This window comes from Acomys minous (genome assembly GCF_964271855.1).
Source record: "Acomys minous genome assembly, chromosome: 14".
In the NCBI taxonomy this organism is placed as follows: Eukaryota; Metazoa; Chordata; class Mammalia; order Rodentia; family Muridae; genus Acomys; species Acomys minous.
Genome location: NC_140496.1, coordinates 100,743,077 through 100,999,765, shown reverse-complemented (window position 1 = coordinate 100,999,765; position 256,689 = coordinate 100,743,077). Strand labels below are relative to the sequence as shown.

Here is a 256,689-nt window from a genome sequence, read left to right as displayed (position 1 = left end):
TGGGAGTGGGGGAGAGCTATGTTCTTTCACTCTCACTCTACCAACTCAGCCAGTTCTCTCTAGTGTTTTCAAAATCAGAACAAGGAATCGGCACTGAAGGAAAAGAACAAGCACTCTCATTCAAATGCTATTGCTTATAGTTCTAACCGACTGCCGTGGGCCTCCTGTGCACCATCCAGTGTCCGAATGCTAACTTCTTGCAAGGACTGTTTTGCTGAAGAGCCTACAAATTTCTTAACGTGGGCATGTCTGAACAGCCGGTATATTCACACACACAAACAAAAACATGCAAATATATACTTATACATATACACACATATACGTGAATACACAACACACACATACATAGATGCACCCTTACACTTACACAAACACAATCATGGACATTCTCATTCAGACACATACATTCATTCAGACACAGACACACTCACATACATATACAATTGCACACTTGCACATGCATATACACATTAGTACAATATACACTAGTATACACACAATACTCAATCTTCCACACACACTCCTTCATACACAAACATATACAGTCATACTTACATATCTGCATTAAAACATACAATCACACTCTCACTTATTCTCACACACTCATATGCTATCACATACTCTCATACTCACATAGATTCACACTAATACTCGAACTCATATTCTCACATTTGCACACTTATGCCTAGCCATACACACATTCACACACTTTCATGTGCACATTCACACATGCACTTAAATTTACATGTACAGTTACAAGTACACACACTCTCAAACTGGTACACACATGCCAACCTACACATTCACACACTCTAGCATATTTACACTCTCACATTCACATACACAAACATACATACAAATAAATATACATACAAGGACAAACACTCCCCACACAAATACATATGTACATTGGAGCCCAATACACAAATACACACGCATGCACACATATGCACACATCCTCATTCTCTCGCTTTCACACACATGCACACTCATTCACACTCAGACCCAACATGCTTATTTCTAATAAATCCACAGAAAACACTTGTCCTTTGGCACCAATGGTAGGAGCAGTGGCTGGTTGTAGTTCTCCCAGCCAGCTGCAAAACTCTTGATGAGTTCCCTAACATTCATTCATAATGAATGGCCTTTTCTTTCCCGCACAGATATTAGACTTGTCATAACAAATCTGAAAAATGTGGAAAGAAAAGAAACAACCAATGTTCAGTTTTGAAATTTAAAATGAATTTATAAAGCCCATGGACAAAAGAAGAGTGTGAGTAGAAAGCTTCTACTCACAAGAATTATTTTGCCAGAAATAATTTTTTTTTCTTAATACAGAAACATAGCTTGGGGAATTGGTTAAGGAATAAAAGAAAAGAAACAAGTGCTGGAGCCCAGACATAATATTATGTCATAAACACCAATTAGAAAGACCAAAAAGTGACAGGACTAGAAGATTCAGAGGCCTAGAAGAGACAGAGAATAATGATGACAATAGCAATAATGAGTGATGAGGCCCAGAATCCCTGAGACCCTGAGTGAACAACGGAGCCTTCCAAAATAATATGGTGTGCTGGAATTGGCCCAGCCTGTGCCAGCAAAAGTCAAATGTCAACAATAGGCATGAAGAAAACTATAAGGAAGCATGCCATCATTCCCAGACCATTTGGTACCCTAAGCATCCAATGGTCCCTGCACATAAAGTGTGCTAAATAATGGTGCAGGATGAACGTGGTAGGTTGGATAAGAATGGGCCCCTGAGGCTCACATATTTGCGCATTTGGTTCCCAGCTGATAGACTTTTTAGGAAGGACAGGAAGCTGTGATCTTGTCGGAGGAGGTATGTCACTACTGCTGGCCTTCCAAGATCCAAAAGACCATACCAGCCCCAGTTTTGCTCTCCCTCTGCCTTGGGCCTGTGGATGAGGTGTGGGTCTCTCTCTGCTCCAGCACCATGTCTGCTTGACCACTACCATGTTCCCAACATGATGATTATAGACGCACCTTCTGAAACAGTAAGCAATCCCCCTAGTAAGTGCTTTGTTTTATAAGTTGCCTTGGTCCAGGTGTCTCTTCACAGCAATAGAACAGTAACTAAGACAAGTCAAGGTTAAGTTTCCTCTCTGCTCCCTGTATATGCTTCACTTTGGCTAGCTAAGCTCTGTCTTAATTTGAATATGGCGGGGAAATGGGCTTTCAGAGTAACTGGACTTCAAACAAGTTTCTTTGTTGGTCTCCTGTGTTAAGAGAAGTGTTACAATGCTTCACTCTCTTGTAGGTCAGTTATGTCAGATGGAACTCCAGCCTTGTTAAAAAGAAACACCAAAGGAAGACTATTTGGAAGTGTTGGGATGAGAAACTCCAAAGACAAGTCAACACAAGCATCTGGAGACACTGTGTGTTGAATTTGATATGGTTCAGTTTTCAAATTAAATGAGTTATGCCCTGCATAATGTGATTCAGTCAGCAATGGACCACATGTATGATGTAGCTGAACCATATAGGCCAGGTGTGTGGCAGACTGTGCTATCCAGACCTGTGTATGTGCACTCTCTTATGGTCATATTACCATAAAAGCACCACGCACATGTTTATCTGGACTTAGGTCTTTGTTGGTAAGTGACATATGCCTGCATTTAACATTTGCCAGGCCACACAGTGTTCACAATGCATTCCACATTTCCCAGGATGGTCACAGGCACTTCATTCAGCCTCTGAGAAAGTTTCCAGAACTAATCAGCACTGGCCTCAACCATTCAAAGCAGAGATGTACCCTCTATCCATCAGGTAGAAAACCCTCAACATTCAATTACGTTATTACAGAGCTTGGAAGAGTGAGTTGAAAACACTGCTGTGTCTATTCATGATCAGATTTTCAAAGTGTCTTATGGGGCTTGAGAACAAATATTGCTCAATAGCAATTGATTTTCAGTATGTTAGCTAACATTTACTAAGAATGAACTTTGGTGTGTTAAAACGTGACCAAGATATATGAAAGCTATTCCTTGTACCAGGGAACCATATATTTGCAGTGTGTGTGTGCGTGTGTGTGCGTGTGTGTGAGTGTGTGTGTGTGTGTGTGTGTGTGTGTGTGTGTTAGCCCCTTCTTTTCTCTGTTCAGTTTCTCTAGGCACATGGTGCACATGTGTTGAAATCGTACATTGACGCTCAGCCTCGCTGTGTTTGAGGGAAGGCTGCTTCTCCCTGTGGCTTCATGGTTGTCCATTTGACTATCAGGCTTCTATTTATTTTTGTAATTCTTCCCCTTTCTCTACTTCAAATCTCATATTCCATTGCTTACTCTTTGTAAGTTTAGTAAAGTATATTTTGCTAGAGGTGTTAGGTTCTTATGTTCTCTGGCCTTAAACTTTTAATTTTTACATTTTAAAAATAGCTGCGAATAGGATAGAGAGTCAGTTTCTTCAAGGGTGTGTCCTCTCATAGTTTTCACGTGTTCCAATGGATGACCATGACCACGTGCATACAGGAGGCACTCATTAGTGTTGGAGTTTACAAGGAGTTTATGAGGGGAAAAAAAAGAGGATTTGAAGTTGTGAGGGGGACGTGGAGAAGGAATGAAGGCTAAGGAAGATCAAAATACCTTATGAACACGAATACATTTCTCCTCCTCCTCTTCCTCCTCTTCTTCTTCTTTGGCTTTTCAAGACAGGATACAGGGTTTCTCTGTGTAGTCCTGGCTGTCTTGAACTCACTTTGTAGGCTAGGCTGGTCTCGAACTCACAGAGATCTTGTTGCCTCTACCCCCCTGAGTTCTGGGATTTCAGGCATGAGCCACCACACTCAGCTCTAAATTTCTTAAAGAATATGTAAAACAATATTTTAACCCTATATGTTTATTTATGAAATGTGTGAGTGATAGTTTCACTTTTACATGTCAGGAGTTAAAAGAAAAACAAGTTCTAAATTTCCTGAGATAAGTCTTAGGTAAAATAGCATGCATGCACATGTGCACACACATATAAACACACAACACAACACACACACAAATGCACACACACACATACACACACACACACACACACACCCTTACCTTAGATTTTTGTACCTAAAGAGATTCTTGTGATAGACAATGGTAATAATAAAAAAATTAAAAATAATGGAGTAATTAAATTCTCATCTCCTCTTTTATTTTCTTTAAAAACTAGATTTGTTCATTTTATTATTGTTTCTTATTTCATGTGTATGTGTGCTTTGTCTGCATGTATGGATGTGCACCACATGTGTACAATATTCATTTAGGGCCAAAGAAGACATCGAATCCCATAAAACCGTAGTTAGCTGCCATATAGGCAATGGTAACAGGATCTCTGGGAATGCAGCAAGCGCCCTTAACCACTGAGCTGTCTGCCTCTCCAGTCCCTTAAACTCATATTTTGAAGTCAGAAATCTCACTATGGTTTTTGTTAGAACTTTATAGATGTTTTTGCTTCAAGTGTTTCAGAATCTGTCCGTGCTAACCTCAACCAGAACCTCAAACCAGGAAAAAGTGTCCTGGGTTTCTGTTGTTTTCCTTATTTGTCAGTTGGAATGTACATGGCTAGCCTCAGTGTTCAGTAACTGTCTACAGCCCTGGCTTGATTTCATTTTCTTCATAGAACATGCACCATACTGATTGATAAGAAGAAGACCTTAAAGATCAGACTGTTTGTATAATTTGTGGATCTCTGGAAAACACAACGCCAACAATCTAGCCCAGTCACCATTTCTCTTTATTTCATGGCCTTTCGTCGTTAACTCGCCAGTATCGGATGGAATCCAGTGTTAGAGACATCATAGTCATACCCTGTTTAATGAAGCTGTGCCTGTTATAAATCAGACAATTCACTCTACCCATCCTAATCACTAAGCCTTAGTCTTGCCTCAAAGAACCAAGTGATAAATACCATCAGCTTGCATTTCCTCAGCAGCTGAACACCACACCATGGCTTTGAAAGCCCCAGACAAGTATGGCCTTTCCCGGCCACCGTCTGAGACTCCTCATGCTAGCCTCAACGATCTGCCTGTCTCCTTGTAGGCCATCTTCAACCACACCAGCGCCTCCATGTTTCTTTGGTATTGCTTCTCCTAGGCTTTTAGATTTCACAGAAACACACCTGACATCTGGGATGTGTTCAATAAATACTTGAGGAACTGATTAAACAATTAACTGATTGGTGACACATTAGAGTAGGTAGGAGGATCACTGAAGACATTTGTTATATTCTGAGATAAGGGGGGAGGGGAATAGGGTGAAAGCGGGAGGGAGGCAGGAACGGGAGGATACGAGGGATGGGCTAACAATTGAGTTGTAATCTGAATAAATTAATTAAATAATAATAAAAAAAGAAAAAATATATAAAACATAATACATACACATACATGTGTATATATATATAAATATATATTATTTAGGGTGCTATTTACCACATTTTATATTTGAAAAAGTAAATATGAAAGGATGAGTAGCCACAGGCTCTAAAAGTGCACAAAGTAAATGCCTCCTTGCTACACTGACATGTTTTATTCTGTCTGTATGTGCATACATGTTTTTACATGTGAGTTCAGGCACACAGGTGCCAGTGTGCGTGAGCAGGTGAAAGGACAACCCTGGAGTTTCCAAGCAAGCTGCCTTAGGCCTTCAGGCACTCCGAGGTCTTCATCTCCCATCTTTTCATAGGAGCACTGCCCATATACACTTCTGTCCCTGGCATTTTAAATATCTCGAGTTTGGGGATTCGAACCATGGTTACCATGTTTGTGCAGCAAGGACTTTGCCTGTTGAGCCACCTTACCAACCTACATAGGCATTCTTAGCGCACACTGTTCAATGTAAACGCTAAAGTCTGCACAAAACGTTTCAAGTCCTATTGATTTAATGATGTAATTTAGTTACACGTAGTCCAACTACATTCTGACCTTTCTAAGTTTAAAATTGCACAACAATGTGTTTTCTAAATTCAGAACTATTACATATATTTTTAATCAGGAGGGATTTTGTTTTTTCTTTTTCCTTCCCACATGACCTCCCTGCATCCGAAACTGATGAATTTACAAATCCGTAAAAATATGTGTTTAATAAGTATGGTAAGTCATTCGTTACTGGCATTTTTAAGATCCGGCCTTCCTCAGTTTTAACTGATATGAATTGTAAGCAGCTCTGTCCTGCTCCTGTGTAGAAAGAATATGAGTCTAATATTTCATCCCTACAACGTAAAGATGTTGCATTTTATTAAAACATGAGATAGTGGAGATGTTTCCCTAATATTAAACTACAAAATCCAGCAGAAAATTGCTAATTAAAGTTAATTATAATTAATTGTTTAAAAGTTCAAAATCCATGGCAAAAATCTCAATGTTGCCATTTTATTCAAGTGTCACTTGTTTATATTCAAAGTCAGCCTTACATTCAGCAACACTCGTTAGGGCTGAAGAGGGCATGTGCCCATAGGGTCATGTTTGAACATATGGGCAATCCACTTGGAAAGGCAATGGTAGCTTGCTGGAAGAAGGGCATCTCCTGGCGGAAGTGGGTTTCAAGGTTTCCGTGCCTGGCCTCTCGTTTGCAAGTGTGGCTCTGTTTGTTGAGTCCTGCCGAATATGATCAAGCAGCTTCCTTCCGGGTTCCTGTTCCCACAGCCCGAGGTACATAATAAACTGTATACTTATAGAACTGTCAGTCCAAGTAAACCCTTTCTCCCATAAGTTGTTTTTTTTGGGGGGGGTATTTTATCCCAATAACAGAAACTAAATTAATAAACTAACAAAATTATCCTAAAATTTCCAATCACATTATTCTCCAAATATTGGATATTATAGACAGTCGTTGTTTTAAAATACATAAAAAGTTAAAATCCGTCATTCACATATTTAAAACTTTTTTTGAAACTTTGTTACAGCAGATGGAGAAAATGTGTCCCACTGAAAGCCATTTCTGACAGGAAAAACAACGTCAATTTTTAGAAACCCATAAATGCAAACCAGAAGTGAAAACCTAATAGAGAAATGTCTCGTGCACAGACAATATCTAAAGACAAAATACAACGGCTATATGATGCCTCATCAACTGCCATCGCGGGGCCCCCTGTTTAATCACAGCGCCCCCTCAATCACACTCAGACTAGCAAAGAGAAGGGTTCCTAATAGGCGGGTCCACGAAGCTTCTGCTTCCGTAAAGTATGCTTATGCTGCCCTCTGTCGGTGAAGGAGGAACACTGTTCAACTTGATTGCCGATTTTTATTTTTTTTATTTTTTTTATTTTTTTAACTTTTTCAAAAGGTTTTCTTGTTAAGAGAAACAGCCTGTTTGGATACAACATTCTCAGTGTCATTTGCACAAATTAAAATGCTAATTTCTAACCCTAGAACAGCTAGAAGTGCTTGAAATAATTCTGGGTTTCTAAATTGATGTGACTTGAAACCAGTTGGAGTACACACTCAAATGTTTTCATTTATAGACTCCAGAAAATTCCATTTCGTAATAAGCAAAGTACCAAATAAAGTGAAGAGCAGGCAGGCCCTAACTGTGCAGCTTGGAGAAACTCTCACCAAAAGGTGAAACCATTATGTGGCTCTTAAGTGTTCCATCCACTTTCTCATTTCATGGAAAAAAAATGTTTGACTCATTACAGAACAAGAAATGGTAACTGGGTAAGCATAAGTAGAAGCCCAAAGCCTTTTGTGACGATCGGTTTTAATTTCAGAACCAAAGACGTGCTGAAGCCAGCTGGGCCCAGCTTGTGAGCATTATCCTGTAGCCCGCATTCAATACCATAATTTTGACAAATGAAATCTGTCATGGTAGGAGTACAAACACTATATAAATTGGCAAACCCTTAAATAAGAAGTTTTTCAAAGAAAGCGGTCGAGAGGGAGGGAGGAAAGAAAGGGGGCGGAGCAGAACTGGTTACTAAGCATTTATGGATACATTTAAAAAAAAAAACTAAAAAGAAGATATTTTCTTTTTACCAAAGAAAACTGGCTATTAACAAATTTTCCTTAATCACAATGAATATAAACTCCGAGTAAAAGCTTTCTTAGAGGACACCACTACGTATGAAACATTGCCCACGTGAGAGGCACCCTGCTGCTTGCTTTTAGATGTGTACAAATGAAGCCGTTCTACATGCTTTATTGTCAGAAGAGCAGCTAGCCACAATTAATATGTTCTCTCCCCGAAAGCAAGCAAGTCTTCCTGAATTGACACTCTCATTCTGTTGTGTTCCTTCTCTCTCTCTCTCTCTCTCTCTCTCTCTCTCTCTCTCTCTCTCTCTCTCTCTCTCTCCCCCATGTGTGTGCACACTTACATGTGTGGGTCACTTGTAAATAGATGCTCATGTATGCATGCATGTGGAGGACCAACTCTGGAGATCCTCTTACACAACTTTTCCATCTCTTTCATTGAGGGGAAGTCTCTCAACGAAAGCCATAGCTCCTCAGTGTGGCTGGTCTGGCTGACCGTCTTGCGCTCGGGACCCTGTCTCTTTTTTCATCCAAAGCTAGTCCTCCCCAACCACTTGCTCCTTACATCGGTCTCTAGTTATTCGTGTTGAGCCATCTCTCCTGCCTCCAACATGATTTGCACCACATCTCTAAAATAACAGAGGATTGAGGGGATTTTTTTAAAAAACATATTCAAACATCCCAAGCACATGAGCATAACAGAATGCTAGAGTATGGTTTTGTGTTGCATGGGAGACAGGTAGTCTATGTTCCATGACTGACAATATGAGAGTACAAGTTTATCTTTGTTCAACAACAATGTCTTAAGTCCCTGCTGCTGTTTGAATTTCATCCACCAAGAGAAGGTGAAACTCCAGAGCCCCTGTGGAATCTGCCTTTCAACCAGGAGACTCACCTGTAAGTTTACACAGACCAGTTCAAAACCAACTGAAGTGGGACCTCCTGTCTCCAAGGCACACAGAGGTAGCTTCTAAGATATAAACAGCATTTTTTTTCAGTGTCTCACACATGCCAGAGGCTTTTATAATGCATTCCTAGTGCACATTCAGAAGGCTTCCTCTTGAGTCAGATATAGTTCACTGTGTGGAGATTATCAGGACGAGACAGATTAATTATTATTTCCATTTCCAGTCTACCTTTGTTCCCAGGACCCACTTGAAGATGCTATACATCAAGGGTACTGTTCTGTTGAAAACAAGCTATTAATTAATTAATGATCTTATATAAAAATAATGAAGAGACTCATTGAGTGAGAGTTCAGCTACACAATTCCAACACTGTCACTATCGGTGATAACAGAAGTAAACAGTGGTACCAGCCCTGGGATGCAGAAATGGGGCCTTTTCAATGAATCTCCATTTTCTCATAATGAAAACCAATAGCAAAGCTATGTTTGAAATGAAAATGTATTCGAAAATATGGTCATTGAACATGGAAAATGGCCTGCATGCCATTTAAACTTCAAAGTGTAAAGATATCTAGTGATATAAGGTTGTTCCTAATGTTATTGATGCAGGGATAGAAAAATCCTCGTATCGGTAACACAGACAGAAAGGATCAACACCAGGCAAAGACAATCAATGGGAATGCAATTTCCAGTGTTACAAGTCATTAAGTTGAAGATGTGTGAGAATCAGCTTTAAATACAACATATAATCAGAATCTTCTGTGAAACCACATAATAAAAATAACTTTTTAAAAAACTACACCAAGTCAATAAAGGTGTTTATTTAATAAAATAAAAAGCCTGAGCCCTGAGTATATTTATTTTGAAGGCTCTTCATCAGAGGGAATAAAAAGGAAACTACATCTCACTGACTACACAAATACACAACTGAACTTTCCTGGTGCTCCTGTAGCCTCTCCCGTCATCACCCCCATCTTCTGGAAAACAGAGGCAAGTTGTTGACTAAATGACTTACCCAGGGCAATGCAGTGGCCCAGTTTCCGTTTTGAACGCTTTGCCTCGTTCTACTGCATACACCTGTGTATTGGTGTACAGTAGTGGTCACGCAGTTCTGTAACATGCTAAAGAGGAGCCCACAATGCTCACAGAGTCAGGCCCTCCAACTGGTGAGAGGTGCTCCATGCCTGAAATAAACTCTTGTTTTGTTGTTTTGTTTTTCAAGACAGAGTTTCTTTGTGTAGCCTTGGCTGTCCCAAACTCGTTTTGTAGACCAGGCTGGCCTCTACCTGAAGGAGAGATAAACCTGTTTATCTTTCCTGGTCTTGTGAGAGAACAGGTGAGGTTAATCCACTAGAAAACCAACCACCTTGTGCGGGAGCTTGCTTGTTGCCAGTTGAAAAGATCCCATGAACATCTACCTCCCTGAGTGCCGGGATTACGGGCAGGTGCCACTTAATCAGAGATTAAGAAAGTATGATAAAGCTAGAGCCCTGTGGCACCTGCTTGTAATCCTAGCATTTGGGAAGGCAGAGGCAGGCAGTTATCTATGGGTTCTTGGCCAGCCTGGTCTATAAAGCAAGTGCAGGACAGCCAAGTTTTCTACGCAGAGAAACTCTGTTGGAGTAGGGAAAATCTACATCAGAACATTGCAGATCTATAAAACGGGTTCCTTCTGGTTTACCAGGACACAAAAGAGTCTGAGCTGCCACCACAGCTAAGCACAGCTATCTGTTTCTCAGAGCAATAGGGCACTGCTTGTAGGCTCAGCTGCTAAGAAAATAATAATGATGCAGTAATAGAATCCACTTATTCTAGCTTCATTTCTGTTGCTATGACAAGATATCCTAATCAAAAGTAACTTGGGGGAGGAAGGGTTTATTTTAGCTTACAGTTCCAGGTTTCAGCCTATTACTAAAGAGCAACAGTGGTGGCAGGATGAGGCAACTGGTCACGCCGTACCTACAGTCATGAGCAGAGAGGTAAATGCCTGCTGGCTTGTGCTTGACTCAGTTTCTCCATTCTTAACACAGTTCAGGGCCCCAGCCCCACCCCCAACCCCATGCCCCACATAGAAAATAATGCTGCCCACGGTGGGCAATGACGACAATTACCCACAGGCCAACCCACTCTTGACAGTTCCTCGTGAGACTGTCTTCCAGGTAGTGTTAGGTTGTGTTGTCGAGGTGACAGCTAAGGAACCGGCTCGCGTCTTTCCCACTTCCGCTCTTTCAGACACACGTGAGCTCTCACTGTTTTAGTTAAGATAAAGAAAGTTGGCAAGATTGGTTTCAGATTTTTTAAAAAAGAGATAACATAGTTGTGCTTCACATGAGAGAAGGTGGAGGGGGAGAGAAATGAAGTTGAGAGGTGACATAATTTGAAAATTAAATATAAGTAAGACTTGGGTAAAGAACCTGAGGCTTCAGTACCGGATGAACTCAAGACTGCTTCTGAGGGATGTTTGTTCATTCTTTTGCAATAAACATTTCGTGTCAAGCCTATAGCTTCGGCTTCAGAAGGCAAAACAATAGAATTAGCTGTTTGTTTGATTTTTTTAAAGCCCTATTTCTTGCCCAAATCTGATTTTTTTCCCTTTGTACTTTTCACATTATGAAGTAGAACAGTTACTGAACAAATACCAATTTGAGCTAAAATGATATTAGGTTTTGATGATCTACCTATTTTTAGCCTGGGGACTAAGTGATTTTCTGTACTCACGTTTTCATCATTTTAATGAAAATGAGGTAATATGCTGAAATGGTATTTTCTTAGAATGTATTAAGGCTTATATATTCTTGATTTTTTTTTTCAGATATACTGTGTCATATCCTTTTCCTCTAAGTCAGATGCATTATAAACACACAGATTAGCATTTTTACTGCTAACAGCATGCTGCAGGTTTCACAATTAATTCCATCCTTGATGTTTTGGAGGGTCTTGTTCTAATGCAAGCAGCAGAACAGCCATAACACAACAGAGCTTGACTAAACGCATATGTTTGAGGTTATCCTTGAAAGTTTTGTTATTGCAGAGTTGATTTAATATGCAAAGGCTGTCTCCACTTACACTTGTTTTTAGGGCTGTTTCGTTTATTCATCTGAGTTTCTATTATTGACTCAAATACTGAAGCCAGCCATGAAATGATAGCTCTAAAGGTTGAGTGTCCCTTTCTGAGAAGAGCCAAGATAAAGATATTCACTACTCAATTGATGAGAATGTCAGTGGTTTGTTTTGTTTGTTTGTTTGTTTGTTTGTTTGTTTGTTTTATATAATTGCATAAAACACTTCAGTCTGGGAGGCTGGAGAGATGACTCAACTGCGAAGATCACTGCCTGATACTGCAGAGGACCTAACTCCAGTTCCCAACAACCACGTAAGGCAGTTCAAAACCACTGCAGCTCCAGAGAGCCCGATGCCCTCTTGTGGCTTCTGTGGGTACCTGCATTCATATTCAATACCCACACATACAAACATATAATTAAAAATCAAAACTTAAATGAGAATCCTTAATTTTTTTCAGTTTAGGCCGCGATACTGCATTTCAGTTTATAATCCTTAAATGCAACCAGGGGTAGCTCTGTCATATTGCTAAGGAGGGATAATTCAGCAGTATTTTGCATGGCATGACAATTGTGACAGAGCTGACTGTGGAAGTGCCACCGTGTTTCTCTAAATAAAACAGGCACAGGGAAACATCTGACATGATAAATATTGTCTCTCGCAAATAATGTGACAAGCTTTGGATAAATTCCATCTTCCTATATGAGCAGCAGGCTTTTGTTTGAGAATATCGTTTCAGATGGCCCTCATGTGCTTCTAGGCACACACCAAGATTGCCTGCCAAGCTCCTGCCTTCCAATGAGTAACGTTAGAAACACAATAAAGACAAAGACACGGGGACCAATTGATGTTGGATGTCTTGTCGTTAGCCATTCTGGTGGCATCCTGACAGGGTCCTTAAAGTATTTTATACTGCTTTACACATCACAATTACATTGCAAACGTCTTGCCTGGTTCTTGTGTACCATTGAGCTTATTTTATCTCAGGCCATGCCTGCTGGATTCAAGCCACTTCTCCTGAAAATCAGGTTCAAATGGTCTTCTGTAAGTGGCCAAATCTCAAGTGATGAGTCCTAGTAAATTTCTTGCACCAGGTCTGGTCCTTTGTGCCAGTAAATACAACATCGTTGTTTACCAGAGTTCATCAGTGTGTGTCTTGATTATTTACTAAGGAGTAGACTGGTTTCTCTTTTCCAAAGTCAATAGAAATCGAGCTTTGGGAAATGCACTGCAGCACAAGGTACCATGGTGAGGTTGGGGATAACTAAGGCATATTCCAGGCTCTTCTTCCAAGAATCCTGGTGTTTGTCTGGTTTGGTTTTGCAAAGGTGGGACTGCGGGTAGGAACACGCTGGTGTGAGGCGAGCGCTGTACCACCAGCCTGCACTCCCAGGTTCTGTCCGTCTCAGTTCTCCTGAGGCCCAGACAAGAATGCAAAACATCTGACCTTTACACTCATTTTCTCCTCCAGTTTTGCCACAACATGGCAATGGCACTGTTGTCACTACCCTCTGTACATGTATGAGGAATAATCATGAAAAATTTGCTCCAAATTAGTTTAAAATTGTGCTATCTTGCTGGCAAGAGAGCATAAGGTTCATTTTGGTTTTGAAGATGGTAAGTTTAGTTTTCTAATATTTAAATTATTTCAGGATTTTTTTTGCAATTAAAGATTTTCAGACCTTTAATTAAAATGAATTATACTTGTGAATTACATATGTATTTGATATATGATTATTTCTTTGATAAAATAGACAAATACATCCTTTTCCACTGCAGAAAAAGTATAGTTTTATAGATTTTTTTTTAAAAAATTAAAATTGCATGGATTTTTAAAATATACTTTAAAAGTCAACTTTGGGGGCTGGGAAAGACGATGGCCCAGTGGGTAGGAGCACGTGCTGAACAAGCAAAGGCATCTAAGTTCAGATCTGCTTCATCCACACAAAACCTGAGCAGGACCTGTGCACCTGTCATCCCAACCACGGGGGAGGGGACAGAGACGGAGGAGACAGGATGATCCCGTGGACTTGCTGCTGGCCAGGGAGCGTAGCTAAAAAGTGAGCTGGGGGTGACTGAGAGACCTTGTGTCATGAAATAGATGCAGAACAGTAAAGGAGAATGACACCTCCTCTAGCCTCTGCAACATGAGAGTGTGGGCAAATATGAGGCACCAGAGTATGTGAGAAAGTCATATCCCACTCTCCGCTCTACTGTGGAGAGTGTTCTGTCCATTGGCTAGATCTGGGTAGGGGTTTAAGGTTTACTGCCTGTATTGTCCTTGGCTGGTGCCTTAGTTTGAGCGGGACCCCTGAGCCCAAATCTGCCTATCATAATGTTCTACTTGTAGGCTTCTAGGACCATGTCCCCTGGAGGGGGAGACCTGGTGGCACTCAGAGGAAGGACAGCAGGTTACCAAGAAGAGACTTGATACCCTATGAGCATATACAGGGGCGGGGGGGGGGGGATAATCCCCCTCAGGAACAGTCATAGGGGAGGGGAATAAGGGGAAAATGGGAGGGAGGGAAGAATGGGAGGATACAAGGGATGGGATAACCATTGAGATGTAACAAGAATAAATTAATAAAGGAGAAAAAAATAAAAATAAATTAAACCACACACACACACACACACACACACACACAAAGAGAGTGTGGGCAAGCTCATACACACATGCAGTAACGCAAATACACATATGCATACATGCCTACACATATACATACACGCACACATATACATACACATGTACACATGCACATATATACATACACATACTTACACACCTACATACACACATACATGCACATACATACACATACACATGCATACACATACATTGAAGTGCACACCCATGTACACACAGTTATGTTTACATCATTCAGTGGTCAATAACAAGTCAAGGCATGTCTGTGTTAAATGGAATGGATCCTTTCTTTAGCAATGCCTCCTTTCCTTAAAGAAAACCCATCTGGTCTAGGGGTCCAGGGCAATGTATTTCCCTTGCTGACCGTGCGTGAGGCTTTGAGTTCCTCCTCCAGCATACCAAGCGAATAAAGGGAAACTATCCATAATCAGTTACATCTCGAAAAACAATACGGTGATCTGCAACAAGACTAAAATGTGCATTTTGAGGCTTTGGCTACTGCTAACAAATAAACTCATGCCTGAGATAATACAGTTATCATATGATGAGACTAAAGTGCTGCTAGTGACTTTTAGAACACCCTGCCTTCCATCCAATGAAAAGAAGTTGACAATTTTACTCTCTTGACCTGACTCTTAATAGCAGGTAGTACTATCCCTTACAGCAGTTGCACAGCAGCAAAAAAGGAAAAAAAAATTACTTTGAAAATATGTTCATCAGAATAACTGTAAAGGATAGCCAAAATATGTGAACTTGATTTCTTGCTGCAAAATGCTGTTTTAGCTAACCATATAACACTACTATGTTCAATATACCCATCTTAGTTTCTTTTTTTTTTAATTTTTTGCATTTTATTTATTTATTTTTTCTCCTTTATTAATTTATTCTTGTTACATCTCAATGGTTATCCCATCCCTTGTGCTAAGATTAAAGGCAGGCACTGCCATATCTAGTCCAGACTACATTCTTCTTAAAGAAAGAGAGGGATGGGGCTGAGGAGACAGCTCAGTCAGTTGATGGAAACTAGGGTCTGCGGGTGAAGTTAATGGCAGCAGATGGTACGTTAGTGCACTTCAAAAAAAGATTCTCCTAATAGTCCCAGGGATGGATACAGGTCAAAGACAGAGGTGGGAAAAAGAAAAAGAAAAAAAGAAAAAAATATGTTCATCAGATTGAAAATTGGGTACCAGTCTTGGGTAGAAGTCTTCTCTACTACCAACATCAGTATTGCATGCGTATAGTGCACACATACATGTGTAAAAACAGAAAACAAACAATGACATACCGTAGGCTTCTTGTGTTGACATTTTTATTATAGTAACATATCTGCGTGATTGAAGTAACTTTACCATACAGGTGTCACATGCTAGAGCACGCCACGGCAACGCCAACCGCACGTTCTGTTGACATTTCAAGCACATCCCCTGTAACATTAGTATTCATACACAGGAAGTAAAGCACACAGGGATAATTTAATCAATGTTTCATGTTAGCAAATGCATCCTCTCAGCCTCAAATTCAGACTCCTCTGCAAGTCCATTAAAGTTCAGATGCTGCGTCACGGACAATAGCTCTGATAAGACTTCAAGGTCCAAAAGTGGCTGTTAGCCTTTGAAAGAAATAGAATAATTATCTGACCACTTTTCGAAGGCAAGCCTTCTTACTAATTTAGGAGTGATTAGTCTGTTGAGTGATGTGTTTGTCAAAGCAAGAGCTTTCAAGTTCATGGATGGAGATAAAACAGAAGCTTTATACGGCTCTTCCTAGATGACACTTCCTCGTCATATCACAGTAGGTTACCTGAGCAAATTCCTTGCAGTACACCACGTACCGCCTCATGACAGACCCTCAGAAATACAAGTCATCGCAACATGTGCCGTTTCAACCCATCAATTTCTATGGCAAGTTTGTTAAAGCGCATCTTGCTTCACACGGGTCTACACACTTCGTGGGTTTTAGGCATGCAGATTCAACCTCTTCCTGAAGTTCTCAGCAAACTGAACTGGAGCCAATATTCCACTGAAGTTTTATTGGTGTTCGGATAAAAACACACCCCTATAAAAATTCAAGGAAGGCCAAGGTTTAAAAGGCAAGGTTTCTCTTTTCTTTACTTTGTCCATGCACAGCTAAAGCTTCAAAGGGGGTGTAGAGTAGGAAGTGGGAGAGAGAGAAAGCAGTGTGAGGAATCAAGTTTCCTTTAGGAATATGTTTCTACAGTTTTCATTTATCTAAAAGCCAGCATTATTCCAAAGCAATTAAATATTTAATAATCGATATGTAGATAACATGGCCCTTTACACTTGAAGCTCTCAATTTAAAGAGAAAACTGAATATCCAAAAATCACCAGGTCACAGAATCACAGTTGTTACAGTTATATTTTTATTGTTGATTAATGCTTAGAACCAAGTACATGAGATTCTGAATGTAAATTAGCATTGCAAATAGAAAAGGAAGGAATTTTTTCTGCCACTCTTGAGGTATTTACTATTTCTTAAAGAATATATCTCTAAGAATGAAATAGTGCTTTATAGAAGATTAAATAATGACATGTATGCAGCTATCTTTTTGGTATTTTTGAATAATGTGTATTGCATATGTTTAAAATTGAAGATTATGTTTACACAGAATGACACTGACATGTTGAAAAAGAAAGCATTAAATTTCTATTCAAACATCTGAAATTTCCAATCAGCATAACCCCATACTCATCTGCTCTCCAAGCTAAAGAGAGAATTTGAATGAAATCATTTTCTTGAGGTCTAGGAGCCATTTACTCTCTGTGTATGCATAAATGTCGGGTAAGGGGAAGAGCTTTGCCTTTGGTTTGGTTTGAACTTCGGAGACAAGGAATCATGGAAACTTAGGGGATTTGACCTAAGGGGATTAGGCAAACCCCTGCGTCTTGCAGACAGCCCAGTTGCTTAACTCTGTGCTCCACAGACAACTTTATGTTTGAATATTAAAGATAAATGAAAGCTAACAAAATAAAACTCTGGCGCAGTAAAATGAGTCAAAGCACAACGTGCGACAGAGTCTCCTAACAGACTCAAACCCACAAGGCTGGCTTACTCAAGTGAAAACTAACTATGCCTTTGCATTGCGTTTACAGATGAGGATACAAAGCAAGCAAGTTACTACTTAGACAATTTGGAAAACAACCGTATCTTACAGTTTGAGGAAGCATCCCAGCCTTGAGACGGACCAGACGCCTAGGGTGGCCTGTCTATACTTACTCCCTTCCCTTGTAAGTAAACCAAAACCAACTCTAAGAAAAACCCTGGTGAGATTAACTAGCTTCTGTGGGTTGTCTTCCCCCTCTTCTATAAAGGAGAGATTTACACTGTCTCTTATGCAGATATATTTTAAGCATACACATAAGAAATTGATATAAAACTAAGGAATATTTCATACCTCTAATACCTGTCTATGGCCTCCTGAGATTTCCACGGCTCATTATCATATCTTCTCGTGGATGCTCATTAGGGGATGGTGCTATGACAACCACAGTCCACAGCACACCAGGTAGTGCACATACATAATCAGCACATGGCTTTCTGAACAACTTCATCATATCCAACTAGTCGAAACAGGAAAATGTAGGCAATGAAATTCTAGTGCTCAAAATAAGGCCCTGCTTGAGTAGCTAAGGAAATGATGTTTGTTCACAAATACTTGGCAGTTTTATATATTTAAATCTGCTCCTGACTTTTAATGTATGTGTGCTTCTAGGGTAAGAATTCCTAATGTTGGATGCTCTCATTTTTTGTTTTAAATGAAAATTCCTTTCCTGTATAACGTAGAAGTCCCGAAAAATACACTTTATTCAATAATCACTTTTGATTTCAGACAAAGTGAATGGCTAACAAACTAAGCTGGTATCACTTATCAATCATTTTAAGTCATCTCTCCATGACTTTTATGATTTTTTAAATCATAAATTGAAAACAAAAATGACTACAAGTAAACCATAAGAAGGACTGCTTTATTATTCCCAGAATGATTCTGTAATGTTCCAGCATTTTCCTCACTTGTTCTAAGAAATCTGTGCCATAATGAAGAATTCACAATATGGGCTCCTAAATACCACACTCATCTTTTTTATTTGGAGGCTTTATTCTCCTTCAAAAACATAAGATGCAGGATGTTTCCAGTAAGAAGTCTCTGCTGGAATGTGTGTGGGTAGGCAGCCATAAATAAGTAGCTACCAGTAATATATGTAAAAAATTAATATTATAGTAAAAAATATACTCTCCAAAGGTACTTTTAAAAGCAAAATGCATTTACTTTACAACTCTGAGTCACCACCACCTACCCAGCTTTGAATGAAGCCAGGCCAAGAGGCCTCTCACTTCTGCCGCTTTGGAATCATTTCTTCATTTACTGGGAAATCAGTTTTAGGATATGAGAAGGTGATGAGCATTTTTTTTAGTTTTGTAAGTACTTAGAATCTGGAGAAAAACCACTGGAGGGAAGTTTAAGCAAAGATTGTACTTTCTGAGTTCAAAAATCTGTAAGGGTGCGGCCTACATTTGTATGGAAAACTGAAAGCACACACATTGGTTTTGAAACTGCAGGCAAGAAAAGGGAGATTTGGCGTGTGCTGCTCGGAAACACAGGCATGATGCCTTTGGGCAGGACGACCACATCATATTGAACTTTGAATAAAAGACCCCTTCCAGGGTACATTGATGAGTAGTGACATGTGCTCATTGGCGCCTTCTCTTCAGTGTCTTTAGTTTATGAAGTGAAATGAGAAACTACTTCTTTAGACTTTTCAAGGTAAATTGGTCTCAACACTGCGAGACTTAAACGCATCAACACTATGCTTTCCAAAGAGCTATGAGACGCAAAAGCCACACAGCGAAGGCTCTGTCATGCCAACACCTTGTTTCTTTTGTGACTCCCCATGAAGTCAAAACAAATCACATTCATATTTTATTCTTAACCCACTGGATTATCTCCCAGCTTTAGATCACACTACGATCTTAGCAGATCTTTATTGAAAATGTATACTAGAGCAAGCAGCTAAATTTCCATCGAGGGGAATAAAGTGTTGGAGAGCCTGGCTGGGGTGATCTCTAGTATTTTACAGTGTGCTGTAGTAACAACAAACCCGTTTCACCCTAATCCTACAGTCAAACCAACCCCGGGCTCCTAAATCTTGTGTTTCACTGCTAAATAGCTACTATGAGTGAAAGAAGTAATAATATACTATCAGTGCTTTCTCAAGTCAAAAGCTGTGTTATCTAGAAAATAATTTAACACCATGATGGACTCTTCAGGATCAATTTTGCTTTATATACTCTGCAGCAAAAATAACATTTCTAGTAGGAAGTAATTAATTATAAACCTAGCAAATTCTACACATTTGAGTATTTGTGTAAACAACCTTAACACGGTTTATTACATTTCCAGAAAGGTTAAATCTTATATTCAGTTTTCTGCTAATTCTTCTTACATATAATAAATATATATATTTATATGTTACTTGAATGCATGTGTGTATGTATTTCATACACTTATATGACATATATACATAAAACAGCACATAAGGGTCACTTCCTTAAGGTTCAACTGGAGGAAATAAATAAATTGCTATTATGCATAGCCCATGGCAATCTTCCATTCAGTTTCACAAATGGCCGTATCGGGACGTAAACAAAACATTGGAGCGAGTCATTCCGGGTGAATTATATTTCATGTTGTACAGTGGTGATCTCATGAAGAATTGGGCACTTCCTGGTAGCAAATATCTAAAAAGAGTAGTTTAAAGTTAGAGTTTTGCAAAAGCTCATGAGTCAACATTTCTCATGAAATAAGTATGCAACTAAGTATTTGCCTGTCTTATCTGAAAACTGATATTATCACAAAAATACAACTCATACAAAATATTTCATCTTATGATTGAACTTCAAAAAGTTGAGCACAGATACACAGCATATGAACGCAGTGTCCTGTGGCATGCTGTCAGCACTGTACTCACACGTCACACCGCTGTTTATTGGCTCACGTTAAAAATTCATTATTGGTGCCTGAAAGTAACATGAGGAACCAAGCAAATGCCCCTTTAAAACATATTCTATAAGAAGCAGACACTTTGGCATCTCAAATAGTTAAGTCTTTCATGAAAAAACTGGCAAGTCACATTGAATTTCTTTCAAGGATATAGAAACATGGGTTCTAATTATATAATTGTGTCATTGATTCACTGCATGCCTTTAATCCCAGAACTCAGGAAGTGGATCTCTGTGAGTTTGAGGTCAGCCTGGGCTATGAAGTGAGTCCAGGACAAGCAGGGCTACACACAGAGAAACCCTGTCTCAAAAAACCAAGAGAGAAAAAAGAAACTTTGTATTCTTACACAATTCATTGTTTAAAGTTACAGGGTGTATTTAATCATACAACCAAATAACTAGGTGATATAATTCCCCACTTTGTGATTTTAGAAAGTAAGAAAGTATATATGCTATGTAAAATCTCTATTAGGATGCTATCATTCTATAAAGAGAGCATTATTTTCATATAATAAAAGTACGAGTAGTCACAATTGATAATAAATACTGCAAGCAAAATTATGGCAATTCAGTCCAATTTGGCAAGAACCTGGACCCTCTTTTTTTAATGTCAAGCTTTGAAAACTGGAAATTACATATGCGTTGTGCACCTATATCATCTTTTCTTGTGAAAACCTTGATAAGTATTTTTGCCAGTCCAATTTATAGGTTTAGAGATAAATAGCCAAGGAAATCCATAAGTATAAATGGAAGTTAAACATGGCATTTAAAGGCTGAGTGGTAGTAATGACTTGAGCAATGTATTGTAAAGTCAGGACAAAGATATCTATAAGGACTTTCCAACAACAGAAGAGACGATAGAAGACCAGAAATTAGCTGTGGTTTTAGGCAAATAAACAAATAGCAGGAGAGTATCAGCTGTTTCTTTTCCTTCCCTGGACACTGGAATCTTCTAGAGACACCATCATAAATGAACAAACAAGAAACAAAGTGAGTAGTAAGAACTGTCAGCTGTCTATTCTATGTACAACAACATCAGAATTATGATACATCTATATTAATGGGAAACTAAATGTACAGTTGTTCCCTACAAATCTTAGAGAAAGAGAAGAATTCATTATAATCAAACTGCAAACAGCATTCAGATTAAAACAGAATTTTCCATAATATCCATAAACATTATTTCATCATGAATAATAATACCTACTAAAGCTGTTACCTAGTATCACAAACTATAAATAATTGCTCCAATCATTAAGTTAATAGAGCAGTAAAATAATACAAAACAAACTAAATTAAATCAAAATTCCAGAATGGGTGATGAATAATGAAACAACTGATTTCTCACATCACAGATTATATAAATTATTTTCTTAATATCACTAGGGCAATTTATATGGATTAATTATGATGTCAAGAGCTGGTGAAGTCTTAATGATTAATCTGATACCTTTTGCCATTAAAAAAAAGTTTCCCGTCTTATGTAGGGCAAGGTGCAAAATAACCTAAGGTGCTTCATCAAAACCCAGCAGCCAACACTGGGTGGGAGCTACTTTAGCCTCTGAAAAATGTATCAGGAACAAGATAGTAAACAGCAACTTCTACGTTATGTGTGTGTGCATGTGTGTGCATGTGTGTGTATGTGTGTGTGCATGTGTGTGTATGTGTGTGCATGTATGTGCATGTGTGTGTTCATGTGTGTGTATGTGTGTGTGGTGTGTGCATGTGAGGGGCATATATGCATGTATGTGGTCGTCTGAGATATATGTGGTTGTCTGAGCATAATCACAAAGGCCCTGAGTTGATGCCAGTTGTTTCAATCACTTTCCACTTTACTCACTGAGAAGGGGTCCCTTGCTGAACCTGTAGCTCACCAACTCTAGCTAGCAGCTTGTCCCAAACATCCTCTATGTTCTGAGTTCTAAGATTATAGGCGGCCATTACACCTGCTGAGTTTCTGCTTTTATGTATTCAAGCCTTTATGCTTGTAGAGAAAAAAAAATATCCACTGAGCCACCTTGAAAAATAATGTTTTTCTCTTGTCTTTCACTGGCTTGGGAACCCCATGATCTTCCTGTCCTTGGCCTCCTGGGTGTTGGGATGCCACAACCAGCCTTACAAATGCTTTAAGCTTCATTTAGCACATGAAAAAAAGAATCACAAAGTACAGAATTCTAGGTGATTTTTTTAATAATAAACAGTCATTTAAATAGTATTTTATATGCCACCACTATTCTAATTTCTTTATAAATGTTGACATATTTGATTCAAATGACAATTTATCTAAGTTAACTTCACTGATAGCAACATTTTATGGGTGAATAAGCTTTATGGTGCACATGGGGTCAAAGGTCTTTCCCTGGGACTGGACTGGTCAGGGACTGGGAAGGGGCATGCAGAGCCCCATGCATATCTACAGCATGACTGCTCTCCAGGACACTTGTAATGGCACACAACACCTTATTTTAAACCTTGTATGCAATCATCATGTAAATACTTCCAGAAACATGAAGCATAAAATGACCTAGGAAGCACGGTGTTGGTGTACACACCACAAGCCCCAACTTTTAATAGCAGTGGAGGTTACTAAGAAACTGTTCTTTTGGACTTGAAAGAAAGAGAAGTGTGGCACGAACTTGAAAAAGCATATGGAATTACGCTGGAAAAATACTTGGCTTACCTGCAGCAAATGCTGTGGTATTGCAAGGCATTGTGGAGAAATGCAATAGTTATTTGCTTTGAAGTCTCCACTAATATCTCCTGGGGACTCCACAGCAGCTGAACAGCAAAGATTACTTTTAAATTGTTCTTTGCATTGGAGTTAAATAAGACAATTTGATTTTTTTTTAAGCAGGAAGACTGTCCCTAGGAAGTGAATTTATAGACTCTAGCTGAAGACTTTGTATAAGTACCAAAAAAAAAAAAAATACAAATAAGTTTACAGCTATTATCCTAGCCTATTTTTGCTTTACCAAAATAACTCATAGCTAACTGGGACCCAGGAGAAATACATCATACTGTCTCCATTCACTTCATAGTGATAGCCACATGCCTCATTTGTAAGGCAAGGCGTCGGCATCCTTACATACCCATCTTGGAGATGTAGACTACATTGTTTTTTTTTTAATTCCATATTGTTATAGAATCTTATACATCTTATTGCTAACCCTGCTGATCCCCAGAATGCCAATCACTCCAAAACTGATAGGGAATTCTCTTCAAAATGTGACTCACCTTCCAGCATCTTTCTGTAGGAAGACAAGGACCCCTGAACTCCTTCAGGTAAACCCAGATTCCTGGTTTGAGGACTGCAGGGTAAATAAAATTCAACAGGCTATGTGCCCTGTGCTTTTGGAGGATTTTTTTTTCTTGCTGTCTTGATATTTTGACACATAGAAATATTTTTTATCATTTTTTGATATAAAACTCAGTATGTTAAGTATAGTAATCTTATATTAATCATGTGCAGGTCTAGAATACTGTCAGCATCCTAAAAAGAAACTCTACACCTACTTTCTAGCTTCTCCTCAGCTTGGCTTCAGAAACTCCCCAGTGACAGACCTTGCCTGGCACACGGACTGCCCTGAATTCAGTGCCAAGCACTAACAGAAGACTATTTTAGGGAGATCCTTTCCTCTCTCCTAGCCCCTTACTAGGTACCCAACCACTGTGGTTACTTGGGTTGTAGCACATATATCAAAAGCTTAAAGCTAGCATCTATGTATAAAGGAAAATATACAATATTTGTATTTGAGGATCTGGGTTACCTCACTCAGGATGAGTTTTTTTCTTGTTCCATCCATTTATCTGTGAATTTTGTAATTCAATCTTTTAGCAGCTGAATAATATTCAATTGTACAAACATACCACATTTTCCTAATCTGTTCATCAGTTGATGAACATCCAGGCTGTTTCCAATTTCTGGCTATTAGGAATAAAGCAGCAAGGAATGCGTGTGATTAAGTATCTCTGTAGCATGGTGTACTTCAGTCGTGAGCTACGTCCTAAGGAAAAGATTCCTGAAGAACCACAGCACTGATTCCCATAGAGCTGTGCAAGTGTGCACTCACACTAGCAGTGGGTAAGTGTTCCCCTTACTCCTCAAACCTCACCAACAGGAGCTGCCATTTGTTTTAAAATGAAATCTCAGAGTAGTTCCAACTTACATTTCCTGGGTGGCTAAAGATGATGAACATTTCTTTAAGTGTTTCTTATCAATCTGTGTTTAATTTTTTTTTTTTTGAGAACTGGCTACTTAGTTCTGTCCCCATTTTTTACACTATGCTATTTGTTTTCTTGACCTTCTGCCTGTTTTTTTATATGCTGAAATAAGAACCTTCTATCATATATATGTGTGTATGTGTGTGTGTGTGTGTGTGTGTGTGTGTGTGTTTTGTGTGTATTCTCATTTTGTAGGCTGCTGCTGCTTTGTCTGATATATGGTTTTTTGCCATTTAGAAGCGTTTCAGCTTCATTAGGTCCCATTTATTAATTGTTGATCTTAGTGCCTGCGCTATTGGGGTCCCGTTCAGAAGTTCCTTTCCTGTGCCAAGGAGTTCAAGCCTGTTCTATGCTTTCTCTTCTATCAGATTCAGGCTTTGTGTGTAATGTTGAGGCCCTTGCTGCACTTGCAGGTGAGTTTTTAGGTGATAAGTATGGATCCACTTGCCTTCTTCTACACGCAGCCATCCAGTTTGACCAGCACTACTTGTTGAAGGTGGTATCTTTCCTCCATCATCAAGCCTCTCAACTCAAGGCTCAGGGAATACGCAGAAGATGAGGCAGAAAGATTTTTAAGAGCCAGAGGTAATGGACGACCATGAGGAAACAGTATCTTCCAGACACAGCAGGACGGATGCACTTATGAATCACAGAGACTGTGGCAGCACGCACAAAGCCTGGACAGGGTCAAGCCAGGTGGGATTCCAGCACTAAGAGGGGGAAGTGGATATCGGCCCCACTCCCACTCTTAACCAAGAGCCTATCTGCAATTGATACCCACTGACAGAAAATAAGTAGCTTTCACTAATGGAGCCACACTGGGTGCATTAACCACACTTCAGGGTCAGCCTCACGCCCAGGAGTGGTTGGCCAACACAAAACAGACAAAACAATGCTTTTGTTGAGTTTTTGCTTCACTTTACTTTGCTTCAGGCATTGGTCTCTGGTTTGTCCATTTGGATTCTCATTCCTGTCAGTTTTTCTGTATGTGTTTCTTGGCTTTTTGTTGCTTGTGTTTTCATCTTCCTCCTTCCGACGCAGGAAACTTCCATTTTACTTGCTGACCATGACATGACGTTGGCTCTTACACTTATGGACAGGATCACAGAAGCTTTTTGTGTCTGCTTACAAACTTGGATTGCTTGCAGTGCTTCCCCCTTTTGTGTCACATACTGGATTTCTTGGTTTCATGGCTATTATTCCAATGACCACACATTTTGTTTATATTTGCTCTAACTGATGGAGAGTTGACTTGACCCCATCTCTTGGCTTCTGGTTTTTTGTTTGTTTGTTTGTTTTTTAAGTGCTGCTGGCTACACTGGTGTGCATGTATCTGGGTGCCTGACCTCAGCTGCTTTGGGCCTATACTTACAGTTGTCACTGCTCGGCCATATGTATATTTCTAGTTAGCCTTCTGAGAGAATGCTGAACTGTATTCCACAGCAGCCACACACCCTCAGCACATCCTCAGCAGCAAAGCCCAGGCCTTTCTGCTCTCCATCTCTAACAACACCTGTCTATAATGGACCCCTGCTTGATACCAGCCATCCACCATGAAGTACTCGGTAATTTCAACTTTGATTCGGAAAGTTCGGGGACAAGGCCTATTTTCAAACCCTCATTTTGTCGCATGCCACTAATGTGAGTCCTGTTTCCTCTGCTCTCAAGAATGCCCTGCCCGTCTCCCGGAGCCTGTGAGCGTGCATAGGAATGAATGCTACCTGTAACTGACATGTGATGAACAGCAGGCCCACTAGCAAGGCCATCCTTTGTCTGAGATAAACGTCTCTTGTTGTAGCCTCAGGTCATTAGTGACATCATATGCTTGAAACTTTTTAACTGTGTAGCATAACACACGCTCAGAAAGGGGTGTTGAACAGAATAGGCATTCTGAAGCAATTTCTTACATAAAAACCACCACGGTAAGCAGATGGCCATCTGTAGAAACCCTGAGCTCAGGACAACAGCACCCTCTTTCCCCATGAAGTTAAGCCCCTCTTGGTCTTTATGGTACTTACATCCTTATTTCCCACCCACATCCACCTTCCGTAAACACTGTGATTATCCTTTATTTTCATTAAAGAATCAAACAAAATACATGTTCTTTTGAACCTCGACATGTTTGCTCCATCTTATGTTTGAGCCTTTGGTCCTGCATATGTAGGTCAACGGTTGCCCTTACCAATACTCAGTGCTGTTCCATTGTGTGATGTTACAGAAAATGTATCTAGTCTTCTGTTGTACGCTTGGGTTGTTTCTAATTTTTAAAAAAGTATTATGAGTAAATTACACCGTGACCATTGTTGTAAGGGTCTTTGTGTCCGAGCTCATACACGTCTACTGGAAAATTACTAGCACGGTGGCTATAAGAAGGTGGAGTCCAGTAGACAATGCTGCACTACCACCCGTTTTTGCTGTTTCTTGTCATGAAGGCAATTCTCATTTCTTGGTGTTCTTGGCAGGTCCTGGTGTGAAGCTTCAAGGATACTTTGTTCTATTATTTTGTAGTGTCCTAAGTACTGATTTGCTCATCTATATTTTTCAAATATTTATTTCCCCTTTTTCCAAGTTATCCTCCCCAAATTTCCATTTAGTGATCTGTTTTGTTTTGCTTTCTTAGAAGTTGTAGGAATTCATATATAATTTGTATCAGACTTTATTTTTGTCTGCATTTTGCTTTTTGCTTTGAGGTGGAATCTCACGTAATCCCAGCTAGCTTGAACTTGCTATGTAGCTGAGGCTGGCTTTGAACTCCTGATTCTTTGTGTCCACCTTTGATATTATTACAGCCCTGCACCCCCATGCCTTGGAACAATTTACTTTCTTAGATTGACCTATTTCATCAAGATGGCTAATGTTACTTTGTTTATCTGTGTACACAGCTTTGTATGCACTAATAACCTTTAGCTCTCCATTTCAAACTCAATGGCTTACTCTTGTCCTTATCATTAGTATTCTTGGGCCCTTCAATTTCAAGGCTGAGCAGGATTGAGGTACCAGGCAGCTTTGCCTGATTTCTCTCCTGAGAAGGAATGCCTGGACGGTTAGGTACATTTGTTACAAGGCTTCTGTGTTACATTGTATTGGACTGCAAAAATTCCTTGTCTTCTTTTTCTGTCTGGAAAACAGTTTTCTAATCACAAGTATAACAGAGTTTGATAAAGTGGTTTCTCCTTACCTGGAACAGGGAACAATACTAGGACTCAAACCTGCCACACCCACCACAAACACTCCTATCACTGAGCCACACCCCAGCCCTCTCTCTGGACCTTTTGAAATGGTCTTCTGTTATGTTACGCAGCAAAATACTTCAACCCCTTCTTCTTCAGGTTAAAGACTCTATCACCAATGCTACAAGCAGAAGCTGGATGAGGGAATTGCCTTAGCGAAAATGGTTTCAGTTTGCTAATATATAGCTTCCGATTTCACGTTTATGTTTATAAATAAGACTGAACATTTGCTTTTCATTGATAACAAAGCTCTGTTTGGTATCAAAGAGAGGTAACTAATCTTACAACAAGGAGAAACTAAATTCCCTCTTTTTTTGATAGTGACCCCATATAAACCTAGACATCAAAAACCAGTTGGAGAACGCACAGTCTACCAACTAATCTTAGTACAGTGGAGCATCAAGCTGGCCTCAATCTTTATTACCCTGAAAAGTACATAGTACAGTATACTTGTAATGAATACTTTAGTTCCTATGCTGACTCCAATGGTTTAGCTATTAAGAGACTGGTATGTGCTGTGTCTCCCTTATTGATGTGTTGTTATTTTTGTAAGGTTGCAATGTCAGAAACCATTCTCTTCCATATAATATTTAGAGCTTTTAAGGAAATATCACTCAAGATCATGTTATAAAACTGGGTGATGTCAACTATCTCTCTTTTGGTTTTTAAATAAAATATCCAAAGATACATCTCCTCATAAAAGTACTCAAGCATATTTTGTAAGTGCTTTTTATATTCATATTTATGAATACTCTTATTTGTAATTAATATATACATATACATTCATGTGTATATTTTAGGTTCAGGTACAACTTCATAAATAAAAATAATCCATCCATTAAATGCTAAACTCTATACAGTAAAATGTTATAGATTAATTTCTCTATGAAAGAAAACTGGTGTTCTTACATTGCTGTGTAATTTATCTGAGTTTTAATAGGTAGATATTACATTAAAATGTTTATTTCTCTCCACTCCTTGGGTTTCCATGAAAAGCTAACTTTCACTAGTATAAACGTTCTGGCCTCTTTCCAGAACTGCATTATCTGACTAGTGCATTTATAATGAGGATACAAGCATGCCTGGCTCAGCCCTTCTGCAGAGAAACTGCACGCTCACTTACCTACCAGCCCTCATGGAAGGAATTAAACTTCTTACGTTATGGTAGTAGAAACTGGTTGATCCAGTCTGCCTTGAAGAGGGTACGTTTATTCGTATATTACAACACTCACTAGAGTCATCTACATCGCTTCCCCAGTATAGCTTGTCCATAAAATTACATTTTGAAATCTCTGTCTCCTGTAAATAAAGGGTTCTGAACGTGGGCAGGAATGATGGGGCATTTATTGACACCTCATAGTGTTTAGACTCTTAACCCCAGGCCCATCTGAGCACATCCAGGAGTGAAGGACCAGGGATGCCTCGTTCTGTCCACAAAGATTAGAAGGAAAGCAAAGACTGGAAGCAACTGTGGGGTGTGACTTCATCCAGAATAACCGGGAACTCATCCTCTTTCGCCGTGCTCAACAAAAGCTACCTGATCCTACTTGATCCATCAAGAGACTGATTCAGAAGATCTAGAACTGCAGGAATGATACTCCACAGCACTGAAGCCCCCACCCACCCCCATGTGGGAAGTTAAAGCCTTCCTGATCATGTACAGCGTAACGTCAAAACAATGGCTATCATTTGCTTAAGTCAGATGGAACCATTAATGAAAGGTTTTGTTTCCCATTAAAACTGTGTAATACAACTTTAACGTCCACATATTTAAAATACTCACAGTTAAATTTTTCTCTAGAATGCTTATGATCAATTGGCTACTATTTGCAAAAGGGTTAAAACCGGTTCAATATCCTACACAGTGTACAAAGATCACAATCTGAGACAAGTTGGGCCTTCCTGAGGAAAGCATCCCAATCTGTTCTGTGGTTAGAGGCCACTGTTGTAGAAAGTGGGCTCCCTGGGATGTTTTTACTATCTCTATGTCTAATGGTTCCAATTGCTCTTCATTTTTTAACTACTCTCTGACCTTTTTGACTATGAATCCACTTTCACAAGTGCCATTCTTCTACTGTAACTAGCACTACAATATTTGCATAATAAAACTAAAGTGCCAAAGGTTGAGAACCTGGTTCCGTGCATGGAGAACAAGCCTACCCTGGGTAAAACCCTTGGTTCAGTTTCCCATAGCCAAACCAGACTGCAACAAATACCGGAAGTTGCTATTCATCTTTAATTCTAATAGGAACTCTAATTGAGTTGGAAAATTCTAAAACGGACTATTTGTTTACTCTGTATATTTTTTTCAGCTTAACAGTTGGTTGTTACTGTGTTTCCTACTTTTTAAAACTCAACCTGTTTTAACTGGGCACGAATGAAACTTGATTTTGAAACAGAGTTTCAAAAAATCATCAAGGTCCAGGAGGCTGTAAAGTGATTAGATAGATAGATAGATAGATAGATAGATGGATAGATAGATAGATAGATAGATAGATAGATAGATAAATGATAGGAAGGAAAAAAAATCTCCTGTTGATCAGCTTAGCAATATCTTCATAGAAGAATGAAATATAATAACATCAAACCAAAGATTCCTTCTCAATTATATTTTTCTCAAGGATAAATGCTGAAATGCTCCTATTGGACAATAATAGATAACTTTATTCCAACATTTTGGAGTGCTCAGTTTTTGGAAACAAGAATATTTAAACCCAATATGTTTATTTCCAACCACATTATATCTACCATCTTTAGATTTTCTTTTTATTGTTGTACTTGTCCAGTTTCTTAAAGACTATGACTGTTCAAATAAAAGCTACTTTGTAGATTACAGAATGGATGTATTCTCAGTTTTAGGTAATTCCTTGGTTGTGTAAGGATGAAAAGACTCCTAATTTTAAAAGGCTCTCAATTTCAAACTGTGCCATGATATGTGTCTCCACAAAACCCACAGGGAACTGAGAATGTAAAACGTACCTGGAGTTTCCCCAGTCAGGACCGATGCCTGAGATGGGTCCCCTCATTTCCGTTGTGTATTTGTAAACCACCAGCAGGCAGTGCTTGCAAAGCTCCACCAGGCGCTGGCAACACTGGAGCTGCAGAGGAGTCACCAAATCCGGGCTCTTACTGAAAATGCTCTCCCAAGAGGATCTGTTGGCATAGAAACAGACCTGGCCTGATGTGCACTGTTAAAAATGGCAACCAGCTAGCTCACGTACCTAGCAACAAACTGAGAGAGAAGGCAGAAATGACCTCTCACATATGTCGTGAATGTGAAAGTTTTATAGTAGATACAAATTAAGAAATTAGTCTTCATTTTTTAAAAAAATCAAATTATTACTGGATTTGTCCTCAAGGCCATTTGTGCCACAAACCTGGATAGTTAACAAAATGGCTCATTCCTGCTTTAAAAAAAAAAAAAGAAAGAAACAACTCCATATTAAAGTATCTGTTAAGTGCCTGGTTAATTTCTCAAATTTTAGGTATTCTAGGAATTTTCGGGTTTTTTTTTTTTTCCTTTTAATTTGTTCACTTTACATCCCAATTGTAGCCCCTGGCCTTGTTGTCTGCCTCCCCGTCCCACCCTCTCTCCCTCATGCCCCTCCCTCCCCCCTAGTCCTCAGACCTCATCCTATCAAGTCTCATCTGGCTCCATTCTTATTCAGAAAGACAAACAGAATAGACACTGGAAGCACTTGAAGAGAAGGAGCAGGATGGGAGCCTACCACAGAGGTGCTCTGAAAGACTCCACCTAGCGGATGCTGAGACACACAGCCAGACTTTGGGATGGAGCGCAGGGAGTCTTATGAAATAGTTGGGGAATAGAGGGACCTGGTGGGAACAGGAGCCCCACAAGGAGACCAATGGAGCCAACAAATCTGGGCAGAAGAGGGGCGGGGGTTGCTGCAGAGACTGATGCACCAACCAAGGACCATGCATGGTGTGGACCTAGACCCTCTGCTCAGATGTGGTAGACAGGCAGCACAGTCTCCTTGTGGGTTCCATAATATGGGGAGTAGGGACTACTTCTGACATGGACTCTGGCCCCACATGTTGATCACTTCCCCCTGGCAGGGCGGCCTTGTCAGGAATTTGGTTGGTTTGTTTGTTTGTTTTTAATTCTATAGTTAGCACAATACTAGAAACAAAAAAGATGATAGTTTAATTTAATTTATGGACACCCTGCTGTAGCGAGCTCAGTTTGACCCCTTGATTAAGAGTCCCTCTCACAATACTTTCTCTCTCTCCTCTCCTCTTCTCTCTCTCTCCATCCCCTGAGCTTCCTCTCAGGCAGGTGTGTACTCCAGCAGTGATGGGTCCCAGCAGGTGCTCACCCACACAGCGTGGTTTGGTCCCTTCCTCTTTGAGGGAGCTCATAGTTCCCTGGAAAGGCTCACTGTTTGTGTGTTACTGACTTCAAATCCCAAGTCAGTCGTCATGGCTCACATCAGATAGATCTTAGCAAGCACTGGGAGGGGAGGGGAGGAGAAGGCTTTTCAAACCTTGAGGGGAAAATGGCTGGAGATTTCATAACGGTTCAAGTTTCTTTTAACAAAAACCAATTTGTGTAATCCCCAGGAGAAAGGATAGGTTTCAGAAAGGAAAAAAAAAAAACACTAAGGAAAAACCTTTTTTCCTAAAAGCAAAACAAAACATAACAAAAATCCCAACAGGAAATTCAACGACTCAATTTTCAACATTCTATAGCTGTTTTATATATTCGGAATTTTTAAAAAAATCTTTACACAGTAAAAAGTACTTGAGACTTTTTTGTTTTGTCTTGTCTTTTTCTCTACAAAAATGACTGTTTATTTTCCCAGGAGAAAAATATGGTTCTAGAAGACAGCTTGTCATCAGCAAATGACAGATTTTCTTATAGGGTCAAAAACCTCAAGTGAGCTAATTGAAAGAAATGGATTTTCTTATGAGTTTAGAAATGTTTAAGTCTAAATATAATTCCTCTTTCTTAGCAAAGGCGTAAACATTTCTGATCTATAAACAATTAAATGCTAGCTCAATTAGCTCAAAATTTACTACTAAACATAAGACAATATATGTGTGTTATCATGACATATATTATAGCTATAGATATAAAATTAACGTACCTAGTTGAACCAAGAAAACACTGGAGGAGATAATTAGCATTTACATTTGTATTTACTATGCATAATCTAACACACCTTAAATGTCTGAGCAGAGAGATATAAAATTGTGTATGTTTGTAAACACACAGAACATGCCCTGTGTTTTGACAGCCCACCCAGCCCTCTCTGCTGGGATGCTGATGTGTCTATGAGAGTCTGCCTCCCTCACCACCCTCCATTCTGAACAGGATTATTTACATTTTTATACTTTAAAGCTGTCTGATTAGATCTGCACCAGGTCTCTCACATCAAGGTTATTTTTCCTCGACTGACCTCAGGATTTAGAAGGAAGAAGGGATGAAATAAGGAGGAAGAGAGAAAAGGAGGCTCCTTCATTTTAATCAGATGTAACTGTTTACATAGTATGTGAAGTTTGTCTTTAAAGCCTTTGATGCTACCAACTGCACATGGCTAGCCAGAGCTTAGCTGACTCTCCTTTAAGGTAGGTGAACAGCGTTGACTGGTCTACCATTTTCTTTTCAAGATATGCACATGAGTCCGTGTCTTATACACACTTCTTGTGTATATATTCAACACTACTAGTGAAACATTTCATTCTAGTCTATTAAGTTATATCCAAGTATCAGCATCCCAAAATGCCTCAGAAGAGAAAAGGAGGACCTGAGTCCTGTTGCCAGAGGTTACTAAAGCCTCCTCCACATGCAGGAGAGCTAGGCTAGAGTCTCAGCACCGCCCTCCTCAGCTGGTACCCACCACCAGGATGCATATGAAAAGCTCCAAGCTGCTCCTGTATCCCAGATGCCCAAAGCAACAGCACAAAGTTTTCTGGGTTGTTTTGTTTTGTTGGCTTTGTTTTTATTTTCACAAAGGTAAAAGGAGATGAGAGGAGTTAAAAAATACCATTGCTTTCAAATCAAAGAACCCAGGGCCCTCATTGCCTGCTTTCTGAAACCAAATTCTGAGGAAATAAAAGCACCAACATCAATGAATTCTAAAAGAATAATTAAATGATTAAATAGTTCTTTTGGGTTTTTCCTAATCCTCAGAGAAATACTAAAGGGAGTGGTTTTAGGTGACATTTTTAGTGACATAACAACAAGGGATAAAATCCTGAATACTTCTCACAACAAAGATGGGTTAATGAAACTCAAGACTTAGAAAGTTTTCCTATGATTCAATAATCCATTCACTTTACCTTCTCTTTCCCATGAAACTTTTTAATAAAACATTTATCTGAGTAAGGGAAATGATTTGTTTCTTTGTACCTGGAAAAAAACCTAACTGGTGATTAAATGGACAGGAAGGAGAAAGAAAAGTTATCTCTTTTGTCTATTTAAAAATCCGGAAGTCTGTCCAATGAGTGAAAATCACCAGAAGTTGATAGACTTGAGAGCTGAAGACCTACTGTGAGCACAGCTGAAGAACTACTGTGAGCACAGCCAAGCCCAAGGGCTGTAAAAAAAAGAGACAATCACAGCAGCCCTTCTGTCAATCTTTTACACATATTATTTTGAAACTGGGGCACTAAAGCCAGCCACTCTGTGAAGCCACTTGGTGCTGCTTCTGCTTGGTCCTCAATTTGGGTCACCCACAGTTCTCCTGTATCTTCCGAAGCTTTGCCCTGTCAGTACATATCCCTTTAACACTGGCCTGGCAGCTAGAAAGTCAAGGTGAAAGGAATCTAGTCTTCTTATTTCTCAAGGAATGCTTTAATAATAATACAAAAAAAAGCTTGCAGCTTTCTTGCTCAGTTGTGTGGATGATATTAGACAAATACAATCTAAATAAAGTCTAGGGCAGCTCCATTGCCTTTTCTGTCTGTTAACATACTCAAGACTAAGATGAAACAAATAAGCCACCTTGCCTACCTCCAGAGACATTGAGCTGTACTGTAAATCTTTCTTGTCAGCTTTGATAAATTCAGCCCAGGGTTTTTGTATCTTGGATGCTCATACCCAAGAACCCCTTGCTTCCATGTAGTCCCCTGGGAGATTTTTAAAATATATATATTTTTTATTTAAAAATTATATGTATGTGTATGTACATGTGTCTGTTAGAGGGTGTACACATGTGAGTGCAGGTGTGCATTGGGTTCCCTGAAAGAATTCCTGGCACTATGAGCTGTGCAGTGTGGGTGCTGGGACCCAAATTCAGGTCCTCCCAGAAGAGCAGGGGGCGGTCTTATTCACCGAGCCATCGTTTCAGCCCCGCCCTCCCCGGGAAGGGTGTTCACGGTCCACATTCTGATTGTGGTCAGTTTCATGAGGAATGTGGTTTTTGAAATCTTCTTAAATAAAATTATCTGCTGTGTTTTCCTAGACTAAGGTAATTCTAGATTTCTTAGGGACTTCAAGTCCAGAAAGATACTCTAGCAACTGGCCTTTCAGTTGAGACCTGCAGGAAGGCCATATAAAGCACTGAGGAGGAGGAGGAGGAAGAGGAGGAAGAGGAGGAGGAGAAAGATGACGACGAAGAAGAGGAGGAGGAGGAGGATGGGAACCCAGGAGGATGAAGGAGGAGATGAGGAAAAAGGGAGGGAATGGGGGAAAGCAAACAGCAGTGGGAGAGGGAATTCATCATCTTTCTCTGTACCCGGAACAAGGGACTCTAGTTTAGGCCTTTTAGCGCTAAGCATTTTCCATGGCAGTTTGTCATGTGGAAGCTGTATTAGTTATTTTCAAGATCTTAATTCAGGAGTAAACTTTAAGAAACATTCTTGGGTATGTCAGCAGACAGAGACAGGTACGAAGCTGCCCGAGAGTGACTTAAATTATATTTGTCAAATATTTTCCACACAACTGAGCAAAAAAGCTGCAAGCTTTTTTATATTATTATTAAAAGCATTCCTTGAGAAATAAGAAGACTAGGTAGCAGGTGAAAAGGAGACTCAACCAAGCCAGAATATGTTACCAAAAAGAGTAAGAGACTAAAGCTCTGTGGCCAATGAAGTCAGCAGATGCGTATCTTCAGATGGTGACACTGGCAAAGATGTGGCTTGGGGACAGGGAGCAGACAGTCTCACGGCCTTCCCTGGCTGGCAGGGGCTGTAATACTTAGGTAGCACCAAGCCAAAGGATGAGCAAACAAACCAAATAAAATGAGTTCAGACAGAAACACTCCAGAGAGCCATCAACTGTGGGGCGATAGAACACAGATCAAATATTCCACCTAAATCTCATAGAAATGTACTGTAGCCAAGATCATCCTCAGAGGCCATTGCAACCCAGAGTGCTTTTCCTACTGGTGAATGACGAATGAGGGAAAACACGTCACGGTGAGAAGGGAGTCTCATGGCTAGAGCATGCAAATGCCGCTCGGAAGTCGTGTCAGAGCAGAACACGATGTTAAGATTTTACAACAGAGATAAGTGTAGTCTGGTCCTCCAGATACAGTGCAAATAATGCAGAATGGACAGATTTTTAAGATATTTGAAAAAAAATGATTGGTTTTTCTGGAACACACTCTGAACAGGAGATAAGTAAGATGAGGGGCGAAAGAAGTTAGAATGCATGCTGTAGACTGCCTTATGTCTGTAGGCAAGTTTAGACTCTGATGATAGATATGAGGAAAATTGCTAGAGTTTAAGAATGGCCTCAACCATAAAAAAATAAAATAAAATAAAATAAAATAAAATAAAATAAAATAAAATGAAACACTGGAGGCAAGACTGCCCAGTAATCTCTTTTATGTGCATGGGTATATAGTATGTGTCTTTGTATGGGAGCGTGTGGTATGTATATGTATGCAGTGTATATAAATATATATATGTATAGTGTATGTGTATATTATGTATGTGTGTGTGTATGCATGTGTGTGGGGTGTATTGTGTTGTATGTGTACGGCATGTATCTTCTGTGTGTATGCACATGTCCTGCAAGTGTTTCTGCATGTGTGCACGGGAGACAGAGTTAAATGTTGGTGGGTGCCTTTCTTGATTGTTCTCCACTTTAGTTTCGGAAAGAGGGTCTCCTGTTGAACCCAGAGCTCACTGTTGAAATAAATTATACTTAAGCACTGCAATTATATGCAGTAAAAATGCATTTTTTAAAGAACTATTATTAAGGATCTATGATGATTTTCTTGGTCTACCTTTATGACTAAATAGTAAAATAGTTAAAATTGCAGTAAAAGAAAATGAAATGACTTCAACTTACCCTGAATCACAGAAACAGCTCCATAGTCCTTGGCCATGACTCCAGAGTAAGCGATTAAACACCCGGTTGAAAATCCGGTATAAACTCAGCTCTTCAGCATCGGGGACCCTCCAGATTCTTGGAAGAACTGTACGGATACTTGATTTTACTATGTCCAAAACCTAGTGAAAAAAAAAGTGCTTAAAATCTACATGTACATCCTTGAGTCTAAAGTTCAAGATGCCTCTTTTTAGTGAACGGTGTGTGTCATCTCCTGTAGCACCGGCTGACCAAGAATTTCCTGTCACTGAAGCTGGCTTTGAGTTCCTGACTCCTGCTTCAGCCCCCTAGATGGTCATATTATGGGCATGAACCACCATGCTAGCTTGAATGTAAGAGATGCGTTTGTCCATGGAGAGATGAGGAGGGGGGAGAAGAGGGGAGGAAAGAGAGGGGAAGGAGGGGCGAGGAGGGCAAAACAGGAAGCAGCAGGGCAGAAGGGAGGGGAGAAGAGAGGGGGAGGAGGAAGAGGATGGAGAGGAAAACAGTAAGGGAAAGGAAGAAGAACTGAACAGAAATACAGACCAACGCTTTTGTGAAAGTCTGCTGGTCAGTGATGCTGCTGGAATAAGAAGAGAGTGACGAAACAAGTGGAGACCATAAAACAAATGCATCATGGGAAGATGACATGGTGTTGAACCCTTACTTCACTCAAACTACAAATCCCAACTCTAGAAGGATTTATATGTCAAGTGTAAAAAAAACAAAAAACAAAAACAAACAAAAAAAAACCATTAAAGTGTCAATGGACAAATACCTTTTAGACCCTGAGTGAGAAAAAGATTCCTTAAATTGTATAATGTCATGATCATATTAATAAAAAGAACCTGAAGTCATTAGAGATATCGTAAAGAAAAAGCCAGGTGTCATGGCATACTTGTGATCTCAGTCATGCAGAGTCAAGGACAGGCAGATCCCTGGAACTTACTGGCCAGGCAGCCTTGCCTCTGAGTTCAGTGAGAGGGTCTGTCTCAGAAACACAGGGTTAAATGGCTCAGTAGGTAAAGGAGCTTGTCCGCTATGGAAGTCTGCTGGCCTATGTTCACCTCCATGAAAGTGAAAGCAAAGAACCTGTTCCTCAGGTTTCTAAGCTCCACGTGTGCACAGCAGAGACATAGCCCCCAAAACACACACAGAATAAAAGCAAATGAAAAATAATTAAAAATAAGCTGAAGAGAAATAAGAAAGACTGATGATGTCCTCTGTTCCCCAGGAGTATGCATGTACATATGTAAACACAGTGGATAAAACACACACACATATATACGCACAGTAAGTCTCACACACACACACACACACATACACACACACACAGAGGAGGGGGGAAGTGGGGAATAAAAAAACAAGGAAATGATCAAATTACAAACAGAGATATTCAAGCATACATATCCAACAAGAAATTAATATCAAGAACATATGGAAAGCCCAATAAGATATTAATACAGATACCTGAAGACTAAAAAATTAAAACAAGCATTCCATAAAAAAGAAAATAAATATGTGCAATGAATATAAGAAATGAGGAGGTTGTATTCAGAGAAGAATTGTGAAGACACAGTTGTTCTCTACAGGAACAAACACGAATTGGAAAGAGTGGTGCCAATCACTTGTTTCTGTAGGTGCTAACTAAATATTAAGTGATATTAGCTGCTGCTGACCAAGTCAACTTCAAACAAACACACACCCATTCCGGCAGAACACCAGACCAGCCACAGGTCCTGACAGTGAAGTGTGTGGGCCACACAGTGGCTTCACTACCCTCTGTCCTGTTTCCATTACTGTGAAGTGGGGGAGGGGGCAGAAATGCACATCCTGTAGTGTGTTGGGGTGTGTCGCTTAAACACAGGAGACAGCAGAGAGGCGATGCAAGCCCACAAGAAAGCAGACCATGACAGACACTCTCCTGGATAATGAGTCCTTAATTACAAAGAGGATTGAAAAACACTCTCATATGAATTATTCACAATAATACTGATATGATATTCATATCAGGCATTGATTTAATTTATGCTGTTTTAAATTTCATTTAAGCTATTCATTTAATGCTTTGCTTTGCAATACTTAGTGCAGAAAGTAGGACTCACGACTGGTAGGTGCAATGTAAGAATAAATGAATGCTAACAGAAACATGGGAAAAATTTAAATCATTTCTCACTTTTCCTTTCCACTTTCTGTCAATATATTGATGAGCAATATAATGAGGCAAAATTCATAATTCAAGAATGAAAAATAAAAATGTACCCAACTAAAAGTTATCACAAGTTAGTCTCAAGAATAAATAGGAGTTATATAAAATAACCAAAATTGGAAAATGCTACTAATATTAAGGATTTAAACATTACCCTGCAACTATTTTTTTTACATTATATGAGACTTATTTGTCTTTCAAACAAAAAGGCATTTGAGTTTAAGAATGTATTCATTGCTTCTTTTTTAAATATGTCCTCTGGTGATCACGTGATTTACAAGAACCAAACAGGAGGGTAACCAGTGTAGGTAGCTGCCTGCCCTCTGCCACGCTGTGTGAAGCTTGCTGTTTAAGTGTATACCTTATTCTTAGTCTAGGGGGATGCTAAGAGCATGGCAGCCTAATATCCTAACCCATATATGCCTGTAAGCAAGGGACTTAGGGCCTGAGAAAGCTTCTATTCCACAGCTAACATTTCCCACTAATATGGACAGAACAAGGGCTGCACAAGCCGCACTGCCCAGGAAAGCTTTCCTAGCCTGGGAAGTCAGGGACCACCTGGTGAATGCAGATGCTTGCTCCTCTCTACAGAGCATCAATGGGAACTCACTCTCCTTGCTTTGAGTTTTCAAGAAGTGTCCTCTTAAGGAAGCTCTGGTCGTAGGAGAGGGGGTGGGTTAGAAAGATCCACTTGCATAGTTACATCCTCTTCAAAATTCTGAAACCTCACACAAGCATTCTGCTAACAAGAGCAGTCTACCTGGTCAGGCGTCATTTGGGGAGACAGCCTACTTGGCACTAACCCGTTGCATGGTCCCTCAATGGCTAGGTCTTCTTCTAACATCTGTCACCCGACTTTAACATCCCACTTGATTTGTAACAGAGAACTGATGCCCCATCCAGTCACACATTTACCTTGTCCCCAAAGGCTTAGGACAAGGTCTACCACTTACTGACTGCTTACGAAGTAAAACCTATTCAGATGAGGTTTTAAAAATCAGAGTTTAGACTTATTCTAGGCACATATGTGTATATTAAGACCTTAAATCCTCTCAAAAGTACTGTTGGTGCATGGCCCCCTTCTAAAAGCTCTGAGGCAGGAGTCCATGATCACCCACACTAATATTTCTTTAGGAAAAGATAAAAATAGCCAAAGCAAGGTAGAGAAAGAATACACCATTTCTTGTCAAATCATGGTCAGCAAGTGAGTTCAAGCAAGCTAGGCATCGCCATCAAATTATTAAGTAAAGTCTCAATTACTAAAACATGTTCGACCTTTTAAGTGACAAATCAGGCCCAGAACAGAAAGCTGGTTGAGATTGCAGACAGCACAGATCTCAGCATCTCCTAATGCTACTGCCCAGTTTTGTCTCCTCAAAGGCCAGCTAAGAGCACAAGCCTGGAGGGCAAGTCTGTCTGTCTCTTCTTAGGTTCTGATCCGTTTTAACAACGGAGGTTTGGGAAGACGGGTGGAATTATTGTGCAGACACCTCTCCCTTTGTGTCCATTGCACTTGGACTGGATTGCTTAAAGGCTGTGTGGATAAGGCAACAAACTTGCCACTGAAGTACCCACAGGAAGGCTGAGAGACTGTAGGCCAGAGATCAGACACAGACCAGGGTAAGAAAAACCTGTTCCATGTTCGGCTTGCAATATACCTTTGGATTCCTGGTATGCTCTTGTTCGAGAATACAAGGTAGGAGATGAAGGGGGGTTGTTGTTGTTATTGTTGTTGTTTTGGGTTTTGCTCTTGTTTATTGTGAGAGGTGGGCTCTCCTCTATACCGATGGCCTTAAACTCGTTATAGAGCTGAGGATAACAGTAAACTCATGGTTCTCCTGCCTCTACTGCCTGAGAGCTGAGATGACAGGCGCATGGTACCATGCCCAGCCTGGGATCAAAACCAGAGCTTTATGCAAGCTAGGCAAGCCGCTACTCACTGTGTTACGCCCCCAGGCCAGATGCTGAATAATTTCTGAGGTATAAGGATAAATGGCCAGCAAGGTGTCCTTGTGCCTGTCTGTGGGCCCAGGAGAAGCTAACGTGTAGAACTAAGTACCATTCCTTTATCACTATTCAAAGCATCCCAACCCAACATTAAACTCGCTGTGGGAATAGTAAATGGAAAATTCAGTGAATGGCAACGTTAATAAAGTAAAAAGATTTGTCTCTTTATGAAATATAGCACATCTGAAGGCATAAAATACACAGATAAATACATATTTTGCAATTGCAGATGCTGAATGACAAAATGCTCCATATGGCTGAGCAGTTGGTCCTAAATTAAAATAATGGCAAGAGGTGAAGATGGTTTTGAAGCAACATTAAAATCACTGTGTGCTGCACTAATGATGCGTGCAGCCACTGTGGCTACAGGGTAAAGGCATATTTGCTGACACAAAGTGAACTGCTCAGAACATCATCCTGTCAGCCCAAATGAAACTGAGAAACGGGAAAGAGCAGCTCTGAAACGCAAGCAGCAGCAGCAGCAGCAGCAGCTATGGTGGGTGTGAAAAAGGATGTTACCAGGAAGCACTGATAAACAAGGATCCGTTACAAACCCTAAAACAAACACAGATAGAACATGACAACATAACTGATTTCTCTCCACGCTCCCCCAATCTTGGTTCGTGCCTACATATGGCAACAGGGAATGTGCTTTTCAGAAAACTGGGCATTCTTCACAGCCCATCAACACAGCAGCACACTCATTCACATATACATACACATACACACACACACACACACACACACACACACACATATGCATGGAGCATCTGAAACACAGCTTTTGCAGAAAGCTAGGCTGCACAACTGCAGGCTTGCCACAATCTGATGTCAAATAAGAGTAGCTATTACACCTCCACCTGCTGAGTTTTCTCTTCAGTATTTATTTCTTGAGCACCAGCTCTTTATATTTTACACCCATTAAGGAAAATGTGAAGAAGGGAAGTTTTATTTCCAAGAAGCGGGGAGGTGGTGCAGGGGTGGGGTGAGCATGTCGGAGTCCCTTTGCTTGGCAATCTAAGCTCTGAATTTCACAGCACTCTAAAGAGCCATCAGCCATGTCCCTGTCCTGCCTGCCACCGGGAAGGTGAGATAAGTGCGTACTTCAACAGTGGCCTCAGACTGGAAGTACAAACACTAGGGCTGTGGCAATCCCTCCATAAATATCTGTAGAATTCATGTCTAAGTGAGAAATACACGAATGAACTTTCAAAACCCCTAACAGCACCTAGCTGAGTTCACCAACAGAACTGGCAACCAGTAGATGCTTGTCTAATTAAATAGCATACACCCCGTGTGACAGCCATGGATACAGGCAACTCAGACCAACCTGTTTTTGAAGAGTTTGGTCACCTGGTGCTCTTGCATTCAGGATCACCTATAATAGTCACCTACTGCCCAAGCCCTGCCTACGGTGCTCCCAATCAATAAGTGAGCAGAGCTCGGAGCACTTCTGCCTATTTGCAAGCCTCCGCCATGCGGTTTGTTCTACTCTCTCCATCAGCCTGGCCAACGCTTTCTTAGGATTCACTTACGTCTGAGGCCATTGACACCAGTCCACTCCTTCCATTCGCATGTGTCTGGCCTGTGCTATGGTTGAAATGCTCTCCCTGCCTCCCTCCGATCTCTCCCCTTTATCCCTCTTGGGTATTCCCCACGGAAACCTCCTTCACTTCTAATTATCCCTGCTTAACAACTGCCTCCCAGAGGAGCAGAGTGGCAGAGCTCTCTGATGGTGCTTGACTATTATCACAGCTGAAAGAATGATGCACCTGATTAATCCACATCTAATACGTTAATTAAATCTTTGGGTTTCTAAACAGGCGACAGATCATAATAGCTAAGTCTACATTCCATGGCTGACTTAACATTTCTGCTTTTTTTTTTTTTTTTTTTTTTTGTCTTGCCTTGTATGTTTCCTGCCTTTCTAAGGAAATAACACCAGATTAGACATGGGTCAATATGCTAAAGTCAAGAAGTCCTATTTATATCTCATTTCCACACATTCTATACAGACAAATTCTGCATACAAGGTTCATAGTGCACATAATTTTTCACTTTCACAGAAGAACTGTCAGCATCTGTAGCTACAGCTTCTATTAAGCCACTCAGCTACAATAAGGCTAGGAGCGTACCAAACCAAAACCTGTGTTTTCCTAAGCCCATGGCCTCTTTCCACCTCCTGACCCTGACTTCTCATGCCCCGTCCATAGCTGTCTTTTCAGCACATTTTGTCTTGTTATATTAGCTCTCTCGTTATCAAAAGAACATAGTTTAGTAATTTGGTACTCATTCCCCCAGAAATAAACTTGAAATAAAGACAAGATGGAGAAAAGTTACTCATATATTTGAACTTACAATATAGACAAATCAGTTAGGCACATTATAACACGTCCGAGTGATCCTTAACATGATAATTCAATACTTGTATTCCTGCCTGGGGTAAATTTTAAGATTTTTAGGTACTTAATTTCCATGCTCTGGATTAAGCAGAAAAAAAAAGTTTAAAATTTTGATTAAGACAATAAATCTTTTTTTACAATAAAACTCAGCGCCTCCCCCTCGTTGGCTGGTGTGAGAAAGTGCGTCCATGGAGTATGTTTGCCTGTGCTTCGTTTCACAGATACTGCTGAAAGAGCTATCAATTTGGCACAGTTACTTTTACAAAGACAGAAAATTCTACTCGACTTAAAACTCAGAGTCAAATGAAGACTTATGGGAGAGAGCTTAAAGCGGTCCTGCAGGAGAACGCCATCCCAAAATGATGGCTGCCGAGAGCACTTGTCCGCTGCTCTTCCAAGGTGGCCTCACCCCCCTCACTATCCTGAGAAATCAGAATCTGTCAGGCGGAAGCCTCCTGAAGAATAGGCTAGATGAGGAAAGAAAGGGAGTTGCTGTAACCGTGAGCCCAGCAAGAAGAATGAGTTGCACGTGTGGAATCCCAGGCCTTCTGCCCACAGCCTCTGTCCGGCACTTCTCAAGCGCATCCAGGCTTCTCTTGGCAAGATCAATGCTTCTCTAATTAAGAGCAGCCCATTTTATTCTTTGAATGCCAAGACATGAATTCTTCGGCCCAAAATAGAACCGTCTATTAAATTAGCCGTGTAGGAGAATGACTGTAACTGTTGAGCTAGCCATGAACTACGAGTTGTTATTAGCAGGCTTTTGTCCACAATAGGCACCTTATTTATCCTACTAGGTCTTAAAGGACATAGGAAATGTAATACCTTTGGGTGGTATTTGACCAAGGGAAGAAGCAAAGCAAGAACTCAAAGCGGAAGTAAAAGATGTACAAACCGAAAACAAAGATCAGGGACCTTACACTGGCACCACCGGCTCACTCCCTTAGACTGGCCTCTGAGCAACTCGTCCCTGAAGAATGCACAAGTGTTCTTACGGTAAGTTGGCATGAGGGAGATGGCATCATGGCATACGCATGTGCCAATAAATTCATAGGCAATTGATTATATCTACTTTTAAACTTCAAATTCCAGTAAGCATGACCCTTAAACATGTGGAATAATCCTTTCTGTCCACAGACGATCTTTTCAAGTATTTTGTACATTCATCCCATGTTTATTAGGCATTCTAGAGTGGATGTAGCTTAACAAATGTGTCTAGCAAACCTGCAGGTGACTACAGCAAGTGAGACATACTCACTTTGAGACAGGGTAAAGGGACCCATCTCTACCTGAGGTACTAGGGCCAAAGAGGGCCTCAAAGCTAAGGATGGCAAATGCTGCCAAGTGCCGATCCACAGCTGGTTTGAGCCCAGAGGCAAAAGCCTCCAAAGTGACAACTTAGGCCCATGCATCCCTGACCTCTAAAGACATGGAGTGGTTAGCCCTGGGTCTACTCCTAAGGCTGCAGCACTCACCAGGGCTGTCCAGCACTTGCAGAGGCTTTCCTTTCCTGCCCATGGGCTGCGGTGAGGGGTGGGGGGGTGGGGGGGGGGGGCAATCCCAGACAGATGGCCTTAAGGGCTTTTTAAAATTCCTAAATCTCTCACAGTAGGTAAATGGCCTGAAATGTCAAATAAGGAAACATAATCTGTGGTTTGGGAATCATATAGGTGACATAAAGAAGAAGGAATATTCTGGAGAACGGAGTATTGGGGCAGGAGGAAGGTTCTGGAGTCAAAGGGGTCTTCATCCACAGCTTTGCTTTAACTTCTAAATGTCTATATTCTTTTCTTCCATTTGCTTGTGCGTGGTGCCAGAGATTGCACCCAGAGCTCTGTGTACCTGGGCTACGTTTCTCAACCCATTTGCGTTTGTTATTTTGAGGCAGGTTCTTTACTAAGTTACCCAGGTTAAACTTTAACTTGCTCTAAGTCTTAGGCTGGACTTGAACTTGTGAGTCTCCTGCCCAAGCAGCTGAGATTAAAAGCCTGGGCTCACAGGGTCCTACCTCCTCTCCTTTATTTCTTTAGGACATGGAGCAAACCCACACCTCTGTTATTTAACCACCTTGCTCTCCACACACATGCCCATCTCTCTCAGCCACTCCTCCACTTGTAAAAAGATCATTGTAACTTGAAAAATACAGAAGTACATAAAGGAAAAGGGGAGAATGAGAGCAAATACCATCACTTGGTTCAGTAATCCTATCCTCTAGAAATAAGTCATAGTTTGGCACATAGTCCAAACAAATGAAAGTACTTTGAAATGGGATCTTACTATGCAACCCTGGCTAGCTAGAGCTTGCTATGTAGACAAGGCTTGCATGTGTAAGCTATTCAGCTGCCTTAACTCTTCAGTGTTGGAAGTATTGGGTATGCCACTACTTAAAAAAGAAAACTGATGCCAGATGGATAGGAAGACAGGCAGGCAGGCAGATGGGTGGACGGACAGACAGACAGACAGACAGACAGGTTAATTTCGAGGTAATACACTCATTAGTAGATTAAAATGGAAGTGTGTAGTACACTGTAACTTGTAACTTTAATACAGGATATATTTTTAGGTTGTTATCAAATGGAAAAGCTCACTGGATATTTTCACAGCCCTTCTAAGCAAAAAATGTTTTTATTTTGAAGAGGGCATCTTGTCTGTTTAGATCAACCCTGATAATGCAGAAACCAATAAAAATGACTGCCTCTAGCATTTAAATGAATTGAAACCATATTACAAATTCAATTCCGTGGTCACAGTAGCCACATTTCAAGTGTTTAAGAGCTTCCTGTGACTGATGACACTGTACATCACAGACAGAGGCCCTTCCCACCCTTGCAGAAAGCTGTCAGGGGCTGAGCTCTCTCTCCCCCCCGACCCCCCACCTCTCTCTCTCTGTCTCTCTGTCTCTCTGTCTCTCTGTCTGTCTGTCTGTCTGTCTCTCTCTCTCTCTCTCTCTCTCTCTCTCTCTCTCTCTCTCTCTCTCTCTCTCTCTCTCACACACACACACACACACACACACACATGCACATTAGCTGGATTTTTTTTTTATCTCATTTGTTCACCATTCAGGACGCATGAGTGAAACTGAGACAAGAAAAGAAGGCCACCTAAATCCAAAAGGCTCCCTCTGTTCCAACACAGACATGGTCCACTGGTTACAACAATCCCAGAATATCTCCAGGTATTTCAAAAGACAGACCAGAGAGCAAAGAGCATCTACCTCCCCTAGGCGCTGTGTTGAGTCTGTTTCTTGCTGTGTCCTTCACCCATGACAAAGAATGTTTTGTTATTTTATGACCTTGTTTGTTTCATAGGTCTTAAGGAACGAGCTTGAAATCTATATCCTACACAGACATGACTCTAGAACAGCCTATTCTGAATTGTTTGACTATTCTTGAATAGTCTCCAATCAAATACAACTAAGTTGTCGGGATGTACCAGGTCTTTTTAACCATAAACCTCACTGTGAACCAGTCAAGCTGCTTCTGGTAGTTGACTTCCATGAATAGCACTGTCATAAATGTTGACATATGGAAATCTTACCTATTACTGAGGATGGAAATCTACAGGACATGAGGCAAGAAATGGTTTTGCTGAGTCACAAGGCCATGAGCATCCATAATTTAATAGTACCGTGAGTGACCTTTCCGAAGAGTTAGACCACTGTACTCTCTGACAGTGGAGCAAAGGCCCTTTTAGCCATGCTAGTCCCACTGGTGGGAATTATCCATCTTATTAATTTCGCCAATATGATAGTTCTCAGTTGCTGTTGCTTCATCATTAGTGAGGCCAAGGATCTATTTCCATGCTAATTGGCTATTTGAAGATGCATTAAATCGTCTTTACACGGCCTTTTTATGCACTTTGCCATGTTACTTATTGGTGTTTGTAGACTAGTTTGCCTTTTGCTGATTGACTGGTAAGGATGATTGGTTTATTACTGTTGCTTTTCATTTTATGGGCACTAAATATCTATCTTCCTCAAACTCCCCCTCCCTGCCTGCTCAATAGCTCCCACACTGCCTGCGCAACACCTCCGAACTCAACACCCACCACCACCACCTGTTCAACTCATGCTTTTTGCCTTTAACTTGCTTTAAGATGTCTTTTACCATTTGTAAGTTTTTCGTTGGTTTTGGTTCTTTTGTTTTTTGAGATGCGGTTTCAGAATTGCCCAGACTGGTCCAGAACTCCCACCAGTCTTCCTGCCTTGGCTACTTGCACTCTGGGATTATAGGGAGGAACCACTACATCTGACTTTAAGTTTTCATATAACAATCTTTCAAGAATCTCTTTCAAGCCCTCTTGGTCAGGTCTTTTTAAAAATGTCATTTCCCAACTCTACGATTACAATCATCTTTTTGCATTTCCGCTGTCTTGATATTTTCCTTTGTTATATACAAAACTGTAACCTTCGTGGAATTTATTTTGAGTATGATAAGAAATAAGCTCCCTTTATTGTCTTGTAAAATAACCAATTGTGTCAACATCATTGTATTAGTGACCTTCTCGTTGCCTTGATGAAGTACCATGACCAAAAAAGAACTCATAAGAGGAGGAGGTTTTTCTGGCTTGTGGTCCATTATGATGGAGAGGGCCAAACTCAGTGGCTGAGCAGCCATGCATCCAGGGCTCACAATATGACTTAATAGTCTCTCTCTCTGTTGCCATCTCTGACACAGCCTCTGTCCATGGCAGGACAATGTGTAAAATTTGCCATCTGAGCTGGTGGACAACAGTTCACAGCAGTTTATTCAGATAAAAGTTGTCATCAGTGTCAAATTTCTTTTCCTTTCTTTCTTTTCTTTCTTTTTTGTTTGTTTTGTTTTTTGTTTTTTGAGACAGGGTTTCTCTGTGTAGCCTGGACTCACTTTGTAGACCAGGCTGGCCTTGAACTCACAGTGACCTGCCTGCCGCTGCCTCTGGAGTGCTGGGATTAAAGGCGTGTGCCACCATGCCTGGTCCAGTGGCAAATTTCAACTAATCTATCAATAAGTCATAGATTGGTCAAATGTTAGGTCGACTTCCTGAAGCAAGGTGGGAACTTCCCTGGCACTCCTGAGAAAGTGCTGTCTCCCGAAAAGCATCCCGGTACCTTAGAGAGGTCATGGAAGGTGACAGCCATCCCTGCCGCCCACTCTTCATGGCAGCTGTTACGTGCCTTTCGCTCTCTCCTCGGATCTCACTTTTTCCATCACACCCTGGGGCCCTTCATCTTCTCTCTGATTAGAGTAACTGCTCTTGGCTGAACCAGACCTCAGTTTACTGCCCCTTAGTGCCAGTCCTTCTTGCAGGCCACTGTCACCAATGCATAAATGAAAAGACACTTCATCTTTAAGGCAGAAAAGAAAACTTGCTAGCCTTATCCCTTGAAAAGCGTCTCCACCAGCTATGGCTTCTTTCTCTTTGATGCCCTCTAGCTGAATTCCCTACCGTTAAAGTCTTGCTCCATATCCCTCCTAGAAATTTGACTGTGGCCACTGCTAACCTCTATGTTTGCCCAAACAACGGACAGCTTGATGCTCAAGCCCTAGCAGCAACTTCCAGCACTGGTCAGTTATCAAGATCACTTCCCTTGGCTTCAGGGACAGCCAGCTCTTGTGGTTTTTCACACTACACCACCTCATAAAGTCGCCATCTGAGCCCTGACCACCTCTGTATCAATTGCCTTCCCAACAATAAAAACAAAGCATCATGCAAATAGACCATAAGTAAAATGCCTTCTACGGCCCGTGTGCGCATCCAGCTACTTCCCGCTCCATGATCTTTGTTCCTGATTTTGTTCCTGATTGCCTCTGCTGACACACCTGTTCACAGACACCTGCACGACTACATCGCTTCGCTCTCAACTGACTTCTTGTCCTCACTACCTAAGACCTTGTCTAAAACGTAAAAGGCGCCCAATATTTGTTGAAGACACGAGCGAATAGATGTTCACATATAAACTTGTTATGAATTTGACTAAACATTTTACCTCAATAAGCACATGAAGGGAAAGCGGGTTTAGAGTGTTCCTCACCTTCCGTTGTTTTACAGAGTCCAGTTTTATGAGCCAATATGAAGCCACTTTTGCTTTATAATGCTTCCAATTATCCATCATCTGCGGGGAAGAGACGGTAACAAATTTAATCTAGAATGCTCACCAAAAGTAGTAAATTAATGTGCTAGTTCAGATTGTGCTCATTTGTGCAGTGAAAGTGCTAGGAGACCACTTATAATAAAAATTCCACCATTAATAAAAAAATATACCTGCAAATATGCAGGCAAGCCAGAGGTTCTAAACCCAAACCGTTTTCTTCCTCTTCAATGAGAATAATATTACTCAATGAATAAAAGTCAGAAATCCCTAGACACATACATTTTAGAAAGAAATAAAACCCATAGATTTCCCATCTTTATTCATGGGCCTGTGTTACCCACATAGTAATAGTATATTGAATAATACATTAAAAGTTGGCCTATATTCAATGAGAATTCTACTCGTCCTTTCTTTGTATTACCTGTATATCTACAGAATTTCTCAGTATATATTCTAGCAATATATACTGTAGTGAACATTCAAGTCTGGAACACATCAGACATACAGCAAAGAATCTGATGTGTGACATTAAATTTTAATATGTTTCACTAATTGTATAAGCCTGACAATCTTCTTTATAGAATAACCACATTAGCCACATTTTCGTTCTCTCATTTTCTAATTAAAAAAATAGCAGACCTTAATGGGGCCGCAATGATAGCTCAGTGGTTAATAGCACTTGTTCCTCTTATAGAGGACTGGGGTTCAACTCCCAGCACCCACTTGGCAACACATAACTGTCCATAACACCTGTTTTAGGGGTTCTGATGCCTCCCTTGACCTCTGAGCAGTAGGTACACATGTGGTGCACACTCAAACATGCAGGAAAAATACTCATACAATAAAATAAATAAAAATTTTAAATAGTGCCATAAAAGACAGACAGAAAATGTTGTGCCTGCTGCAAAGTTACTGATTTTTTTTAATTATCAAAATAAGCAAAAACACTTCCAGACTGGTGATATGGCTCAGTGGACACAGGTGCCTGATGCTAAGTGTGGTAACTCAAGTTCAATCCCTGGGACATACATGGCGATAGGAAACAACTGACCCCCTCAAGGCACTTGTTCCTCTGACCTCTACATGTATGCCACGGCATGTGTGTACCTACATACATATACACAGAAAATAAATAAACGAGTGAATAAATAATAAATAAATAAATGTAATTTAAATTTTTTAAACATTTCTAGCACTATGCCTTACACACTATCTAAATTTCCTTTGGCTACCAGCAGCACCCTCACAAACAACATACGATTTTCACTTTTGAAAAACCTTATCATCACAAAATGCAAAACTGTTGGATTCTTTAGTATACTTATATAACAAAAATATGACGAGGTTATGAGTTTCTGCATCAAGAAACCTTTTTCTTGTATACACTTGTTTTATAAAGCACGGTGAGCAATAAAACAGCCCAATTCAAGCTGCTGTTTTTAATCTACGTATGACCACTAGATGGCGCCTTGTCTTCTGGGGAAGAAAAACAGGAAATCACAGCCCATCCCACCGGACCCAGCCCTAAACAATGTTTTATAGCGATGAATGATCTAAGTATGGGCATTTAGAAAGCGTGTTGGATGTAGAAGAGAAAGCTTGAGAGAAGACATGTTCTTTTACCAAACATTTCAGTGACCTTGGATTTCTGAGCTAGAAGCACATCCTGACTGCTGAGCCTCTGAACCGCTGCCGTTTCCAAACAGTCCACTGGGTGGCGCACGTGAAACTAACTCAGGCTGACTTTCAAAACATGATATTCCAGGTATCAGCTTTAAGTCTTCTTGACATTTTCTACCGGCCGCTACTATTTTCATCCTGTCTCTTCATCTTAGAGCTCTTCAGCTTAGTAAGGCTCTACATAGACGAGTTTATCCTGACATTTCTTTGATCATAAAGAAATTATTACTTGATGCTAACTATTCTCACTTGACAGCTTTATTATGTGATAAAATGTTCCTAATAACTAAAATTATTTCTTCTATGTTACAAAGATTCTGAAGGCTAAAAGTAACATCAATTAAACTCCCTATGCAATTAAGTACAATCGACCAAGGAACACATTTTTGTGTAGATGTACAGGACGCATGTGTGCATGTTCATGTATGTACAGTGCACATGTATGTTAGTGTGTATATGTGTGCATATGCATGCCCATGCATGCCTGTGGAGGTCAGAGTCAGTCTTGGCTGTCTTCCCTCAGGCACCAGTTACCTTGAGGTACTGAGACACAATCTCTCACTGGGATCTGGAGCTCATCAGGTACCCTGGGGTAACTGCTGTGAAACCCCAGGAGCCCTTCTTTCTCTGCCTTCCCATTGCTGAGACTGTGGGTACATGCTGCCATGCCAGCTCTTTCTGTTAGTGCCTGCCCTACAATTCCCCATGCTGGTCCAGCAAGTGCTGGACCGACAGAGCCATCGCCCCAGTGCCAGGAGATGCATTTGAATACTCAAGAAGTGAACAGATTTTCTGGGGACCTGGAGAGCATCGGATACTCACTTCTTCTATCATGAGCTCTGACTCTGCGTCTGACTTCCCAGGAAAGCGGATCCTCATGTCCTTGAGAACAAACAAGGTCTGATTTGTGAGGTCATCTTCCTGTTCTTTTGTTTTCAGTTGCCGCAAAGACTCGTTCTTAAATGTGAAAGAATACAGATATTGGGAGGGAATCTCATTCCATTGTGCCAGTAAAATTTAAAAGATATTTCTAGGTAAAAATGATGCACTTTTAATTTTCTAAATGAACTTTTTTTTTGCATTAAGCTTATTATTATTTGTAAAGTTATCTTTTATATTTACCCTTGGCTGTGTTTCATCTTGCTTAAGATATAAGCATTAACTATGAGTATTTTAAAAGAACTTCCCAACCTGTTTCATTTGCCACAAATTTGTGGTTTGGAACATAAAATTAGTCATTATTAGGAAGTGAATTAATCCATGTATATTTCCTGAGTTTCCCCCATCGGAAACATCAGTGTTAATGAAACGAGAGCTTTAAATAAGTCTCTGGTCTAGCTCCAGCAAAATATAATAAAACCACTGACTTCCTCAACTGTCAATTTCTCTATTTTATGCTGAATAGAGGAGACAACAAGCTAGTTTAATATACAGACAACATTCTAAAGAGCACTGTACCTAGGCTCTATAAGTAGAATTTAATTAGCTTTTAAACTATTAATCTATAGTTTCAAGAGATATTTTACATACACTAAATGTGCTTGTGTCTACAGACTCCATTAAGATATTGCAAAAGGCCATGCATTTACAAAATGCTTGCCAACATCATCATCCTTGTGCATCAGGAAATAGAATGGAGAGCATTGCTTCCTCATGCCCAACCTTGACTTCTGAGATATGGCGAGGCTCACCTTTTAGGAGCCCTTACTACACCGGAGCCTAGGAAACGGGAACAACATGACTTTTAACCGTCGTGACTGAATCACAGCAAGGATTGGGGGTTCTGCTCCTCACCCTGTCTCTCAGCAGATCCCTTCACCACCTATACCCTGAGTACAGTGTTTCCTGCAACCTTGGGAGGGCACACTCGCTCGGATAGCTTACCAACAGAGATTTGGTGGAGCTGCCGTCATTACTGCTGGGCAGGTATCTCATGTAGGAGGAGGAAGCACGGTTTAAGGAATGTGACCGAGATGCCGAAGTTGGTCGAGCTAATGGTATCACTTGATGAGAAGAAAAGGGGCGCACGTCCCCACTGGAAGGTGAGTGAGCAGAGATGGACCGAGGGCAGCTGACCGAACGCCTCATGGAATCTATCGACGATGGAGAAGTGCTGCCGTTAGTAAACTTTTCTCCCTATCAGGTCTCCATAGACTAATGATTAGACCAGGTGGTAGCTGGGTAACAAATGTCAAGGCCCACACACTGTCACAAAAAGAGAAGTGGGGAATCAATTCTTCAGTTTGAACAGAGAGCTTGGCACAGAACGGTTCTGGTGTATGAAGAACAGCTGTGCTGGCGAGATGCTGTAAACAGGACTTCAGTGCTAGGTTCTCAAAGCGTGATGTCAGAGAAACAGAAGGAAAGAGACTAATACTCAGGAGGCACTTGTGAGCACCCGGTCGTGCCTTGCCCCTTTATGTCACTCTCATAGAAACCTCTGTAAGAAGGGGTGTGTGTGTGTGTGTGTGTGTGTGTGTGTGTGTGTGTGTGTGTGTGTGTGTATTCATGTGTGTGAATACAGGGACACAAATGCCATGGCACACAGGCGGAGTCTGGAGGACAGCTTCAGGTTTCAGTCGTCACCTTTTGCCTTGTTTGAGACTCGGTTGCCTCATCATTTGGCCTTTATCGCTGTGGATGTAGACAAGTTGCCCCTCCCCCACCCCCACACACACCCAGAGTACAGGGGTTCTCCTGTCTCCACCTCCCAGTCTTGCCGTAGGAAGACAGGAATTGTACACATGCTGCCAAACCCAGCATTATCCGAGTTCTAGAATTTGAACCTAGGTCCTCACACTTGCACAGGAAGCATTTCACCCACAGAGCCATCTCCCTAGCCTGGAGAAGGAATTTCTGTTGTCTAGAACATCAGAAAAGGAGACTTCCCAGAGTCACACAGCAAGATGGTGGCCGACGTCAGCCACCACCTAAAGTCTTCACCATTGAATGCTAAAAGTCTCCACTTTTCACTGATGCCACAATGCTAACTACTAATCTTGGGTTAAAACTGGCTATTGGACTCTCTGTGTAGGTAGAGATTAACCACTTTAAAGCAAGGATCTCAGGAGGGAAGGAAAGGAGGACAGACAGTGGCCAGAGTAAACAGATAAGGAATAGAATTCAGGCCTCTGGTGGGAGTCACAGGACAAAAGAATAATATAAAGATTATTCTAGTGTAATTTGAATATAATTGGCTATTAAAAGACCTGCAGTAAGTTGATGGTCTTATACACACACACACACACACACACACACGAGACGGGGAGGGGGGAGGGAGAGAGAATTTTAATAGCAAAAGATTTGAGAGAAGAAAACAATGAAGTCAGGACTAGGACTGTTATCAGAATAAATATCTATGGAAGCCATCAAATATCTGCCCTTGTGCACTATGGTAACAGCGATGAAGGAGAAACAGTCTCTGGTAGCTGTGACTCGTGACCTGAAAAAAGAACTGCTCAACAGCATCAGCACTTTAGTCTTTTCTCCAGCTCATTTGTCCTGCGGATCCTCTATATTGGGCTTGTGCTCTGCTTGGAGAATATATCAATCTTCATTAATTAAGGAATTTTTTAAAAAGCACATGAAGCCAGGTTGCATACCCAAATCTCTCTCTTCATCAGCTGTTGAGAAGAACTGAAAGCTTCATAAGGTGATGGATATAAATGGTAGATTTAGGGGTGCACTTCTAAAAAGGTGAGTGTGTGGTGAATGTAGGATTGTTTCTCTATGTTCTGGAAAGCATAAAAAATATACACCACTCAAGCTTTAGGAGCCAGTGTTTAAAAACAAAAGTTTGCTGTAAGTATTAACTTTGCCCTGTACCTGTGGGGTGTGGCACTTTTTAACAGCACGCTGCATAGGAACATATCACTGGGCAGCCTACCTTTAAAAAAAATACTAGTTACAAAGGTTGCACCTTTAACATACAGCAATAACACAAATGTCATGTTTAAAAATAATAATAATTCTAAACCATTTGTTCCAAGCTACCTTGTGGTCAGCCTCCTTATAAGCCTAGGGCAAGAACCGAACAAGTAGACCCTGCTCATGGGGCAGAAGGAAAATGTCATTGTTTCAAGCCATCTCAGTTTCTTACTTTTCACCTACGCACCTGGAATTCAGAAAAGAAAACTACAGTGGTTATATTCACTGGTGGGACTGGGTAAGTAGAAAACACGGTTATGATTTCCACCTATATGTTATGTGAGAAAAAGTCTTTTGTGTTGTTTTCTAAGGCTTTAACAATACCGTAAGTCCACTGTCTACACAAGAAAATGATACATGATCTGGATCTGCCCGTGGTCATCGATGTATGGATGATTGGTGACTGTGGGGCTCCTGGCATAAGATTAAGGAGAAAGTACAAAACAAAGTAAAGCCCTCGTCATGAATCCCCACCTAGAGGTGCAACAAGAAAATAAATATGTGATTGAGTTAGGTTGACTTAAAATTAAAAATCCTACATTAAAAAAAAAACAAGTTCTAATTCTGCATCCCACTGTATTAATTTACTATCTGATCTTGGTCCTTTAACCTAGTGGTCCTAGGGCACAGGACAGTCAACCTCAGAGTTGTAAAACCCTACAGATCTCTTCTCTCCTGACCCATAACCATCATCCGTTCGTGCTATTACATAATAGTCACATTAGCTAAAAGGCAAGGGATCTAAAGCCCAGCAACATCTGAACATAAAAACATCAGCTTCCAAAATAAAAACCGAGTCCCACTTATCCTTGAGACACTGTGTGCTGTGCAAATGGCCGTGTGTAGTGGGTCCTAGTTCAGCGGTGGCAGCAACAAAGTGTTTTACAAGGAAGTCTAGGAAAATGGAGATATTAGCTTGGATATTTGAGGGTAAGTGGCAAATCAGAGGCTGGATCATGGCCATTTGGGATTGAAGAAAGGAAAGAAAGGAAGAGAGAGAGAGAGAGAGAGAGAGAGAGAGAGAGAGAGAGAGAGAGAGAGAAAATGTAAAGATAATTGAAGGGAAAGAGATGAAAAAGAAGTTGGTTGCTTTCCTAAACACCTGTGATGCACCCCACGTCCCGATTAAATGCTTCCCCAGGATGAAAGCGAGAGGGGATAAACTTTCAACTACTTCCCAGTTCTGTGGCTCCCGGGCATATCAAGTCAAACGCCTAGAGAGATGTTTAAAAATAGGTGACAGTGTCAAACAAAGGAGGTGACAGGTAGACATGATTGTGGGCTTAGAAGAGAACATGGTCTACCTAAAAGCCTTGTGACGCATCTGTAAAACCCATGCCACAACTAGTGAGCTATGGAAGACGGAAGAAAGGGCTTGCAGACATTGAGAGGGCTTGAGGGACGGACCCAGCTCTGACTAGGGAAAGACAGGGGATAGAACACAGGTCTCCTCACACATGACAATGCTTCTTTTGGCCCAAGGACTTTTTTTTTTTTATTGAATTCAAGAGTTTCAATTCGATAATTCTTCATGTAGCAATGTAGGAGAGATTGACTTACTGGACCGTTGGATTAGCTTGCAGTGACTGCTGTGCTTGACGTTATATGAGATTTGCTCTCGTCTCTTCTGACACAGTTCTTTTTCGTTCTCCTCCAGCTCCGAGCTGCTGCTGCTGCTGTTGCTGTCATAGCTGCTCTCGCTGCTACAGTAACACTTTTGCATCTTCATCACCTGCGCACATTCCGGCATGCAACACAGGGGCTGTAACGAAGGGACACGACGTCACTTGGCTAGAATTTGTGCCCCATCCTCAACTGCTTATTAGTGAATATGGAAAGCCCTCTCTACTTCTTGGTGCTTTTCGGCCAGTAGAGGACACACTAGCTGTGAAGCTTGCTTGGCATCCTGTGCGCAGCCCTGAGAAGGACAATGCTGTTTCTACTTGACTGCAATAAACAACAGTTTCCATAAACAACAACAAAGCGAGGGGAAATGTTTCATCTAAAAATATAAACAGCATATGAGAGATTAGGCATCAAGACTCGACCAGTAAAAGATGACTGGGGTGGGGCGGGAGAAGGATAAAGGGACTAACAAAGTGAAAACAAGAGAAGCCATCAGAAGTAAGGCCAGTATTCACTATAACAGAGCCGCTCACATGATGTTCAGGAAGCCAAGCACTACTCACATGGCTGGCTCACTGCTGATATTTGGTTGTTCATTCCTTTATTTTACTTGGAATTGACCCCAAAGCCAGTCTCACATGCTCTTTATGTATTTTAGCTAAGCATCCACTTTCTAAATGTGATGACTTGTGTACGACCCTTCATAGAGAATTTCTAACTTTAATGCAGCCTGGCCACAATGGACTATCATTGCTTTTCATTATCAATGTGTGACGTTCTACCAGCATGTCATATGAAAATCACTGTGGTGTGAAACTTTTTGGAAGAGGGACATGATGCAGAAGAGTGACTCTATATGTCTGATTGCCATGGTATTATGTCCTAATATTTCTAACAGATTCAACCTACTTCCACTCCTCATGACAGATATTTCTAAAGGCACCAGGCATGTGGAGGGACAGGGAGAGATATGGGATGGCCTAACTCAGAAAGGCCGTGCTTAATGGAGGACAAGGCAGTTCTGTAACTCAGTGATTTGAAGCCTGCTTGTTACAAACACCATATACCCCCTGTTCCTGCTGAGACAGGCTTCTGCAGTTGCATACTGGTGGCTCTGATGCTATTGTGTACCATAATGAATTCCTAGGATGTCATGGGAGTTTATGGAAAGAAACTATGTCTCTCCAGTGTGACAGTACAGGATGAGAGAAGGAGGGGAGAAGCATCTGGAATACAAAGCAAGCCAAAGCATGATGGCATTAAAGTTACAGCTTGTGCAAAGGATGAAATACGACCTACATGGAAAAGGAACTGAATACACTGGGTACCAACTTGTCTTTAAGCATATGCTCTCCTTTTGATGGCCTAATATTTACAGAGTACTAAAAAAATGCTCAAACAGAAATGCATAAAAATATTTGCCAGTAACACAGTCATCAAACACGTTGACAACCTGGGCAAACACGAACCCCAGAGAAAAGATGTCTCTTCAGAAGTTTAGCATACCCTGAAGGAAGCACGATCCAGCATGCAGGAGTGCCTTCCTCCAAGCAGCACACTGCTTTCGCACTTTCCCAAAGACTGACTGCATAATTAATCGACCCTACGGAGAAGTCATAGTGGGAGTGGGCAGCTGAAGTGTCGTGTCATGCAGGCATTTAGGACCTCTTGACCAGCGTAACTGTTCAAGCAATAGTAAACAGCAAATAGAAGTCATAGCAATATGAACTCTCAGTGGCACTTTAACTGTATGATGGGAATTTGAAGGTGGCATGAAACTATGACACAAATCATGCTACATAATTTTATTTGTAGTTTTATTATGAAATAGGCCAGATATAAAAATACATAAATGTACAAGTAAAAGAAATGTGTGTGTACCAATTTAGAAACATGGCCAATGCTTTATGTAGCACTTATTTGTGTGGCTAATATTCCTTCTGAAATAATTGAGATGCTAATACTTATCCTGCACAAAGTTAATCTAACAAAAATAATTTCAAATTATTATTCACTAATGAAGAGCTTGGTGAGCACTATTCACCACAAAGCCCTGTTCCTCTGAAGTAGAAGGTCTCTAGAAGTTTGGGTCACTTTAGAAACCTGGATAAAACTTAAATAAGAATTATAAATATACTCCTACATTAATTATGCTGCTCTCGGCTACATAGAAATTCTGCTGACTTTAACAGTTAAGGAGTTGCCCGATTCATCATTTCAATAACTACATCATTAACTTCTCCTGTTTATGTAGAAGTTGGAAAATACACAATGTGAGCTCTTCCCAGAATCCATCCATCACGCTTTGCTTTGGATGGCAAATCTTACATAAAGAAAATGAAGGTAAATACAAGACGCCTCTGTGCCTTTGCACATGCCTCTCTACCATCAATGTTGTGTCCTCAGGCTGTCTCAGGCTGGTTATGGCAAACTGCGGTGCTTGCTATGCAAAGCTTAGGAACTCTAGTGGTACAACTGGTTGGTACAACATACTTGTAAAATATGCAAAGCTTAAAATTTCCTCAAATGAGCCAGGCATGGTGGTGCACACCTTTAATCCCAGCATTTTGGAGGCAGAGGCAGGTGGATCTCTGTAAGTTACAGGCCACCCTGGTCTACAAAGAGAATCCAGGACAGCCAGAGCTCTGTGTTACAGAGAAATCCTGTCTCAAAAAGCAAGAAAAAAAGAAAGAAAGAAAGAAGGAAGAAAAGAAAAGAAAAGAAAAGAAAACTCCTCAGACCTTTCCCCCACATGGAGCCATGGTTCACAAGGGCACTCACTTTTCCAGATAATCTAAATAGATGTGTTTCACAGGAACTTTGAGCTTTCAGAATAATGTTTGACGCCTGAGGTCGCCCTTGCCTCCTGAAGCACGCCACAGACTCCCCCACCTGACGCAGCATCACAACTCTCCGGCTTTGCCTTGAATGTCCCTCCTAACCCAGATGAACAGGGCTCATTTTGCAAACCCTGTTCCAATGGCAATCCCCCCAGAAAGCTGTCCTCAGTCACCCCGCCTAGTTTACAGTCCACTCAGTACTCATCGTATCCACTTTGCTTTGACGCTCACCCGTCTGCTCTTCAACTAGCCAATGAGAACATTTTGGACACATTCAACAGATTTGACCAATAGGTTTTGGGGATGTGTGACGTACTAGACACTCTTAGGTGCTGCAGATAAAAGATGAAAACCCACTTCCCACCTTCAAGGTGCTCATACCCGCACACAAATATAGTGCCTCATGACAGCTGCTCTGCAACAGCATCAGTCCTGAGGAGAAGGCGGGGGAGGGGCTGTGAAGCCTGAGTCTACATGGTGGTTCAAGAGAGAGCTCACAGGAAGTAGCCAGGGTGCGGGCTGGTTAGGAAGGAGTCTCTACTCAATCCAGCAACACATCGGAGAGGGATTCCTTCTTTGTTTTAGTGAACAAGACTTAAAGCCTGAGAGCCTCACAATGGAGGGGGAGTTCGGCAATGCTGAAATATAAACGAAAAAGTACATGCTGGCAAGTGTCTCTACGATTTCTCACATTCGATTTCCTGCTTCCCTGCTAGCGAGCAATTCGTCATACATCATAAACTGCAGGAACAGTGGTGTTAGGCAGAACACATACCGGCCTCACTTTTGCCTTCACAACAGCTTTCTCATTCCTAAGATGTAGACATAAGGCTATTGTGTAACTCAGGTGCTGATTTCTGTGCCCCCGCCCCCATGTCTGGCTGCAGTCCTTGTTCTGAGACTCTCCTGTCTGAATGTTGTATAAGCTCTGTTCCCCAATTGTCCCCTGATATGCCAATAAAGCAGCTTACAGCCAACTCCTGAGCAGGGGAGAGAGTAGGGGTGGGCTTCCTGCCAGCCAAGGAAGGAGGAGTTAGAGGGAAAAGTGGGGGATTCAGCCCATGGGAAAGGTCCAGAAGACATCAGGAGAGAGCGCTGGAAAAGGGAAGGCTACAAAGTCCAAGTATCTCTGGGAGAAAACCAAATTAGCGTAGAGGGTTAGGAATATAGCAATAACTGCTCAGTTATTGTGTTGTGAAGCTTATTATGAAACAAATATTTAAAAATCTAAGTTATTTCTGTGATAGCTGGGCTAAAAGAGAAACTGTGAAATAAGCACGGTTTTATAAAAATAACTTTAACACTAAGAACTGCGTCTGTTCTTAAGAATTCACTGTCACTGTGTCCGTAATAAAGCCTCTCCAAAGACAACATAGCACATTCCTGAGATCAATGCTTATTTCCACATCACTTACCATGGCTATGCTATGAAGCCAACCTAAATGTCAACATCAGAGGAATGGACAGGGAAAATGTGGTCCCCATAAACCACTAAGTGGCCACCTCCTGTAGCTAGGCGGGACTTCCAATGGAAGGATAAGGACACCAACCCACCCACAAAACCTTTGACCCAAAGTTTGTCCTGCCAACAAGATGTGCAGGGACAAAGATAAATCAAAGATTGAGGGAATGGCCAACCAAAGACTAGCCCTACTTGAGACACATCCCATGGGAGAGAACCAGTCCCTGACACTATTAATGTTACTCTGCTGTGCTTATAGTCAATAGACTAGCATAACTTCTCTAAGAGGGTTCACCTAGCAGCTGCTGAGAACAAATGCAGAGTCCCAGAGCCAAACAGTAGTCAGAGCTCAGGGAGTCCTACGGGAGAGTTGTGGGAAGGATTGAGAGAGCCGGAGTGGTCCAGGGCTCCACAAGACCTACAAAGTCAACTAACCTAGGCCCATGGGGGCTCACAGAGACTGAACCACCAACCAAAGAGCTTGCATGGCCTGGCCCTAGGCCCCCTGCACATGTGTAACAGATGGGCCGTTTGGTCTTTGTTCCCCAACAATTAGAATAGGGGCCATCTCTAATTCTGGTACCTGCCTTTGGATCCTGTTCCCCTAATTGATCTGCTTTGCCTTTGGATCCTGTTCCCCTAATTGATCTGCAGCAACTTAATGTGCCAGGGTGGGGGCTGGTACCCATGGGAGAACCTCCCTCTTCTCTGAGGAGAAGGAGAGAGAATTGGGGGAGGGCTATGTAAGGGGGGCACTGGGAGGAGAGGGGGCTGCAATCAGGATGTAAAGTGAATAAATAAATTTTTTTTAAAAAGAAGCCAAATTCATGCCATTGAAGATGCCACTGGAGATAGCCACATTAAGTGAATTAAGACAACTTCTAATAATTTTCATATTGTGGTTCCTGGATTTTGTATAGACATCTTACAAAATTTTATAATCATGTATACATACTTAATGTGAGGATAAAAATGAAAGAACTTAGAAAGATGAGGAAACTCTTCCTTAATAGGAGGAGAAAGGGACAAGAAAAAAGGGAGAAGAGAATTACATTCAACATACAATGTGGATATACACTACATGGAAACCAGACAGACAGACAGACAGACAGACAGGAGGGCTTCCTACTGAAGTATCTGTAGAGTCACAATGTGCCTTACCTATAGTCCTACACAAGTCTTTGTTAACTATCTGGGACTGTAACAGAACCCTATCTAAATCCAGCCTATCTGAATCATGAGGTGTTCATTAGCAATTGGGGACAAACAAAAATCTGAAGGAAGCTAATGAAGCAAAGCATGCGTGTGTGCGAGGTAACATCATTTGCTTGGTTTTGCCTTTACTAGACACAGAATTCCTGAAGTTCCTATAAAAACACATCATAACTCTTGAGGGAAATATTTAGGAGAAATCACTTGCACTCAGTGACATGGACTTTGGCACTATGGAAGGTAGTGACATTTCACCTTTGGTCCTCGGATTCTGGGAGTCTTTCCCATCAACTTTTCATCGTCAATTTCACATTGTTCCAGAAGATCCAAAATATCTTCCTCCTTCAAAATCATCATTGAAACTGTGGTCAGTAAACAAGTATAGGCTGTTTACAAGTCCGCTGAGCTCTGTACGCTCATGTGCACGGATTGTTCTAGGAACTAACAGTGGTGGTCACGAGGGTCAAACAAGGAGGCATTAAAGGCAAACTCTTCAGATCCCTTTACCAAATCTGTGATGAACAGAACGCACAGCAGAAGCTGAGTGTGCAAGCATGTCCTTTCCAGCATACTGCTAAAATCTCAGAATACCCGAATTTAGGAAATTATTTCACTGGACACTAAGACATGCAAAGCTCATGCTCACCTTCCAGACTTCATCTCATTAACACCAATTAGTACAATTTAATATTAAAATGCAACAGAGAAAAATGAAAACTGGCCTGAGAGTTTCATTTAGAAAGAATTTAATGTTAGGAATTAGTTAACAGGAAGCAGTTACACTGTCTTAGAAACAGTAACCACTGCAGGAATGCCTTACAGCTATGTAAAATATTTTAATTCTGTGCCTGTGACCAGTAGAGGGACTCTCTAAGCACCCAACGGCCTTCTCCTGTGCTCATCTAATTTATGTTGAGGTCTAAGGAGAAAATGTAAGTCCAGGCACCACAACTGGAAGTTGAGCAGGCCTGAGCAGCTGTGCTGAAGAGCATAAGCAGCCATCTTGCTGTGTGACCCAGGTCCCAACACTGACAAAACTATGTTCACGTATCTGTGATGTAAACTTCACAATCTCCTTAAAGTTTATTGGAGAAACACATAATCACAACTTACAGTAGAAATGTATTCCAATCTAGGAAGGATGGCTATTAAAATGACAAAGACTCTGGCTCTGTGTGTGTGTGTGTGTGTGTGTGTGTGTGTGTGTGTGTGTGTGTGTGTCTGTGTGTGTATGTGTGCATGTGTGTATGTATGTGTATATGTGTACGTGCATGTGTGCATGCATGTGTGTGCATGTGTGTGTATGTTTGTGTGTGTATATGTACATGCATGTGTGTATATGTGCATGTGTGTGTATGTATATGTGTGCATGCATGTGTGTGTGTGTGTGTGTGTGTGTGTGTGTGCACATGTGTGCAAGAAGCCAGTTGGAGGCTGTACATCTATCACTCTGCCTTACTCCCTTGAACCAGGGTCTCTCCCTAACCTGGGCCAAGTTGGCAGGCAGCAAGGCCCAGGGATTTTGTCTGACCTCTGAATAGCACTGGTGTAGCAGATACATGAGCGGTTACAACCGGCCTCGTACACAGGGGAACAGCAATTGGAGTCAGGTCTTCATGCTTAGACAGCAAGCCCTCCCACCCGCTGAGCCATTCCCTCGGCCCTAAGATGGGCTCTTGACTAAAGACATATTGCTTCTCTGGCTCCTTCTCCGTGCAGACGTCCTCTCACCTTCATCCTTTTCAGAGGATTGTTCAGTTCGCGCTGGAACGAAGCTGCTCTTCCTGACAGAAAAGTCTGGAAGGCCACAGCCAACAAGCCTTCATATTTCTCCAGCAGGATTTTATCTTCAGGGGGGTAAATTCTCCTACCAAACAAGGACCAGAGAAACCCAATCTGATAGTTAGAATCAGCCATTTAGAAAACCACTGCCCTCCCTGCTCTGGGCCAACCAGGTGCTAGAAGCAAGCATAACATCCACGCGGAGAAGTTTCACTCAGTGACTCCGTACTGAAAGATAGAGAGGATAGGGTTGGCTGAAGTGCTTGAGGAATGCTGTTTGGACAAGTTGGTGAAGTGTTAACTCTGACTGGAAGTGTCCTAGGGGGGGCAGGGGGGGGCGGGGACCCGGGATAACGCAGCCGGTCTCAGTGTGTGTGTTAAGTGTGTGGACTGCAGACACTCCTCTGAGTGATCCCTTGGGGCGAGAGCATGAACACAGGTAGAAGCAGAGTGGGGAAAGTGTTTTCAGCTCTCCATGCTGCTGTGGAGGTGTCAGCATCGGGAAAGAACGTCTTACAGGAAGTGTGAGAAAACCCACATCCTCTGCGCACCCTTTGCTAAATCCTGAGGAGGCAATCTCAGGCTGGGAGGAAAGACCATCTTTCTAAGAACAGCAAGAGGTCCCCTTCTTGTCCTTTCCTGGGGGACACTGTGAAGATTTCCTACTCCCCGACCACCCATCTCTACCCAGACCCTTCAAACATGTTCTTATTTTGCCCAGTTGTTGAGAAATTAGGTTTAAAATGAAGTACAACAGCCACCAAAAATTGCCAGAAAGAATACTGGAAGATCTTAATTTTGCCTTTTTAAAAATACTACAGAATGACCAAATACAGGTACAGGAAAGGTTGGTTAAAAGCCTCCCTAGGCAGAGCAGAAGCCGACCAGCTAGCAAAAGCAGCTTCCACTAGAACATCTCCTCGCAGACTCTTTATTCTCCTGAAGCATAGTGAAATGCTGTTTCTAACAAAGAAAGCACAATACTTAAAATATGCTGAAAAAGCTGGTGATGAGAAACCACTGCTCAGACGCCTCTTCGGCCTCAGTGAGAGCATCGCAGCCATTACCTGTGTACATTTCCCCATATGCCGGCAGTTACCTGTAGTTCCCCATATGTCTATTTTCATGTTCTTCCCGCGAAACCTGCTTTCGTACTTGAACGAGTCTCTCTTTCTAAAAGTGAACAGATTTCATAAATAAAACGTAATGTAAATAAAGCAGGTCAAACTGTAGGCATGTCGTAAAAAGGTTCACACCAGGCTGGGGTGTAGCTCAGTGGCAGAGCACTTGCCTAGCGTGGGTTGACTGTGCACCACAGTGCAAGTCAGAATAAAAATAAGCCAATACACTGAACCCGCTGTTCGTACCAACTCTTCTTTCCGCCTCTCCAGCTGGTGCCTCTGCTGCTCCCAGTCGGAGGAGCCCGGCGAAAGCCTTCTTATTGGATTTTGACCATACAGCCTCCTTTGAGCCTCAGCTTTTTGTTTGGCCAAGTTCCTCCTTTTATCACTGGTCCTGAAACGTAAAACGCAAGGGCCATAACTTTTACTGCAGAAAACTTGGTATGCCATCCCTTTGAGAAGAAACCGCAGACGAGGAAACACGCGGAAGCAGGAATAAAGTTATTAGGCTTATATCTTCTCTTAGATTCTGCTCATGTGACATACTGTCTGGCTCACTCCCCTCTTCTCTGCGCAAACACTCGCCCCCTCTCCTTCATCAAGCCAGCAGGGGACTCTGTGTGGAAGGTGCTGCTTTGGAAAATAACCATGGAAATGAAATTTCCGTATGCCTTGAAGAGTCCAAGGCACCTGGTCTCATGTTTCATCCCTGAAACACAGCATCTATAGTCTTAAGTGAGTTAAATGCTGGATCTCTCTCCACATCTCTTAAACTTCAGCAGCACTGATGTGTTTTGTTTTCTCCTTGAGGTATTATAAGACCTAATCTCCATAATTGACAAATGTGCCTCCCCCCCCCCTTTTTTTTTTCTTTATCTACTTGTTTTATCTAAGTCATGAGGGTTAGTCTAGTGCTCTGTGTATTCAGATACCGAATTCTGGGCCCTGAGATCTGGTTGCAGTCCAGACGTGGACATTGTCACGTACACTGATCAATGTTGCATAAACTTTGTTCACCAATTATCTCTGATTGGTTGATTAAAAAAAAAAAGTTGGACAGACAATTACTGGGCAGAGGAGGTAGGTAGGCAGAACTTGCGCTCCCAGTTTGGAGGTTTTAGGTCAGGACCACAAGGGAGAGGAGGAGGAAGAAGAGGGAGAGGAAGGATGTGGTCTGATGGCAGAAACAGCCCAGGCAGGAGCAGTATGGCAAGTAGTGTGGGGAGTATGCTGGGAAGTACCCAGACTAGCTTAGAGGGTTAGTACACCTCAAGGCTGTCCATATAAAGCCAAATGGTTATTAATATATCCATAGGTCTCTGTGCCATTTATTTGGGAGTCAGAAGAGATAAATAGAAAAGGCCCCCCAAACTATAACATATCATTTCATTTAAGCTCTGAGCTCTCACCACTCCTTAGTACATTTCCAGACATGGATGAAAGCCTAGTCACTGTCATCATGTGAAAACTGACTTCACCGCCCTTTGCTCAGCTGTGAACATTTAGCCACAGCTCTCCAGGTTTCAGACAAGCAGTCCTGCTCTGGACCTTGGCCTCTGCCCCATTCCTTTTCTCTCGCATCCCTCTCATGTGGAGGAGTATTAAGTCTGAGGTCTCTCTCTCTCTCTTCACCATCACAGCTGCAATGGGAGAATCCAGTAGAAACTGACAAATAAAATAAATTCTGCCCTCAGCCATAAAGAAATAACACAACAGCCTGGGTGGTGGTGCATGCCTTTAATCCCAGCACTTGGGAGGCAGAGGCAGGTGGATTGCTGTTAGTTCAAGGCCAGCCTGGTCTACACAGTGAGTCCAGGACAGGCACGGTTACACAGAGAAACCTTTTCTCAAAAAACAAAACAACAACAAACCAAAAAAACAAAAAGGAAAAAAAACGGAAAAAAAATAAATAACAAAACAAAGCCAATCAGAGCCCTCATCCTTAATCTTCCATACCTTCTGTTGCCCTCACTCTGACACAGATGCCAACCAAAGAGGAAAGACAGGGGTGCTACCTGCTCAGCCAATTTCTAGTCTGAAGAAGGAGAAAAAAAAGCTGCACAATCTACAGATGGTTGCACTGAACTCATTAGAGATCGTGCTCTAAACAGGAAGCCACGGATTTAATGAGCGTTCCCCTAATATAAACCACATTACAGCTCACCCCACACAGAAGTGTCAGGGAACACCCATTTCTTCTCCTGACTCAAGGTTTCCGTGGCCAAAATAAAAATAATGTGAGAAAAATAAAACACAAATAAAACTGAAAGTCATTCGGCAGGGCCAGTGCTCTAAGTAAACGCAAGAAACCCATCTGGGTGTACAGGCTTACTGCTCATAAGAGCTCTCATGTACGGCTTCAGGCAGTGAAGGAGGTAGGAGCAGGGCCTGGCCACGCCCACCCGTGTGAAAAACCACGCCCCCAGCAATCCATGCGGAGCCACCCCGTAGCCAACGAATAGGAGAAAACACAAAAAGAAGGTAAGATATAAGTGCTATTTTATTAATAAATATGAAGTATGAGGGTGTGGACCACGGAAGCCAGAGTAGGGATGGAAAAAAAGTAAACACTGAGAAATATTTTGGAAGAAGACTTGAGTGTGAAGTGAAGAACAGGACAGATGTCTAGTGTTAGTGACCAGATGACTAAGAATATGTTAGCTGCGATGATGACTACACGTCTGGCTGTGTGCTTAGTGGAGAAGAGATTCCAGGGCTGAGACAGCTGTTGCTACTATTATTATTACTATCACTGCTGCTGCTGCTGCTGCTGCTACTACCACTACCACCACCACCATTATTATTATTATTATTATTATTATTGTTGTTGTTGTTGTTGTTGTTGTTATATTATTATATTATTATTATTATTATTATTATTATTATTATTATTATTATTATTATTATTATTATATTCCAGTTTTTCTAGAATGGTCACTTGTATAAAGCATCAAGAGGAAAGGAAAAATGAAAGAAAAATAAAGACCAAACAATAAAAATGGAAGGAAGAAGGACCTTTTCCCCCTTTTTTATTGCTGTGGCCTTTTATTAAGAGAAAAGCACAGGGCCGAGCAGTAAAGTCCAGCCAACAGGAGCTCCAGAAGCACCAGAATTTCTCTATCAAATATCCTGCTGGGGTGATATGGGAGGAACTGTCTCCAAGAAAATGACCTCTGTGCCGTTCCAGGCCAACCTAGGCTCTGCCTCCTGGCTTTTGTTTCATCTTATAATTAACGGCACTGCTATAGGCAACTTGGGGAGAAGCTTGGAATTTCTCTCGCCCTCCAGTCAGAACTGTAAGCAAATCCATTTCCCCCTTTTTCCTAACTCCTATCTGTAGGTTTTAAGCAGACCCAGCAAGCAAGTGACCCTGCGTTCTGCTTCACCCCTGGCTCACATGTCAGATCATACCAGCACTACCTGCACCTCTGTGGGGGCGGGGCTAAAACAATGATATTTCAGTTACAAGAGTCTTTTTCCCATTCTAGCTTTTAGGAATATGGTAGTTACAGAGCTACATTTGCATGTCTGTAAATCTAGGCACAAATTAATACTAATGGCCCTCACTGCAACACACTGTGCTCCAAGTATTAAAACATGTGTCACATCCTGTGGGGAACATGAGGATAGATAAGGAAGGGGCCCGTGCTTGTACACTTAGACATTTCCTGTCCCTTAAGTTATAGATATACCTCACCCCGGAAATGACCAAAAATAGCCACGGATGATTTCTGAGTCGGCGTCCTCCTTTGTAAATGTCAAGACACCACCAAGGATGCCCCTCAGTTAAACATAAGGCCCCATTATAATGGACCAACTTTGTGGGATACGTGCAGCTGATATAACAAAAAAACCATACACGAGGTAGGCCAAACATCAACAAGAAAAACTAAATATTCAGACATGTGCGCCTTTCACCAAGCAATAGAAGCCGCGTGGAAATGCCACTCAGTGGCAACTGCTAAATGCTTGAAAGTATTTTAAATAGAAGAATTCCTTGAGGTATTCCATAACACTTTCAGACATCTTGTGTGATGATAAAAAGAAACTGGGCATAAAAATCCCTGGTCAATCTTCAGGGTCCTCTAATCAGAGGCCACGAGCTCTGTTTCACACTGCAACGGTTGGGCATATGTGATAAAGCAGCTATATTTAATATCTTTTTCTCTTTTTCCTTGATGAAACAGGTTTGATCACTGCATTCCAAGCTAGCTTCGAACTCACAGTTCTCCAGCCTCCAGGAGCTAATACACTCCTTTCATAATGAGTCAAAGCTGTTCCTGCATGGCAGCATTTCAAACACCTGAATCCATGGCCATGGACACTTCAAGCAGCTCAGCCCCGCCCCAACCACGTCTCCCTTCAAGTCTTTCTTCCCTCTCTGTCTTTTCCAGTGATGATGTTCGCCTCACTGGACAGTGACATCTTTTCTCGTTACACAGTTCATACTTTGTTAACATATGACAAATTGCTTAGTTACAAATGTGTATGGGTTCTTGGGACTAACTTGCTTTTCATGCTTGCTTCTCACCCATAATACGTAAAACACTTGATCATGTGAGGGTACTGGGAGCCTGTTTTTCTTACATATCCTCATTGTAATCTTTCACTTAAGGAAAAATAGAATGTAGCCACATTGTGATCTTTGGACTGCTTGAAAGATCCTGCTAGGATATATAAGATGTGGGAAAAAGAATGAAGTCATTGGAACTCGCTCCCCAGAGTTTGTTGCATACATCAAATGTTAAAAAAGAAAGAAAAAGAAAGAAAGAAAGAAAGAAAAGAAAAGAAAAGAAAAAAGATAGATAGCAAAGACTAAGCCATGATTAAGATTTCCTGAGTGGCCCTGGGCGCTTAACTTTCCTTCAGCAAGAGGACGGTAGAGCTAGAGGTCTCCTCCCACACGAACCACCGACCCAGCTTTGTACTTTATGGTCACTTCTGCAATTGAGCAGCAGGTAATGCGGGTGTGTAGTACTTTATGGGACAGCAAAGGCAGTGGGCAAGGGGAATGAAAAGGTCTTTTGAAAAAAATGTGGGTTTGCAGAGTGGAATGAAGAAGGCCTAAATGTAAAACAAATGTGAAAGATTCATGATGCATCACCAGTTTCATGTGTGAGCACCTTATCTGTACCAAAGTGGGGGACCCCAGCGAGTGGAGCAAAGGCTCACCTGATGTTTGGGGGACCCCAGAGAGCAGGGGTGTAGGGTCAAGGCTCACCTGATGTTTGGGGGACCCCAGAGAGCAGGGCCTGGGGTCGAGGCTCACCTGATGTTTGTGGGACCCCAGAAAGCAGGGGCACAGGGTTGAGGCTCACCTGATATTTAGGGGACCCCAGAGAGTGGGGATGGGGGTCAAGGCTCACATGATATTTTGGGGATCTCAGAGAGCAGGGGGTAGGGTCGAGGCTCACCTGATGTTCAGCAGCTTCAGCGCATTCAGCAGGACTCCTTTTTTAACATCATAATCTATTTTCTGATCAGTTCCAAAGCTTGGGGCTCGATTAATCTGAAATTTACAGAGAGAACAATGAGTTTTGTTGACTGTTGAGAATGGATACATAATTCAGCCGTGTTTCTTAACCTTACATGGGATTTCCAGTCATCAGTCTCAGAGCTTTACATGGTAGATGCTCTAAGACAACTCTGCCACGCCTGTTTTTCTATTGCCTTAGGGCAAAGAACTGCAGGAAACAGCCTTCAAGCTCCAACTACAGGCTTAGTCTTCAGTTTCAGCTATACCTGACCCTCTCTTCATACTGACCCACATCATCTGAGCCTTAGGAAAGTTAAACGTAAACTTACCTTGAAAGCTGGGAAGACTAAGAGAAGTTATCAACATGGAAACAGTTACACGTGTGTATGCTTAACCACCAGCTCCCTCCATTCACAGCCTAAGAGCTTTCTGATTAGTTCTGTCGCTTCCTACAATATAAGTTTGGTTTCTCTCTGCCTGGCTCAACAGCGACTCGCTAACTTCCATTTTGGAAGGCGTTGATTACACCACTAGAAAACATTCCTAACAACAGGCACAACTGGGCTCAATTTCCCATCCTGAAAATGTTTTCAATCCTTGAAACTTTCTTTAAATTTGCCACTGCCAACCACTGCCAACCACTGCCAACCACTGCCTGGATTCTAAGTAGCTAGGCATTCTCATCCTCAGAGGCACCATCCACTCTATTCCACGTGGTGGCGCTAGAAGGTTTTTAACGTTGCATGAGACCCCACAGCATTAACATTTGGCAGCAAAAAGCAGACCAAGCTCTCAAAACCGTACATTTAAGAATCTGAACGTGCAAAATGTTCACCTTTCACTTTTCATAGATAGCAACAATGTTTTTTTAATTAATGATTCTGAGCTGAGTAAAGTAGAAACAACAAAAGAAAATAAAGAGTGAAGAAATGTGTCATAAGATTCCAAGCCTTCCTAAGTTGAAGGGGTCTGTGGTTCTTTTCCATCTCAGAATGACAGAAACAAAGAGAACAACAGGACTCAGCCAGGTCTCATCTCTAGGACCTAGGCTGGACTAAAATTCTAGCTAGCAGACATAAGCATCTTGAGCAGAGGTCGGTTTTATATTCTTCCATTGTTTCATATGGTATAATAATAACTAGAGGGGACAGGAGGCAAACCCTAGGACGTTCAGTTTTCAGAACTATCTGATGGCCATAAGGGAGACCTGATGTCCCCTGCAGCCTTAAGAACTGGGCACTTAATAGTGGGCCAACTGGAGTGCTTGGAGACACACTCCAGATGGGCTCCAGAGGCTGTGCCCACCCAGAGCTCATGCAGTGGTCGGTGAGAAAACACTCATGTGACCAGCCAACAGCTCAGAGGCAGCAAGCTGACACTTCAGTTCTCTCTACGCTGATGTGAGGAAGCAACATAAAATCCTATTGATTCATCCTTGGAAGTGCACTTGTCCCAGAATTTTCGTTCACTTCCTCCCACACACTCCAGCCAGTGAGTTGGGGACACCTGTGCCAAGCACACATTTGAAACACAGTTTTTAAACACATAAGGACTGCAAGGACTTGTGTGTGTGTGTGTGTGTGTGTGTGTGTGTGTGTGTGTGTGTGTGTGTGTGTAACTTCTTAGAGAACACCTTACCTCCAGAAGCCACGGCTTTAGCTTTCTATCCAACAAGATGTCGAACCCCAGGACTTCAAAGCAGACACTTTGGCTTCCTGGGGGCTGACCGGGTCTGCACATCCGATACGCATGCAGGACATGTGGCTCTGCTACAATCAGAGTCTTTACCACCAACTCCTGTCAAGATTGTGATGAAAGACATGAAGACGACTTATTTGGATATAGTTTCACACACACACAAAAAAAATGGCCCAGGGAGAAATTAGCATCCTGGGTGGACTCACGGTGCTCTTTGGAAGCAGCCGCTGAGTGGCTCTACCCTCACTCTCTCCAGCTCTGTCCCTTCATTCACCCATCTCTCTGGCCACACTCTCTTTGAATTTCTCCAGTAGGTGACGCTTCTTTTTATTTTTAAATATATTTTATTAATTTATTCATATTACATCTCAATTGTTATCCAATTCCTTGTATCCTCCCATTCTTCCCTCCCTCCCATTTTCCCCTTACTCCCCTCCTCTATGACTGTGACTGAGGGGGACCTCCTCCCCCTGTATATGCTCATAGGGTATCAAGTCTCTTCTTGGTAGCCTGCTATCCCTCCTCTGAGTGCCACCAGGCCTCCCCATCCAGGGGACGTGGTCAAATATGGGGCACCAGAGTTCATGTGAAAGTCAGACCCCTCTCTCCACTCAACTGTGGAGAATGTCCTGTCCACTGGCTAGATCTGGGTAGGGGTTTGAAGTTTACTGCACATATTGTCCTTGGCTGGTGCCATAGTTTGAGCAGGACCTCTGGGCCCAGATCTACCCATCATAATGTTCTTCTTATAGGTTTCTAGGACCCTCTGGATCCTTCTATTTCCCCATTCTCCCATGCACTATGGAATACTACTCAGCTGTTAAAAATAAGGAATTCCCGAAATTTGTGGACAAATGGATTAAACTAGAAATGATCATAATGAGTGAGTTAACCCAGAAGCAGAAAGAGTCAAATGGTATATACTCACTTATATCTGGACACTAGCCCAAGAGGCATGTCCCATGAAAGTCTTCACTCACAAGGAAAGTGGGACAGAGGGGAGGACATACTATTGGGACTCTAGTGAGAGGTGACACTTCTTGCCACCCGAGGCTCTGCTGTCCCATCTTCCTGGAGCATGCTCCCTTAGATCCCCATGCACAGTCACTAATATTCACGCAGAGCTTCCACAACATGCCTGAAAAGCAGCTATGCTTGAAAATGCATCCTAGCAACTAATTGATGCTTTCTTCTCTGTGTTTGAGCAAGAAGACCCCGTGTACTTAGTTTTTTTGCACCATCCCAGTGCCCGTAATAGTGAATGGCATTGAAGATGCCCAAAAACATCTGTAAACAAATAAGGAAGATAAAAAGAAGCATATGCTAGCTCTATACAGAAATAGGAGTTATAAGGAGGAAAAAAAATCTAGGAAGGGTGCAGCCTTCCATGAACAGGATTTGGGGACCTCCATGTAGACAGACACTGAGGAACTAGGAAGAGAGAGCTCACGGGTGCTAGTTTGTAGTCTGCAAAGGTCTCTCTGAAGAGGAAATACATCTGGCTATCATGGCTGGAGAGATGCCTCAGTGGTTAAAAGCACCTCTTAGAGAGGAGTAGAGTTCGGTTCCCAGTGCATGTACAGAAGCTCACAACCATCAAACTCTGATTCCAGGGGATCCAATTCTCTTTTCTTTCCTCCATAGGCACCAGCCACATACGGTGTACATATATATGTTCAAGCAAAATACTCATATACATAAAATAAAAATAAATATGTTTTGGAACTGTCTATCAATATTTTCCACAGTGGACTATGGGAAAGCCAGAAACTTCTCTGGCTTCCACTTAAAGTGGCTTCCTAACTCTTGCTGTCTGAGTACAGGCAACACAGAGAGATGGTAAAGACCTTGACTCCCTAGTCAGACTTCCAGGTTTGCGCCTGGCTTTTCTGCTTCTTATCTAGGCTGTGCAAGCATGGTACTTCGGCTCCGTGTCTTATTTTCCTCAATCTAAATAACCAAAGTACAGGGTGAGACCCCAGACACAGATTTCAGCACAGTGCCTAGAACAGGGCAGACCTTCACTAAGCCTTCGCTACTTAACTACTGCGCTATTGCTGGTCTGTTGTTTCTCAGGAATCAACCTCAGGTCAAATACCCTACCCCTGGGTGGAAGCATCATTACATGGAAAAGAAAAGGACAGATGGGCATTAATCTCACTGTCGTCACCCAGGAACACTGATCAGTTCAAATAACTGTATATATGCAGCTGGCTTAATATTTGTAATGACATACGTGAAACATTTTAAAGATATTCTCATTAACTGGTTATTTGTAATCATTATATTCATTCTAGCCAACAAAGTATCCAAGTTGTAGAGATCATGAAATGTGTCAGAGATTATGAGACTTAAATTAGCATTCTTTTTGGCCCACATCTAAAAATTATACTTCAGGATCTAATGGAAGCTAATTTCCATACCCTCCACTAGTCTTGCGTGTGCACTTTCTTCTAATTCAGTTTGGTGGGAAAAGTATTGTCTAAAATCAGAGTACGAGGAGGAGGTGGTGAGCACCGTTCTCTGCCTGGCCCTTCACTCTTACACCCCCTCACTGAGCTGGCCCAGTAGGTTATATATTTTCACAGGAACTGTCTCTAAGGACCAGACTCATATGGAAGTTAATGTATTGGTAAAGAATAAAAAATAATAACAGAAGGTACGTAACATTTTCTTGGTGTCACTGAGATAGTCATCTAAGAACCTGGGGTATGTAGTAAATGAATGGGTGGATGGATAGATGGATAGATGGATGGATGGATGAACAGACGGATGGACAGATGGGTGGATGAATAGATGGATGGATGTGTACCTGGGTTGGTTGATAAAATGATGAATTATAAATAAGCAAAACTCGTTTCTTTCATTCTCAAAACTATTCCACACTTATTTAAAATAAATTTCTTCCTGGTCTATCTATTTCATATACTAAGTCCCTTCTCCCTTCTAGTCTCCCTGAAAATGAAGAGATCCTTGACCCTCCGCTGTACTGTGGACAATCAGTTAACCCTCGTGTTTACCTCCTTGGGCCCTTTTCACTGTGGTTCACTTAAAGCTGTCCTTTCACCTCAGTGACTTACAGGAGCTTCCCAGGTGTCCTCTCTGCCTACCCTTAATGTTTGCTTTAATCTGTTCTACACCTGCTTTGAAGTTTGTCTTCCAGGTGCATACATTTTACCATATTAACCATCTTACTCTTCTCTATTAAAACTGAATGATGTTGTCAAGATGTCCCCAGGGTGAAGGTGCTTGCCACCAAACCTGATGGCCCTAGTTTGATCCTCAGAGGGAAAAATCAACTCTCTTGTGTCATCTGATCACACACATGCTGTGGCTGGCGCACACACACACACACACACACACACACACACACACACACACACACAAATTAAAAACATTTTCAAAATGTTCTTCAGTCCTTGACAGATTGTGCCTTGCTTTACTCTTCAGATGCAAAAGTTGGTCCACACATCAGTTCAGTAGGAATCTCTCGCAAGTCTCCCCACAGATCTTCTGTAACAACTTATGCATCTCCCCGATCTCCTGACCTCATAACTCCAGGCCCTCAAGCATGCTTTTGTCCCATCTAGAATACCTTTCCCTAGAAATGAGGTTATTACTCGCCAAGGCTTGTAAAAAGCTCAACTTTCTTTATAAAAACCAAAACATAAAAACTCTCTTCTGCTCAACCTTAGATACTATGCTCTTAATAAAAGAACAACTTGAGTGGTATTTAAATTTAATGCTAATGAAAGGCATTTACAGTTACAGAATGGAATCATCTTACTGAAATATCACTCCAGAACTTAGCAACATCGTGTTGATTGGCTTGTAGAAATTCCGTAAACCACTTGATGGAACGCTTGCTGCCTTTGTCTTCAGTTTCATTGCGTTCAAACCGTTCATTATGTTTGTTCACGGAGTAGTTGGTCAGATGCATATATAACTGGGTCTGTCAGGAGGAAGGACAAAGCGTTACCACTTGGGAGAGCCACAACCCTGTGGTTTCACAAGGAAGAGAGCCTCAAAGACTTGATAAAACTGAGACGTTCTTAAGCTCAGAGATGACCAGAAGCAGGGGATAAGGCATGTGCTAGAAGCCATGGGTTGATAAAAGGAAACCGAAACCCCAGGCCTGAGAGTGAGCTGCAGATTTGTGCTCAGTGGAGGCCCACTAAATTGTTGAGGAGTACCTGCCAAAACTAGACATGACTGCTGCAGACACTGCATGCTCTGTCCACAGGAAAGAGAAATTAAACTAGATCGAGCTTCCTCCCTGTGCTATTGTTAATGTAGGGATGGAAGGTGCTATGCATGCTGTTCTGTGAGAAATGACCAGGGCACATGTGCCTGCGGTTGCAAGAATGAGGAGACAGTAACAGGAATAACCAAGCACATCCTCACTGGACTCAAGGTCCACTAGACAGTAGGGAATCCATGTCTGGTTCTGTAAGCTGGGTCAACCCGCACTCAAAATAAGGACATTTATGCCCATAGGTTAGTGCGGCTGCCAGTTCTGATCAGGGGAGCTTCTTATGCATTCAGCTTGGTAACCACAGAGACTGACCACTGGCCAAAGATACGAGCGTGTGTGACAGCTGGGTGTTCAGCCATATACAGAACGTCCAGAACTTAGTGGACATCATGGACAAGGATGAAGGGAAGAATGTAAAAGCTGACCATAGGGGTAGAATGTTGTAAACTGCTATTTTTCTGGACACGGAATGGCCACTGCACCCATGGATTCTCAAAACCTGTAACTATGTGAGCAAGACACTGAAGAATAGAAGAGTTGGTGTGCATTCATGGAGGTCCCACCCCCATCACTAGGGGACCAGTAGGAAGTAAATGATTGCAGATGGGAGAGAGAGACATTCTCTTCAGTGGTGTAGGCACTAGTAAAGTATCTATGCTCTGTAAACAAGCCTTTCCCCGTGGCTCTGTGAGGAACCCAGTGAACCAACTAAAAAATAAAAAGGCATGCAAGTACAAAATGCCACTTTTCGCTTAATAGAACTATAAATATTAGTACTACAGAGTGGCTTTACTAATTATTTATGATATCTACAAAGTACCAATGAATGACAACATAGGCAGAAAGTAAAACGTGGCCCTAGACTTCGCTGAGTCAACTGCTCCAAGTCCTTCCTTGGCCCACTTGTTCCCGGTGCTGGGCCCATGGGCTGTTTATTCAAATCTATTCGAGGAAGGAATTCTCTAGGAAACATTCTATGTCTCTGGAGAACAATTTTAAAAATGGAAGCATAAGAAAACAGGGAACTCGAGACATAGGACCACAGACACATCTGTCCCCACACCCCACACTGACCGAGAGGGCATCTGGACTCACTGGTGGGCAGTGCACTGGTGTCAACAGGCAGCCACCATATATTTGATAATGCTGTCCAGGGGTCTAAGTGAAAAATGTGAGACAGATCTGGCTCCATGTGTGACATTTCTGTTTTAGCCTGTTTGTGTTATTTTGCTGTTTTAGATGGAGGGTGTTTGTTTGTTTGTTTGTTTGTTTGTTTGTAACAGGGTCTCACTGAATAACCTGGTACTCACTGTAGCCCACACTGACCGGAGACTTATGAATATCCTGCCTCATTCTCAGAACGTACCCCACGCCCAACTCTTTCGTTTGTTGGTAGTATTTTCTTTAAGCTATCTTAAAAATAATCCAACATTTAAGACTTCTTTTAACTCTCAGTAAACATCTGTTTCCTCATCGATTTAGCATACACATTAATATAGTCTATCTTTAATTGCCACCCTTTTCCTAATCCTACTCCACAAGATTGCTTTAAATAAAAATACTGCATCACAATGAACACACACACACAAATACATACACACACAGAGGCACACACAGAGACACACACACAGACACGACCATTATTTTAGCTCTTGTTAACCATTTCATCTTTACTACAATAGCATAGGTCAGTATATTAAATAAAATCTTTGAAGATAATAAGCAGAGATGATCATTCCAGCTACTTGTTTCTTAATTTGTATGCCTATTGCTGCTGAGTATCTGACTTTTCTTTTTTCCTTTTCCTCACTTTCTAAAATTTGTTCATTCACTTTACATCCTGTTTGTAGTCCCATCCCTCCTCTCTCCCCAGTCCCACCCCCTTCCTTTCTCTCCCCTTTTCCCCTTTCCCTATTCCTCAGAGAAGGGGAGCCCCCCACTTCCCATCCACCCCAGCTCATCAAGTTGCTTCAGGACTGAGCATGCCCTCTTCCCCTGTGGCCTGGCAAGGCAGTCCCACCTGGGGAAGTGATGGAAAAGCAGGCAGCAGAGTCCATAAGGAGACCAACAGAGCCAACTAACCAGGACTCACAGGGCCTTGCTGAGACTGACGCACCAACCAAGATCCATGCACGGACTGGACTTAGGCCCCCAACACAGATGTAGCAGATGGGCAGCTCAGACTTCATGTGGGTCCTCTAATGATGGGAAACTCTGTCTTTTTATTCATTATGCAATATTTAAGGAGAAAGTACAGAACAAAAGGCAGGAAGGATCCCAGAAAAGTCTGCAGGTGATAAACTGTGTAGCTATTCCCAACACTGCACGCTACCACATGGGCTCAACAAGGTGGATTGGAACATACGAAACTTTTCAAGTATGTACCAGTCATGGCAGAGTGTATGTTGACATGTGTCTGTAATGTCAGCATTTAGAAGACAGAGAGAGGAGTATCAGTAGCTTAAATTCATCTCTCACTGCATAGTAAGTCTAGGCCAGCCAAGGCTACATGAGACCTTGTCTCAAAAAAGCAAAGCAAAACAAAACAACAAAACTAAACCCTGAATGCTGTATTTCAACATTTAAAATTCTGTCACCATTTCTGTCCACCATTCTGTCACTGATGCTCATAAATTCATTAATGACTATGATTAAATTTACAATATCATCTCCTATGGAAATAGAAGATCTATTAAAAATGTACATCCACTATCTTAAAATTTAGGAATTGGAGTAAAAAAACCAAAAAACAAAAACAATGAAACCATGCAGCAGTGTGGCATCTCAAAACCAACAAAGAAACTTTTTTTACTTCATTTTATCTTTTAAAAATAATCTTTTTATGTAATTGTACAAAAAGTTCACATAAAATTCTCAGGGCTTTCCCCACACAACCCCTTGTGTGTTTAATAATGAAATCATAGAGATGAGTGATGGATTCTGGCATTTATAGGGCTTTACCTTTTCTGCCTAGGTAGGAACCAAAGCCAGGAACTTACATGTCCAAAAGGAAGTATCAAAATGAGACCGAGAGGTTCCCCCCTCTCCTCCCCAACTCGTTATGATCCTCTAAGCCAGGGGACTTACCACATACACACGGCTTCGTAGTTCAGAATAGAACCCCCGAAGCCTTATCCTGTCCAACATCAGCAGAAACCATCGCTTTGCACAAATATGACCCACTCTTACCCATTCCAATTATACAAATTATAACTACAAGCTGACACACCCCCATAACTCAGATGTTTCTTCCATGAATAACCAAATCCTTAGGAAACAGATCCAGGTGAAGGTCAAGGCAAAATACATTAATTTTCCACAAAACCTTCAAGGGCTCTTGAAGTCGCTAGCCATGGAAGTACAGAGCCTCCTCCCAACTGTACAGGCCAAACACCCTGAGGTTTCTTTGACTTCCCTTGATCCACAAACCCAGCCTGTATTATAACAATGCTCTCTATGCTACCTTAAGTAGACCTCGAATCCATGCCCTGATTTCACAGTTACCTCTCATCTCACATGCCCAGACTGAAATCTTCTCTGGTTTCTCATCCTTCAAGTCTCTCTTTTGCCCCCTGCGCACACGGTTCCCTCCTCATTCCCCACCCTGGGGCCACATGGGCTTAAGACCCCAAATGTTATTCTTCCCTTCAGAGTATCATCCTGAGGTGAATCCCCACATCCTATCAAGAAAGTCCTTTACAACGTTTGGAAAGGTCTGGGTTGGAAAGGCCTGGTTTCTGAGACCCTCTGTGCTCATCTCGGAACAGACACATCCTCTTTATGAACTTGTCTGCTTCCTACAGACTTTTCCTGTTCTTTCTCCCCTGATCCTCTCTTTTGTGTGGTGCTCCACCCAATCCCAAACCTGGCTCACTCATTCTTTGGACTTCATTTCTGATGTTAGACTCCATTTGGAAAGATGGCCCACTGTGCTCTGCCATAGCTCCCCTCGGGCTCAGAGACCTACAATGAAGCTGGCCATCAGAAATTCCAATTGCAATCTTTATTTCCTACCTCTCCAACAGACTGTTGTTTCTATGAAGTCACACATAGCATTTATGTTTCTTCAAAAGCAGAACAGGTCTAGGGAATGTAGTACACTTCAAACATGAGTTGGGCAAAGTTAGAAACAAACTTTATGACCATAAATAAAACATTTCTTTGTTATAATGTTATACCTTATAGTTTTATATTTCCTTCATTTTTTCCTTCCTAGGCATGTAAAAAAAATTAGTATACTAATGGTAGCAACTTTGAGAGTTAGCCACTATTTAACTTTGAAATGGTCAGTCTTGCTGGAAGTGTATGCCAATGTTGAAAGAGAATATTATTGGGCCTTTGAAATGCTGAAAAACACTAGTTATGATTTTTCTTATAGTCAGTACATTCAAGATATAAGTCAGTATCATTCAATATGAATGATAAATTACAATGACCTATATAAGCAATACATTACAGTTTATTATCTTCATGGTAAATTATAGTTGCATCTTCCATGAATATTAATTGCTGTACAAGAAAATCTTAATGGAAAATACTTATTATCTGGCTCATTTAATGGGCCTCTCAATGCATTTTTTCCTTAACTTCATCTGTGGTCAATGCAAATTTAGAACCCTACCCCCCTTTACCGCTACAAAATAACCCTAAATGCTGATAGCTGTTGCTCTTATCTACACATTTTCTTCCATGTCTGTACTACACCTCCCACACGGATGTCAGCTCCCCCAGGGGATGCTGAGCTCCATGATCCCTGCATCTTTTCTGTTTCCTACACCACACTGACTAGTCATTTTGAAAGAGTAGTCAGTCACTGCACGGATACGAACACTCAGACACCAAACCAGAGTAATTATCTTTTCCTGATGAACTAACCATATGCTCTGTCTAGTTCTCACAAGGCTGTCCGTAAGTGGGAAGCAGTCTTATTTATGCATACGATTCTCTCAGCTCCTCGGAGAAGGAACTTTGATTCATACGGTCCTTACACATAATAGATGATTTCAAGGCAGACATTGAACAAATGAGTGATAACTAAGTTCTCTGTTGTCACTTACCAAGTTGGACTCATTTGGTGGGATGTACTTCTCTGTCCCCATTCGCACAAGCCCATCATGGTAGAGAAATATCTTTAACGGATCACAGGATGTAACCAAAATATAAATCCGTAAATCAAACTTGTAGCCTTCCATTAGGAAAGGCTTTTCAATGTATTCTTGAACTATCAAATGATCCTGAGATGGAATCTTATCCCCATTTCTTATCAATGAAATCCTAAGTTTGAAGAAAACAAATAAAGATCATTTGACATGGAGGTTGAGATGCCAGGGTAAAAATGTCATCTATCTATTCAGGAAGAGAACAGTGCTACAGAAAATTCCAAAGCCCTGTCCCTGCACAAGCACAATGAGTGGGGTGGTGGCAGAAGCAGGTCTGTGGGGCCACATCCAGAGACTATTTTACAACAGAGGGAAGAAGAGCAGAGGGGAAAGGAAGGGAGGGGAAAATCAGCGGCTAAATTCTATGTGACAGAGCATTTTGGCATTTTAACTAATTCTGCTTCATCAATCAATCCCAGTTCATCAGTGGTTCTAGCAGCCACCTTTCTCTCAGCACAAAGGCTGGTTCTGGAGTGAGTCAAGTGGATCCAATTCCCGTATGTTTACTTTGGCCTGCCTCGGGCTCTCTAGAGGGACTTATCTTGCTTTGATTTGCCTAACACAAAATATCTAAAATAGAAAAAAAATGAATAAATAATTTAAGGGGTGTGCATGGAAATAACTATTCACTCAGAAGAGTGAAGTCATGAAGAAAAAAATTAAGCTACATAAACAATAGCAAGCATTATATAGGTAGATAAAATAAAGAGCAAAATGATGGAAGGAACCTCTCTCTAAATCTGTGGACTAAATCAAGCATCAATAGATTGGCTCGAAAAGTCAGGCTCGAGAAATGCGGTTTAAAAAAGTTGGTCTAACTACAACGTCATCTGAAAAAAAAAAAAGAGCTCCTTTATATTTAAAGATACAAATGGTTGAAAGGAAAAATGATGGAAAATATGAGAGCAAGCAGTAATCTGAAGTCATTACACTTGTATCTGGCAAAACAAAAATTGTCATGACAGACAAAAGACAAGATGTGACACTATATGATAAGCAAACACCTTGAAAATACAAACATTGAAAATATGTCTTTGACGAACTACAAAATTTAACAAGCAAAAAGTGGTCAAAATGAAGGGGGAAATGGCCCAGTCTTCGGTTGGCCACCTTCAGTAACAGGACACTAGACAGTAGCCAGGAGGTGAATACAGCCAACAGGAAACAGAACACTAGTCAGCCACTATTATACTACATCACATAATTCCACGACCTTTCCATTACACTTTCCCATTATTTTTGCATTATTATCAAATATGTTACTAGTGCTAATAGACACACTTGTCAGTTCAGCACAAAAACCGAGAAACAGCTACCAATCACCCTCACTCCCCCAGTTTCCTTTTCACTATCAGGTAACAGGAAGCTAACATGCTGCTCATCAACTGACACAGAATCCCCACTAACACCCTTCTTAACCTGTACATAACCAGGCATGCTTGAGCATGATGTATGAATGCAACAGTGTGCATCGTTTTAAATGGTTTCTTTTTTAAAAAATACCATTTCCAAGGATCTTTTGCACTATAGCATTTTAAAAAAACATTAAAGTGCATTTTGCTAAAAACAGCCTCAGCCAACATTCTCTTAAAAAAGTGTACTGCAGAAAACTAAACACAAGCAAGGCTAATAGAAAATGCTATGTTGTGCACTCTATTCCTGGATAAAGTATCTAGTTCTTTGGTGCACTAGCTTAAAATGTATCCTGTGCAGCCTGAATGCAGTTACCATGGCTACAAACAGAAAACACTTATTTATAAAGCAGCAATATATACATTTCTCATTATGACAAGACAACTCTTTCTATTTTGCTCTCCAAGCTAAGTTAGCTCTTCTATAGCAATTTATCTTATTTTCCAGTATTATTGAAATTATTATAAGCATGTATTGTGTTTATGAAGAAATAAGAAAATAAAATGTCCCTGTATGTTATTATTTCTCTAAAGTTTCACAGGCATTGATTTATTTCTAACTGGATTGCTTAAGCCTGTTAGATGATTTAGTCATAAAAATATGGAATGCAGAAGCTTATCGGGTTTTTTTCAGTGTGTTATTCATCCACGGGTAATGTGTGCACATCTCTCTCATTTTTCAATGGTTTTATTTTCCAGGGGAAAAAAATCAACCTACCCATGACCCATTGCACCATTAGCTGGTTTTATTATAAAAGTTTTCTGCTTCCGTTTTTTCTTCAATTCTTTCACATAGTTTTGGAATTGAGTATACTCAGAAGGGAAAATCCATGTTCGAGGAACAAATGTATAATCCAGAGGCCGAGACCTCATCATTCTGTAAATCAGAGGCAAGAGGAAACACAGATTCCATTCAAACTTAATAAACCTTGTTTTTGTAAGATTTGTACTATGCATACTTAAGTTCCTTTTTTTTTTCATTTATTCCTTTATTTATTGTTTTAATCTGAAAATGTCTGTGTACTGGACAATTGCCCAAATGAGATGTCGACAACATAAAGAGACAAGAATTTTCAACCTGCCACATACTGACTCATGTCCTAATACAGTGAAAACGTATTTAATTTTACACTATGCTGGGCACTGGTGAAGCAAGGTGACCTGGCATGGCCTCTGCGTCCAGCGAATTTACAGACAGGCTCTGCTTACAAGACAATGTGGGGAGAGATGAAGACTCAAAGGGCAGGCAAGTGTCAATCACTACGTCTCACAGATGGATCGGGAAGCACACCACTGACCGTGCCCTGATTCTTGGTGTTTCAGTCCCCAAGTCACTATAGACAGTGGCTGCCTTCTTCTTTCTATGCCACTGCTTTAGAGTTTAGCCACTTTTCTGAGACAACCACATGAAGTCTCTGAGTCCACAGAAGTTTCATTTGGACGAACCATCAATTTATGTGACTGGGAAGCCAGAGGCATCCTCTGATAGTGCTGCCTTTGCTAGAATTACGCTGCCTATTGCGGTCCATAATTTGATGACAATGCTGAGTATAAGATTGTTTGGGAGGAAGTGATTGGAGACTGATGCTAAGGCCTGATGCATATGAGGGAAGTGCTGCACCACGGAGCAGAACCCACCACTTTCTTTGTAGTTTTTATTTTTAAATGGGACTCATTAGTTTCCCACACAGGCCTTGAACTCGAAATTCTCCTATCTTATCTTCCTAAGCAGCTAGGATTACAAGTTTGTGCTACTAGGCCTAGAAAAAAAATGTTTTCTTTTTATATTGATTGAAAATATTAAGTGCTTTATACTTATCGATCAATTCCCAATAAAATGGAAAATAATGGTTTTTAAAATATTATTAAAGGTAATGTTTTCTTCTTAAACTTTTAAAAACTAAATACGTCAGTGTGTTTCGTCTGTGCACCATGTGTGTGCCTGGTGCCTGATAGCCTGCGTCCCATCCCCTGGAACTGGAGTGACAAACAGCTGTGAGCTGTCACGGAGGTGCTGGGACTCAAACCTGGGTCCCTCTGGAAGAGCCGCCAATAATCCTAACAGCATTTTTCTGGCCCTTAAGAAAATATTTCCAAAAGAGACAACTTTCTTCTTCTAAATGTGTAGTGATCTCTTATAGATGAATATAGTCTGCAAATAAGGTTACTCAAAATTTAATCACAGCAGACAGAATGCACAAAGCAAAGCTAACATCTGAGAGAAGAATGCACAAAACATCAATAATTGGTGAAATAGCTGGATATTCTCATGGCTAACGCGTGTCAAGAACTTCCCCAAAGATATTTCTAGTGTTTGTGCTGTGTTGTGTGTGTTGTGTGTGCTGTGTGTGTTATGTGTGTTGTGTGCATGTGTGTGTGTGTGTGTATGGTGGGTGTGTGATATATGTGTGTGGTGTGTGTATGTGATATGTATGCAGTGTGTGTGTGGCATGTATGTATATGAGTGTTATGTGTGGTGTGTATATGTGTGACTGTGTGACTGTGTGTGTGGTGTGTATGTGTGCTGTGTGTGCAGTGTGTGTGCTATGTATATATATATGTTATATGTGGTGTGTATATGTGTATATGGTGTGTATGTATAATATAGTGTGCAGTGTGTGTATGTGACATGTGTGCAGTGTGTGTGTGCAATGTATGTTGTATGTGTGTATATGTGTAGTGTGTGTGGTGTGTGTGTAGGGTGTATGTGTGTGTGTGTGTGTGTTTAAATGATATTGAGCTGGGGTGATAAGTCAGCAGATAAGAGTGATCACCTAGCAAACATGTGAATATGACTTCAAATGCCCAGAACCTAAGTAAATATTGAAGTGCACCAATGTATGCAGTTAGAGCCCAGTATGATGGGGAAGTGGAGGCAGGAGGATCCCTGGGACTACCCACTAGCCTAGCTCCAGGCTCAGTGAGAGAACTTATCTGTAGGAAATGAGGCAGACAGTGATAGAGCAGGACACACAACTTCCTGCTCTGGCCTCCAGGAGCATGCACTGACACACAGGAATATGTACACATTGTAGTGCACCTGTGCCCTCCTCTCCCTCCCTCCCCTCTGTCCCCCATCCTTTCTCCAGCTCTCTTTCATATGCATGTACACAAATATGACATTACCACTATGAGACAGGAAATACTGTAATTTCCAACTGCATTTGCTCAATGTTTCTTATCTCAATTCAAAAGAGGAATAATAGTGACTGCTTTGATGTTTTGATTTTTTAAAAATAAAATTAGTGCTGGTGTTGTAGTTTTCATTTCAACACCTTTACATGTGTTTATTATATTTAACAATTACATGAAATTAGGCTGAGTTAAGACTTTTACTAGAACAATAATCTTTAAAACTAACCATGTGGTACCTCTCATTTACAGATGTGAATATATATCTGATATATCTCACAAATACTTAAAACTATTAGCTTTTTTAGTTTTTGCAGTATAAGATAGTATAAAAATTACTGTATAAATAGATGTACAATTATAAATATCCACATGAATAATATCAATGTTTAATCTCTAGTTATAGAAAATGATATATGGAATTTTAATAACCATTAATCACACATACAGCATATAACACAACAAATTACTTCTCATAAGGTTTAACAAAAGCTGAACAAATATCTATCATTTTTTTTTCGATAGAGTCATCAAGTTGTAATAATAAAGGGATCCTGAGCTTCTGAGCACTAGTGGGTGCCTAGCTCCACTGTGAGCACTAGTGGGTGCCCAGCCCCACTGTGAGCTGTTTGTTTGACTTTGTGCAAGACAGCCAGTCATCTCTCTGGGCCTCAGTTTCTTCCTGTGTACAGTTAAAGACCAGAACCAGGGAAGCATCAAGACCACTCTAGTTCTGAGTGTCTCTCCCATCTGACTAGCACTCAACTGAATACAACCACACACAAAAGAATACCACCACAGGCACAGTATAAGGTTGGCTCAGGTCTCCTCTATTACAAGAAAATGAAGATTACTTCGTCATATTTCTTGCTAAGAAATCCTTCCTACAGATCTCCCCCATTCCTGGAAAATGGTTGATTCTCTGAAAAATAAAAAGGCAAATATTAACATATATAGACTCAATCAATATACTCTTTTATACTGCAACATGGTTAAATACATCCCTTGAGATTTATGTTCTAATAAATTGTAAATTATGAATATACAGGATTTAAAATTAAACAGTTAACATTGTGAAATTAAAGAATATAATAGTCAGAGAATAAAAATGTAAAATTTGAAGAAATCTGGGAGTGACTTTACAAAGATAGTAAGTTTCTAGTGTTCTGTGTTGGATACGTGACAATTCAATATCCAAACTGCTTTTGGAATACTAGACACAAACACAGACAGTGATAACATGGGACTTAAGATATTTACTCCATCTGGTCTACCATTCATCCTCTGATTCTAAGTCAGGAGGAGGAGGAGGGGATGGTGAGGAAGGGCAGGAGAAGGGAGAAGGAGGGAAAGGAGAAAGAGAGCAGGGAGGCAAGTAGGAAGAGAGGGAGGAAAGGGTAGCAAACGGCAATTGCTTCAGATTCCCTGAAGGCTTTTCTACCTGCTTTCCATTTCTTCTAAACATGTTTGCATTGTGCTATAGACGTAAAGGTAGGAGTGCACTGAGCTGATGCTACCAGTCTCTGCACGTCAAGACACAATCCATTCCTGTCACTCATCTTAGAGTGTGTGTCACTCAAAGCATCATCCAAGAGAGAATTCTTTCCTATTGATACTTCTTTAAAGAAAAAGGCTAAAGGTTTGGAAATGATTACGATTGGAAATGATGCAGGCTTCACGCAAAGAGTCATCACAACTGGCTAGCAACGAGACAGGCTCTCCAGGTAACTCAGGAGGGAAATAGGGAAAATCTGAGGTGGAACTGGTGGGCCGCCTCCCCGCCCCCCATGATAACTGCTGGTGACTGGTTCCCACCTGGTAGTTCTGCAGCTCAGTTATCTTCTCCTGCTGAACGGCAGCGTCACACCAGATGAGGTTGCTCGTCTCATCTTCATCTGGAGTTTTCATAAATCCCATCTCATCAATTACTAAACGAACTGAAAGGAAATGATTAAATTAAGCCAGAGCTAACACACTGTGAAGACACTCATAGTGGAAATGTGTGTACCTACATCCACAGCATTCTAGCTATAGTGTCCACTCCGTACAGGTTAAGCTTATTATTAGTGGCGGCATTTTACCTAGCACCAAATTATTCACAACAGCTGAGAACTAAATTAGGTTGCACAAAAAGCCTTAGTTATAGTTCTGTCCGGTTTACCAGAAACACAGCACTTGCAGATGGCTTAGAAAGTGACTTTGGCACAGTGAAAACACAGACAGCTGAGGTAACTACACAGGGGCATTCACCCCTGCCCCATGGCTCTTCCATGACCCGGAACTAAGTATAAAATTGGAAAGGTAAAAATATCCTTGACCATCAGATCTCCTGTGCACCTTCTGCCTTTGCAGTTCAAGTTACTTTTAGCACATAACCAAGTCGGCTCTGTTTACTCAGAGGATGGAGCAGTGAAACTGAGTTCACAGGGGCGACTCCTCAGGGACAGGTACTCTACTACTCCTGTGATCCCACTGGAAAAAAAAATCCCTTCAGGGTGTCCTTTTAACCGCAAACCACAGTCATCCTCTTTAATATAGATGTTACAGTTAACATACTGGCATTTTTTTTCTTTGACCAAATTTTGAGTTTAAAACCAAGATGAGCATATAGTCGGGGTAACCTTTGTGTTCCAGTGAATTCTGAGTCCTAAAAGAAGACCTGTCTACGTGGCAAGGCCTCCACACTCTGTTTTCGACTGTTTTCTTTATACCATGCTCCACTAAAATAGGAGAACTGGTGTGAATTGTCTGGCTGACTTATCTCAGGTGTGAAACTGATACCCAGGCATGGGTGGTCCCAAACCCTAGGGTCCCTTGGCAATTTGCTGGGGGAAGAACTGACTTTCTATGCAGCGATGCTTGGAATATGAGGACACATGAAGAGGCCCCGAGGTCAGGGAGCTGCTTTGTAAGAGCAGCAGTATGAAGCTTGGGTGTTTTCCTGTGATCTTGCGCCATGGAGTACACACACAGGAACTGAGGAAAGGACCATGCTCCACTGTCACGAGAAACAGAGACACACCTTTGGCCATAACTGGTGAGACCCTGATAATAAGACAAGGAAACTCATGGCCGTGCTGGGGGCAGCTCAGCTGGCTACTTAAGTCTGGGATCTTCGCGTGTGTGCACACACCAGTGAGGCTGGACACTTTCAGGTAACATAAGAATAGTTGAAAAGATATACTCTGTGTCCACAAATCTTTATAAAAGCAGGCAGATATTAACCTTCTTTATGATGTACTTCAAAGCCTCAGATAGCCGATAATTTTGAACATTCCAGAAAAATCCGACGTTGGATACCAGAGCTACATGTTTTCTCAGCTAAGCTAATTGAATGCAAGTTTTTTGTTTGAAATGAAAATTTAGACATCAATTAGCACCTTTTAAAGGCAGATCATCCTCCAGTGCTCAGGAAAAGAATTCTTCTAACCTGTCAGAAATTTTATAGAAGCAATTTAAAAATTCCATTACATAAAGATAGCTGTCTCTCCAGAACTCCACACTGTTTTAAACGCCACCCACAACTACAAATGTGTGGGATTCTGAAGAAACTCACCAATTTCAAACTTTGTCCCAGAAACATTCGCGGTGATCACTCCCTTCTTTTTCTTTTTTCTGACTTTCCTTTTCATTGTGCATTGATACGGTAACTCTGTACTCAGATCCAAGGGGGAGGACCCCGGAAGAACTTTTAAAAGAAAGATAAACAGTTGTCACTAAAATAAAAACATTGTGACCTGAAACAGATGTGCTGCCCCCCACCCCCCAGCAAGGTAAAGCTATGAACAGTGACACTTTCAAGGCTCAAATATATATTCTAAACACACTGATATCCTGAAGTATGGTTCAGCCAATCCACTTACCCCCTTCTTGAGGCAGAGAAGGCATGGTCACCTATGCCAAGCAAGCAAGACGTGTGTGTACAGTACCAAGTTCTCAGTAAGTCTGGGAGTCCTGTGATCATCTAAGTAGGATATGTCCCCAAATCACAGGAAGATCCTATCATATTATCTGGGTCAAAGTCTCAGATTTCACAACACAAATTTGAGGTTGGGAGGCTACCTGGAGAGGTTTAAAAAAAAAAGTTATTTAAAACACAACTTCGTGGTATTTCTCATGCCACTACCATTCTTTTGAGACAGCACATAATAACAAAAGTCAATATATTCCATCAAAACAGTTGTGTGGATCTATGTACAAAATGACAAATTGTGGCCTTCTAGCCTGAAAAGTGCGTAGTCTAAATAGAGAGACTTGTTTCGTTTTAAATCATAGATCATTTACATATACAAATGACGCAGAGTAATAAAAACAATATATAAAATCCACTGATATCCACTGAACATGGAGAATCTGGAGATTTATAATATACTGCTTTTTATCAAGCCTGAGTGGGAGAAGACTTTCATCCTCATGTTAAAGAAAAGATAACTAAGTTCAAAAAGGGCAAATAAATTTGTCTCTATACAAAGAAAGAGGTAAAGTGGAGACTGAAATGAAGTGTATCAAAGCCAGAGTCCCTGACCCAGAAGCCCATACGATCTTTAACCCAGTGCTTCACCTGTTACTGTGATGATGCTTTTAACATGAAGCCATGACAGTAGGGGCTCGTAGAGAGGAATGGCTTCATGAAGCAGACTGAGCCATGTCTTAAGATACAGGAACAAATTTGAATGGCCCAAAATAGAAAGGGTCATTACAAAAAGAAAATATTACTTAAGCACTCAGAGGGACACACTCTTTAAGAGTTTATTCTCTTAAGGAATAAACTATCCTGATTCAGCCACATCTCAACAGCACCTTCGGTATGATCTGTGGGCATCTGCAGTGTTGGCTGTGCAGTATCTACAGTGTCCATGTGGTGCACTGTCTATGATCCAGTGTCAGCTGTGCAGTGTCAGCAGTGCAGGATCAGTGGTGCAGTGTCAACAGTGCAGAGTGAGTGGTGCAGTGTCTGTGGCGCAGTGTCTGCAACCCAGGGTCTGCAGTGCAGTGTCAGCAGTGCAGTGTCTGTGGTGCAGTGTCAGCAGTGCGGAGTCAGTGGTGCACTGTCTGTGGTGCAGTGTCTGCAATCCAGGGTCTGCAGTGCAGTGTCAGCAGTATAGCGTCAGCATTGCAGGGTCAGGAGTGCAGTGTCCTCAGTGCAGTATCCATAGTGCAGGGTCTACAGTGCAAGTGTCTGCACCAGGTCTTGACTACAGTGACAAGTTCACACTCTCAACTCTCAGTTCTTTCATCTTTGGGCTCTCATAAAATGTCTCTAATCATAATGGAAAAGACATTAGACTATTATGCTAAACTAAGAGATGACACAAGAACTTTCACCATACTATCAGGTTTATCAGAAATCCTGTGACATTAAAGTAGACTCATTCAGCCATCACCCCTGATATTGATTATTAACAATAAGACATCATTATAGGACACTCACAGCTTTGTTTATTCTCAGGTATCAATTTAATACAAATAAGTCTCCAGTATGATTATATATATAGTAACTTATTCTTTGTTAGAGACCTACAATGGATAGGCAATGTGATACACATTTAAAGCAAGTAATGTTGTTAGCAAGCTTTGAACGTCAGTTCGTTTTCCCACATCTGGGTATAGAAGCTATGGCTCCAAGTTAAAAACCAAGAGCTTTGATTTGGTTCTGCTTAGGTGGCTATCTCATCCATCCAGCTCCACTATTTTTAGACATCACACTAACAACACATGGACTTATAAGGAGCTTGCAAGGCTAATTTGGTACTCAGTAAGACAGGCTGTCTTCTGGAAATTCACAAACTTCAAACCAAACAGGGAACTCACAGTAAACATCTCTGATCTGATCTCCCAGCATCCAGTTCCACGCTGGAAGTGGACCAGGTCACTGCACAAGGGAAGGAAGGAGTGGCCACGGGTTCAGTTCGGCTCTGTTCAGAAGCTCTCGGATACTTCAGGGAGCAGATTGAGTTTGTGGTTTCGTGACCGACACCTGTCACTGGAGTAAACAAAGGCCCCATTTACAGTGACACCTCACCACCCCATTAGAAGGAGGTGACAAGTCAGGAAGAATTTGAATACAGTGCTTTTGGGAGTCCTAAAACAGCCTTGTTAATTTCTAAATGTAAGTTATAAAAACAAAAACAAAAACAAAAAAAAACCACAACAACTTAGTTTATAGTGCAGAATAAACATGTTTCTCCTAGTCACACAGGAATTTGAAGTGTCTAAAATGATCCTAGGCACACATAGACTCTGCTCCATCCCGTTTGTGAGTTAGTGGGTGCCCAGTAAACAGTGAGGTGGTCTTAGCTGTATCCTCCCCATTCTAATTAATTCACTGTCTTTCAGACAAGGAACTTGAGAAAACACACTTACGACACCATGAAGCTAAGCTACTGAGGTCTGCTCCCCTTAAGCTGGAGGTATGTTTTATTTGCCTAGATAATACTTTAAGCCAGTGGTTTCTCACCAAAAGCCCAAAACAAGCCAAAGCACCTAAGCCTGAGAGCTCCTCCTAGCTCTTCTTGACCCCCCCACCAATCACTCAAAATCTAGGCGAATGATCACATCAGCCTTTGATCACATGTGAGTCATTTCTCCCTCTGCTGACCTACCTTGGACAACCTTATTTGTATCCCATCAAAACCCCCCTTTGAGTTCCCCCAAAGAAAGGGCTTCTTTAGTCTTCCTTGCCAAGTCTTTCTCAGAACTAGAGCCGGGAAGTGTTCAGGAGACTCTCGTTACTAAGTGGATGAGCTGGAGACGGTGAATACATCATAAAGGTTTCTCTCATGCACAGAGCTTCGTGCCGTGTGGGGGTCCCCTTTTGCCTTTCTCTCTTATGCCATGTGAGAACACAGCAACAAGATGCTACCTCGAAAGCACAGAGTGCATCACATCCTTCAGTCCACAACTGTGTATGCTGTTATGTCAACACTGTCAGAAATAGGTTTTTACTACCCACACACGATCCAATATTTGGTATTTTGTCATAGAAACACATATTGACTAGTACAATTAATTTTTAAAAACTGACTTTGCAATCGTTTTAAGAGTAAAGAGGGCCATGGAATTGTGAGAAGCAAATTCCTATCATTTACATCATACAATTCTCATATTTAAATTAAAATATATGACAGCATTACTGGGTTAAGCCCACAGAACACTGTATTCAGTGCATACAGATCCTGTTGGTCTACTGTGGCTGGGAGAAAGGTAGGAGTCAATTTTACCTATTTTTACCTATTTTTTATTATGTTTCTTTTTTATTATATACATTTATATTATTACACATGAATAAAATAAACTACATACAGCAGGAAGAACCATGAGACAGACAGGAATTATATAAATGCTGCATTCATAATGATTTGGCTATTTGTTCTTGGCAAACTTGAAGTAAACACCTTTCCTATCTTGTTAGGTCTAAATTTCTGAATGAAGATCAATATCTATCCCATCTCATCTCTTTTAACTTAAAACATCTATCTTGATTTAAAAACATCTTAACCCCTAACCTACGAAGCTTAATTGAAAGACTAAACTATCTGATTTTCAACCTCATCAGAGATTAGAGAAAGAATAAAACTTAAATACATAAGTGAACCAGAAGGGCAGATTAGCAGCTTCTAAAATGAAAAAATGAGCAAGACAGTCACCCAACACTCTCTATAACATTGGAGCATCATCTTCAGCCTTCTGGCCCAGTATGTCTGACAGACATATATGTGAGGCAGGAACTATTGAGGACTTGTTTACCCTGCTTGGCAGAGTTCAGCCATCTAGTCTGCCTGCATCTAAATTTGCCTATTTTTAGGCAGAATTCTGTCTGTGTCAGAAACGAGGACATTTTTGCCCAGTGCCTGGTTTGCCACATTTAAAGCCAACTCCATAAGTAGGTTCTTTGATGCTCATCATCTTTTTTAAGGTCGGTTGGGTGTTGTCAGGAGTTAACTTGTATTGTTGTCAAAGAATCTTTAGAATAATAAAAAAAAATTAAATGTCATATTCTGTAGGTTTTGAAGACCTTATTTATCTATTTTACCTTATATATCTATAGAACCTTATCTATCTATTAGACCTAGAATATATATTCTTGTAATAAAATTAGACTAGATTTTGACATGACCATGAGTCCATCAATATACAAAATTCAATATCATTGAATTAAATAACCTTATTTGTGAGTAACAATTTGGGCTTTGAGATGAGGAGTAGATTCAATAATCTACTTTTGTTCTATCCTCCCTCTGTATTTCTATATCTCTTTCTTTCTTTTCAGCTCCTATCTCCTTACCTACAAAAGAAAGATAAAGGAAAAGAGAGATGTTCCTGAGTCAAACCTAGTTTCCTCTCTGTAAAATTCCAATAATAACTTATAACCAACTCCGAATAAAAATAAGCATCTGTAGACCAAGAGAGTAAACAGATGTTAGCCACTTTAATTCAAGTTAACCACATTACAATACAGAGACTGATGAGCCAACCAAGGTCCATGTGGGATGTGGACCTAGACCTCCTGCTCAGATGTAGTCGATAGGCAGCACAGTCTCCTTGTGGGTCCCATAATATGTGGAGTAGGGACTACCTCTGACATAGATTTGGGCCTCCTAATGTTGTTCACTTCCACCCTGGTGAGGTGGCCTTGCCAGGGCACAAAGGAAGAGGTTACAGGTAGTACAGAGGACACTGGATAAATTGAGGTTAAATGTAAGGGGAGGAGCGCTCCCTTTCTAAGGATTAGGGGAGGGAGGGAAAGGGGATGAGGAAGGGGGTGGGATCCGGAGAGGATGAGTGAGTGGGCTTCAATCAGGATGTGAAGAATTCAAACTGCAGAACAAGCAGGTAACTACTATTGCTACCTGGGAGTAGCTCTGAGACTGGCTGAGATACGAAGGTCTGTGCGCAGACAAGGCTTCATGTTGGTCACAGATTCTCTGTGACTTATAATTAGAGGCCATGCTTAGTATGACATAAAGGAAGATTTGCAGATGTCTTACTTCTGCTCACACAATGAGCAGAGAACCAGCCTTAATTGCTCTGTACATCCTGCTCACCTCATAATGTTAGAACTGTATAATGCTTGTGAGAAATTGTGTTTTCAGAACAAAAGAACTGGACGCCGATGCTGGATCAGACCTGACAGGATTCATTCCTCTCAGCATGCTGGTCACTGACATCCTGCACCCTCCATGTTCCAGCCCCAGGCGCCTCGGTTGCTGTTGCCCATCAGAACAGGACAGCTTCCAGGACAGCTTTGTAGAAAGCTTCTGATCCCAATTGGTCCAGCACTTCAGATTGTCCCACACAGGACTCCTATTAAGCCTGGAATTTCCCAACATTTGGAAAATGGACCACAAATGCTATCCCTGGTTTACTTAACCATTTCCCCCATATTGGGGGGCCCCTTCAAAGGTATTATTCACCCTAAATCAGCTTGAAGAAACCTTAAAAGAACGATGTCCCATTTCCTCTAAGGGGTTTGGATAGGTTTCTAAATTTACCTATTTTTATATTTTTGGTTGTGAGCCTAACCATCTCTCCAGACCTAATTTTACCTATTTTTAAAAAAGTGAACTATGCATTTAAATTATTTAATGCTGAGTATGGCTGTTGCCTTGCCTTCTCCACCATGCTAGACTCTACCTCTCTGGAACCATAAGGCAAAATAAACCCTTTCTGCCTTATACTCCATAACAACAATGGAAAAGTACCTGATACAAGCTGGAAAGTGACTCTCGGAATATCTGCAGCCTCAACACAACCTGCACACCTCTTAGGAACAGATGCTCTCAAGCCAGTCCCAGACCTAGAGAATCTGCAGTTTGGTGACAAGACCTCTAAAGTGGGCAGCCTTCTCCCATGTCTCTGATGCAGAATGAAGCTGGACTATAAGGCCAATGGTGGGTTGGCTGTACCCTGGGAAGTAGAGGGTCATGCGACACTGGAGTCCATTTCTTTTAAGTGGATCTTCTGAAACTCGGCCATATGGCTAACTTGGAAATCCTCTGGCTAAGCAATGAGCGGAGGAGACATCACTGGCCAAAAAAAAAAAAAAAGTGCTTTAGTTCAGCAGCTACGAAAAAATAATCCTATAAAGCTCTTCACTTGCTAAAGCTGAGTGAGCTGAAGTCAGCTAACCTAAAAAGGTTTCACACCTCTCGACCCCAAGCTAGCTACCACACTGACCAATGCATTCATTTTTTGGATAACAAATCCATCAAAATCATTAAATATGAAGACCCACAGTGACCGTCAAGTTTAATAACACACATTATACTAGTGTTGGGCCAGAGGTAAGGGACCTTGATCTGAAAGGTCACAGAGGCTCAAATTGTTGAAGGACAGGGGGATAAGTGTAGAGGAAGAAGGAACAGATCAGCATCAGAGTGAAAGGATAAAAACACTGTGGTACACTCATGATGTGAAATGCTATACACCAATGAAAAGAACTGAAGTGGGTGGAGAATCACATGAAAAAGTCAAATTTTAGAAAACAGTCCCCCCAAAATGACACAAATCGTACACACACACACATTGCTTAGAAACCGATGCATATGAGAAAAGGGTATTCAGAACAGCATGGGAAAAATAAACATCAAGTCAGATATCCCTAAGAGGAAGGAGGACATGGCAGCCAGCACTCTTCTTTAGAGTGAGCACCTGCACTCCCCCCACCACACACCGAAGACGTGGCAATTAACATCACCATGCGTTAACACACGTCTATCATGGGCCAGCCCTTTGAAGTAATCAGTAGGAATGAAAATGCCCTAATCCATTCACTGGGCCCATGGTGTTTTCCCTGGAAGCACCATGCTGGAAATCACCCTCGAATCTCACTTCAGTGGCAACACAGAGCCAGTGGCACATAGCCTACTCCAGCCGTGTAGTGGGGGCGGCAGAAACAGTGTGAGGAAGATATCTGGAAAGTTCATAAAAGGAAAAATGAGAGTTTGGCCATGGGCAGCATTTCACACACACACACACACACACACACACACACACACACACACACACACACACACATGAGAGGGAGAGAGAGAGACAGAGACAGAGAGACAGAGAGACATAAGAGAAGGAGAGAGAGGGGGAGGGAGGGAGACTGCTAATGTAACACAGCAGTCAGGCGTGGTGATCAAAAAAGAAGTGGCAATCGCTCACAACTCCGAGATGCCTCACTTAGAGAAGCAGGTAGGAACTGGCTCCACGCATGAAAAGATCTGCAGAAAAATGTGAATGAGGAAGGCCCAGAAAATAAACAAACTTCAAGACTGAAGGTAAGATACGAAACATCTCTGATTTTATATGGATGTGCCTTTAGTTAAACGCGGGGCTGGAGAACCAACCGACTCAGTGGTTAAACCACCTGCTGCTCTTGCAGTGGTCCCAGGCTGGGTTCCTAAAACCCACGTAGCTGCTCCCAACCACTTGTAATTCCAGACTCAGGAGCATCCAATGCACTCTTTTGGTCCCCGCAGCCACTGCACACATGCGAAGAGCACACGTGCACGCAGGCAAAACACTGGTACCCATAAAACAAAAATGTCTTTTAAAAAACCAGAAGCTCCATTCCCTCCCTAGCCCAACCTATCCTATTTCTATGTTTCTGCCAATAAGTGACAATATATCTCAGCATTCACAGCTGCATAGTTGGTGAACAACAGATGACGTCACCCTAACTGTTCTCCTAACAATGCTATATTGGCCCACTTCATTGTGTGTTCCAATTCAGAAAGTTTGGAGAATCTACTTGCTTCCTAAACACAAGACCTTTTGTGCACCATTCCCAGGCTGGCTATCCTCCTGAAACCCAGAGCTGGCTATGTAGAATGTTATAGGCCTGAAAGAGCCATTTGATCAGACACTTCGACAAAGCTGGTAGGAGCCAAGCGTGAGTAAACCGAAGAATCAAAGAACCATTTATTCATTCTGGGAGCAGCAGTAACATTGACCATGGGCAGTAGCTGCTGCACTGGTTTACTATTATTTGCTTCAGATTTCCACGGCTTGCTTGGTGTCTGCGCAATGTTTATGACTAAATGGCACCACTCAAATGTAATACCCACAAAGGTCTGTGGCGCATCTCGTCCTTAGAATCTAGCCTAGTGTGATGTAAGAAACTGTAGGGACTGCTAAGCCAGCACACAGTGAAGGCATCTTACCTTCTTACTATTTATATTCCCACTTCTTGATATAATAAAAAAGCACAGATCTCATTCAGTAAGCGCAGAATTGAATAAAGTTCAAATCAAGTAACAGAGTTATTAAAGAAGACAAAGTTATTTCATAAAGTATTAAATGCTTAAATGGAATCAAAAGTCCCTTTGGACATGTTCTCTAAGAATATAATATTGTGCTCTAAGTAGCTCTCAAATCACCCCAAACGCATGGCGGTGGGTATGGGGGTAGAAGTCTCACTTGCTCTCTAGGAATAACATATGACAGCAGTTAAGATGTGCATATTCGTTCACTTCTGTCTACCCATTTACATGGGTCCATGGGCACACGTGTGCAAAGGTGCAAAGGCGCGCGCACATGCGCGCGCGCACACACACACACACAAATCTAAGGCATCCTCCAAGTACTAGCCTTCACTTTGCTACATAGAATCATCCTTGTTCTGAGATATGCGGGTGGAACCCAGCTCTCCCAGCTCAGGAAGCTGCATCAGAAGTTGGAAGGGAAACACTGAGGGAGGTGGAGAATATCTAAAACCGCCAGTTCTCTGTTCTCAACCAAAAGGTTCACAATAGATATCAAACTGTGGATCTGCTGGAGAACGGATGACATCACTGTAGGGTCATGTGATGCAAGTGTAGTTCTCAATATCCAAAACTTAACTTTTCAACATCATAAATAAATCTGATGGTTCCTCTGACACCCCTTGGCTTGACAAAGTATGTCGTGACATTGCCAACTCTCAAAAAGTTATCGCAAAATCCTTCTTAAATTCCCCTTTGAATTCCTCCTTTGATATTTATTTACTGCACATGCATTACCAATTTTATAGTATATTTAGTTGGATGTTTGTTTTATTTTTTCTATCCATGTTTATGAATTATTAAATATCAAATATTAAATTCATCGTGACAATACATGCCTATAATCCAGGCACATGAGAGACTAAAGCAGGAGGGTACTGAGTTCAAGGCCAGCCTGGGTTGCACTCTAAGATCTTGTTTTTTATTTGCTTTGTTTTGGTTTGGTTTGGTTTTTTTGTTGTTGTTGTTTTTGTTTTTAGTTAGACTGCTAAGGAAGCACCAACCAACATACAAAATTGGTGGAATTGAGAAGGATTTGTCTTATGCCTCCTCAGCATCCACAGTTTCCTGTTTTCTGCTACCCAGTTTCTGCTGAAGATAGAGCATGGCTTAGTCTCCGCCATGTGCAGAAGAAAACGATCCCCACTTCATCATAGTCCTTATGCAAGGCAGTTAGGATCCAGGAATCCAGTTTATTAGCACCAGGGCTGAGTAATAAAACTGTAAATTCTTGATTAACTATACACATGAACAGAGATTTTCGAGAAGAGTACAGCCTGAGGAAGTTAGCAAAGCAGCTGTTTTCCTGCTTGGATCTGAATGGGGCAGGATGGACAGACAGATATATGGGCTAGTAGATTCCTGGGCCACTAAGGTGACTCAAGGGAAGAGGACTAAAAGACGCTGGAAGATAACAGTCACTTCAGACTTTGGTTATTCTCGTCCATTGCAACCCCAGCTTCCAGTCTCTAGTGACCTGGAATATTTTCTAGCTCCAAGTGAAAAATCTGACCCTTTGAAAAGGATTATTACAGTTTAATTCACTTAGGGAAAACGATGCCCAGTCACCCTTTCTGAAGTGACAATTCCTCAGGTGACATCTGTGTGAATAATTAACAAGCCTACAAGTGTATTTGCATTAGAACCACCATGTACTCTGTCAAGGACTGGAAGACCATCCCAGATGGGTAAATGGCATAGACCTGAGACACTCACGCACCCCACCCTCATAATCCCTGCAGTGGGTTTAGCAACGAACTAAGGCCACGGAGTATCCGGCCTGGGACTCCTGGAAGGAAACGGGCTCCTTCCTATGACGGGGATTCGAATCACAGAAGCTAAGTATCTATCGATGCCTGCCCACTTTAGCCACCCGCATAGAACCTGAGCAGGAATTCAGGTTTGATTTCTTACTTCTGTTTTTAAATACAGAAAAATCCTTCAAAACACCCCTGCCTTGGATGCTGCCCCTTGAGATAAGTAAAAGGTTAGCCTTCCCTCCTTTTCCTCCAGGAGACGCTGGTTCCCAGACAAAGTTGGATGTGACTTTATTCTCCATGCTGAGAAATGCTGCTTTCTAGAAGGCTCTTGAATTTAAAATTAGAAAGGTTAAATTGTACAAATAGCTTAAAGGTCAGATAATTCTGCCACTATCTCCAAATGCTTCTGAATAAAATGAAGTCATATAAAATAACTTATGATGAGCAAATCATTCAAAAAGTGGAAATTCCATATGGAACAATCCCTAGTCCCCACATAGTGTTCTATTGACTTCCATAAATTATGCAAAGGTGTGTGCAAAAGTCTAAGATAGATATTAAGCAGGAAAAAAATGATTTCTAGATCATTAAACTAGGTGCAAAGTAAATTTACACAGCATCATTTAAGGAAGAAATAATCACCTTTATCTCTCAGGCCATCTGCTAAAAAAGAAGAATACATTCAACTATATTTTAGTAAGATTATTTAAAAATAAGTTTTTCCTAATCTTTGAAATCTCTCTAGGGGCTGGAAAGCTGGCTCAACAGTTCTTCCAGAGAAGCCAGGTTTGGTTCCCAGCACCCAAATGACAGCACACAGGAGTCTGAAGCTCTAGTTCCTGAGACTCCAATGTCCCCTTCTGGCCTCTGTAGGCACTGCACACACATGGTGTTGTTACACACACACAGGTCAGCACTCATAAAATCAAGCCGGTGTGATGGTGCAAGCCTTTAATCCCAGCACTCAGGAGGCAGAGGCAGGTGGATCTCTGTGAGTTCGAGACCAGTCTAGTCTACAAAGCAAGTTCAGTACAGCCAGACTACAAAAGAAATCCTGTTTCAAAACACAAAACAAAAAGTAAATAAATAAATACATCTTATTACAACGACTTTCTTTAGCTCTACAGCCTTTGCCATAGAAGTAGTCCTTTTATAGACACAGGGAGGAAAGGAGCTATTTTTGTCCTTCAAAATAAACAGGGTTGGAATGCAGAACAGAACTGGAGCCCGAAGCCATCCAGGCTACAATAATATAGTCTCCATAGACACTCTCAAATCATGAGCATTTATTTTCCTCTCAAGCACTTCCTTTTCTCTAATCATAGACAGTCAATTGACACTGTAAAGTAATAGGTCACATACAGCATTGTACCACCAATCTGTTCAAAAATTCAAGTGCCCCTTTATGTGTTCTTTATATTTCATATTAAGCATTTTTATTGGTGTGCCTGCTAGTCTTATGTCAAAATGACACAAGCTATAGTCAGAAGAATGGAGGTAACCTTGGTTAAGAAAATGTGTCCATAGGACCAGGCTCTACACAAGCCAGTAGAGCATTTCCTTTATTAGTGATTGATGCAGGAGGACTGAACCAATTGTGAAAGGGGCTACCCTCAGGCTAGTCTGAGGTTCTATAAGAAAACAGGCTGAGCAAGCCCTTAGGAGCAAGCCAGTAAGCAGCACACCTCCATGACCTGTGCATCAGCTTCCTTCAATGATGGACTATGATGTGGAAGTGTAAGCCAAAGAGCCCTTTCCCTCCCCAAGTTGCTTTTGGTCGTGGTGTTGCATTATGGCAATGGTAACCCTAACTAAGTGTTCACCAACATATTAGGTACTCTAGCAAGTGAAATATATGTCTTCTCTTTCACTGTGCCTACAAATAGTTTTATTTTGGAGACACTGTTTAGCTTGAAACATCTCAAAAATAAAACTTCAAAGCCCATGACAATAACTATCCATATCAACCCTAAGTGTGCTTAAGAATGCCAGTCAATACAAGGCAGCTACAGAACCAGATGTAACCTCGTGTGTTCATTGCATGACTCTCAGAGGTACAAGCTAAACAGAACACTAAAGCCACAAGGCTGCTTTTCAATTGTGCTATGAGGTATTGCAATTTACCATTTTTAAAATATTAATCTAATATTCAAAACTATCCATTTTACAGGTCTCACTAGGGACAACATTCAGTCTTTAGAATACTTTCTAGCAATGTGTTACCAACCACAGCTATTCCTGTCTTGATCTGGCCTGGATGGCCAGCCATGCTACTGGAACTTATACTCAAATACTATATGTTGAATGTTTATGTGTGTGTGTGTGTGTGTGTGTGTGTGTGTGTGTGTGTGTGTGTATGTGTGTGTGTGTGCATATGGATTTACACACACATGAGTGCAGTCCCCGTGGAGGCCAGAAGAGGTCCTATGATTTCATGGAGCTGGATTTACAGATGTTCCTAAGCTGATTGGCCTAGGGACTAGAAGTTGAGCTTTGGCCTTCTGTAATACCAACATGCACCCTTAACTACTTAGCCATCTTTACTGACTTTCATATATTATCTACAAAGAACTTTCATTCAACTATGTCCAGTCAATCCATAAGGCAAAACCAACAGACTATGTTAAGAACATAAGAACATAGAAAAGAACATAGAAAAGGTACTCCCTCTTAACAACAACACACACTTAGTGTGTAATTTTAAACACCCTCCCACTGGCATTACTGCTCTCTATTGTTATGTTATTCTTTAAACATCTCATTTTAATGTCTGAAACACAAGAGTATAACCCACTCAGAGGTGAATATAGTCAGTCTGCACTCTCCACAGCACTTGCACTGTGCTGTGCATCCATAAGCCCTGTCAGTCTGCAGGGAGCGAGACATTTCAAGGCCTTCTAATTCTTTCTCATGAGCAGATCTGACTCCACATCCTCACTACACCCTTCATACACGTAATGAGTCTTGCTTAAATGTTCATCTCCTGATAAGAAGACAAGTAATGATGAAAATGCTTCAAAAAAATCACACAGGAGGGCTGGAGAGATGGCTCAGTGGTTAAGAGCATTAACTGTTCTTCCAGAGGTCCTGAGTTCAATTCCTGGCAACCACATGGTGGCTCACAGCCATCTGTTATGGGATCTGATACCTCTTCTGGTGTTCATGAAGACAGACCACTCATGTACATAAAACACATGAATAAATAAATCTTTTTAAAAATCACTCAGGCATGATTAACTCAGTGATTTCATCAGTAGCAAATCAAGATTTGCATGTGACTAAGACCACAAATAAAGACAATCAATCTCCCTGTAATTCATAGTCTTACATATCAACTTAGGCCACAATATCCACATTATTTATTCAGACATCAGTCTGCATGTTGCTGCAAAGGTACTCCGCAGATGCAATTAGTTTCTATATCTTCAGGAAGTTATTCTCCATAACATGAATGTGCCTCATTCAGTGAGTTGAGACTCTACGTGAGAAAAATATAGGAGATAGGGAAATAGATGGATCCAGAGGGTCCCAGAAACCTACAAGAATAACACTATGATGGGTGGATCTGGGCCCAGGGGTTCTGCTCGATCTAAGGCACCAACCAAGGACAATACGTGCAGTCATCATCAAACCCCTACCCAGATCTAGCCAAGGGAAAGAACATTCTCCACAGTTAAGTGGAGACTGGGGACTGACTATCACACGATCTCTGGTGCCCCATATTTGGCTATGTCCCCTTGTTGGGGAGGCCCAATGGCACTCGGAGGAAGGATAGCAGACTACCAAAGTGATACTTTTATAATCACAACCAGTAAAAGGGAAGTCCTCATATAGATGCCATCATCAGTTCACACATATCAAAATCAATAGCACTGGCATCAGTTGCTACAGAGAAAAACACAAACCAATACAAAACAAGAGCACCACAGAAGTTCTCCGGACTTTAAGCCAAATTACTCCCTTTTCCTAAGCCTGACTCTTTTCCTTCCTTCCATCCACCCTTCTTTCTCTTTCTTGTAGGAGACAGACTCACTATGTAGCCCCCAGGCTGTTCTCATACTGGCAATACTCCTGTCTCGGCCCCCCAAATTCTGGGGGTTCTCTCCGTAGGCCATCATTACCCTTGGGCTGCACCATCAGCTCCTCACATTCAAACTATACAACAAAAGGGCTGAGTCACAAAAAAGAGTCAAAAGAATCTATCCTCCACTTAAGACATTTCAGGAATGTCTTAGCAGTTTTGTTTTACTTATATTTTCCTCTTTTTTTAAAAAAAAATTCATGAAAGTGATGCAAAATAAGAACTGTCCTTAAAGTCACTTCCAATGTGTATAAATAAAGATGAGATTGTAAAAATAGCATTTTTGCATTGTTCAAATTGCACAAGCTTCGTTTTCTCAAGCAAACGAGATCACGATGTGACTTGTAATGAAATTGATCTTGGCTGGGAAACAGCAGCTTACTGGCTATCGCTATTTCTAGTGTGAAAAATTAATGGCGCCAACACCTCCTTTGAGCCCCAAGGTTCTCACACTGCATCCAGCATCACAATCTCCTAGAGAGTAACATTACTGGGTGGAGTGCTCCGGGATAAAGCAGTGTGACTCGTGTTACACCTCCCCGCCGACCTAAGTCTGAGGCGATCGTGCATGCTGACCTACACAAGATTAGCTCAAGAGCAAAGATCTGTAGCTGTGGAGGAAACACATCAGAACTGCAGTAGCTCAGGGCAGGAGTCTGACACAGTAATTTACTCCCACATCCAGTCTAACATCGGCAATCTGTACCGTGTACACAGGCCCTCAAGTCAGAAAGAGGAAGTGCAACCCAGAGTTCCTTCAAGCTTTTGAACTCCAAAGAATGTTTACTCTGGAGGGAAATTAAAAAAAAAAAAATGGATCGAGATAGAGCTTCTAACTCAGGTCTCCCTCAAAACACAGCTTTAAAATTCTGTTTAAAAATGGACCCAAATGAAAGCAGTTAGCAATTCTTGATTTAAAAAAAAAAATAGATAAAGTTGCACAAAACCATCTAAAACAACTGCCTCAGGATTCTGAAAAATGTCCTGCAGTATGTAAGGGAAGAAGCTTTTAGGGGCAATTGCTGAGCTTGGGGTTAGAGTGGAATTGTAGCCTAAAGGCAGCCCCTGTAGCACCATTCCCCAGTGGCGTCAGCTAAATTGATGCAGCAGGCCCCAGGGTGGGAGTCATGGCAACCAGCACCACTGGCACTGGAAGAGACAGGCAGGGATGCAACAAAGTATGAAGCAGCATCAAGCCCTGGGTTCATCAGCAACAATAACTGGATACAAAATTAACTAAAAAAAAAAAAGTCAGTAGTCTTCCTATATACAAATGACAAACAAGCAGAGGAAGAAAGTAGGAAAACTACACCCTTCACAATAGCCACAAGCAATATAAAATATCTAGGAGTAACTCTAAACAAGCAAGTGAAGGACTTGTTTGAAAAAAAAAAAACTTTAAATCTCTGAAGAGATTGAAGATGACATCAGAAGATGGAGGGATCGCCCTTCTTCGTGGATCAGGAGAATGAACATAGTAAAAATAGCCATCTTACCAAAGCGATTTACAGATTCAATGCAATCGCTATCAAAATACCTACAAAATATTTTGAATACATTGAAAGATCAATTCTCAACTTCATACGGAGAAACAAAAAGCCCAGAATTTCAAAAACAATCCTATACAATAAAAGATCCTCTGGACAAATCTCCATACCCAATCTCTAGCCGTACTATAGAGCAACAGTAATTAAAACAGCATGGTACTGGCACAGCAATAGGCTGGTGGATCAATGGAATCGAATCAAAGACCCAGAGATGAATCCACACACATTTGGTCACTTGATTTTTGACAAAGAAGCTACGCAACCCAATGCACAGCTGCCTTTAGCTGAAATCCCATGTCACAATGATATTGGCCGGATAAACACCAGAGTGACCAATAGCGACTCTCATCTCTCCTCATCCCAAGATGAGCTTCCCTGACATTTTTCCTCCCCCCAATGGCTCACACAACCTCTGCCCCTCACTCACTCCCCAAGAAGACAAGCACTTTAAGCTTGGCGAGACCAGTGCCAACAGCCTGTACTTAAATTCATGTGCTCAGGAGGGAAGTTATCCTGGCTAAGCAGAGGCCTATTTTATTTACTTCTTGGTACTTAGAATTATAAAACAGGTAAATTCCAGGCAAAACATTTTACTTCAAATAGAGATACAGAGGTATATGCCATATATGCATTTCTACTGAGTTCAATATATAGTGGAGGACTCAGAAACAGCTTACTGGTTACTTGTCCCACTGCTGTGACAAAATAGCGGACCAAAAGCAACTTAAGAAAGAAAGAAAACTGATTTTGGTTTGAGGGCTCCGTGCATGACGATGAGGCTGGTGTGGAGATCCGAGATGGCTCTCATTTTATTCAGTCCAGGCCCCCAGCCCGTGGAGTGGTGCCGCCCACAGCTGGAGGGAGCCTTTGCAACTCCATCTAATCTAGATGACCCGCCACAGCAAGCCTGGAGGACCGTCTCTTAGGTGACCGCCAGGCCCTGTCAAGATGACAATCAGCGTGAACCATCACAGACAGCTAGACTCCTGGCCTGGAGTGCATCACTTCTTGACTTTTATAACACTGGGGCCAGGGAGCTGACTCACAAGCCCATTGTTATCTCACCAGAAGGGCCTCGCCTTGGGTTGCCAAGGGAAAACAGGACCACTGACCTCATAAACCTAGTGCACACAATTGTCAAATGGAATTCTCCCATGCCAAACAAGATGTTAACTTTTAGAAAGGATGTTAGTAATGAGCATTAAGGTCGTTTAAAAGAAATCCTCACCTTATTTTTTGTTGGTGCTGCTCGTGTTTTGTTCCTTGAAACAGGGTTTTGCTCTCTAGCCCAGGCTGCCCCCAAACTTGGCAACGATCTTCATTCCTCAGCTTCCTAGGTCCTGTATTATAGGCATAAGCGACCATACCCAGCTGCTTTCCATATATATTTGAGACAGGGTTTCTCTGTGTACCCCTTGATGTACTGAACTCTCTTGGTAGACCAAGCTGACTTTGAACTCACCTGCCTCTGCCTCCTCAAGGGCTAGGATTACTGGCATGTGTCACCAAGCCTGGCTCGATTTTTTTTTTTTTTTGCCTAGCTCTTTCTTATTATCTTTTATTATATTTTACTTAAAATCCATACAACTTATTCTTCTTACAGATTATAACAAGGACTGAGCACACTTATTTCAGAACCAACCCTTTATTCTCAGAAGAAGGCCGCTCATACTTACAATATAAAAAAGAAAAACAAATATGAAAGAGGAATTTTCCTTGACTATACAAACATCTGCACAATGTAGCATGCTATAAATATGTCTTTGTTCATTTTATAGATGGATGTTTTGCTTGCATGTATATCTGTGTACCACATGCATGCTTGGTGCCCATGGAGGCCAGAAAAAAAAAAAAAACCTAAAACTGTAGTTACATAGGGTTGTGAGCTGCCATGTGTTTGCTGTAAATCAAACCTGAGTCCTCTAGAAGACCAAATGCTCTTAACTGATGAGCTATCTTTACACACACACACACACACACACACACACACACACACACACACACACTTGTTTCTTTTAAATTAATCATTTTAAATAACAGCTGCAAAATGCTTCTATTTAGGGCTAAAGAGATGGCTCAGCAAGTAAGAGCTCTAACTGTTCTTCTCAAGGACGCAACTTCAATATCCAGCATCCACATGGCCACTTACAACTGTCTGTAAACCCAAGACCTGATTCCCTCACACAGACATACAAGCAGGCAAAGAACCAATGCACATAAATAGAAACATTCTTCTATTCTTGTTTGTTTGTTTTTCAAGACAAGGTTTCTCTGTGTAGCCTTGGCTGTCCTAGACTCACATTGTAGACCAGGTTGGCCTCAAACTCACAGAGATTCACCTGTCTCTGCCTCCTAAGTGCTGAGATTAAAGGTGTGCACCACCACCGCCTGGCTACTATTTTCTCAAATTGAAAACAGTCTTAAATGAGACAGAAACGCCACTTGACAATAGCCAATGTAAGCAGCAGTTCCTTGGTTATATTACTTTGGTAAAAGAAGCATGAAGGTAATAGAGTTACCCAGTAAATGAAATATTTACATTTCCAGGAAGGAAGGAAGCACACTCAAACAAACTAGGCATGGAAGGCAGTGGCAAGCTCTCTTAATTTACTTTCTAAAATTTACTGACTCAGTGTGATGATGCTAAATTTGGAATGCTATTTGCAAATAGCATACCTCATAACACAACAATAAACATTGTCTCTGTATGTTTAAATCACCACCTTATGAATAACTTCCTTTATTACAATTAAGTTAGAAATAAATGAGCATAGAAAATTGCTGCAATAAAATCAAATCAAGTTAAGTTGTTACTTTACCTGAAGGTAGTCTGTGGTCTCTAGACAATCAGTAACAAACACTCTGGAAATAAATCACAAAGTATTGGAAATGCCTCAAATATGTAAGATGTCTATGCCTTAGGTTTCAGGATTCCACTTTCAAAACCACTCCTTAGGGAAAATTACATACAGTGTTAGAGCACACCAAGCCACTCCTTAAAATACCTAACTGGAGGCTGGAGAGTTGGCTCAGTTATTAAGAGCACTGGTGGCTCTTGCAGAGGACCCAAATTCTGTTCCCAGCACCCACATGGTAGCTCATTGGCACCTGTAACTCCAGGATTTGAGGCCCTCCTCCGGCCTATATAGGCACTGCATACATGTGCCGTATATACACAGATTCAAGCTAACCATTCATACACATAAAATAAAGCAAATGAACTTATTAAAATTATAAAGTAAAAAAGCAACCTGAAAACAATATAAATGTATTCAAACAATTAATATAACCAAAATGGATTACAACATTGTTATTAAAATGAGCTGTGGAAAGCTTTTACTAGTTTGAGAAGATACAATTATTTAAGCAAGGCTATGAATGATTCATATGAAATGAAATAATATTTATCTTTCCATGAATGGATGAATGAATTGTAAAGCTTACTATTTGCTTTGACTTACTAATTTTGAGTAAATATGCCATTTCTCTCCACCTGTGTTACAACAATACAAAAATAACCATGAATCATATGCCAGGATGAATTTTAATCAACTGTATCCATAAAGACCTACTACAATAGTGAATAAACACAGCTTCCTCCAGAAGACTGATGCCTAAGTAGCTCGCAAGGATTCTGATCACGAGGCACAGAATTCTGTGTTTATTTTAGTCCTTGACATATTTGCTAAACCATCTCTGAAGTTGACACTTCCAGAGTAAATCAAAATGTAAACTATCTGATCCCAGATTCCAGGTATTCAAGCCAAGACTGAGGTCATCATGTAAAAATACCTAGCTCTGTGGTTACAATGCAAGTTGTATCTGCAGTGTGCTATCCTCACCGTAGTTGGAGCAAAGGAGGAACAAGCATACATACTGAGTTCACTTAAAGGATCCCCCCCGACCCCAAATCAGAGATGAAGAGAAAGAAAGCACACAGCTGAAATCCCAGAACCCAAACCTTCCTAATCAATGTGGTATGTTTTTTCTGCCCTGATTTGAGTTTTCTTTCCTATGCCATGTTTGAGAAACCACCAGGAAGGAGGTGAAAATTAAGACATTTATAAAGTTTACAAGCTAAGGTGTGACAGGGGTAGAGCTCAGCAGTAGAGTTCTTGCCTAATGTGTACAAGGCCCTGGCTTAGATACTTAGTACTGGGATGTAGAGAAAGGGGGGGGAATGAAAAACAAGAGCAGACAAGGAGTAAGAGGTATAGGAGAAGGAAGAGGAGGAGGAAGGAGGAGGAGGAGGAAAAGAAGAGGAGAACAAAGAGAAGCAAAGAAACTTGGAAGAGACGAGATGAGTCTTGCCTTGTTCGTCTTCGCTCCTGCTCCTCAGAAGCTCCAAATGCCAGCAGCACGGGGAAGCTGCAGGAAATAGAGCTCAGCGGAGCAGAGACGTCACCCATCGAGGGCACGCAACTACCAAGGGTGTGTCGGGAAGCAGCTAGAGCTTAGTCCCCTGGGAGACTGACAGTCAGCATAAAGCACGCCGCCGTTTCAGGGTGCACCCAATATCAGTCATTAGTTGAAAGTTACTGTGGTAGTGATGCAGGAATGGACTCATCCACCTCCTGCTCTTGGACACTAGAGAAAAGGGGAAACGTAGCAGTCACAAGGCTTTCCAGAGCGCCGTAAACACCCTCAGGTACAGAACAGCACAAGAGCAACGCCCTGGGGCAGGGAAGAGCAGATTAAAGTGCTAAGGCGATAAGGACAATGAGCAGAGCATGGAGGGTAATATCCCTCAGCACCTGCCCTAAACACAGCCTGCATTATGAGATACTAGAAAGGAGATCTTAAAAAAAAAAAAAAAAAGATTAGACCTCTGCTTTCATAAATGGATGAATAATCCATGTAGGGAGTAGATTAACAAGTTAATGGTTTGTTTCAAGGGAGGGTCAGGTGTAAAACACACTTGGTCTACTTCAAAGACAAAAGACAAAAGAAGGCTTTTCCAATACGTTTTTATCAATTTTTTTTCACTCCTTGATGTCAACAATCACTTAGCACTCCCACTGCTCTCTCTATGTATCAACATTCTACGCTGTCGGTGTCTTAGATTCTGGCCATGGGAGAATTGTGTGGTCTTATCTTGTCCATGCTATGATGAGTGCACCCTTAATAACATAGCTAAGGAATTTCCTTTCACATGCTAGATCATCCTTGGTAGAGAGTCTGTTAAAGCTTTTGGCCCGTTTTTTAACTGGAAAGTTTGTTTTACTGAGTCTTATGAATCCTTTGTATATTCTGGATGTATTTACCTGATGTGACAGACGGTCATCAGAGCTGGGAGAAGACTGTGGACACTCCACAGTCATAAATGTCAAGGAAATGACCAGAACACACTATGCTCACTCAGTTGCTGAGGCTCTACACTAGGAGCTTGCTGCTTACCACTCCAGGAGCAATGAAGATAGACACTTGAGACCTTTAAAAAATATATATATTTCTTTAAAAAGGTGAAAGAGGATGTCATCTCACTTAGAAAAGTAGAGTTCCTGGTTGCCTTTGTGACAGCAATACGAAAAATCACATTAAGATTTAACTAGATCTAGCATAGCTATTCCCTCAGAGGCTCCGCCCAGCAGTAGATCAAAGCAGATGCTGAGACTCAGAGCCAAACATTGGAGGAAGTGCAGGGAGTCATGTAGAAGAGTGGGGGGAAGGATAGAAGGAGCCGGAGGGGACAAGAACTCCACAAGAAGACCACCAGAGCCAACTAGCATTGCCCTCCCCAGGGGGATGCTTGTAAAGACTGAAGCACTAACCAAGGACCATGTACAGACTGGATCTAGGCCCCCTACACAGATGTAGCCAATGGGCAGCTAGGTCTTCATGTGGGTCCTCTAGTAAGGAGAGAGTGCTGTCTCTGACATGGACTCCATTACCTGCTTTCTGATGACTTCCTCCCCTGGGAAGACTTCCTCCCCAGGCCACAGGGGAAGAGGACTAGCTCAATCCTGATGAGACGTAATGAGCTGGGGTGGGTTGGTGACGGGCCCCCCTTTCATGAGGAGTATGGAGGGATGAGAGCAAAAGGGAGGAAAGTTGAGACTGGGACGAGAGGAGGGAAGGGCTATGATCGGGGTGTAGAGTGACTAAACTAATTTATTTTTGAAAGATTTAACTTGAAGATCTTCAAGAAGTAAAAGGAAAATGAGGAAGAATTTTACTAAGAACATTTGGATAGAGTTGGAGCAGAGGGAGACAACATCAAAAAATTCTGGTTGTGTTTTTGGAGCAGGAGACTGAAGATGATCAAAAAGAAAAAAGACACAGCACAGGATTGACTAGAAAGGGAGCCGTTGGTCGACTCTGCCCCAAACATGTTGACAATGCAGACTTTCTGGACACAGCAGCCTCCTTTGTTTGCTTATTGTCCCCAGATGCTCAGACCCTTAAAAAGGCAGGGTGGAATAGCTGCAGCTACTTGACTGTGCAAATAAAGCTGGCTGATCCCTGAAACTGGGATGCTGGGGGGTCACCAGGACCTGACAGAGGCAGAAGGAGGGCATGCATGTGAATATGCCAAGGTCTAAAGCATGGAGCAGGGGTGTGAACAGACAGTTCTCTTCTGTGCTGGGGAAGCAGCAGAGTATCTGGTACCCATGAGTAAAGCAGAAGTGAGACTCAGGCCCTGGAAAGTAAGCCAGTGATGACCAGGTAGATAACTAACATTTCTTTCCTAATGATGGTTCTGCTCCTATAGCAACGACTAGGGCATTTCCACCTGAATATCCTCAATGCCACTGCAAACTCAGTGTTCAGATCCAGTCCATGACCTTGGCACTTCCTCTGCCCCACCACTTAAGACTTCCACCACCAAACTCTGAGTCCTTTATGCTCAGGGCCTCTCAGAACTCATCCTTACGTGTTTCCACTTCTAGTCCTAGTGGTCATCATCCTTTCTCACTTGGATCATTTACCAAGTTCTATCCACTCAATTGTTTGCAATCTGTTTTCTTCGATGGGACACAGGACTCCGGGATGCAAACCTACTATGACTCTTCCATCCTTCCCCTACCTTAAATAACCACAGCCAGCCAGCTTGCAGAACTCTGATGGCTCTCCAGTGCGCACATGAAAACACTCAAACTCTTAACTAAAAACGGTCTTTCATGGAATGGTGATATTAAGGTAATATTTCCTAGAAGTCCCATCATGCCTGGATTCAGGTTAGTGATAGTAGCCACAGAATGAACCAGCATTCATTTTTTTAAATTTTAATTTATTAATTTATTCAGATTACAAATCAATGGTTATCTCATCACTTGTATCCTCCCATTCCTCCCTCCCTTCTGCTTTTACTCTATTCCCCTCCCCTAGGTCTAAGACTGAGGGGGACCTCCTCCCCCACTATATGGTAATAGGCTATCGAGTCTCATCTTGGTAGCCTGCTTATTCTTTCTTTGATTGCCATCAGGCCTCCCCACCAAGGGGAGGTGGTCAAATATGGAGCACCAGAGTGCATTCATTTTTAAGGCTGTCATTGCTCTATGAGGGTAAAAAATAGTGCACCATGCACTGTTCCTCCACGCTGGCACTGCTCTGCTTCTGTCCTGATGACACAGGACAGCAATGAGCATGAAACTTCTCTAGCTTCTGCAGTCTTCTCTTTCAGCCTCCCCAGCTGGAACACATCCAGACACATTTGTGGTTCTATGGCAAAGAGCATAAGGTCCTCAGGGAGGTCAACCACTCTGTCAGAGTTATGTGGACTAAGAGTCTGGCAAAGACTAGTTTAGACCTGTGCTTCCCATGTCATGTCCATGTCTGACTGACAGCACCAATGATTCACCACAAGTTGGTTGGGAACATTACAGCTCAAAAACAACAGCAGCACACAGTTGTGTTCTCATGGCCAAGATTACTTTCTTTTTCTTTCTTTCTTTCTTCCTTCCTTTCTTTCTTTCTTTCTTTCTTTCCTTCCTTCCTTCCTTACCATCAATCTAAAACATAGTAAAAGATTTATATCATATACTATTTACATGTGAAAGTTCTTCAAAAGAATGTAATTAGCTTTTCACAGAAAAATGGGAATACTGTAATGGACAAAGGTAATGACGGCTGAGGGAAGGGACTGCGATCAAATTCAAGGCTATTCAATCAGTCATACAAGAATGTATGGTTTTATAAGTGTTTGCTTGGTATTTTATTATTAACCTTGATTTAAATCCCTCAGCCTTTGATATTGTTGCTCAAAAACCTATCTGTAATAGGTCCTAGATTTCAACTTTCAGACACAAGAGACCATTTGGCTCCATAGTGGGGGTAATTTGAAAGTAAGAAGGGGTACAGGAGATTGAAGATAATTACTCTGACAATACAAGTGAGTCTCTGCAACATGCAACTCTGATTTGAATACTTTTCTCCAAATTTTAGAATTTAATTTGCATGGATTATTTCCATCTTGGACTTATCACCTTGGGGAGCATCATTGAAAGATTAGATTCACCTGTATTGTCCTTGGTCCCGCCTTAGTTTGAGCGGGACCCCTGGGTCCAAATCTGCCTATCATAATGTTCTACTTGTAGGCTTCTAGGACCCTCTGGATCCTTCTACTTTGCCATTCTCCCATGCTTCTCTCATCTAGAGTCCCACTAGAATGTCCTCCCCTCTGTCTCAGTTTCCTGGTAAGTGAAGGCTTTCGTGGGACATGCCCCTTGGGCTAATGTGCAGATATAAGTGAGTATATACCATTTGAGTCTTTCTGCTTCTGGCTTAACTCACTCATTATGATCATTTCTAGCTCAATCCATTTGTCCATAAATTTCGGGAATTCCTTGTTTTTAATAGCTGAGTAGTATTCCATAGTGTATATGTACCACAGTTTCTTTATCCATTCTTCTACTGATGGACACTTAGGCTGTTTCCATGTTCTGGCTATTATGAATAAGGCTGCTATGAACATGGTTGAGCAAATTTTCTTGTTGTGTGCTGGAGCATCTTCTGGGTATATTCCAAGGAGTGGAATAGCTGGGTCTTGAGGAAGCCCTATTCCCATTTTTCTGAGATAGCACCAGATAGATTTCCAAAGTGGTTGTACTAGTTTGCATTCCCACCAGCAATGAAGGAGTGTTCCTCTCTCCCCACATCCTTTAAACCCCTACCCAGATCTAGCCAATGGACAGAACAGTCTCCACAGTAGAGTGGAGAGTGGGATATTACTTTCCCACATACTCTGGTGCCTCAACTTTGACCATGTCCCCTGGAGGGGGAGACCTGGTAGCACTCAGAGGAAGGACAGCAGGTTACCAAGAAGAGACTTGATACCCTATGAACATATACAGGGGGAGGTAATCCCCCTCAGGAATGGTCTTAGGGGAGGGGAATAAGGGGAAAATGGGAGGGAGGGAAGAATGGGAGGATACAAGGGATGGGATAACCATTGAGATGTAACAAGAATAAATTAATAAAGTAAAAAAAAAAGAAAGAAAGAAAGATTAGATTCAGAAAATGGACTCTATTCTCTATGGAGAGAATCCATTTCTACTCCTATGGAGTGAACTTTACTTCATCCTAACAAAAGACAAAAACGCAAAGGACTAGGCATTTCTCTAGACTTACAGTTCCCCAGTCATGGTCCCACAGTGTCTAGGGAAACAATCTAATAATGATAACAGCAATGTGAGATCATAGAGCAGATGCTCATACTGATAACACAATAATCTCCATCGTATTCAGTTACAGCTTCAGTACTTCTCACAAAGTCTACGAGTCAACCCAACTATTACATACAATATCACACATGCTCCACTATGTACTATCAATATATTCCTGCTAACATCAGGATCATTGTATATTTGAAGAATTTACCTATTTCAAACTGATGCTGTACCTACTCTATAAAAGTATTTAAGGTTTAAATTCCAACCTAAAATATTTAAGTCTTAAGTATATTCTATAAACATTAACACAAGCCAGTTCCACCATTTAAGAAACGTCACTGACATCTTCGCTCCTAACTGCTCAAGCCAGCACTTTCCACACCACTAGACACTTTTTATGGCAGCCATATAATAACTTGTTATATGACAGAATGGCAAACACAAAGCCAACATGTCTTCTTCACGTAGTAAGCAGGCTAACAAAAGTGTACCTGCCAATTTGTCCTCATGAGTTGCTTTACTGATCTAATTTTAAATGGGAAAAGTCGAAACTCATAGACATTCAGTAACTTGTCGAAGTGTTGGACAGCTCCACCAGCAGCTCCAAAGCTTTGCACTGCGGCGAGTCTCTTCTCAGCGGCAAAGCTGCCCTCACTGTTGAATTGTTTCTACCATCTCGTGGTCTCCTTGAGAAATGGTCCCTTTGCATGTCTGCATTTAGATATGATGGAGCCTTTTTATATGTGGTGAACTTTAGCAAATGTTTCGTTCATTTTTCTTGTATTATTAAATGTAGACCTCGATCCTTAGAAGAGCTTGACATCAAGTAGAGTGGGTTTTCATTATCCCGGAACAGACAGGAGAGACAGACATGGTAGGGCAGGCTCACAACCATCTATAATGGGATCTGATGCACATATGCTTATTCATACACATGAATACGTCTTTTTTTTTTAATTACCATTAGTGTAAAAGAGGAATTTAAAATTGTAAGAGGATGGAGTGGTTCTAGTAACCTCTTCACCGCACAGTCTTCACATGTGGGGTAAAATTAATACCACTATTCTGTTTCAATTTTTGGCCTAAATCAAAAAGACTTTATGTCCTTCTCTGTATAGCATCACTTTATAACACTGGCTTGGCAGTTAATGTCAGACACCAGCCATGGCTGGATGATGGCAGACAGCACCAATGACTCACCTCGGGAACCACAGCCTTCAGCGTCCTCTGCTCTGACAATGTCCAAAGAATGTAAAGACCTGGTCACAAGCCAACCACTTCCTCTTGGCTCATAGACAGCAGTGCTGGGGAGGGTGAAATGCGCAGCTTCCTCCTACTTAAATGTCAGCGCAAATTTGTCTCTTAGGGCCAGCGAAGGGAGGGTGAAAGTGAGAGAGTGTAGCTGAAACACACACACACACACACACACACACACACACACACACACACACACACAGACACAGACACACACACACACACAGACACACACACACACACACACACACAGACACACACACACAGATACACACACAGACACACAGACAGACACAGACACACAGACAGACAGACACACACACACACACACACACACACACACACACACACTGTGAATCCAGGAGAGATTATCTCATTTTGTTTATCTTTTTTATCCTTTTTTTTTTTTTCAAGACAAGGTCTCTCTATGTAGCCCTGGCTGTCCTAGACTCCCTTTGTTGACCAGGCTGGCCTCAGACTCACAAAGATTCGCCTACGTCTGCCTCCCGAGTGCAGGGATTAAAGGAGTATGCCACCACACGCGGCTCTTGTTTAGGTTTTTGAGCAAGCAATGTTCTCCATTTGCATTCATGGAAGTTGTGTGACAATGCGAGCTGCATATGTAGAGAATGCTGTAGGTTCCATGCCCTACAGCAGCCCCCAAATCCAGTGTTTTCTATTCCCCTCCTTTTAGCCCACGAGGTAGGCCTTCCATAAGCTCTACCTCACCTATCAACAATATGGCCAATCACCACAGAGCCAGAATGCTTTTTCTGTATGGAATCTGCGTGGAAGCAGCTGATGAACAGACCATCACATCAGACAGGGAGATCCAGTTACTAAGAGGCCCAGGAGACTTTATCAGTCCAGGAAGCTGTTCCTTCTCATCTTCCCAGGACATCTGTCCGGCTGCTCACAAACAGACAAAGTCTCCTGAGAGGGCCCCTCCCTAACTCAATCCAAAATGCAAGTGAGATGGGTAGATTATAACCATTCCATTAAAAAGGAAGGATTATCCTTTCCAACCACCTGCATAGCATAGAGAAGAAATGCAGTTTCTCAAAAAGCATCCATATCGCTGTACCACACCTTCCCAGTAAGAGTGGCTGATGGAGAAGTAAGAATGGCAGGGGCTGGTAAGCTTGTGAAGAACACGGGATGCTCTTACACTGCTGGTGGAAATGTGCATGAGTAGGGCTATTGTAGGAAACAGTATGGAAGCTTGACAGCACTTAACATAGAACTATCAGATGGCTCAAGTTATCCTTCTGCCAGGTTCATGGCAAAGGACACTAAACCCAAAGGACATCTCTGCTCCCACATCTACTGCAGCACTATTCACAATGATTACAGATGGAAGCAGTACCCACCGACGGATGCACAAAGGCCATGTGGTTCATGTATGCAGTGCGCTAGTATCTAATAATAAGACCCCAGTGAAAGTCTGGATGGGCCTGGATAGCACTGTGTCAAGTGAAAGAAGTCAGGAACAAAGAATGAGCAGTGCGTGAGAACCGTCATCCACGTACGGAGCACAGCAAAGTTGGCCACGTCCCAGCTGGGAGTAGAACACGTGAGCAAGGACTAGAATAGCACTTACTGCCTTTACTTAAGATTCAAAAGTTCTAAGACGGGCGTGGTGGGGCACACTTTTAATCCCAGCACTCGGGGAGAGGGGAGGAAGGCAGGGGCAGGAGGACCGCTGTGAGTTCGAGGCTAGCCTGGTCTACAAAGTAAGTCTAGGACAGCCAAGGCTACACAGAGAAACCTTGTCTCAGAAAATAAAATAAAATAAAACCCTCTAATCAAGTGATGATCAAAATGAAGTCTCATGTGAAATACCTGTGGTTGTTTATCAGATGGGCTGTTTACAGTTTCAGAACATTTGTGGGAGGTAAGACATGACCTTGACTCTGAGTCATTCACAAGTTCAGCATATCAAAAGTCACCAGTGGACTCAGTTCTTATTTGGACAAGAAGGACCTAGTCTATTCTTTGGGGGGTCCTTACATGGAGCAGAAGGGTGACAGGACTCCAGTCCCAGTGTTGGTCAACAGATAAACAGGTAAGCACACGTTCTCTGCATAGCATGTAGTCAGTGTGGAATACTATTGATGCCTGTAGTCCTAGCTAACACTAAGCCAGGATGATAACCTGAGCCCATCACTTCAAAACCAACCTGGGCCAAATACTGAGACCAATAAAAATTAATTTAGGAAATGTAAAAAGGACCTACAAAGATGGATCAGAGGTTAAAAGCACTTTTAAGTTCTTCCAAAGGATCCAAGTCCAGTCCCCAACACAGTATCTGGAGGCTAACAATTGCTGTAATTCCAGCTGGCCCCCATAGGTACTTGCACACACAACACACACAAACACATATCCATAAATATATACATATATATATTTAATAATATAAAAATAAAACACAGAGAAAAAATGTTCCTTAGTGGCTCATGGGTCAAAACAGAAGTTCCAAAGCAAATGCTTTCTTAAACACTGAAGTAGAACAGACTGTGAATAAAAACATCACTTCATACTCTGTAAGATACAGGCAAAGCCAGGTCAGGAGGAACATAAATGCTGACATGAGATGGGAGAAATGATCATAAATCCATACCCTTAGTTTGCAGTTAAGAACTCAGAAAACTTAGAGAAAATAAAGCCAAGCAAGCAGGAGAAAACATCCAAGAAATAAAAAGTGGATGGTAATAGAAACACAAGAACAAATGTATGCATAAGTCTAATAACCTAGAGAATTTTGCTTAAAAACCACAAACTAAAAATCTCATTCCAAGAGAAAAGAGATGATCTGAATTATTAAAGATGTTTTAAATTCCTGAATAGAAAATTTCCAGTCCCAGATGGTTTCATCTGAATCTTGCCAAACACCCAAAAATGTAATGCCACTTTCATACAACCTTCTCCAGAATATAAAAGAGGAAATGGTTCCTAACTCATGTTTCAGCCCACAGAACCAAAACCAAAGAAAGCACGTGAATAAGGGAAGTCAGACTATTGTCCTCAATAAACTTAGATGCAAATGAACAAATATGTGTATATACATATGAGTAAATGCAAATAATGTATACACATACACTCATGACTAATAAAATATATTCTGTGTCTGTAAAGTTTATTTCACTATTTAAAAATCAATGTGATGGGCTGTAACAACAGCATCAGGAAGAAAAATTATACACTCATATCAACTAGTAATTATTTTACTTTTTGTATTTTTGAACCAGGATCCCATGTAGCCCAGACTAGCTTCGAAGCCACCATATATAGCGATGGATAACCTTGAACGCCCACTCCTGCCTCTTCCCAAGTGCTGGAATCACAGACATGTGCTACCACTTATGGCTGTAACCATCATTCATGATTTTTTAAAGTTTCATTGTACCAGAAACAGAGAAGAATATCCTAGACCTCTGTAAACAGCTTTACAGAGGTCCCCAAATCCCCAGTAGATACCAAAATTTATCAGTGTTCAAATTCCTTACGTAAGACAGCATAAGATTCTCGTTTAATGGACACATACTCCCCAGATCCTTTAAGCTTTCTCTAAGCTATCAACAATACAACAGAAGTGCTGTGCAAATAGTAATTCTGAATCTTTTCTTGGAATGGTGATGAAAAGTAAATATAACTTATGTTCAGCCCAGAAGCAATTTTTAAACAGTTTCAGTTTATAGAAGGGTTGACAGATACAGGGGGTGACAAGAAAACACACGCACACAAATCACAGCTATCATTGTACTTAATTTTCGCTGAGTGCCGTCTGCTGGGAACAAGGCAAAGATATTGGCTGGCTGCTTTTATTTAACACAATACTATTAGTTCCAGACATTGTATTCTAGCCAAGGCAAGTAGCAAAGGTGTATAGGTTGGAAAGAGAAAAAAAAATTGTTTCTGGTTTGCAGATGATATAATCATTTTTAGCACTAAAAGTAAATTTCAAAGGATCTGTAAATTCTAACACCAAGAAACCAATTCAGTAAGGCTACAGGCTAATGAAATTGAAGCACAAAACCAACTGCATTTTTACTCACTGACAACAAAGAAATAGAAACAAATTTGAAATTGAATGTCATTTATACTGTTCCAGATAAAAATAAGTACTTAAAATGTGCAAATTCTGTAGCACCAAACTTATAAATATCGGTGGAAAACATCAAGGAAGACATACGAGCCTAAGGAAATGTGTCATGTTCCTGATCTGGAAGTACTGAAACAGTGAAAGTGACAGCTCACCTTAAATTTATCCACAGACAAGACTAAGAGTAAGTTTAATTTATAAAATCCTATAGCAATATATCATGAGTAAAAGTTTACAAAAAATAATCTGTATTTTTAGAAATAAGGAAAAAAAGAATTAAAGATCATAAATTCAAAACAACCCAACAGCAAATCTTTAGACTGAGAAAATAAACAATGAGAGATGTAAGCATGAAAAGCAGAAATAGAAAAAATAGAATACATGGAACAAGAAAAGCCACAACAGAGCAAAAACTGATCAGCCGAATGTGAGGCTATGTCTGCAAAGCATCCACCAGACACGTGATTAACAGTTAGAATGTGTAAAAACTACAACTAAACAACGAACAAATAATACTTTTTAAGCAATCAAATAACTAACCTTATTTTTAAGTGGATGACCTTAAGATACATACCTCCAAATATGATGTATAATAAGCATATGAAAAGGTGTATGTTCAGCGTCTCTAAGCAACTGAGAAACTCAACAAAAACCACAGTGAGACACCACTTCACAAGCCACTCCAGGGTAGGAGGTGACAGCAGGAGTGTAGTAATCAAAACATGTGTGCCCAGCTGGCGGTAAAACACTGAAACTGCTGTAGAAAGCATCATAGAGGCATTCCTCAAAGTGTGCAAAATAAAATAACCACGTGATCCAGGCATCCTGCTTGCAAGTACAACTCAAGAACAGTGGGAACAGAGCCTTGAAATTCTATGTGATTCCTAAGTCCACAGAAGCATTATTCACTGTCACTATCAAGTGGAAGCAGCACAAATGTCATGACTGAACCAATGGAGAAACAAAGTATGATCCATCCATACAGTGCATTGTTAGCCTTCAAATGGAGGGAAATTTTGCCATGTACTACAAGGTGAACCCTGCGGGCACTGCGTGAGATAAACAGTTACAAAAGACAAACACCATCTGACTCCGTTCGTATGACATCCATGTATCATTAGATTTGTATCTAACATATTTAAATTCATAGATACAGAAAGCAAAATGTTGGCTACCTGCGGCTAAGATCAAGGAGGAAGGAAGGTGACCTGCTGATTGTATGAAACTTCAGACTTAAGGAGGGCAGTGTTCTGTAGGTCTGCCTCACAACAAAGCAAATAAATACAATGAGTGTCCTTGGGCATATACAAAAGTTAGGGTGGTAGATTTTTATGTTATATATTCTTCTCACGCTAAATAGCTTTATTAAAATAAAACAGTAACTGCCAGAAAAAGGTATGCTCCTGATGTGCATACAAGATGTTTGAAATCACTGAAATAATTACATCAGTAACAGTTTTTTTAATACAATTCTAAGAAAAATGGTTATTTTTCTAAGACACATATCAAAGGCCTGAAATCCCAGCTAGATCCAATGCTTATACGCTGTATTTTGCATGTGTGTGCCTTGTGTGTGGTAGTTTTGTTTATAAACTAGGCACAAGAAGAAATCAGCAAAGACAAGTAATACTAAAAGAGGACAACCCAGCAGTTCAGTCTATAAACGTTACACAGATGTGCTTGTTCATGCCTCATTGTACTATAGGCCACAGTAGCCTCTGCCTGGGATTTTTTTTTCTTTCTTATTGAGAGTTTTCACCTTGTCATTTAGGAAAAGTATTTTGCTACTTCTTTTTGCCATATCTAAGTCACCAGCATCACTATCTGCACACTTTGGAGCCGCACTACTCAGATCTGTGCATTTTAAAACCTATTATTTCAGGGACCTCCCATTTAATATTTTTGGACCATGGTTGGCCATATGTACATGAAACCATGAAGGATGACATCATAGACAAGCAGTGGGTACTTGTGCTTGTGAGAACAGGTGCCCACAGAAGGCAGAAGAAGGCATTAGATCCCCTCGAGCTAAAGGCACAGTCAGTTGTGAGCTGCCTTGTAAGGGACCTGAAAATCAAACTTGGTTTCTCTGGAAGAACAGCACAATGTCTGAACCACTGAGCCACTTCTCGACCCCCATGTGCATTTTCTTAATGTTACTTCCAGTAGAAACTGCTTTTGAAACTTCATGCATCCTTTTGTTTATAATGTTCTTATTACTTGCATGCTTTAGAAACAACATTCACAAATGTATTAAGTACAGTATGGAGACCAATATGCCATTGGCCAACATGTTATGCCTAATACCGAGTCAAGGATGAAAATAGCTTTCAAGACATATACCCCCAAATAAACATTTTAAAAATAAAATGTCTCTTCTTACAAAATGACAACCCAAAACATATGTAGTAGTAGCTTTTTCATTAAACCAAATGTTTATTTGGCATCAGTTTTAGACAAGTGAAAAAGCTTTTGCACGTATATAGAATCTGTTTTTTTATTTTAGAGCAGTTTATATATTGTTTGTGTGTGAATGTGCACACTGCTGAAGGAAGGACACACTTATGCGTAGCATCAATGGGGAGATCAGATTAACTTTTATGAAGTAACTTCTCTTCTTCCACCTTCACATGTGTAGAGGAATTTTAATCCAGCCACACGGCTGCTCTGGCCAGGGGTCATATCCAAAGACCTTCTAGGTCTATGTGATCAGGCAAGAGTGCAGACACATTCTAATTTACAGTATGATCTGGCTGGAATATTGACATGCCCTTAGTACACACCTTAAGTCCCAAACATACAATTAATTCCTTTATAGACAAAAGCAGCCATGTTTGAAAGTGATATCTAATTGAGGGGCAGACTAAGTGAGGAATCAGAGGAAGATCTGACAGAGTGAGTCAGAAATAGGGCATAACCAACTCTTATGAGACCAGGACAGGAAAGAGAGGATACTTAAGAGCAGTGCAGGGAGAGAGGAGAGAGTTTTTACCCAATGTTTTTGTTTTTGTTTTTGTTTTTACCAGGACAGGTTTACAGAGACAGGTTGCACAGAGAACAAGCAAGACACAGGTGAAAACAGAGTGAGCTTGAGAATGAGGAGGAGCCAGAAGATTAAAACAGATTGCCAGAATTAGTTTGAAACCAGGCAGAGCAATTCTGTTAGAAACCAAGAATAGCCAGTTTGAGTTAGTCAGCTTGGAGAGCAGTTTAGGCCACAACAGCTGAGCTGAATCAACCAGCAAGAGTTCAGCGAGAGCCAGAAAAGCCTGAGAATGTCTCTCATCTTCTCCTCTCATCCAAGGAAACAAAAGCATTTACATCATGGGTTCCAGAGCTCAAGCTCAGGACTCTAGGCTGTGCAGCAAACACTTTACCTGCTGAGCCTTCTCTCTGGCTCAATCTCATTGATTTTGAGAAGCACTGGTCTTTCCCTTAATACTTAAGATGTTTGCTTTGTTTTAGCTTAACTGTGTTGAGTTCTAGAAATGATAATTTTATACATTCCAAAACTAATGGATTGAAATTTGTACATATCGGCCACAGGTATTTTATAACTTAACTTTTTTTTTTCAGCTGCTCTAAAAGACAATCAGCAAACCAGCAAAGGTCATCCTCTTAATTTCACATAAACTACTAGCAACAGGTGTCAATTGCTATCTAATAAAGATGGCTATTGGGCAATGGCTAATTCTCCGCATGCCAATGCTTGCTTGGTTTCGTGTCTCTTTAGTTCTACTTTTCAAATTGCTAAAATGGACAAAATGATACCTGCCAATCATAGGATTCTAGATATTATAAATGCTATGTCACTCAAAATTATTTTGGAGATGTAATAAAATCTAAAATTAAATGAAAATGCTCACAGATGGCTTGTGACTATTAAGCCAACTGATTGCAAAAAAGGAGTTTGTTTCCATCTATCCCTTCCCAGGACTATCCCATAGCCATTAGCTAGGAGCAGACTGTGCCAGACACAGGCTGAGAATCAGGCTAACCACTTTGCTTCCTCGGGATCACTCCAGATATTATGCATGGCCATATATTTTATCTTATGAGTCCTTTGGAAAAAAGTAGACTTTCAATTATGACAAAATTACACATTCAGATGTTTCCAGGAAATGCAGTGACCCAAACCTATAGTTGCTTTTCTTAACAACATGCCACATTTAAAATATAGTAGGGTTATGCCAATTAAAACAAATTCTGCATGCAATGTGGTCCTAAGCACATCCACAAGACAGCCATGGACTGACCTACAGCCATGGAGCGACCTACAGCCGTGGAGTGACCTACAGCCATGGAGAGACCTACAGCCATGGAGTGACCTACAGCCATGGAGAGACCTATAGCCATGGACTGACCTACAGCTGTGGACTGACCTATAGCCATGGACTGACCTACAGCCATGGACTGACCTACAGCCATGGAGTGATCTTGAAGATACTGCCTAGATTATTGTTTCTTTGCCTCCTAAATCTGCAAGTATGCAACTTACTTTAAAAGACAGCTTCATGATGGGCACACTGGCATATACCTGTAATGCCAGCACTCCAGGAAGAGGCCAGCCTGGTCTACAAAGTAAGTCCAGGACAGCTAAGGCTACTGTCTTGTGTGGGTGGGGCAGGGTACACAGCTTCACTGACCAAACATCAATGGGGAAGGGAGAAACTTTTAACATAAAAGTAAATTTTAAATAGAAACCAGGCTATTTTCATCTTGTCACATTAGCTGTGCTACTTGTTCACACTTCACAAAGCAGTGGGTGAGAGAGCTAGAAATGTTCAAAAATAGTCCTTTGTCAAATATAATGTTCCATTTCACATGGCTAAGCAGAGGGACAAAAATAACACAGATTTGGGAGTTCAGGTGTCCCAACAACTTAGAAACAGCAGCCAACATGGGTGGTTTTGCATATCAAAAATACTAATTTCAGTGGAGGGCAAGAAAGCAAAGCAATTTCAGAGAACTTTGGATCACCCACTGGGCTCTTGACCATTGAATTCTATTTTTTAAAAAATCAACCAGGTGTTTTCAAGGAAAAGATTTGGGAAGGAAAGGGGGAAGTTAATGTATGGTTGCTTTAGCTTTGTCGCTATGGGATACACTAAGGGCAGTCATGTAGTCAGAGCTAAATGTCAAATGGGAAATAAAGGCAAAGAGGGAAGGAGTAGTTAAAAAACTTATTTAAACTTTCCACTTTTAGCTCCAGAGGGACTGCTAAGTCCACTCTACTTTTGACAAATGGGAGTGGACTTGCAAGCTCCTAAGAACTTAAGCAAACCTTTTGATAATAGGCTCCAAGCAAGCATAAAGCAAACTCAGCTTAACATACTCAGGGCCTTGAAAGCCCAGCTTCCATCCAGAGTCATCTCTTGGGAACTAAAAGGACGACGGTCAGGTTTCTTTGTGGATTGCAATGCAATGCTTTAGTTTTCATTGCTTCAAGGCCAACGTGCATTAGAAGGAGCTTCAGCCCCTAATGGCGGCCTCCAGTACAGTCACATCACCTGCTCCCCTTCCACTAGCACCCAGAGACACTTCACAGCAAACCACCTCAGTGGAGCCCCAGTCTCATGACCCAAGCAAGAAGGATGGAGGTAGATCCCAAGGGAGGCCCAATGGAGAACTCTGGGGAATAAGTCCAGAGCCCAGGTCAAGTACCTTTTCAACACTGGACTCCTGTCTTACTCCTAATAGGAAGGGAATGTTATGCAGCTTAGCAACACATATGGGAAACTGAGGCAAGGGATTTATTTTTCCTCTGGTGAGAAGATGAGGTAAGAATCTAAGAGCTGGGAGGTGACACTAAGAGTGCTATACATCTCCTGGCCGCCATTCTGCTCAAAGACCATCTCTGACAAATGTACACCAGAGAGTAAACAGGAGTCTTCAAAGCCCATCAAATGTGCTGCCTATATACTCTGGTACTTTGAACTAGAGGCTTCTGCTAAGAACGGGGGTGTGGGAGGAGTCCCAGACAGAGAGCTCCAGTCTGTGTCCCGCATTGCTAGGTACCAAGCTGAGGGCCTGGGAACCTGACACAGGAGAAGAGAAGATAAAGTTTGATGGAGTCTAATTTGGGACACGGTTTCTGCCAGGGGCAAGATTGCAAGGCTGTCCACAAACACAACCCTGGGAGCGGAAGATCCTCCATCACACGTGCCTCTTCTCGGGCCAGACACTCCCACTTACTCTCACCAAACCTGTTCTCTGACTTTAGTTATGTTTTCTTTCTTCTCTAGTCCTAAATGTCCACCTTTCTCTCAGTTCTTAGGAGCTAGCAAATTGTCCCGAAGGAAAGCGGAGCTGCCTGAAACAGTGTGATCTGAGAAACCACAAACGTGGCCTTGTGTGGTTAATACACAGCTATTGTACACCCAATATGTAAAGACCTAAATTGAACGCATAAATGTTAGCAGAAATTCAAAACTTGTTGAAATAGTCTAATTCGACGGGTTCATAGCCTTTCCCCACAGATGTTAGCCTACGGAATTAATCTTCAAAATAAAAAAAGTTTACGCACTAAAATGTCCATCACAGTATCATGAGTATCAATAATATACTGGCGATGGGGCATGGTTAGAAAATTTAAGTGTGTCTGTCTACCTCATGGAAAGTTATGCAAGCATTTAAAATATTTAGTTCTCACTTATAATTTGGGTGAAAACTAGTGTCAGAGAATTAAGGGTATAAAAATATAGTCATAATTAACATATCATGACGAAAAACAAACATGAATAATGCTATCAACGGTTATCTTTACTTGGTAAGAGTACTCTATTTATATTTTTATACTTTTCAATTTGTTCACAATTGTACAGTGCATAAAATTTCAGAGAGTGAATCTCTTTAGAAGGGAAAATTTTTTATTTTCACAGAATTTTTTTTCTGCATTTAACTGATAATTCTTTCAGTGTCCAAAAAAAAATCCATTTTTCTGCAAGAGTATGGAGGCAAAGGAAAAATGATAAGCAGGAGAGATTAAAAACTCACTCTGATTAAAAATATCTCTAGTAGTTATCTGTGGTTACCACCTCAGAAACAGATCTCATGTTTGATGTTCAAAGTTCTTCATAGACCAGAGCCCAGCCCGGCTCAGCTGACCCTGTTTCTCTACCTACGGAAATCAGCCCAAGCTTCAGATAGTCACCTTATTCACTTCTGTGCTTGAAGACATCCCTGACCCTCTGGCCAGCCGCCCAGCTTCCGATAGTTCACACTTTTCAGGTATTGCTTTGGTACCTACAGTTGCATCACCTGCTGGTATTGAGCCCACTTATGTCATTCTGTTCGTTATTTCTGACTAAGTAAACACCTCTCAGCTAGACTTGGAGTGCCCTGAAATTGGAAATTTGGACACCGTTCAGCAGTTACTGCTCAGACACATACAGAGGCAGACAGGAAGTAGAGTTGTGTCTTCAGCCAGGCTGGTGGAATATCCGTGCCTTCGGCGATGCTATCTAAATGAAGCATGCTGTTTTAAACTGCTGCCTGTGACATCGAGGCTAAGACACGCGCTTTCCATTTTTTGCTTTTAGAGCAGTAATAGTCTCTTTCTGCTTATTCATTCATATCAATTCTCAGGTTCCTCTTGGGCTGTAACAGATGGGGTTGCAATATGCCTCACCAGGGTTTAGAATATAAATAACAAATGAAATGACCTTATAATAATCAACTTAAGGCCATAATACATAGGACCCTGCTTCTCCTGCAGTTTTTTTTTTCTGAACAACAAATTTAATTTTTTTTTCCTTTGTGCCGTGTCCTTACTCAGGCAGTAGTCTTTGGTCTATCAATATCCCTGTTGACCAACAACAACAACAACAACACAACAACAACAACAACAACAACAACTATGCAAATCAAAAGGTCCGGTGCTTTAGCAGTGATAGACATAATGGCTATGCTCCTGTGTGCCATCAAATATTCTGCCAGGACTTAGAAATAAACACCATCTGTACATTAGCAACCTGACACCCAAGACTCAAGACATCAAGAGGAGTTGCATATCTTAAGAGAAAATCCATAAATCATAAATGAAAGCAATCCAGGGACCCGCCAGAGGAGACAGAGTGCCCATTATTTTTGCAAAAGGAGCAGACAAGGTCACTGTGACTGTTGACTCCGAAGGGCAGGGCATCAGTTATGAAACCGATGCCCACTGTTCACACCTCCCTCTTACTACAGCACGTACATATATCCTTAATAAGCGAAGCAGCACTCACGACTAAGTGCTTGCTCGTATTCTACCACTAACTGGATGGTCTTGGACCTTCTCTCTGTTTTAGCTCCTTAGCCTATAAAATATCACTTGCCTTGCCGAGTCGGAAAGCTGTGACAGCTCAAATAGCATTACGTGAGCCTGGGTTTATCTAACCCTCTACTGTGCATGCTTCAGTCTCACATCCCATAAACTAGAAAACTGTTCTTCCTCCTAGTGTTACCCAAAGATTAAATAGCAATCCCCAGGTTTCTTACTGTGATGCTAATTGATTCTCTCAAGACTTGAGCATCAGGCATATATCACCACCCGAAACCTGGTTGGGCATCTCTGGTTAGACCCAGCTCTCTCATAAACTGTTGTCCAAATCTACCTTCTGCTAGATGCTAAGGAAATGGATGTTTTCACACATGACCACTCTGATTGTGTGGGGCAATGTACAGAAAGTTTACAGGTCACTGTTGCTAGTGTTTGAGATTACTCCTGTGAAAATTAATGTTATATTTAACATCTGATAACACATGCGTTGACCCAATGCTGCCTGATACAATAGATGACCCGTGGATTTTGGAGTGAGAGACCGGGATTCAAATTCTTGTTATGTGATTTGAGATTGTAATTTAAGACCCCTGTCCCTCACTTTCCACAACTGGCTCTGAGTTGATGTGATAACTCAAATGCACGCATACACACACACACACACACACACACACACACACACACACACAGTGCCTAAATATGATGGTATTATTCATAATTCCTATACATCTTTTCTTTTAATATGAATCTTTCAAACCCATGCTGAATATAAGACAGTTTCTACAAAAAACGTTTCACAGTTTGGGGGATATTTTGGTATAATAAAGTGGATGTATAGTGAAATGAGAGGCAGAGGAAAGAGATATGTAGGGGGGAAAAGACATCTCACTGACACACTTTCAAGAATGCACAGCATGCTCTGCTCAAGGAGACTGACACCAGGGGTGCGGACAGAATACTGTGATAGAACAACGCAGCAGCGGGGGACTCAGAATGCTGCCCTCTTCACTCTGCCAGTGCGGGTCTAGAAACTGAGGTGTGACCCCACAAATAACCCGGTCCAGTCCCCTCCCCCTTCTGCCCAAACCTCTGGAAGCCAACGATGCTGAATCACGAGGCTGGCATCAGCCGCCAGCCTCTCTCAGCTTTCACCGGGGCATGTGTCCAGGACAGGGGTTGGAGGCAATGGTTGCCCGCGACCCGGGGTATGGAGGGGAGGTGCGTGCGGGGGCAAGGGCAAGTACTCACGGCTGCGACACCTCTCTGGGTGGCTCCAGTAGCTGGTCCCTCGGTGACCCACACTTCCTGCCAGCGGCTGGCGGCTGCCCAGTCGGCCCCGCGCGGGTGGCCGTGGGATCCCCTCAGCTCGCCCACCGACTGGGGCAGCGAAGGCTCAGAGGTCCGAAGCTCGCCCAGACTAGGAGCAGCTGGAGCAGCTGTCGTGCCCAAGAGGTGGCGGCTACCAACGGGCCAGACCATTTGCCTGCTGCGCCCAGGGGTGCGCGTCCTGCAGGGAGGCTGGAGCGCCAGAGCCCCGGGAGGGGTGGCGAGGGGCAAGAGGGACCAAGGAGTAGGAAGGACCTCTGGCCGCTGCATGTCCGGAGAACTAGGGACATCCTGGACCCGTGACTTCTCCTTCAAGTGTACAGAAGAATGAGCTGAGCTTTCCGGGGCACCCCTCACCCCGCCTTAACGTTGGTCCAGCTCAGGGAGCGTTCAGAACGCCTCTAACAGAGGACCTAGCAACGCTGAGCGCTGAGCGAACGCGAGCGAGCTCCTGGGTGGTGTCCCCTCCCAAGAGGATGCTAGGGAAGCTGGCTTGACACCTATCTGGGCCACCTCCCTCTTCACCTTCTGACCTAGACCACCAGGACCCCAATTCACATGTCACCTGGAATCTCAGAAAAGGGCTCTTCTGGTCTCTTACCTAAGCATCTTTTTAGCTAAGTTACCAAAAGCCAACTTGAAAGTTAGACTATAAGATCTAGTGAACGCCCTCTAAAGTGGTTTCTAAGACTGAGATGGTTAAGTCTGTTGAGCCGGCTACCAAATTCTCATCACAGAAGTCGGGAAATGTAGGTTGAAGGGATGGACTCTTTGAACAGATCTAGGGAAGATTCCAGAAGAAATCTGGAGTTTCTTGTTCATGATTTCAGAGGTTACTGTGTTGGTAACTGGGAAATAGTCGTGATTTTACATCAAATGAACATCACAGGACTGGGAAAAAGTTCATACACATTTCCTTGACGTCAGAGCTTCCTGCCCCTGTCCCAGCCAGACTCACACATGTTCCCGGAAGACAATGGCTAAGACCACACAACTGTATAGGTCTCCATCTATAAGGAAATTGGCAGTTGCTATAAAGTGTGATTAAGGTGGGGTACTCAGTGTGCCCCAAATAAAATGAATTTTCACAACTTAAAGTCTGTTTCTGGACTAAAGTGTTGTCCTCTTAAATAAGCCAACATAGATGGAGCGTTTACAATGAACATTACAGTGAAAGCCTTTTCCATTCTAGCCTTCACTTGCTGCCCTCCTTACTTTGTTGAGATCAGTGGGAATGCTCCTGGATTGTACATGGGGCTTTAAATGGTTTTTAAAGGCTGGACTCAAGTCAACTGGGCAGACAGACAATGACATCTGAGCTTAATTCTCTGGGGAAAGATACACAGTAAAGCTTAAATACCTCTCACTGGGATGTGGGTGTGAGCTTGATGTTTGTAAAAACTGGATTTTATGATGGAGAATCTAAGATACCGTTTAGGTATCTAAGATGGACATCACCCTTAGGTAGAAAGAGGACCAGAAAGGAGAGCATGGACTTTTCCCAGAAGTAGCTAGGGCATCAGTATCAGACGCTTGGTGAAGCTTTCTGTAAGAGTGAGGCATTGCCACTGCCTGTTAGCTGCTCAGTCTTACTCCATAATTTCTTCTATGCCTATACCTCCCACTACATTTAAACTTCAGGTCACCATTCCATCAGTAAGAGTCACTGTCGATTCTGAATCTCAAGAAAGCATTTGCAGACATCAGGAGCAGAAGCCCTTGCTTTCTGTATGCTGTGCTATTGTGAGAAGGTAAAGTGATGTTAATGTCCACACGTCAGCAGAAGCACAGATATCCCCAGAGCCTCAAGTTGCTGGGGAGCCCAGATTGCTGGGTCCCTAAAGAAGCCAACTACTTCACCACGGGGCACATAGCCTCCGCCTCTGATATGCACAGCTCTTTCCACATGCAACCGTTTCCCTTTTAAGGTAGCAACAATGGGAACAGACAAGAGTTAAAGAGATGGCTAATGGTAGAACCAGATATCAAAAGAAAGGATACAGCCTATATATCAAGACCCTAAAAGACATACTATGGCCATAAAGGAAAACTCATTTTCCAAAATGAGTATAGGAGGGTCTGGGTCTGTGAACTACTTCTCTAAGCCTCATGACAAAAGACAGGTCAGAAATGGGGAGAGAAAATATTTTCTAAGGTGCATGAAGCCTAGGGAAGGATAGTTAATTATCCAATGTGGTTTTTAAACTTTACTTACATGCTGGTTATTAAGGCAAATTCGTTTGTCTTCACAAACAGGCGTGACCTGGGAATACTGAAAAGTATTGTCCTGAGATGATGCCAAGAAAGATGAAAATAGCACTTGTTGCCTTTGAAGAAATTATAATGTAGTAAGCCAGGTGGTGTTGAAGGCTGGTTAGAGCATCTTCGTTGGGTTTCTAATACATGTCAGATTAGGCAGATATTTGCGTCATCCCACATACTCTTGCTGAGGATGTCAACGGTGTAGCCTCTGGTTTGCCTTGAGCTGGCTCTTCCTAAATGACTAGTATTTCTGAGATAAATATTCTTACCTTTTCCCTCCTACAGATGAGGAAACCACAAGATAAAATGGCAAAGCTAGAAGGAGCAGAGCTGTGTTCAAACTTGAGCCAATGCATGGCATCACCCTCCAAATGCCATTGTGGTAGACTGCCACAGCACAGGAAGCAAGCCATGCCTGTCCGCAGGAGGAAATCTAGTTCATACTTACATATTTATTTTGGTTTCTTGACACAGTCTTGCTGTGAATCCAGACAGCCTACCAAGTGCTGGGGATAGAGATTTACACGAATATGCCCATCTATACTTAGTTTTACATCTATTTTTCACTGCTAATTTCTAAAGGAAATGAGTCATTTCTCACATATGAGGGTTAGATGATAACCCTCTCAAAGGAAACACTGTTTATGTTCCAGGATCTGAAATGAATGGTCATGGAAGCATTCATGTAGCCAGTGGTTCCTAAAAGGGTTGTCTAATTTGTTTCAGGAGCTCAGGTCGTAACCTGTATTTTATGATGCTCCATAGTTGATGGTAGTTCGAAAGCAGCTTGACCAAACTGTGCAAACAAGAGCAATGGAGAGACCTCTCTCTCTCTCTCTGTCTCTCTCTCTCTCTCTCTCTCTCTCTCTCTCTCTCTCTCTCTCTCTGTCTCTCTGTCTCTCTCTCTCTCTCTCTCTTCCTTCCTCCCCTTCCCTCCCACCCCGATCTTCCCCTCCCTGTCTCTGTTCCCTTCCCCCCTTCCCCCTCAGTCCCTCTTTCCAGTGTTCTGGGCTTAATTCCTTAAACCCAACTGTTAACTGGGCAGGGAACTAGAAATAGTTATTTTAAGCCTACTATACATAAAATTTCTTAGTCATTGTGTAGAAATGTGCCTACTGTGCCCAGAACAGCTTCAGTGTTCTTTTCAACACTTTTTATTGTAGTTATTTATATATGCATAAAAGTGAACCCATGTGGAGGTCAGCTCCTTCTAGCATGTGGTCCTGGGTATCAAAGTTAGGTCAGCTGGCTTCAAAAGCAAGCGCCTTTACCCATTTAACCATCTTACCAACTCTATGCTGCTTTCTGTAAATGGAAAATAATGCTTAAAACTGCATCTTCTTTGTGTATAATTTGTGGAGAACTGACATGTTTATAGCAATGTCATTTCTGACCTAGAAGACGATAGGTTTTTATGCTTTCATACAATGTGTCCTGTACTTTTCTACCAAATCCACCGAATAATGTTACATACAGTACCTATCTTCTAAATGGGATGAGCTTCCCATATCCCTAAGTGCTGTTTCCTGGGTAGACCCTGGTGGGGAAGGGAGATGGGGAGGGGGCGGGGGGAATGTTCTCTGCAGTTCATATTGTGTTTATCCAATGCAACCAAATATCTCATTTGATCATGGAAGCTTCAAAAGAACTTTCAAAGAAAGAGGCAAATATCCAGAATCAGCAACTTTGTCTCTTTTTGTTGTTGTTGTTGTTGTTATGTATCCCTCTCTGTCTTTTTTGTGGCTAGAAATGCCAGCGTAAGCAATTATGGCGATGTTTGTATGATTCCTGACTCTGAGTAAAAGTTTTAACATGACTGGTGCGCCTTCCTTAACTGTGTACATTTTCTCCTGTTCCTATTTTGCTTGGTATTTCCTTTCACACTGATAACTTGTTTTTTGTTTTTTGTTTTTTGTTTTTGTTTTGTTTTGTTTTGTTTTTGAGGCAGGGTTTCTCTGTGTAGCCTTGGCTGTCCTGGACTCGCTTTGTAGACCAGGCTGGCCTCGAACTCACAGCGATCCGCCTGCCTCTGCCTCCCAAGTGCTGGGATTAAAGGCGTGCACTCTGTCAAATTCCCTTTCCCAATCTACTGATAATCAATACAGAACTGGATTGTACTGTACTTCTTGACCTGGACCATACTTCTTGAACTGGACCACACTTCGTCCCTTTCCAAAAGCCTGTTTTGGTGCAGGATACTCATTCCTCTGTTACAGTTCTGACATATTCTTCATGTGTCTGCGCTAGGAATGTAACAGATCTGCCTTTTCAATTGCTGCTTTTGTTTCCATAGTCTATAGTTTTACCATTCTCACTTAATAAAATTACCCGAGGAACACTCCTATTTCTAATGCCTACAATAATGTAAATAGCATTGGAATTATCTTCTGTGGTGAGTTGGGGGTTTTGACACTGACTTCATCTGACTACAGGCTTTCCCAACAGCATATGACTAATCAACTCTCTGGTCTTCTATTGATCTAATTCAGATGTTTTGGCTTCTTATATGTCTATTGTGATATTATAAACATTTTGATAAGAAAAAATGACCTCTGCTTTATTGTTTTTGTTTACATTCCTTTGTTCTAGAAGTAGTGAATTTCCCAACATCTCTGGAATTACTCTGTCATTTTCAACTTTATTATTTCACTTCATTGTGTGTTTCTTGATTTTCAGTTGGAGTAGGATGAGACTATGACCTGTAAAAGCTGTAAATTTGTTAAAGATTTCTTTTTCATCGTGTGCATTTTTTATAAATAATTTATAGAGATAGGATATATATATATATATATATATATATATATATATATATATGTGCCCTATTGAAGAAATGAAATGTTCTCTATGAAAATGTTCTATGATATGAACATATATCTCTCCCTAAATTCACATGTCAAATTTTCCAGTGTTTTGATGTTACAGTGTTGAGTGTTGAACAGGTTATTATGAGGAACGTTCACTAAGGGGAAGAGTACCTCCAACAGAGCCCCAGGAAGCTGCCTGGCCTACACAGGGAGTTCCAGGTCAGCAGTAGACTTTGTCTTGCTAGCTGGCTATTTTGATTTATGCTTTGACATATTTATCAGACATGGGTCTTGGATCACATGTCCCCATTTCAGTGTAGACGCTCTCCCTTAATTATTTTCCTGAAATTGGACATGGGCAGCCATGTTTCCATTTCAGAAAGATGCACTGGTGCTGTTCTTAATTATTTATAGTCTCTGTCTCCCTCAGCAGCATTATAGCGTTGCTAATGGTTGGTTCTAATGGCTGTTCTCGGAGCTGGTAGATGGGCCATTTTCCTATATCAGCTCATTGAGTGTCTCAGAGCTTCTATCACTGTGGCCAAAGGCAACTTGAGGACAAAAGCATCTATTTCTCTTGGGTCACGAGTGTCATCAGGGGAATCCAAGGCAGGAAATCAAAGCAGAAACCTGGAGGCAGAAACTAAAGCAAAGACCATAGAGGAACTCTGATTTACAGGCTCGCTCTGCCTGTGGTACCCAATCTGCTTCCTTCTACAATCCTGGACCAGCTGCCTAGGGATGGCACTACCCACAACACACCCACATCAATCATTCATCAAACGCAGCCCCCACAGGCTTGCCTATAGGCAAATCTTACAGAAGAGATGTTTCATCCTTTAAGATGACTCTGGTTTGTGTCAAGTTAACAAAACAAAGCAAAACACAAAACGTGTGGGCACACGCCTTGGATCCAGCGGCCTCCACTTCCCATGGTAGGTCCTGAAGGAAACTCCCCTGCTCTGGGATCTCCATGTACTCTTACATCCTTGGAAGCAGGAAGATTAGCTTCCTGCATAGTTCTTCCATGGCCTTGTGAGACAAGGAGATCAGAGCCAACATTGTCTTCCGTCCAGAAATCCAGAGACCTCCAACCGCCCAGCAGTCCCAGTGCCTGCTGCTTTCTGTTCTGGCTAACTAGCTGGTGCTGTTCTTTGACTGTGCCTGGAATGAAAGGGCTGTGCTTGTTTCCCTCTTCTTTGCTCCCAACAGAGCTGGAGGCCAACAGTCATAGGATGAAGCAGGGGCTGTATTTGTATCAACACAATTTCAGTCTCCCTTAGGCCGAATTGACTTCTATAATGCAAGCTTTTATTTGAGTCTCTCCCTCTGCCAGGCAAGGAGTTAGTCTCAGCCAATTAACACCTTCCTGCATTTTTCTGGGAACTGGGTTATGAGTCTAGAGTTTTTACCTGATGCTAAAGTGCTGGTGTTGGGAAAATAGACATCAGATCTGAGTCATCTATCCATTTTGGTGCCTGCATAGAGCCAGGCTGTCTGTGGTAACTGTCACTGCATGTCCTAACACGTAGTTTCATGTTATAAAAATACTCCAGAAAGGACAACAAAGCTAGGATACCTGGCTCAGTCCAGGCCATGCGAGCTTTGATGACTGGTTGGGCTTTATCTAGAAGACCAAAGCCTGGCAAGAATCTATCTGAATGAGGAACTGAGCACTCTCTTGATCAAAAATAATCCATTGTAAGGGAAAAAAAGTTAGGCACGGCCTGACTCAGTAAAAACTCTGTCATTCTCCCAAAAGACATGTAATTTGAATATATCATTATATTATTTTATTTTATTTTATTATTTTTTATGCTTAGGCTAAAAGCCCAGGACCTTACAATCTACTACTAAACGTACTCCAACCCCAGCTTGGTGTGTACTGCTAACACTGTCTGTCTGCCCAGATCCTGGGTTCAAATCCTAGAAAGGTGAGGCTCAAGTAAGTACTAAAAGGGCTGTTGTATAGGAAACTGAGTAAGAAACAAAATGGTACTATTTGGGACTTCCGTGACAAAGATGAGCAGTTCATATTGTTTAACTTGGGAGTTATCTCTGCTCATTTGTTTTAAGACCACTTTAAGGTAAGGATTTTATCATCAGGATCAATAATCCTGGAATCAGCAAGATCCTGGCTGGCAGGACACTGCTTCCCTAGACTCTCGAGCAGTGGAGGATGCAGTGTGCTTACCAACCATCTGAGCCAAGCAAGTCTTTCCCTGCCCCAGCCTCTGTCCCCTGAAACGAGTTATGCACAGGCTGAGTGGAACTCATGGAGCCTCAGAAACAAATATGACCACTCGTACCTATGTGTCTCCATTTTTACACTCAGCCTTTGAAGTGTGTGGAAAAACAAATTTAATTACATCACACATGGCCATTCTCCAGAAGTCCATAAGGAGTCTATGACTCGTCCAAGGATTAACTGGTTTATCTAGCTCAGGATCCACAAAGTCATCTCTTTTATATAGAGGGTAGAAATCGTTCAAAATAAGTCACAGCAAAGCAGACTGAAAATAATAAAACTGATGTTGGGCATGGTGGCACATGCCTGTAATCCTAGCACTTGGGGAGGCAAGGCAAAAGGATCTCTGTGATTTTTGTGGCCAGCCTAGTCTACAAAGGGATTCCACGATAGCTAAGGTTATGCAAAGAAACTCTGTCTCAAAAAAACAAAGGAGGAGGAGGAAGAGAAGGAGGAAGAAGAGAAGAAGAAGAAGAAGAAGAAGAAGAAGAAGAAGAAGAAGAAGAAGAAGAAGAAGAAGAAGAAATAAAACTGAACCTTAAGAGATGATTCAGTTGCTAACATGCTTGCCTTACAAACACAAAGACTTACTTTCATCTCCAGAACCCATACTAAAAAGCCAGGCAAAGTGGAATACATTCATAATCCCAGAGCAGAGGAAGTAGAAAACGGTGGACCGCTGAAACTTGCTTGCTAGGGAGCCTCTCAAATTTGACAGGTCCCCAGTCAGTGAGAGACCCTGCCTCAAAAACCGTGGAAGACAATATCTGAGGAACACCACTAGAAGTTGGTCCTGACCTCCACACACATGAACACACACACACACACACACACACACACACACACACACACACACACACACACACACACACTTTCAAATTTCACTCAATTGAATTAGAATCTAGTTTTGTGATGGACTTTGCAGCCTACAAATGTATTAGCCTCTCGTGCAAAGTGTGACACTTGGCATAGCCTCCAGAGAGATGTGATGTGAAAAGGGAACATGGCCATTGTTATTCAATTAGACTCTCACTGCACACTGAGAAGAACACAGTTTAAGGCTTTCTGGTTGCCATTCCTAGTGACTGGCACCTTCCTCTTCTAATTGTAATTTGCAAGTCTAATTATGAATAAGACTGAAATATCTAGACGATAATTATAGCGAGGCAATGTGTTAATGACAACAACTCGGTATATCAAATCCACCTCTGTTTTTTATTTAAAGAAATTGAACCATAATCCCTTAGAGAAGTTACAGGTTTGATAGATTATTGTAGCATTTTTACATGCTAATAATGGCTTTTACAAAACTGAATGTCAAATACTCAGGAAGCACATTACAGGCACAAAGTATTTCCCTGCGTATCCACCTAATTTGGGAAAGCTGATACTTGGTAAATATTATTTGACAATTTCAAAATGTGTATAATAAATTAGGTCATGTTCACCATCTTTGCTCTAAGTCAACCCTCTCCTCCTGCTTTTCTTCTTTCAAACAAATTTCCTCCCTGTTTTCACAGCTTTTTGCTGTATTCTACTGGGTTTAATCAGGGTTCCTTGCATAAGTAAGGGGGAGGAGTTATTTACAGGGGCTTATGTGACTTATCATTGGTTTGACCACTGAAGAAAACAACAGACTCATTCAGTATCCATTACCTGACACTAGCTCCTCCGGGGAAAGAGGGCCCCCCATGAGCCCCAACTCTATTCATAGTGAAAAGCTAAAGGCCCCGTCTTGTACAGACCTTACATCAGCTGCTGTGAGTCTGTGAGTGCAATGGCAGGCCATATCGAGCAAAGTGTTTCTCAGCCTTCCATGCTTGTATTCCTTCCACCACCTATCCCATGATGTCACCTGAGTCTCAGAGGGGATAATATACATGTCCCTGCAGAGGACTGAACACTCAGCAGCCAATTACTCTCAACACTTTGACCACTTTTGAGTCTCTGTATTAACTACTATCTGTGGCAAAAGGGGGTAGGGCGTCTCTGACCAACATGGAGAGCAGGATAGTCTTTTGATATAAACAAAAGTAGAAAAACTAATGTTTTCAAAATATTAGATAACTTTCCCAAGATATAAAGCTAGCAACTCTATTATTCAAGTTTTTCTGTGCTAGCTCTTTCTACACACCTCTCTCTCTTACTTCTTGAGTCTCTTGCCTGTTTGCAGACGTGAAGCCAGTGTGGTCCATCATATTCGAGGACCCAAGTGTCCCAGACAAAAAGCATTTCACTAACAGGCCAGATTCTTAAGGAGAGCATCCCATTGCCAAGTAAACAGCATTTGAACTTGCTAACCTTTTGGCTCACTCTCAGATTCCAAAAATGGTAGTTTTCTTAGAAGTACAAGGATTGAAAAGCTGACTCACAATAAATAATCCTGGGAGATATAATTCTACACAGCCTTTGACCTTATCCTTTGGCCTAAGTTGCTGCCGAGACCAGAGATGCCACAATATTCTCAGGACACAGGCAGCGATCACTGGAATGCATCTATTTATACCAAGAGGGGAAATTGTTTCATGTTCTGCAAAGTTGTTCTCTTCCAAAGGCAACAGCATCTCATTTTCTGAAAGGAGCATTTGGTGATGCTCATAAGTTTGCAATTTCAGCAAGTTCAGCTGGGTTCCCTAGTGCTATTCCCTACATTTCTTTCATTGCTCACTGCCAAACCTAAGCAGATTAGCATTCTGTATAGTCACTACCTAAATATCCCAGAATAAAACTGAGTGGTGAAACATAAAACAAATAATTTATGAGCAGTCTTTACATTGTACCTATTTGTTTATAATTTTAAAATAATGGGGCTTCTCATATAACAAATACCAAACAAACACGCAGACATATTGAGTGAATAAAAGAAGGAACTCACAACACACTGAAATCGATTTCAGTCACATCTCTAGACAACATGGAGGATGCTGACATGCACCATGCCACCCTCCACTGATGCAGGACCATGTGTTGCCTTTGCTCCACTGTGTCTAATTGTGCAGTCTTCCTAAAACTGGAGGATAGGCACAAGAAAAAAAGATGGCTAGTCAGAAATCTCCCACATGGAGTCCACTTCTCTCAGGAGAGGTTAATAAGACAGTTAATTTTAGTAGTCCTTGTTACTCGGGTCTTTGAATATTTGCGTAAATTTGTTTCTAATTTTTAAAGCTTAGCCATGGTTCCAGTTACTAACACAATCTCTTGCGTCCACTTGACCTTTGGAAGAGTACCACACTTGTGACATGAAGAAGCTAACAGAATCGAGGTGGTGGTGCACACCTTTGATTCCAGCTCTTTGGAGGCAGAGGTAAGTATATCTCTGTGAGTTTGAAACCAGCCTGGTCCAATCAAAGTTTCAGGCCAGCCTCAGCTACACAGTGAGAACCTATCTCAAAAGCCAATTGCCCAGAACAACAGCAACAACAACAAAGTAACAAAATAGCCACAAATTTAAAGATTCCATTTACCCACTTTTGTTCCTGATGCAGATGTTGAGGAATAGAAATCACTGTGATTGCCACCAATTTCTAATCCTTTCAGATCTTGGACTTGGCACTGTGGTAGTTGCAACCACCTTGTCACGACAGAAGGGATATTATAACACTAATTAGGGAGTGGATCAAATTTCTTCCCACACTTGTCCGTACTGTACTATGTAGTATCACGCATGATGTCATGTTGAATTTGATAAGTGACAGGCTTAAAGATAATGCTTTAGGTCACTGAGGCTGAAGAAGAGCAAGAAACAGTATGCTGTCAAGGATGCCACATACCTTGAAGAAGGGAGGAAGAATGACTGCAGAGACCTCAGTGTTTTGCACACTGGAATGGACCCAGCTTGCAGGGGCAGTGAAGCAGCCAGGAGACCAAGATGAGCTGACAGGGATGGCATTAAAATTGTCACCCTAGGGCTCAGATTCTGGAACTTTAGTTCTTGGTGTGGCAGTGATAGGAGATGGTGGGGATTATAGTCTAAAAGATAGGTTCAATTGAAAGTCAGAACACCAACGGAGGTGCTGTGGTCAGAAAGGATTAGTTCCTATGAGATCCTAACTTCATTCTCATAGATCAAGTTATTATAAGAATCATCTTGACTTAAGAGTCACTCTCTGGTTTCCGGTCTGGCTGTAGGATTGTTGTATCCCACACATGTGCCTGCTATAGTCATGTGTCTACTATGAGTCCACCACCACACCCTGGATCCCCAGAAGTGTGAGCTGAAAACAACCCAACAAAAACCAACCACTTTTCTTATCTTCTTGAGCCTTAGTCAGGCTCAAGTATTTTGTTATACCAAACAAACAAACAAATCCCAACACTTCTCCCCACCTTTTTTGCATCTAGTTGTAGCTTGGCCAAAGAAGTAGTCCCCTGTCCTTCATTGGGTGTGTGTGTGTGTGTGTGTGTGTGTGTGTGTGTGTGTGTGTGTGAGAGAGAGAGAGAGAGAGAGAGAGAGAGAGAGAGAGAGAGAGAGAGAGAGAGAGAGAATCCTTGACAAAGGTCCTCAAGATGCTATCTACTCTTTCTTTGAGACAAGGTTTCTCACTTGAGACAAGGTGTCCACTTGCCAAATAGATAAGGCTGGCTATTTAGCAAGCCCCAGGGACCTTCCTGTCTGTCTTTCTATAACTGTGTACCAACATGCTGAGGGTTTTGTTGTTGTTGTTGTTTTGTTTTGCTTTTAATGTGGGTTTGAAGGAATGAAGTCAAGTTCTGTGCTTTCAAGGCAAGCCCTTTCCTGCCTAAGCTATGTTCCTAGGCCCTGTGCTTACTTTTGTCATTCTGTTTTAACTTTTCCCTGACTGGTAAGCTAATATTTATATCACTGTCTGGAATTAGACATATTATGATTTTATTATAAGGTTGTATATGCCAAGACTGTCACTCAAGTTTAAAAGCTGCTGGAAGGGCTCCTGAGTGACCACAGACTCAACTTTACCATACCAAAATCTAGGACATAGCTGGCAGTTCCCTAAGCCTGCATATTTTTTCTTCCCTTCCTTGTTCATTTCCTATTTCTGATTTATACTTCCATTCTAGTGGAAAAGAAATATAAACAAACAAACAAACCCAGAAGTCTAGGAACATTTCATGAAGATCTTGTTTGAATAATTTACAAATTTCCCATTACCTTACATTTGCAAATTTTCGGTTGCAAGTCAGGGCTACATTACCAATTGCAACTGGGAAACTGATATCGACCAATACTAGAGTAGATCCAAAGATGCATGCCCCCAGGGATGAGGTTGCTGAAGTGTGCTCTGTTCCTCCTGTAACCTATGAGGTGGGCGCCGTTGGCCTCTCACATTTCGCAGAGGAGAAAGCTGGTGTAGAGGGGACTGAAACACAGGTCTACTGAGCATGAAAAGACAGTATAGAGACCACTAGATGTACAGTGGGAGTGAGTGTTCAGATAAAATCAACAAAAAGAAACACGGACATTTCTTTTTCTCTGCTTTGCACTGACTGCCTTGTGACCATCACTGAATTATGCGATAGCATGTGTGTCGTCCTATATATCCAGGATGTGTGGTGTGAGAGGATGTGCCCCAGACTTTTACAGAGAAGAAGAGTCCCATTGGAACTCACACCAAGACAAAACTCTGCCATCAGGATCCTAAGAAAAGAGGAAAACATAGCCTGAAGTGTATGCCTTTTAACATCCCAGGGAATCCTTTACGTTCACTGCGAAACACATTTCTCAAAAGGTGAAATGATAAATGAGGAAAAAGGTAATATATGTTTACAAGGATTTATGTCTGTAATGAACGGAAAAAACAAACAAACTATGGGGCAGCTAGTTAAGCAGGCTGATCCAGATGGGGCCTCAGACACCCTGCTGTGGTTGTCACTTCTTCAGAACACTGTGGCATTTAGTGGTCCTGGGTCAAGAAGTTGTTCCATATTCATAGTTGAATGAAAAATATCTAATATCCTTTCAGACACTAGACTCATCTCAATTTTATCAAAATAGATTCTAGAGACTTTTGCAAGCAGTTAGACAAATAACATCAAGTAAAGAAATGTCAGGAAGAGGCAGGTGGATCACTGTGAGTTCGAGGCCAGCCTGGTCTACAAAGCAACTCCATGACAGCCAAGGCTACACAGAGAAACCCTGTCTTGGAAAAAACAAACAAACAAAAAAAAAGTGAAATTACTTGGGTCGGATTTGTGAATTACTTGCAGGTTGTACTAGTGTGATAGTTTCTGTGATCACATTATTTAAATTTAATTGCAAGTACATTTTAGATGCCATCTTTCATAACATAACCTTTGTCTCTTTTAATTTTTAAAAATTTTTTCCAGTCGACTGGCATGGTATGAGGTGTCTTACCTTCTTTAACAGCCAAGAAACTCAACCAGACAGATGAGTAGATAAAGAAAATACCATACACAATGGAAATTTATTCAACCATAAAGAGGAATAAAATTATAATGTTTTCAGGAAAAATTGATGGAACTGGGTGTTATAATGTTAAACAAAACAAGCCAGACCCAGGAAGACAGAAAGCTACTTGTGTGGAATCTAGACTTCATCTTTATACATGTGTACAGGTGCTGGGCATGAAGGACAGAGATACTCCTGATGATGGGACTGGGTGGGGGGTGCGGGGGGGGGGAGGGAGGGGGAGGCGATCAAGGAGGAGGGAAGGAACATGACAGAATGCATGTGTGCACTTGATGAGAAAGGAATATTGTGTGTGTGGGAGGGCAGTGAGGAAGAAATGGGTAAACTCAGGCATGCAGAGTATCGTGTGTGTACGCAAACAACACACACAACTCATTGCTCTGTCTTCCAACTTTGAAAGTTAATTCTAAATTTTGGAAAAGAACACAGATTGATGCCTTCTAGAGAAGTTTTATGTGTTTGTGTAGCTGCATGGAGATTTTTAACGTCTTCTATTAAGTAAAACCTTTGTGCTGCAGACATGGCTGGTGAGTAAAGCCCTTGCCTTGCTGTGTAAACCTGACCAACCACATAAAAGTCAGGAAGGTGTGGCAGCTTCCAGTCATCCCAGGATCCAGGGGTCAGAGACAAAGGATCTCAGGCAAGCTGGCTCTCTAGTCTGTCTAGAATCAGAGAGCTCTGGGTTCAAGGAGAGACCCAATAAATTCAATGTACCCATGCCTGTGAGCATGCACACACGCACATACACACATGCACACACATACCACATACACACATAACACTTTAAAAATTAAGGATACTTTAGTTGCTATGAAAAACTAAGGAAGTACTAGGGAGACTCCTGGGTCTATTGCACGCTGGTTGTACAAGCATGACATCAAAGATACAGGCACCACCACACATGTGTGATCTCAGTACTGGGGAAGCGACAGGAAGATCCCCACAGCTCATCTGCCAGCCAACCTAGCCAGTCCAGTGAGCGCCAGGTTCAGTGAGAGACTTCATCTTAAAAACTAGGGCAGAAAATGATTGAAAAAGACGCTAGCCATTATGACCTCTATACACACAGATATGTACATATTCATGCATGACTACCATACTCTATACACACAGATATGTAAATATATATGTATGACTACCATACTCTATACACACAGATATGTAAATATATATATATGACTACCATACTCTATACACACAGATATGTAAATATACATGTATGACTACCATACTCTATACACACAGATATATAAATATATATGTATGACTACCATACTCTATACACACAGATGTGTAAATATACATGTATGACTACCATACTCTATTCACACAGATATGTACATATACATGTATGACTACCATACTCTATACACACAGATATGTACATATATATGTATGACTACCATACTCTATACACACAAATATGTAAATATACATGTATGACTACCATACTCTATACACACAGATATGTCCATATAAATTTATGACTACCATACAAACACACAAGAAGATAAATTTAGATTAAACTAACATGAAATTAAACTAAAGGGAGTAGAAAGGGCACAAGGGATAAACATGTGTGAAGAAAGCAGAACTGATCTACTGCTAAATGGCTGTCCCGGCTGGAGTTTCTATTGCTGTGATGAAACCCCATGACCAAAAGCAACTTGAGAGGCACAGTTTATTTGGTTTACACTTCCACGTTCATCATTAAAAGAAGTCAGGTCAGGGACTCAAATAGGGCAGGAACCTAGAGACAGGAGCTGATGCCGAGGCCATGGAAAGGCTCAGCTTACTGGCTTGCTCCCCATGCCATACTCAGCCTGCTTTCCGTTAGAACCTAGGGCCACCAGCCCAGGGGTGGCACCACCCACAACGGTCTGGGCCCTCCCCTATCAATCACTAACAAAATGTCCTACAAGTGTGCTTGCAGCGTGATCTTGTGGAGACAGTTTCTCAACTGAAGTTGCCTCAGGGGACAATAGGGTATGTCTAGTGGACATAAAACTAGTCAGCACCATGGGAGAAAATGTACAGAAGATTCCCCAAAAGCCAAACTAACCAAACAACCAAACAACAAAAACAAGATGTCTACATTCTCTCCCATCCAGCTACTATTTCAGAAGCATGAGTAAAAGTGCTAGGCATGGTGGCGCACACCTTTAATCCCAGCACTCGGGAGGCAGAGGCAGGCGGATCGCTGTGAGTTTGAGGCCAGCCTGGTCTACAGAGCGAGTCCAGGACAGCCAAGGCTACACAGAGAAACCCTGTCTCAAAAGATCAAAATAAATAAATAAATAAATAAATAAATAAATAAATAAAATAAAAGTGCAGACGGGTCCATCTTTAATGTATTCCCCAGCTCTCTGAAGTGCTTTAAGTGAGTTTGAAAGCCTGCCCCTGGTGGCAGTGCCCATCAGTGATCGATGTGCTATGACCAGCTCAGTTTTACAGATGTGAGATGGAGGATCCAGGAAGTAAATTAACTTGTCCATGGCCAGATATACAAGAAGGAGCGACCAGGAATAAATTCAGTGTGCGTTTTTAAAATATTCTATTAGGTCTCCCCCATCTGATCCAAGTCCCAAAGATGGCAATCACCTGCGAGCTTCTGCCCGTTCAGCCCTTTCGGTGCATCAGCTGCTAAGTCTCAGCCTGCCCATCTTTACAGCTGTTTTTCTTGTCCTTGCTTCCTGAGCTCTATGTTCCTGGCCCAGCATAAGAATCTCATGCTTCTCGATAATATTACTCATACATCTTCCTTTTATTTCCATGTGTATGTATGTGTGATCGCACATGTGTGTCTACAGGTGTGCATACATGCACATGTGTGTGCATAAATGTGGAGGCCAGAGTTTGGCATCCAGTGACTTCCTTAATCAGGCTCCATTTTTTTTTTTTGCAGTAAGGTAAAAATGTGTTTGATGAACCAGTAGATTGGGACTTAGCTTGTCTAGCTATATAACTTTCCCCAAAGACGCCTTGTCTCTTCCTTACGAGCTCTGGGATTTCAGGAGGTTCACTATACTCACTCAGCTGTTTATGTGGATTCTGGGGATGTAATCCAGCACTCACACAGCAAACTCTTTGTCCACTGAGCCATCTCTTCAGCCCCAATGTTACTCTTATTTCTAGTGAATACCTAAAATGCCTCAAATCCATCCTCCAAGTTATCATCCGAGTCATCCTGTTTCAGCAACACACATCTGATCCTGTCTTTGCCAGGCTGAAAGTGTTCATTAGCTCTTCAATGCCTCTCAACTACACCTAGAGTCCTAGTTTAACATAAAACACCCTTGAAACTATATAAGAATACTCTATGGAACAGCAAGCACTTTCGTGTCCTTGGAACAAATAGGAGAGATTACTGCTAATAGCAAGAAATTAAAGGATGAAGGGAGGTCTGTCACACCAGGCATTCCACCATCTGTTGGGTGCTGCAGAAAATGCATGGCACTGTCACAAGCTGATTCATTGCTACCAAAAGTAGTTGCATAGCTTGACGAGATCACCACATCTTCATGGTACCCGAGAGGCAATGATTGATCCAGAAAATTCCTTTTATTCCTGTCCTGCTAATCATACTCAGAACAAGCAGCTTGCTTTAAACAGCGAGGCCAGCATACACCATCATCATCATCGAATGGCCCTAGGAGACATTAACTCTTCATCCTGGTAGATAACATGTTTGCAGGAACCCTGAGAGCCTTTCACTTCCTCAGGATCCTGCATCAACATGCTGACAGCATTATGCTGACTGGACACTGAGAGCAAGGAGAAGCTACAACCTTGCCCGTATCAGTAAGACACTACCATGCTAGAGTGTGGAAAATGGCAATGAATATCCAATCTTGGGAAACTTTTAGAGCATAAGTGGGATAAAGGATTAAGATAGACCTCTACATTGATGGCCTTGGTAGAAACTGGTGTTCAACCATACGCCATTCCACTACCACACAACTGAGCTATCCCTCTTTAGGTGGGTGTTGCCCAGCCCACAAAAGCATAAGGTTAGAAGTGCACAAGATGTTAAATGTTCCACCGAATGGAAGCCATTTGCTAATTGATAATTCAGTAAGCTAAATCCTGGTCCCTTTTCAAGTGCTTTCCTAGTTGCTCCTTCTGCACTTTCCCTGTTCCTTCTTTCAGGGACTTTTTATATATAGACATTGACTTTTTAATTATTAAATTCTTTATGTGCATCTTCTGAGGGACTAATATTGCATCCTGTATTCTTCCCTTGCTCACCATGAATCTTTTATAGTACCTTTGCCCCTGATTTCCCAGGTAACTGTGGTGATAGGGCATATTTCTGGGACCATAGCTTTTCCACCTCATCCAGATCTTGTCAGCAGAATAATTTAACTGTCCTTGGAAGCTTTAATTTTTCCTAGTTTTCTCCAGTTGTCAGCCAGGTCTCTAACCATGGACAGCTCAGATAACAAATGCAAGGCTCTTTAGTTTGACAGAAAATTCTAGGCCAGCTTCTAGTTAGGGGAGGTATAATCCTTTATTAAAACCCTTACTTTATATATCACAGTAATTTTTATGCTCTAATTGAACCCTATTTAAAAGGAAACTATAGGAATACTGCTGGCAAGAAGTGAATAGCACAATTTAATTTTTTTTTTGCCACATATGCAATACTTGGTATTTTGCATGTTTGATGCTATTTTATCTTAGCAGTGATTCCATAAAGTATATACTAATTATGTTAGCTAATATGGTCAAATTAACAGGACCTAGAATTAGTTAGAAGACAAGGGCTCTGGGCATTCTTGTGAGAAATTACCTAGATAAGGTCAACTAAACTGGGAAGGTGCAACTTAACTGTGGGTAGCCTCAGATAGTTTTCTATTATTGTGAAGAGACACCATGATCGAGGTAACTTTAAAAAATCAATTTGGGGGCTTGCTCACAGTTTCAGAGGGTGAGTCCATGAACTTCCTGGCAGGAAACATGGCAGCAGAGAGGTGGGCATGGCACTGAGCTAGTAACGTAGAATTTAACCCTGATCCTTAATTGGAGGTGGAGAGAGAGGCTGGGCCTGGCATGGAGTTTTGAAACCTCAAAGCCCACGCCCTAGGGGTACACCTCCTCCAACAAGGCTTTACTGCTAATCTTCCCCTAAAACTGTTCTTACCAACTAGGGACTAAGCATTCAACTCTATGAGCCTATGTGGGCCATTCTCACGGTTCCATCCTCCAGGCTAGGATCCTGTACCAGATGAAAAGGAGAACAGTGCAAGCTGAGCACTCATCACTCTGCCTTCTGCCTGTGGCTGCAAACCGATCAGCTACCAGGAGGTCCCTCCACGACTCCCTGCAATGACCGACTGTGCCTTTAAATTGTGAGCCAAAATAAGGCCCTTCCTTCTTCCTTCCCTAACTTGCTTTTTGTCAGGTGTTTTGAGGTAGTAATTCACACGTTAATTTATCCTATTGTAGGAACGAGGGATGTGAGGGTACCTGATGTATAAAGTGTGCATTGCCTCAAAGGACTGAGCCTGAGCTGGCCGGCCCTGTCTGCAGCACACCAGCTCTGGGTCCGTCCTCCACAGCCACACGTTTCTCTTCGCTTTCTCTATTTATCAGTTTCTACTACTTCTGGGAGCTAGAAAGCTAGATATGACTCTTGGATCTGTGCTTTATTTAAATATTTATTTTGTTTTTAACTTTTATGTATTTGAGTGGCTTTGTTGCACACACACGTGTACCATGTGCCTCCTACAGATGCCAGAAGGGGGCAGTCTCGAAGGACTTGGAATTACAGAAAGCTGCGAGCCACCATGTGAGTGAAGGGACCCAAACCCAGGTCCTCTGCAAGAGCAGCAAGTGTTCTTATCCACTGAGCCTTCTGTCTGGCTGAAAATCTGTACTTTGAAGTTTTATTGATAGCATACCTAAGTATGCTTCTAGGTGATATTGTTGTTTTGTTTTCTTTTGTTTTTTGTTTTTTTTTAATTTCAGCATCTTAAACTGTGGTTGTGACCTCATGTAGATTCACATAATTGAGTGGAGATGGGGGTGAAAATTTGGCAACAATAAAATGTTTATGAAGTTGCAACCGCAAAAATTAATTCAAAACCAAAACCATAATAAACCTAATGTGTGTCTGGAAATGCTTATTTGTGTTACATGATGCAACTTCACTGCAGCCCTGGCTGTAAACACATGAGCCTCACTTTGCCCTGCACGTAGCCTCAGCCACACAACACCAGTGAACCTTGCCTGAAAAAAAAAATGCAGCTACAAGGCCACTTTATGTTATGAATTATTGTGAGTTTACTGCGTATACAAACATGTCTGCTGTTACAGAAACATAATGGCTAAATTTTAGGAAACAAGATAGTTTCTACCATCATCTCTCAGCAAGAAAATATCAAATTATATATCTTGGGATTATGAGGAGTTAGAGTGCTGTTCAGATGTAGGCAGTGACAGCTCATTCTCCACGTGGGGGGGAGGGGGTAGAGGGGAGGGGAGGGGACTCGGCTAACACTCTGACATGACCTCTGGTGCCCACGACTTGATCACTACCCCTTGGCAGTGCAGCCTTGTGGGCATGCAGAGGAAGGGGATGCAGGCTATCCTGATGAGACCTGATAGGCTGTGGTCAGATAGCGGGGAGGAGGGCCCCTTGTCTGAGGCCTGGGAGAGGGGAATGGAGTGGAAGGAAGAGGGAGGGTGGGACCAGGAAGATAAGAGGAAGGGGATAACAATTGGGATGCAATGTGAATAAATTATTTTTTTAAATAAAAAATAAAAATAACATTAGCGGCCATCTTTAAATCGTGGCCTATATGGTGTTGCACAGCTGGTCATCTGTCTGCTCTTCCAAATGTAGAAAGCAAAAGGAGACTGTTAGAGCTGCAACTACAGAAGCCAGATCCATTCATGTTTTTATTCTATCAACAATTATAGAATGAGAAACTTATATATAGTGCTCTTTCAAAATATGGCCTTTTAAGGATGTTGTGGTTTCTTCTATTTGTAATCAAAATATCCCACATACACTACATATGTACTTTACACTGGAGAAAATCATAACGTTCAGATTTATTCATATTTTATCATCTGAAATACAAACTACTATGCTGTTTTCCCAAGTTTTTGGTTAGGTTTCTATTCTCTAAAAGTGAGTACTCTACAATTTTTATACTTTATAATAACAAGGGAAAATATATTAATCAATTTTGTTGTAGCAATACATTAAGCAACTAACTTTATAAAGATGTCATGTCTAAAACACAGGACCTTGCTCACTTCCTGTTTTGACATTTCACAGAATTTCATGCATGGTGGAGCTGGGCATGGTGGGCGTAAGTAGAAATTTTGGTTGATGACTTTGTCTAGTAAGATGTTTGCACCTCAAGGGTTAGGAGTTGATGACTGAACATCAGGGAAGTTTTGAGAGTCGTAGCTTTTTATACTCACATTTTATCTGGGTGGCAGTTAAGTCTTTAACTTCCCATCACGTTTTGAAACTAGGAATCTAAGATATGCATATATTCAATATTTTTTTCCAATTTGGTATTTTCTGCCTTTTTAAGTTATATTAACTCAATATTTTTGCTAGCCAAGTTTCATATGTGCTTTGAGACCTTTAGTCATTAGCTGCTAAACTAGTCTCCAAATCCTTCAAATGAGTGCTCCCATACAAGATCCCAATACTATTAAAAAGCCTTAGATACAGCTCGACATTCTTAACACTGTAAATCAAATATGCAGGGCTCCCATATTGGCGGCATTTTATTCACATGTGTAAGTCTGAATTTACACTTACACATTTGGGGCTGGTTTTATACCGACTGGCAATTCCTTCAGTTGCTTTCTCATTTGGTTTGTAAGTGTTATTTAATTGAAATGACTTACAGGAAAAGAACATTTTGCTTTCTGCAGGTAGTCATATTGTTCTCCAACTGTTTCAAAGACATTAAGAAGAAACTGCTGGGGAGATGGCTCAGTAGGTAACAGCACCTGATGTGCAAGCGTGAGAACCCAGATTTGAATCCTTAGCACTCAACAGAAAAGCTGGGCATGGCTGCACATACTCCTGTAACCCTGGTGCTTGAGGAGTGGGGAAAAGACTGGGGAGTCCATGGGGGGGGGGAGGTTGCTAGCTGTCAGCTTAGCTCAAGTTCACTGAGAGATCCTGTTTCAAGGTACCCAATAGGTACACACATCCATGAATACATGGGTATACCTAACACACACACACACACACACACCATGACCAAAAGCAAATAGGGGAGAAACAGGTTTATTTGGCTTGTACTTCCACATTGTAGTCCATCACTGAAAGAAACCAAGATAGGAATTTAAGCAGGGCAGAAACCTAAAGGCAAGAGTTGATACAGAGGCCATGGAGGGGTGATGCTTACTGGTTTGCTCCCCATAGCTTGCTCAGCCTGCCTTCTTATAGAACCCTGGACCAACAGCCCAGAAATGTCCCCACCCACAGTGAGCTGGGCTCTCCCACATTGAACACTAGTTAAGAAAATGCCCTACAGGCTTGCCTGCAGCCCCATCTTATGGAGGCATTTTTTTTCAGTTGTGGTTGGTTCTCACCTCTCAGATGACTCTAGCCTGACAATTGACCCAATGTCAACTTGACACACAACAGTTTTTAAGATATAACCTTGTCTTTTTAAAATTTATTTTTGTTTATCTCCAAGATCTCAGATTAATAAATGCCCCAAATGCAAAACATATTACAAATTTTAAAATCCTGTAGTCTTTACCAAATTCAAACACTTTGAATGTTCAGTCTCTGTGAAAATACAAAACTCTTTTAAAATCCAAAAATCTCTTTTAAAATTTCAGTCTCTCGACTGTGGCCTCTTATAAAATCAAAAATAAGCAAAATACTTTCTTACTTAAAGAGGGAAGAACCAGTGCACAGTCACAATCTGAACAAAGCAAAACCATATTCCAACAGTGTAAATATTTCAATGTCCAATATCTGGATTCACTCACGGTCTTCTGGGCTCTGCCCTGGGTTTGGCTCACTTCTCCAGACTCACACGCAGGGGCCCACACAGCTTGTCTTCCAGGCTCCAGTTGGCTGCACTCTGCACCTCCTCTGATCTTAGAGATTCTTTCATGATACTGGCATCTAGAAAATACAGGGGGCTGCAACTGGGCTGCACTTTCACCTTGGGTTCTCCTCATAGTGCAAAGCTTCAACTGTCTCCATGACCCCTTCATGACCTTTCACCATTAACCTCCCAGCTGCACCTTCACCAATGGCCTCCCGGCTGCACCTTCACCAATGGCCTCCCAACAGTGCCAAACCTCAGCTACTCTCCATGGCCCCTTCATGCCTTCAAAACCAGTACCACCTGGGCGACTCTTACACATCCCCAAGTGTGTGCAAGGTACACCCACCACAGCTTGGGAAGAAATACTTCCCAAAAGTTTTCACCTCACTGATGCACACTGATTGCTAAACAAGAAAACGCCCTGCAGGCTTGCCCACAGCCCAGTCTTACGGAAGCATCTTCTCAATTGAGGATCCCTCCCTTCAGATGACATTAGCCTGTGTCAAGTTGGCATAAAATTAGCCAGAACAATACCTATTTTGTGGTATGAAAAAAAAAAACCACTAAAATCTGTGTTGTCCGCAAAGAACATATGCTGCTTATTAGGCAATTAGACTTAAAACATGCTAAAAAATAATTTAAAAAAAATTTTAAACCACTGAATGATGAGAAAAAGCAAAGGAAGGGGGAATTATGTAAGGACATGTAAGACAGGGTGTGGGGCTCCTTGTCTGGAATCAAGGTCGAATCTAGAGTATGGAGAAAAATTAAATATTTTCTAAATATTTAGACTACAGTAAAGACTACAGTATCCTAAACTACTCATAAGCTGCAAGTTGCAAGTAGCACGAAAGTAAATCAATCAATAGTAAAGGAGGTTGTGTATTGCAGAGATTTAACACTGTTCTCAAAGACCCGGTCTTCCACTGGAGAATGTCGACTTGTTTTTTCAGTCAGGCAGGCAAAATAAGCAAGGGTAAGGGCACAGGCAGGACCTGCGGAGAAGTGGAGAGCTTTCTCAGAGACCCTTAAAGTTCATCTTTACAAATGTGGATTGCGTGTCTGCCAGTGTTAGCTGTGATGGGTCCCTGAAAAGCAATAGTTGAAAATGGATTGGTTAGTAAAGAAATAAATCTAATAGAAATTGTGCGTGTTTGTAAGGAAGAAAACAGACTTTGGAAGGGCGCTAGCAGTCTCTGTCTTGAGCTTTTATCGCTTATTTTCTTAATAATAGAGTTGGGTTTGACCATCTGGATTACACATATGTTCTTCCACCACTACCCTTCACTGAGAAGGGTAGTGCCCTGAAGGCAGGGTCTTTTCTCACGTTGTACTGTACACACTACATGACTGGGATCATTCTCATGAAGGAAAGTGGACGAGGATGGGTTCCTTGTTCTTTTAAACCTATTTTCAACTTCGCCATCTGCCCTGTTCCTCACTGTCCTGGGAATGCAGACTTCTTTCCCAGGAGTCTTGGCACTTCTCTGTTCTGAGCGGGCGTGGCTCATTCTGTTTCTTATGCTTCAGTCCTCTGGTCCCATCCATCCGTCTTTCGCTTTTTTAACCTTAGAAGAGACTGTTACTTGAGAAGTAAAATCATTGTCACCATCCTAGAGTCTGGGAAGCCCGAGATCAAGACGTCAGTCTGGTTGGGATCTTCTGGCTGTTGGAACATTGCAGAACGTTTCTCCTACTAGGTCTGGGGGCAGGCCCAGCCCCTCTTGCTCCACTTACAAGCTCACTAATCACATAATGGAAGCTTCATTCTCCTCATCTTGCGGAGCCTCAGCTGCTTCCCCAAAGCCCCCAACAACCAAGCATTGTACACAAAGGAAATTAGGGATTACGTTTCTACTACATAAAGCCCAAAGGACACCTTCCAGCCACTGTGGTCAAATTCCCTGACCCACTATCATTTGCACTTATGTGTTTATTCACTTGGGTGTCCTTTCCCACACTGGAGTTAAATATGTCCCTTTCAGTGAGCCCATGAAAGTCAGTCCATACTTAAAATACAGCATGAGAGAAGCCCCTTACCTTCCATGCACTTGTCTCTCAGTCTTCCCCTTTAGACTGATTCTTTGATATCATAATCCTCAGTGAGAAGAACTTACAGGGTACACAAGCACAGAAAATGTTTGATGCATGAATAAACAGGTGAGCTCTGTCACTTGACACTTCAAACAGCATTGCCTGGAGACACAGGAAACAATAGCTGTAAAGGTTATTTTTAAAAAGGTGGGACATTTTTGCATTCTTCTCTCTTAGTAGATTAAATAGCCAAATAAGGGCACAGACAGAATACTTGAACACTATGGTTAGCAGACCTAACAACACATAGGAAATATCAACTACTGCAGAACACATTATTTTCATGAGACTTGTGACACGTGCAACATTAACCCAAAATTTGTCACAAAGAACAGTGAAAACAATCAAAGCAGAAATAATATGCAGGACAGATTCTGATGATAGCATAACAATAAAAAGTTAGCAAAGTATAACTGGGGGCTGGGGAGATGGCTCAGTGGTTAGAGCACACCCTACATACACTGCTGCAGACCTGAGTTTAGTTCCCAGTACTCATGTTGTTTGCATCACAACAGCCTGAAACTCCAGCTGCAGGGGACAGGGGTCCACACCTCTGGCCTCCACGGGCACCAACACTCATGTGCACAGAAGCGCACATAATAAAAATTATAAAAATAAAGAGCTCTTAAATGTATAACTGCGAATTCTCTTGATAGGTTTTATTTAAAATGTAGGGCCACGTTTGAGTTAATTTTTACGGAAAGCACAGGAACGGATCGAAGTTATTTCTTTATTCAGATATCTACACGTTGCAGTATGGACCATTAAAAGTGTACCTTTCGCTCACCTGTGTGGTCTGTTTCTGGACTGGTTCTTCTCAACCCACCTATATTTACACCAAGAGCTACTGGTGTCAGTCTTATGGCTTCGTCATGTCTCCAAGTTAGTCAAATGTTCCAACTTGCTTCTTTTTTTCAAAATTATATTAACTTTAAAAAGCTTTTGCGTATTTATGTGAAATTTTCTTTTCAGTCAACTAGCCAATTTTACAAGAAGTCTTTCTCTAATCCTCTATTCTTCAATGATTCAATATCTGGACAGCTATTCTTTTTTGCCATTTGTAGAACTCAGAAACATCTGATTCTGACACAGTCTTTTAGATAGTACATGAATAATGGATTCCTATTGAGGATGCTTTCTTTTTCTTTTCTTTTCTCTTCTTTCTTCCTTTTTTTTTTGTTTCTTTTCTTCTTTTTCTGGATAAAGGGTTTCTCTGTGTATCCTTGGCTATCCTGGACTCATTTTGTAGACCAGGCTGGCCTCAGAATGATCCACCTGCCTCTGCCTTCCAGGGTGCTGGGATTACAGGAGTGCACCACCACACCTGGAAGAGAATGCTCTTCTAATAATCAAAAACAGCGTGTATGTAACTCCAGGTGATCAGTATTAACTAAGCAATAACCACACTACACTTGTAAAGCATAACTGCCTAGATTACTCCTACTGCACCTAAAAAGCCCACATAAATGTCTGGACTAGCCCGAATAAGAGATGTAGCTGAGCATAATCTGATGCTTTCTTTAACATTATTTTCAATTGTGGGTCTCTAATAATAAGGATTGTTAATAATAGGGACTCTAATAATAAATGAGCTGTGTAAACAAACCAGAATGATGGTATAAAAAAAATGACAAGAAATTCAAAACTGTTGATCATATTTTCTATATTGTAAACAAATAATTTACTTTCCTTTCAAAATAGACAAAAAAGGGAGATGCCTTTTAAAATTTTACTTATTGTCAGGATGTAGATAGAGTATATATAACCTCCTTGTATGTATGTATGTATGCACATTCACATGAATGTGGACACATCTGTGTGTGTAGGTAGGTGCACAGGTGTGCGTGTGCAGGCTCTACACTGATGTTGGGAGTTCTCCATCATTTTCCACCTTGTATGAGGCAGAGCATCTTGCTCAACGTGGAGCTCATTTCTCCCTCCTGCCTAACCTAGCCTGGCTAGGAAGTGTGCTCTCAGGACTCCACCTCGACTTCCTTCCCTGGCAGCTAGCTCCCCACATGAGTGTTGAGAAGGCTGCAGAAGTAGAAACCTGGTCCTCAGGCTCACCAAGTCAGAGCTTTACTGATGAGCCATGTTGCAAGATCCTGCCTTTCTAAGAGGTGTCAATAGCTCCCTTTCCAAATGAATGCTCAATGGATGGCTTCTCTCTCACTAGAGACTCATGACTGAAAGTAGCATTAAGGGAGGAGAGACATTATGTACACTTTTACCATTTAAGCTAGTCTCCAAACATGTATACATATTAAAGTCACTGCTATGGAGGCCACAGGAGTATTCTAGGGTCTAGGAAGGGCCTTCTCAGAACAAAGTGGTGTGTGCACGGTTTGTTACTAGACTTTAAAAGTACACAAAACAAGTACCACATTCACCAAGCTAAATGTAACTGGAAACGGGTGTGAGATCAGTGCATGCTGACACATCCTCACGTAGTACAAGTCAGTCCATGTTTTTTGTCTCCTACTCTTTCTCTCAGGAAGGGTCTATGTAGCCCTGGATGTCCTAGAATTCATTGTGAAAGGAAAATTATGTACCCTCATAATCCCGTCATATAGCTTCTCCCGGCCGACCTGGGCAAAGGAGATGGTTTGTTGTAGGTAACAGACAGAGGCACCCAATCTCACAACAAAAGGAGGATATGCCAGTTTCTTTGCTTTTGAACCTCTAGCAAAAAGGAGTCTAACAAGACCAGCAAAACCAATAACACTAAGTCTTGGGGAAAACCCAGGAGGCGCATTTTGAAGATATCCATAGCTGTCTAATCCCCACTGAACAAAGTGTCCACCTTGGGTTGAGTTTGGGAGTGTATTTCTTGATACCACTTGTATATGGCTCACAATGATGTTGGGATTGTGAGTTGTTTTCTTCAAGTTAAGTTCTTGGCTCCTTGGCATATATTTAGACTGACTCTCGGGAACTGAGGAGAGTGAAAGCTGATCCATCTTCATGTGATTTCTTACTTTTTAAAAGATTTGTTTATTATGTATACAGTGTTCTGCCTGCATGTACACCCTCACGCCAGAAGAGGTCACCAGATCTCACCACAAATGGTTGTGAGCCACCCTGTGGTTGCTGGGAACTGAATTCAGGTCTTTTGGAAGAGCCGGCAGTGCTCTTAGCCTCTGAGCCATCTCTCAAGCCCCCTTTCATGTGAGTTTTGTGAGTTGAGTCCTTTTGGGGTGCTGTGTAGACTCTTAAGGTGAGCAGGATCTCTGAATTACCTTGAACTTGTTGCTGGCAGCTGTGGCTCGGGCAGGGTCACCCAAAGCATCTCTTATGGAGGAAAACATTTCACTGGGGCTGGTTTATAGTCTCAGAGGTTTAGTCCATTATCATGGTGGTGGAAAGCATGGCAGTGCACAAGCAGACATGGTGCTGAAACTGACAGTTCTACATCATGATCAGCAAGCAGCAAGGAGACTGTGCCACTGAGTGTAGCTTGACCATAGGAGACTTCCACAGAGATACACTTTCTCCAACAAGGCCACACCTCCTAATAGTGCCACCCACCATGGGCCAAGCATTCAAATCACCATACTATCCCACCTCAGTTTCTATGTGGGTCCTTCGGCTGGATCTAAGAATAGAAAACCCAGAGCTGATTAACAAGAGAAACGGGTAAGTGATTAACTTTACAAGCACAAGAAGGTCTGAAGCATTGACTGACATGGCACTTGCACACTTCTTCAGACCAATGAAACATCTGCAATGGGCTGACAGGACAAAAGTATATGTGGATGGCAGGGCATGTCCCTAAACACACACACACACACACACACACACACACACACACACACACGCACGCACACGCACACATGCACGCACACATATGAGGGGGTATGTTTGAGATTTATGTCAGAGTTTGTTTATTATAGTTTGTTGAAGCCGCACTTAGTAGTATCTAGTGATTAAGGTTATTTTCTGACCTAGTCATGTAAAGGGCATCTTCCCCAAACAATATGGCTTGCTGTAACAAAAGGGAACCAACGGTCAATTCTGAAGTTTTAACTCTTCAATTCATATTAAATTGGAATAACCAACACACTATTTTGGTATGTTTTTTCTTTTTCATGTCATGTCCTTCTAAATTCTGCAATGACTGTGCAACCTCAGCGAAGTCCTTTAATGTCTGCCTCTGTGCCTCAGCTGGATCTAAAGTAAAACAATGACAGTGGTCCTATATTTTCATAGAAACCTTTGAGGAAACCAGTCACTACTCGCCTAACACTCAGAATGCAATATACCTGGTGTACATGCTTGCTAATTTAACATAATTGGCAATAAGAAATAGAAGCATGAATTTGTTTTAGAATCTTTCACAGTCACTGTTTTTTTTTTTTTCCGGTAACAAAACTTGGAAAATGTTCTGAGAAATCTCCTCAGCTTACTTTCAAGTTAACAGCCACCCACCTATTAGACGCCAGCCGTGCTTTGTGCTCCAAAGACACAAAAATAAATTTACACAGTCTCTGCCCTTCCAGAAGTCAATCTTTCTGTTCTAATTTTCAAATGTCTGCTTACATAGCAAAACTCAAAAGAATAGAGAACAGAAACTACTAGAGAGCTAGGTAATTAAACATCTAATAACCTCACAGAAAACTCCAGTACTCTAAAGATGAAAGCACAACAACCAATTGGAAATGTGTTTATTTTGAAATCTGCACATGACAGTACTTGTGTAAAATATTTTCCCGTATCTCTCTTTAGGAAATCTGACAGAATTTGTGAGGGCAATCAGGTGGGACTACATACACAGGGCGAACTCTGGAAGGAACAGCCTGTCAAGATAGGTGATGGACTTGGTGAGCTGGGAGGCTACATTGACAAGCTGGGTACAGAGAGCAGACATTGCTGGCCAATGCTGACCTGGGGATCAGCAGGGTCCTCAGGATGGCGAGGGGCGCACGCAGGTTCCCCCAGCCTCACAGAAGGATCCTCTCCCCCGTGTGAGGGTAGCCTTAGCGTGCGGAACGCGCGCCACGCGGATGCAGGAGCAGGCCGAGCCCCGGCACTGTGCCCCCCGCCCGGCTCCAGGGCACCGGATGCTACGCCGAGGAAGAACTCGAGGTTCTTCCAAGCTAACGGTTCCCATGTCCCGCGCTACCTCGGGATTGGCCTCCGAGCCCAAGTCGAGCATCCACAGCACAGAGCTTATCAGTCGTCGCTTCAGCCCAGCACAGAGGGGCTCCTGCCCGCCAGGGGGGCTCGCACACGTCACTTCCGGCGCGCCCGCCGGGGGAAGAGGCGGAGGTCGCGCTCTGGGTGTGCGGCTAACCGGGGACGCGCCGTGCCGGGGGCGAGCCTGGAGGGCGGGCTCGGGAAGGGGGAGTGTCTGCGCGCCGCCGCCGCCGCCGCCGCCACAGTCCGGGTAGCTGCCGGGGAGCTCGCCGCATCGCTCGACACCCGGCCGCTCGGCGCACCCGGACACCGCGCTCCAGGGTCTGGTGGAGCGGAGCAAAAGCGGCAGTGAGTTGCTGCGGACTGCGGGGCGGCGGGACGGCCCCGGTCCCCTCCCCTGGTCACTCCTGCTTGCCAAGTCCCGGGTCATGGGGAACACTGCGATCGCCAAGAAAGGCAGCGAGGTGGAGAGCGGTGAGTAGAGTCGAAGGCCCGGGCTGGGTTCCCACCGGATGGGCCGCGCTGCAGCGCCCTGGGCGGGAGTCCCCCCAAGGCCCCGAGGCACGGGCCAGGCCTCGCTGGAGCCGCCGCTAGCCCGGGGGATCGGCTGCCTTCTTCTCTGTCCCCTCCTTCTTTAAGCCTGGTGGGGGGTGGGGTGGGGGTGAGGGCCAAGTGCCGGGGCTCATTGGAGAGAGGGAGGGCTGGCAGAGCAGTGCCTGTGATCCCTTTTCTTACTAGAGCGAGGAGGACTGCCACGGTCTGGAACGCTTCCCCAAATATGGTCCTTGAAAAGAAGTCCCTTTTGTGGTCGCACCCTTGGCTTTTCTCCCTTCTCCCAGAGCCCCCAACACCCTGACCCTCTTTTTGAGAGCTACAGGTAGCACTTTTTGGTTGAGTTGGCTTTTTTCCCCTCCATCTCCTGGATTCATACCTAATCCAGGTGAGTGCTGGTGTGGTTCTCCATAAGGTGATGTGAACCCTCAATGTCTAAGGATCTTTATTTTATCCCGTAGATTAGAGATGACAAATATAAACACAAGCAGCAACTTTATCCATTCGAAGGAAGGAGAAAAAAAAAAGTGAGACAGCTTTGTTTTTACTGTAGACATCCAGGAATGAGCGAGAGTGCCTGTAAAACTTAAAGGGCTTTCGGAGTTGAAGTGCTTCCACACACTTGCTTGGTTTCTTCTGAGAGCTGAAAGTTCAGGAATTCAGTACTTGACACCAAATCTCAAGGCAAAAGGGTCGTGGAAATTGAATTTCTGTGTAGTCACATGGATATATATATATATATATATATATATATATATATATATATATATATATATATAAAAGCACGTACACATACAAGTGTAGTGTAACATGTTGTGAAGGAAATGCTGTGTGCTTTTAGAGGGTTCGGGTTAGATATTTATAATTCAGAATAATCCAAGAACGGTACTTGCTTAGAGTGAGCCTGACAATTTGTTCGTGTTTCTGTAAATAATATCTTCCGTTGTGTGCGTGTTTATGACAGAAGAATGAAGCTAACCTTGTAATTAGTTTGAAGCAAACAGCGTTTGATCTGTGTGAATAAAGCAGAACTGAGCTGCCTGAAGAGGGTCTAGCTATTCGGTTTGTGTAGTGTAAGCAACAGGGTCAGATTTTATGGTTTGTTTCATCAATAAGGTTTGTTCTAGGAAAGTTAACGTGGAAAGCCATACAAACTTTCAGTGACTTTGAAAAGCCAAGGCAGAACTAGGACTTCCATGTTCTCTTTTATGAATTGTGCAAATGTTCTGATTAATTGTACAGATTCACAAAATATGAAGTATGACAGTATTTTGTACCCTCCTGACATTGCTATTTCCCTATTTTTCTTATACAATGTGTGCTAGTTATCGTACAAAAATGTGCTTCCCAGTTGGATCAGCCCAGTGATTTTCTTAGCAAGTGCTGTCTTGTACAGTTCTTGTATTTTTTGATGGTAGTCCACTCTCCAGTAATATATACATTTTTGCTGTTAAGCTTCCAACCAGTTTTCCCCTGGACAGTGTGAATTTAATTTAAACTGGCAGCTATGACAAAGTCTTCTGTGAGTTTATTTATAGAAACTGTAGCTCATTATAGTTTGAAAAATGTTGTGAAATTGTCAAAAGAAGATAGCAAATGTCTCATGGTAAAAGCACATAAGGCATTTGTGGATAAGCAGTCATGGCTTTAATTGGAGCAATATTAGCTGATGTGTGTTGATGTTCTTCTGTAGCGGAGAAGATGTATTAATGTTTTAAAACTCAGAGACCGAACATGTCCTACCATTACGTACCTAACTGTTCTGTATATTTCTCAAATGAATTACTTTGGAAATTTTGTGGCTCAAAATTTAAATTATTTCACATTCCTCTTGATACAGAGAATAAACTTGTAAAAATCTACGATCTTAGGAGTTTAGTGTGTGCAATCATACCGTCTCTCGACTTAAGCGCCAGACTCTGAGGAAGCTGGGCTTGAGATCATGTTATTAGCAGCAGAGTAAAGGACAGCTCTGATGCCCTGACTGCATCCTGCATCTCTAAAGAATTATTCCATCCTCTTTCAGAGTTACTGAGCCCTGGGGACAAAATATTAAAGTTTTACTATAGTGTCAGATGAAAGGTAAAATGTAAGTGCTAACATTCTGAAAGTAAAATTAGAACCCTAAAAATTACCAGCAGGGAAGTGTTTGATTTGAAGAGCTAATTAAAGATATGAAGGTAAGCTTTGCAGTTTGATGAGGAATAAGCCTCCCACAGACAGGTAGTTCTAGAGCTGAATTCTAAAAATACTCCCAAGAATGAAGTTGGGCATAAAGATAAGTGAGAAGGGCTTGGGGTTTTTTGGGGTTTTTTTTGGGGGGGGGACGGTGTTGTTTTTTGCTTTGCCCCTATACTCACAGATTTAAGGACACATTCTGAGTTCCACAGTGTCTAGAGATAAATTAATTTGAGTTCCTTAGAGGACTGGTGTGTTTCACAGAACAACTTTTGCCATTATATATCTCCTCCTATGTTTTTTAAAGTTACTCTTGGAATAAGTTCCTTCCAAATTTGAGTGTACTTATTTAAACATCAGTTAATACATAAAGCCATAAACTTTTAGAAACAGGAAGCTACAAGTCTCAGAGATGTTTTTCACGTGCCTTGTAATTCAAGAAAGTTTTACCCTGAATTAAGTCTGTTACTCACACAGCCTTACTAATACAAAAACACATGCTTCTCCTTTAATCCAGGTGATGTTTTTGTTCTTTTAAAAATATATTACATCTACAGGCTGCCTGTGGAGCTCTGAATTACACACGCGTGTAAGCATGGTCAGGTCCAGGGGTGGAAACTATTGAATGTTAATTCTCTCATGATTAGATGTGGGAAAGCCACCCTGTAGCCTGATGCTTTTATAGCTTTTGGAAATGATCTTGAAGTGTAGACTGAATGTGATGGCACATACTTTTAATCCCAGCACTGGAGAGGTAGAGGAAGGCTGATCTCTGAATTCAAGGCCAGCCTACTCTACATAGCAAGTTTAGGCCAGTTATAATGGCACTAGGAGACTTTGCCTCAAAAGACAGAGAAAGGGAAAAAAAAGACCTTGAGAGTCAATAGAAATTGATCAAAGAAAGTCATTAGTAGATCAGGTTCAACAAATCAAACTTGTTAACATTTTTGAGAGTGTGTGTGTGTGCCTACATCTCTGGGTGTTTTGTACACACTGTCATACAGAGCTTTTCAAACCCTGTGGAGTGAGTGGTTCCAGTGTTGCTCCATTTTTAATATTGGGCAACGAAGACGTGATGTGTAACTTGTTTAAGGTTGCATAGTAGTTAGTCAAGGAGTGATATTTGTATTAGGCAAGCTAATCCCAGAACCACTGATCCCAAGAGGTTATGCTGAGCAACCTGAGTGTCCACTAGAAAGTCACAGTCAGGACACACAGAATCGCTCACACTTTGTTTCAGTTTATCAGTTATAACGCATTGTAGTTGCTTTCAATCGTGACTATATTTGGATCTGTTAACCATCTGAAATAAAGATTATCTTTCCTGTTCCATTCTCTGGATTCATGTCATCATCTGTTAAATGGGATGAAGGGCTCAATTACCTTGCAGTTATTTTATTTTTAATGTGATGAAATGCTAAGTCAACCATATATACTTTATACCCTTAGAACCTTCATTGCTATATGTTTGTTTATTGCTCATTTCTTTTTATTAATTTTTAAATTTTTTTATTTAGTTAATTTATTCAGATTATAACTCAATTGTTATTGCTCATTTCTAAATGTGTCCCTTATCCTTCTGTTAGGGAGGAACACAAAGTCATTTGAACTTATATTGCTATTATTAATTTTTAGAATTTTGCATCTTACCATGATTTCAAATAGTTCTGCATAACCCAGCTCCTATGATGATGGACATGTTCTCCACTTACACTGCTCAGTGAAGGGGCTTCTACCCAGATGTAGCTCCTGAGAACTTGAAACGCACCCGCTGTCACTGAAGAACTGATATTTGACCTTGCACTTGTCTAATTGGTGTTTGGTATATTGACAGCCCATGGTTTTACAGAGCTGTCTTTCTATATAATACATATGCCAATTCTTCTTTCTACAATTTCGGTAATTTGGTAATCATGAGTGTATTTAGATGAGCAAAATTCTAGATATATGTTTTCTCAAAATCATCAGCATTTCCTCTAAGTAACAGTTTATAAACTTAGTGAGCAAATTATGGCTTAGCAATTTGTATATACTCATGAAGTTATCTGAACTTACCTTTGGTGGTACTTAGTAATAAATATAAGAATGTATACTTTGGTTGAAAGCCTTTTTTTTTTAGGGTTAATTGATGAAAAGAAATGAATTTAGTGTTCTCTTGAATCTTGCTTGTGTTTTTGAACTTTTTATTTATCAGATTGATCAGTAAATTCTTAAAGAATAATTAATAGATATTTGTCATAGGCTGGCAGAGGCGCTTGGAAATAGTCTTCCTTGGGTTAAAGAAAAAAATTAATTATGAACTCAACTTTGACTGACAAACACATATGATCTCACTTACTTCTCGATTTTTATTTTTGTACGGATTACTGTTTAGATTTGTCTCCTGTTTGGGAATCATTTTTCCTATTCTCCTGCTCAGGCTCCTTCACACAAGACATAGACAGACTGTGGCTTCACTTGCTGGCAGCAGGGTAACTGAGAGGCGTGAAAGCCAGCTTAGGAAGGTCAGCCATGGCTGAGAGCAGGCAGCCCTGGAGAAGAGTGTGGGGAAGCCAGAGGAGCTGCTCAGACCCTGACAGACAGTTACAGGCTATCACAGTTCATTTTGATACTCCACTGAGTTAACGGAATAACGCAGTCACTATGACTAAGACTAGGTACCTAGTCATAAGTGATAGTATAGCTTGTGGCCAGATTTCCTCAGGTAGATAGGTCATAAATTTCCAGTGAAAAGCTATTTTAAATAGAAAAATATGGAATTTATAGGAGATAAAGATATGTACATCACACTGTTTATTTACAGCAGTTAATCTTTCTTGGGGGGAAAAACCCCTCCTAGGCCTGGAGAGTCGGCTCAGTGAATAGTGTTTAGTTGAACAAGCGTGAGGACCTGAGTGCACACTCAGGGGCAGCAGCACAGTAGTGCACATGTGGAATTTCAGTGCTTTTATGGCGAGAGGGGAGAATCCTTGGAAGCCACAGTTGGGTTAGCCTAGTACCCTGTGACAAATGGCAGAGATCCTGCCTCAAGTAAGGATGGAATTGAGGACTAATAGCTGAGTTTTTCCTTTGATCTCTGTATGTACACACACACACACACACACACACACACACACACACACACACACTCCTCCCGGAGTATCCTATAGTGGCGGCACACACCTGTAATACCAATGATAGATAGGCTGGGGCAGGAAGATCGTAAGTTAAAGGCTTTCCTCAGTTGTATCATGAGAAACCTGGGTACAGACATAAAATACCCTTTATTTTTCCTGTCCTTCCATCCATTTACTTATTCATTTATTTAGTACACAGAGGTGAGAGTACATGAGTTAGGGCCTATATGTGATACTGTAAAAATAAAGATTGGTTATATTCCCAAAAAACAACAAAATTGTTTCATGAAAGGCTAACAGAGGAGCCAAAAGAAGGAATGATCTTTTCCACTTAGATGAGGTAGATGAAGTTCAGAAAGGACTTTGAAAGAGCTGTGCCCTTAGTAGGCTGCTGAAAATAAGAAACATTCACTAAAGGGATTACAGGAGAAAATAAAGGAGAAAAGCAGCACTGTGTGTCAAGATTAGAAAGGAAATTGTCTGTTACAACTAAATGGTGTAGTATGGGGTGGGTGGTAAATATGGTATAATGAAAGAACGGACAGGGCAGAGGCCACCTCATGGAAAGCCTCAGAAGTATAGACTTTGACGTCAAGGAGAGAGATGTGATAAACTGTGGGTTTAAGGTAGTCTACCCTGATCTGCATATTTGGCTCCAGTGGCCTTTCAGTGTGTGCTAGTGTATGCTGGCAAGGGATGAAGGCAGGGAGATGCTTTCCTGCAGTTGATAGAGAGAGAGAGACTTAGGTGCTGTGTTATAAAGTAGATATACTGTTCTATGTCTAAGCCAATGGTTGTCAGGTTAAATTTGGGATTCTTTCACAGACAGAAAAGCACTAATTGAATCACGGCACTAGCTTAGTTGAAATTAATTCTGCTTAGAAATCCAGTGTAGATGTGAAGTCCTTTGCCAGGCTGCTGCAGCAGATGAGCGTCCGTCTCATTGCCGTGCTGGGGTTACATGTTCATTCTTTGGTGACTTGTGAAAGTTTTCGGTTTTTTCAAGGCAGTTGTTGATTTCAATCTGGAAGTTTTTGGCAACCCTGTCTTTTCCGTGTAAACTTTATCCTTAAAAATCAAATCTTTAAGATTTGACTGTTTTAAGGCCTCACCGTGTAGTTTGTCATTCTTTTGTAGTAGGTGACCGTGTAGCAGCAGAAGACTGTGTTAGTCCAGGTATTATTACATAGCGTCTTTCATAGGTGCTGACGCTGTGGGTAATTTACCTCCTCGAAAACCAGTTCAGCCTTCCGAGTAAGCAGGCATGGGTGCTCTTAGGGGAGAATAAGTTTCGTCTTCAGCTGCAGTTGTGAGATAAATCATCCTGCAACTCAGACTTACGCAGAAACTACTCATGTACTTGTCATTCATTCAGGCCTTTGATCATTCTCACACAGTTCTTCTGAGTGTCTGCTTTCCATAGGCACTGTGCTCAGTATAGACACAAAGAAAAGCGAGACTTGATTCTTGTCCTCCAGCCGGAAGACAGCTACTCAACACTGTTAGTGCTAAGGCATGGGGCACCTGGGCCAGGCAGAGGTACTAGGGCAGAAATGCAGCATGGGAGTTTGTATGGGGAAGGATGCAGAAGTCCCGAGTAGTCTGCAGTTGTCTGCTGAGTTCTTTTTAAAAATGGACCAGTAGTCTCACCATTCCAGCTGCCTTGTTTCTCCAGGGCTTTTCTCTGCTGGACACCGTCATCTTTGGGCAGAAGCATACCTATCAGTGTGTGTGCTTTTTAATACAAATAGATTTTATTTGAAATAAAAATGCTTACACAGCTTTTCTTTACAAATTGCTTGACTGGATTGCTGAGCAAAAACAAAGCTGAAGCAAAACTCTGTTTTGGTTTGATTTGTATTTGAGCGCAAGTAGGAAGACACTACTGTTTTGTTATTGTTGTTGTTTTTACACTGACCTTCCCTCAGGCCTGTCATAGAAGTGTCAGCAATGAAAATGAACCCAGCATTCCTGGCTGTTCGAGGCCATGTCATGTTCTGAAGTCACACGCATGTCTATGCATATGCCTGGGAGGGTTACATATGAGCCCATGGCAAGCAGGTTGATGGAGGAAGAGTAATTTGGAATGAGTTTTACACCTGGCTTAGAAGAAAGCACTAGAATTCTCTACAATACCAGGTTGCTGTAGAAAAACACTGCCTTTGCTCGAGCTCTGTGAGTGCAGAGCCGTGTAATCCATCTGCATATAGAGCAACCCTGCCAGAAAATATAAAGCACAGATGCCCATCCCTTCAACATCTCCATTATCTACAGTATATTTTGAATATTAAACAGAAACACAAATGGCCAAAACTCATCTAAAGCTGCCAACACCTATGGCTACAGTGGAGCTAGATGGAGGAGACAGCAGGGGAAGCAGCCATTCATCTGCAGGGGGACTGCTTCAAGTGCTGGACTCAAAAACCAGTGCTCAGAGAAGCTGCTGCAACCGTTGCCTTTCCAGGAAACTTTCATCGCATCTCGTTATGGACCCAAAAAGCCTTAATCTAAATGTCTGACAAGTTAAATATGAGATGCTGTAAATCAGTGGCTCTCAGCCTTCCTAATGCTTTTACCTTTTACTATAGCTCCTCAGGTTGTGGTGACCCCAAACATACAATTATTTTGCTGCCACCATGTAACTAATTTTGCTACGGTTGTGAATTGGAATGTCAATATCTGACATTCAGGATAGCTGATAAGTGACCCACAAAGAGGTTGTGACCTGCAGGTTGAGAGCTGCTGCTGTAAATGACAAAAGCAGTCGGAGAGAGAAGCAAGAGTGCACAGGCTACAGTTTGTAGTGTTTCCTTGTTAGCAGTTGATGGGTCAGGAAGAGCCACTGACATGCCAGAACGCTTTGAAGCATAGGGGCAAAAGTGCAGTGTTGACTGGATTATGTGCACAAAACAGTAGTGGGGCTTCATGGCTAGGACATTATCTAAACTTAATAGATCGATTTGACGTTAAGTGTAGCGGGTTTTTTTTTTTAAATTAACAAGTACATATGGTGATAACAAGAAATTACGAGGCAGAGAACATATAATCAACGCTTACTGTAGTTTCAACTGTCTTTCCCACGAGTTTGGAAGATGTTAACCTTTTTTAGTATTTTTTTTTTCAGTTTATTGCATGATGGAGTTAGGCTAGTTTAAGTGAAAAGCAGACCACAAATGGGTACATTATACAAGCTGTGAGGATTTTAAACCTGTGACAAGTGACAGAAGGGAAAATCTACTGATTGCAAGAAAATCTTCACTTAAGCTTCAGAGTGCTATGAGCACTTAACGTCCATGTACCTCCAGCTGGACAGCCTTAGCCTGCCCAGTCTCTATCAGGAGCTGGCATGTATCCTTGGGCTGGTCACCCTGGAGCTGGATTACATTTATGGAGATGCTCAATTACAGTACCATTGCAGGCAAATTTCCTCTTAAACATCTTCACTAGTTTCTTTTTTATTGGTCAGTAGTGAGGCTCTTCCTGCTGGTTCTCTATTGAATTTTTACATGGGTATATACTCATCTGTGCCAGCAGGAAGTAGACCATCATCCTTACTTGCTTCAGCAAAGGGGTTGAAAGGGGATCTTCTGGATGGTGGGTATATGTATGATTCGTTTTCCTTGGTGGAAGCAGCCTGCAGAAGGCTGCTGTGGAGAAGTGTGTGGGCACAGGCTATCAAGGTTTCAAGGGAGAGGGAGGCCGCTGAGTCCTATGATCTGACCTGTTTAACCCTGTTACCTAGGAAAATATCATTTGTTAGTTTATTGTTTATAAGTCACTTATTCATTGTACGGCCACACTATGTTGAATCCTCTTCTTTTCATACAATAGAGACTTCTACAAAGTCAGCCTGCTGCACTCTATGACTTTTAAAAGCCCCTTGACAGTTTGGACCGAATCCCATTCCCCTTTATGACCTAATTTGCCATCTTCATGACAGTGAACCACAGTCCAGCTCCGTGGGCTGTAAGTGGCATGACTGAAGGTGAACCTCCGCTCTTACCTCCAGCAGCCATTCTAGAATCCTTTCGGCTAAAATCTGTAGCTTTCAGTCCGTGCCACAATAGTCTGCAGTCTGTCTTCATATTAGCATAAGTAGTGCAGGAGCCATTGACAACTCTTTCATATGGACTTTTAAAGCACTGCCACAAATCCACTCTGAGACATCTGTCTACATACTCTGGCTGGGGAGAAGGTCACTTGCTTCTTTCTATAAGTGATCAGACTTGGAGGAAGTTTTTTTTTTATAGATGTAAAACTGCATGGAGATCACTGCTTTGTCATGAAAGCTTGCTCTGCTTTCCCTCCTACCTCATGGGTGTTGGCTGACCCGTGTTACACCAGACATACGTGCCCCATCCAGAGGAGATTGTCATTACTGAGTAATAGTCAGACAGTGACTATGTTATTTTTGTTAAACTCCTCTGGGAGTGCATGAGTGATGAGTCTAGCAGCTGGGCCTAAGGTTCCAGAGGGCTAGAGTGCATTGTAGTAGGGAAGGTAAGGGATAGCTGTAGGTCCAGGAATATGGCTTATGATACTTCATACAGGAAACACAGAGCTTGCTTAGTGTTTTGACTCCAGAGTGTGCCAGGGTTGTTGGATCATGTCATGCTGGAAACTAAATTCATGGATGGGTTAATGAGTGATAAAAACATCAAACTCAGAGGCTGGATTGATGGCTCACTTGGTTCAGAGGAACTGAATTCAATTCCTAGCACCCACACGATGGCTCACAAACCCCTGTAACTCCATTTCCAGAGGATCTGCCAACCTCATCTGGCCTCCACAGGCACCAGGCATGCACATGGTGCCCAGACATTCATGAAGACAAAAACACATACACGAAATTTTTGAAAATTGAATTCTATTTTGGAAGTGTTTAAAGCACCCACCTGCACCCCGCGCTGGGGAGTACTTTATCTGCACTCTAGTGACCATTTGGGGGTAATAGCCCCCTTTGAAAAGGTGTGTGTGTGTGTGTGTGTGTGTGTGTGTGTGTGTGTGTGTGTGTGTGCGCGCGCGCGCGCGCGCGCGCGCGTGCGCACACACACACATTCATGAGTACGAGTGGCTGTGAAGGCCAGAGGTGTTAGCGCCCTCTGGAGCTGGAGTTACAGGCAGTGTTGCGCAAGTGGAAATGGATGCGGGAGCCTAACTCATACAGGCTCTCAGCCACTGAGCCATCTCTCCAGCCCCCAAATCACAACGCTTGAATTTGGAGGAGAAAATTGATCCTAGATAGATAAGTAGATGCTGGATTAAAAAGATGTTTCCTTGCCTTTGAAAACTCCTCTTTTGAGGTGTCTGTCACTCATCTATGTGACTTCCCTGTTGTTGCTGTTGTTGAAGCTGTGTCCTGCATGCTTCTCACTCACCCAAAGCATGGACCCCTCATTCAGTTCTTAAACTCTGCCTTCATTTTGGACAGTTTCAAATTCTTTGTGGATAACTAGCTATCCATCACCACAGGGTCTCAGAACCTGCTTTGTTATCAGTAACCCCCTTCCCAGTGCTTAGCTACCTCATCTCATCAAGAACCTTGCCGTGTTCATGGACTGCTCCATGACTGCCAGTGTGGCTGTCATTCTCCGAACACGGTGCCCTTTTTCTGATTGCCTCTACAGCGCTTTATGTACTACTCATCCACTAGCCCTCTCTCTTCGTTTTCCTTCTTAGCCAGTGAGATGACGTGGTACCCAAAACCTTCTGCAATTCTCTATCGTGTCTGCTTGATAGAAGCCAACTCTGAGAGACTCAGCTACCCTATTCCATGCTTTCGGCCAAGAGTTGAACACTTGGAGAAAGCCATGCAGAAGAATGCTATAAATTCACTGTCATCTTCAAGTGGGCTGTCAGCATGACAGTTTTACTACATTTCTCTGAACTATTCTTTCGTCGTTCATGATTTCTGTTTCATTCTTCTGTCTGGCTTCTGCACTGTCCTCCTCATCTAATAATAATCTTGTCTCATATGTCACAATGAAAATCAGATACAGATTGAAGTCATGGTCATTGGGCAGAATATGTTTCATCTTCACCTTCTAGTTCTGAGATTTTTATACTGACCCATCTAGGAATCTTGGTAATTTTGTTAATCCTAAACTATATAGGTGCGTGTGTGAGCGTGTACGTATGTGTGTGTGTGCATGCGCACATGTATGTGCATGTGTGTGTGTGAGATTAGATTATTTTTGTTGTTACTCTTGCTGTGACAGAATACCTGAGAACTTACAAGGAGGAAAGATTTGTTTGGCTTATGGTGTCAGTAATTCTCAGCTCATGGTCAGCATGACCTATAGCAGAGCATCGTAAGGGTTAGCACATCTGTGGTAGGGCAAAACTTCACCTCATGACAGCCAGCAAGCAGAAGGGTGTAGGAAGGTTCTGGATCTCAATGTACTTTTAAGAGGTGTCCCTAGTGACATCTTTATCTGAGTAAAGATGATCTATTCTTTGTCTAGCATATACAAATTATATATATATATATATATTCATATGTTCATATATGTATATACATGTGAGTATATAATATCATTGCTTATATGTGTATTTCTCATATATCTATAAGAATCTATAAATAATAGTAGAAGTGGGTGTACTACCTAGCCTCAGCTATCAGCTTGACACAGTGCAGAGTAATCTGAGGAAATCTTAATTGGGGGATTGCCCAATCCAATAAGCCCATGGCTTTATTTGTAAAAGATTGTCTTGATAGATCATTGAGTGATGTGTGAGAGTCCAGCTCGCTGAAGTGGTAGCATCTCTAAGCAGCTTGATCTGCACTGTATACAAAAGCTAGCTGAGCATGAGCCAGACAGCAGACAGGCCAGCCAGCCAGCAGCATTCCCCCATGGTTCCTGCCTCTAATGTCACGCTTTGGGCTCCTCTTCTTAAGTCCCACATCGATGGATTGTGACCTGAAAGTATAAGCCTATAAACTCATTGCTTTTGGTCATGCTGTTTATCACAGCAACAGAAAACAAATTAGAACAATGAGCAATCTATTCAAAGTTATTTTTATAGCTATGAGTTTTGAATATTAAACCAATATTAATTACCTAGGAAATTTTCAGCTTGGTTGTTAAATATCATTTTGTATCCTTTATATAGAAGTGAGTTTAGTTTGCTAAAGCTTTTCCATGTATTTAGATTTTTATGATTTTTTGACTAATTTTTTTAGTATTTTATTTTCAAATGTTTAATTTTTTTTTAGTTTAATTTCTGTGGCATTAGAATATATTTTGATAGACTTTCAATCATAAAAATTTTTGGACTTGATATATCGGGGTATAATTATTTTATATATATGTGTGTGTGCGCACGCGCACATATCACACAACAGGATATTTACCGAAGAAATTATTCATATACATATATGTATAATCATTCTGGTAAATATCTTGTTGAGTTTTGAAGAGTATATATGCTGTACCTATTGCTTACAATGTTCTCCCATTCCTCAAACATCACATAGTTTTAGACAAAGTTAGTCACTCTGTGGGCTGTGGATCAATGTTATTTATTTTTATTTAGCTTATTTACATATTTATTTATTTTTAGTTTTTTGAGACAGGGTTTCTCTGTGTTACCTTTGCTGTCCTGGACTCATTTTGTAGACCAGGCTGGCCTCAAACTTAGAGCGATCTGCCTGCCTCTGCCTCCCACGTGCTGGGATTAAAAGCATATGTCACCACTTAATCATTTAATCATTTTACAGCCTAATCGCAACCCTCTTCCTCCTCTTCTCCCAGCCCCACCCTTATGCACCCCTTCTCCCACTTCCTCCTCTCCTTCTCAGAGAAGGGGAGGCCCCCAAGAGCTACCAACCCACCCTGGCACCTCTAGTACCCCTAGGACTAGGGGCATCCTTTCCTGCTGAGGCCTGACAAGGCAGTTACTGATTATCTTTTAACCTGTTAATTACAGCTAAATATGTAAAGTCTCTCACTGGATCTGTGTATTTCTTTTTGATCTGCCAAGCTTCATTTTAAATACTTTAATTCGGCACTTAAAGATGGGTGCTTTTAGGATCTTTCTCTTTCATAGTTACTGGGTGTCCTGGTAACACTTCCTTTAGTCTGTCAGGCATTAATCTAGCCCATCTGTTAGTTTTTGCCAGCATATGTATGGCTGCTTTTCTTAATAGTCTTTTGAAGTCTCAAATTTATACTTAAGGACTTCTCTAGAGTAACTAAACTTTTACTAATCTGTTCTAGCAATCTTTATTTTTGATGCATTTTATTTATAGGCTGAGTTATTGTTAATATACTAAGTTTTGTTCCTGCCTGTGTGTGCATGCCCACAGTCATACAACTCATTTTCTCACTTTGTTTCAGATCTGCTCAACACCGTGTGTTGTTGGTTTTAATTTTTCCTCTTTTCTTAGTTTTGCTAGACATTATATTTGTCTATGACTTATTACACTAATACAAAATTATTACTTTATAAATTCCAATGAGAATTAAGAACCGTGTCATGCCATTTGTTGCCTACTTCTTTAATGTTAGCTGAATTTTTAAATGTATTTTAATTCTACATATAATTAGAATTCCATCATTTTTATTATGGTTATTTCTTGTCATTAATTGGATACTGAGGATCAAACCATGTAATAACATACAATGATCCCTAAGGTCTGTTTCCAGACTACCAGCTGGCTGTCAAGGTCACTGAGCATCACAAGATACTGGCAGTGACTACAGTGAGGAGGTCTCTGGATTCTGCTGGACACACATCTTAGGGATCATTTTATTTTATCGGCAGAGGTGTAATATTAGTGATCTTTAGTCTGATACTTGGACTATTTTGTAGCTATTTTTGACACCCTGTCATCCTCTTTTGTTTCTTGGTCACAACATGATCTGTTGACCAACTTTGCTCATGAGTGATTTCAAACCACCCAGAATACTCATTTCTTTTACTGAAAAAAAGCAACGTAGGCTTTCTCCCCCATAACTTAGTACCTCTTAAAAATAAGCTTATAAACAGAGAGTAGTTAATACATATAAAAGTAGGATAATCTAAATTATTCTTGGTCTTGGTTTTGGAATATTTTGGAATTAGGGCTTTTGTTGCTGTTTTTATTTCAAGATGCAGAAGCCTTACTGAAAGAACTAAAACAGAAAAGAAAACAGCCAGTCCTGGGAATCACCTGTAGCCCTGTCACTAGGGAGAGTGGAGGCAAATGGATCATAAGTTCAAGGCCAATTTAGTTACATAATAAGATCTTGTCTCAGGGAAAACGAAAAACAAAACAAACAAAACAAAACAAAAACCAGAAAGAAAATCATTTTCAGGTAATTTGAGAGCAGAAGTCATAAGATTGACATTAGGCATAGCAATGTTAAGGGTCTGAATACTGTAATTATACTTATGTCTTTCTTTGTCTCTGCCTCTGTCATCTCTTTCTTCAGCTGGGGCTGAAGTAGCTGGGCTGATGCTGTCTGCCCCAGAAGTGCTGCGGAAGTGTAGAAGTGGCCACTGTAGAGGGTGATTTGTGTCTCAAACCTCAGCCATAGAGAGTCCAGGAAGTGTACTGTATAGCTGCCCACTTCTCCCACCGCGGGAGAGCTGAAAGCATGTGGGTGAGCTCTTTGTGGCTTTAAGCATCATCTATTTTTTACCTGTTTACCCTTTCTACTGCTAGGCCCCAGCAATGTTCTACCTCAGATAGTGCTACCATTGTTCATACCCATGAAAACGCCGCTCTGAACCAAAAAGCGGCACCCCCGTCCCTGTCAGTCTCTGGATGTTTGCTCATGCCAATTCCACATGATACTCACCTTGAGTTCTTGCAGTTCTGGTGCTGAATTAACTTCCATAATCATACCTTATGTAAAATTATTGAGGGACGCAGAACAGAAACTTGCTGTTTATATAAGCATGTACACATAAAACTCAGGAGGTACTATTTATAGGTAACTAATACAGCTGTATTGTTGGTAATTGCTATTGTATTTATAACTTTTATCATTGATCCCATGTTCCTACCAGCAGTATATAAGATAGAATGGGTGCTTTGTCATGGTAGTAGTTCAGGCAGTTACTCATTGAGAGTTTGGTAGTATATTGTGATAAGCCCTTTTTTGTTGTTGTTGTTTTGTTTTTCGAGACAGGGTTTCTCTGTGTAGCCTTGGCTGTCCTAGACTCCCTTTGTAGACTAGGGTGGCCTCGAACTCACAGCGATCCACCTGCCTCTGCCTCCTGAGTGCTGGAATTAAAGGCATGTGCCACCATTGATTCTTTGTGAGCTTTGTATCATGCACCCCAGTCCTGCTCATCTCCCTGTCTCCTCATATCTGCTCTTTGCTCTTGCAACCTCCCCTCAAAAAAACAAAACAAAACAAAACAAAAACAAAAAACAAAAAAGCAAAACAAAACAAAAAAACCCAAGCCAAACAAAACAAAAAACAGAGCATAGAAAACGTCATTGTGGACGTTGTAGTGTGTCACAATGTGTCCCACAGTATATCCTTCTGTCCATACATCTTCACTTGCAAATATTCATTGCAATGAGTCATTGTTCTGGTTCAAGATCTCTGGCTTCTGTGACACCATCAATATTGGATTCTCCTCGGGACTCCTCCCAGTTGCTCTGTTGTTGCCCTGTGTCATGGAGATCGTGCAGCTTTGGATCAGCAGGACTAGCTATTTCATGCATCCCATGAGTTTGCAGATGATATAGATTTGGTTGTGAGCCATCTCAGAGCCCTCGATCTGGGCCTGAGTGGTAGCAGAGGTGGTCAACCCACCAGCTCTCTTTTATCTGCATCATGAGGGTTAGCTTTCCAGCACTGCTCTAGCTAGGGCCCCCAGTGCCACCATCAGCAGGGGGTAGAGTTGACTCTCCTGTTCTCATGACCTCTGGACCAGCTCACACACCCACGCCTCCAGAGTCCTGCCCACAGTGCTGCCCAGTCAAGGTGCATGGCTCACTCTCTCAAGTGCTGCAGCCTGTGAGGGGCTGGGCCAGCTCTTCTATGTTCATGCCCTCAGAGCCAGGTCCAGACTACTGCAGGTGGCAAGTGGGGAGGGGAGGAGAAGAGGGCATCACCTCCACACCCATGCCACTTCGCCACAGACAAGTAGCAGGGCCAGCTCTCCCATGTTCATGCCCTCTGGGCTGGCTCATCTGCACCCACCACCACCAGGGTCAGCTCTGCTGTGCTGTCCAGGTGAGGTTCAGGAGCTGCTTTCTAGAGTACTGCAGCTGGTGAGGGACAGGGCTCACTATCCTGAGAGCTCATGACCCTGTGGGCAGCTTTCCCAACTGCTGGAGGTGGTGAGGGGCTGGGAGAGGGGTTACCTCTGCACCTGTGCCACCCCATGGCAGATAAGTGGTAGAGTCAGCTCTCTACCACTTGGCAGCACATGGCAGATAAGTGGTAGAGTCACACTCAAGCCCTTGAGCCAGCTCACCTACACCCCTGCCATCAGGGCCAGCTCCACTGTGCTGCACAGGGCCTTCTCTCTGCCAGTGCTGCCAGAGGAGAGGTGGGGCCAGCTTTCCAGAGTGCTACATCCAGTGAGTGGCGGGGCCATTTCTGCACAGCCCCTGAACTTCCAGGTAGTTCGGGACAGTCCCCGTCTTCTCTAGTGGTGATATGAGCCATGGACATTGACACCAACCCTTGCTACTGCATAGCCACGGACTCAGACACAGCCTTGGGTGACAGCTTGGGCTGGGACTGCACCATGGCCTAAGGTGGCAGGGCTGGCCACTCAAAACAGGCTACTCTCGACCTTCATGCCTCTTAGTTCCATCTTTCTTTATAATACTCAAGCTGTTCCACTTTTCTTTCTTTCCTATTTGTCCACCACATGCACATTGTGGTGGCTCCTGCTGCAGGCTGGACATGTGGTCACGTGGGTGACATCCTCAATTCACACTGTGTAGTGTGTCTATGGCCTGCTTGCACCATGCACTGGAGGGCAGGTCTGTGGGTGATATGGCGATCCACAGGTCTCCTTTTGTTTTCCTCCTTCCACGCTGCATTCCCTGGATTTGATTTGAATTTTATGAGGCCTAGTCATAGGACAGTTTGGCCTTAAGGCAGCAGCAAGCCAAGCTGAATTGCCATCTGCTCTGCCCCTGACTAAATAAGAACACCACCACCAACAAGTGTCCCTTTGCCAGGCGGTATGATATACCCTTCTTAAGCTGAAACTATTTTAAGTAAGAATGCATTGAGCACCATAATCACTTAGCAACAGAATATAAGAGCATTAGGAGGTTGGTTGGGAGTGTGCCACACCGCCATTGCCCAGCATCTCAGCAAAGTGTCTTAATGCATATCGTCAGCCTGGGAAAAGATGAAAGTTCAAGATTTAAATAAGTTTCTGCTGAATGTATGTTACTTTTGGCCCCTTATAATTTGAACCTTAAGCAAGGGTCGTCATTGGATAGCTGAAGTCATCTATTTGTTTTCATCATTGGTATGGGAATTACCAGATGATGTGCTCAAGATTGCCTGGATCTACAACACGTTCCACATCTCCATCTTATGACAGGAAACGGTGCCTCACTGCCAAATCACCCAAAGATAGAAATCCCTCTCATGCCTCTTATTTCAGTCAAGTGAAGAGTCCAGAACATGCAGGTGGCACTCGCAACTCTTTGTCAAGGAATTTATTGTTTCCTTGGTAGAAGCCATTTCTTCCAAGAATGTAACTCTGTAAGATATCAGAGTCCAGAATTATAGGGCAGAAAAGAGACTTTCCCAGTGGAAAGTAAATATGGAGCTATAATTCAGTGATGGTAACATGCTTAGGTTTTTAATACTGGGTGTTTAGTGATAGACTGTTCTCTAAACTTGATGGTTTCGTGGTTGTGGTCAACCAGGTAGCTCTGACACACTTGTCATTGTTGTAAACATAATAGCCATAGCTTGGAAGAAAATACAGGAAGTGGCAAAGCCCTGCAAGAAACACTTCAGCATTGAATATCTAAGTTATTTTTATATAATAAAAGAATAATGATATAAAAACTCAGTATTGATTGAATCACAGAATGAGTCAGAAGTTAGGTCCTGAATGGAAAGGGGTTTGGGGAATTTTTTAGTATTTTTGTTAAATGTTTTTTCACTGTATATGTGTTCAAGAGCAATATAGTTATATCAAAGTCTAAACAATTGTAACTAATAAGGCATGTCATAGGTAAACTAGTAGGCTTCGTTTCTCTTGAGTACTTGAGAGAATAAGCCATAGACATTATTATCTTAACATCAGTGAAAGAGAATCATGAGCTCTGCCATCCCATCTCCATTCTGTAGTTCCCAAATCCATTTCTGTGGCTGAAGAAATAGCATGATTCCCAGTCCCTGTAAGATCTCAGAGCGTTGATGGCAAGAACCCATACTTACTTAGCCATCTCTCTGGATCTTTATTCTTGAGACAGATTCTCACTTGTATAGCTCAGGCTGGCCTTAAACTATCTAATTTCCTGCAGTTCCTCCATTTCCTGCAGTTATGAGTATAGCCACCATACCCAGCCAGTTATCCACCTTTAATTTTTTCTTCATACGTTAGTGATTGTTCTCTCCCCATTTTTATACCAACTATACTTTCCATGTGTGACTGTAGCATTATCTAGAGTATTTCACTTGTATTTATTTATTTAAATTCCCTTCTCTCCAGGACCTAAGGGAAAGAATCATGCCTTATTGTATGAATCTCTATATAGCATGATGCTTACCAAATGACAGGCAAAAGTGTTTGATGATTAAATGTGGGCTAGTAGCATTGACCTAGGTGTAAAACTTCTAACTCTTGTAATCGATGATATATATGTGTGTGTCTATAGTTTTTATATAAAATATACATTTTTTTCAGGCTAGGTATGGTGATTATATACTCTTAATTCTAGGAAATGGAGGCAGGAGAATACACAGTTTAAGGCCACCCTGAGCTATATGGTGAGAGCCTATCTCAAAAAATAATATATGTGTGCATAAATTTGTATATTATACATATATCTTATGTATATAAGGTTTTTTGAAAAGTCTGACTAACTAATATCAGCCTAGAAGGGAAAATTAGTATATAAAATGGCTGCATTCTTCTTCCCTAGTGAAAATAGTAAGGAAGTACAAGAGGATCTCAGGGAAGTTAATTCTATATGATCAACCAAGGCTGAGAACCTGAGTTCCAGGACCAGGATCCCATGGGGAATGGAAAGAAAGGAGTCCTGGAAGTTGTCTTCAGCCTTGGGAAATCCTGAATGGATAGTTAGAAGAAAGTTTATGCACACAATACCTAAGTAGATAATTAGAAAAGTTTATGCGTACACTATAGCTTACCTAGCTATAGTGCCACTCTCATCACTTTGCGTGGCTACCGCACTCTGAGTACAGCCCTACAACCCTTGTTCTACATGCAGAGACAGTGGAGCTGGGAAAGGTTGACACACTCGAGGCACACAGACAGAGCTAGCCTAGAACTTGTGGTCAGAGTGGACAGAACATTCCTTTCGAGTGCCCTCCAGTGACAGCAGGAGAACACAGCAGAGATGAGAGAGAGACAGAAGCCTTAGGCATCACAGAGTCATCTATTCTGATTTCCCCAGGTGCCACTAGCTGGCTTATAGTATACAACTGGCCTATTCTGTTCTCTGTTGCTGTGATAAACACCATGACCAAAGCAGCCCTGGGGAGGAAAAGGTTCGTTTGCCTTACACTCCAGGTAACACTCCATCACCAGTGTGAGGAATAGATCATTTTGGTCCATTTTTAGTATGTGATGCATTTTGAGCTCATCAGAGGCTTAGAAAAGCAAAAGGCACCTGGCCTCCTTACCCCTAGGTGCCGCCTGCTTATCTTAGAACTCCTCGAGTTGGGGAGCGGCAGAGGATCTTCTATGCAACTGAGCCCCTAGAATATTCATAGCTAAGGCTTTGTATCCTGAACCAACAGCATGAGTAATTTGGGCAAGTGGTTATGCTAAATGAATTTGAGTTTGTGGGTCTCTAAAGTAGAAGCTGATGGGAAAAAGTTCCCCAAGATCAGGAACTTTACAAACTGCCATTGTCTTGCACCGATCTGCACAGCAGCCACTTTTGCCTTTCTCTGTGTTGACGTCTGTTTCTGCAGACTGGTATATTAAAAATGGCTTCATTTCCACTAGGAAAAAAAAAGATTTCATAGCATTTCAGGCTTTCTTGGTGTCTTAGTTAAGGTTTTATTGGTGTGAAGAAACACCATGGCCAAGGCAACTCTTATAAAGGAAAACATTGAGTTTGGGGCTGGCTTACAGTTTCAGAGGCTTAGTCTGTTATGGTGGGAAGCATGGCAGCATGCAGACAGACATGGTGCTGGAGGAGCTGAGAGTTCTACATCTTCCTCTGCAGGCAGCAGAAGGAGCTGTGCTGCAGCTGTGCAGCCTGTACACAGGCCAGAGCTTGAGCGTTTATATGACCTCAGAAGCATGCCCCACAGTGACACGCTTCCTCCAGCAAGGCCACACCTCCTAGTAGTGCCACTGCCTATGGCCAAGCATTCAAACACATGAGTCTGTGCGGGCCATACCTGTTCAAACCATCACACTGATTTTAAATTGATTTTTAAGTTCAGTGTTTATTAATCCTTTATCATTGTTTTACTGACCATTGAAGTCTGTGTTTTGTCATTGTTATTCATCTCTGTTAGCAAAAGATATAAAGATGTTTTTCTGACATGTTCATATTATTTTTCTTAAATTGATTATGTAACCAAGTAAGTATTCTGTTTGAAATTTTTCTCTACTTAATGCTTTGATACAATCTGCAAACTTCTTTTGATTGACTTTCCTATGTAAGAATATTGGTGGTTTATTGATCTGTAGTTCATCTTTAATAATCTGACATTTCATTGTATTTTTAATTTAAACTTTGATTTGAGTGGTTTAATATGTAAATTGTATTCATATACATTCAAATTAGGCCTTGGTAATTTTATTCTTTTCATTGGCAGTTCCCAAGCACTTTCTCAGTTATAGCTAAAGTGACCTCTTCCCATCTCAGCTCCCTTCCTGAGTGCCTTAGCTTCCCGTTGCACCTGACAGAACGGGCAGTGCGAAGGAGAGGAAGTTCAGTTAACAGTGACAGCAGTTTCAATGGGTACAGTTAAAGTATAGTATCTGAAAACTCTTCAAAATCTAGCTACTTTTGAACACAGTGTTGGCTCTCCCAAGGCATTAGAGGAGTCCTGAAGTTCCATCTTCAGCCAGTCTGCTAGCACCCGTGTTGCTGTCTATGGGAAGCAGCCTCTCCTCCAGCTGGCCTCTTCTTTTTGCACTCCTCATGACACACGTGTGTACGTCCCGTGACTGCCATGGGGAGCACCCTCTCAGCTCTTGGACTCCTCTCTAGGCTGTAGCTGCTTTGTCCTCCATGCAGTGCTAGAGTCTGAATCACTGATGGCTCCCAAAGCTGCCCTTTGAGCCCTGCTGCCAGTGAGAGCTGATGAAGCTCCCGCTCCCCTAAACACTGCTGCAGGCCTCATCCCACCCCCATCAGCAGTTTTCTCCTGGACCCTTCATCCTGGCCGCCTTACGTGAACGGGCCGCTGTTGGCACATCTAATTGTAAAATCTCCCAGTCTCTCTCTAGGTTATTCCTTCTTTCTCTGAGCTCAGGGTTTTGGTTGGTTGGTTGGTTGGTTAGTTAGTTGGTTTGGCTTATTTTTTGTTTTGTTTTCAGATGAAAAAATAACTTGAACCACTTTAATAACATGTCAATGTCTTAGACATCTGCTAATGGTTTTCAGTCTTAATTTTCATTTAGATATTGTACCAGATTGAACAAAAACGTCCAGTGTTTGTGTGTTCTAGTGTAGGAATCAGGAATGCAAAGACATACTTGTTGTAAACAGTTGGCTGCTATTTGAAGAAAACTACAGTGAACCTTGTTAAACACTCTTAATATAAGAACAACTTTTCCTAACAGTGGCCTGAAATTTTATAAAGAATTTTCCCTTGCTGTTACTCCTAATTGCTACCATTCTTACCAGATAAAATATGTGAAACTGTGTGACACTGTAGTAATTCTCCAAGGAATTGTTTGGGAGTTCAAATGTAATATTGAAATGATACAAAGGATATGGTAGAGCCATATTTTTCTTAGCATTGTATAAATAGGTAGGTTTTGGGAGCATGAAAAGATTAGTCTTCTGATAGGATGGTCTGTGTGGGAGTTTTATAACCTGATTTGTGTGTGTGAAATAATGTACTCGTAGCACATCATCTGTACAAGGGTCTAAAATTGTGCATTTCATCTCTTGCCCAAGCCTACAGAAATGACAAAAGAATTTGTATTTTTGAATTTCAATTCTACATAGCCCCATTGTGCCACCTTCTGGTAGACTCCATTTCTAATACTGCTGTGCACTAAGTGTCATCTATCTACTTATCCCTGTCATGGTAGCAGTTTCTTATCTGGGGCCGGGATACTTCAGACGGGGTCAGTTAAGCTGTGACCTCATTCTCATGAGCTTCAAAGCCCCAGACTCTTACATGTTACTTAGTTACAAGATGTGCTAAAGGTTTTTGGAGGAGAGTACATGGTGACACGTGGGCTGCTTACCACACGGTATTGCCCACAACTCCTTGTGATGTTTCCATAATTCCAAAGTTCCTTCAGCTGTTACTTGATATTAAAACTATGTCAAGTTTTTAGCAAATTTTCACAGTCCCAATTAAAAATTAACTTGGGAAGTAATGTAGAAATGAAAGTTAATAAAGCATTGCAAAATTCTAATAGGGAATCTAATGTTGGATGTGGTAATTTCTTGTTGGAACTTTAAAATAAAATGAGAATGAAATCAGAAAAGCTTAGTGAGTTTTTATCCCTGTTTTGTGGTACTTTGGCATGCTTTCATAGTTCCAAAGTATTTCCAAGTTTCTAAAAACATTTGGGGAAAGAAAAGTTGGGGGCTTAGCTTTGTGATTAGAGCCTATACCTAGCAAGTGGGTGGTCATAGCTTCAGTGTGGGGCCCAGAAGGAAGGAAGGGAGGAAACTTGGAAATATTGTTCATTTAAAATAAATACATTAAAAATAGTGGGGTACACAGTACCCTAAAGCAGTTGGAAATATATTTGCTATACTGGGTACCAATAAATGCCCTTTAAGGACTGAGCGGATGGTTCACTCTATCAAGTCTGAGGACATGATTTCCATCTCCAGAATGAATACCAGAAAAAGAAAAAGCAGGACAAGGGAGCAGATGCTTGTAATCCAGCCTGGAGAGACAGTTGGATCCCTGGGACTTCCTGCTGGCCAGTCAGCCTAGCCTGTTTGGACAGGCCACTGAGAGAAAGACTTGCCTGAGGATGGTACAGGGTTATTTCCATCACATATACACCAAGCATGTGCACACTCACACAAACACACACTGCTTGCCAATACCTGAGGTTTAAAGCTTGCCCTCAGGCACGCTGTCAGCAGCTCTCCTGGTGCCTTATTTCACTTCAGGTGGTGCTACAGGAGTTTGGAGAGAGAACGTTTCTTTTCACTTCTGTTTCTGGTGTTTAGAGAACCCCTCCACAGCAGTGTAGACAGCTGCCTAGGCCCATGGTCTTAGCTGTTGAGCAGCTAGATGAATTAGAGGTTTCTCACAACATGAAGGTCTTTAAAATGTTAATAATCTCTGTGTCTGCTATAATCTGGAGTTTCAGATTGTATACTTTATTGTTCTCATACTAGGATCTCACTCTCCCAGTTTCCCTCACTCTGTTGTCTTTAAGTCATATCTATTTTCTGTTCTTTCTGTAAATTACTGTGCTTTAATGATGCCAAGCAATACCCATTCATCATCTCACCTGCTGATGCTCATCACTCTGGCTGACTCTTGTCTGGACTTCATAGGAATAAACCTGCTTTCACATATATTCAGGTATTTGATTCAGTTCCTTTTAAATGTAAGAATGACCGTTTCTTTGCTGACTGACACGTAGAGGCACACACATGGTGCACATACATACATGTAGACAAACATACACATAAAATCTCTTTTTGAGAAAGGCTATACAAAGATATTCCTTTTAAAGTGTAATTTTATATAAAATTCGTTGGCAGAAGAGGGTGTCAGAATTGCAGACATTTGTGCAATGCCCTTGGTGCTAGGACCTGAGTCCTTTACAAGTGCTTTAACTACTTGCCGTCTCCCGAGTCCATGTGTATAGCTTTCTGTTATGTAGTTCTGTGGCAAAAGTGATGTAACTTGCTTGGATTTATTTAGAAAAGTGTATATAGTAATTCTACACTTAAATCATATTGAAATTTAGCTACTTTTAATTTTTATCAAATTACTGAAATAAAAACCTATGAGGTTGGCTTCTACTGTGGGTTAATAAGATGAGAGAAATTTGCATCACTCTGTCTCTCCCACCAGAACACAGAAAGTAGCTATGGCAGCATTGAAGAGTAAATGACAGTAGCAGTCTGGATAGGAAAACCAAATCCTGGAAAGAAACAGGCATGGTTGTGAATTTCGTGGTTTTAAAATCTACACACACACACACGCACACACACACACACACACACACACACACACACACACACACACACACACTGCAGTTTATACTCTAAGCAACCTGGTCGTAGCACTGTGCAGCGGGTTTCAACAAAAACTGTTCCAGAAGAAACCCTTTCTGAGAGAGCCTGAAAGGGAATTTCCTGCAGGAAGGAAACAGTGAAGAAAGTCTTGTGTGGCACTTTTCTCCTGACCCCACCTCTTTCGAGGTGTACCCTGAAACACTTGATTGAAACTTCCGTCTCAAGTAGCAGTGCACCCACGTCTAAATCATGAAGAATGGGCATAACCCAGGACTCCATGCAGTTGTTACTGCCAACAATGGAAAGACCTGTAAGAATCTATGAGTCAACATAAAATGTTGTGACATATGGCACCAGTGTCTATAAGGGAAAGTGGCTGAACATGGACCCAGGTTTGTATTGTTCTTATGTCTGGTTAAGATCTGAAGTATATGCCTAAAATTCATGTGTTAAAAAGGCTTGTCCATACTGTCACCTTATTGGGAGGTGAATGGATCACTAGCCTGTTGGGAAGTGATGGAAACTAGGAGCTGAACCTTGTCAGAGGAATTAGGTCATTAGGGGGTTGCCTTTAAAGGGCAGTGTGGGGACTTGGACTCTGTTGCCTGCTTTTTGATCACTTCTCCCTGGCGGGGCTGCCTCGCCAGGCCACAGGGGATGTAGACGCACTCAGTCCTAATGGCACTTGATGTGCTGCTATGCGTTGGGTTTTCGGTTCCCCTTATGTGAGGAGTAGGGAGGGAGGATGGGACTGGGAGGAGAGGACAGAGGGCCTATGATTAGGATGTAAAGGGAATAAAGTTTTAAAATGAGTTAAAATTTTAAAGATGGGCAAATGCCACTGACAGTTATATTTGACAAGTAAAAAATGCTTTTGACATTTGTATGTGGAGCATTCGGCATGAAAGACCATACCCCATGTTAAAACAACAACAAATAATTTAGGAGAAAGAATCATAAAATATTCTCTTACCAAATAGTATTAATTGAGAAATCAAAAATAAATGGGAAGTGTTGGAAATTACTCCATAATACTAAACAACTCATGATGAAAAAGAAAGCGAAAAATGGAAAATATTTTGGGCTGACTGAAAATGAAGTTATATCAGAACTTCTCAGATGCGTAGACGTCTTTGTTTAAATTTGTATAGAATAAGTGTCTATATTAGAAAAGAAAATTCTTGCATAGCAATCTAAATGTCCACATTATAAAACAAGAGAAGAAAACAATGACACCAAAGAATATAGAGAGATGAAATCAGAAACAAATAAAATAGAGTAAGAACCAAAATGATGAATGAAAATCAATGAAAACAAAAAGTAGATCTTTGAGATTAGTAAGTTTTAGTTCTGTACCAAGTCTGATCTAGAAAAAGAAAACACAAGTTACCAGCATCAAGAATAAAAGAAGGAATCTTATTACTGGTGCCACATACATAAGATAGGGAATACTGAAAACAACAACAACAACAACAAATTTGACTATTTCTTGAAAGACATAAAGTCCTAATTCTCATTCAAGGTAAAATGAACACCTTAGAAGCTGGGAAGATGGCTCAGTGGCGAATTGCTTTCTGATTAGCATAAGGATCTGGGTCTGGTTCCTAGTTAGGCATGAAACCGCATGCCTGTAATCCTAGTGCTAAGGAGGCAGACACAAGAGGATTGATCCCGTGGCCAGCCAGTCTACCACATTAGTGAGCTCCACATTCTAGGAGAGACCCTGCCTCAAAAAATAAGGTAGCCTTTATGTATACACACAGATATAGACAATTCAGTTGTACTCCATTGATTGAAAAAACCGTACTGGTATTTGTAATGTCTGAACAAACACAGTGTTTTCCTGGCCCACATAATTCTACAGGCATGTTTCGCCAGACTTGTATGGAAACAATGAGTATCCTTTTTCAGAATCTCTTCTTGAAAATGGGAGGCATACATCTCAGCTCATTTTATGAAGTCGCCTTATCCTGCTTCCAAAAACATAAGGAAACATGAAAACAAAACTATTAAGCATTAAACAATGCCTGTTATAATCATAGGCACCCCCAAAGGAATTATTAGTAAATTAAATCCAGCAGTAAATAAAAAAATATGAGAGGTGTTTCTCCTGGGCTGGTTCAGAAATTTGAAATTAATCAGTGTAATCTATTGTAAGAGACTAAGGAAATGAAACATTATGATCACATCAAACTTAATGTATCTTCAAATTATCACTAAAAACAGGAAATTTATTATCTCAATAAGGATCAGCTACCAACATTATATCTACAGTTAATATAGTAAGTGAAGAAAATTTGATTTTTCTTCCTAAGACTTAAAATAAGACAGAGGTGTCCTCTCTTCTCTTGTTGAACACTGTATTGAAAATCACAGATTCACTATGGTGGGAAAGCTGTCAGTTCAAAAATGATTAAATCGAGGTAGAAAATCCCAGGAAATCTACAAAAAGAAAAAAAAGGGGGGGGGGAACTAGTAAGGTTAGCACAGGTGGGATATACAATGTCAATATATAAAAGGCAGTAGTGAACAATTATAAAATAGTTAAAAGTATTGTAAAAACCATTCAAAATTGGTACATTATGTTCTGTTTCAGTACACCATAAATATGTATATAATTCCATGTTTTATGCATTAGTTAAAAACAAATTTAAACCTTAGAAAAGACTTGGGTATGTATCTACCAAATTGTGTGTAAATTCTCCATATTGAAAACTGCAGAACAATTAATAAAAAAAAAAAAATCAAACACCCAAGTTAATGCCATTCAAGGATCTCTGCTTCTACAGTGTTAAGATGTTGTTTATCTCAGTGAGCAAAATCCCAATTAAGTTACTTTGTGAATAAATTTAGCCTTGGGTTTAACCTCCAGCAATACACATACAAATACACACACACACACACACACACACACACACACACACACACACACACGCACGCACGCCACAGAGAGGGGAGGGAGAGGCAACTTAGATGATAGTGTGAGAGTTGGAAGTTTCACTGTAGGATTTTAGCTTGAATAGCAGTGGTGTAGCCTCCAAGTCAGTGTGGTGTAAGGGAAGGGGCTTTCACACAGGTAGATAAAGTCAACAGACTAGGGCCCAGGGTTGATACACAGATACAACCTCTTGATTGACAGGTGCAAATGCAGTTTAATTGTAAATGGATGTGTAAATTGTGGTAAAGCCATCCAACGGAGTACTTACTCATTAAAGGTAAACTACTTCCGACTAGGAGGATAATTGTCAGCCATGATGCTATGCTCCAAAAATTTCACAGGCAGTGTAAAGCCATTAGATAACATTGTGGAAAAAACAGCACTACATTCTCAAACTTGTATTTGAGTAACAAGGTCATGGTCATGTCATTTGTCCTCAACATGAAGGCAATGTCACTACATATTAAATAGGATTCCATGTCTTCCTTAACCTTCAAAGTTCTGTGCATAATTTTGCTTGGCCTCAGCATGCCGTAAACATAGATACGGCCATGAAAGAAAATACACCCATGACAGAGTCTCAGACCCCTGACAGTAGGTCCAGCAGCCCATCGTGCCCAGCACTGTCCCCTCCCCTTCACACCCACAGAAAACTACAACTGTCGTGAAAGATGCTTCTGGAGACTCATGCTCATATAGCCGCAGGCCCTGGGCAGGTCCTGAGCTCTTTAAGTTTGTTTCCTCTTCTTGTAGTGGCCATGGTCCCACAGTCCTGCAATCCCAGTGCTCAGGGAGTCTGAAACAAGGGGATAAATTCCAAGCCAGCATGAGCATAGGCCCACGGTCCTGCCTCAAAATAGAGTGTTTGAAATACCCGAGACTATAACTCAGTCAGTACAGGACTTGTTTAAAATGTGTGAGGCCCCAGGTTCAACCCCCTGTGTAGCACTGAGTGGGTGGTGGGAATCAGATAATGCTGGTGCTGTTGTTCATTTGTACAGACTTGATTAGCCTTAATATCACAATGTAGGTCTTACTTATGGTAAAGTATTTAAGTATATTGGTAGTATTTGCTATTACATAGAAGAAAAGAAAAAACTCTGTCTCTCTTCTCCCTCCCACCCCGTGTGTGTGTGTGTGTGTGTGTGTGTGTGTGTGTGTGTGTGTGTGTGTGTTCATGTCTGAAATCTGAAAGCTGCTGTTTCTTGTAATTCTATTTGAGTTGGAGCTGCAGTTGGCTCTCTCAGGCAGTAGATGCCAGTAGAGATCTTTTTCAGTAAAATCAAATCCCCTGAGCACCTCCATACCAACAGCTTCCTAGTCACATTACCACAGACAAGTATTTAAAATTTTAAATATTCTATGATATGCAAGGTCTTTTGAACAAAAGCAAACAGTTTTAGTAACAAAATAAATAAATACAAGCTTTCAAGCACAGCATTTTCAAGATACTCAGTTTGTGACGTGATATAATAACGTTAAATCTCCTGTGCTTTAGTTAAATGAATCCCAGTGTTCTTGTTTTGAAATGTGGGACTTTGTGTATTCAAGCAGCATCAAACATGAGTCTGGCTAGATGTCTGTTAAAAATGGATACAGCCCAGCTGAAGTATTACTCTTAGTTGTGCTTGGCAGGGGCACACACAGCAAGGGTGTGTCGTCTGGGGAGGCCCACGCTGCAGAGATGAATGACTGTAGCCGGTGACTGACGGGTGCTTGTGGAGATCTGCATTTGCACTATGAGGACAAAAGAATAAAGACGACAAACTTTGGTTGTAGATTATGAAAAGCCCAATAAAGTTTCTTCTATTATTATCTTTACATAAATTACTTAGTGCCTACTAGTTATAAATCTGTTCTAATATTTGGTGATTTTACTTAGACCTTTAGAGTGCTAAAAGTGACTACATACTTCATTTACATATTTTTTGATCTTGTAATAATATGCATTGTCCTTATGAATTTAAGTAATACAACAGGGATACAGTTGATAAACAGCCAATATTAATATGACATGATAAGGGCAATACAAACAGGATGGATGTTTACTTTCCTAAGAGTTGTGTAGAAGTGCTGTACTGACAGGGTGACATTTTTTGGTGACCGTGACAATGAATAGAAGATAATGAATAGTCAAAGGAATTGAGGACTTTTATCCATTTTTTTGCATACTGGTTGCTCTGTGCTCTGAATGGGTTTAAACACTTGAGGCTCCCAGTCTGTCTGTTTTGTGTGAGACATTGCCAAGTGTTAATATCTCACTGATTATAAACATTTGATGATTTTTAGAGAAAGCTTCGTATGTGAAGGTTGGTCGTATAGGTCCTGTTGTGTGCCTGTCTCTCCTGTTTATGTTACACCACACAGCATCACTGCAGAGCTTTCACATGGCGGCCTCTGCTCACTGCCTCCCTGGCACACTGCTTGTGAGCCTGCATGTGTGCTCCCCTAGTGTGACTACATTACTAGTCCTGCTTATTTATGTACCACTTTTGTTACCTATTTATTGCATTAAAATAGTTAACAGGAAATATGGACTAAGATATTTTTCAGAAATATTTATTTATGTACCACTTTTGTTACCTATTTATTGCATTAAAATAGTTAACAGGAAATATGGACTAAGATATTTTTCAGAAATATTTTTAAAGGTCTGTCCCTTTCCCCTCTTTCTTTTATTTGAAACAGTACATTTTTAACACACATGGTGTCAAAAGGCAAATACTCAAAACCCTTGGCAAATGCCACCCATACCTTGTCCTGCAGACGACGACGACGTGAGAATTGTTACTGTTGTAAGCGATGTTTCTAGGAGGCTATTAAACCAGAAGAGGGATGAGGCAGCCATTGGGTGCTAGGAGTTTAACATCCATTAGCAAATGAAAGGACTTCTTTTCTCTCAAGGAAAACTCCTTGGTGTGGCTAACAGCCTATAATATTATAATTACGGTTACCATATAATTATCTTCTATAATTTAAATTTGAGGTTTTGTTCTTTTCAAATGTTAGAACTTTTTGAAATATATTATTTATAGATGGGCACATATCCATAAATAAATTTGATAAGCAATACTGGTATGCTGATTCTGTCATTCCTGTATATATTAACTTTGAGTCAGTGAGTTAGCAATTTTGAGGTCTATGAAATTAGTTTAATTTTTTTCTTAGTTATATCATATGTTATCCATTGTTTTTTGAAAGAGTCTTGTCACATCTCTTCATACTAATTTTGATGAGAAGTTAACTGCTTATAAAGATGCATAAAGTCTGTATATCAGCTGACTTCCTGTAAATTAATTCTAGCATGCTAATATTTGGCCTCATTTGCATGCAGTTGTAATACATGTTTAACTAGTTTTCTATAGTTTCAAAAATAGTTTTTATCCTTCTCTATATATGAAGTTACTGTGCTTATTCACAGACATATTAATATCAAAACACTCAAACCTAGAGCCTTTAGCAGATATAGCACGTTTTAAAGTGTGCATCTCTAGCTGAGATGGGGAGTTTCGCTAAGAAAGGCTCGCTGGTGCGCTGTTTTATATTAACAGGAAACGGCAGCAGTAGTGGTTTGCAAGCCCTGTAGACAGGAAGTTTAACACATGCATAGCTCTTAACTTCTTGGTAGGAAGTTGAGCTCCTTCTGGAAACTTTTGTCCTTACTTTAAAGTGTAAATGCACATGAATGGCAGCTTACAAAGAACTGTCCTGTGTCCAGCACACTGGCACATCCACCGCTCTCCAAAAACTGGAAGGTTTTGCTAGCCGGCTGTTTCACAGGCACTCCAAAGGCACTACACATGACCAGAGAGCAGCTCTGGAGAGTGACAGCCTTCGGGTCTCTGAGCACACTGCCTCATGGGACAAATCAAGTAAGTGGTTTGGCTTTTTGTTTTGGTTTGGTTTGGGGGATTTTTTTGTTTTTAAGTGATACAATGTAATTAGCAGCTAAAGTACTTAAGAGTTTTATGATCAAACACAAAAAACCAGTTTGTCTGCTTTGGGATTTGCACAAGGATGTTTTTTAAGATGGTGACAAATTCCATAAAAAATAAGTTGAGCTGAATCCTGTATAGTTCTTTTTTTTTATTTATATGACTAACAAGGTCAAATATCAATTATGAAATATCAGTATTATGCTTACATAATTTCTGACATATGACACTATGGGGTTTTTTGGTTGTTCTAAGGTTTAAAAAACTGAACAAATAAAAACAGTGATGTGCTTACTTTTAAATTTTTTTATAACTATACTTTGAAAGCAACAAGAAACATTTATTTAGTGACATTTTATTGCATTTGTCACCTGTTTTTTGTTTGTTTGGGGCTTTTTTTTTTTTTGGTAGTTTGTTTTGCTTTGTTTTGTTTTGTTTGAGACAGGGTTTCTCTGTGTATCCCTGGCTATCTTGAACTCACAGTGATCCACCAGCCTCTGCCTCCCAAGTGCTGGGATTAAAGCCTGTTTTTTTTTTCTTTTAATACATATGTAAAAGTTATTTCAGTTCTCACAGAAAAGGCCCTCTAATAAAAGCAGATTAATAATTTATATAAAACCTTACATTTGTTACATGATGGACATCAAAATCTTTCATACTTGCATTTTTATATCATATATAAATATGACTATAGGTTAAAGAAGTTGTGTACTGTTGTATTTACATTTCTTCAGGGCCTGTTAGTGTGCAGACTTGCTATCTGGTTAAAATGATTTGTCATTTTTGATGGTAAGAAGTTTAAGCAGCAGTGGTGCCTCCATTTCCCCACGTTAACGTAGACCCTTCCCAAGAGGTGTGCGCTGTGGTCAAGGGCAGCAGTTCCCCTTGGCTTCTTTGCCATTTCTGCTGCGTTTATTTGGTCATCAAATAGAACTAGGATTTGCCTCTTTGTATTCATGGATTCCAAAGCAGTTAAGGAAGAAACTCATTTTTAAAATAAAAATGTATGTGTAGATGGCTCTATAGAAGTCTAGGTTACTATGTTGTACAGCAGGATTGATTTTTTAACTCCTTGTACTCTATGGAGAAAATAAAAAGGTCATGTGTTTGTATAAAACTGGTTTTTTTTTCAACATATTCCCTCCCTCCTCCCCTACCCCGCTCCTTCCCTCCCCCCTCTTGTATGTGTGTGTGTGTGTTGTGACTTGTGTTTTCACACAAACATTCACACTGCAGCCCAGAATTCAAGGAAGTAGCCCCTCCTGCCTAACTTCCTGAGTACTATTAAGCCTGCACCGTCATGCCCAGCTTCTCAAAAGATCTCAGTACAGGTGGTGGCACACGCCTGTAATCCTAGCACTCAGGGAGGCAGAGGCAGGCAGATTGCTGTGAGTTAAAGGCCAGCCTGGTCGACAAAGCAAGTCCAGGACAGCCAAAGCTACACAGAGTAAAAAAACAAATAAAAACCCCAAACCCTCACTACATTGAGTTAGTCTTCGCTACGTAGGTTAACAGGTCGAGTGTCTCATGTCTGTCTAAGCTCGTCATCTGTGGAGAACTGGAATAACAACACAGTATTACAACTTGCTTTGTGACAAAATCTGCATGGCTCTGCTGCCTGCTCTGTAAATTACAATCTTCTAAACCCTTTTGGAGATACTTTTTGTGTTCTTTAAAGGTAGTTTTAATTTCAAACAAGGACACAGTTGTTTTTTGCTTTTGGAATGCATATAATGGAATTCAATCATTGGACGTTATGTGTGAAGTAGACTGAACAGGCTCTAAGCATACAAGCCCTGTAAACTTTCAAAACCTTGTTAAATGCGGTGATAGAGTACAGTTTAGTAACTCATGATTCCTTTTAGAGAAACAGACTAAAAACAACTGCTGCTTTTTTTTTTTTTTTTTTTTTTTTTTTGGTTTTGTGAGACAGGGTTTCTCTGTGTAGCCTTGGCTGTCCTGGACCTGCGTTGTAGACCAGGCTGGCCTCGAACAACTGCTGCTTTTTTGTTTGTTTGTTTTCTGTATTGAAAAGAGAAAAGAAAAGACAATAGGATCGTGGCATACAAACACAATTGTGAGCCACGTAACTTTGTGAAAAATGACCTTGAATTGAGAAGTAGTTAAAGATCAACTGAAGTTCAGTAAGTGTTCTCCCACCCTCTTCTCCTTTTCATAGCCTCAAAATATTCTACTGGGCGCCATGATTTCCTATATAAGGAAGAACACAGTACACATGCTCTCGGTCTGTCCATGCAGAGAGGAGAAACTGCATTCCTGTCATTTCTGTCCTCTGCATTTATTTATTTTGTGTGATGGAAACAATTTTGTATTCATTTGTGTATATGCTAAGGAACGCCTTTTTAAAAAATACTTGTTTGTGGGTGTGGGTGGAAATCTCAGTGTAGAAATTAGAGGACAACTTGAAGGAGTTGGATCTTCCTTTCACATGTGTCTCCTGGGGATTGAACTTGGGTCATTGGCTTCGGGAACAACCTTTACCCTCTGAGCCATCTCACCAGACCAAAGAAGAGCTTTTGACAATAAGGAGTTTTCAGGCGAAACCCATTTCTGGAAGCTACTTCCATGGGGTTTGCTTGCGTGACTTATTTGACCAGAAAGGGGAAGGCTGTATCTCCTGATACACAGGGGAGCCTTATCCCAAAGTGCTATTTTAGGAAACAGTAACTAAGTATGGAAATCGCAGTTTAAAAATTAGGTTCATGGACTATTGAGTAAAGATTGAAAGCCGGGTGCAGGGGAGCACACTTGTAATCCCACAAGTCCAGGACAGCCAAGGCTACACAGAGAAACCCAGTCATAAAGGGGGGAAGAAGATTGAAGGCCAATTTGGGTAAACATCATTTTGTTTTTTGCAAAGGTTTTTGTTGTGGTTGGTGGTGGTTATTTGGTTAGTTGGCTGGCTGGCTTGGCTTTGCTTTTATGCGGCTTGGTTTGACTTTGGACTCAAATTGTAGCCCAGGCTGGCCTCCTCCTCCTTTCATCCTCCTGCTTCAACCTGAGGATGATGTCATGCCCCTGTCACCAGTGGCAGATATGAAATGTGATGAACTTTAATCAAAGTTTCTTTCTTTTTTTCAGGGGCATTATTTGTAGGAATAAATAGAGAACATAGGCTACAGAGTTGTTTCTAGGGATCAAATTAAGTAACAATAATTCCCAATTGATAAAACATGTAATAGCTATTTCCATACACACTTAAGTACCTCTGGTTCAAAGTAACAACACAGAGGAATTTTTCTTGTCCTGACTCAGAATGAATGGATTATTGGCATTCGTTGACTTTGAACCTAGAGCGTTGATTGTGTTTTCCTTGTAACTCATTTTTACCACAGCAGGAACATAAAGCTGAATGTAATTGGAGGTATGCATGTTGTGAACCATTGTTTCCCACACTTAACAAGGTCTAAGCTGCAGCATTCTCAAGAGCAAATGTATGATGCCATCCAACACTTCACTTGTTTTTCTGTCCCAAGAAATGCTTGTCGATTTCTAAGTTCATTTTAGTGAAGTGTAGATTTCAATACTGTAATGAACAAATAAATGACTTAGGATATGAATTTTCTCAGTTAGAACTAGATATCCCAAGTGATAGACTATTTATCACTTTTACCCTTTTGAAGATCTTTAAACCCAATTTGTTAGTTCATTGAATTTATGTAATTGCAACTTCTAAATTATCTTTTATCTCTTGTTTTCATTCTGTAACCATTTTATGAGTTCTTTGATTATAATCAATTTCTACTCATTAGAAAAATCTTTTGGCATATTTATTATATCATAGTTTATAAACTGATTGTAGAAGCCAGACAATTAATTCCTCTTGCAGAGGACCTGGCTTCAGTACCCAGCACTCAAATAACAGTTGACAACCACCTGCAATTCCAGTTCGAGGAGATCCTAAAGCCTCTTCAGGCCTTCTTAGCGCAGGCACACATGCTGTGCACATACATATTTGTGAGAAAGCATTCATACACATAATATAAAGTAAACATTTTTAAAACTATGATATGAAGATTCTGGGCAAATTAGATGATTTTACCCTCAAAAACAAGAGTAAGAAGAGCAGCCCAAAGCACTGTAATATTTAAGACACATTGTTACTAATATTCAGAATGTTGGATTGTAATAGTAGAAAGCCAGTATAGTGTCTCTCTCCCTCCCCCTCCCTCCCCCTCCCTCCCTTCCATCACACCATCTCTTGAATCCAGACGGAGCTGATCTCCCACTTTTCCCTCAGACTCATGCTCAGCTACCTCTTCTTTCCACTAATGTCTTTTTCTCAATGGTTTACATCACTGGAATTACACAGTGTGTAACTTACTATTTTGACATCTTTCATCTGTGTTGCAGAATATATCAATAGTTGTTTGCTGTTTATTGCTAAGTCATACTTTGTTGTGTAATTAGAACACACTGGCTTTATCTGTTCTGTTCTGTAACTAACACAAGGATTGTTTGTAGATTTTTTGGTTATGTGGATAATGTAATCATAAACATTTAAAAACATATCAGTGTAAACAGTTTCTTTAGAAGATATATTGGAGTAGACTGGGAATAAAATGATTGTGTCGTGCATTTTTATATTTTTAAGAAATGGCCAGTGTACTTTCTCAAACTTCCTGTGCTATTCTATACTGCACCTGTAGTGTAAGGAGTCGACTTTCTTCATGTGTTCATCAGGACTTGCTGTCTGTCATCAGTCTGTTACAGGGGGATAGCCAGTTTGAAGTTTGAACTGGTAGTGTCTTATTTTTAAGTCTTAAGAATCCATTATATATTCTGAATCCAGATGTTTTGGAGATTTGCAAGTATTTGCTCTCAGCTTCTTACATGTTTCATCATTTCTTAAAATAATATCTTTGGAGAGCAAAGGTAACCACTTAATGAAGTCAGTCAGTTTGTTTGTTTGTTTTACTTTGGAAAATGTTAAGGTTTATTTTCCAACAGGTGACAGAAGACAACAAAATTAGTAACTAAACAGCAAAATCCACAAGCTCCTAAGGAGGAAAGTAACACCACGTATGTCAGTGGCAATCATGGCCAATCGATGTGTTAGGCAGATTTAGTGTAGTTTTGTTTTGTTTTGTTTTTGTTTTTTTAGTTTCTATGGTGTGCTGTGGTAACTCATGTCCTTACACTTAGACAAAGGCCCTAAGTCAGTTTTTATCTTCTCTTTCCTTTGTGTGTTGTGCCTTTTGTCCCAGGCCTTAGGAAGTCTTTATCTTACCAAAACTAATTCATATTTTTAATCTGTGCTTTCTTCTACAGATCGATTTACTGTGAAGTATGGATTGAAGTAATTTTTATGTGTATCTGGTTTTTGTTACTTCATTTTTAACAAAAACCTTCTTCCATTGAGCTGGCCTAATTCCTTTGTCAAAACTCGCAGATCTCAAGATGTACAGGTTTACTGCTATCTATGAATTCTCACATCTGGGCCAGTAAACTATGTATGTTTGTCCCTAGGCCAGCCATACTGATCGGGTCACTATGAGTTTAAAGTAAATTTTGAAATCAAGCAGTGAAATTTCTTTAATATTGTCCTCTTACAAAAATTATTTTAGCTATTCCAGAGTTTGTCTTTCCATATAAATTTCTGGATAAACTTGTTAGTCTCTGAAGTTAAAATCCTGTTGAGGTTTCTGTAGCTATGGTGTGGAACCTATAGATTGATTTGTGAAAAATTGTCATCTCGCCAACAGGCACATGTCTTTCCATCTCTAAACGCTGTTCACCACTGTGGTCTGTGTAAGTTCATCTCCAAGCTCTTTATTTCTACTAATGCTTTTGTGAGAAAGACCGGCCCTTAATTTCACTTTCAGGTTCTTTCCTGGTTATTTTTAAAAATTAGCCCCAGTGGTTTCCTTGTAAATTTAAAATGCTCTTGAGATTGGATCATGCTGTCTTCATGTGAAGCCTCATATTTGGGAATGTCTTTAATATTTCTCTTTATCCCGTTGACTGTATAGTTTATGCAGATGAGTGCTTTAGCCCTGCCTTTGCTGCCGTGTGTGATCTAACCCACTGGGGTCTTCTCTCTGAGAAAGCCCATCTAGTTGTAGTTGTTGAGAGGATTTTATGGCTGCTGGAGTTCATGGAGTGCTGTTGCCACCTGTGCTGGTGTCCTACCCTCTTAAGATGCCCCTTCAGCAGACCTGAGGCACTTGGATAGAGACCTGCATCAGTATTTGTGGAGTATACTCATCTGTAGCTTTGTTAGCTCTTTGCCCAGTTTTGCTTTCAGCCCTCATAAAATGAGTCACAAGTGTTCTTTGCTCTGAATTCTGTATACTTCTGAATGCTCTGTCCTTGTATAAAACTGGTATTGTGTTTGTTAACTTTATATTATTCCCTCATGAGCCCATTTGGACTTGAGCTTTCAGTTATGGGAAAACTTCTTAACTATTTTAATATTTTTAACTTATTTTTATTTTATGAGCATTGGTGTTTTGCCTGCATGTGTGCCTGTGTGAGGGAATCAGAGCCCATAGAATTGGAGTTACAGACAGCCCTGAGTTGCCATGTGGGTGCTGGGAATTGAACCTGAGTCTTCTGGAAGAGCACCAGTGCCATCTCTCCAGCCCCGATTTTAATATTTTTATGTGTTCAGGATTTGCACTTCTTTCTGAGTTAGTTTTTGGTAAATTGTAACTTTTAAACAATTTATTCATTTCATCTGACCAAGTTCTGGTAAATTGTATTTTTTACTAATTTATCTAAATCATGTTACATGCTTGGCACTAAACTGCCAATGATATTTCTTTATAATATTTTTTCTCTAGACTTTCTGATGATACTATTTTTTATTCTTTAATTTAGTAATTAGTGTTTTTGTCATATTTAGATGTTCCTCTATCCAGTATTTGTAGTTCCATATTATTGGTAAGACTTGCATTTTTCAACCATCTTCATCTTTTCAATTTTATTGGTCATTTCTTCCATTTTTGTTAGTTTCCCTCTTAAGAAATCTATAAAATGAAAGTAATGGTCACTTTGGGACCTGCTAACCACCTGCAGTTGATTCAGAGCTGCCAGCACAGTTCTGTGAGGTTGTGGACCCTTGGGCATGAGGTGCATGCAGCCAGCATGAAGCCCGGGAGCATGGCAGGAGTTGTAGGTTGATTCTTCGCCATGCAAAATGTTTCCTTATTTTCCTTGGGATTTCTTTGTGATACAGTGTCCTCGGAGTTGAGGATTTCCAAATTCTCTTCCTGTTTTTGATTCTTTAATTATGCTTTTTAAAAAACCTGTTGAATATATGTGTATGTGATACGTGGGGGGCGGGGGATGATGTGTGCATGCCAGGCACAGATGTGGAAGTTCGAGGACTGACCACTTACAGGAGTTGGTTCTCTCCAGCCACCTTGTGGGGCCTGGGGACAGGCAGGTCATCAAGCTCAGTGCCAGGTGCCTTTACCCACTCAGACATCTTGCTAGCCCTAAATTATACTTGATAGGGGAATGTATTTTAAAAGATTGAAACAAGCCTTTTCAGTTAATTCATTTATTATCGTTTCACATTTGAATACAGAACATTTCCATGTATGTTAGAATAACATTCTGCTGACCTTTGGCCCTGTATTTTATGGATATGAATTGTTCAGTGGCATTGTGCAAATTTAGTTTATCCATATTCACTTCCTGTCTGATTTATTAAGGAAAGAGTCTTGCAGTTGCCAACTTGAGTCACATATTGAGTCATTGAATCTAATGGTTGCATCACTGATTTTCAGTGAATGGTGAACCTCCTCTGTGGTAGCAGCTCCACTCTATCATGTTCCTGTTGCGTAGCAATGCCGTAGCTGTTCTAATCTGATAGTTCAGGGCATTGTTTGTGTGCTTATAAAATACTGCCATTAATAAATCTACTGCCCTGGTAACTGTATAAAGGTGCACCACATATAATTATAGGCCGCACATAATGCTTGACAATGAGAATAAACAAATTTGTTGCTGTTTTATGTGTTGTCAGTACTGTACTATTTATCATTATTTTAAAGCACATCCTTCTGTTTCTGCATGAAAAATTATGCTGTACAGCGGTACATCAGGCTATGTGAACAGCACCTTTCCTCACCCAGCTCACACTTACATTGCATCTCTGCACTGCATCATTTTCTCTTGTGTTTGCTGAGTTCATCATGCACCTTACAAATAGGGAATACATCACCACTCTTGCCAATAAGAGACCACATCAACTGACCTGGGAACGAAAGAGGGATCTAAGGAAAATCAGCATGAGTCGTTGCTGGTTGTGGGGCATGTTCATTTGTTATGGCTGTGATCTAGAAGAACCAGAGCAGAGAGACACAAGCTATGGATGATTGTGCTTCACTGAGAGCAGTGAAATGAACAGATTCCAGAAAGAACTATCTCATTTAAATAATCGAAAGTCCTCGTGATGGCATGCACTGAAGAAGACCAGGCCCTCAGGTGTGTCTCTGACACCACCCTGAGGCTCATAACAGTCACATTTGCAGTGTAGAAATAGAAACCTGGATTTTACAGTGATGTTGGATTTTCTACTAGTTCTGGGTGCTTACATGATTAAGAATCATTATTCATTACAAAATTAAAAGGAGGTGGTCTGTGAGTCATGTCATCATAGATATGAAGACAACTTGGACCATCAGGGGAAAGCCTACAGTGAGCTAATTTTGGACGGAAATTACGTGACAGAACATGTCTGGTAAAGCCAATCTGGCGCAGCAACAGGCGACAGCCCTGGCTTAGGTGTGTCACTGGGGCCGCTGTCAGTGTATATGAGTACACGCTGATGGTTGCCCAACAGAATTACTGCCTCTTTGTCTCTTCCTGTCAGCTCGCCCTATGGCGGCATCGGAATGAAGACTCCATCGTTCATTTCTACTCAGCACATGTCCTCTACTGTAACTTTTTTCTAGAAATGCTTGATTTTACTTTTGGGGACAATAGTTGTCCTGGGCATACAGTTCTTACTGGACAGTTTTGTTTCTTGTTTCTTCTAGCATTTTCTATGTATCATTTCGCTGTCTTGTTCTAATGAGAAGCTAATGCCCACTGTATTGCTGTTCCCTTGTCCATTATTACGAATTTTTCTCTTGCTGTTTTAAGCTTTCTTTCTTTGTCTTTATTTTTCAGTGACTTGAGTTTGAAGTGTCTCAGTGTGGGTCTCGGTCTGTTTGCCCTAGTTAGCATTAGCTTCCGCGTTTGCTTCACTTGGTCCATGGACTATGGGTTGTTGGGTTTTTTTTTTTTTTCAAACTAGGACCTTGTCAGTTGTTATTTTTTAACATGTTTCCACTCTTTCCTGCTGTTTCCTATGGATGTGTGTGGGCCTCAGTATTAAATACAACCTGAGGCCGTCACTTCCCTTGGTGTCATCTGTCTTCAGCTCACATTTATGGACTAGAGCTTCCTTTTTTTGAAATATGATGTTAGTGTTATAGTGAGTTTAAATTGTTGTGTTAATTTGTCAGATCTCTACACTTGTTTTTCATATTTCTCTTTCTGTATTGAAGTTTCCATCTGTTGTATCATTCTCATCAAGTCTTTAAACAGTTCCCTTTGATTTCATCTAACATTTTACTAACTCCTTGCAAATATTTTCTACATTGTACATAATTCTCCTTCCTGGGACGGTTTCTGTTGACTGCTCATTCCTCTCACCGTGAATCATAGGGGTTTGGGCAAAAATAAGGTATTCAGAGTAGCTCTGTATTCTGCTTAATTTTTCCTCCCAGGACTGGTCTTTCTTTTTCATTTTCAGCATCTTTAGTCCAGCTTGTAGATTTTGTGTCCTTCATTGTATGTGCTGCTCATCTCTTGATTCTGATTGTATATTACTTACCCTTGGTTTCACTTTTTGCCCTGAGTCCCAGAATTTAGTTGTTTGTATCCGAGGCCATGCTGGTGGGACTGGGTATAGATGGGGAAGCACAGGATTGGTCCATAGCAGCTTTAAACTTCGGATCTCAAATGGGGATCATAATGCAGCTAGGAATGTTAGAGAGCTTAGCCCCTCTCTGTCTCTTGCCATTTCCTTGCTAAACCTCTGGCTAGACCATCAGTCGGCTGGACTCTAGGCTGGGGGAGCTGGGCATTCTGCCTACTGATTGCTTACACTTGCTTCTCTACTGATAGGACTGCAGTGTGGAGTTTGGGGCCTTCCAGACCAAACTGAGGGATCTGAGCAAACAAGAGCAACACAGATTTCACAGTTTTCAGTGTTCTTGCCTGAGTCCAGTGGTGACTTGTCTGTGGTTGGTCTGTGCCACACAGTGACCATCCTTCCAGCAATTCTGTCCCCTCACTAGAGGTTTGCTGACTGACTCCCCATCACCACAAGTCCTGCCTCTTCTGGCAACTTTAAAGGTACAAATTCACTTGCTGAAGTTCTGCCACACAGACACGCTTCTCTAGTCCCTTTGTGTCACTCGTGGTGCAAATCTTAGGTCTCTGAGATTAGAACAGCCCACTCACCATGCTCTCCAGCCTCCCTCTTTGCTGGACTGTCCGTCCTCTGAGTCCTAGTTAATGGGAGGAATGTCACTCCTAAGTAATGATTACCAGTGCATTTGTTGTGTGTGGTCTTGTCTTTTCTTTTTTAAATAATACCTGGTTAATATCAGATACTTAATGCTGAATTTAATGGAAATTTACAAATGTTACTCTCTGAATTTCCTTTATAAAAGCAGATTATGTATAGCACTATATTTTGCCTCTCCCATGATACAGAATGTTTAAATGGTTAACATTTGTGCTGCAGTATAGCTTTTGGCTCATGAAAAATGAAAGCTGTCAGCGATCTGGGCAATAAGATTCATCGCCAATAGTCACTAGCAACAGCACACAGCACTTTAGTCTCAGTGAGGTCCGCAGCTAACAGTAGGAGCTGCTGCGATGAAAGGCGTTTAGGTGCAGTCATTCTGCTGCTTGTTCCTTGCCGGATTCAACATGGGATTGTGTGAGTATTTGAAGAAAGCACTATTTTTAAAATATCTTTGAAAGATGTTTAAAAGGGGCAGCTCAGTGCTTGAATGTATAGAATGTGGTAATTTGGAGATCGTGCTGCCCTAAAATAAAAGGGTAATTTATTTGTTTTAGCTGGTTAAAGCTTCAGGAAAGCTACCTCTTGGTTAGCAGGAAACCCATAATGCTGGTCTAATGTTGCCGTGGTAACAGCTCGTGCTGCTACAGCTGAGAATATCGTATACATCCTGGTTTGCATGTTCTCCCTGCCATTTTGAGTTATTCTGGAGGTATATGAAGGAAGTGAGGATAGCTAGCTTGGGAAAAACTAACCCTTCTTACATAAAACATCTTTGGCATTGCTGTTATCTAGTAGTACTTCCTGCTGGGCATTTAGGCTTTGCTTCTAGGGGCTTTTCTTTCTAAAACAAAAGAGAGCTCTGATTGTCGGCTGCCTGCTCCAGCGTGTGTGTTTACACCGTTGCTCTGCCCCCAGAGATTAGCATAACTCCCTTTGCTGTCGGCTGTTGTTCTGAGCAATATGCTCTGGACAGGTTGGCTGTCATCATGAATGGTGAGTGTGAGCTTGGAGACTCTTCAGCTACATATTTTTTTAAAAATATTTGACTGTGGAAATAAAAGGTATTTTTGTAGAGGTGGTTATAAGAGCCAGGTTAGTGGTAAATGACATTTGTGATGATGCTTTGAATTATTGTAAAGTGCCTTGAAAAGCCATTAAGAACTATCAACAATAACAGTGTTGATACTGTTCCGTTTCTGATTTTCTTTATGTTTGATCTCTTGTATTCACTAGCAATGTTGTTGTTGACTCTGTTGTAAATTAATACATAGGAGACCCATATACTACAAGAAGCTTGTTATTTTAGTATGTGGTGTTCAAGATACTCATTTTTAACTTGTTTTTAATTAGTTTTGTCATCCAAATACTGTTTTTGTTAGCTTCTTTGGGCCTCTATTTTTAAAGTACTAATTCTTAAAATAAAATGCTGCCAAATTTTTATTGATCTTTGGGGGGGGTGCTTTTAGATTAATTGATTTAGAATAGTGAATTAAGGATGAAATAAATATGTATTTTTGGCTTTGGAGGCTTAGTTAAAATTATTTCGGGAAAATGATTTATGAGACTAAAGATGTTTGTGCAAATTAATCTTTTGCTATGACTATTCATTTTTTAAAGCATGTTCAGAAGTGCTTTTATTTATTTTTTGGAGAAAATGTGCTGTCGTGTGTACTGCAGCTTATCACAGGGCAGGAGCTGTTCACTTCAAGCAGACCTGCAGCTAAAAATAGACATGCTGTTGTCAGTGAGTGTTTGCTCAGAGCATCACTCAATAGCATCTCTGCTGAGCCGGAAAGGGCTGGTCCAGGTGTGGCTTACAGGGGGAGCAGTATGTGGCCCTGTAATGAGAGGCGTCACAAGAAGAACGTGTGGGATGGGATTCTGGATCAGAAAGATTTGGGGTTTATGGTATAGTGAAGAAATTCAAAGCCAAAGAACCTTTTCTTCTATAAGTAGAGCTGACTTCATTATAACCAGGAAGTGTTCTTCATCCCTCTACAGCCTAACATCGCCCTCTTCAAGTCTGCTCCTGTTGCAGGGGGCATTCGAGACACAGGGAGCTGTCTACATGCAAAAATGCTAACAATTCACCAGAAAATTGTGGTTTTATAGATATTGTGCTCTTGTCCTTGAAATGTGGGCTGATATTGTGAAATCAATATGGTGACGTTTCTTAGGATTTGTACAGATCTGAAACTATAGACCTGGTTACCATGCTGTTTGTTTATTTGAGCAAAGCTACATTTCCTTTACAAGTTTGCACATAACCTTAGAATCTTTACCAGCTGTTGTAGTGTTCTGGGAGTCTTACAGTCTGATGTGTCCAGCTGAGGACATCACTGCTGCTCCTTTCCTGTTTTAGTCTGTGGTTAAAGACAGTGCTTATGTGCTTGATTGTAGTTGCCTCCTCTTATAGCCTCTTCTACCACACTAAATGTGCTAAGAACAAAGAGACATTGGCTTTTCCAAGAATGTTAAATCTCAAGCAAATTCAGTCCTGCTGTGACTGAATGCTCTAGCCATTTTAAAATATAGAAAATTATAAGAGTCTGGCTTTATTAATAAAATAATCAAATATTAGGCCTTTTTATCTGAGTCTAAAGTTATAATGTGGTGTTTATGTGTGCAGTGCATACACACAGCCATGTGTATGGAAGTAGCTGTAAAGCTAGTCCTTTCTCCTCCCTGATAAGTAGATGCTCATCTTCTCTGGGAATCTGTCTTTGGCCTTCTCAGGGCTGCATTTTCTGAGTGATCTCACCCATGCTCACGCCTCAGTCACCACCTGAAACAGCCATTTCAAGAGTCGGTCTCCTCTCCCTCCCCGCCCCTCTCTCTCTTTCTCCCTCTCCTCCTCTCTCTCAACATTGGTTCCATTCTCGGTTCCTTCATCATTGGTCCTCACTTCTGTTAATGATCCCACAACCCATATGGGAAATGAAGCCGGAATCTTGGGGCTGCTTGTAACTTGTCGCCCTTACTTGTGCACTTGGTCATTTAGTTCTATTGATTTTACTTCAGGAGTTTTCTCCAGAGCCAGGAACAGTGGGAACGCATTTAGGACTGAACATTCAGGCTTTTCTTCTCAGTGCCCTTAACCTTTAACCCTAACCCTTACCCTGACTGACTTGCTGTCTTCCTTCTGAATTTCCAGTTTCATGTCTCTTCAGATGACTTCCCATACTGATTTTTATATTGAACTAAGTCCATTTCTTAACCCCCTATGAAACTCACAGCTCTGTAGTTGCCACTGACTAAAGGTTAGAGCCCTGAGCAAGTCAGGAGATCCACCTGTGCGTCATGGATACATGATCCTCCATATTTATAGTCCTCATAGAAATCATGAGAACCACAGGAGCTTTAAAGGACAATCTGTATTTGCCTATGAGTTTCTGACTCTGGATCTGGAACTCCTGAGTAAAAACCATCCCTTGCGCATATGTGTCCTTTTAATAGTTACCCAGGAACCCACATGAGGCAGGGCAGCCAAGTTAGAAAGCTAAGTGATTGACCACATACACTCATCTGATACGAAATTGAACGCTTTGGTTATTAACCAGTGAAAAGTACCAGCTGTATGATGTGTTTCAGAAGATATAGTCATCACAGTGTTCACATGTTCATCTTCCAAACATGAAGACAAAAATGATCAAGAAGCTAAATTGTACTCATCCACCCTTTCGTCTTTCTAGCATCTAAAATTTGCTTCTGAATGTAAAAAAGAGCCTTTATTGCCCCCTTCTAAGTTCATTTCATTTGGTGAAGATTTTCTCTTGTTAAGCAAGTTTTGTGAAGAAATTCTAAAAGAATTCTTCCACAATTCAGTTGGGTTCCAGAAAAGTCTTAGACTAGACTATGTACAGCCTGCTGAGACAGGCAGGAGCACACACGGACAGGGTGTTGTCAGCAGACAGAGCTGCTAAGTTCCAGGGCAAAGCGAGCACTAAGCCTTGAGCAGGACGAGCACTGGGGCTGCTGAGGGAGCCTGGAATGGTGACGCCGTCCTTGGGTTTTCCCTCCGAGACCACATGCCTTCTTTAGCTTCTGTGTCTGAAGTACTACCATCACAGCATGCAGCTTAGCTTCCCGTGCTGTTCGTGCAAGATGGAGCTGAGTCATCTGACACATCCAGCTACTGTGCACCCTGATTGTCACACCTATCAACAGAGCTAGGCACCATATCATGTGTGACAAACAGGAGAAAGGGAGCTGTGGAGAAACGTTAGTCAACAGGTCCTTTGTTACGGCTAGAAAAGGGGAGCAGGGGCGGTGTTCTGTTCACGGTAGGGTGACTAGAGATGATCCCACGTTCTGGTATTTCAGTGTGAAAGGATTTCTTATGTTCTCACTGCAAAAATGAGGCATGAGGAGGCACTTGCGCTCACTCTGACTTAGACTATACAGTGTAGCCACATGCGCACATCACATGACACACTGTACATGTGTACAATCCAATGTGTCAATCTAGAGAAGTCCTAGTGAGCTTGCTTTTGCTCCAGCTTAGCCGAGGGTGAATCTGAAGTAGAAAACAGCCGTCTTCTAAGGCTCTCAGACGTGCTGCAGACCTGACCAGGATGAGCAGCTGACGATTTCCCTTCTCCTGTCTGACTGAGGTCAAGAGTGAAGCAGCAGCCCTCCGCTTAGGACAGGCCTCTTCGCAGGAGTGACAGGCCAGAGGCTGTCTGCACTCTAAAGTATTTTAATCGGGGCTAGTTGCCTTAAAGGAAGAGGAACAACCAGTTTATTTCACTAACGTCCCAGGATGAGGTTTGTGAGAAAGGCTATGAGGAAATGAGTGTAAGACAACACTGCCTGTTGCTGTTGCCTTTAGCCAGCTCTGTTGGGACAGCCAGAAATGTATTAGGTCATTACGAATTGAAAGGATGGCCTTTGTTTTCCTGCTGTGGCAGGGCTCTCCCTTGATGTGCCTGGTATCAATATCAGCAAGTTCTCTGTAGTCCTGGACACTTAAACATTTCTTTGTTGTTGATGTTAATGTATATGAATGTTTTGCCTGCATATATGTACACACACAATGTGAACACAGTGACCAGAGAGCCAAAGAGGGCATTGGATATTCTGGAACTGGGATTTTAGGTGGTTGTGAGCCTCCACATGGATGCTGAGAACTGAGCGTGAGTCCTCTGCAAGAGCTGGAAAAGTTCTTAACCACCAAGTCATCTCCGCAGCCCCTACAGCCACATTTCAGAAAGTTGCTGAATTATTTAATAGTGTGTGTACATACAGACAAAAATATCCAAGAACTAATAGCACCTATATAGAAAATGAGAGGTCCAAAGAAAAACTAGCTCATGTGTGAAGATTTTAAAAGTTTTCCGTTGTTATGGCTAAACAAACAAAACAATAGTGTAGAGCCTATAAAAAAAAAGGTGACACATGATTAAAGGATAAAAATCACAGCCTTCAAGAAGAAATGAATGAACATATATTTAGAAATATTTTTAAAATGCAGATAACATCTGAATTAATTCTTCAACATTTTGAGTAAACACAAAATCTATGAAGTAGGACAGAGGAAATAAACCTAGAGGGGCTGGAAAATGGTTCAGCACTTATGAGCCTTTTCTGCTCAATCATAAGGACCTACGCTCAAGTCCCAGCAGCCACATCAGGCAGCACACTATCACCTGTGATTTGCGATACCAACTTCCAAAGATCTATGGCCAGCAGCATACTTATTTGTACATATATATATATATATGTACATATATATATTTGTACATATATATACATTCACACATGCACATAGACATTTGCATACACATTCATAAATAAAAAAAATAAGTCTTTAAAGAACAGGACCAGGATGAAAAGAGGAGGCTGAAAATAGAATAGAAAAGAAACATAATGTTGTGATAAGGAAAGATTATTAGAAAATGCACCTGGTGCTTGCAAAAGAAAAAGCAAGCAGTGTTTGATCAAGAGAGCGCACACACTGATCATTGGAGGAAGGTAAATTAATGAGATGAGGAGCCAGCCTGATAAGCCCTTCCAGAAAATGAAGGAAGTGGGCAAGATAAAAATTATGATGTGCAGGCTGGGGAGGTGGCACAGTGGGTAAGAGAGCTTGTGCAAGCATGAGAGCCTGAGCTTGGATCCCTGGACCCACATGAGAGCTCAGCATGCTTCATGTGCTGTGACCACAGCATTGAGGGCTGAACCAGGTGGCCAGACATGATAGCCAAACCAGCTTCCTTGTGGTTCAGAGAGTGATACTGTCTCAAAACAATAAGGGCGGGGTGGACTGACATCTAGCCTCCATATACGCCTGCACTCAACTCACACGCATGCATGCACCACACATGTACATGCCCACAAATAAATGAAATTATGATATTGGGAGCCATGTGTGATGGTGCAGTCTGCAATCTAGGCTTAGGAGTTTGAGGCCAGCCTGGACTCTACAGCCAGATACTGCCTCAAAATACATAGAAGAGCAACTGGTGCAGCAAAAATGAGACTGTCTCAGAAAACAAACAGGAAAGTCTATAGAGTGAACACTTATATAAACACAGTTCATCCTATAGATTGATTAAGTAGTGTTCACACAGGACAGTAGTAGCAAAATAGAAAATAGCTTTTGTTCTTGTTGTTTCTTTTTGTTTTTTAATTAATTGAAGAAAACAATTTTTATTTGTTTTGCTTTGGTGCCAAGGACCTCCAGCACACACCACTGCCACTAAGCTACTCAGCTAGCACATAGGAAACCATCTTAAAGAAAAGCCTGGATCTGCCCATCGGAAGGCATTGTGCTTTGACAAGATTAACAGAGATACTGCATCATATACGTCCTGGTGGCAGTTTTGAATTTTAAGGGTAACAAACCATTTCTCAAATATCTAAGTCTTTTTAGATCTTAAAATCTCATGTGAAGCTTTTCCTATGTGGAAACAAAAAAAAAAAAAAAAAAAAAAGAACCCCAGAATTGGAGGCCACATAAAGCTCTTTCTAAGGGGCAAAAAATAACAAAGGTCCAACTCAGTACACTAGAGTGCCAAAGACTCTGTAACAAGCATACCTTAAGAGAATTCTAAATTCATAAGAGTTTAAATTCCCAGGGTGCAGAAAAGAAGGCGGAAGCTGGGAATGAGCTATAAGGGAGCCGGTTTTGACTCCACTGAGAGTTTCATACCTCGTTGAACAAAGGGCTTTCCTCCTTGTTAGGGGGTCGGGCTTGAGACAGGGTCTCACTATGTAGCTCTGGCTGTCACGGAACTCGCTGTGTAGACCAAAGTGGCCTCAAATTCATAGAGATCTGTCTCCTGGGTGCTAGGACTAAAGTATGTGCCACCATGCCCAGCTAAGAGCTCTCCTGTTAAATGTCCTTACAAAAACAGATGAGTTCTTCAGTCTCTGCAGCCTGGGATTTCTACAAGCCCTGTGTGCAGTCAGGATCCTGGAAAGATCATCATCTCAGTAAAGGTGTGAGTTAGAAAACTCAACCTCTGATGGCAAGACACAGAGGGAGCTTAGGTCTCTCGGCTTGAGTCCCTGGAGTCAGGGTGGGATGCCTGTCCTTGCTCATGTGGGATGCTTCCTCTCAAGGAGGCTTCAGCTTTAATGTATGTTAAGTGTGTGGTCTGTGGAGCTGCATAAAGCACACTGTTGGAACAGATCCAGACTGGTAACACCGATGCCAGCAGAAACCAGTACAAAACCTGTGCTAGGACAAGCCCTTCACATTTCCTGCAGAGAATGCACCATTCAAGTTGTAGCTGCCCGCACTTAAGGGTCTTGGGACTTCAAAGGAGTATCTGAGAGACTATAGTCATTATATGGATCACCACTTAATATCAATGACAAGAGAAAATGGAAACCATACATGCCTCTCGGTCTCAAAATGCATAAAACAAAAGTGAGCTATTTGGGAGAAATTATAAAATATAAAATTTATAGATTTATAGATAAGATTTCTTCCCTAGTCATTAGAGAATAAAGAGAAAAACTGCTTATAACATCAGTTATATAATTAAGCATATTCAAAACAAATTGCAAAAGCTTCAGATATATTTACTTATTTATAGTCTTTGACATGGAGTAATTGAGTTTGGTCAATAAAGGCCCATTAACAAACAAGATTGTGTTTGCTTATGGATTTACAAAATACTGATAGCTCGTAGGCCAAGAAGTAACTTATATAAATTAAAACTAAACTATATACTGAAATTTGTAAAATATAGCTAAAGTGGATTTTGAGATATATTTTTAATGCTTCAGTATTTATTTTTCAATTTTTTTTTACTTTTACATATACAATTATATTATTATACATATATACAATAAACTTCATATAGCAAGAAGGACCACGACACAATTAGGAATTATATAAATGTTATATTCATAGTGTTTTGCATATTTGTATTTGGCAACCTTGGAGAAAACATCTTTCCTATCTCGTTGAGTCTACAACTCTGAGTGTAAATCAGTATCATAAGTTATTATTGATTGGATTCAGAGAGAAAACAAGGGTGGACTCAGGGATTTCTCTCTTTTCCTTTATCTTTTTTTCCTTAGGTATGGAGATAGGGGTTGAAAAGAAAGAAGGAGGGAATACAGAAATACATAGGGATGATAGGACAAAAAGTAGATTATTGAGCCTACTCCTTAACTTAAGGCCTTAACTATTATTCACAAACAAGGTTGTTTTAATTTGTTGGTATAGAATTCTGTATATTGATGCAAAATAAGTTCAATTGTGATACATTGGTATAGATCCAAGTTCAGATTATTCTTCACACACATTAAATATATTTCTACTCTAATAGGAGATATATTTTTAAGATAGATTGTTAAGTGTTCACTTAAAGAACCATGTAAGCAAATCAGTTGGTGAAAGTACAGCAAAGATAAGAGAACGGAGGGATGAGTGAAAGTTAGAACAGAAAATACAGATAAGAGCTAAACATTTTTATGGAAAACATTTTTAAAGAATAGACTAAACCTATACCCATGTATTCAAGTGCATGTCTGTAATCAGAGCGTTGGGCCAGCTGAGACAGCTGTATCAAGCTGCGTTCAAGCCCATCTGGCCCATAGTGAGTAGCAACCCACTTGTGGGTTCTAAGGTTCCAGTGTAGTCTCCCGAATCTTCTGTGTAAACAGTCGTACACTGCCTATGAGTAATGGCAGTTCTGGCCTCTTACCTTTTCCTTGTCTCGCTGTGAGTTTTTTCTGACAGTGCAGCGGTGTAGAGAGGCAGTGGGAGAAAACATCTTTTCTCTGTTCCTAGCTGCAGAGAAAATACTCCAAGTTTCTTTTGCTTTTTTTTTTCTCTAAGACTCCGCAAGGTTGGACAAATGAATTTTATACCTTTTATACACAAGATCACCTCAGCCTTGCCTGTCAGAGCAGCTCTGTCCCTCAAACTGCAGCACACATGTGTCCTCTATGATGTTTTACCTTACTGCCCAAGAACCTCTTGCAAATGCTCATAGCACTTGTGATTTTCAGGAAAATTAAAATGAAACAAATTTGGTATCAAAAAGTAGTTGTCAGTTATATCTTTTATCCTTTAAGATATATTATTTGAATATATACAGCCAAATAAATGAGTTTTTACATTAACATCTTAATTCTACCAATATTCTAGAAAAATGTATGTAAGTGACTTTATTCTAACATACCACTTTATGAGTGTAAACTTAATGATCATTTAATTTAACTTTTTGTACACAAGCTTCTTCCTCTTCAGACATATCTGATAGCCAACTCCTTTTTAATAAAATAAGCATTTACTTTAAAACTTTCTTTCTATTAAGTAATTTGCTTATTTTTATTCTCATAGTTTGCTTTTCTTAAGTATTTTGACTTAATAAAATGTTTTGTGAGCCAGGCAGTGGTGACGCATGCCTTTAATCCCAGCATGTGGGAGGCAGAGGCAGGCAGATCACTGTGAGTTCGAGGCCAGCCTGGTCTACAAAGTGAGTCCAGGACAGCCAAGGCTACACAGAGAAACCCTGTCTTGGAAAATGAAAAAAAGAAAAAGAACAGAAGAGAAAAAAGTTATTTTGTGGTGAAGGAAATGATTTGTTGTATTTTATGTTGTATTTTATGTGATCATCATACAGATATTGTAGTTTTATATAATACTTTATAAATAATAAGTATAATACCACGAAGCAAAGAAAGTTATAGTAAGGGGCAGAAGACATGTGAATGTGAATCACTTAGGATTATTCAGGTTGAAGAGTAACTTTTGAAAAGATACAGTTTGAGTAAAACAATATTTTAATTGTACTTTTGTTCCAGGAAATTTATATTCTGATGTTCTGTTTTTCTGTTTCTTTTCTGATTTTAAATATGCTTTGGCTGAAAGTTGCCCTTTTCTTACACAAGGTATGATGAGGAGGATGAGATGCATCTTGTTAGAGGCACTAGAGGTCAACATCTGTAGCAGTGTGCCGTGTCTCCAGTACTAAATCAGCACATGAGATGCTCATGATAACATCTGGCAGTTAGACCTTGGCACAGCGTGTCATGATAGATAAGCCCCTTGCAAGTTTATCTGATGCACAGCCTTGAAGAGTTGTTCAGTGTCGCTACTGAAACATCCTTGTTCATTGTACAGTGACATGGTTGGGTAGGTAAAATTATACCATACTGCTGTCCCCTGTCCACTCCCCCCTCAAGGTAGCCTGGTCTGTGTGCGCCAAACTGAAGTGGACACAGGGAAGGAAGTTTAGCCAGCATGGGTGAGAACAGTGCAGGATCTCAGTCAGATACGTGCAAGGGCAGTGAACAGACCCAGGAGCCGCTTCAGAGAACTGGTTCCAGTTTCTTGGAGGGGAAAGGGGGTACTTATGCCCTGGGGAGGTGGCCAGGGCTCTGGGGCAAGGTCTGTGTGACCCTATACCATTGGCCAGGGATGGGGTGTTAGAAGATGCTTTATCTGCATACTCAGGGCTATAGGGTGGGAGTGGGGTGAGAGTAAGAAACTTTCTCCTTTTTTTTCTTTTTTCTTTTTTGTAGTTATTAAAAAATTTTTTCACATTACATCCCAATTGTAGCCCCCTCCCTCATCACATCCTAGTTCCACCCTCCCTCCCTCATACCGTCTCTGTCCTTTCCCTAGTCCTCAGAAAGGGAGAGTCCTCTTCCCCCAACATCTGGCCTCAGCCTATCAAGTCTCATCTGTATCCTCTTCCTCTGTGGCCTGACAAGGATGCCCCACCAGGGGGGAAGTGATCAATGTCAGAAGTAGTCCCTACTCCCCCATATTATGGGACCGACAAGGAGACTGTGCTGTCTATCTCCTACATCTGAGCAGAGGGTCTAGGTCCCCACCATGCATGATCCCTGGTTGCTGCATCATCTTAGAAGGTCAAACACTAGTGTTGATGGTGGCGGAGCCAGTTTTATGGTGCCAGGTTGGAGTTGGGATGGCGGCAGGTAGCTGTCCTCGTGTTTAAGGTGTCCAGGACTGAAGCTCCGCGACACTTCTCCTTAACCCTGGGCCTTAGGATCCCACACCATACTTGAAGTTTTAGTTAAATTTCCTGTTTAAAATGAGCGTTAATCTGACTTTTAAGTTGTGACTTGGAAGTACTGTACAAAAACATTGGTGCCATAGAGAGAGTGATAAGAACTGAGTGTATTTTCTGTACTTGTGGAAATTCATAAGCCTTTCTCATGATGCATCTTTCTTTACCTCTTGGATGGGTGACTAATGCTAACAAACCCTGTGTGAACATATAGATTACTTGGAAGCGTTATTTCTAAGGATAGTTGTTAGTTAACTGTTGGAAGCTTTGCTGAAGGTCCCTGTGATCACCGTCTCTGAAGTATTAGACCTGGTGTTCTTGTTTGTGTATCAGCCTATTGCACTCGTTCAAATGGTTACATGTGTATGTGGATTATGTATTGGAACGGAAGAAAACTGACAATTGAGAACCTCACAGAGCATGCTTTGTGTGAGATGCCTGTCCTCCCCGCCTCTTCATGTATTACCTACTAACATGGCAGTGAGTAACAAGTTTAAAAATACTTGTAGAAAAGCAGTTACAAGTTAAATCCACCTGTGTCTGTAGGCTTTGAACTTTTTCAAACCTACTTTGTTTAGAGTTCTTTGATGCTTAAACCTCCCTTCCAACCCACCTATCCTAGATAAGAGGCTAATGGGAACAGGAGAAGTAGACCTTCTTAGACTCAGTTGCTGGAATAATCCCAGTGGCATAGTTGGCAGGAGTCCAGGAAAACCCATTAAACAGCAAACCAGTAATTCAGCAAAGGTGACTGCAGCCACAGTAGCTGGAACCTAGAGCAGCAGCCGGGACCCAGAACCTCGAAGTGTTCTCTGGGGTGGTTCTCTCTAGCAGCATCTTGAAATGGAGCAACAAGCAGCCAAGTAATAGGAAATGATGCCAAGACCAAAAGGCCCAGCCTCTTGTTCTGGATGGAAATGTGTGTGTGTGTGTGTGTCTCCGTCCTCTCAGAGTCCATAGTCCATACTAGAATATTTTTCAGCTGGCAAAGACCAAGCCCCCGCAAAAGGCAGTTCCTCTTCTAGTGGATAAACATCACCTGTTCTCTCACAAATCTATTTCCCATCTCACATTTGGGATCAAAACAAAAACATGTTTACATCCATTACATGTGTCTGAAAATAATAAAACCCATGACAAATACAAACAGTTCTGAATTGTTGCTTAAAGATATAAAATACTTTATTATGCCATTTTAACTTTGTCACACATATATATACATATATAAAACAGCCGTTTATGTATTTGTCTTTGAATCTAAATAGTATAGTATACATACATACAAGGGGTTCCATTTGCACATACTGTAGATGACAAAAGCATTTTTCAGGAATAGAGTCTCCTTCACGGTATTATTTAATGGCACTGTAACTAATGCATCCTTAATTCTAAAGGGAATGAATGCCTTTATATGTTATAATGTTACTAAAACTTACTGTTTTATCAGGGCATACTATGTATATTGGTAATGGTTTTCACGTAAGACATTTCTGAACTGTTTGTTTCCTCCAGTGTGGCCTCATTAAGTTCAGAGTACTGATGAGTACAGAGATTTCAAAGCACTCTGTAATGTCAGATTGATGAATACCAAGTAACATAAGAAATCTTCCTCATAGCTCATCACCAAAAGAGGAGAATTTGTTTTTCAGTATACTATCTTGGCCACGTGCTCCCACTTCTCCCAGTGATGAGTCACTCTTGGTTTCCGTCAGCTCTGCTCACTGTAGCACACCAGGCTGCAGCAGGGCACTCAGGGCTCATTCTTTCTCCAGTCCATCTCAGCTCCTGCTGGAATACGGAGAGTTTGCACCATAACTTACACAAGTTCTATATAGAAGTGGGAACTAAAATATTTCTCAGAAGAAATTAGAGATGTATTTTTAGAATCACCAAGTGTGTTTTTTCAGAAACTGCAGTTGTATGTTCCAGTATATTTTGTTTTTAATTTAAGTTACAGCCATCATTTCCAAGTCATGGCCATGCATGCATCTCTATTCCATGAAAAAAAATTCTAAAACCTTCTTGAGCCTGGGGTGAAGCTCATTGGTAAAGGACATGCCAGTTATTTGCAGGTCCCTGGGTTGGAGTCCTGGAGCTGGAACATACTAACTATGCAGCTGCAGCTAGTATACTAGCTTGCTGCAGATCAGTCTGTGATCCGAAACCTCTTGACTTGGCCAGTCCTACGATGAGCAGGTCACGTGGTGATAATAAGGTGCAACTGTTCTGGTACATGAGGATTCTAACTTTGAAAGTTAATTTTCTCTAATTTCTTTTATATATATATATATTTTTTTTACTAATTTATTCATATTACATCTCAATTATTATCCCATCCCTTGTATCTTCCCATTCCTCCCTCCCTCCCATTTTTCCCTTACTCCCCTCCCCTATGACGGTGACTGAGTTAAATACACTGTATAACACAATACTTAGAAATTAGTAAAATGCCGTTCCCAGAAATGCATAAGCCAGAGTTCTTTTAAATTCAAACTAGTATCTACCATTGCTGCTTGTCATCATCATATTGAAATAGCAACCCAGAATGTGAAGCACCATTTTGTTTGTGTTGGGCCAAAGGTTATACTGTTGAAAAAGCGAGAAAGCCACTGCTGCATAAAGAAACCCTGTCTCAAAAAGAGAATGTAAGAAAGAATAAACACATACAAGATGCTCCAGGTTCCCACTGCTCATTCCAGTTCTCTGTTGTGTCTTGTTTGGGGGTTTGTTATGACAGATTTCTTGCTCTGTAACCTATACTTGCCTGGAACTCATTGAGTAGCTTAGACTGGGTGTAGTCTACACTACAGTGTAGAATACACTACAGTGCACCTGCCTCAGCCTTCCGCATGCTGGCCTTGTAGACCTGATCAGCCATGCCTAACATAATTGTTTCTTAAGTAACTGCTGATGCGGCATCTTGTCTTCCCCAGCATCTTCCTGTTTCTGTGGCCTTCCTCTCCTCTCTAGCCTTTGCTCCTCTCCAGTCAGATAGGGAAATGTCAGGACCCTGATAAACAAAACAGATCGTAAAAGGAGCTTGTATAATCCCATTTTAGTTCTACTTTCCACACAAAAATAATAATTTATCATATTTTTAAAATGTTTACACGTATTTGTTTCTAAAACATCGAAATTTGTTTTAAAAACAGAAGCCCTTGTTAGTGAATTTGTGGGAGGAGAGTGTAAACAGGGCATACTCTTAAATGACTCACCTTTAGTTAACAAGTTTAACAATATAAACCATAGCTCTACAGATACAGCTTTATTAACCATTACTAAATACTTGGTTTTATTTGGCTTTATTTTAATGTATTTTTTATTTTACTAATTTTTTATTAATTAAACATTTTTTATTTTTTACTTTTTACATATACATTTTAATGTACATTTTAAATCAGACATTCGGTTTAATTTTTGCTACAAGTTCAGAGCTAGTTTTGAAAGTAGTTTGTATTGTTAGTGGGGTTTTTTTTTCCACTTGGGTTTTATGGGTTTGTGGATCCTGTACCTGTCAGTCTGCGGTTTCTCCTTTGCTCTCTGCTGGTAGAGAGACCACAGATCTACTGCACAAATCCTGTACCTGGAACTGCCCTTTACCACAGCCAGTTGTTCTCAAAACTACACAGACCAAGATGTGTGCATGTCCTCAGCTTGCACTTCAGACTCAGTCAGTATTGATACTACTTCCAGCTCATCAACAGTCACTGCTCTGTCATCAACTGGTGTCATTTTACATGACTCCAGATATGTTTTCTGGAACATTGTGGTTACTGGGTTTGAAGTCATCAGAGTGGTCCCTATGTAGAGCAACATTTAAGGGCTTTAGAAGTTGGAGCCACTCAGTAGCTCCCTGGAATATCACATTGGTGAACATACATGTCCTTACAAGTTGCTCACATAAGGTTATCTGTAGCGTGTATAGCCACGTGTAATATAAGAAACGTTCTTACCAGACATCACCTATTTTCTTTTCTTTCCAGTGAAAGAATTTCTAGCCAAAGCCAAAGAAGACTTCCTGAGGAAATGGGAGAACCCGCCCCCGGTAAGGAAGCTCTATGTTTTTCTATAATTGGAGATATCTATGTTAAATGAATTCATGATTCTTACTTAACTTATTGCTACTCCAAAAATTTTTAGGGTTTCTTGGTTGAAGTTTTAGTTTTTAAGTGTTATAAGTAATTATATACTGTGGTGGGAATTCCACCTTAATGCTGTGATACAGTTTCTTAATTGGTCATTTATGGATACCTACATTGGAGGAGCAACCAACTTCTCATAGAATCCCTAAATGGCAGGAAGAGTTTTGTGGTTGTTTTGTCTCTTGGCACAGCCTGGGAATTGAACAGAGCGCCTCGTGCATCTACCCAGGTTCTCTACCGCCAAGCTGTACACCAAGACTGTGGTAAATTTTAATACTAATTCCTAATGCCTATACTATAAGCTCAATGTTTTCTGAAATAGTTTTAGTTACACAATTTGTCACAGGAAACATTAAAAAGGAGGTGAGGGAGAGGGCATTCTTTTATTATGAAGAGAAGCAATGGTCAGACATAAAGACATGTCCTGGGTCCTGTGTGTCCCCACTACATGAGTGTGACTGTACTAACCATTGCAGTCCACCTGAGTCAGTAAAACCAAACACTAGGTGTAAAACCACAAAGTTAATTCAGTCAGGATGATAAAGACCTTCTTCTTGATAAGAATCCCCCTAAATGCGAAATGAACATACAACGTTAACACATTTTATAAGTAAAATATACTATTGCTTTCCTTATGTCATGATGCAATAACAAACTAGGATGTCTCTCCAGAGCAACCTTTGCTTTACTGTAGAAATTAAATTAGTACAGTGTGCTCCTGCAGCTCTCCAGATCTGTTGCATGTTGAAGAGCCAGATCACCTCGGGTCGAGCTCGAGCTAAGCGCTGTACACTGAACCTTGGAAGTATTTTCCTGAGATTTTCATGGGTGTCTTCATAATGAACCTACTGAGCAGATGGGTCAGCAATCACTGCTTGTTGCTGACACATAGTTTATTCCTAGTAATTTTAGTTTTGTTGTGGCAGCAACAAATTGATTAGACTAATGTTCTAATTCTTCGCTTCTATGCACTCATCAAAGCCAAACAAAGATGTTTGTTTAACAAAACATCTCTTCAAGGAGGAAAAGAATCTGACTGTTGTTCTGAGCCTCTAGCTTCGGTCCTGTGGGGAGGGAAGACTTTTCTTCCCTTCCTGTTTTAGGTAATGCTGGGTTACTGCAGCGTTGAGAAAGTTGGGGCCCTACACAGTGCTGAGCCCTTTATTAGTGCTGTGACTGTTACCTGCTCTACAGCTGCTTTATAGTTCTGTGCCTGTTGTTTACCTCTGTGGCTGATGTCTGGTTGTTCGGCTGTCATCTAGTTCTGTGGGTGTTGCCTAGTTCTGTAACTACATATAAAAGCACAATACCCTTTCCTTGGAGGCATGAAAAGACTGATCTCTCTGTTTTAATTTTATACAATAATTTACAGGTATTCTCTGACCATATATGTCATTTGACTATGGGTTTGTAATTCTTAAGTTGTACAGATAGTTCATTAGCTATGTTAGGAGTTCACATTGAAATTGAAATATATGACTATTACTGTTTTAACCAAGGCTTTTATTTCCTTTGTTATTTTTATATACTCCATTTTACAAAATTACTCTCTACTACTAGACTTTTGTTAGTCAAAGGTGACTGTTGAATGGAGAAACCTAACATGTAAAGAGTGTGTATGTTTGTCTCTACGTGGATAGCTACAAGTTAAATTGACCACTCTGATTATTAACGCTGAAGTGATAATTATTGCAATCTTGTGGGAATTTCCAACTTAAAAGTGTATTATATTTTTTGTGCTTGAATAGAGTAATGCTGGGCTCGAGGATTTTGAAAGGAAGAAAACCCTTGGAACGGGCTCCTTTGGGAGAGTCATGCTGGTGAAGCATAAAGCCACTGAGCAGTACTATGCCATGAAGATCTTAGACAAGCAGAAGGTTGGTGTCCTTGCGGCCTACTCGCTTTACTTTAAAATGCAGTCAGCAAGGTAACCTACACTGAAACCTTCAAATAATGCTCGATGTTGCTGTCTTCATTTTTATTATTTATTATGACTATGCAGTGTGTGGTTAATGTGGCTTTCAGTATGTGGGAACATGTTGTTTCTACAGTTACCTGTAGATAACACACAGCTGTGCACCCTGACAATACAGAAGCCCACATGGCAGGACAAGCCCCCTCATGCTGCACTCTCTCCTGTCCCATCTCAGCTTACAGCAGACGCTGCTTCACTTGACAGGACTGGCTTTGGTCCACTTAAAATATCAGTTAAATCATGGAAAAATTATAAAATCTGTCTTCTGTATAAAAGAACTTTTCACTTTTTCTGTATCAATATAACAAACCAGGTTTTCTGAAGCATTTAACACCTTAAATATTTTCGATCTTTCTCACAGCCACTAACATCTTAGAGAAAGACAAGGGTAAATATCACTATGCGTTGCTTAGCTGTTACCTTACAGAGACTGGCTTCTTGGCCTCCTGGGACCCAAGTAGGAAACTGGTGGCAGCAGAGTGGGGAAATATCCAGGGGACAGATGTGATGCGGTAACTGTCCCATGGGAATCTGTGCCAGGAGACAGATGTGGGGCAACTTTGTCCTATGGTAATATAAAGAAGCTGCATTGTAACTCTACATATCTAATAGACACATTTTAAGAAATAAAAAGTAGATTTTTAAAGGGTGGTTTAGTTAATAGCCCAGTGCTTAATGCTTAACAAATATAAAAATATTGTGGTTGTAATAAGTTTTCAAAACCCGTTGTGTATTTTACATTTCGATTAGCCACATTTTGTTATAAGTTACCACACATGTTGGACACCATAGCATCAGCCTGTTTTAACCTTTATTTTCTTTGAAACTAGATTAATCTCTCACATAAAAAGGAGATAATGGCTTAGGTCTCTCTAAAATTAAAGGTAATGACACACACATTCAGTTGACCATCTTTGTCAGCCACCCTCATTCACCTATTTTCCAACCTCTTAAGCACTTCCTGTTCATTCTAACCCCACAGTTTAGCTGTTTGGTACCATCTGCTGCCTCTCACTGCTCCTAGCGAAGGGTATCAGACAGCAACTAGGTCGCCAACTCCAGCACACTTTGTTCATCTGTAGCTTTTTTGGAGCATGTGACTGCGATAGCCTTTTATCCTGCCGTGGTCCTGCCTCAGTACCTGCTCTGCTGATCCTACCCCTACATCTGTGTGTCTTCCTTTCTTTTCTGTGTGTGTGTGTCTGTCTGTCTGTCTGTCTGTCTGTCTGTCTGTGTGTGTGTGTCTGTGTATATTGTTTGTGTGTGTCTGTCTGTCTCTCTGTCCTTCTCTCCCTTTGTTCATGTCACATTTTTTCTGTACATATTTTTATCCAGCAACCTCAACCCTTTCTCAGGCTTTCTGTTCCTAAGCTGTACAGTCTGAACACAGAGCTTTTCCAGGCCCTTTAAGTCCTGTCTTCATTCTGCCGGTGAGCTTATGGAGTTCAAAGAGAGTTAGCAGCTCGCCTGCTCGCGTAGGTAACAAGAGAGGCTTTGGTTTCCTGCTCTATATGTTTCCTTTCTTCAACAATTTATGAAATGCTGGTAATATTAAGAAGATAATGACAGTTACCATCCAGCTTTAAAATATTTTGGAAAAACACTTTTAGAATCTTCTTTTCATACTGTAGAACCCTGTTAAGTAATTTACCAAGGCGGCTACCTCGTGGATAAGTCATGGCAGTAGATATTTGCAGAAAAATAACTGTAGTTTGATGTCATTTCTGTTACTGCAGTACACTAGGTCTTGGCATAAATTAGTATAAAAGACTCTGATTTCTTGTTTATTTAATTTGATTGAGATAAGTAATAAAATAACAGACCATAACAACCCCTTTTCTGCCAGTAAGTTCATACAAATCATTCAATTAGGTAAGCTTAGCTTCTCTAATCTTAATGTACATGGAGCAAAGGGGAAAATAAATACAGAAATTAAGGAGATCCCATTACTCTCTCTACAGTATGTCAAATGGTACTAGGAACATGAAAAGGTACACACATGAACACATGAAAATACGTACATGGGAGTGCACATCTACACACATGTAGCCAACATGCACCTGTTGTCTGAATTGGTCTTCACAACCATGTGTGGCATTGAGCTCCCTTTTAAGCTAACACTGCACTACATAACTGTTCCTGTGTCTGACAGCCAGTAAGTTAAGCAGTATGTTGACTGAGGTTTATTTGATTTATGAGCCTTATTTCTCATTAATTTTCCCTTCAAAATGCATTCTTATCCACAGGATTCGTTCCAGTCATGCCTTGTTTGATGCCCAGTTAACTCTAGTGTTTTATAGTGGCACCATGATGCCCAAAATCCCAGACCTTTTACTTCTACTTTTCTTCCCTTCGGATAAACTGTTTTCTTACTATACCATAGCATTTCTTTGACTCATCTGAAAGCTTATGAAGCAGATGAAGACAGGGCTCAGCTTGTGCTCCTCCTGCTTCTGAACCTGTCGTACTGTCTCCAAATCCCCACTGGAGTCTTACCTCATACTGCCCTTGCCTGGTCTCTGTGTCTCTGCCTGGAAAGTTGACTTTAAAAAGAATACATGCTCTTCTGGGGAGGGGATGCGCATGCTCTCACTCTTTAGTGGCCCTCTAGTACTTTACCCGAAAGAACCGGATGGTAGTGGATTAGTCAGTGCCTTTAAACTGATGTATTTGAGCTAACGTACATACTAAGATCGTGTAAGTTTTATATAAAATAAGAGCTGTATCCCAGGGGTTATTGTAAAGTGTTCTCTGACACGTTCTTTACCACATTTTCAGAAGTGCTATCCTTAAGCACAGCTAAATAAAACCACCACTCTCACAGTGTCTTCATGTGTTTCCTCCTCAGGGCCTGGCTCTGGGGGTTAACCTGCACCCTTTCTCTTCCTTCTCTCCTGAGCCTTATTATCTATCTGTCTTTTAAAATTATCTCAGCTCTTATCTTTTTTGTAAGTTACAGTAGCAGCTGGCTTTTTTTTCCCCTGAGCTGTCACTGTGTGCCAGGCAGTATGTTAACCACTTGACTTCTGTTGTATCCCATGACATTTTAAAGCATCAGAAGTCTAGAGACGAGGATCCTGTCCTCGGCCTCGCATAAGCAGTTTCTCTTCTGGCAGATTATGACATCATAGCTTGTATATTACTATTTACATATTCATGAATCCTTCAAGTAAAATCTATGCACTGCAAGGCAGGCATTTTCTGAACCTGTGATTTTACTGTCTTTTCTTGTCTTTATATGTAGTTAATGAGCATAATTAAAAGTAAATTCAGTTTAGTTAGTTACATTTAGTAATGTAAAACTTTTGCATCAAAAACTACCTAAGCATATATGCCTTACCATTTTAGATATCAATATTAATTCAAATTAATGTCTACTTTAATCATATCTTATATGTATATAGCTGACTTAAGTTTATGATGCAGAAAAACATCTTGTGGTTTTTATTGCTTACTTCATAAGCCAACGTAAATTTTATGCCTAATTAAGAACCTGCTGTCATAAAATCAAACACAAAGAAACATAAATTCTCCAGCTGGCATCAGTTAGGTGCCTTATTGTGATATATATGCTACCTAATTCTATAACTGTTTAGTATGTGGACAGTAGTGACCCAACAACTTCACTGTGTGGACTTTGTGTTGAAGCAGCATTCCAAAATTCCCAAAGCTGGTTGAATAGAAAGTCTAGGCTAGCACACAGGTCTTCCGGCTCCGAATCAGTTACTCCTGACTCAGTATCCCTCCTGATCTCATGTGGTGTATCAGTCTCTGGCTGGGTCAGTGCCCTGGAATCCTCGTCTCGGGAAACCTCTGCCCAGAAGAAAGTCACTCCACCGACGTCACATCCACATGGCAGCTCTCTCCACCTCCCCAAGACCTTCTGTTCCTAAATCCAAGCTAGCCTTCCCTGAGGGACGGCACCCAGTCCCCAGGAGATGACAGTTGTTTCTCTTCTGTTCTGCAGCTAGTCTAGGAAATGTTTGTTATAAAGACCATATTTTTTCCATTTTTTTGCTCTGTGGCTGTGTAAATTGAATTTTAAATTTTAATTATTTTATTCAAGTACAGTTTGAAAATTCACCTTTTACCACTGTTTTACTCTTTCAATTTTTTTACTTTTCCTTGATCTTTAATATCCTGCTATATACTGACGCAATAAGTGATTTGATCATTTGGCTAGCAGCAAATATTTTCACATAGTAACTTTTACAGTAATTTTACAGGTCTATTTTTTGTTCCCATTTAAGTCTTGTTTCTCACTTGATTTTTACTTGACTTATGGTGTAGCTGAGGCTTGCCTTGAACATATGGCGTGCCTCCTGACTCTGCCTCCCAAAAGTTAGGACAGCGGGCATGCCTCACCACAGCTGGACCATACTTGACCTGAAGACCGAGGCTGGAACTCTCTGCTAGGCGGCAGGTGTTCGACTCTTACCAGCCTGGTTGATTGTTCCTATTTTCTTCATGGAATCTACTGATTGTGCTCATCCACTGTGACTATTCACGGAAGACGGTTTTCTTTGAGTGACAGTCGCCCTATGTGCCTTCGCGCAGGTGGTGAAGCTGAAGCAGATCGAGCACACTTTGAACGAGAAGAGGATCCTGCAGGCCGTGGAGTTCCCCTTCCTTGTGCGGCTGGAGTACTCGTTTAAGGTCAGTCACACTGCTGCCCAAGGAAGGTGCCTCCACCCAGACACGCTTTTGACACATGGAATGCTAGTAGAATTCTAGGGAAATGATGAAAGTAGAGAATGGACATGAGCAAAAAAAAGAAATGCCGTCAGGCCTTCTGTAATTAGTGTCGTTGTGCTCTGCGCTTAGGTGGCATGGGGGAGTTGTGCTTCTCCCTGGGTGCTTGTCCATGGCGGCCTGTGTGATTTCCCATGAGACACAACACGAAAGCAACTATTACAGTGACACATGAACAGACGTGTAGCTAGTCGTATGCTCACTCGGAAGAAGATGCTGTACACGCTCCTCCTCTTAGGACCTCAGTGTGTTCCTTCACAGTCATTTGTATTCTGGGCTTTGGTGGTTTTGTTGTTGCTGTTGTTACTGTAGTAACCAGGGAGAGAAACCTCTGTGCTGCTGTCCCTGAGTCCTGGAGAGGCTGATCCCTTAAGTCCAAGCCTCCCTGGTTCTTTAGAGTGATCTTGGCATCTCTGCACTGCTGAGCCATACGCAGCATTTTGGTTTTGCTCAGTCCTTTCTTTTTTAAATTTAATAAAGTTCTATAGACTGAAAATATTAAAACCATCCATCTCACAAACATAAGCATTCTTACTGGCTTTTCCAGGTTGGTTTTTAACTTTGTTATTCCTCTGCATACGCTGTGCTTCTGTGGCATTGCTGCGGTAGTTCATTACTCCGAAGGTAAATGGACCTGCAAGGCCAGGGACAGCGGAGCGTGCAGGCTTCTCTGGGGCTGTGAGACTAAGGGGGTAGAGAGGAGGACCGAAGAACTGGGGCACTCTTTACTCAGTATCTTTCCCCTGCAATTTATTGCTCTATCAAATGGATTGTGACTTTGCCCTTTCTAACTGAACATGGTGTCATCCTAAAATGTTTTTACCTAACTTTTATAATTTGCAGTATTTTAATATAAATGTATAATGTATTATATTATTTGTTATTTATTCATAGGATAATTCTAATTTATACATGGTTATGGAATATGTCCCTGGAGGCGAAATGTTTTCACATCTAAGAAGAATTGGCAGGTTCAGGTAACTGGTGCTCATGTCTTCCTTCTTTGAGTTTTCACATGCTCATGTTTACTTTAAGCCAAAAATACATTTGCTTAATTAACCCATGTTTTATCCCTAGAAAGTATTAGGTGAACACATTATTAGGAGGCCATATCACATATGAGCTTTAAAATTCAAATGAGAACACTGTGAAATATTTAAATATTCTTCTACTGGTATTTTGAGAATTTTGAAGAATTGTGAAGAATTTCTAAAAAATATAAAAATTAACTTTTTAAAAAAACAAGTATTTTAAAATAATAGTATTTGAGACATATAACAATATACGCTTTGTGATTTCTAATAATATTTAATGGGCATTTGCTATCCTGGGGGTGTTGGGCTGGACTGGAGGGACAGGAGCATAGCTGCGGCCAATGGGGGCCGACAGGATCTCAGTCGGCATGAGTGTGAGAGAACCAGCCTTCTCCACAGCAGTTTTCAGGGACACAGCTGTCTTTATTAGGGGAACAAGGGTTATATAAACCTTGGGGAGTGGGTAGGGATTTTCAGGGTCCGTGTACATCATTGGCTGGGGCTAAGGTGCTGGGAGTGCTTCATTTGCATGAAGAGGAATTCCAGTGCTTGCTGGACTTGTCCTTCTAAAGAGGGAGGAAGTTTAACCTGAGACCTGGCCACCAGGCTACGTAACTACTTCAGGATGGCAGAGGTGGGGTCACAAGAATATCTGCACCTGCACAAGCAGGCCCAGAGCAGGGGGAAGCAGTCTCACTCCTGCTCGTCTCAGGACAGAATTTTCGGGGTTTGGACACATCTCGACTTCACTGTTGTTCTGGCCTGAATATGAGGAAGGAGATATAAAGATACTAATGATATGGTGAGAAGGTTTTATTATAATATCTTTGAGTTCTTAAATATATACATAATTTAAGTTTGCCACGTGCCAGGTTATTACTAGCATATCTCGAGTTTTATCGATGTACAAGGCACATAGCTATGATTGCAAATTAGTAATCTTTCATAAATTTCATCTAAAATTAAGACCAGAATCAGTTTCATTCAATATTCAGGATTCAGCTAAAACCTAAGTGTGAGTTTCAGTTAACCCTAAGGGCAGTCTCCTGCGGGACTGACAACTCAGAATAGGATGGTGGTAGAGCTGCGTTATTACGAGAGAGTAACACATAGGCTGGGTTAGCTACGTGACTGTCCTGAGGCCTGAGCAAGCTTCATTCATTGGCCTTCAGTATAGGGAACCCAGCATGTATGGAATCTGTGTAATGAAGCGTGGCTTCTGTTTGACATTGATGATTTTCTTTTCCTTCTTGTTTTCACCTCTCTCCCATCACCCTAAGTAGGTCCAGAATCCTCATGCTCCCCTGTAGTTATCCCAAGCCACACCCAAACCTTTCCTTAAGTACATTGCTTCCTTTTCTGCAACCGCTTGTATCTTTGCTTTGCGGCTACCCACATCTGTAGCCAGACAATGCAAAGGAAAGCAAGGTGACTAAGATAATTCAGTGGGACATAACGTTCCTGAACTCTCACACATTCCTTGTTCTTACCCGCAGCATGCCACGGGATTTAAGTGTTGCTCAGTGTGGCTTTCATCAGTCCTTTCAGTCAGTTAATAGCCAATGCTGAGTTGCATTTTGAATATTCTTTCACATCTCTACAGATTGACATATTCTCTATAGTTCCTCCAGCAAGCATTAGCTTCTATAAACAAGGAATACAACACTGAGCAGATCTCATATTTACAGATGAGGAAAGAAAATACAGCATGGCCTTCCAGATCAAATTCTCACAGCTTCTGAGGTTGCATGCCCCAGAACCAGGGAGGAGACTCCCAATACCTATTCTGAAGCACCCCTCACTCTTTACTGCAGTGTTGGCAGGGACCTGGCTGAAACTGGAGGCTGGGGAGAGGGTGTGATAAAATATTACTGCAAAAAGTGTTTAGCTTTTTCCTGAAGTCAGCCAGTATTTATTGAGCACCTGAAGTGAATGCAGCAAAGACCTGGGGAATGTGTTGATGGGCAAAGAACAGGAAGTGTCCAATTCTTTTAACACATTTCTGATTCTGGTGCCATCTCTTAAGGGAAAGCCTAGTAATAATTCAGATTGTTAAAGTCACAAATCTGAAAGTTATAAAGTTTATCAGGCAACGTAGCAAACATTCAGTGAGCATATTTGAAAATTAACTAGAAATTCCAGTTAGACATTTGGTATAGCATTTTCAAATACTATGAAGATTGTAGCATGAAAATTACACTAGTATGTCAGAGTTTCTAGATATATGGCCTATGTACAAGAACCTCACCTGTTTTTAAACAAACATACAAATTTTGTATATGTGACTATAAACATGTCGAGCAAGAGAATTGTAAACTCACATGGCTAGATTGCGTATATCTCTAGATGGGATTTCCTGTGTTGTTCTTACCGGTACTTGATACAATGCTTTTCACTGCTGAGTGTCTGTCAGTCTGAAGAAGGGACTATTTCAGATAGGTGAAACAGTGCTCATCTTCAGATGAGTGCAATTAGGTAATTCTGTGCAATGAAACGCTTTAAGCCCTTGAAACGTGTGAGAAAAGTGACTGGCGCGTGTGAAGTGTGACTGTCATGATGGTTGTCTAGACCACGGGGTGCACATTTGCTTCCCATTCATCTCAAGGCCAGCTGTAATTACAGTGACATCACCGTCTCCCGATTTGGACAATGATAATTTGTGATAACTATTTTAAGGTTGTGTTTTTCCTCCTGAATGTGTCTTATATTATGTATTAAATATAGGAAATATCTTCTATAAATGGTAGTATTAATTAAAGGCAATAGATATTTGGAAAATGACAGATTCTTCACTGACATTTGAATGAAAAATATCTCTCTCCAAATACCTGCACTCCATTTGCATTTGGTGTGCAGTCCACTACTGAACGCTCTCTACCCACTTGACAGAAACCCACTATTTCTCTTTTCCAGTGAACCCCACGCTCGTTTCTATGCGGCTCAGATCGTGCTGACGTTTGAGTACCTCCATTCCCTCGACCTCATCTATAGAGACCTCAAGCCAGAAAACCTCCTGATTGACCACCAGGGTTACATCCAGGTGGGATTCGAACACACGGCACGTATGCCTTTGCGAAACACTGACAGACAGCATCACACATTTTGCCCCAACTATCAGTGTTTGATTTTTTTATTTATATTTACTTATTCATTTATTTTTGGTTCAAGGGAGAAATTTGGCTCTATCTAAAAGGCTGACAGTGATTTCAGAGTTGTGCCATTGCAGATAAGTAAATACCACATCAAGGGAGGTGCCTGTTTGAGTCTCCTAGAGTCAGTGATTGTGAGCTAAGCTTAGGCTCCTGCAGAAAGAAACAGTAGACTCTAAATGTGAGAGTAGTCATGCGTGCCAGGAGTTCCTGTGTGCACAGCAGCTAGATGTGAGAGTAGTCATGCGTACCCAGAGTTCCTGTGTGCACAACAGCTAGATGTGAGAGCAGTCATGCGTGCCGGGAGTTCCTGTGTGCACAGGAGCTAAGTGTGAGAGTAGTCATGTGTGCCGGGAGTCCCTGTGCACAGGAGCTAGATGTGAGAGTAGTCATGCGTGCCAGGAGTTCCTGTGTGCACAGCAGCTAGATGTGAGAGCAGTCATGTGCGCCGGGAGTTCCTGTGTGCACTGGAGCTAAGTGTGAGTATAGTCATGTGTGCCGGGAGTTCCTGTGTGCACAGATTTAGAACCCCTTCATCTTGAAACCCAAATAAAAGATTCCAATCTGAAATTCTTTTGTATATTGATATAACACTACAAATGGAAAATTCCTCAGGTGACTTTATGACGGGGCGCAGTCAAACATTGTGCCTAATGACAGTGTTTGAGATTCCTCCAGGCTGTGATTGTAAGGTGCCTGTAAAACTTGAGGTTCTATGTCTGTACTTTCTCCAGGATGTCACTGTCCATTTAGAAATATTTAAAAATCTGGAAAAATCCAAACCCTGAAACACTTTTTTATTTTGGATAACGGATACTCAACCTGTGTGGCCTCTTTTAATAGTGATAACCCTGCAAACCATAAGTCCTCCTGTGTCACCATTTCCCAGGCTGTGACACTCAGCCAGTAATGGAGAAGTAGAATGTGGCTGGCTGAGACCTAACTGCACACACAGTGGTTAGTGCCTGTGGCTGCTCTCAAGTTCTTCTCATGGCATGAGGCCATGGCTTTCCGTGGCTTACCTGTCAGGGCTGTCCACAGAGGGTTCTCCTTGATGCTACCCTTCATGGCCAGAGACTCACTGGACTTAGGGATATTTTCTCAGCACTTACTTTGTATTGAAACCTTGCTTTCATCCCTCATTTTCACTAAGTTGCCTTTGTCTAGGACCTGTCACTCTAGACGTTTTTCTTTGTTTTGAGACGAGAAGGGGTTTCCAGCTGTTCTGACCTTTGTTCACTAAATAGTTGCCCTCATGAATTACTGTCAATCACATTGACTTTTTTTTTTCATGTATTTTATCTTTATATTGAATTTTTAACTTTGTATTTAAGTGCAGGTCATCTTTCTCTGTGACTAGTCACTTTTCGCATTTCTGTTTGCTTTCATAGGTCACAGACTTTGGGTTCGCCAAAAGAGTCAAGGGCAGGACTTGGACATTGTGCGGCACGCCAGAGTACCTGGCCCCCGAGATCATCCTCAGCAAGGTACTGGGCACTGTTGTTCATACAGCAGAGAGAGGCTCTGCGCACTTCTGCCTCGACACTGCTTGGCAGAGCTCGCCATCTTCCAAGTTATGAATTGAAATCTATCAGTTGGTCACAGTCTCTACTGTGAGACTTCTTACCCTGGAAGTAGATTATGGCCTAACCCTCAGACTCCATTCTGAAGCCCCAGACAGTCAGGACTCTTCCCTAGCAGGCCAGTGAAGAAGGCTTGCTCTGTGTCCTCCAAAACACACATCTAGAGACAAGATGGGTCAGTTGTCAGTTCTCCCGTTGTCTCAAATTTACCACCTAAATGAAGGGAAGTTGGAAAGTTATTTTCAGCTTTAGCTTCATAGTAATAGTACGGTAATTAAACCCTTTGAGCTCTGCTGAAGGCTGGCCGGTGACCAGATGGGAGACAGTGGTGCTGGCACACTGCCATTTGATGCAACAAACAGAGCATTACTTAAAGGGCTAGTTCCATGTCTTCCTTGCTGCCTCTGGATGGAGAAAGCGGGAAGGGAAATGGAAAGACTGAGCTCAGAAAGGAGCAAGTAAGGAGGAGGACCGACTACAGACCTGCAGAGACTGTGACGCTAAGTGAGTAGTTAAAACTCAGAGCTTCCTTCATTCATCAGGTAGCTTTTCAGTCTTTGTAGTCTAACTGATTAATCTTTAAGTATTAATTATCATTGCTGGTAGCTTTACACATTGCTTCCTTTCATGCACTTAATAAATAATGTGACCACAAAATAAGTGTGAACACTTATACACATATTAGAGTACACTATGAAATGCTCATTCTACAAAATCTGGAGATTATAGAAAAATAAAGAAACCAAAAATCCTGTAGTTCCAAAGACAGTCTTTAAGAAAAGACATTTTGTATGTCTCTGTAAGCACATGTCGTAGGTGAGATCATGGTGAATGTATAGTTGTGTGTGGATTTTTTTACACTAACATGCATGCACACAAGAGTGCTAATGCATGTGCGCAAATGCACCATAAAGTAGTCACTGTGCTGTTGTTTATGGAGTTTTCTGGGATTTTCTGTATAGTAGTTTTTCCTGTATTTCATGTAACTTATTATAAAAATCATCTCACAATGGAATTGCGGAGTCAGAGGTTATGAGTATGTTTAAGGCTTTTGATAAAAATTACCAAGTTATGGGCTAGAGAGATGGCTCAGTGGTTAAGAGCACCACCTGTTCTTCCCTAAGTTCAATTCCCAGCAAACACATGGTGGTTCATAACCATCTGTAATGTGATCTGATGCCTGCTTCCGGCCTGCAGGTGTACATGAAGGCAGAGCACTGTATACATAATAATAAATGAATAAATCTTTTTTTTAAATTACCAAGTTGTTTTCCAAAAAGATTGCAGCATTTTATCTGCTTACCAGGAGTGTGTGGTGGCATCTGCATCCTTTCCAGGACTTCAAAATTTGTGCTAATTTAAAATGCAATAAATTTTATCTTGTTTTATTTGATTATGAGCTTTATTTTCAAATATGTAATTACCCCTTAGTGTTTATGTGTTTGTAAATTCAGTCATAAGTCCATGTCCTTTGCATGTATTTTTCTCCATGATTTTTAAATTCTCTGTCCCAAGAGTATTATGGTCGTGTAGCTGATGGATGTGTTTACAGTACACACTCCACAGAAGGGAAAGGTGAACAACTGATCCCATTTCTATTAGTAAAGTAAGATGCTCTGCCCGTTATAATAAATTTCCTTTAAAATAAAATATATGACCAGAGGAAAGAAGAAAATCCCCATGTTGTGCTGTGCTATAATTTACTTGATATCTAGAAAGCTAAATGGTTTGTACAGCTAACATCAGAACAAAAAGACAGATTGTGGGATTGTTCTTTTCCTCACATAATCTTTAGCTGACATGGACCATGGCTGATAGCAAACTTTGTATAAACATATTAATATAAATATTATCAATAGGCACCCTCTTACAAGTTGTTTTAGTAAGCTTGATATTAAAAGGGCAAGTGAAACAGATCAGAGCCTTTGAAGTCTGTTTGGCTCACAACATATTTTTTTTTTGAACATGCCTTTTCTTTTGATACACTACTCACAAAACCCTGTGCACGTTTTCTTTCCTGTGCCTTCAGGAGATGAGACTCAGACAAGCAAGGAGCAAAATTCACATGTACTTACTTGAACATCCGTACTGAATGGAGGCCACATTACATTTTTCATTTTCAAGATACTAAGATAAACATGATTATCTCAAGTGTTTTCACCCTCCCAGTTCCAAGAATGTAGGCTGTACTGAAGCTTCATCATTTGCTGTTGCAGCAGTCCTGTTTTGTTTTGGAGTTTTTTACTTTTCTAGCTCTGCCATTGCAAACCTAATGCATCGGATTGCAGCCTGGGATGCGCCTCCAGCAGCAATGGGGTCGGATTCCCTTTCTGCTCCTGAATAGCAGCAACAGTCCCCCTGAGCCAGAGCGGCTTCCCTGTCAGGGTTAGTCTCAGTGATTTAGGAATAAGGTGTGATAATAGCCCTTTCTAATGTCAAACTTCTATATCTGGAAGTTCTTTGCTTCACTTAATCAACCTGTCCTGATAGGTTTATTCATGTCTCATATTCTGTTCTACACAGCTGTTAACAACTGCTATAATCATGTTCATACATTTCCAGATAATTTTGAAATTACTTGTGGCTTAGTTTTCCCTGATGTTGCTCTGTCCCAGGGCTATAATAAGGCGGTGGACTGGTGGGCACTGGGCGTGCTGATCTACGAGATGGCTGCTGGCTACCCCCCATTCTTTGCTGACCAGCCGATTCAGATTTATGAGAAGATTGTTTCCGGGAAGGTAAGTGATGGATCTAATTACTCCTTCCTTGGCGTTGTCTGTGCGTGATGCTAAAGCTGGCAGGTTAGAACCGTATCAGATTCTTGCCGTAACCCAGGGGGAGTAGAAACACTCTGTATTGCTGTTCTTCTAGACAGAGAGCTGTTGTACAAGCACGTCAACAAGGTAATGAGGGAGCTTCCATTTTCAGAATTTTGTTTTTGTTTATAAAAAAAAAGTATGATTGTAATTATTCTCTGTATTCCTGTAAATCAGAATTATGGCCTCATGTGAATGTGTGCTTGGAGAGTAGTTTAGGAGCTGTTCTTATGTAAGTGTTCTAAAAACAGATTTCTGATTTGAATTACATCAAAATTAGAAGTAAAAATAATTTGGATCAGCCTTTTCTAAAAAGAAATCACGGAGTTGATTTTAGCAGAATTGCTATGTTTAATGTGATTATAATTGGGCCTGGGTTTTAGCAAACAGGAACCAGCAATTGTCCTTGACCATGAGTGGACTGAGCATGTAACACTGTGGAAGATTATTCTGTACGCCCTTGTTTTGCTTTTTTAGTCTAACATTTCTTTCAAAAGCGTTTGCTCGCTCATGTTCGGGATCTTTCTGAAACCACTAGTGTCAGTTTCAATAGAGAAGAGGGAAGCTCTGGGTTGGAGAGGTGGCTCTGTAGGAATGGTGTCTTCTCTAAGCTGGGGCCTGAGGGCACGCCCAGGAGCGTCCGTGTCGATGGGAGTGTCAGCTCCTGCAAGTTGTCCTCTCCACAGTCCTCATGCGCCCCTCCCCCACATCACTACATACATGTAAGTAATCATAAACATTCACGGGAGGAGGCATTCTGAGCATGTGGGAGTACTGCAGCCTTTTGTTTTTGTGAAGAATGCTACCATGGGATAGACCGTCCGCTTTAAACATGGCCCTGAGAGGGATGCACCTACCTTTTTGGTTGTAGTTGTAATTTTATGATCTTAGGCAGAGATAAGTCAGTCAGCCTAAAAGTGAAGTCTCCATTTCTTTCTACCTCAACCAGATTCACACTCTGCCTTTTTGTAAAGCTGAGCTTAGCGGCCATGAATTTAAATTTTGCAGTGTTAAATACTCACAAGGTACTATGAATATCCAATATCATAATGATGTATCCTTTATGCTGGGATCCAGATTTACATTAATTGCAGCCACAGTGAGGCTTCTCACTCTAGACTAGACTGTCTATTGTTGTGGTTAATATATCAGTATGGCCTAATAATATTTATTATCAGGCTTATAATTATTATTACGGTGGTTTTTCTAACCCGCTAGCAATGAATGAAGACACAGACACGTTATATTTTAAAATAGCCTTAGTTAATCTCATGCCATCTGCTTCTAATAATTTCTATCGAGCTACGTCCCATCCATAATCCCAAATACTTGCTAATGCTTTTTGTCTGGGCCAACTCTCCACCCATGCCAGCCCTGTGCTTCTCCTCCACCGAACCGATGACACAGCCTTCTTATTCCTCTCCTCTCCTCCAGTCTCTTCTCCTCCCAAGATTCTCTCTGTCTCCCAAAACCCAGGAACCTTAGCCACACCTGTCCCATTTGCCCTGCCCAGGTGTGATGGCCTTTCATTTGTCTAACCAGGTTAGGCTCTTAGGCAAGGTACAAGTGGGGCACAGAGACAGCAAGCAGTAATTAGCATCAAAATACATCAGACCAACCTCCAACAGTCTATCCAACCATTAAGGATTCCTGCCCCCACACACCAGTGTTATTCCAGATCTCAAAATGTGTGTGCCATCTACGAGAGTCGCAAGATTAGTGTTTTTCCTGGTATTTTATTACATTTTCTAGAGAAGTTTTTATATTAGATTAGTATTCACAAATTAGGGGCTAACCATCGGCATTAACCTTAACTTTGTCAAGGCGAATACCTCTTTCAGGTAAATAAGGTGAGCGTGATGCTCAGGATGCACGCTGATGGAGGCAGCACTGGAGGGTGGGTGTAGTAGTGTTCAGAGTGACAGGTCTCTGCTCTTCTTGTGACTCCCAGGTCTGTACTTCGGGTTTCCTGCCATTGTCATTGTTCTCCCTCCCAGACCATGAAAGTAAAAGAACTTTTAATATGCAAAGACTAAAACATGGTGAAGCATTAGTAGAAAAGGAAGTGATCTTGTTTATAAGAACGCGGAGGCAGAGAGATGGCCCAGCTGTTAAGAGCATTGCAGAGATCAGCATGGCAGGCAGTTCATGGCCTCTGATAACTTAAGTTCTAGGAGAATCTGACACCATCTTCCAGCCTTCACAGGCTTCTCCACACACATGGTTCACATAAACGCATGCAGGTATACACATACATATGCATATAAATAATAAGTAAATAAATCTTTAAAAAGAGAGAATGTGAGAAGTGAATACTTAAACTTTAAAAGATAATAAGAGCCAAAGGTCATATGAAGCCTTATAAGAAAGCCAAAATATATTAGAACTGTAAGTAAGAGGAAAATATTTTATTAATGCAGAGTAGAAATGCAGGCAGAATGGAAATTTAGAAATTATAGGAATGTTTCAGATAATTTAACTAGAGGTAATTAAAAAGTTCCTGAACCTTTACTATACTACTTTTATTCTTCTTCATAAGAAATCAAATTATAACAAAGATGCTGTGGAAATTACGTTAATGTTTACGTAGAACAGTTGCTTTAATTAAAACAAATGCATCTCTCTTGATAGGAATTAACTTCAGTTTGCTGTCATTCTCCCTTGGATATAATTTTTCAGCTGTTTGTGACTTTTTTCATTTCATGTCAAATTTCAATATTTTGTATTTAATAATTGAATATGTTCTAAAGCTATAACCATTTAAATGCAGTCACACTTTTTAAAAAGCATAAAATATGTAACATGATAGGAATGATTCCCTCTCCATACTGGGTAGAGTCAACCATTTGCCCATCTAAAGCAAAATTCATCACGTGGACTATTGCCCCTGTGCCATTTCTAGAATGTGTGTTATGAGAAATACAAGTCATATTCCCAATTCTCCCATAATACTGTTGCAGCTTCAGATCCTAACGGAAAGGTGTCTGTGTCCACACTGCAGGCCTGTCACTGCCTTCGTTAGTAGGTATAAGCCAAATTGAAAGTTAACTAGCTTTTCCTTTTGATAGCTCATGTCACTAAAATCCAATTTTAGCCCTATATTTGGGAGCTCTGCAGTTGCAGTTTTCAGTCAAAAACTTTTTTGTGCTGGGAGAGGCGGTCCGTGCCTGCACACTGCACTGGGGAGCTAGAGGCAAGAGGTTCAGGAGTTTAAGATCCAGCTGGCCTACATGGGACCATCTTAACAGCAATGAAAGATACAAAATTAATAGCTTTGTCTGATCTTGTCAAAAGCTTTATTCCTTGATATATAACATTCCATTCTTTTCTTAAACCCTGTTATAAAATAGGTGCAATATTAGAATTAAAACAAAGCCAGGTGCAGTGGTGCACTCCCTTAATCCCAGTACTTTGGGGGCAGAGACAGACGGATCTCTGTGAGTTCAAGGCCTGCCTGGTCTACAAAGTGAATCCAGAATAGCCAGGGATGCACAGAGAAACCCTGTCTAGAAAAAATAATAATTAAAACAAAAGTGAAGTGACCAATCCACTCCTTTACACCCATTTGAATATTATATTGTTAAGAATTTCTCTATAACAATATTTTAACCCAAACTGGTATTTTTAAATACACAGAAAGACGGTCAGTCAGCTTTTAGACTCTCCTGCACATTTGCTTTTGAAAAACAGAGGAGGTGGCGTTTAAATGTCAGATTATTCATGCCTGTTAATGTTCAAACTTGGAAATGCACAGTTGACAGAAAGGACTTAGAATCCTGCAGTTTCTGTGTGTGCCCTAGCCTGCACGTACAGCGTTTCTGTGTAGTCTTTCCATTTCACACCTGAGTGCCAGTAGTCTGTAATGAGAATCAGGTGTGGTTTTCACAACAACACTCTCAGCCTGTGTTACCGATGGAAATATACAAATCAAAATTGTGTTCAGAAATGATATGTGAAGACAGAGTAATCAAGTAACAGCTGCTACAGAGGACATAACTTGAGAGCCTTTGACTTTTGTCATTTGAAATTGTCTTAGTTCATTCTATGTGATGTAAATATTCCTCCATCCTCAGTGAGCTGCAGGAAGACAGTGCAGAAGCACAGGCCTCGCTGTGTACTGGCCAAAGAGTTCATTCATTCTTGCTGAAGGGAAACCCGCACTCACATGAAGGATAACTGATAGTACCCAAAAGGTCTCCAGGTGTGCGCAGTCTGGGAGGACTGTTGGCTACAGCCAAAGGATAGAAACCCAGATCAGCACAGGGAAAAGACAGTCCAGGCCAGTCCACAGGAGACCAGCAACGTTAGCTCCAACATTAGCTCACCCAAGCACAGACGTGAGAGGTGTTACCGATCAGTGAAAGCCGTGAGAGACTCAGCGCCCAGCTTCTTCATGGTAGCCCATTAACCCACACACCCTCCACTTAGCACATAACAGAGTCTCGGACTCTCAGCATGAAAGCCCGCACGCAGATAACCTGTGTGTCTGTAGATCTGTGCACGGGGAGCCACACTTGTCGTTCAGGCAGTTTCCTACAGTGTAAGGAAGTGGCGTCACTTACGGTCCTGGTCTCTGACAAGCACAGGGCCTGGAAGCAGCCTTCTGCCTGCCGTGCTGACTTTTCTGCACTCATCCTGTGTCCTAAACAATAAATGCGTATGCAAAACAGTACAAAGTTGTTTCTAAGAGGTCATTGTCACTGCTTTTTTAGGAAACTTAAGTGTCATTTTCTACTTGGCTTTGACTATAGTTAAATCGACCTAGAAGTATTCAGTTGTTCTCTGCTCTTTTTTACTGGGTCTCCTCACCATGTAGCCAAACGAGACTTTGAATGCGTAGTCCTCCTGTCTCCACCTCCTAAGTGCTTTTGCCAGGAAGACCAGCTTTGTGCGGCAGTGTTGAGGACTAAACCTCAGGTTTCAGTCTAGCCGAGCACAGCACTAGCTGAGCTAAATGTCGTCCTCGTGAAAGATAGGCAGCTGTGCTAGTTTCATAAAGCCCAGGGCCATTTTTAATATTTTGTTCTGGTGATTTAATAATCTTATCAACACTTGCTTCCACATAGTCTTTTGCTGGTTTAGTGAGCAGATGGTATTAATTCTGACTGCTTCTGAGGGAGGGAAAGAAACGAGAAGGAAGTGAACAGTGGTCCTCTGCACCCTCCTAGATCTGTTACATTTCCCTTAGAGACACTGTAAACACAGCACCCATGCTTATAAATCTAGGTAAGTGCCCCAGTTCTCTTTTCACTTATGGAGTGAAGGCTAACTGATGTTCCCCTGAGGACGGCAGGTAGTGCAAATATTGACACATCTATAGAAAGTGTTTGAAAATGTTTTATCTTTAAAAGATATCATTAATGTATAGCATTTCTTTTGCTAGATAAATCCTTTACTGAGATTGCAATACCTCATTTAGAGAACGGATTTCTTAAAATATATTCCAATATGCTGTGAGCAGAAGTTAGTAAAGAACTGCTCGGTGCAGTGTGCAAACTCTTTGAGTCATATAAGCCTTGTAAGTTTATTCCAGTGCATAAAAATGGTTTCTAGTTACATAATCTTCCCCCCATGTCAATAACTGCAGAATATTAGCAGGACACTGCTTCCATCTGCAGAAATCATTTTCATAACTTCTGTAATTAAACTCTGGGAAGACAAATTTGATTCAGACTTATTTTATTGCTGAATGGGAGAGGGCTGTTAGTAAGACCAGTTAGTGACTTTAAATCATGGATACCGTAACAGTCTACCTTGCTTTGCTTTTTGGGTGTTACTTCACTTTTGAGAAATAAATTTAAATTTGCAGAAAATAATAGTTGTTCCAACGTTGGAATACATGAGCCTGTAATTGGTGCTGAAAGTATAAGAGTCTGTCAGATCTGCTCCGCTTGGGCTGGCTTTCACGTGATACATAATATCATTTGACCAAGTCTCTTAGGACCGCAGCTGTATACACAGAGCTTCTCCTGGAAAACAAGGTTACGTTGTCCTTTTACTCCCATTCTGTCAAAGTTTCTACATAAGACTGGATTTGGGTATTTTGAAAACATTAAATTATAACTTTCTATCTTCCAGGCTCCTTCCTTGATAAAAGTGGTATCTAATAGGCTGAAAAATGGGAAATGCATTTCTATTGGGCATAATAAAATAAAAGCTATTTTCATAAATGTTAGTGATTTTTAATACTGTCAAATAAAATATATTCCCTCATATTATAATTGGACAAATTGAAAATTGAAGAAGGTAAAGGGGATTTTCATAGGTCATAGAGCGCATATATAATTCAAATTGATATTAAAGGAGAGATACTACTCCGGAGACGACAGCCTGACCTAGAGTGCTGGTGGGTGTCTGTCATCCTTGCTGCTCAGAGACGGAGGCAGAATGATCACTGGCCCCCAGGAGTGTGAGTCCAGTCTGGGCCACATGACAAGAGCATAAATAAGTGACAGCATGTGTAACTCCTGGTTCTGCATCAACACATAGGAAATATTCTGGCTCTGCCTTTGAATATACGTTTTACCATCTCCACTGTCATCTCACCTGAGCCACCAGAGTAGTTGGTTCTCTGAAATGAAGTCCCATCCTGTCACTTCTATAAACCCTACGAGAGAAGGCTGAGGCTGCAGTCCGTGCTGCACTCAGCTCAGCATGCTTGAGGCCCTGGGTTCAGTACCCACAACCAAAACCAAAACGACTTAAAAAGAAAAGTAAAAACTTTTCACTGAACTGATCCCCCACATTCTTCAGAGGAAGCATCAAAGGCCTTACAGCATTGTTTCCTGAGGAGGGACAGTCACATCCTTGGACCACTCTAGTTGCTGTCACTGTTGATCATGAGTCTTTCTCATAGAAATAGAAACTCCATGAAGGCAGGCCTCTGCCTTACTTGTTGTCTGTATGTCCCAAGCACATGAGTGCACAGCACATGGTGGGTTGGATGGAGTGGATTTGGATTCATGTATTGATTCAGTACTTCTTAAGGTCAGCTCCCATGGTCAGGAGCAGGGCGGCATGTGGGACACAGGTAATGAGTATGGGCTCCGCCCACATGCTGTGGCTTCCATCTTTGGTGCCCACCCTGGAGGCACTGTCTCGGAGGTGTTCTTTGGATTTCAGCCTTGCAGATAGTCCTGGTGCTGTTAACTTGTTCTATAAATCTGTAGTCAGTTGAGAAACTGATCTCATCTGAACAATGCCTGATTAGGAAACCCAGGAGTAACATGCTCTTAAAAGGTTCCTGCCTCACAAATATGTCTGTCAGACATATTGGGCCAGAAAGCTGAAGATGATGCTCCAACGTTATAGAGAGTTTTGGGTGACTGCTCAGGTAGCAAACTCATTTTTTTTCACTTTGGAAGCTGCTAACATGCACTTCCTGTCTATTCAGGTAATTAATTTTATTCCTTGTCAAGTCTCTGATGGGGTTGAGGACCATATAGTTTAGTTTCACAATTAAGCTTAGTTGTTTAGGGGTTAAGATGTTTTTAGGTCTAAACAGATATTGTAAGTTGATAATGACAAGATATGATAGATAATGATTTACATTCAGAATTTTAGATGCACCAAGATAAGAAAGATGTTTTCTTCAAGATTGCCAGATACCAATAACCAAAACACTATGAATGTAACATTAATATAATTCCTGATTGTTTCATGGTTCTTTTTGCTATGTAGTTTATTATATATGTGTGTAATAATAATGTAAAAAATAATGTAAAAAAAACTAATTATAAAAAATAAAAATAAAAAGTTGGAAAAGTACCACATGAGATTAAATGAAGGAAAATAGAAGCAAATAGTCAAGGTGGCATAAGTCACATTACAGACACCTTTTCCACAGCAGCCACACCCAGTAACCCCAACCCCCACCCCCGCTCAACCCCGATGTTCTGCTAGCTTGAGATGTTCCCTTTCAGGCTCCGGATCTGCCTTATTGCACAGGCAGGAAGCTCATAAACATGCACACTGAGGTCTGAGTAACTTCCCCAAAGTCCCAGTGACCAGGCTGCGGCCTCACTGGAGCTCAGGGGCCCAGCATATACCTAAGGCTCTCACTAGCTCCAGTATTCTGTACTCGTAATTTCACTTTCTAACGTGTTCGTAATTGATAATAATTATGAAAGTAAATCCCTTCTTGATACAGTTTTGAGGGCAAAGTGAGTCACTCTTCCCATCATAGGAACTGTTGTTGGGTGCAAGTTATTGCGCCACTGTTAGCATGGGCCATGGAAGACGTGGGCTACCTGTCCGCATCTCTGTAGAAGAGGTGTGAGGTGGCAGTGGAGGTGAATCTGTAATGGAAAGTTCCCAGTTAAGTATGACTCTATTTTTCAGACTGGCCAGTTTGAGGGTCACTGTTCTGAAATGTAAACGCACGTGCGCATGCGCGCGCGCGTGCACACACACATACACACACACACACACACACACGCGCACACACACACACACACACACACACCCATATTGGCTAATCAAGGCCATCATTTTGTTTCTGTTGCAGAAAAAAGAACTGCCTTATATTGCTCATGTGTTATATTGCTCTTTGCCTGAATTCGGGAAACCACTATGTGCAGAGCATTACTGCCCGCAACTATGAGCATCGTGGGTGGGGTCACTCGCACACTGCCTCTCTGCACTCCATGATGCATCGTGGGTGGGGTCACTCGCACACTGCCTCTCTCCATACACGTTCCACTCTGGGCCAAGTCAGAGCTGCTTGGAATACGGCATATTTTTTTAACCTAAAAAGTTTAAATACGCTACAGTGTAACACCAGAAAGGAAATGCCATTCACTTTTAATGGCAAATATTCATTGTACAAAGTGATGGACCTCATAAAGACAGTTTCAGGGTATCATGGTCTTGAACCATATTCTTACCCCCTGCCTTTATTTTTCTCCTAGTCTCCTTCTTAACCTCAGGCTCGTTCCTTTCATCTCGTAAAGGTTGGTAGGTAGGTAGGTAGGTAGGCAGACAGACAGAGAGACAGACACTACAAATGTGTATGTATAGTCTATGCACCTATATAAAAATCTAGGGTCTGCAGAGACAAAACATGTTTTTGAGTGGGGCACATGGGCCACATTTTCCTTCTGCACTCATCTGCTGATGGAATCCGAGGCGACTGTGGCTGGTGCTTCAGCAAGTGTGGGTGGGCAAGGATCGCAGTGGCAGCTTGGGTTGGCTCCTTTGGCAGAAAGCTGAGTGTGTGGTAGTTTCACTTTCATTGTTGAAGACTCTCCTTACTGGTTCCACAGTGGCTAAGTAATGTGCGTCTGACTGCCGTGTGTAAGGGTCCCTTTGCTTGTCATCCTCACCAGCATCTGGTACCTGTTGTCATGACTGCCACCCTCTACCTTTGTGTCTTATCGTTTGAGGATTGCTGCTCACTTCATGAGCCCCTGTTGCTGTCATGGTATTTAAAGGGGAGAGTAGATCCTCCTTATCATGTAATAATTGCTTCTAGTAAGAAAGATGAAAGTTACAGAAAATTTTAAGTTTAAACTTACGCCATCTAGATGCCTCTGGATACCATTTTTAGTCTATTAGTCACGAGTGGTGTAGAACAATGCGAGAATGTGTGCTGAAATCAGGTCTGTTTGCAACTGCGGCTCTGCCTCTTAGCTCTGCAGTCCTAAGCAAGCTGTTTGATTGCCGTTTGTACCAGTTGCCTCGCCCTTGCCTGTAAAGTGGGTGCTGCAGCATACAAATCTGTAGCCCTCAAATCTGCATTTCTAACGTTGTGTCTCCTTGGTTATCCCTGGCATTTCTATGATATTTCCCAATAGCAGAATTCTGCTTAAAGGTTTTTATCTCTAATAAATGTAGTGGAACTCTATGCTGGAAAAGGCAGTCTGGGTGGTTACAGCCTTTTTTCAGATTCCTCCTGGGAAGATCTCTTTTCAGTGCATTTACTAATTTACTAGTTTTCATATGCTACTTGTGGCACTTAGATTACAAGTCTAAGTTTTACATCTCAGAGAGGTTTTATGGGGCCCAAGAGGATCTCTCTTGAAGATGGGTAGCCTTCTGATAGTGTTGGGGTGACTACATGTGTACTTTAAGTTTCCCTCTACGTTCTTGACAAAACTGAAGCAAGGCTCAGTCTCGGAGACTGGCGTGCCGTGGAAAGTGTTTGGAGGTCTCCACTGCTGCCTTTTGCTTCCATAGTGATCTGTCACCTGAGGAAAGCCTGCATGAAATCAAATCAGAAACATGCAGCAGCCTGAAGTGTGCTTCCCCCTGCTGTGTTTGCGCAGGTCCGATTCCCATCCCACTTCAGTTCCGACCTCAAGGACCTGCTACGGAACTTGCTGCAAGTGGATCTGACGAAGCGATTCGGAAACCTGAAGAATGGTGTGAGTGACATAAAGACCCACAAGTGGTTTGCCACAACTGACTGGATTGCTATTTACCAGAGAAAGGTATGCTCGGTTCCTAATCTAAAGCCTTTGAAAAGGTGTGACTGAAGTCATGTCGCAGAGAGCCTTTCATCTTGAGCGCTTTCATAGTTATTTGCCTTTAAGCCAACCCCTGTAGGCTCTCGGAGTGCTTTCTCTTGGATAAAAGACAAAGCCTGTGTGTTTCCCTTTACATTTTCCTGCCCATACTAACTCTTGACAGTATTGCAGAAATTGGATTCTGGACAGTATTCTACATCAAAACTGCTAAAGTCCACATTTAAAAGATAACATAAAATGTCTACAGCTCAGAGTCGGCACACAGCCAGACAGGTCACTGAATTGGTGTAAGGTTCCATCTGGAATGTTCTGTCTCTGCTTCAGCCTTGCAGGGACATTCACTGGGCTGCCCCTTTCCCCGTGGAGTCTTCCCAGAGAGGGCAAAGCCTTCTCATGTCAAGCCGTCTGCATGTCTGCCTTTCCACTCCCAAAGGTTTTTCCCCAGTTTGCTCACTCCCATAGTCCAGTGAATCCCTAAGAATTAAGTTATTTCACCATGACATTTCTCGGAAGCATGTCCTTCCTTGCTGCTTTATCTGCTCGGTCTCATTTTAAACCATTTCATAAGAACAGGAACTTTTTTATCTCTCTCATTTTATATCCTGTCTCTGGCAAGAGCCACTGGCACGTGCACCCTGAATGCTGCCAGTTTCTTTACTGAGCACCCATCTTCCTACAGATGCAGCTGCCCTCCATTTGAAACTTCACTAGAGGCGATTAAAGTCGTGCTTTGGGGAAGTCAAAACAAAGTATCTGTAATTACTGTATGTTGTCTTTTAGGAATCATTGATCTACTTAGCATTCTTCCAAATAGTAACTGGGACCCTGTGCTGGCCCGAAGCACTCTTCAAAGTGCCAAAGGTAGAGTGCTTAGTGGAGTCAGCGTAATCCATCCAGTTGGGACCTCAGAATTCAGGGATGGAGGCACATCAATGTGTTGTGCTAATAAATGTCAAAGGAATCCAGAGAGAATTCTGCACTGAGTGGCTAGTTGTTTTGTCTGCTTGCTTAGGCTCTTACATGTTAGAAGTTCAAGCCACATGAACACTGGATGTAAATTTACATTTAGCTCACTTCTAACACTAGTGTAGCACATTGTTAAATAGAGGGCAACTCTACTGGCCAGTAGTAGCTCTGTGTCCCAGGTAATCGGTGGTAACAATGACAATAGCATGTTACTTAATAGTAATTACTTCACTCTGTAATAAATTGGGAAATTTAAGAAAAAGATTTTTTTCTCTGTTAACATTATCTCTCCTTCCACTCTTAAATGCTAAGTCAAAAATAGCTTGCATGAAGTGTATATATTTAGCTTTCCTCCTCCCCACCCCACAAACCCACAGCTCCTGATGTTTCAGAGGCTTGCCACATTTCATGATGAGCGACCACAGAGCATTCCTGAGGAAAAGGAAGTTAACGGTCTCTTTCATATTAAAAGCCGCTTTTTTAAAAGATTATACAAAGTTATAAAAGAACTTTAAAACTCAGCTAATAGCAAACACAGCAAGGCTGAAGCAATGTGAGGAGTGCCGCTGTCAGGCCCCACCAGGTCCCAGCGTCAGGGCCAAGGACTGTGGCTTCCACCTTGTTTAGATTTGCTCGCATGAAGACAGTTCTTTATGGCTAAAAAAGGAATTTGCATCAGTCTTGAAGTTTTCCTACAAAAAAGAAAATACATGGTTGTTTGGTTGTTGGTTTTTTTTTTCTTTTAATTTTACTGATTAAAAAAATTACCCCAAATAGGCTAACTGCTTTAAATTTCAGTGCTACCACATAGCTTCTGAACTTGACCTCAGGTTCACTGGGTTCAAATCCCAGCATATTACCACTTTAAAATCTGCCCCTTCTTTTATCTCTGGGTTTTGTCGGGGTTGTTTGTTTGAGCTAGTCTCACTCTGTAACTCACACTGGTTTGGCACTTGAAGGATTACAGGTAAGATATGTTTATATATGAGGGTTTATAGGTGTGAACCACAGTGCAGGCTTTTTAAAAAGGTCTTTCTAACATTATTACTAAAAGGAAGATACAGAGAGTTTAATGCCACATTATGTCAAAATACTAGGATTTTACTTTGTTTAGCTTGTGCTTTTGAAGATTTGTGAAAGGGAAAGGCTGTTTGAACAGGAGGAGAGAGGAAAGAGAGAGAACGGACACAGACAGACAGACAGACAGACAGACAGACAGACAGACAGACAGACAGATCCTGGCCTCTGGACCTGGGTACATGTGCTCCTGAGTCAGAGCAACTGTCCATTCCAGTGTGACCTTGAGCTCAGTAGAGACTCCACCAGCAGACGCCTCTCACTGTTAGTGTGGGTTAGGACAGGACTGCAGGAAGCAAGAGGGCCAGAGAGCCTAAGTCCAGGCTCCAGTCATAAGCAGGTAATTTGGTGAATAAACAAACGTGGACTCTGCCCACTCTCTGACATGATCTGTTGACATTGGGTGGCCTCCTATCGCACCTTGCTCCCCATCACTGCAGTCCCTGCCATGACCACAGGCCCTGGCCTTAGTCTGGTCTCACAATTGCTGCTTGGCACACACTCCATTCAGATGACCTACTACCACATCACAGAAATACTTTAACAGACTCGGTGTCAAGCAGAGATCTAATTTCTTATTTATTGTTGTACAATAATTAGTCTGTTGTTACCTTAGCATTATTAAGTAACCGTGATTTAGCCCCTTTCTAATACTAAACTTTCATATGCTTGACTCTATTTCAGAACATAACATGCCTCTTATTCAGTTATTTTCTGGCACACAATTTTAAAGTTCTATTTAAACTATAAATTACTTTATACTATTTAAAATTTATTTAAACTAAATTTATAAATAAAATTTATAGTTGTAACTTTTCTTATACAGAATTATTAGTATTTATCCTTTGTAAATTTTAACAGAAAAGTTCTTTACTCTCCTCCAGCCAGTTTTAGACATTGATATTTCCTGTAAAAAATATTTTTACTGTTTATCATTACTGTTTCTTTGCTTCTTATCTTTATTATTATGTTCACTGTCTGTCAGTGATGCACTTAAGTATTTCTTTGACATGTTTGTCATCTGTTAGTGTTTTAAGTAATTCTGATGTATACAGCTTGGCCTGTTAGCACATGTCTTTTTTTTTTTTTTCAAGACAGGGTTACTCTGTGTAGCCTTGGCTGTCCTGGACTCTCTATGTGGAACAGGCTGGCCTCCACACCCCCCCCCCCAAGTCCTGGGATTAAAGGCATGCACTACTGTGCCTGACTGCCACGTGTCTTTAATCCTAGCACTGGGGGAAGCAGAAGCAGTATCTTTGAGTTCCAGGCCAGCCAGGACTACACAGAGAAACCCTGTCTCACAAAAAGAAAACAGCAACAACAACCAAAGAGTTCTGGTATATTTTGAATCTTTTCATACTAATATTTTATATATAAAAATTTCTGCCAGTGCTCAGAAAACATACTCCTCTATCCATACCGCACAACGAAATGTTAATTATCTTTCTAAGACTGTGATAGAATACAGTCATGAGCCCATGGGCTCATCTAGAGTCCATGTGTTTCAGAAAGGGCTTGACTTATCCCAGATTGTGAATTAGCCCCCAGGAGGGGCCCATGGTAACTGGCCAAGGCGCCCTGTGAACCATATTGTTGAAGAGCCAAATCTCAGGTATCAGTGACGCAGGGTGAGGAGCTGCAATAGTCACAAGGACTAATCAGTACCTTAATATAGACAGGGATTTCAGTATCTTTTCAGCTACACACAAAGCACTGTAAAAATAAGACAGTAAATTTAAATATCTCATAGCCTTTTATTCCATGGCGAGTGTTTATAAGCAATGAAGTAGGCAAATGGCACCTAGCAGAAAGACAGAAGGCCCAGACTAAAGAGGTAGCCTGTACAACTCAGACTGCAAACCATTTTCTAAAGATGGTCTGGTTCTAAACCACCATCTGGCTAGAAATGAAGCAACTGTCTGCTTGGCTCAGTCTGCACAGGATAAAATGGTGGTCCCAAGCACACAGTTCAAGATAAGCAACTGGCAAACAGAAGATAATATTAGAATCTCTACTTATATCTATCCATCACCTTGTTCTTTTAAAATATCTCAAATATCCATCACCTTGTTCTTTTAAATATCTCAATATATTTAATATATTTAATATCTCAATATATCAAATATATATATATATGCTATATTGATATAGTCATACATGGGAACAATTTATAAATACCCATGTAATAATGAGGTATATTGGAAAATAGTTAATGAGACTACTGCTGTTCACAAAAGAAAATACCCTTGAGAGTTTGATACCTGCTCGTCATTTCTTAGTGATATAAATTTGGTTAACTCTGTTTTGTAACCTTTAAAACATGAATGAGAATTCCCTTCTGGACTCTCTCACAGAGTGTGGTGAAGTGGGCGAGGGGGCATGAAACAGCTGTGTGTGATTATAAATCTGATAGTTCCTATGTTGATTGCAGCAATCGTTTCAGCTTTTAAAAGCTTTTCCTCACATATTAATCACAGCATAAGATTATATGGAAAGACTTTATTTTCATTTTCAAAATAAAACCGTTGGAATTTGACGGTTCTGTGATTCTGTGAGATGTTTCCATCTAGACACATCACATTCAGGGATTTTAAGTAAGCTTGAGAGTTACAAAAGAGATTTGCCTCGGAAGGAAGGAATTGGAAAAAAATAATAAAGGTTTTGGAAATAAATTGATAAAAATAAAATTAATCGAAACTAGCATTTTGATACTGGTTGTGGCGTTAATATTTTGTTGCAGTTCTCAAGTGAAAATGTAAAATCCCAGCTACCTTCTAGTGGATTGTATTTCAAGAACTTGTTGTATGTAAAGATGTCAGTGTGGTTACTTGCTGGGAAGTCATGTTCTTCGTGTTTGGAAGTCTCTGAGGAGTTATTCTTTCCCTTATTTTCCTCTTGATGTCAATTACAGGTTGAGGCTCCATTCATACCAAAGTTCAGAGGCTCTGGAGATACCAGCAACTTTGATGACTATGAAGAGGAAGAAATCCGTGTCTCTATAACAGAAAAATGTGGAAAAGAATTTTGTGAATTTTAGGGAGGAAAAAGATCGCCTGGAGCTCACACTCAGTCTTTGCACGCTGTGGAGGTGGAGGTGGAGCCGAGACCTGCTTAAAGACGCGGTTTCCAAGTCCCTTCATTCCAGCAACTGAGTGAGGTCTTTCTTGCGTCATCAGTGTGCACTCTGCAGCCACCTGTGTACCAAGGCACCGCTCCGCAAGCATTGTCCGTGCCATGACACAGTGTACACCACTTTCCTACTGTTTTGGTTGTTTTTCTCCACCCTCCTGCATCCTCTCATTAACTTCTCTGACCAGTGCTCCATTTTACTTTCTTGGTGTTTCAGATGGGCAGTGTTATGGCTGCGTGGTATTTAAAAGGAAAGCTACATGTTACTTTTTGTAGTTTTGAGCGATATTTTTGCTGATCAGTGGCTTGAAGATAAACTCTTGAATGATTTTTTTCTTTCTTTTTTAGTAGCTCGGACTCAGTTTTGCCAAAACTCTTAATAATTTTTGAGGATGGAATATCTTATCACCAAGGGAATTTGCATAAGAGAAGATTATAACTTCAGGGGTCACTGATGTGGCATTAAATTCAGAGTGACAGTATGGATTCCTGGACCAGAGGCTTCTTTTCCCTTTGCTTTTTAATATTCTTTCTCCATGAGACATTAAGTGACCAGACAGATGCCTCATGTGTCAGGAAGAGTGAGGCCGTGGCTCCTCACCCCAGCTGTCTGCCTTGGTACCAACACGACTGTGGGTTAGAAGAGAGGCGGGAGGTGTCTACGCCTTTGCTCTTCCATGGGGCCCTTAGCCAGTATTTTAGCAGAGCACGACTAATAGATGACACAGTGTGAACTTTCTCAGCTAGTCCTCACCGTCATCTTCTCAAGGGAACCGAGCAAATGAAAGGGAACATGGATTCGGATAAACACTAAGTCAGCAAAAGCCTTGATCCCCGCTTACAGCTCAGAGGTACTCCTCAGGCAAGCTTTTCTGTTTGCTTTGGTTCACAACAGGGAAGGGCAGAGCAGTGGGTGCTGCTCACTCCGATGTGAGGACTGAGGGCACTGGTGCAGCTTTGACTTTCTTCCCTGCCTGGCAGTGAGGGAAGGAGGCAAAGCTAAGAAACTGCCACGTTTGTATGTTAATTCTAGGGTGTGATATCTTTAAATATGTCAGAATTTCTAACCTCTTTTTTTCTTCATAGACTATATGATCATGCAGATACAATTTTAATATTTGTGTTTCCTTAATTTTTTTATACTTTTTGCCAATTGACTTAACAATGTTGCCATCATGAGGAGATTTCAAGCACTCTTGCACATTTAGTTCAGTGTTCCTTTGTGAATAAATGGCTTAACTTTTTATTTTACCTTTTTTTTTCATTACTTTTAATTTTCCCATCTCATTTTATCTCTGTATCAGTGACCTACCTTAAATAATAACTCACCCAAATAGTTTAAAATATTTCATTTCACAGTCAGTCTATAAGCATATAAGATTGTTTAAGTCAAACAAAGCCTAATGTATATACCCCCTCCATCTGCCTCCTCCCTGGTGCGGGTAGGTCATTGACCCTCTCCTGCTCCTGTGCGCACACCCTCACTAACCCTTGCAGACATTGAGAATTCCCATCGGAGACCCTCTCTCCACCTAGCTGCATGTCTTTGGGTGTCAAGTGAATCTGCATGGTAGTGTCCCACAATGACGAACAATTATTTCAGTTGGTCCATGTATTTAAAATGTGCAAGAAAAATTGAAATACTCTGCTGTAGCAAGTTTTATGTAACAAAGATATATCATTGTGTTAATAAATTAAAAGCATCATTTGTATAAAATACTTAAGTTTTTTTGTATTTCATTTAAACCCAAGAACATGCTAATCATTGTGTTCTATGTATGCTACAAAATTCTCTGGTAGCATTGTTGTATATTATTGTAAAATTATTTCAATAAATCATGGGAATGACAATTTGATTATTATAATTTAGTTTTCAAAAATTGAACAGATTTCTATGAATCCTAAAATATTTTTTTCTATGAAATTACTAGTATCCAGCTGGATTCTACCCAGGTAGATGACTCCTAGGCATACATTGGCTTCTGGAGGCTTCTAGGCCATTCCATTTTACTGTCTCTGTTTTAAGTACATGAGCAAACTGTCAGATGTGTCAAAGGGGTCTATTTCTGGCTAATCAAGTACACTAAATTGGAATATTTTTTCCAATTTTAGTATATGTGCTGCTGAAGCGAGCACTGGAATATTTTTTAACATACCTAAAATTCCCATTTTTAGCCACAGTGTAGCTGAAAATTTTTTTCTTTGAAAACTTGAAATACTAAGTCAGTGGCAAAAGCAGTATTTTACTTAAATAATATTACATAAAACAGAAGAAATTATGTTTTTGCCCAGTAAATGGAGAGATGGCATTGTGAAGGACGGAGCCAAGGCTGACAGGCTTACCAGAGTGGCTGCAGAGGGCTGGGACAAGCACCTCTTGGCATCCCTCTAATTTCCCATTTGGCTGAGGCTTCCTCCTTAGCTAATGTTGTCAAGGGATGTCAACGTAAGTCAGTGCACAGTGTCCTTACCTCTGACAGCGTTCTGAACACCCTCGTATATCATAAAGCTCCGCCTGTCCCATTCCTGACTCCTCACTGATGCTAAGTATACACTTCATATCAAACTGTCAGCCTACCAAAAATGATACCGTGGCTTATGGGTCTTGTTCCTGGTATGTTCCTGTGCTGATTGCCCCTTGGTCTGAAAAAGAAAATGCTCATAGTAAGCCTAAAAATGGATGATTATCCTTTCCCACTGACTGTTTCTCTTTCCTTCTGCTTGTTGTAAGGATCAAATGGAATAGTGTATGTAAAAGCACCTTGTAAAGTGTAAGCTTTCGATGTACAATGTAAGGTGTGTTCTTATCTCATTAACTACTTCCTTGTTTAGAGTGGAATTTCCTATGCACTGCTATAGCTGGGAAATGCTGAAAATGTGTTTTTTAATTCATCAGTAACCACAAAATTAAAGTATCTTCGAAGGATAAGAGCTGTTGCGTCTTCTGTCCAGTGTCCTCCACCCTGGCCTTCTTTTCTGCTCATATGAGAAATGGTTACGGATTCCTGACTTTCAGGTAGTTAGAGTGATATTTGCGGCTGAGAGCCAAGCAATAAGAGCGAATATTATGCCTATTCAAACTAGACCTTTATGTGACACGGCTGGGCGCAACCTGCCGTTGCTAAGCATCGTCTCTACTTCCTCGTTCTGCTTTGGGTCACTCCTGATACAATGAAAATGCATTCATGAGATGGTGGTGCTGAACCCTCATTCTCACTGTGCAGCGAGCTGGGAGCACACGCAGAGCTCGCTTCTGCCCTTACAGTTAAACTGTTCAGTGTGGATGGCTATCCCGGCAGTTTGCCTTGAGAAAGCATCAGTTTAGGTAATTATTTTAATAGCTTGCAATTTTGTTTGATGGTCTTTGCAAACATTTACAAATAGTGATGCATTTTCAAACATGATGCTTATTGTTCCTAGTGGAAATTTTTTTAAGTCATTATCAGGACCTAAAATCCCTTTCTCTATTTATTTTTTAATAAAACTCTGGGCATTTCTTTATCCTATAACTGTTATTATTTGAGATCCAATTAACAATAAAATTTCTCTTATGCACAAATATTGGATGTAAAAATAAATACTTGTTTCATTTTAGCTTTTCTGAATAGATGCTTAATAGTCCTTGTGCTCAGAGAGGCTCAGTTTAATTTGATACAAACAGAATTGACGTTACCCAAGCATGCTGATGTGTACATGAAATCCCAGCATTCAAGAGGCTTGTGAGCGTGTGTGTGTGTGTGTGTGTGTGTGTGTGTGTGTGTGTGTGTGTGTGTGTGTTACATATATCTGAAAGCTGATTACCAGTACCACAGACTTATAGTTGGAAGAAAGGTTTTAGGAGTGATTAATGTAAGAACTAGGTTTTATGGATGGTGCCTACTCGGGGAAGACTGACAGCTCTACAGGTAGTGATGACAGTAGCTCACCAAGAAAGACCAGATGAAGGCAACATGGGAGCCATGAAGAGGCATCTCCACAGAAGTCCTTTCTGCAAGATCTTGATCTCAGCCTTCTAGACCCCAGAAGACAAGCGGTGTGAACCAGCAGTCTGCAGTGCTCTCTTATGACAAGCTAGCAAATTAAAGCACCCACAGAATGTGCACCCCGCGCTCTGGAAGGTTTGCGCTGGCCCCCTAGATGCTTCTGGAATTGAACTGGCGTTTTTAAACGGCAGGGAGAGAGGTGTACTCGTGAGGCTCAAGGTATCTTCGCTCCTGTTTCTCTTCTTCCTTGGAACACAGAGCAGCTCAGCTCCTGGGACACTGAGAGTTGGAGAAAACATGGTTCATTCAAAGCACTATTAACTCCCAGAAGGATTCTCTCTGAGCTTTAAGCTAACCTCTTAGATCAATTCAAACTGGACATGAAAAGGCACAGCAAGTTTATTCCTTCAAAGTTAGAGTTGCCTCACCCATTAGCAGTGATATTAGCCACAGCTGTAGCTGATCATCCTCCGTATTTTTCTCGGGAGAAGGGTAGTCCTCAGTGGATGATGATCTCACGGTATTAGCTTTCTGTTGCTCTTCTAACAAACCTTCCTAGCCTGAGTGACTTTAATGGGTGTACTACCCCACAGCTGTCTGTCAACCACAGCAAGGTTCACTGGGCTAACGGTCTGGTGGTACAGCTTAGGGGTGTTCCCACTTCCTGTATGTATGGGGCCCAAGGCTTGGTCCACAGCTCCAAGAGAGAAGGCTGCCTTGGGCTCATCTGAGGCCCTAGCTAACCCAGATTCATGTCCCGCTCTGAGACCAGCTCATAAACATCCCTAAGTCTGTCCGCTGCTTTTAAGAGGGTAAGTCTAGAAAATCAGTACTTTTTTTTAGGGTTTTGGTGGTGGTGGTGGTAGGGTTTTTTGTTTGTTTGTTAGTTTTAAGTTGTGACTCTGCTCCTGTGCAGTGTATGCTTGGGTAAGTGCAGAAGCCTCTGGACATGGCAGGAGGCCGTCGAGTCCGTGCAACTGGAGCTACAGGTGACTGAGTGCCGCTGTGTGAGTGCTTGGAACCGAATTTGGATCCTTCCCAAGAGCAGCAAGTGGTCTTAACTAGCAAGTCATCTCTCCAGCCCCCAAGAAAGAATATTTAAAATGGAAAACCGGGAATAAGCATGACGATGTCAGCGTAGGGCACAGTTACGAATTGTTCTGAAGGATGAGCTAGAGGTGGTGACAACTACAGAGGAAACGCCCTCGAGATAAAGGCTCGACTCTCAAATACGCATAAACTGCCAGAACAAAGCAATATTTCTACAACAAAGTCCTAATTAGATTGTCCTCAAAGCAGTGATTTTTTTTCTCTTCTCTTTTTAAAATTATTATTTATTTATTCACTTTACATCTCAGTCACAGCCTCCCTCCCTCTTCTCCTCCCAGCCCCACCCTCCCTTTCCCTTCTCCCCTTCCCTATTCCTGAGAAAGGGGGAGCACCTCCACCCACCCCAACTCATCCAGTCATATCAGGATTGAGTTTGTCCTCTTCCCCTGTGGCCTGGCAAGGGAGTCCTGTCAGGAGAAAGTGATTGAAAAGCAGGCAACGGAGTCCATGTCAGAGACAGCTCCTGCTCCCCTTTCTAGTGGCCCACATGAAGCCTGAGCTGCCCATTGGCTACATCTGTGTGGAGGACCTAGGTCCAGTCCTTGCATAGACCTTGGTTGGTGCTTCAGACTCCACAGGCCTCTCTGGCCCCCGGTTATTTGACTCTGTTGGTCTTATTGTGAAGCTACTGTCACATACAGGTCCTTCTAGCCTCTCCCTTCCCCCCCCCCCTACTTTTCCTCTAGACTCCTATGCTTTGCCCAATGTTTGGCTTTAAGTCTCAGCATCTGTTTCGAACTGCTGTTGGGTGGAGCCTCTCAGAGGACAATTCTCATAGGCTCCTGTCAGCAAGCATAGCATTAATAGTGTTAAGGGTGTTATCTCTCCCATGCAGTAGGTCTTGGGTTGGGCCAGGCATTGGGTTGGACATTCTCTCAATCTCTGCTCTATCTTTATCCCTGAACATCTTGTAGGCAGGGTAAATTTCAGATCAAAGATTTTTGTGGGTGGCTTGGTGTTATCCTTCCTCCACTAGGAGTTAGAGGGTGTCCTCTTCAGTCTCTATGGCCCCTGCTACTAGGAGTCTCAGCTAGAGTCCCTCTCCTATTCTCCCAGAAGTCTATTCTAACTGAGGTCCCCAGCTTGTCACAAAGATGCCCCCACCCAGTTTCCCTTTTCTCTGTAGACCTTCAGTCTTCCCACTTACCCCCGTCTCACCAGGTTTTATCTCCACCCTTATTTTCTCTGTGTTCCCTCTCCTACTTTGTTCCCTCTTCAACTACAAC

The 256,689-nt window shown here is 41.3% G+C and overlaps 3 protein-coding genes and 1 long non-coding RNA gene across 11 annotated transcripts; 2 read left to right on the top strand and 2 right to left on the bottom strand.

The window, feature by feature from the left end:
• Positions 1–15,857: 15,857 nt before the first annotated feature.
• TTLL7 (tubulin tyrosine ligase like 7) lies at positions 15,858–131,127 on the bottom strand. Of its 3 annotated transcripts, XM_084757295.1 has the most exons (23): positions 130,907–131,127; positions 96,491–96,814; positions 92,601–92,772; positions 90,653–90,851; positions 90,346–90,477; positions 88,605–88,726; positions 87,644–87,711; positions 84,376–84,534; positions 82,144–82,360; positions 76,619–76,783; positions 72,772–72,930; positions 71,072–71,166; positions 65,904–66,051; positions 65,636–65,709; positions 64,486–64,621; positions 63,010–63,096; positions 57,175–57,376; positions 53,572–53,780; positions 52,510–52,644; positions 49,948–50,028; positions 37,299–37,459; positions 31,016–31,189; positions 15,858–20,324 (listed from the first exon to the last, which is right to left on the bottom strand). In XM_084757295.1, the coding sequence occupies exons 4-23, from the start codon at positions 90,675–90,677 to the stop codon at positions 20,204–20,206; spliced, it is 2,670 nt and encodes an 889-aa protein (XP_084613421.1). In that variant the 5' UTR covers positions 90,678–90,851; positions 92,601–92,772; positions 96,491–96,814; positions 130,907–131,127; the 3' UTR covers positions 15,858–20,203. The 3 variants fall into 3 exon arrangements, with proteins under 3 accessions (XP_084613421.1, XP_084613420.1, XP_084613422.1); XM_084757294.1 differs by lacking the exon at positions 96,491–96,814; XM_084757296.1 differs by lacking the exons at positions 92,601–92,772; positions 96,491–96,814.
• Positions 67,947–70,298, top strand: LOC311583566. The gene is made up of 3 exons (XR_014774583.1): positions 67,947–68,138; positions 68,578–68,953; positions 69,845–70,298. It is a non-coding gene; the product is annotated as an uncharacterized lncRNA (long non-coding RNA).
• Positions 131,128–152,950: 21,823 nt separating the features above from the next.
• On the bottom strand, positions 152,951–161,408 carry LOC311583022 (uncharacterized protein; the record flags this gene model as incomplete). 3 transcript variants are annotated; one of them, XM_084756386.1, is made up of 3 exons in its annotated part: positions 152,951–153,822; positions 155,789–155,944; positions 160,965–161,408. In XM_084756386.1, 2 exons carry the CDS (start codon positions 161,406–161,408, stop codon positions 155,807–155,809), a joined length of 582 nt encoding a protein of 193 aa, XP_084612512.1. In that variant the 3' UTR covers positions 152,951–153,822; positions 155,789–155,806. The 3 variants fall into 3 exon arrangements, with proteins under 3 accessions (XP_084612512.1, XP_084612513.1, XP_084612514.1); XM_084756387.1 differs by lacking the exon at positions 152,951–153,822 and adding an exon at positions 154,680–154,836; XM_084756388.1 differs by lacking the exons at positions 152,951–153,822; positions 155,789–155,944 and adding an exon at positions 159,337–159,437.
• PRKACB (protein kinase cAMP-activated catalytic subunit beta) lies at positions 161,319–253,299 on the top strand. 4 transcript variants are annotated; one of them, XM_084756383.1, is made up of 10 exons: positions 161,319–161,452; positions 219,265–219,326; positions 221,172–221,300; positions 225,956–226,054; positions 227,045–227,127; positions 230,098–230,224; positions 231,725–231,820; positions 234,532–234,654; positions 244,998–245,162; positions 250,153–253,299. In XM_084756383.1, exons 1-10 carry the CDS (start codon positions 161,407–161,409, stop codon positions 250,276–250,278), a joined length of 1,056 nt encoding a protein of 351 aa, XP_084612509.1. In that variant the 5' UTR covers positions 161,319–161,406; the 3' UTR covers positions 250,279–253,299. The 4 variants fall into 4 exon arrangements, with proteins under 4 accessions (XP_084612509.1, XP_084612508.1, XP_084612510.1 ...); XM_084756382.1 differs by lacking the exon at positions 161,319–161,452 and adding an exon at positions 192,872–193,162; XM_084756384.1 differs by lacking the exon at positions 161,319–161,452 and adding an exon at positions 204,049–204,194.
• Positions 253,300–256,689: the final 3,390 nt, after the last annotated feature.

Bases quoted from the DNA above. Each gene is read 5' to 3' on its own strand.
- PRKACB (XM_084756382.1), top strand. From the start codon at position 192,976: ATGGCAGCTTACAAAGAACTGTCCTGTGTCCAGCACACTGGCACATCC. The intron at 193,163-219,264 runs GTAAGTGGTTTG...TTTTCTTTCCAG, and splicing joins TGCCTCATGGGACAAATCAA to TGAAAGAATTTCTAGCCAAA. The intron at 230,225-231,724 runs GTGGGATTCGAA...TTGCTTTCATAG, and splicing joins ACCACCAGGGTTACATCCAG to GTCACAGACTTTGGGTTCGC.
- TTLL7 (XM_084757295.1), bottom strand. From the start codon at position 90,677: ATGCCTTCTCTGCCTCAAGAAGGGG. The intron at 90,478-90,652 runs GTAAGTGGATTG...TTCTTTTAAAAG, and splicing joins TTCTCTGCCTCAAGAAGGGG to TTCTTCCGGGGTCCTCCCCC. The intron at 76,784-82,143 runs GTAAGTGACAAC...TCCTCCTGACAG, and splicing joins CACCAAATGAGTCCAACTTG to ACCCAGTTATATATGCATCT.